Raw genomic sequence first — 274,731 nt, 5'->3', positions numbered from 1 at the left:
AGCTTCTGTCAAGATTAACAGTCAAATTGGTTGGTTTAGAGTGTCTTGTACTGAGGTAATACAAATCCCCACAAATCCGTTAAATACTGTGCTGGAATTTGAGACATCAGCCACAACAACACTTGGCCCATATTTCACGTGGCAATGCTGGTTAGAGTATTACTCAAAATCTATTTTGCCTAAGGTTTGCACGTCTGCGTCATTGGAGCGTCTTGCCATGGCACAGCCCCACAAACAACAAACACAACATACGACACCGCAAATCAAAACTGGAGGGTGGGGACAGCTCTGACGACCTATAGGGGCTCCGCAGGTCACTACTTCGAAACAGAGCTTCCGACTGCCTTTCACTGGTTTACAGGTTTGTGTCTCTAAGCTCACTTTCCCTTCACAGGCAGGTTTCTGGGCTGGAGAGCACGCTGCCATTATGTTCCGGCTCTTTCAGGAACTTCTCCACCTCTTCAGAGTCTACCGTTATGCTGTCTGGTCTGATCTCCGCCTTGTCCTTCTCGTTTTCGGTGTCCTCCTCTTTGATCTCATTCACCTCTGTTTTCTCTCTCTCCTCCTTTTCGCCCTTCTCCTCCACTACATCCAGGGGCGGCTTGTTCAGTTGCTCCATCTCGCTGGCCACCGGCCCGTTCTCCAGTTCTGCCCCTGGCTCTGACGACTTTGTCTTAATAAACAGGAAGTTACACGTAGCGAGCACCACAGCTGAGAGGAGCACCTCAGATCCTGCCAGCAAGAACACGTACATGTAGTTCTTGGTGGCGTCCAGGAGCCGACCTGAGAAGAGGTACGAGGGGAAAGAAGAACGGAGGGAGGGGGGGGGTGGGAGGGAGGGTGGTTAAAGGGGATGTGAGGCAGAGAGAGTTTGAAGTGTCGCCGTACCAGCGACGGCAACGTTTGTCGCGTTTCTCCGCACTCACCGGCTCCAGGAGGACCGACGAGCACAGCCATGGCTTCCATCAGAAGAACTAATCCGATGGCACTGGAGAACTTCTCCGTGCCGACGATCGCCATGAGAACCTCAAACTGGAGAGCCCCCACCATCCCGTAAGAGATGCCGAAGAACACACAGAAGACCACCAGGGAAGCATAGTCTTTAGCCTGAATGGAGAGAGGCACAAAACCACAGAAGTTAAAGGACAGTTCTTAGCCGTGCATCGCGGGGGAAGAATTCCGGGTGGGCGGAATTGGGCCGGGGCTCGCGTAACCCCGAATGTGGCAAGACCAGGACCGGCGCCCCACCTGGGATCCGATGAGGTCCGTGGTGCCGTTGAAGAGCATGGCAAAGCTTAAGAGGTAGACGCAGCGCGGGCGAACCCACTTGAGCCCCGCGATCACGCCGCACGTGGGCCGAGCGAAGATGTCGATGAAGCCCAGGATGCTTAGCAGCAGGGCCGACTTGGTATCCTCGTTCCCCATCTCCTTGGCGTAGCTCACCACGAACACGGGGGGCACAAACAGCCCCAGGACCATGATGGAGGCCGAGATGGTGTAGATGAGGAACCCGCAGTCCTTGAACACGGAGAAATCCAGCAGCTTGGCCTTGGCCTTCGACTTGCCCTTCCCCGCCTCCTCCCTGTCCTCCTCGCCGTCTGCTTTCTCCTTCTTCTCCTCGTCCGCGATCGCGGGGCCCTTGGGGGCCACCAGGGGCCTCATGAGGGCCCCGCAGACGCAGCAGTTGAGCAGCAGCCCCCCCAGGATGAGGAAGCCCCCCCTCCAGCCGTACTGGAACTGCAGCACCTGGCCCAGGGGGGAGAGGCAGCAGAGCGCCACGGGGCTGCCCGCCGCCGACAGCCCGTTAGCCAGCGGACGCTTCTCGCTGAAGTAGCGGTTCAGCATGATCAGGGAGGGCTGGAAGTTCAACGCCAGACCGAGGCCTGTATGGAATAGAATGGAACAGTGAATGACTGCTGAAATATCAGAGTTGGATTACAGCTTGTTCCCCCCCCCCAGTGAACAGAGACCAACAGTCACCTGTGATGACCCCAGTGCACAAGTAAATGTGGATGATGCTGGTTGCAAAGGACGCCAGGATCATGCCCAGGGAGGCAAACAGGCCCCCCACCATCATAACAGGCCGACACCCGTAACGATTCACCAGCACACTGCACAGAGGACCTGAGCAGGAAACACACGAGCGTAAGTCGTACGCATTTCTGTTGACCATGAGAAAGGTGTGTTTGTTTGTGTGTGTGTGCATGCATACCTGTGCCATAGAGCATGGCCAGCAGAATAGAGGAGATCCAAGCTGTGTCACTGTAGCCCACTCCAAACTCCCTGATGAGCTCTTTGAAGAACACGCTGACCGCCTTCGGGAAAGCGTAAGAGAAGCCTGTGATGACGAAACAGCCCACCAGGACCGCCCAGCCCCACCCCCCATCTGGGGCCTTCACCCGACTGGAGCCCTCATCCACCGCCACACCTCCCATGATCCTCTAGGGTTTAGTTCTGAAAGAAAGAAATTAGAGGGTTTTGGTCAACTTGTGTAGAATTGACTGTAGGAGCAACGTAGGACTGCACTAACTCACTGAGCTAAGGCCTGGGCCGAGAGCTGACACCAGTCTGAATCTTAGAAACGAATGTTCACCAGGCAAGCAGGGCTCACCCAACCACCAACCCTACACATCCACGACAAAGAGTGTGCTCTACATAATCTGCACAGAAACTCGCTTTAATGCTATAACACAACTGATAAAGTTTAAAGATGACTGTTTCAGATGTGTACTAGTCCTATAGTAGGTACTATTGAATCTTTCTGTAGTATTTCCCTTTAGAACATGGCATTGAGCTGCAGAACATCAGTTGGTTCCTTCATTCATACCAAATAAACCTTTCATGAAAGGTTCATGAAAGAACCCCAGTTAAAATGGGTCCTTGTGGGACTATAAAAGGTTCTCCTGTGGCATCGAGCTGAAGAACCCATTTTTGGATCTAATTGGAACCTTTATTTTGAAGAGAATGTTTTATCAGGCAGATTAAAACAGCAACTTCACATTTCTTGTCACATTTGTAACCTCAATCCCACCCTACGTTCACGTGCATATTTACTGTGAGTTTCTGCTTCCCAGTTATACAAACACCCGCACGCACACACACACACACAATGCAATAATAACCCATTACATTAAACAGAATGACAAACAATCCTGTTATATTCGATCGTATTATGACCATCTATCTGTGGCCCGAGGGAGGGAGCTGGAACCCTGAGATTTACAGTTTCACAGCTGCAAAGTGCCACAACCACACATACACAAACAACCCCCCCCCACCCCCACACACACACACACCACCAGATGATCCCAGTCTGGAAGCAGTGAAGCTGGCTGTGTTGAGAGCCTCCACAAACCAGCTTGCGGAGGTCTTTTCCTTGTCATTACACATTGCACATTTTCTTTGAGGGTAACTTGAAGTGTTGACAAAAATGCAAAGTTGATATGTTAATATATATATCTGAGTGTTGGTATGGCTACAGCGCATTGCTTGGGCTTGGTCCATGTCCTTTATGATTGGTCCGTGGGAACAGCATGATGGAGCTACAGTTAAAAGACAAATAAATGGCCTGTCTTTCTAGAACATTTTTCTTCTCCTTTACAGCATGGGCCTTGGTCTTTTTAGCATGGTTGAAGCCAGCATACACACACACCATGGAAACAGACCTGGTTGCCAATTGAATGTATATCCGTGGCATGTCTGGAAACAGTGGAATGTAAAAACGTTTCTTCAAGGACAGCATTAGCCTGGACCCTTCACACAAGTCTTAGACCCCAATGGACTTGTGTTAAGAAGTGAACCAGTAATCCCTTAGATAACCTTCAGGATAACCCACTGAAAATTGTGCGTCTGCTCCCGGAAGAACTACTGCCGTCAGAACTCTCATTTAAATTTGATGAGTTATGACGTGAGACGATATGGCCTGTGAGATGCAACATGACTCGCCTGAGAGGGTGAGCCAGGTTGTGGGCGACAGAGGCACCTCGATTGAAAACGACAAAACAGCCTGCTTTTAGGCACTGGCTTTTACATTCAAACTGCCAAGAATATGCCAAAATATCAAACTGTAACGTTAGACATTGGAGATCACAACCGCCACAGTATTATACATGACAATTTGTGGTTATATGACCAGGTTAATGAGAATTGGATGAAGTCATTTCACTGTAGCTACACATGAGTAATGTTTGCAATAGCAGCTGTTGAATATTTCTTCCTTCAAGTTTAACCAAATTATTGTATTTGTTTGCTGGCATGTCATGGAAGACACAACGTCAGATATCAACAGCTATTATGAAAAGACAGACGAAGACATTGGTAGCTTCTTCACCAAGATAAAGCCGGGACAGACAGTGGATGCCAGAGTCCACCAGAAAATCCTTAAGGCTGTCAGAAACCTTAAAACACAGCTGGGCTTCATAAGGTTGCCCTAATAAAGTTCACCTTATCTAAACACTCTTTAGTGCTTTCCAGGTGATAGTAACTGTCCACGAATTCTATATTTAGAGGCCTCATTTAATTTCATAATTTGCTGCGTGTGAGCAACCTGTTGTGGTGTGGTTGTTGGCCGGAATCGCTGACCGTAAACCGGAGAGCAATCCAGCGTCTCTTAGTAACATGCTCATCGCAAACGCGCGTCGACTTAAACAAATGCTCGAACATGACACGACTTTGTAACTCGTTGAAATAAGAATATAGGCCTATGCCCTCTCCCTAAACCTAGTCGTGTATGCATCGCACGTTTCACCCGCCAACCTGCACAGCTATGCTCAGATATGTGGCGACCGTTATAAGCTTAAGCTCATACGTTGTGGATGCTTAAGTTTGAAGATGACATAGGGTAATACATTCAACTAACCCAAAATGTTAAAGACAACATCAAAATGTTTCCAGACTCAGTAAGAATTAGAACGACCGCATGGTGGAGGGATGAACACCTCGTTTGTTTTCGAACTACGCAGCATTTGACAGGTAGGCTATAGGCCTCCTTACAGACAAATACATTTTAGTGTTTGCTTATATTTTTATTCCAGTGCGGCGTCCCTGTAGCCCTTGTGAACAGGTGGACATTCTTGTTCAATGTGGAAATATCAATTTTGTAATTATAGTAGGCACATTTCTCCATAATTCCGCGCAAGTTCGGAGCGCTTTTTTATGTGGAGCATCAGTCTAATTTGAACGACATGTCAACGAATGACAAGTCTATTTCGATCTACCAAACACAGAGCGGATCGATGCTACAACATGAGAGACAACGAGAGAAGTAACGTCACTTCTCTCGTGGTCTCTCATGTTGTAGCATCGTACGTCCTCCACCGACCCCCATGCTGCCTCTGCAGTCACGACAAGCTTATCTCCCACTGCCCGCTCTCAATACCACATTTACCAAATGATATAGGCTCAAAGTACTAACTATTATATCATAATAGACTTGTAATAAGACTAATTATTTTACATTATGTTCAGATAAAAATGAGCGCATTTGGACCAATTTTCGTGAAACGAATTGTGTTGAAATCGTATGGTCTCTGTATTATCCTCCACAAATGTGAAACTCATTAATTGCTCCATTTGGATACCCATACAACTGACCCCAGCAACCATACATTTAACCTTTCTACACTTAATAAAGGACAAGGCTTGTCATTGGTATACCTGCTATTATCATCACTATAACTTCGTTCCTGCTCCCTTCGTAAACGTATTCCATAATTAGGATCACAAGTGGTACCTACTTGAGTGATGCTCGGTCAGCGTCGCTGTATCGCTGTCCCTCCCTCAACCCCAGCCTTAGTACCATATAATCACGTTTATTCCTGCACGTATGAGACCACAGACGTAAATGTGAAAAGGAACCGACGCGCAAAGCTCCCGCTGGGTCATAAAGCCTGCACGTTCGATTGTTTCCGCTTTTCTGATGACTCAATCATGACTGTAAACGACTTCACGTGCTACGTTGCTATTTCCTGCAGTTTATTTCATCAGGCACTATTCAGATTAATCATGGACCTTCACTTAGACGCTGTGACGATGCGGAGACAGCGAGCTAGCACACAAACACACACACGCACACACAGACACACACACACTTAATTTGATTCTTAAGCCCCTTATAGATGTAACGCCACTATTTGCGTCACAACAGAGCATACTGGTCAGCGTCCTTCGTAGGTTTTGATATCAACATTGACTCAGAACCCAGATCTCTGTTAACAATAAAGAACACACCATGTTTTGAGGATTGGGTGAATAACGGTTCATCTTAAAGTACAGACAACAACGCCACACAAGTAGCCCCCCGGGGAACGATCATCCAGACATTTATTAATTGATCTACGCTGGACTAATGGGCATACAGTACAGATGTGTTTGTGTGAGGGGCATGATGGGAGACTTAATTTATATTCTTAACCGTTTAAAACTCTTGTTGTCTGCATCTTGTGGGTCTGATGTGAAGTGTCTCTGTAGAAACAGACTATTTTTAACATCCTTGGAGGATCCATAATGGAAAGGCCAGACTAAAGGTCAATAAAAGTCAATATCCCCAGAGGTAAATTTACGAGGTAAGTAGGATTAACACAGTGTTCAGCAGCATATCTCTCCGCTGCCCAGCCACATGTGGGTGGCTGTAATAATAGCTACATGAGGGAGCCACAGGGGCTACTGTGGTGGGGTTATAGACTCTGTTCAATCTATGAAATATCAGCTTGCGAGTGTGTTTACATGTCTTTTTGTGCACGTTTTGTAACAGTCCTCGGGTGAATCCACGTTCAGTCTTGTACAAGCCTTTACATGATGCAACACCGTGTCACGGACAAAGGGGAGATGAGAAACATTAGACAATGGACAGGTGAGTCAGCACTCCTATTTCACAAGCGATTGTGAACATACAGTACCGGACCTGAGCCAACCGCAACACACCGTTTACTCTTTGACTCTCTGAGGGTGTTTTTTCTCCTGTATATTCCCAAACATAGTTACCACAGTCATGTTACAGGTTTGTAGGGGAAGGAGCCTGTGTTATTTTGTTGGGTGGGGAGTGTGTGGGTTTGTGTGTGCGCCTGTGTGTGAGAGAGAGTGAGTGTATGTATGTGTGTAAATGTGTGTGTCCATTACCATTGCTAATAAAGAAGTATTGTGAAGAGAGAGAGCTCTGTCAATAAAGCACCTTATTCAAATATACTGAGTAAGTAAATGGTGGACTGATCGTGTGTCACTTCCTCTGACCCTTTATGACGCTCCATTCTATTACTGAGATGCCTTTAAAAAAATAGTTTTCACACATTATAGACTTGCCAATTTAAATGATTGTTAATTACAATGAAAATCACAAGATACAGCCAACCTATGAGCCATCAAAGGCAACTTGGACATTTTAATAGCTGTGTTTCAAAATGAGCTGCAGTTCTATTAGCAATAAACCACCATCTAGGACCGAGGGTGGGCTTTTATATTGACTTGTCTCACCATGACACAGCAAGTCCTCCAGAATCCAATTCTCATGTGTTTATTGTTATTTGTTTCTGAGGACGGGGAATGCTTTAGGCTGTAGAGACAGAATTAGACTTCTGGGATACAACTTGGAATGGCTGTCACTTCTTGTTATGTCACTGAGAATTCTACACCAATGAGACGCTTATAGATGCTTATAGTCTCTTTACCATCATGAAAGACACTGGCAGTTTATCTTATTTTATTGTATGCTGTAGTGTGTCTACAGAAATGTAAATATGCCAGTTAAATGGGTGTTAGATAGCTCTGGTATCTCTTTCTCTGTCTTTCTAACCCCACCCCCCTCTCCCATGTTTACATACTCTGACTTCCATTGTATTTGATATAATTCGAAGATATTTTTGCACATACTTTTGGAAACAAGATTATTTACCCTGAGGAAAACATTTTATTAAAAAAACAAACAGAGAGTCAGATGGCTGAGCGGTGAGGGAATGTCCCTGTACTTACTGTAAGTCGCTCTGGATAAGAGCGTCTGCTAAATGACTAAATGTAAACAAAGTGATGTATTTATTGATAAGCTTGTCAAATAGTGTACAGTATGATTGTTTCACATGATTCTGACTTTGGCTCCGGCTGAACAACATCAATAAGCTGAATCGTTCAACAGAACTGTGCCATGCTAAATAATAATGGTTTATGATCAACTGTACATGGTGCCAGCATTAGAGTGCTGCTGGTTACCCAGTGTTACATGGTGTGACAGTCATCCATTCTGCTTGCCTGGGCAAAGAGAGTTGCACTTAGTTTGATCCAATTGGGTTAAATGTTTCCTTTTCCCCCTCAGTGAAGGCCTCAGGATATATACTTTGTGGTGTGACAATGGAGATAAATTAACTAGACAAAGATACAAAGTGTGAATGTCTGGGTTATTTATGTGTGAACGTGCCCACGCCCCCTCCCCTCCTAGTCCCAGAACCCACACACAGTTCACATACAGCATCAAGTTTAGTCTATAGAGATGCTAAAGAGATTGATTGGCAATCCTGGTTAAACATCTTACATTACTTGGTCGCCAAGGGTAACAGTGTTTTCATTCCATTCTGCATGAGTGATCTAATTAAGCAATAAGCCCCTAGAGGCCGTGGTTTACGCTGATTTTAGAACAGGTAAGGGGAGTTGTTAGGCACGACGCGAAAATCAGCGTAAACCACGGACTCGCGGGGCTTATTGCTTTTCTAAAACTGTTACTACAAATATTTGATATAAACCATATCAAACATTTGTAGTAACAGTTTTAGAAAAGCAATAAGGCCTTCGAGTGCGTGTTTTGCGCTGATTTTAAAACAAAGGTTATCGGCACTCCGCGAAGAGTGCCTATATACAACTCCCCTTACCTGTTCTAAAATTAGCGCAAAACACGGCTTCTTGGGGCTTATTGCTTAAATTAGGCTACTTTCAATGGCCCCTGTTCCTCAGTTGGGCCTGCTCAGTAGGGGGAGCCTAGGCTAAAATCTTCTCTTCATTGGTGAACCTCAAATCGGGGCTCTTTCGGCATTCAGGTAAATGGTCTCAGGGCATTATATTTATTTATTATATGGCAACGACGGTACAAGCGTTCTGATTGGCTAATGGGTAGTCATGCCAGCCGCGTATTGCCCTCCTCGCCGGTCAATACGGCTCCCTATTGCCCTCTGACGTCATCTTCAAAATGAGCGATATCGACGAGTCGCTGCTGAGTTTTACTATCCAGATAATGCTGAAAAGATTTGTCATCTAAAGTGAGGATGAATACTAGACTCTTTGAATCACTTGTATCGTTATTTTGTGTTGAAATTAAAGCCATTTTAGCAGAACCATGTTGTCCGCTTTCTATCAAAAGTAATGAGTTTCTAGGCAACACATGATACACAGCGTGATAAGACTTGAGAACTAGCTACAATTAGCCTAGAGGTAGCCTACCATTTATTTATCGTTTACAAAATGAAAAGAAGCAAAAAATGCCATCTAATAAACTACTTATAACCTCGACCTTTCGGTCATGCTGGGAAATAGCCTATCAAACCTCGGCTTTGCCGTATCAACCTCGCTATCGATACGTTCGAGCCTCAGTTTGATATTTCCCGGCATGACCTCACTCTCGGTTAGTAAGTAGTTAGTAACCTATGCAAATTCCTTCATTTTTTGTCTCCATAGTCTTCCTGTTGACCTTCAATCCAATTTAGACCATTTTAAAGGTGACATGACATGAAAACTTCATTTTATGAGGTTATTTAACATTAATATGAGTTCCCCTAGCCTGCCTTCGGTCCCCCAGTGGCTAGAATGTTCGATAAGTGTAAACCAAGCCCTGCGTGTTCTTCTCCGCCTTTGACAAAACGAAGGCTCAATTGCGCTGTTTGAAAATCTCCCCCTAGTGACGTAGATAGGGGGAAGGTTACCTCCCCTCTCTCTGCTTTGCCCGACCAGATCATCTAGCCCGCCCATGACAAACTGAGCTACCACAGTGCAAGGGCGAGTGCGATATCGGTTTTTCCTGGAGAGATATCATGGCGAGCAAGCAAACAAAGCATAACAGTTGCTCGGTGCTTGGATATACAAATGCAAGCACACATCTTTTTTTTTCCCCTTCATCCGAGCCTTTGCACAACCCGTATCTTAATTGTATTTTCGCTGGAAATGCGCCGACACAACTTCCCAAAGTGTTGTATGTCTGCGCCAAACATTTCCTCAACTTGAGCCAACTCAAAGCTGGCCTTGCTGAAATTAAATTCTGGATCATTACTAAATCTCCTTGGTCAAGCTACAAACCTTGGACAAGGAAGTTAACTAACGCTATATCATTTTGTTGCTTTACTGTATATGGTTACCTATCTTGCTACCCTTAGAATGTGGCTGTAACATTAGCTCTGCAGCTAACAGCTGAGTTACTGTTGCTAACGTAAAGATAAATGGCATCAAGTGTGTGTGTGAATACAAACGCGGTAACGCCAGTGTTGTACACTTCTTTGTTATTTGGATAACCGTTCTGCTGTTGGTGTTATGGCTCGCGATATCCGCCTTTCTCCACATTGAAATGACTGAGTGTGCACCTCTGCAAACCAGGGTCAGATGAGATGAGAATGGCTAAATTCGGCGCATTTTACAGCAACTGGGGCAACGAGCCATTGCGATACATCCTGTAAACATTAGCGCATGTTGCCGCCCCTCTCCTCCTCATTAGCATTTAAAGCTACAGACACAGAAACAGCGCGTTCTGAGGAAAGCTGATTGTGGGACTACTTGTAGTGGCTATAATTCTGCACCATGGCTGAATTTCGGGAAAGAGACTTCAGATACAGTATTAGGGGACAACTAAGGCCTATGTAAAAGCATCCAAAAACAGCATGTCATGTCACCTTTAAGGGATTTGTGTAACCGCTTTTAGTAAAAAAAATAAAAAATAAAATCAATTATAAAGATATATTGGATTAATTATGGATAAATATAAATTATAGCTAATAGCTCATTTGACTCATTTAGATTTAGGCAGACATGTTTATAAGCAATAACTGTATTTACTAAACATCTTTCCCTACCATAGTAACCACGAGGGTGCCAGCGCCAGTGATCTCCAGCCAAATGTACTCCTGCCATTGATAAACCCCAGATTCTGAAGTACTAAATTCTTCAGTGTCAGTGCCGACAACAGGGCAGCACAATTACATGGAATTACAACGAGATGAAAACCTTAATGATTTGTATTGACAAGTTCCAGATGCATTGACAGAACTCTGGTTTCTAACAACATCATTAACATGAATAATATAATTGCCTTCCTCTCTTTCAACTCGAATGGTATGTGGAGAGCAGACCTCGCGAGACTGACATTCTCACGAATAGTGGATTTCACCGGATGGAATCTTGGAAAAACTGTCGTGTTTTTCTTCGGAAGTATTTAAACGAAACACTCGATTGAAAATCGTGCCGAAATCTAACGAAGCTTGGATTTTGTCTTACTGGAGCGCAGGTACATCCTCATATTAGTTACTAATAAATATTAGATTTAGATAAACATTTTAAATGTTTATATTTTCAAGAATTTTTTCGTATACTATCTAAATCAATACCATATTATTCCGAAATACTTACGTCAATTAGTCATAAAATGTCATGGAAGCTTGGTAGTTGGCGTTAGTTGTGTACATTATCTGTCCAGCTAATGATTATTGCCATGATTGTTAAAATGTAAACAAGCTTTTACCCATTTATATATCTGTTGAAAAACAACTCTGCATCTGTCTGGGTGTTTGTGTCTCCATGTGATATTACAATCATTAGTACAAAGTAACCCAACATAATTGGCCTATTGCTAGCTATCTAGCTAAAAAGCAAATACATCACGAGCTGCCTAAATGATAGCAATGCATGGCAAAAGCTTTACAGGTAGCTATCAATTTGCTTGGAAAGCACTAACATTAAAAACTACAATTTTTTTACGAGTTACATTTAGTCATTTAGCTGACGCTCTTATCCAGATAGACTTGCAGTAAGTACAGGGATATTCTGCCCGAGGCAAGAAGGGTGCCTTGCCCAAGGACACAACGTCATTGGCACGGCCGGTAATCGAACCAACAACCTTCCGATTAAAAGCCCGATTCCCTAACCGCTCAGCCATCTGACCCCATAGGTACTTAACTATCAGAGTAATTGTACGACAAGAATGTGTTATCTGCATTGAGATTCATACAACGGTTAGGATTGGTGGGTTGACCTTTCCTTTTTTCCCCCTTTAGAGTAGCAGGCTGTTGTCATGGCCAAGCTGCAGGGCTTTGACTTCTGGCGGACCACTCTGAAGGGGGCCCGTTACGTGGTTGCACCCATGGTGGACCAGAGCGAACTGGCTTGGCGCCTCCTCAGCCGTCGCCATGGCGCCCAGCTTTGCTACACGCCCATGCTGCACGCGCAGGTGTTTGTGCGCGACGCTAATTACCGGAAGGACAACCTCTACAATGAGGTGTGCCCGGAAGACAGACCCCTCATCACCCAGGTGAGAACATGCATGCGTGCACAAACTCACATTCCACATCCCAAGCTAGGAGGCCTCCACAAAGGAGATGGTGCGGGCCTCATTTCTTTGTGCCTTGAACATTCACACAGCTGGTAGGTTGGGGCTGGTCAGACTAGATTTGTCCTACAATGCAATGGTGTGGGGGGGGGGGGGAGGCCATCATGGCTGCACATTCTTCATCCAGATAAACATGGCGTGTTCTAAACTCCCAGCTCTTCTGTCTGTTGTGGGTCAGTTCTGTGCCAACGACCCGGAGGTGTTTGTGCAGGCAGCTCTGCTGGCCCAGGACTACTGTGACGCCATTGACCTCAACTTGGGCTGTCCTCAGATGATTGCCAAAAGAGGTACACTGGAGGAAGGGAGAGAGAACGGTTGTGTGTTTGTGAGTGAGGCCTTTCCATTTGAACCATATCCTGATATGTTGCCAGTAGCAATCAGCCCCTCTACTCATTGTCGTCATTAGCCAGCGTGCTGAATTGGGGCAGACTGACACAGGTGCATCTTACTGAAATAAAGCACAGTGATGGATTCAAAGGGGGTGTACCTGAGGCAGAATCCTCTGTGATGTAACTTGTGTTTCACATTTACATTTACATTCATGCATTTAGCAGACGCTTTTATCCAAAGCAACTTCCAAGATTGAGCTTTACAAAAGAGCATAGGTCACTGATCATAACAACAAGGTAGTCCCAAACATTGCAAGCAGCCGAAACATGAAGCATACATTGTGAAAAACTAAACAAGTGCCAAGGGAAGACCCATTAGAGCATGCAGTTATACAAGGACCAAATTAAAACAACATGAACCCCAAGACTGTACCTGTAGAAGAATAATCAACAGTAAAATTGCTAAATGAATAAATGTAATGTAAAATATTTCACAGTTGATGAGTTTCAGTTGATGAGAAAGCTTTCTGTTTCTCAGGCCACTACGGAGTTTTCCTTCAAGATGAATGGGATCTGCTGGAGAAGATGGGTGAGTCGACCGCAAACATGAAAAGGAGGAGAAAGAGAAGATTCCAAGTACTATGGTTTTAGATTTAGCAGATGCTCTTATCCAGAGCGACTGACAGTAAGTACAGGGACATTCTCCCGAGGGAAGTAGGGTGTCGTGCCTTGCCCAAGGACACAACATCATTTTGGCACAGCCAGGAATCGAACCGACAACCTTCAGATTAATGGCCCAATTTCTTAACCGCTCAGCCACCTACTCCCGCCCCCCCCCCGTTTTAAACCTTGTTGATTAACACTGACGTTCTTCTGCAGTGAAGCTGGCCAATGAAAAGGTGTCTGTGCCCATCACCTGTAAGATCCGCGTGTTCAACGAGGTGGACAGGACCGTGAAGTACGCCCAGATGCTGGAGAAGGCCGGCTGTCAGGTGAGGAAAACAGGAGGCAGAGCCCGAGGAGAATCTCTCACGCACACGGGATGTCAGAATCGGAATCAGATGTACTATTTTTCTGTAGTTGCTGACGGTTCACGGTCGGACCAAAGACCAGAAAGGAACCGTGACGGGCATTGCCAGCTGGGAGCACATCAAAGCTGTCAGGTCAGATAGAATCCCCCTGATTAGTTAATATGTCTGTCTTGGATTTCTTACTTTCCTTTGTCGCCCCATCAACATTTACATGTCTGATAGCTCGTTTGTATCAGGCATTTTAAAGTGTGAGCGGGTAGCACATTGGTACGGGCCTTGGCCTTGTAATCTGGAGACCAGGGTTCGATTCCTGCAAAGAGCACGTAGTGATTCATTCAATACTTGGGAGACAGATACCTAGGCAGTTCTGAGTACCAGTCTGTCTGTCACAAGTTCTCCCTACAGTAGAAGTGCTCTCTGATGACCGGGGCGAATTAAGAGAAATCGCAACGGACAGATACGGAGCTGACAACTTTTGCAGTCGAAACCGACGCCAAACGCAACACTCCTGAGTTGAGTTAATTGGTGTTCCCTGTTTGCCGTAGGAACGCAGTGAGCATCCCGGTGTTCGCCAACGGCAACATCCAGCACTTGAGTGACGTGGAGCGCTGCATCGCGGAGACGGGCGTGCAGGGGGTCATGAGCGCAGGTGAGAGAACACACACACACTATCATCACACACTTTCGTTTAACGACTGTCCTACTGTAAGTCGCTTGTTAGGCCTCACAGACTAATGTGTGTGTGTGTGTGTCTGGGCGCACCTCCAGAGGGGAACCTCCATAACCCGGCTCTGTTTGCGGGCCGTAGCCCCCCCGTATGGGAGATGGCTGAGCAGTATCTGGAGGTGGTCCAGCGCCACCCCCCCTGCACCCTGTCCTATGTCCGAGCTCACCTCTTCAAGATGTGGCACCACACGTACGTAGGGGTTCTCCCATCACGACCCGCGGGGGTCACAACCTCCTGTGGAGCTAGTCTTGTCAAGTCAGAACTTCTGTGTGTGTGTGTGTGTAGGCTGCAGATTCACCAGGACCTGAGGGAGGACCTAGCCAAGGTGAAGAACCTGGAGGCCCTGTCTGGGGTCAGCAGGCACCTTAAGCAACGCTGCCAGGTACCCAATCACCTCCCTTCTCCCTCCCTCTCTCTCCCTCATCCACCTTCTGTCTGCCTTCCAGAGTTCTCCCTCCCTCCCTCCCTCATCCCATAGTTCTGTTTTACTTACTTCGTGAGACCACAATCATGCGAGAATCCATCTTGCCAGACACAAGTTATGCACTTGTGTCTGGACCACAGTGCTCCAGACCAGTCAGCTCACCCGTCTATGTTGTACCACTTAGGCCAGACCATAGGAGTCCAGCTCAGACTATTTTCCTGCCTGTTCTCTCTCGCTTGTTCTCTCCCCTGCCTATCCGGTTAAAGCAGACATGCCCTAAAAATATCTTGATAAGAATTGTTATTTATTTATTGAGAAATCCTTTACTAGTTCACCCTCATGTGGGGGGGAAGAGAATGGAATGCTGTGTCCTTTTCTAATGATGCACTCTAATCAGGCCTCCTTGCTTCCTGCAGGAGGAGATCGCCAGAGGAGAGGAGGCGGGACAACGGGGAGGGCTGCCCTTCCCCCATTGGATCTGCCAGCCGTACGTCAGGCCACCGTGAGTGACCTCACACCGGGACACAGAGAGGTCATCGCATCCATCCAAGTACCGTGGCCTGAAGAGCCCAGATCTCACCGTCACTGTCGCTCCTTAGGCCCAAGGAGGCGGTAGCCGACGGCGCCAAGGAGGAGGTGAAGGTGGCGTGCCACAAGAGGGCGCTGGAGGACTCGGACGGGGGCGCCGACGCCGACGCGCTCTCCAAGAACAAGCTGAAGAAGAAGGCGCGCAACCCCCACAAGAACTTCTGCGCCGAACACAAACGTGAGCTTGGCGCCGCCCTCGTGCCTTCCCCCGACCGACGTGTCGTGGCGCTGACTTGACGCTTGTTGATGCCGGATCGAGACGTGTTGGTCAATCGTGTGTTTTTGTTTCTCCGCAGCAAAGTATATTAAGTGCGAGCAGTGTGGCAACCCAAAGGTAGGGATCTGAACATCTCGCGCCCGAAGTGGTTCACCGAGATCGGGTTGGGTGTGTCGTGTTGGGGGGGTGTTTTTTTTGTTTTTTTGGGCCACCTAGCCTCCCTTTCTGTTTCTTTCTAGGGTAACAAGTGTGTGTTCAACCTGTGTCGTGCATGCTGTAAGAAGAAGGCCTATAAGGAGGTGGCAGACTGCCCTAGTAAGTTCACACACACACGTACTTACACTCACACACGAAATGACACTCACACACACCCACACTTAGCTTTCCAAAAACTCTCTCTCGAGCTGAGACTCCTAATGTCTTCGGCCTCTCCTGACCAGAGAACCATCAACCTATTTCTTCACAGGTCACGGGCTGAGGTTTAAAACAAAGGCAGAGAAACAGAAGGCAGAGGAAGAAGAGGAGGGGAGAACAGGACTGAAGAACGGGAAACTCAGCTCCACCTCAGACCCTCCAGATCTAGAACAATCCAGAGGACTGAAGGAGATACTCACCGCAACAAACTAACAGTCAAACGGCTGTGTGTCCCTCACACACACACAGGAACACTTTGTTACTCAACAGGAGCCTTTTCTCAATCCTGGTCCTCGTGCCCCCTGCCCCGCATGTTCTAGATGTTTCCCTGTTCCAACACACCTGACTCAAATGAAAGGTCGCTATCAAGCTGTGCAGAAGCTTGGTAAAGACCGCTTCATTTGATTCTGGTGTGTTGGAGCAGGGATTCATTTGATTCTGGTGTGTTGGAGCAGGGATTCATTTGATTCTGGTGTGTTGGAGCAGGGGTTTATTTGGAATTATCTATGCTGGATTTGGTGACTGTCTGCTGTTTGTGTTGGTGTGACTCTCCCAACATGGAGAACAGTGGGGGTGAAAAGGAATCTTTTACATCATCAAGTTGAGCTCATGGTCTTGATGTGTGGATCTTGGCGTATTAATTGGTTTAAACACTTAAACTTAAAACTTGAATCACTAAAACGGATTTGAATAATATTTCAGATTTCAAGGCAATATTAGAGTATTTAGATTATAAAGATAATAATGAAAAAAATACCAAATTGAGTCACGTAAGATTTTAGCGTCAAGATCTTACTTTCTCAAACAACTTTGTGTTGACATCAAACTTCAAGATGTTATCTTCACTTCTTTGTATATCTTTCCTTCTTTGTATTTTCTGTGGGAAAATATTTAGACGAACCGGAATGGGACTGTGCTCGTTTGTCTTCTCAAGCTCACATGACAAATGAGGGAGTTTAGTGTTTTCTTTGTGCTCTTTTTTGGAGCCTTCTATGGTGGTAGGAACTTTCTTGCAGTGCATTGAGGTTGTGCCTTCTGACTAACATCCTGTTCAGATACGAGTTAGTTGCCTGTATAAACACAGTAGTAGTTACAGGATAGGTTACAAAGCAGCTTGTGTCAGTGCTGTTGTTTCCCCTACTCTCAGCAACCTGTTGACAGGATGGTGTGATGATACTGGATCGTCTCAGTAGAAGAACACAAGATGGAAGAGCAAGACACATTCTGGAAGATTCTCAATTGTATGAGAACATTGTGTGTCTGTACATTTCTATCTTCCTACCTGCAACCCCTTTAAATAAAATCAGAAGATTTTCTTGAGTCCTCCTTCTTGCACATGAGCATTTTCACTTGTCCTGGTGAGTCCTTTGATTGAAGATTTGAATATTTTCTAGTGCATGTGTTCAGTGCACACATGTTGGATGCCCTCGAGCCTACAAAAGGCCAAAGATGGAGAAGCGAGGCATGTTTTTGTTTTTCGATTGATTTTAAAAGCTTGTTCTGAGGTGAGGTGTTTGTCGATTTATAATCAAAGATCTGTCGGGCACAGAGAAATGGCATCTCTTACAGACAACAAACACCAGCTTTCCAAGTGCCACAACTCCATTCCTCCTCCTTTCAACGTTCATATTTCCAAAACAAGAACAATATTTTTTTTTTCTTTCAATCCATCTCCCGATACATAAACAATTAAACGTTAAATTAAAAAGTCTGTATGATTTTGATATTCCTTCTCAGCAGGGAATCGTACCATCCTCTGAAGAAGGGGGGGAGGTCTGTGAAGGTTGTTGTTTTTAGCCTCCCCCCCCCCCATCCCCGGCTGTAATGGTACCTCCCAGGGGGCACCAGAGAGGAGGGTAGGGGGACGGGGGGGTTCTCGTCCTCACATGTTGGTGCTCATCCACGTTTGGCTGTTGGCAGGCGTGAGCTCCGCCTGGCTGCCTTCTCTTGGGGGTGACTGGAGGACAGCACATACGAGAGAGAGAGACAAAAGGGAGAGAGAGACACATAGAGAGGGGAGAGAGAGAGACAGAGGGGAGAGAGAGAGACGCAGAGGGGAGAGAGACATAGAAAGAGAGACACAGAGAGAGAGAGAAACAGAGAGGGGAGAGAGAAAAGGGAGAGAGAGGGGAGAGAGAGGGGGGGGGCGGGGGGTCATAGAAACAGTCACTAATCTACTTCATCAAAATCCTATCAAACCCTTTGTGGATTTCGCATTTGAAAACAACTCTGTTCAGTTCTACTGGGGCCTAAAGGCTCCAATCAAGCACGTCAACATGAAGTAGGAACCAGGAAGCCCTTCCGGTTATGTGTTCCAGCACCACTTGGTATGGGCCGGAGGCAGGAAGCGGGCGTGGCGTAGGGGGGGAACCTGGGTTCTCTGGGTACCTTGACGTGGATGTGGCCGCGCAGCACGGCGGCCCGCAGGATCAGGGCTTTGGCTCGCCTCTGGAACCCCATGCCCATGTGGAGGGACCGGTCGAACGTAGCGCCCCTCTGGTCCACGTCGCGCGCATACAGGATCTGACACGGCACGGGAGACGGGAAGCTGGTGTGAGTCTGACACGCAAGGAAGTTTTTTTTTTTCTTCTCTTGAATCACCTCTTTAAAAGAACGGTGAACTGAAGACACGACTGCTGGAGACACGTTCTGTGTGTGTGTGTGACGACCCCTACTAGTCAGAGGGTCAAGCAACAATTAAAAAGGAGGTAGCGCTGTCGAGAGCTCAACAAAAACCCTGTGGTGGCGGTGGGGTGCCTGACCTTGCTGTGGGAGTCGATGCGAGCCTTGATGACTCCCTCCAGGATGAGCTGGGTGAGCTCATCCTCCAGAGCTGTCACGCTGGTGTCGAACGCCCGGGCCATCTCGGTCATGTCTGCCGACGCATACGGGCTGAAGTACTGACACACACACGCACACGTTATGCTCTAGCCCTGCAACCGACACACACACACGGACCACAGGGTGGAGAGTGTGTGAGCATGGTGGCTCACCTGTATGAGGGCTCGGTTCCGGATCTGTGTGTACAGAGTGGTCACGTGGGGGGCCAGGTACATGTCCAGCAGAAGGTTGTCCTGACCGCAGAGGGGAACAGGCGTCAGTGGGCACAGCGCTGACACGACCCGGCGCCGGAACGTTCCGGGAGAGGGCCGGCAAGCCGTACCTTCATGTCGTCGAGCAGTCTGAGACACGACGCGTACTTGGACTCGTAGAACTTGAAGACGACGTCGCGGACCTGAGGCTCCAACTCTAAAAAGAACTTAAATGAACTAAACGGGGGACGGAAATGTGGGGGGGGGGGGGGGAGAGAAGTCAGTGTCGTAGAGTAGAGCCGTGGTCACGGGAAGGAGGGACATACGTGGCATGTTCGACAGGCGCATAGCTCGTTTGTGTGCCACACCTACCTGCTGGAGATGACGTTTCTCTGGAGCTCCTGTCTGTCGAGGGTGGCCAGAGCACACATGCCCCCGTACACAGCTACGTTACTGGGGGACAGGAGCTGGAGGGACCCGCCCCCCCCCACACACACACACACATACAATCAGTGTTTCCACAGCATAGTCCACAAGGCTACATTAGCACTAGGCCTGAGTTTCGGGCCCTGTGTCTTTACGCGGTCGCGTCGAGCTCGCGTCGACGTTCAAACCGACTCGATTTCCAAACCGACATTCCCAAGGTGTCGGGGCCGGTCGTGTTTCCCTGTCAGGACAAACAGCGGCGGCCGCCTCACCTCTGGGAAGTCGCAGTGGTCGAATGACGCGAGGAGGAAGTACTTGGCGGCAGATTTGTACTTCCAAGAGGCCATCTCAGCCAGGCCTGGAGACAGACACAGACACAGAAACTCCTGGAACATACAGCTACTGATGCTAGCGTTCGGGCCACTCGTGAACTAGCCTACAGGCTCCTACCGGCCTCTTGGCATGAGCAAGGGTTCTGGGCGTCAGTGCTAGCTGTGTGTATGGGAGAGAACAAGGCCTGTATCCGGGAGTCAGGTGGCTGAACGGTTAGGGAATCGGGCTAGTAATCAAAAGGTTGCCGGATCGATTCCCCGCCATGCCAAATTACATTGTGTCCTTGGGCAAGACACTTCACCCTACTTGCCTCGGGGGGAATGTCCCTGTACTTACTGTAAGTCGCTCTGGATAAGAGCGTCTGCTAAATGACTAAATGTATCCCCACCCAATCTGCGAGGCTGTCAGATAACGGGTTCCTTTTCAAGTAGACAGAAATGCTCTTTAGAATCCGAATAGGTTTCAATCGCCATGAAAGTTTGCACAGACAAGGAATTTACTTTGGCAAGAAGGTGTATACATTCAACATATAGGAATCTTAACTTAAATATGTGGTCTACCTATATTAAACTCTTGTCTCACCTGCAGCACATTTGAGTTTGGTAAGGACTGCTTGGTTTTGACTATCTCGCTCTCCTCTTTGCTGAAATTGGAAAGAGAGACAGGAAAAAAAAGACGGTAATTCGTGATTTTAGAATTCACCACCTACTACATTAGTGTCAGTCCTTCTCCAGCTCGTCTGTGCTCACCTCTGCTATCTCTGGGGCGGATTCAGCCTTGCTGACGTAGCTAAGTACGTGCGACCAGTTCTGGAGGTACACGCTCACCTGCAAGGGAGGGGGGGGGGGGGGGGAATAAATAAAAGGAAGAGGCATCAGATTGTGGGTCGCACGAGGTGTCATGGGGGCAAAGCAGCTACCTTGACGACGTTTAGACACATGTTGACGACGTGCTTGGCGCTGGTGCAGTAGTCGCGGGCGCGGGAGTAGCACTTGAGGGCGTTGCTGAGGTCACCGCAGTCCAGGTAGTGGTCCCCCAGGTCATTGTGACCTCTCCTGAGGGGAACGGGAGGGAGGGGGGAATGGGAAGAAGGGTTCCTGAGCAGGACTCGGCTTGGGTTCACGACCCGGTGTCTCTTCCTGTTGCTCACCCTGAATAAGACTCTCCCCCACAGCTCACACTGAAAAAGGGGCACCACGTTCTCTAACGATACGCTTGGAAAACACTGCCTGCGTGCGCGTGTGTACCTAATGCTCTCTTTGATGGAGTTGTCCTTGTAGTTCTTCAGGTCCGTGTCCAGTTTCTCCAGTTTAAGCAGAGCCTTCTTCCTGGTGGACTCGGCCCAGGCCGAATCTAGGGAAGGCGGCTCCACCCCCCCCTCAGGCACCGCTTCTGGGACCCCCTGGACCTCCCTGGGAGGGGGGAGAGGGGCGGGGGGAGCGATGTTAGCACACAGGGCAGCACATACACACACCATTTTCAATTACCCGTGCCTAAATATAATGTTATACTGTCACACATGCAGATTCCTGCTACTTGCATGTAAGCTACTACTTGAATCTCTCTCTCTCCCCCCTTCCTCTCTCTCTCTCTCCCCCCTCCTCTCTCTCTCTCCCCCCTCTTCTCTCTCTCTCTCCCTCTCTCTCTCTCCTCTCTCTCTCTCTCCCCCCTCCTCTCTCTCTCTCTGTCCCTCTCTCTCCCCCCCTCCTCTCTCTCTCTCTCTCTTTCCCCCCCTCCTCTCTCTCTCTCTCCCCCGCCCTCCTCTCTCCCCCCTCCTCTCTCCCCCCCTCCTCTCTCTCTCCCTATCTCACCGTGAGGCGTCAGAGAGCTTGTGGTGGATCTCCTCGTACACGTCCACATTGAAGGTCCCCTGGATGGCGGCCAGCGCCATCTTCAGGGCCTCAGCCCTCAGCCGGGGACAGTGCTCTGCGACAAACTGCAGCCGCTCGATCCTCATCAGGCCGCTGTAGCTGGACGCACACTGCTCCAGGTCCTGGACAGAGACAGAGGGAGGGAGGAGAGACAGAGGAGAGAGACACAGAGAGAGACACTCACAGAGAGAGAGGGAGAGAGACAGACCCACAGAGAGAGAGAGAGAGAGAGAGAGAGAGAGAGAGAGAGAGAGAAATAGGTTGAGAAACACAGAGAGAAAGACGGAAATGGATGATTAAAAGGAGACAGAGGTCAATACTGACACAAGAAGTTGATGGTTTCGCTTGGGGGGGGGGGAAGGAAGGAATTATATTAGGTAGTACAAACTGCACTCTCACCCCCCGCATGTACGAAATGTGTGTATGTGCCGGCAGAGTAGAAGATGCCGTAAACAGGTAATAATCCAAGTCTTATTCAAAATGGACACATTTCCATTCCACTCATCAGGTGTAGTGGGCGTACAGTGAGTGCGGCATGTAACCAAGGGCTGACAGCCGACAGACAGCTACCACACACACGGCTTTGTTGGTTCTCTGTCCGGGTTCTGAGGTCTGAGGTGACGTACCAGCGTGGGGTTCTCCACCACATAGCTGCTGTCCGGGTCGTTCTGCTGGTCTTCCCGAGGCTCGGCATCAATCTGCATGGGCTCCACAGACCCCTGGGAGAGAGGAGTCCAGCTCAAAAACAGAGTTTGTCCAACCGGATCAACATCTGCATGGAAACCATTTCAGACCGGCGAACAGACCTCGTCTTTGAATCGTGAACATGACCCCGAGAATGTTACGAGTGCGCCGTCGATGGCCTTAGGCTATATCTATTTGGGCGTGTGCGAAAGATCGCATCAGCCAGCCAGCCCCTGTTCGTTCCAGATCATCGGTCGAGCTAATCTGCCCAGCGACAGCTGCTACATTTAGTCATTTAGCAGACACTCTTATCCAGAGCGACTTACAGTAAGTACAGGGACATTCCCCCCGAGGCAAGTAGGGTGAAGTGCCTTGCCCAAGGACACAACTTCATTTTGGCACAGCAGGGAATCGAACCAGCGACCTTCTGATTACTAGCCCAATTCCTTAACCGCTCAGCCATCTGCCGCGGTTACCTTTGGGAGAAGGGAGCATGCAGAGAGGCTACTTCTCAAGGCCGAGTCCCCCGCCATGACGGGTAGGCGCATCTCTGACCTGCTGCTGTGCGGGGAAGCGGGGAGGAGCAGGCCGGTCCAGGGAGAAGCCCGGGCCTGGTCGCGTGCCCTGCCCAGCTCGCTGTCCTCTGTCTCATCCTGCTCCACCCCTGCAGCCACCCCCAGACCTGACACTGCACTCTCCTGAAGAGGGTGAGGGAGACAGTCAAGTACTCACCCCCCCCCCCCCCTGGCTCAGAGAAACATTGAGATAGTGATGATGCCCTTTGAGACTATTTCAATATCTATATATATATATTCAATGTATATACATAGTTGGCTGTGTAATGGCTGGCTGTATAGGCAGGTGCCAAACCAAACAAAGACTCCCTGATTTATTTGAGATGGTCAATCTACCTAACATTAACGGGGGGCAAGCTTGCTTCATAGCCAATGTCATCTGCACGGTTCTAGAAAACGAACGTTGCTATAACTTTGAATAAACATGATTGATATTCTGTAAATGGATGTTGGCTCGACTTTCTTTGACATTATCAAGCTAGAGAACTTGTTTCAATGTTGTCAGACAACCTGATGGTTTGGTTTGCCTTGGCAGCTTAAATCTGCTCACGTACTGTAGCTAGTTTCACAGTAACACTAACTGGGCATTTTGACTTGCAAGGAGTTAACAGAGCTAGCTAGCTAACTGCTTTGAAAATTAACAAGATAACTGACAACAATAACACTTTAATTTGAAACTCACAGCGACGTGTTACAGTAGAAAACAACTCAGTTTCACACAGCATATTAAATTTCAGCTAACGCTATGTGTGTCTGGTGGCCAACTGCCCAGGGCACGCTCGGCACAGGATTTTGCCATGTTACAGTATTACTAGCTTCAACTAGCTAGCTCGACATAGCTTGACAGCTAACGATGAGTCAATAAATGTGATTTGAGGAGCAAACTGAATCCTTCTATGAAAAGATGACCAGCCGTCTGATATTCCCTGTCAGACGTACTTTATATCTGAGCAAATAGGAGAAACCCGATACGAAAATGCAAGTTTACCTGAAAGTTAAAGACCTGTACAGGCAGAGGCATCCCCTACTCTGCAGACAACAAACACATCAAGTACATCCTGCGGGCGCAAACGCAGCTTGTGCAGTATCAGAGTCCCCACGGGACGAACAAGTTTCGTAACTTTTTACACGCGAAACCGTCCAATTTTTGTGTGTTTGTCATTACAACAACTATGTATTGAAATATCCGACTCTCTTTATCTGAAACTCTCTCTCTCTCTCTCTCTCTCTCTCTCTCTCTGAATTATCTCTCTCTCTCTCTGAATTATCTCTCTCTCTCTCACACACACACTTTGTGAGGTTTGTCTTTCTAGGTTTAACACTACAGTGTACTATAACAGTCAATAGAATATTTTTTGGTCTATAAAGTATTTTTCTTTATTAAAATAGAACCTAGTTAGCCTGACGTTGTCGTACTCATAATTCTAGTCAGAATATGAGTCTGAAAACTCTCCGTTGGGCTTTGAGTACGGAGCGTGTTTCAACCGAACTCGTAAAACAAATGCCTCTACGCTCAATTGGATAGACTTACAACCAATAAGAGCAACGTATTATGTTGTTTGTTGAAAACGAATTCAACCCAAGCGCTCTTTTGTGACGTGGGTGATTACGTTACTGTTGATCATCTGTCCATCATCGTACAAAGCCCGCCCTGGCAATTTCATTGGTCCGTCCGATTCTGGGTTTTCAGTATTTGTCCCCCAATACGAGACCCTCCAGACCCAACTTCCCGAACACATTTTTTTGTGGGCGGGAGAAGTTGGGCTGGCAGCCAGGCTAGAACTTAGTAGGTCTACTGTACATTGGCAAATATGTTTTATTTTGACAGCATTAAACACCATTCTTTCAAGAGCTTCTCCTAACAATCATATACACAGTTCCAGATGATAATTCTAATACAGATATATCAAAATGCTGTATAACCTTTTTCATTTGATGTCTTTTGAATCTTATACAATGTTTATATGTAGGCTGTTTGTGGATGTGTCTGTGTGTGGTCATGATCATTATGAAACACACCCTTTAATATTACCCATTGTATTTGAACAGGGATGTGACTAAAAACGTAGGTGTTCCTTTAAGATACAGGAGACTATTCAATACAGGAACACTGTGGAGTCAGAGCTCACAAGCCTGAACCCTGGCTAGAGGGGCTCAGTGAATGTAGTGCGGAATGTGTACAGGTGGGTCAGTGTAGCAGAGGAGACTGTAGAAGGACAGAATGCCAGCTGGCCAGTCCAGAAACACTCCTACCCTGTGGGAGACGAAGGGGAGGACAGGAAAGTTGTTTTTCTTCGTATTGTGCCAGGCAGTGTAACTGTCATCATCACAGACCTGTCCCCAAGACTTGCGATTATATCCAAGTCCACAGTCATCATCCCATCCTATTCTATTCATTCCTTTAAATGTCGCTCCTATGCAAACACCTCCTCTCCTCCACTCTGCCTCCCAGTAACAGTGCCCAAGAGACCCTCTCTACACACCTGGTACCAGTTGTACCAGTGGGCAGCTGTGGCTCAGGGGATGGAGAGGGTTTTCTGTTAATCGCAAGGTCGGCGGTTCGATGCCCGACTCCTCCCAGGCCATGTGCTGAAGTATCCTTGAGCAAGACTCTGAACTCCAAATTGCTGCCAATGGTCAGGCCGGCGCCTTGCATGGTAGGTCCACTGCCGTTGGTATGTGTGAATGTGTAAATAAAAGGCAAAATTGTGAAGCACTTTGAGTGCCGCTAATCTAGAAAACATGCTATGTAAATGCAGTCCGTTTACCATTTACTAAGTCAAATCTCTCTTGGTGGTCCCGGCGCTGCTGTTCTCTTTGGGTCAGCTTTCTGTTCACTTCAGACAAAGAGAAGTGTGAATGTGCTGTGTTTGGGTCCAATGTGAGCTCACAGGTATCTGGTGGGGGAGACCAAAAGACCATAATATTACACATCATCGTTCACGTTTGAATGTGTTTTCATTCATCCATCTTGTTTTCTGCTCTCTCACAACCTTTCTCTTATCTGCTGGCTTGCCCTGGACTGGATGAGATCTGGACAAACACAGACTGCTCCTTCAGCTGTGACTGTGCTGAGGGGCTCACCCAAAGAAACAATGTCTGCGTTCAAAAGCGAAGACCCAGTAAGTTCAGACACACACACACGTGGCATTGTCATTCCAACAGGGCAGTAAATGGCTATACAAGTCTTCAACAAACAGAACACTGCTTACATGACCGTTGTCAGCTGAAAGCTCGCTTGTAGAACTCCTGTAAATGCAGTATCACATTCATGGTCGTGTGTTATTGCTGAACAGCACGGCTGTGATTATATCTTAGAAGGCTGCAGGAAGTGCCAAAATTAATCAAGCCTTGTGTGATATGGCTTTTAGACAGTCCTGAGCCATTTAATAAAGCAACAATAACCATTGTCAATAACCTGGTAGTACCATAAAATTTGCATACCCAAGATGAGGTCTAGAAACAAACACGTTTAATGGATGGATTACGTCCATTAAACGTGCATCTCAACATGGACAATAGATTTATACAGAACACTCTGAAACCCAATAATTCTCTAGAAAGTCACTTCAGAGCTCTGCTTCTTTTGAGAGAGGCAGAGAAAGCACTTTTGGTCTATAGTCAATATTAATCAAACAAGTTAATGATCAAACCATGCCATATAGAAATTCATGTTCACAGCAACACATTCCAACCCAGTTAGTTTAAAGTTAAGAATTCTTTATTATAAAAGTGCAGAAGTGACATTACACAACTACTCAAAAGAATTGTTAAAGAGTCACTTGCTAAGAGTCCTCAGCAGGTGGAGGAGGGAGGGCATCCCTACTGCCAGAACCAAACCCAGGAATCCTCCTCTGGTCCTCAACACCAGCAGTGGAAGACTCGGGGGTCCCTCCTGGAGCCTGTTTAACATTCGACTGAAGGGAAGCATCGTCCCGGAACATGATGTCGTACACTGAAGGGACCATCTGCTTAACCCTCTTTGCCTTGCGTTTGTCGTGGGCGGAGTTAAGACAGGGAGGCCTCTGGGGATGAGTGGGTCCAGCTGTTGTGGCAGGTGTCAGGGACCAGGGGTACTGAGGGGACCTTGGAAAAGAGTGGTAAGGAAGCCCTGGTGTGGCTCTTGTAGTTGCTGGGAGCGGTCTGGGTAATAGAGGGAAACCTGGTAACCAGGGGTATGGAGGAAGCTCTGCCGAGTCAGAATTGGAAGGGCTTGCAGTGGTTGGGAATGGTCTGGGGAACCCTGGCAACCCTGGATACAGGGGGGAACCTGGCAGCCCTGGAAACTGAGGGGACCCGGGGGAACCTGGCAGCCCTGGAAACTGAGGGGACCCGGGGGAACCTGGCAGCCCTGGAAACTGAGGGGACCCGGGGGAACCTGGCAGCCCTGGAAACTGAGGGGACCCGGGGGAACCTGGCAGCCCTGGAAACTGAGGGGACCCGGGGGAACCTGGCAGCCCTGGAAACTGAGGGGACCCGGGGGAACCTGGCTGCCCTGGAAACTGAGGGGACCCGGGGGAACCTGGCTGCCCTGGAAACTGAGGGGACCCGGGGGAACCTGGCTGCCCTGGAAACTGAGGGGACCCGGGGGAACCTGGCTGCCCTGGAAACTGAGGGCACCCGGGGGAACCTGGCTGCCCTGGAAACTGAGGGCACCCGGGGGAACCTGGCAGCCCTGGGAACTGAGGGGACCCGGCGGGACCTGGCAGCCCTGGATATTGGGGGGACCCTGGGAACTGGGGGGACCCAGGGAACCCTGGCAGCCCTGGATACTGAGGGGACTCAGGGGAACCTAGCAGCCCTGGATACTGAGGGGACCCTGGGAACTGAGGGGACCCGGGGGAACCTGGCAGCTCTGGGAACTGGGGGGACCCAGGGGAACCTGGCAGCCCTGGTAACTGAGGGGTCCCTGGCAGCCCTAGATACTGAGGAGACTCAGGGGAACCCGGTAGCCCTGGATATTGGGGGGATTCTGGGAACAGAGGGGAACCGGGGAAACCTGGCAGCCCTGGAAACTGAGTGAACCCTGGCAGCCCTGGAGACTGAGTGAACCCTGGCAGCCCTGGAGACTGAGTGAACCCTGGCAGCCCTGGAGACTGGGGTGACCCGGGGGAACCCTGGCAGCCCTGGGAACTGGGGTGACCCGGGGGAACCCTGGCAGCCCTGGGAACTGGGGTGACCCGGGGGAACCTGGCAGCCCTGGGAACTGGGGTGACCCGGGGGAACCTGGCAGCCCTGGGAACTGGGGTGACCCGGGGGAACCTGGCAGCCCTGGGAACTGGGGTGACCCGGGGGAACCTGGCAGCCCTGGGAACTGGGGTGACCCGGGGGAACCTGGCAGCCCTGGGAACTGGGGTGACCCGGGGGAACCTGGCAGCCCTGGGAACTGGGGTGACCCGGGGGAACCTGGCAGCCCTGGGAACTGGGGTGACCCGGGGGAACCTGGCAGCCCTGGGAACTGGGGTGACCCGGGGGAACCTGGCAGCCCTGGGAACTGGGGTGACCCGGGGGAACCTGGCAGCCCTGGGAACTGGGGTGACCCGGGGGAACCTGGCAGCCCTGGGAACTGGGGTGACCCGGGGGAACCTGGCAGCCCTGGGAACTGGGGTGACCCGGGGGAACCTGGCAGCCCTGGGAACTGGGGTGACCCGGGGGAACCTGGCAGCCCTGGGAACTGGGGTGACCCGGGGGAACCTGGCAGCCCTGGGAACTGGGGTGACCCGGGGGAACCTGGCAGCCCTGGGAACTGGGGGGACCCGGGGGAACCTGGCAGCCCTGGGAACTGAGGGGACCCGGGGGGACCTGGCAGCCCTGGGAACTGAGGGGACCCGGCGGGACCTGGCAGCCCTGGATATTGGGGGGACCCTGGGAACTGGGGGGACCCAGGGAACCCTGGCAGCCCTGGATACTGAGGGGACTCAGGGGAACCTAGCAGCCCTGGATACTGAGGGGACCCGGGGGAACCTGGCAGCTCTGGGAACTGGGGGGACCCAGGGGAACCTGGCAGCCCTGGTAACTGAGGGGTCCCTGGCAGCCCTAGATACTGAGGAGACTCAGGGGAACCCGGTAGCCCTGGATATTGGGGGGATTCTGGGAACAGAGGGGAACCGGGGAAACCTGGCAGCCCTGGAGACTGAGGGAACCCTGGCAGCCCTGGAGACTGAGGGAACCCTGGCAGCCCTGGAGACTGAGGGAACCCTGGCAGCCCTGGAGACTGAGGGAACCCTGGCAGCCCTGGAGACTGAGGGAACCCTGGCAGCCCTGGAGACTGAGGGAACCCTGGCAGCCCTGGAGACTGAGGGAACCCTGGCAGCCCTGGGAACTGGGGTGACCCGGGGGAACCTGGCAGCCCTGGGAACTGGGGTGACCCGGGGGAACCTGGCAGCCCTGGGAACTGGGGTGACCCAGGGGAACCTGGCAGCCCTGGGAACTGGGGTGACCCGGGGGAACCTGGCAGCCCTGGGAACTGGGGTGACCCGGGGGAACCTGGCAGCCCTGGGAACTGGGGTGACCCGGGGGAACCTGGCAGCCCTGGGAACTGGGGTGACCCGGGGGAACCTGGCAGCCCTGGGAACTGGGGTGACCCGGGGGAACCTGGCAGCCCTGGGAACTGGGGTGACCCGGGGGAACCTGGCAGCCCTGGGAACTGGGGGGACCCGGGGGAACCTGGCAGCTCTGGGAACTGAGGGGAGCCAGGGGAACCTGGCAGCCCTGGAAACTGAGGGGAGCCAGGGGAACCTGGCTGCTCTGGTAACTGAGGGAACCCTGGCAGCCCTGGATACTGAGGGGACTCAGGGGAACCTTGCAGCCCTGGATACTGAGGGGACCCTGGGAACTGAGGGGACCCGGGGGAACCTGGCAGCTCTGGGAACTGGGGGGACCCAGGGGAACCTGGCAGCCCTGGTAACTGAGGGGTCCCTGGCAGCCCTAGATACTGAGGAGACTCAGGGGAACCCGGTAGCCCTGGATATTGGGGGGATTCTGGGAACAGAGGGGAACCGGGGAAACCTGGCAGCCCTGGAAACTGAGGGGAGCCGGGGGAACCTGGCTGCTCTAGTAACTGAGGGAACCCTGGCAGCCCTGGATACTGAGGGAACCCTGGCAGCCCTGGATACTGAGGGAACCCTGGGAACTGAGGGGACCCGGGGGAACCTGGCAGCTCTGGGAACTGGGGGGAGCCAGGGGAACCTGGCTGCTCTGGGAACTGAGGGAACCCTGGCAGCCCTGGATATTGGGGGGACCCGGGGGAACCTAGCAGCCCTGGATATTGGGGGGACCCAGGGGAACCTGGCAGCTCTGGGAACTGGGGGGACCCAGGGGAACCCGGCAGCCCTGGATATTGGGGGGATTCTGGGAACAGAGGGGATCCAGGGAAACCTGGCAGCCCTGGAAACTGAGTGAACCCTGGCAACCCTGGAGACTGAGGGAACCCTGGCAGCCCTGGAGACTGAGGGAACCCTGGCAGCCCTGGAGACTGAGGGAACCCTGGCAGCCCTGGAGACTGAGGGAACCCTGGCAGCCCTGGGAACTGGGGTGACCCGGGGGAACCTGGCAGCCCTGGGAACTGGGGTGACCCGGGGGAACCTGGCAGCCCTGGGAACTGGGGTGACCCGGGGGAACCTGGCAGCCCTGGGAACTGGGGTGACCCGGGGGAACCTGGCAGCCCTGGGAACTGGGGTGACCCGGGGGAACCTGGCAGCCCTGGGAACTGGGGTGACCCGGGGGAACCTGGCAGCCCTGGGAACTGGGGTGACCCGGGGGAACCTGGCAGCCCTGGGAACTGGGGTGACCCGGGGGAACCTGGCAGCCCTGGGAACTGGGGGGACCCGGGGGAACCTGGCAGCCCTGGGAACTGGGGGGACCCGGGGGAACCTGGCAGCCCTGGGAACTGGGGGGACCCGGGGGAACCTGGCAGCCCTGGGAACTGAGGGGACCCGGCGGGACCTGGCAGCCCTGGATATTGGGGGGACCCTGGGAACTGGGGGGACCCAGGGAACCCTGGCAGCCCTGGATACTGAGGGGACTCAGGGGAACCTAGCAGCCCTGGATACTGAGGGGACCCTGGGAACTGAGGGGACCCGGGGGAACCTGGCAGCTCTGGGAACTGGGGGGACCCAGGGGAACCTGGCAGCCCTGGTAACTGAGGGGTCCCTGGCAGCCCTAGATACTGAGGAGACTCAGGGGAACCCGGTAGCCCTGGATATTGGGGGGATTCTGGGAACAGAGGGGAACCGGGGAAACCTGGCAGCCCTGGAAACTGAGTGAACCCTGGCAGCCCTGGAGACTGAGGGAACCCTGGCAGCCCTGGAGACTGAGGGAACCCTGGCAGCCCTGGAGACTGAGGGAACCCTGGCAGCCCTGGAGACTGAGGGAACCCTGGCAGCCCTGGAGACTGAGGGAACCCTGGCAGCCCTGGAGACTGAGGGAACCCTGGCAGCCCTGGAGACTGAGGGAACCCTGGCAGCCCTGGAGACTGAGGGAACCCTGGCAGCCCTGGAGACTGAGGGAACCCTGGCAGCCCTGGAGACTGAGGGAACCCTGGCAGCCCTGGAGACTGAGGGAACCCTGGCAGCCCTGGGAACTGGGGTGACCCGGGGGAACCTGGCAGCCCTGGGAACTGGGGTGACCCGGGGGAACCTGGCAGCCCTGGGAACTGGGGTGACCCGGGGGAACCTGGCAGCCCTGGGAACTGGGGTGACCCGGGGGAACCTGGCAGCCCTGGGAACTGGGGTGACCCGGGGGAACCTGGCAGCCCTGGGAACTGGGGTGACCCGGGGGAACCTGGCAGCCCTGGGAACTGGGGTGACCCGGGGGAACCTGGCAGCCCTGGGAACTGGGGGGACCCGGGGGAACCTGGCAGCCCTGGGAACTGGGGGGACCCGGGGGAACCTGGCAGCCCTGGGAACTGGGGGGACCCGGGGGAACCTGGCAGCTCTGGGAACTGAGGGGAGCCAGGGGAACCTGGCAGCCCTGGAAACTGAGGGGAGCCAGGGGAACCTGGCTGCTCTGGTAACTGAGGGAACCCTGGCAGCCCTGGATACTGAGGGGACTCAGGGGAACCTTGCAGCCCTGGATACTGAGGGGACCCTGGGAACTGAGGGGACCCGGGGGAACCTGGCAGCTCTGGGAACTGGGGGGACCCAGGGGAACCTGGCAGCCCTGGTAACTGAGGGGTCCCTGGCAGCCCTAGATACTGAGGAGACTCAGGGGAACCCGGTAGCCCTGGATATTGGGGGGATTCTGGGAACAGAGGGGAACCGGGGAAACCTGGCAGCCCTGGAAACTGAGGGGAGCCGGGGGAACCTGGCTGCTCTAGTAAATGAGGGAACCCTGGCAGCCCTGGATACTGAGGGAACCCTGGCAGCCCTGGATACTGAGGGAACCCTGGCAGCCCTGGATACTGAGGGAACCCTGGGAACTGAGGGGACCCGGGGGAACCTGGCAGCTCTGGGAACTGGGGGGAGCCAGGGGAACCTGGCTGCTCTGGGAACTGAGGGAACCCTGGCAGCCCTGGATACTGAGGGGACTCAGGGGAACCTAGCAGCCCTGGATATTGGGGGGACCCAGGGGAACCTGGCAGCTCTGGGAACTGGGGGGACCCAGGGGAACCCGGCAGCCCTGGATATTGGGGGGATTCTGGGAACAGAGGGGATCCAGGGAAACCTGGCAGCCCTGGAGACTGAGGGAACCCTGGCAGCCCTGGAGACTGAGGGAACCCTGGCAGCCCTGGAGACTGAGGGAACCCTGGCAGCCCTGGAGACTGAGGGAACCCTGGCAGCCCTGGAGACTGAGGGAACCCTGGCAGCCCTGGAGACTGAGGGAACCCTGGCAGCCCTGGAGACTGAGGGAACCCTGGCAGCCCTGGAGACTGAGGGAACCCTGGCAGCCCTGGAGACTGAGGGAACCCTGGCAGCCCTGGAGACTGAGGGAACCCTGGCAGCCCTGGAGACTGAGGGAACCCTGGCAGCCCTGGAGACTGAGGGAACCCTGGCAGCCCTGGAGACTGAGGGAACCCTGGCAGCCCTGGAGACTGAGGGAACCCTGGCAGCCCTGGAGACTGAGGGAACCCTGGCAGCCCTGGAGACTGAGGGAACCCTGGCAGCCCTGGAGACTGAGGGAACCCTGGCAGCCCTGGAGACTGAGGGAACCCTGGCAGCCCTGGAGACTGAGGGAACCCTGGCAGCCCTGGAGACTGAGGGAACCCTGGCAGCCCTGGAGACTGAGGGAACCCTGGCAGCCCTGGAGACTGAGGGAACCCTGGCAGCCCTGGAGACTGAGGGAACCCTGGCAGCCCTGGAGACTGAGGGAACCCTGGCAGCCCTGGAGACTGAGGGAACCCTGGCAGCCCTGGAGACTGAGGGAACCCTGGCAGCCCTGGAGACTGAGGGAACCCTGGCAGCCCTGGAGACTGAGGGAACCCTGGCAGCCCTGGAGACTGAGGGAACCCTGGCAGCCCTGGAGACTGAGGGAACCCTGGCAGCCCTGGAGACTGAGGGAACCCTGGCAGCCCTGGAGACTGAGGGAACCCTGGCAGCCCTGGAGACTGAGGGAACCCTGGCAGCCCTGGAGACTGAGGGAACCCTGGCAGCCCTGGAGACTGAGGGAACCCTGGCAGCCCTGGGAACTGGGGGGACCCGGGGGAACCTGGCAGCCCTGGGAACTGGGGGGACCCGGGGGAACCTGGCAGCTCTGGGAACTGGGGGGACCCGGGGGAACCTGGCAGCTCTGGGAACTGGGGGGACCCGGGGGAACCTGGCAGCTCTGGGAACTGGGAGGACCCGGGGGAACCTGGCAGCTCTGGGAACTGGGGGGACCCGGGGGAGCCTTGCAGCTCTGGGAACTGGGGGGACCCGGGGGAACCTGGCAGCTCTGGGAACTGGGGGGTCCCGGGGGAACCTGGCAGCTCTGGGAACTGGGGAGTCCCGGGGGGAACCTGGCAGCTCTGGGAACTGGGGGGACCCGGGGGAACCTGGCAGCTCTGGGAACTGGGGGGACCCGGGGGAACCTGGCTGCCCTGGGAACTGAGGGGACCCGGGGGAACCTGGCTGCCCTGGGAACTGAGGGGACCCTGGTAACTGAGGGGACCCGGGGGAACCTGGCAGCCCTGGATATTGGGGGGACCCTGGTAACTGAGGGAACCCGGGGGAACCTGGCTGCCCTGGTAACTGAGGGAACCCGGGGGAACCTGGCTGCCCTGGTAACTGAGGGAACCCGGGGGAACCTGGCTGCCCTGGTAACTGAGGGAACCCGGGGGAACCTGGCTGCCCTGGTAACTGAGGGAACCCGGGGGAACCTGGCTGCCCTGGTAACTGAGGGAACCCGGGGGAACCTGGCTGCCCTGGAAACTGGGGGGACCCAGGGGAACCTGGCAGCTCTGGGAACTGTGGGTACCCGGGGGAGCCTGGCTGCCCTGGCAATTGAGGGGACCCGGGGGAACCAGTGTAACCCGGGTGTCCGGGAAATTGAGGGTAAGGAATATTGTCTGGTGTCAGGGGATAGGTTGTTGGCGGATCAACAGGTGAAGATGGACAGGATACTGCAAACTGTTGGCCATTCATCAGCAGGACAAGAACATACACCCGATTCTGTAAACACAAAAGCATTAGTTGAAGACCCAAATATACACCATACACATATTTGTGATCAGAAGTTGGCACTAAACCTCCATCTTGACGCAGGGTTCTTTGTAAGGAGCCCTGATCATCAGTCTGCTAGAATGTGATGCCACAGTAAATCCACAAAGTTGTCTGGATGACAGCAGGGGCTCCCATACGTTAGAGACTAAACGAGAGTTGACTATTAGTCATTTGGCAAACGGTTGTTGAAATACAGTACATGAACTTAGATTGGCATGTTTCAAAACGAGAGCAACTGCTGAAATTTACCTTGTACAGAGAGTGCATCTGCTGCAATTTTACCCATATTCAACACCATGCCTTTTCTGAGGCAGGAGACTGAAGGGCGAGGAGGGGCAAGAGGACAAGACATTTTCATGGACTCCCCCCACAGCTTTAAATGCAGTACATGATCTCCACCCTGTTGGAAGAGTAGACCACTTGGCTCAAATGCAACCAAATAAAGAGGGGTGTTTTTAGCCTGCCATTGCGTCATTATGACTTACCTGTTGGGTAACATGGCAGCCTTGGTATGGAGCTACAAAAAACACATCTCTGCGTGACCTTCTCACAGAGAATCCACACTGAGAAGGCATCCGAGTCACGGGAATGAGAGTGCCGTCACCTGCAGAAAGCAAATCCTCAGATCAAGCTACTCGCCGTTGTCACTGGAAATCCACAGAAATGCATCATTGATCTCACCATTGTCAACCAGAAAATGAGGAGTCTTTCCTCCCCTCACCCGCAAGGTCATAGCATCATCAGCGCACTGCACTAAAGGTCCCATGCGTTTTAGTTTGGCATTCATCGACAGGTGCCGAGCTAAGACAAAAGGGAGGAAGTTACTATACTGGAGGAGCCGCTAAACACGCGTTGGCTAACTTGAGGGATGTTGTGTATACTCACAAGCCATGCCTGTGGTTTGGTTAGACTCCCGACCGTCTGAATCAAAGGCAAGAGAGCCGTTTCTAGTTACGACGCCAGTCGGAGATCCGGGCTCATTTGCGTAACTCGTTAAGTCTCTTCTAAATTTGGTTTCGAATTCCGTCGGATCGGTCTCTTCATTTGTTAACCTAAATGTGCTCCCATCTCTAATACTTCCATAGGAAACTGCTACAAAACAGGCCAAAGTCCTCAGTACCAAGGCGCAAAACAGAGAATTACACCACACCATGTTGAACAACCTCTAAACGCCGCCCTACCCAACATAACGCAAACACACATCCTACACAGCTTTAAGGTGCTCGCTCAAATTGGACGACCAATAAAATTTGAGGTGGGCAAGACTTCATTCAAACGCACCTGACGTGCAATTGGATCACTGTCATGAAGTGACTTTCTCAGTGGTTGTTCCGAGTAGAGGGGTTGGTTCACTTTGATGCTCGCAATTGCCAATGTGTTTCAGTCAATTAAAAAAATAATAGAAATATTACTTTTCCAATTATTTTGATTACATCCAATTATTTCGTTATGTCTGTTTTTGAACTTACAGTTTGCTTCAGAAATATTTGGGATATTATTTTACAAGATATTGTGTTACTGTGATTGTGATGAATGATATTGTAGAAGTGTAGACTGTAGAGATTGTTTTCATGCTGTCAAAAGTTCCAAGTTCAAATCGATTAGCACATTTTCACCTCATCCCCAATGTCAGGATCATCTCAAACTATTACTCAAAACACTATGTTGTTCGGTTAAGCAAGTACAATGGATAACGGGCTTTATACATTTCTATTTTAATTAAACAAGTGTCAGTTGTTAAAGGGGTCATCTGTCCCCGAAACAGAACTGCGTGAGGGTGTCATCTAAATACGCGAATACAAGAAACGGTGACAAATTTCAGCCCTCGACAAGCCAGGCAGGGGTGAGTTTGACAAAACATTGAGTGGAGCGCTCTGGAGTTATATTTTCATTTGTGCGTCTATCGAAACTTAAGTGGTTTCCTGTGTTTCGGTATTATTGAAGTGTATTGAGTGGTATTGTCTGAGTGTATGTTATTGTACATTTTCAATGGTGCAAATGTAGCCTAGCACTGTTCCATACTAGGTTTAGAGAAATATTACCTCGTGTGTATCCGACATACGGTATTATTTCCTATATTCTTCTTTTATGAGTCATACCCCAGAATTCATGCTCCACACATCCTACACAGTATAGTTTACAATTTTTCAGTCAGCAGTTATAGAGGAGTTACCGATTAAGGTTTCAAACATCATGCATATTGAGTGTTCAATGATCGTATAGATTACTACTTTGTCAATATTATCGTACAGGTCTGGTATGGGAAGTACTGATGACATCACATACCTTTTTAGCTGTGAAAGCTATAAACATATCTCTTTTCAGTTCATTCGTCTGCAATCACAGCTTACACAGCAAAAATATTTGGCCAAGACACAGAACTATTAATCCATAATAATTGATTTGAATAATGTCAAGTCATTTTAGAGTACCATCCAGACTATTGGAGAACATTGATAAGATGGATCTGTAGCTGGTTTGTCAGCTTTCCTATTTTTTATTGAGTCATTCTCCCGAGAGACACCTGGGACCCCGGACACCTCTTCTGGGGACTCCAAGTCAGGGGAGGGTGATGGCTTCTGGTCCCCACCTGCACCCTCAGTAGGTTCTGGTGTCTCCTCTCTAGCATTAAAATGGTCAGGAGTTGTCGTTTCAGAGGCAGTCTAGTGCCTGCCTGTAAAACCACATGTACAATAAAATATGCGGAATTTAAAAAAATATATTGTTGGCCTCTAGTTGAGAGACAGGAAATGTAGGGGGAGAGACATGCAGAAACGACCTGAGCTGGATTCGAACCAAGGCCGCTGCATCAAGGTCCCAGCTCATGAGCTATGGTGGAACCCATAATAAAATGTCCATTCTTAAAACGTTAATATTTACAACAAAGACTAAACGGTTTTAGTAGCTTGATCCGAAGAATCTATATGGTTTGAGGAAAAGGCAAGGCTACATTTTGAAGTCTGCACTGCAATCGTGACAAATGTGAAGTTCGATTATTCTCTAAACCAGATGAAGGCGCTGACAGAACTGCGATATCCAGTGGTTTCAGCATGGCTGCTTTACACTGTAGCCTGGCTGCTGAAGGCCCTGTCAGCCTGGGCTACACAGTAGCACTCTGAAACCCAACAATCCTCTAGAAAGTCACTTCAGAGCTCTGCTTCCCTTGTGAGGGACAGACAAACGCAAGCACTTTTGGTCTACAGTGAAAGTCTTACCAACTGACTTGTGAATGTACTGTACATAAAAGTACACAAACCCAGTTGGCAGAACTGCATGTCAAATAACCCAACTCAGTAAAGTTTCAAACATTTAAATCAAACAAGATAATGATCAAACCATGCCATACAGAAATTCATGTTCACAGCAACACATTCCAACCCAGTCAGTTTAAAGTTAAGAATTCTTTATTATAAAAGTGCAGAAGTGACATTACACAACTACTCAAAAGAATTGTTAAAGAGTCACTTGCTAAGAGTCCTCAGCAGGTGGAGGAGGGAGAGCATCCCTACTGCCAGAACCAAACCCAGGAATCCTCCTCTGGTCCTCAACACCAGCAGTGGAAGACTCGGGGGTCCCTCCTGGAGCCTGTGTAACATTCGACTGAAGGGAAGCATCGTCCCGGAACATGATGTCGTACACTGAAGGGACCATCTGCTTAACCCTCTTTGCCTTGCGTTTGTCGTGGGCGGAGTTAAGACAGGGAGGCCTCTGGGGATGAGTGGGTCCAGCTGTTGTGGCAGGTGTCAGGGACCAGGGGTACTGAGGGGACCTTGGAAAAGAGTGGTAAGGAAGCCCTGGTGTGGCTCTTGTAGTTGCTGGGAGCGGTCTGGGTAATAGAGGGAAACCTGGTAACCAGGGGTATGGAGGAAGCTCTGCCGAGTCAGAATTGGAAGGGCTTGCAGTGGTTGGGAATGGTCTGGGGAACCCTGGCAACCCTGGATACAGGGGGGAACTTGGCAGCCCTGGGAACTGAGGGGACCCGGGGGAACCTGGCAGCCCTGGATATTGGGGGGACCCTGGCAGCCCTGGATATAGGGGGGACCCTGGAAACTGAGGGGACCCGGGGGACCCTGGCTGCCCTGGAAACTGAGGGGACCCGGGGGACCCTGGCTGCCCTGGAAACTGAGGGGACCCGGGGGACCCTGGCTGCCCTGGAAACTGAGGGGACCCGGGGGACCCTGGCTGCCCTGGAAACTGAGGGGACCCGGGGGACCCTGGCTGCCCTGGAAACTGAGGGGACCCGGGGGACCCTGGCTGCCCTGGAAACTGAGGGGACCCGGGGGACCCTGGCTGCCCTGGAAACTGAGGGGACCCGGGGGACCCTGGCTGCCCTGGAAACTGAGGGGACCCGGGGGACCCTGGCTGCCCTGGAAACTGAGGGGAGCCGGGGGAACCTGGCAGCCCTGGAAACTGAGGGGACCCGGGGGACCCTGGCTGCCCTGGAAACTGAGGGGACCCGGGGGAACCTGGCAGCCCTGGAAACTGAGGGGAGCCGGGGGAACCTGGCAGCCCTGGAAACTGAGGGGAGCCGGGGGAACCTGGCAGCCCTGGAAACTGAGGGGACCCGGGGGAACCTGGCAGCCCTGGAAACTGAGGGGAGCCGGGGGAACCTGGCAGCCCTGGATATTGGGGGGACCCTGGCAGCCCTGGATATTGGGGGGACCCTGGGAACTGAGGGGACCCGGGGGACCCTGGGAACTGAGGGGACCCGGGGGACCCTGGGAACTGGGGGGACCCAGGGGAGCCTGGCAGCCCTGGGAACTGAGGGGACCCGGGGGAACCTGGCAGCCCTGGATATTGAGGAGACTCAGGGGAACCCGGCAGCCCTGGGAACTGAGGGGACCCGGGGGAACCTGGCAGCCCTGGGAACTGAGGGGACCCGGGGGAACCTGGCAGCCCTGGGAACTGAGGGGACCCGGGGGAACCTGGCAGCCCTGGGAACTGAGGGGACCCGGGGGAACCTGGCAGCCCTGGATATTGAGGGGACCCTGGGAACTGGGGGGACCCAGGGGAGCCTGGCTGCCCTGGATATTGAGGGGATTCTGGGAACAGAGGGGATCCAGGGAAACCTGGCAGCTCTGGGAACTGAGAAGAGCCAGGGGAACCTGGCTGCCCTGGGAATTGAGGGGAGCCAGGGGAACCTGGCAGCCCTGGGAACTGAGGGGAGCCAGGGGAACCTGGCTGCCCTGGGAACTGAGGGGAGCCGGGGGAACCTGGCAGCCCTGGAAACTGAGGGGAGCCAGGGGAACCTGGCTGCTCTGGTAACTGAGGGAACCCTGGCAGCCCTGGATACTGAGGGGACTCAGGGGAACCTAGCAGCCCTGGATACTGAGGGGACCCTGGGAACTGAGGGGACCCGGGGGAACCTGGCAGCTCTGGGAACTGGGGGGACCCAGGGGAACCTGGCAGCCCTGGTAACTGAGGGGTCCCTGGCAGCCCTAGATACTGAGGAGACTCAGGGGAACCCGGTAGCCCTGGATATTGGGGGGATTCTGGGAACAGAGGGGAACCGGGGAAACCTGGCAGCCCTGGAAACTGAGGGGAGCCGGGGGAACCTGGCTGCTCTAGTAACTGAGGGAACCCTGGCAGCCCTGGATACTGAGGGAACCCTGGCAGCCCTGGATACTGAGGGAACCCTGGCAGCCCTGGATACTGAGGGAACCCTGGCAGCCCTGGATACTGAGGGAACCCTGGCAGCCCTGGATACTGAGGGGACCCGGGGGAACCTGGCAGCTCTGGGAACTGGGGGGAGCCAGGGGAACCTGGCTGCTCTGGGAACTGAGGGAACCCTGGCAGCCCTGGATACTGAGGGGACTCAGGGGAACCTAGCAGCCCTGGATATTGGGGGGGCCCGGGGGAACCTGGCAGCCCTAGATACTGAGGAGACTCAGGGGAACCCGGCAGCCCTAGATACTGAGGAGACTCAGGGGAACCCGGCAGCCCTGGATATTGGGGGGATTCTGGGAACAGAGGGGATCCAGGGAAACCTGGCAGCCCTGGAAACTGAGTGAACCCTGGCAACCCTGGAGACTGAGGGAACCCTGGCAGCCCTGGAGACTGAGGGAACCCTGGCAGCCCTGGAGACTGAGGGAACCCTGGCAGCCCTGGAGACTGAGGGAACCCTGGCAGCCCTGGAGACTGAGGGAACCCTGGCAGCCCTGGAGACTGAGGGAACCCTGGCAGCCCTGGAGACTGAGGGAACCCTGGCAGCCCTGGAGACTGAGGGAACCCTGGCAGCCCTGGAGACTGAGGGAACCCTGGCAGCCCTGGAGACTGAGGGAACCCTGGCAGCCCTGGAGACTGAGGGAACCCTGGCAGCCCTGGAGACTGAGGGAACCCTGGCAGCCCTGGAGACTGAGGGAACCCTGGCAGCCCTGGGAACTGGGGGGACCCGGGGGAACCTGGCAGCCCTGGGAACTGGGGGGACCCGGGGGAACCTGGCAGCCCTGGGAACTGGGGGGACCCGGGGGAACCTGGCAGCTCTGGGAACTGGGGGGACCCGGGGGAACCTGGCAGCTCTGGGAACTGGGGGGACCCGGGGGAACCTGGCAGCTCTGGGAACTGGGGGGACCCGGGGGAACCTGGCAGCTCTGGGAACTGGGGGGACCCGGGGGAACCTGGCAGCTCTGGGAACTGGGGGGACCCGGGGGAACCTGGCAGCTCTGGGAACTGGGGGGACCCGGGGGAACCTGGCAGCTCTGGGAACTGGGGGGACCCGGGGGAACCTGGCAGCTCTGGGAACTGGGGGGTCCCGGGGGAACCTGGCAGCTCTGGGAACTGGGGGGTCCCGGGGGAACCTGGCAGCTCTGGGAACTGGGGGGTCCCGGGGGAACCTGGCAGCTCTGGGAACTGGGGGGACCCGGGGGAACCTGGCAGCTCTGGGAGCTGGGGGGACCCGGGGGAACCTGGCTGCCCTGGGAACTGAGGGGACCCGGGGGAACCTGGCTGCCCTGGGAACTGAGGGGACCCGGGGGAACCTGGCTGCCCTGGGAACTGAGGGGACCCGGGGGAACCTGGCTGCCCTGGGAACTGAGGGGACCCGGGGGAACCTGGCTGCCCTGGGAACTGAGGGGACCCTGGTAACTGAGGGGACCCGGGGGAACCTGGCAGCCCTGGATATTGGGGGGACCCTGGTAACTGAGGGAACCCGGGGGAACCTGGCTGCCCTGGTAACTGAGGGAACCCGGGGGAACCTGGCTGCCCTGGTAACTGAGGGAACCCGGGGGAACCTGGCTGCCCTGGTAACTGAGGGAACCCGGGGGAACCTGGCTGCCCTGGTAACTGAGGGAACCCGGGGGAACCTGGCTGCCCTGGTAACTGAGGGAACCCGGGGGAACCTGGCTGCCCTGGTAACTGAGGGAACCCGGGGGAACCTGGCTGCCCTGGAAACTGGGGGGACCCAGGGGAACCTGGCAGCTCTGGGAACTGTGGGTACCCGGGGGAGCCTGGCTGCCCTGGCAATTGAGGGGACCCGGGGGAACCAGTGTAACCCGGGTGTCCGGGAAATTGAGGGTAAGGAATATTGTCTGGTGTCAGGGGATAGGTTGTTGGCGGATCAACAGGTGAAGATGGACAGGATACTGCAAACTGTTGGCCATTCATCAGCAGGACAAGAACATACACCCGATTCTGTAAACACAAAAGCATTAGTTGAAGACCCAAATATACACCATACACATATTTGTGATCAGAAGTTGGCACTAAACCTCCATCTTGACGCAGGGTTCTTTGTAAGGAGCCCTGATCATCAGTCTGCTAGAATGTGATGCCACAGTAAATCCACAAAGTTGTCTGGATGACAGCAGGGGCTCCCATACGTTAGAGACTAAACGAGAGTTGACTATTAGTCATTTGGCAAACGGTTGTTGAAATACAGTACATGAACTTAGATTGGCATGTTTCAAAACGAGAGCAACTGCTGAAATTTACCTTGTACAGAGAGTGCATCTGCTGCAATTTTACCCATATTCAACACCATGCCTTTTCTGAGGCAGGAGACTGAAGGGCGAGGAGGGGCAAGAGGACAAGACATTTTCATGGACTCCCCCCACAGCTTTAAATGCAGTACATGATCTCCACCCTGTTGGAAGAGTAGACCACTTGGCTCAAATGCAACCAAATAAAGAGGGGTGTTTTTAGCCTGCCATTGCGTCATTATGACTTACCTGTTGGGTAACATGGCAGCCTTGGTATGGAGCTACAAAAAACACATCTCTGCGTGACCTTCTCACAGAGAATCCACACTGAGAAGGCATCCGAGTCACGGGAATGAGAGTGCCGTCACCTGCAGAAAGCAAATCCTCAGATCAAGCTACTCGCCGTTGTCACTGGAAATCCACAGAAATGCATCATTGATCTCACCATTGTCAACCAGAAAATGAGGAGTCTTTCCTCCCCTCACCCGCAAGGTCATAGCATCATCAGCGCACTGCACTAAAGGTCCCATGCGTTTTAGTTTGGCATTCATCGACAGGTGCCGAGCTAAGACAAAAGGGAGGAAGTTACTATACTGGAGGAGCCGCTAAACACGCGTTGGCTAACTTGAGGGATGTTGTGTATACTCACAAGCCATGCCTGTGGTTTGGTTAGACTCCCGACCGTCTGAATCAAAGGCAAGAGAGCCGTTTCTAGTTACGACGCCAGTCGGAGATCCGGGCTCATTTGCGTAACTCGTTAAGTCTCTTCTAAATTTGGTTTCGAATTCCGTCGGATCGGTCTCTTCATTTGTTAACCTAAATGTGCTCCCATCTCTAATACTTCCATAGGAAACTGCTACAAAACAGGCCAAAGTCCTCAGTACCAAGGCGCAAAACAGAGAATTACACCACACCATGTTGAACAACCTCTAAACGCCGCCCTACCCAACATAACGCAAACACACATCCTACACAGCTTTAAGGTGCTCGCTCAAATTGGACGACCAATAAAATTTGAGGTGGGCAAGACTTCATTCAAACGCACCTGACGTGCAATTGGATCACTGTCATGAAGTGACTTTCTCAGTGGTTGTTCCGAGTAGAGGGGTTGGTTCACTTTGATGCTCGCAATTGCCAATGTGTTTCAGTCAATTAAAAAAATAATAGAAATATTACTTTTCCAATTATTTTGATTACATCCAATTATTTCGTTATGTCTGTTTTTGAACTTACAGTTTGCTTCAGAAATATTTGGGATATTATTTTACAAGATATTGTGTTACTGTGATTGTGATGAATGATATTGTAGAAGTGTAGACTGTAGAGATTGTTTTCATGCTGTCAAAAGTTCCAAGTTCAAATCGATTAGCACATTTTCACCTCATCCCCAATGTCAGGATCATCTCAAACTATTACTCAAAACACTATGTTGTTCGGTTAAGCAAGTACAATGGATAACGGGCTTTATACATTTCTATTTTAATTAAACAAGTGTCAGTTGTTAAAGGGGTCATCTGTCCCCGAAACAGAACTGCGTGAGGGTGTCATCTAAATACGCGAATACAAGAAACGGTGACAAATTTCAGCCCTCGACAAGCCAGGCAGGGGTGAGTTTGACAAAACATTGAGTGGAGCGCTCTGGAGTTATATTTTCATTTGTGCGTCTATCGAAACTTAAGTGGTTTCCTGTGTTTCGGTATTATTGAAGTGTATTGAGTGGTATTGTCTGAGTGTATGTTATTGTACATTTTCAATGGTGCAAATGTAGCCTAGCACTGTTCCATACTAGGTTTAGAGAAATATTACCTCGTGTGTATCCGACATACGGTATTATTTCCTATATTCTTCTTTTATGAGTCATACCCCAGAATTCATGCTCCACACATCCTACACAGTATAGTTTACAATTTTTCAGTCAGCAGTTATAGAGGAGTTACCGATTAAGGTTTCAAACATCATGCATATTGAGTGTTCAATGATCGTATAGATTACTACTTTGTCAATATTATCGTACAGGTCTGGTATGGGAAGTACTGATGACATCACATACCTTTTTAGCTGTGAAAGCTATAAACATATCTCTTTTCAGTTCATTCGTCTGCAATCACAGCTTACACAGCAAAAATATTTGGCCAAGACACAGAACTATTAATCCATAATAATTGATTTGAATAATGTCAAGTCATTTTAGAGTACCATCCAGACTATTGGAGAACATTGATAAGATGGATCTGTAGCTGGTTTGTCAGCTTTCCTATTTTTTATTGAGTCATTCTCCCGAGAGACACCTGGGACCCCGGACACCTCTTCTGGGGACTCCAAGTCAGGGGAGGGTGATGGCTTCTGGTCCCCACCTGCACCCTCAGTAGGTTCTGGTGTCTCCTCTCTAGCATTAAAATGGTCAGGAGTTGTCGTTTCAGAGGCAGTCTAGTGCCTGCCTGTAAAACCACATGTACAATAAAATATGCGGAATTTAAAAAAATATATTGTTGGCCTCTAGTTGAGAGACAGGAAATGTAGGGGGAGAGACATGCAGAAACGACCTGAGCTGGATTCGAACCAAGGCCGCTGCATCAAGGTCCCAGCTCATGAGCTATGGTGGAACCCATAATAAAATGTCCATTCTTAAAACGTTAATATTTACAACAAAGACTAAACGGTTTTAGTAGCTTGATCCGAAGAATCTATATGGTTTGAGGAAAAGGCAAGGCTACATTTTGAAGTCTGCACTGCAATCGTGACAAATGTGAAGTTCGATTATTCTCTAAACCAGATGAAGGCGCTGACAGAACTGCGATATCCAGTGGTTTCAGCATGGCTGCTTTACACTGTAGCCTGGCTGCTGAAGGCCCTGTCAGCCTGGGCTACACAGTAGCACTCTGAAACCCAACAATCCTCTAGAAAGTCACTTCAGAGCTCTGCTTCCCTTGTGAGGGACAGACAAACGCAAGCACTTTTGGTCTACAGTGAAAGTCTTACCAACTGACTTGTGAATGTACTGTACATAAAAGTACACAAACCCAGTTGGCAGAACTGCATGTCAAATAACCCAACTCAGTAAAGTTTCAAACATTTAAATCAAACAAGATAATGATCAAACCATGCCATACAGAAATTCATGTTCACAGCAACACATTCCAACCCAGTCAGTTTAAAGTTAAGAATTCTTTATTATAAAAGTGCAGAAGTGACATTACACAACTACTCAAAAGAATTGTTAAAGAGTCACTTGCTAAGAGTCCTCAGCAGGTGGAGGAGGGAGAGCATCCCTACTGCCAGAACCAAACCCAGGAATCCTCCTCTGGTCCTCAACACCAGCAGTGGAAGACTCGGGGGTCCCTCCTGGAGCCTGTGTAACATTCGACTGAAGGGAAGCATCGTCCCGGAACATGATGTCGTACACTGAAGGGACCATCTGCTTAACCCTCTTTGCCTTGCGTTTGTCGTGGGCGGAGTTAAGACAGGGAGGCCTCTGGGGATGAGTGGGTCCAGCTGTTGTGGCAGGTGTCAGGGACCAGGGGTACTGAGGGGACCTTGGAAAAGAGTGGTAAGGAAGCCCTGGTGTGGCTCTTGTAGTTGCTGGGAGCGGTCTGGGTAATAGAGGGAAACCTGGTAACCAGGGGTATGGAGGAAGCTCTGCCGAGTCAGAATTGGAAGGGCTTGCAGTGGTTGGGAATGGTCTGGGGAACCCTGGCAACCCTGGATACAGGGGGGAACTTGGCAGCCCTGGGAACTGAGGGGACCCGGGGGACCCTGGCAGCCCTGGAAACTGAGGGGACCCGGGGGACCCTGGCTGCCCTGGAAACTGAGGGGACCCGGGGGACCCTGGCTGCCCTGGAAACTGAGGGGACCCGGGGGACCCTGGCAGCCCTGGAAACTGAGGGGACCCGGGGGACCCTGGCTGCCCTGGAAACTGAGGGGACCCGGGGGACCCTGGCTGCCCTGGAAACTGAGGGGACCCGGGGGACCCTGGCTGCCCTGGAAACTGAGGGGACCCGGGGGACCCTGGCTGCCCTGGAAACTGAGGGGACCCGGGGGACCCTGGCTGCCCTGGAAACTGAGGGGACCCGGGGGACCCTGGCTGCCCTGGAAACTGAGGGGACCCGGGGGACCCTGGCTGCCCTGGAAACTGAGGGGACCCGGGGGACCCTGGCTGCCCTGGAAACTGAGGGGACCCGGGGGACCCTGGCTGCCCTGGAAACTGAGGGGACCCGGGGGACCCTGGCTGCCCTGGAAACTGAGGGGACCCGGGGGACCCTGGGAACTGGGGGGACCCAGGGGAGCCTGGCAGCCCTGGATATTGAGGAGACTCAGGGGGACCCGGCAGCCCTGGGAACTGAGGGGACCCGGGGGAACCTGGCAGCCCTGGATATTGAGGAGACTCAGGGGAACCCGGCAGCCCTGGGAACTGAGGGGACCCGGGGGAACCTGGCAGCCCTGGGAACTGAGGGGACCCGGGGGAACCTGGCAGCCCTGGATATTGGGGGGACCCTGGGAACTGGGGGGACCCAGGGGAGCCTGGCTGCCCTGGATATTGAGGAGACTCAGGGGAACCCGGCAGCCCTGGATATTGAGGGGATTCTGGGAACAGAGGGGATCCAGGGAAACCTGGCAGCTCTGGGAACTGAGAAGAGCCAGGGGAACCTGGCTGCCCTGGGAACTGAGGGGAGCCAGGGGAACCTGGCTGCCCTGGGAACTGAGGGGAGCCAGGGGAACCTGGCAGCCCTGGAAACTGAGGGGAGCCAGGGGAACCTGGCTGCTCTGGTAACTGAGGGAACCCTGGCAGCCCTGGATACTGAGGGGACTCAGGGGAACCTAGCAGCCCTGGATACTGAGGGGACCCTGGGAACTGAGGGGACCCGGGGGAACCTGGCAGCTCTGGGAACTGGGGGGACCCAGGGGAACCTGGCAGCCCTGGTAACTGAGGGGTCCCTGGCAGCCCTAGATACTGAGGAGACTCAGGGGAACCCGGTAGCCCTGGATATTGGGGGGATTCTGGGAACAGAGGGGAACCGGGGAAACCTGGCAGCCCTGGAAACTGAGGGGAGCCGGGGGAACCTGGCTGCTCTAGTAACTGAGGGAACCCTGGCAGCCCTGGATACTGAGGGAACCCTGGCAGCCCTGGATACTGAGGGAACCCTGGGAACTGAGGGGACCCGGGGGAACCTGGCAGCTCTGGGAACTGGGGGGAGCCAGGGGAACCTGGCTGCTCTGGGAACTGAGGGAACCCTGGCAGCCCTGGATACTGAGGGGACTCAGGGGAACCTAGCAGCCCTGGATATTGGGGGGACCCGGGGGAACCTGGCAGCTCTGGGAACTGGGGGGACCCAGGGGAACCTGGCAGCCCTAGATACTGAGGAGACTCAGGGGAACCCGGCAGCCCTGGATATTGGGGGGATTCTGGGAACAGAGGGGATCCAGGGAAACCTGGCAGCCCTGGAAACTGAGTGAACCCTGGCAACCCTGGAGACTGAGGGAACCCTGGCAGCCCTGGAGACTGAGGGAACCCTGGCAGCCCTGGAGACTGAGGGAACCCTGGCAGCCCTGGAGACTGAGGGAACCCTGGCAGCCCTGGAGACTGAGGGAACCCTGGCAGCCCTGGAGACTGAGGGAACCCTGGCAGCCCTGGAGACTGAGGGAACCCTGGCAGCCCTGGAGACTGAGGGAACCCTGGCAGCCCTGGAGACTGAGGGAACCCTGGCAGCCCTGGAGACTGAGGGAACCCTGGCAGCCCTGGAGACTGAGGGAACCCTGGCAGCCCTGGAGACTGAGGGAACCCTGGCAGCCCTGGGAACTGGGGGGACCCGGGGGAACCTGGCAGCTCTGGGAACTGGGGGGACCCGGGGGAACCTGGCAGCTCTGGGAACTGGGGGGACCCGGGGGAACCTGGCAGCTCTGGGAACTGGGGGGACCCGGGGGAACCTGGCAGCTCTGGGAACTGGGGGGACCCGGGGGAACCTGGCAGCTCTGGGAACTGGGGGGACCCGGGGGAACCTGGCAGCTCTGGGAACTGGGGGGACCCAGGGGAACCTGGCAGCTCTGGGAACTGGGGGGTCCCGGGGGAACCTGGCAGCTCTGGGAACTGGGGGGTCCCGGGGGAACCTGGCAGCTCTGGGAACTGGGGGGTCCCGGGGGAACCTGGCAGCTCTGGGAACTGGGGGGACCCGGGGGAACCTGGCAGCTCTGGGAACCCGGGGGAACCTGGCTGCCCTGGGAACTGAGGGGACCCGGGGGAACCTGGCTGCCCTGGGAACTGAGGGGACCCGGGGGAACCTGGCTGCCCTGGGAACTGAGGGGACCCGGGGGAACCTGGCTGCCCTGGGAACTGAGGGGACCCGGGGGAACCTGGCTGCCCTGGGAACTGAGGGGACCCGGGGGAACCTGGCTGCCCTGGGAACTGAGGGGACCCTGGTAACTGAGGGGACCCGGGGGAACCTGGCAGCCCTGGATATTGGGGGGACCCTGGTAACTGAGGGAACCCGGGGGAACCTGGCTGCCCTGGTAACTGAGGGAACCCGGGGGAACCTGGCTGCCCTGGTAACTGAGGGAACCCGGGGGAACCTGGCTGCCCTGGTAACTGAGGGAACCCGGGGGAACCTGGCTGCCCTGGTAACTGAGGGAACCCGGGGGAACCTGGCTGCCCTGGTAACTGAGGGAACCCGGGGGAACCTGGCTGCCCTGGTAACTGAGGGAACCCAGGGGAACCTGGCTGCCCTGGAAACTGGGGGGACCCAGGGGAACCTGGCAGCTCTGGGAACTGTGGGTACCCGGGGGAGCCTGGCTGCCCTGGCAATTGAGGGGACCCGGGGGAACCAGTGTAACCCGGGTGTCCGGGAAATTGAGGGTAAGGAATATTGTCTGGTGTCAGGGGATAGGTTGTTGGCGGATCAACAGGTGAAGATGGACAGGATACTGCAAACTGTTGGCCATTCATCAGCAGGACAAGAACATACACCTGATTCTGTAAACACAAAAGCATTAGTTGAAGACCCAAATATACACCATACACATATTTGTGATCAGAAGTTGGCACTAAACCTCCATCTTGACGCAGGGTTCTTTGTAAGGAGCCCTGATCATCAGTCTGCTAGAATGTGATGCCACAGTAAATCCACAAAGTTGTCTGGATGACAGCAGGGGCTCCCATACGTTAGAGACTAAACGAGAGTTGACTATTAGTCATTTGGCAAACGGTTGTTGAAATACAGTACATGAACTTAGATTGGCATGTTTCAAAACGAGAGCAACTGCTGAAATTTACCTTGTACAGAGAGTGCATCTGCTGCAATTTTACCCATATTCAACACCATGCCTTTTCTGAGGCAGGAGACTGAAGGGCGAGGAGGGGCAAGAGGACAAGACATTTTCATGGACTCCCCCCACAGCTTTAAATGCAGTACATGATCTCCACCCTGTTGGAAGAGTAGACCACTTGGCTCAAATGCAACCAAATAAAGAGGGGTGTTTTTAGCCTGCCATTGCGTCATTATGACTTACCTGTTGGGTAACATGGCAGCCTTGGTATGGAGCTACAAAAAACACATCTCTGCGTGACCTTCTCACAGAGAATCCACACTGAGAAGGCATCCGAGTCACGGGAATGAGAGTGCCGTCACCTGCAGAAAGCAAATCCTCAGATCAAGCTACTCGCCGTTGTCACTGGAAATCCACAGAAATGCATCATTGATCTCACCATTGTCAACCAGAAAATGAGGAGTCTTTCCTCCCCTCACCCGCAAGGTCATAGCATCATCAGCGCACTGCACTAAAGGTCCCATGCGTTTTAGTTTGGCATTCATCGACAGGTGCCGAGCTAAGACAAAAGGGAGGAAGTTACTATACTGGAGGAGCCGCTAAACACGCGTTGGCTAACTTGAGGGATGTTGTGTATACTCACAAGCCATGCCTGTGGTTTGGTTAGACTCCCGACCGTCTGAATCAAAGGCAAGAGAGCCGTTTCTAGTTACGACGCCAGTCGGAGATCCGGGCTCATTTGCGTAACTCGTTAAGTCTCTTCTAAATTTGGTTTCGAATTCCGTCGGATCGGTCTCTTCATTTGTTAACCTAAATGTGCTCCCATCTCTAATACTTCCATAGGAAACTGCTACAAAACAGGCCAAAGTCCTCAGTACCAAGGCGCAAAACAGAGAATTACACCACACCATGTTGAACAACCTCTAAACGCCGCCCTACCCAACATAACGCAAACACACATCCTACACAGCTTTAAGGTGCTCGCTCAAATTGGACGACCAATAAAATTTGAGGTGGGCAAGACTTCATTCAAACGCACCTGACGTGCAATTGGATCACTGTCATGAAGTGACTTTCTCAGTGGTTGTTCCGAGTAGAGGGGTTGGTTCACTTTGATGCTCGCAATTGCCAATGTGTTTCAGTCAATTAAAAAAATAATAGAAATATTACTTTTCCAATTATTTTGATTACATCCAATTATTTCGTTATGTCTGTTTTTGAACTTACAGTTTGCTTCAGAAATATTTGGGATATTATTTTACAAGATATTGTGTTACTGTGATTGTGATGAATGATATTGTAGAAGTGTAGACTGTAGAGATTGTTTTCATGCTGTCAAAAGTTCCAAGTTCAAATCGATTAGCACATTTTCACCTCATCCCCAATGTCAGGATCATCTCAAACTATTACTCAAAACACTATGTTGTTCGGTTAAGCAAGTACAATGGATAACGGGCTTTATACATTTCTATTTTAATTAAACAAGTGTCAGTTGTTAAAGGGGTCATCTGTCCCCGAAACAGAACTGCGTGAGGGTGTCATCTAAATACGCGAATACAAGAAACGGTGACAAATTTCAGCCCTCGACAAGCCAGGCAGGGGTGAGTTTGACAAAACATTGAGTGGAGCGCTCTGGAGTTATATTTTCATTTGTGCGTCTATCGAAACTTAAGTGGTTTCCTGTGTTTCGGTATTATTGAAGTGTATTGAGTGGTATTGTCTGAGTGTATGTTATTGTACATTTTCAATGGTGCAAATGTAGCCTAGCACTGTTCCATACTAGGTTTAGAGAAATATTACCTCGTGTGTATCCGACATACGGTATTATTTCCTATATTCTTCTTTTATGAGTCATACCCCAGAATTCATGCTCCACACATCCTACACAGTATAGTTTACAATTTTTCAGTCAGCAGTTATAGAGGAGTTACCGATTAAGGTTTCAAACATCATGCATATTGAGTGTTCAATGATCGTATAGATTACTACTTTGTCAATATTATCGTACAGGTCTGGTATGGGAAGTACTGATGACATCACATACCTTTTTAGCTGTGAAAGCTATAAACATATCTCTTTTCAGTTCATTCGTCTGCAATCACAGCTTACACAGCAAAAATATTTGGCCAAGACACAGAACTATTAATCCATAATAATTGATTTGAATAATGTCAAGTCATTTTAGAGTACCATCCAGACTATTGGAGAACATTGATAAGATGGATCTGTAGCTGGTTTGTCAGCTTTCCTATTTTTTATTGAGTCATTCTCCCGAGAGACACCTGGGACCCCGGACACCTCTTCTGGGGACTCCAAGTCAGGGGAGGGTGATGGCTTCTGGTCCCCACCTGCACCCTCAGTAGGTTCTGGTGTCTCCTCTCTAGCATTAAAATGGTCAGGAGTTGTCGTTTCAGAGGCAGTCTAGTGCCTGCCTGTAAAACCACATGTACAATAAAATATGCGGAATTTAAAAAAATATATTGTTGGCCTCTAGTTGAGAGACAGGAAATGTAGGGGGAGAGACATGCAGAAACGACCTGAGCTGGATTCGAACCAAGGCCGCTGCATCAAGGTCCCAGCTCATGAGCTATGGTGGAACCCATAATAAAATGTCCATTCTTAAAACGTTAATATTTACAACAAAGACTAAACGGTTTTAGTAGCTTGATCCGAAGAATCTATATGGTTTGAGGAAAAGGCAAGGCTACATTTTGAAGTCTGCACTGCAATCGTGACAAATGTGAAGTTCGATTATTCTCTAAACCAGATGAAGGCGCTGACAGAACTGCGATATCCAGTGGTTTCAGCATGGCTGCTTTACACTGTAGCCTGGCTGCTGAAGGCCCTGTCAGCCTGGGCTACACAGTAGCACTCTGAAACCCAACAATCCTCTAGAAAGTCACTTCAGAGCTCTGCTTCCCTTGTGAGGGACAGACAAACGCAAGCACTTTTGGTCTACAGTGAAAGTCTTACCAACTGACTTGTGAATGTACTGTACATAAAAGTACACAAACCCAGTTGGCAGAACTGCATGTCAAATAACCCAACTCAGTAAAGTTTCAAACATTTAAATCAAACAAGATAATGATCAAACCATGCCATACAGAAATTCATGTTCACAGCAACACATTCCAACCCAGTCAGTTTAAAGTTAAGAATTCTTTATTATAAAAGTGCAGAAGTGACATTACACAACTACTCAAAAGAATTGTTAAAGAGTCACTTGCTAAGAGTCCTCAGCAGGTGGAGGAGGGAGAGCATCCCTACTGCCAGAACCAAACCCAGGAATCCTCCTCTGGTCCTCAACACCAGCAGTGGAAGACTCGGGGGTCCCTCCTGGAGCCTGTGTAACATTCGACTGAAGGGAAGCATCGTCCCGGAACATGATGTCGTACACTGAAGGGACCATCTGCTTAACCCTCTTTGCCTTGCGTTTGTCGTGGGCGGAGTTAAGACAGGGAGGCCTCTGGGGATGAGTGGGTCCAGCTGTTGTGGCAGGTGTCAGGGACCAGGGGTACTGAGGGGACCTTGGAAAAGAGTGGTAAGGAAGCCCTGGTGTGGCTCTTGTAGTTGCTGGGAGCGGTCTGGGTAATAGAGGGAAACCTGGTAACCAGGGGTATGGAGGAAGCTCTGCCGAGTCAGAATTGGAAGGGCTTGCAGTGGTTGGGAATGGTCTGGGGAACCCTGGCAACCCTGGATACAGGGGGGAACTTGGCAGCCCTGGGAACTGAGGGGACCCGGGGGAACCTGGCAGCCCTGGATATTGGGGGGACCCTGGCAGCCCTGGATATTGGGGGGACCCTGGAAACTGAGGGGACCCGGGGGACCCTGGCTGCCCTGGAAACTGAGGGGACCCGGGGGACCCTGGCTGCCCTGGAAACTGAGGGGACCCGGGGGACCCTGGCTGCCCTGGAAACTGAGGGGACCCGGGGGACCCTGGCTGCCCTGGAAACTGAGGGGACCCGGGGGACCCTGGCTGCCCTGGAAACTGAGGGGACCCGGGGGACCCTGGCTGCCCTGGAAACTGAGGGGACCCGGGGGACCCTGGCTGCCCTGGAAACTGAGGGGACCCGGGGGACCCTGGCTGCCCTGGAAACTGAGGGGACCCGGGGGACCCTGGCTGCCCTGGAAACTGAGGGGACCCGGGGGACCCTGGCTGCCCTGGAAACTGAGGGGACCCGGGGGAACCTGGCTGCCCTGGAAACTGAGGGGACCCGGGGGAACCTGGCTGCCCTGGAAACTGAGGGGACCCGGGGGAACCTGGCTGCCCTGGAAACTGAGGGGACCCGGGGGAACCTGGCTGCCCTGGAAACTGAGGGGACCCGGGGGAACCTGGCTGCCCTGGAAACTGAGGGGACCCGGGGGAACCTGGCAGCCCTGGAAACTGAGGGGAGCCGGGGGAACCTGGCAGCCCTGGAAACTGAGGGGAGCCGGGGGAACCTGGCAGCCCTGGAAACTGAGGGGACCCGGGGGAACCTGGCAGCCCTGGGAACTGAGGGGAGCCGGGGGAACCTGGCAGCCCTGGGAACTGGGGGGACCCGGGGGAACCTGGCAGCCCTGGGAACTGGGGGGACCCGGGGGAACCTGGCAGCCCTGGGAACTGGGGGGACCCGGGGGAACCTGGCAGCCCTGGGAACTGGGGGGACCCGGGGGAACCTGGCAGCCCTGGGAACTGGGGGACCCGGGGAACCTGGCAGCCCTGGGAACTGGGGGGACCCGGGGGAACCTGGCAGCCCTGGGAACTGGGGGGACCCGGGGGAACCTGGCAGCTCTGGGAACTGGGGGGACCCGGGGGAACCTGGCAGCTCTGGGAACTGGGGGGTCCCGGGGGAACCTGGCAGCTCTGGGAACTGGGGGGTCCCGGGGGAACCTGGCAGCTCTGGGAACTGGGGGGTCCCGGGGGAACCTGGCAGCTCTGGGAACTGGGGGGTCCCGGGGGAACCTGGCAGCTCTGGGAACTGGGGGGTCCCGGGGGAACCTGGCAGCTCTGGGAACTGGGGGGACCCGGGGGAACCTGGCAGCTCTGGGAACTGGGGGGACCCGGGGGAACCTGGCTGCCCTGGGAACTGAGGGGACCCGGGGGAACCTGGCTGCCCTGGGAACTGAGGGGACCCTGGTAACTGAGGGGACCCGGGGGAACCTGGCAGCCCTGGATATTGGGGGGACCCTGGTAACTGAGGGAACCCGGGGGAACCTGGCTGCCCTGGTAACTGAGGGAACCCGGGGGAACCTGGCTGCCCTGGTAACTGAGGGAACCCGGGGGAACCTGGCTGCCCTGGTAACTGAGGGAACCCGGGGGAACCTGGCTGCCCTGGTAACTGAGGGAACCCGGGGGAACCTGGCTGCCCTGGAAACTGGGGGGACCCAGGGGAACCTGGCAGCTCTGGGAACTGTGGGTACCCGGGGGAGCCTGGCTGCCCTGGCAATTGAGGGGACCCGGGGGAACCAGTGTAACCCGGGTGTCCGGGAAATTGAGGGTAAGGAATATTGTCTGGTGTCAGGGGATAGGTTGTTGGCGGATCAACAGGTGAAGATGGACAGGATACTGCAAACTGTTGGCCATTCATCAGCAGGACAAGAACATACACCCGATTCTGTAAACACAAAAGCATTAGTTGAAGACCCAAATATACACCATACACATATTTGTGATCAGAAGTTGGCACTAAACCTCCATCTTGACGCAGGGTTCTTTGTAAGGAGCCCTGATCATCAGTCTGCTAGAATGTGATGCCACAGTAAATCCACAAAGTTGTCTGGATGACAGCAGGGGCTCCCATACGTTAGAGACTAAACGAGAGTTGACTATTAGTCATTTGGCAAACGGTTGTTGAAATACAGTACATGAACTTAGATTGGCATGTTTCAAAACGAGAGCAACTGCTGAAATTTACCTTGTACAGAGAGTGCATCTGCTGCAATTTTACCCATATTCAACACCATGCCTTTTCTGAGGCAGGAGACTGAAGGGCGAGGAGGGGCAAGAGGACAAGACATTTTCATGGACTCCCCCCACAGCTTTAAATGCAGTACATGATCTCCACCCTGTTGGAAGAGTAGACCACTTGGCTCAAATGCAACCAAATAAAGAGGGGTGTTTTTAGCCTGCCATTGCGTCATTATGACTTACCTGTTGGGTAACATGGCAGCCTTGGTATGGAGCTACAAAAAACACATCTCTGCGTGACCTTCTCACAGAGAATCCACACTGAGAAGGCATCCGAGTCACGGGAATGAGAGTGCCGTCACCTGCAGAAAGCAAATCCTCAGATCAAGCTACTCGCCGTTGTCACTGGAAATCCACAGAAATGCATCATTGATCTCACCATTGTCAACCAGAAAATGAGGAGTCTTTCCTCCCCTCACCCGCAAGGTCATAGCATCATCAGCGCACTGCACTGAAGGTCCCATGCGTTTTAGTTTGGCATTCATCGACAGGTGCCGAGCTAAGACAAAAGGGAGGAAGTTACTATACTGGAGGAGCCGCTAAACACGCGTTGGCTAACTTGAGGGATGTTGTGTATACTCACAAGCCATGCCTGTGGTTTGGTTAGACTCCCGACCGTCTGAATCAAAGGCAAGAGAGCCGTTTCTAGTTACGACGCCAGTCGGAGATCCGGGCTCATTTGCGTAACTCGTTAAGTCTCTTCTAAATTTGGTTTCGAATTCCGTCGGATCGGTCTCTTCATTTGTTAACCTAAATGTGCTCCCATCTCTAATACTTCCATAGGAAACTGCTACAAAACAGGCCAAAGTCCTCAGTACCAAGGCGCAAAACAGAGAATTACACCACACCATGTTGAACAACCTCTAAACGCCGCCCTACCCAACATAACGCAAACACACATCCTACACAGCTTTAAGGTGCTCGCTCAAATTGGACGACCAATAAAATTTGAGGTGGGCAAGACTTCATTCAAACGCACCTGACGTGCAATTGGATCACTGTCATGAAGTGACTTTCTCAGTGGTTGTTCCGAGTAGAGGGGTTGGTTCACTTTGATGCTCGCAATTGCCAATGTGTTTCAGTCAATTAAAAAAATAATAGAAATATTACTTTTCCAATTATTTTGATTACATCCAATTATTTCGTTATGTCTGTTTTTGAACTTACAGTTTGCTTCAGAAATATTTGGGATATTATTTTACAAGATATTGTGTTACTGTGATTGTGATGAATGATATTGTAGAAGTGTAGACTGTAAAGATTGTTTTCATGCTGTCAAAAGTTCCAAGTTCAAATCGATTAGCACATTTTCACCTCATCCCCAATGTCAGGATCATCTCAAACTATTACTCAAAACACTATGTTGTTCGGTTAAGCAAGTACAATGGATAACGGGCTTTATACATTTCTATTTTAATTAAACAAGTGTCAGTTGTTAAAGGGGTCATCTGTCCCCGAAACAGAACTGCGTGAGGGTGTCATCTAAATACGCGAATACAAGAAACGGTGACAAATTTCAGCCCTCGACAAGCCAGGCAGGGGTGAGTTTGACAAAACATTGAGTGGAGCGCTCTGGAGTTATATTTTCATTTGTGCGTCTATCGAAACTTAAGTGGTTTCCTGTGTTTCGGTATTATTGAAGTGTATTGAGTGGTATTGTCTGAGTGTATGTTATTGTACATTTTCAATGGTGCAAATGTAGCCTAGCACTGTTCCATACTAGGTTTAGAGAAATATTACCTCGTGTGTATCCGACATACGGTATTATTTCCTATATTCTTCTTTTATGAGTCATACCCCAGAATTCATGCTCCACACATCCTACACAGTATAGTTTACAATTTTTCAGTCAGCAGTTATAGAGGAGTTACCGATTAAGGTTTCAAACATCATGCATATTGAGTGTTCAATGATCGTATAGATTACTACTTTGTCAATATTATCGTACAGGTCTGGTATGGGAAGTACTGATGACATCACATACCTTTTTAGCTGTGAAAGCTATAAACATATCTCTTTTCAGTTCATTCGTCTGCAATCACAGCTTACACAGCAAAAATATTTGGCCAAGACACAGAACTATTAATCCATAATAATTGATTTGAATAATGTCAAGTCATTTTAGAGTACCATCCAGACTATTGGAGAACATTGATAAGATGGATCTGTAGCTGGTTTGTCAGCTTTCCTATTTTTTATTGAGTCATTCTCCCGAGAGACACCTGGGACCCCGGACACCTCTTCTGGGGACTCCAAGTCAGGGGAGGGTGATGGCTTCTGGTCCCCACCTGCACCCTCAGTAGGTTCTGGTGTCTCCTCTCTAGCATTAAAATGGTCAGGAGTTGTCGTTTCAGAGGCAGTCTAGTGCCTGCCTGTAAAACCACATGTACAATAAAATATGCGGAATTTAAAAAAATATATTGTTGGCCTCTAGTTGAGAGACAGGAAATGTAGGGGGAGAGACATGCAGAAACGACCTGAGCTGGATTCGAACCAAGGCCGCTGCATCAAGGTCCCAGCTCATGAGCTATGGTGGAACCCATAATAAAATGTCCATTCTTAAAACGTTAATATTTACAACAAAGACTAAACGGTTTTAGTAGCTTGATCCGAAGAATCTATATGGTTTGAGGAAAAGGCAAGGCTACATTTTGAAGTCTGCACTGCAATCGTGACAAATGTGAAGTTCGATTATTCTCTAAACCAGATGAAGGCGCTGACAGAACTGCGATATCCAGTGGTTTCAGCATGGCTGCTTTACACTGTAGCCTGGCTGCTGAAGGCCCTGTCAGCCTGGGCTACACAGTAGCACTCTGAAACCCAACAATCCTCTAGAAAGTCACTTCAGAGCTCTGCTTCCCTTGTGAGGGACAGACAAACGCAAGCACTTTTGGTCTACAGTGAAAGTCTTACCAACTGACTTGTGAATGTACTGTACATAAAAGTACACAAACCCAGTTGGCAGAACTGCATGTCAAATAACCCAACTCAGTAAAGTTTCAAACATTTAAATCAAACAAGATAATGATCAAACCATGCCATACAGAAATTCATGTTCACAGCAACACATTCCAACCCAGTCAGTTTAAAGTTAAGAATTCTTTATTATAAAAGTGCAGAAGTGACATTACACAACTACTCAAAAGAATTGTTAAAGAGTCACTTGCTAAGAGTCCTCAGCAGGTGGAGGAGGGAGAGCATCCCTACTGCCAGAACCAAACCCAGGAATCCTCCTCTGGTCCTCAACACCAGCAGTGGAAGACTCGGGGGTCCCTCCTGGAGCCTGTGTAACATTCGACTGAAGGGAAGCATCGTCCCGGAACATGATGTCGTACACTGAAGGGACCATCTGCTTAACCCTCTTTGCCTTGCGTTTGTCGTGGGCGGAGTTAAGACAGGGAGGCCTCTGGGGATGAGTGGGTCCAGCTGTTGTGGCAGGTGTCAGGGACCAGGGGTACTGAGGGGACCTTGGAAAAGAGTGGTAAGGAAGCCCTGGTGTGGCTCTTGTAGTTGCTGGGAGCGGTCTGGGTAATAGAGGGAAACCTGGTAACCAGGGGTATGGAGGAAGCTCTGCCGAGTCAGAATTGGAAGGGCTTGCAGTGGTTGGGAATGGTCTGGGGAACCCTGGCAACCCTGGATACAGGGGGGAACTTGGCAGCCCTGGGAACTGAGGGGACCCGGGGGAACCTGGCAGCCCTGGATATTGGGGGGACCCTGGCAGCCCTGGATATTGGGGGGACCCTGGCAGCCCTGGATATTGGGGGGACCCTGGCTGCCCTGGGAACTGAGGGGACCCGGGGGACCCTGGCTGCCCTGGAAACTGAGGGGACCCGGGGGACCCTGGCTGCCCTGGAAACTGAGGGGACCCGGGGGACCCTGGCTGCCCTGGAAACTGAGGGGACCCGGGGGACCCTGGCTGCCCTGGAAACTGAGGGGACCCGGGGGACCCTGGCTGCCCTGGAAACTGAGGGGACCCGGGGGACCCTGGCTGCCCTGGAAACTGAGGGGACCCGGGGGACCCTGGCTGCCCTGGAAACTGAGGGGACCCGGGGGACCCTGGCTGCCCTGGAAACTGAGGGGACCCGGGGGACCCTGGCTGCCCTGGAAACTGAGGGGACCCGGGGGACCCTGGCTGCCCTGGAAACTGAGGGGACCCGGGGGACCCTGGCTGCCCTGGAAACTGAGGGGACCCGGGGGACCCTGGCTGCCCTGGAAACTGAGGGGACCCGGGGGACCCTGGCTGCCCTGGAAACTGAGGGGACCCGGGGGACCCTGGCTGCCCTGGAAACTGAGGGGACCCGGGGGACCCTGGCTGCCCTGGAAACTGAGGGGACCCGGGGGACCCTGGCTGCCCTGGAAACTGAGGGGACCCGGGGGACCCTGGCTGCCCTGGAAACTGAGGGGACCCGGGGGACCCTGGCTGCCCTGGAAACTGAGGGGACCCGGGGGACCCTGGCTGCCCTGGAAACTGAGGGGACCCGGGGGACCCTGGCTGCCCTGGAAACTGAGGGGACCCGGGGGACCCTGGCTGCCCTGGAAACTGAGGGGACCCGGGGGACCCTGGCTGCCCTGGAAACTGAGGGGACCCGGGGGACCCTGGCTGCCCTGGAAACTGAGGGGACCCGGGGGACCCTGGCTGCCCTGGAAACTGAGGGGACCCGGGGGACCCTGGCTGCCCTGGAAACTGAGGGGACCCGGGGGACCCTGGCTGCCCTGGAAACTGAGGGGACCCGGGGGACCCTGGCTGCCCTGGAAACTGAGGGGACCCGGGGGAACCTGGCTGCCCTGGAAACTGAGGGGACCCGGGGGAACCTGGCTGCCCTGGAAACTGAGGGGACCCGGGGGAACCTGGCTGCCCTGGAAACTGAGGGGACCCGGGGGAACCTGGCTGCCCTGGAAACTGAGGGGACCCGGGGGAACCTGGCTGCCCTGGAAACTGAGGGGACCCGGGGGAACCTGGCAGCCCTGGAAACTGAGGGGAGCCGGGGGAACCTGGCAGCCCTGGAAACTGAGGGGAGCCGGGGGAACCTGGCAGCCCTGGAAACTGAGGGGACCCGGGGGAACCTGGCAGCCCTGGAAACTGAGGGGAGCCGGGGGAACCTGGCAGCCCTGGATATTGGGGGGACCCTGGCAGCCCTGGATATTGGGGGGACCCTGGCAGCCCTGGATATTTGGGGGACCCTGGCAGCCCTGGATATTGGGGGGACCCTGGCAGCCCTGGATATTGGGGGGACCCTGGCAGCCCTGGATATTGGGGGGACCCTGGCAGCCCTGGATATTGGGGGGACCCTGGGAACTGAGGGGACCCGGGGGACCCTGGGAACTGAGGGGACCCGGGGGACCCTGGGAACTGGGGGGACCCAGGGGAGCCTGGCAGCCCTGGGAACTGAGGGGACCCGGGGGAACCTGGCAGCCCTGGATATTGAGGAGACTCAGGGGAACCCGGCAGCCCTGGGAACTGAGGGGACCCGGGGGAACCTGGCAGCCCTGGGAACTGAGGGGACCCGGGGGAACCTGGCAGCCCTGGGAACTGAGGGGACCCGGGGGAACCTGGCAGCCCTGGATATTGAGGGGACCCTGGGAACTGGGGGGACCCAGGGGAGCCTGGCTGCCCTGGATATTGAGGGGATTCTGGGAACAGAGGGGATCCAGGGAAACCTGGCAGCTCTGGGAACTGAGAAGAGCCAGGGGAACCTGGCTGCCCTGGGAATTGAGGGGAGCCAGGGGAACCTGGCAGCCCTGGGAACTGAGGGGAGCCAGGGGAACCTGGCTGCCCTGGGAACTGAGGGGAGCCGGGGGAACCTGGCAGCCCTGGAAACTGAGGGGAGCCAGGGGAACCTGGCTGCTCTGGTAACTGAGGGAACCCTGGCAGCCCTGGATACTGAGGGGACTCAGGGGAACCTAGCAGCCCTGGATACTGAGGGGACCCTGGGAACTGAGGGGACCCGGGGGAACCTGGCAGCTCTGGGAACTGGGGGGACCCAGGGGAACCTGGCAGCCCTGGTAACTGAGGGGTCCCTGGCAGCCCTAGATACTGAGGAGACTCAGGGGAACCCGGTAGCCCTGGATATTGGAGGGATTCTGGGAACAGAGGGGAACCGGGGAAACCTGGCAGCCCTGGAAACTGAGGGGAGCCGGGGGAACCTGGCTGCTCTAGTAACTGAGGGAACCCTGGCAGCCCTGGATACTGAGGGAACCCTGGCAGCCCTGGATACTGAGGGAACCCTGGGAACTGAGGGGACCCGGGGGAACCTGGCAGCTCTGGGAACTGGGGGGAGCCAGGGGAACCTGGCTGCTCTGGGAACTGAGGGAACCCTGGCAGCCCTGGATACTGAGGGGACTCAGGGGAACCTAGCAGCCCTGGATATTGGGGGGGCCCGGGGGAACCTGGCAGCTCTGGGAACTGGGGGGACCCAGGGGAACCTGGCAGCCCTAGATACTGAGGAGACTCAGGGGAACCCGGCAGCCCTGGATATTGGGGGGATTCTGGGAACAGAGGGGATCCAGGGAAACCTGGCAGCCCTGGAGACTGAGGGAACCCTGGCAGCCCTGGAGACTGAGGGAACCCTGGCAGCCCTGGAGACTGAGGGAACCCTGGCAGCCCTGGAGACTGAGGGAACCCTGGCAGCCCTGGAGACTGAGGGAACCCTGGCAGCCCTGGAGACTGAGGGAACCCTGGCAGCCCTGGAGACTGAGGGAACCCTGGCAGCCCTGGAGACTGAGGGAACCCTGGCAGCCCTGGAGACTGAGGGAACCCTGGCAGCCCTGGAGACTGAGGGAACCCTGGCAGCCCTGGGAACTGGGGGGACCCGGGGGAACCTGGCAGCCCTGGGAACTGGGGGGACCCGGGGGAACCTGGCAGCCCTGGGAACTGGGGGACCCGGGGGAACCTGGCAGCCCTGGGAACTGGGGGGACCCGGGGGAACCTGGCAGCCCTGGGAACTGGGGGGACCCGGGGGAACCTGGCAGCCCTGGGAACTGGGGGGACCCGGGGGAACCTGGCAGCCCTGGGAACTGGGGGGACCCGGGGGAACCTGGCAGCCCTGGGAACTGGGGGGACCCGGGGGAACCTGGCAGCCCTGGGAACTGGGGGGACCCGGGGGAACCTGGCAGCTCTGGGAACTGGGGGGACCCGGGGGAACCTGGCAGCTCTGGGAACTGGGGGGACCCGGGGGAACCTGGCAGCTCTGGGAACTGGGGGGACCCGGGGGAACCTGGCAGCTCTGGGAACTGGGGGGACCCGGGGGAACCTGGCAGCTCTGGGAACTGGGGGGTCCCGGGGGAACCTGGCAGCTCTGGGAACTGGGGGGTCCCGGGGGAACCTGGCAGCTCTGGGAACTGGGGGGTCCCGGGGGAACCTGGCAGCTCTGGGAACTGGGGGGACCCGGGGGAACCTGGCAGCTCTGGGAACTGGGGGGACCCGGGGGAACCTGGCAGCTCTGGGAACTGGGGGGACCCGGGGGAACCTGGCTGCCCTGGGAACTGAGGGGACCCGGGGGAACCTGGCTGCCCTGGGAACTGAGGGGACCCGGGGGAACCTGGCTGCCCTGGGAACTGAGGGGACCCTGGTAACTGAGGGGACCCGGGGGAACCTGGCAGCCCTGGATATTGGGGGGACCCTGGTAACTGAGGGGACCCGGGGGAACCTGGCAGCCCTGGATATTGGGGGGACCCTGGTAACTGAGGGAACCCGGGGGAACCTGGCTGCCCTGGTAACTGAGGGAACCCGGGGGAACCTGGCTGCCCTGGTAACTGAGGGAACCCGGGGGAACCTGGCTGCCCTGGTAACTGAGGGAACCCGGGGGAACCTGGCTGCCCTGGTAACTGAGGGAACCCGGGGGAACCTGGCTGCCCTGGTAACTGAGGGAACCCGGGGGAACCTGGCTGCCCTGGTAACTGAGGGAACCCGGGGGAACCTGGCTGCCCTGGAAACTGGGGGGACCCAGGGGAACCTGGCAGCTCTGGGAACTGTGGGTACCCGGGGGAGCCTGGCTGCCCTGGCAATTGAGGGGACCCGGGGGAACCAGTGTAACCCGGGTGTCCGGGAAATTGAGGGTAAGGAATATTGTCTGGTGTCAGGGGATAGGTTGTTGGCGGATCAACAGGTGAAGATGGACAGGATACTGCAAACTGTTGGCCATTCATCAGCAGGACAAGAACATACACCCGATTCTGTAAACACAAAAGCATTAGTTGAAGACCCAAATATACACCATACACATATTTGTGATCAGAAGTTGGCACTAAACCTCCATCTTGACGCAGGGTTCTTTGTAAGGAGCCCTGATCATCAGTCTGCTAGAATGTGATGCCACAGTAAATCCACAAAGTTGTCTGGATGACAGCAGGGGCTCCCATACGTTAGAGACTAAACGAGAGTTGACTATTAGTCATTTGGCAAACGGTTGTTGAAATACAGTACATGAACTTAGATTGGCATGTTTCAAAACGAGAGAAACTGCTGAAATTTACCTTGTACAGAGAGTGCATCTGCTGCAATTTTACCCATATTCAACACCATGCCTTTTCTGAGGCAGGAGACTGAAGGGCGAGGAGGGGCAAGAGGACAAGACATTTTCATGGACTCCCCCCACAGCTTTAAATGCAGTACATGATCTCCACCCTGTTGGAAGAGTAGACCACTTGGCTCAAATGCAACCAAATAAAGAGGGGTGTTTTTAGCCTGCCATTGCGTCATTATGACTTACCTGTTGGGTAACATTGCAGCCTTGGTATGGAGCTACAAAAAACACATCTCTGCGTGACCTTCTCACAGAGAATCCACACTGAGAAGGCATCCGAGTCACGGGAATGAGAGTGCCGTCACCTGCAGAAAGCAAATCCTCAGATCAAGCTACTCGCCGTTGTCACTGGAAATCCACAGAAATGCATCATTGATCTCACCATTGTCAACCAGAAAATGAGGAGTCTTTCCTCCCCTCACCCGCAAGGTCATAGCATCATCAGCGCACTGCACTGAAGGTCCCATGCGTTTTAGTTTGGCATTCATCGACAGGTGCCGAGCTAAGACAAAAGGGAGGAAGTTACTATACTGGAGGAGCCGCTAAACACGCGTTGGCTAACTTGAGGGATGTTGTGTATACTCACAAGCCATGCCTGTGGTTTGGTTAGACTCCCGACCGTCTGAATCAAAGGCAAGAGAGCCGTTTCTAGTTACGACGCCAGTCGGAGATCCGGGCTCATTTGCGTAACTCGTTAAGTCTCTTCTAAATTTGGTTTCGAATTCCGTCGGATCGGTCTCTTCATTTGTTAACCTAAATGTGCTCCCATCTCTAATACTTCCATAGGAAAATGCTACAAAACAGGCCAAAGTCCTCAGTACCAAGGCGCAAAACAGAGAATTACACCACACCATGTTGAACAACCTCTAAACGCCGCCCTACCCAACATAACGCAAACACACATCCTACACAGCTTTAAGGTGCTCGCTCAAATTGGACGACCAATAAAATTTGAGGTGGGCAAGACTTCATTCAAACGCACCTGACGTGCAATTGGATCACTGTCATGAAGTGACTTTCTCAGTGGTTGTTCCGAGTAGAGGGGTTGGTTCACTTTGATGCTCGCAATTGCCAATGTGTTTCAGTCAATTAAAAAAATAATAGAAATATTACTTTTCCAATTATTTTGATTACATCCAATTATTTCGTTATGTCTGTTTTTGAACTTACAGTTTGCTTCAGAAATATTTGGGATATTATTTTACAAGATATTGTGTTACTGTGATTGTGATGAATGATATTGTAGAAGTGTAGACTGTAGAGATTGTTTTCATGCTGTCAAAAGTTCCAAGTTCAAATCGATTAGCACATTTTCACCTCATCCCCAATGTCAGGATCATCTCAAACTATTACTCAAAACACTATGTTGTTCGGTTAAGCAAGTACAATGGATAACGGGCTTTATACATTTCTATTTTAATTAAACAAGTGTCAGTTGTTAAAGGGGTCATCTGTCCCCGAAACAGAACTGCGTGAGGGTGTCATCTAAATACGCGAATACAAGAAACGGTGACAAATTTCAGCCCTCGACAAGCCAGGCAGGGGTGAGTTTGACAAAACATTGAGTGGAGCGCTCTGGAGTTATATTTTCATTTGTGCGTCTATCGAAACTTAAGTGGTTTCCTGTGTTTCGGTATTATTGAAGTGTATTGAGTGGTATTGTCTGAGTGTATGTTATTGTACATTTTCAATGGTGCAAATGTAGCCTAGCACTGTTCCATACTAGGTTTAGAGAAATATTACCTCGTGTGTATCCGACATACGGTATTATTTCCTATATTCTTCTTTTATGAGTCATACCCCAGAATTCATGCTCCACACATCCTACACAGTATAGTTTACAATTTTTCAGTCAGCAGTTATAGAGGAGTTACCGATTAAGGTTTCAAACATCATGCATATTGAGTGTTCAATGATCGTATAGATTACTACTTTGTCAATATTATCGTACAGGTCTGGTATGGGAAGTACTGATGACATCACATACCTTTTTAGCTGTGAAAGCTATAAACATATCTCTTTTCAGTTCATTCGTCTGCAATCACAGCTTACACAGCAAAAATATTTGGCCAAGACACAGAACTATTAATCCATAATAATTGATTTGAATAATGTCAAGTCATTTTAGAGTACCATCCAGACTATTGGAGAACATTGATAAGATGGATCTGTAGCTGGTTTGTCAGCTTTCCTATTTTTTATTGAGTCATTCTCCCGAGAGACACCTGGGACCCCGGACACCTCTTCTGGGGACTCCAAGTCAGGGGAGGGTGATGGCTTCTGGTCCCCACCTGCACCCTCAGTAGGTTCTGGTGTCTCCTCTCTAGCATTAAAATGGTCAGGAGTTGTCGTTTCAGAGGCAGTCTAGTGCCTGCCTGTAAAACCACATGTACAATAAAATATGCGGAATTTAAAAAAATATATTGTTGGCCTCTAGTTGAGAGACAGGAAATGTAGGGGGAGAGACATGCAGAAACGACCTGAGCTGGATTCGAACCAAGGCCGCTGCATCAAGGTCCCAGCTCATGAGCTATGGTGGAACCCATAATAAAATGTCCATTCTTAAAACGTTAATATTTACAACAAAGACTAAACGGTTTTAGTAGCTTGATCCGAAGAATCTATATGGTTTGAGGAAAAGGCAAGGCTACATTTTGAAGTCTGCACTGCAATCGTGACAAATGTGAAGTTCGATTATTCTCTAAACCAGATGAAGGCGCTGACAGAACTGCGATATCCAGTGGTTTCAGCATGGCTGCTTTACACTGTAGCCTGGCTGCTGAAGGCCCTGTCAGCCTGGGCTACACAGTAGCACTCTGAAACCCAACAATCCTCTAGAAAGTCACTTCAGAGCTCTGCTTCCCTTGTGAGGGACAGACAAACGCAAGCACTATTGGTCTACAGTGAAAGTCTTACCAACTGACTTGTGAATGTACTGTATATAAAAGTACACAAACCCAGTTGGCAGAACTGCATGTCAAATAACCCAACTCAGTAAAGTTTCAAACATTTAAATCAAACAAGATAATGATCAAACCATGCCATACAGAAATTCATGTTCACAGCAACACATTCCAACCCAGTCAGTTTAAAGTTAAGAATTCTTTATTATAAAAGTGCAGAAGTGACATTACACAACTACTCAAAAGAATTGTTAAAGAGTCACTTGCTAAGAGTCCTCAGCAGGTGGAGGAGGGAGAGCATCCCTACTGCCAGAACCAAACCCAGGAATCCTCCTCTGGTCCTCAACACCAGCAGTGGAAGACTCGGGGGTCCCTCCTGGAGCCTGTGTAACATTCGACTGAAGGGAAGCATCGTCCCGGAACATGATGTCGTACACTGAAGGGACCATCTGCTTAACCCTCTTTGCCTTGCGTTTGTCGTGGGCGGAGTTAAGACAGGGAGGCCTCTGGGGATGAGTGGGTCCAGCTGTTGTGGCAGGTGTCAGGGACCAGGGGTACTGAGGGGACCTTGGAAAAGAGTGGTAAGGAAGCCCTGGTGTGGCTCTTGTAGTTGCTGGGAGCGGTCTGGGTAATAGAGGGAAACCTGGTAACCAGGGGTATGGAGGAAGCTCTGCCGAGTCAGAATTGGAAGGGCTTGCAGTGGTTGGGAATGGTCTGGGGAACCCTGGCAACCCTGGATACAGGGGGGAACTTGGCAGCCCTGGGAACTGAGGGGACCCGGGGGAACCTGGCAGCCCTGGATATTGGGGGGACCCTGGCAGCCCTGGATATAGGGGGGACCCTGGGAACTGAGGGGACCCGGGGGACCCTGGCTGCCCTGGAAACTGAGGGGACCCGGGGGAACCTGGCTGCCCTGGAAACTGAGGGGACCCGGGGGAACCTGGCAGCCCTGGAAACTGAGGGGACCCGGGGGAACCTGGCAGCCCTGGAAACTGAGGGGACCCGGGGGAACCTGGCAGCCCTGGAAACTGAGGGGACCCGGGGGAACCTGGCAGCCCTGGAAACTGAGGGGACCCGGGGGAACCTGGCAGCCCTGGAAACTGAGGGGAGCCGGGGGAACCTGGCAGCCCTGGAAACTGAGGGGACCCGGGGGAACCTGGCAGCCCTGGAAACTGAGGGGAGCCGGGGGAACCTGGCAGCCCTGGAAACTGAGGGGAGCCGGGGGAACCTGGCAGCCCTGGATATTGGGGGGACCCTGGCAGCCCTGGATATTGGGGGGACCCTGGGAACTGAGGGGACCCGGGGGACCCTGGGAACTGAGGGGACCCGGGGGACCCTGGGAACTGAGGGGACCCGGGGGACCCTGGGAACTGGGGGGACCCAGGGGAGCCTGGCAGCCCTGGGAACTGAGGGGACCCGGGGGAACCTGGCAGCCCTGGATATTGAGGAGACTCGGGGGAACCCGGCAGCCCTGGGAACTGAGGGGACCCGGGGGAACCTGGCAGCCCTGGGAACTGAGGGGACCCGGGGGAACCTGGCAGCCCTGGGAACTGAGGGGACCCGGGGGAACCTGGCAGCCCTGGATATTGAGGGGACCCTGGGAACTGGGGGGACCCAGGGGAGCCTGGCTGCCCTGGATATTGAGGGGATTCTGGGAACAGAGGGGATCCAGGGAAACCTGGCAGCTCTGGGAACTGAGAAGAGCCAGGGGAACCTGGCTGCCCTGGGAATTGAGGGGAGCCAGGGGAACCTGGCAGCCCTGGGAACTGAGGGGAGCCAGGGGAACCTGGCTGCCCTGGGAACTGAGGGGAGCCGGGGGAACCTGGCAGCTCTGGGAACTGAGAAGAGCCAGGGGAACCTGGCTGCCCTGGGAATTGAGGGGAGCCAGGGGAACCTGGCAGCCCTGGGAACTGAGGGGAGCCAGGGGAACCTGGCTGCCCTGGGAACTGAGGGGAGCCGGGGGAACCTGGCAGCCCTGGAAACTGAGGGGAGCCAGGGGAACCTGGCTGCTCTGGTAACTGAGGGAACCCTGGCAGCCCTGGATACTGAGGGGACTCAGGGGAACCTAGCAGCCCTGGATACTGAGGGGACCCTGGGAACTGAGGGGACCCGGGGGAACCTGGCAGCTCTGGGAACTGGGGGGACCCAGGGGAACCTGGCAGCCCTGGTAACTGAGGGGTCCCTGGCAGCCCTAGATACTGAGGAGACTCAGGGGAACCCGGTAGCCCTGGATATTGGGGGGATTCTGGGAACAGAGGGGAACCGGGGAAACCTGGCAGCCCTGGAAACTGAGGGGAGCCGGGGGAACCTGGCTGCTCTAGTAACTGAGGGAACCCTGGCAGCCCTGGATACTGAGGGAACCCTGGCAGCCCTGGATACTGAGGGAACCCTGGCAGCACTGGATACTGAGGGAACCCTGGGAACTGAGGGGACCCAGGGGAACCTGGCAGCTCTGGGAACTGGGGGGAGCCAGGGGAACCTGGCTGCTCTGGGAACTGAGGGAACCCTGGCAGCCCTGGATACTGAGGGGACTCAGGGGAACCTAGCAGCCCTGGATATTGGGGGGGCCCGGGGGAACCTGGCAGCTCTGGGAACTGGGGGGACCCAGGGGAACCTGGCAGCCCTAGATACTGAGGAGACTCAGGGGAACCCGGCAGCCCTAGATACTGAGGAGACTCAGGGGAACCCGGCAGCCCTGGATATTCGGGGGATTCTGGGAACAGAGGGGATCCAGGGAAACCTGGCAGCCCTGGAAACTGAGTGAACCCTGGCAACCCTGGAGACTGAGGGAACCCTGGCAGCCCTGGAGACTGAGGGAACCCTGGCAGCCCTGGAGACTGAGGGAACCCTGGCAGCCCTGGAGACTGAGGGAACCCTGGCAGCCCTGGAGACTGAGGGAACCCTGGCAGCCCTGGGAACTGGGGGGACCCGGGGGAACCTGGCAGCTCTGGGAACTGGGGGGACCCGGGGGAACCTGGCAGCTCTGGGAACTGGGGGGACCCGGGGGAACCTGGCAGCTCTGGGAACTGGGGGGACCCGGGGGAACCTGGCAGCTCTGGGAACTGGGGGGACCCGGGGGAACCTGGCAGCTCTGGGAACTGGGGGGTCCCGGGGGAACCTGGCAGCTCTGGGAACTGGGGGGTCCCGGGGGAACCTGGCAGCTCTGGGAACTGGGGGGTCCCGGGGAACCTGGCAGCTCTGGGAACTGGGGGGACCCGGGGGAACCTGGCAGCTCTGGGAACTGGGGGGACCCGGGGGAACCTGGCTGCCCTGGGAACCGAGGGGACCCGGGGGAACCTGGCTGCCCTGGGAACTGAGGGGACCCGGGGGAACCTGGCTGCCCTGGGAACTGGGGGGACCCGGGGGAACCTGGCTGCCCTGGGAACTGAGGGGACCCGGGGGAACCTGGCTGCCCTGGGAACTGAGGGGACCCGGGGGAACCTGGCTGCCCTGGGAACTGAGGGGACCCTGGTAACTGAGGGGACCCGGGGGAACCTGGCAGCCCTGGATATTGGGGGGACCCTGGTAACTGAGGGAACCCGGGGGAACCTGGCTGCCCTGGTAACTGAGGGAACCCGGGGGAACCTGGCTGCCCTGGTAACTGAGGGAACCCGGGGGAACCTGGCTGCCCTGGTAACTGAGGGAACCCGGGGGAACCTGGCTGCCCTGGAAACTGGGGGGACCCAGGGGAACCAGGCAGCTCTGGGAACTGTGGGTACCCGGGGGAGCCTGGCTGCCCTGGCAATTGAGGGGACCCGGGGGAACCAGTGTAACCCGGGTGTCCGGGAAATTGAGGGTAAGGAATATTGTCTGGTGTCAGGGGATAGGTTGTTGGCGGATCAACAGGTGAAGATGGACAGGATACTGCAAACTGTTGGCCATTCATCAGCAGGACAAGAACATACACCCGATTCTGTAAACACAAAAGCATTAGTTGAAGACCCAAATATACACCATACACATATTTGTGATCAGAAGTTGGCACTAAACCTCCATCTTGACGCAGGGTTCTTTGTAAGGAGCCCTGATCATCAGTCTGCTAGAATGTGATGCCACAGTAAATCAACAAAGTTGTCTGGATGACAGCAGGGGCTCCCATACGTTAGAGACTAAACGAGAGTTGACTATTAGTCATTTGGCAAACGGTTGTTGAAATACAGTACATGAACTTAGATTGGCATGTTTCAAAACGAGAGCAACTGCTGAAATTTACCTTGTACAGAGAGTGCATCTGCTGCAATTTTACCCATATTCAACACCATGCCTTTTCTGAGGCAGGAGACTGAAGGGCGAGGAGGGGCAAGAGGACAAGACATTTTCATGGACTCCCCCCACAGCTTTAAATGCAGTACATGATCTCCACCCTGTTGGAAGAGTAGACCACTTGGCTCAAATGCAACCAAATAAAGAGGGGTGTTTTTAGCCTGCCATTGCGTCATTATGACTTACCTGTTGGGTAACATGGCAGCCTTGGTATGGAGCTACAAAAAACACATCTCTGCGTGACCTTCTCACAGAGAATCCACACTGAGAAGGCATCCGAGTCACGGGAATGAGAGTGCCGTCACCTGCAGAAAGCAAATCCTCAGATCAAGCTACTCGCCGTTGTCACTGGAAATCCACAGAAATGCATCATTGATCTCACCATTGTCAACCAGAAAATGAGGAGTCTTTCCTCCCCTCACCCGCAAGGTCATAGCATCATCAGCGCACTGCACTGAAGGTCCCATGCGTTTTAGTTTGGCATTCATCGACAGGTGCCGAGCTAAGACAAAAGGGAGGAAGTTACTATACTGGAGGAGCCGCTAAACACGCGTTGGCTAACTTGAGGGATGTTGTGTATACTCACAAGCCATGCCTGTGGTTTGGTTAGACTCCCGACCGTCTGAATCAAAGGCAAGAGAGCCGTTTCTAGTTACGACGCCAGTCGGAGATCCGGGCTCATTTGCGTAACTCGTTAAGTCTCTTCTAAATTTGGTTTCGAATTCCGTCGGATCGGTCTCTTCATTTGTTAACCTAAATGTGCTCCCATCTCTAATACTTCCATAGGAAACTGCTACAAAACAGGCCAAAGTCCTCAGTACCAAGGCGCAAAACAGAGAATTACACCACACCATGTTGAACAACCTCTAAACGCCGCCCTACCCAACATAACGCAAACACACATCCTACACAGCTTTAAGGTGCTCGCTCAAATTGGACGACCAATAAAATTTGAGGTGGGCAAGACTTCATTCAAACGCACCTGACGTGCAATTGGATCACTGTCATGAAGTGACTTTCTCAGTGGTTGTTCCGAGTAGAGGGGTTGGTTCACTTTGATGCTCGCAATTGCCAATGTGTTTCAGTCAATTAAAAAAATAATAGAAATATTACTTTTCCAATTATTTTGATTACATCCAATTATTTCGTTATGTCTGTTTTTGAACTTACAGTTTGCTTCAGAAATATTTGGGATATTATTTTACAAGATATTGTGTTACTGTGATTGTGATGAATGATATTGTAGAAGTGAAGACTGTAGAGATTGTTTTCATGCTGTCAAAAGTTCCAAGTTCAAATCGATTAGCACATTTTCACCTCATCCCCAATGTCAGGATCATCTCAAACTATTACTCAAAACACTATGTTGTTCGGTTAAGCAAGTACAATGGATAACGGGCTTTATACATTTCTATTTTAATTAAACAAGTGTCAGTTGTTAAAGGGGTCATCTGTCCCCGAAACAGAACTGCGTGAGGGTGTCATCTAAATACGCGAATACAAGAAACGGTGACAAATTTCAGCCCTCGACAAGCCAGGCAGGGGTGAGTTTGACAAAACATTGAGTGGAGCGCTCTGGAGTTATATTTTCATTTGTGCGTCTATCGAAACTTAAGTGGTTTCCTGTGTTTCGGTATTATTGAAGTGTATTGAGTGGTATTGTCTGAGTGTATGTTATTGTACATTTTCAATGGTGCAAATGTAGCCTAGCACTGTTCCATACTAGGTTTAGAGAAATATTACCTCGTGTGTATCCGACATACGGTATTATTTCCTATATTCTTCTTTTATGAGTCATACCCCAGAATTCATGCTCCACACATCCTACACAGTATAGTTTACAATTTTTCAGTCAGCAGTTATAGAGGAGTTACCGATTAAGGTTTCAAACATCATGCATATTGAGTGTTCAATGATCGTATAGATTACTACTTTGTCAATATTATCGTACAGGTCTGGTATGGGAAGTACTGATGACATCACATACCTTTTTAGCTGTGAAAGCTATAAACATATCTCTTTTCAGTTCATTCGTCTGCAATCACAGCTTACACAGCAAAAATATTTGGCCAAGACACAGAACTATTAATCCATAATAATTGATTTGAATAATGTCAAGTCATTTTAGAGTACCATCCAGACTATTGGAGAACATTGATAAGATGGATCTGTAGCTGGTTTGTCAGCTTTCCTATTTTTTATTGAGTCATTCTCCCGAGAGACACCTGGGACCCCGGACACCTCTTCTGGGGACTCCAAGTCAGGGGAGGGTGATGGCTTCTGGTCCCCACCTGCACCCTCAGTAGGTTCTGGTGTCTCCTCTCTAGCATTAAAATGGTCAGGAGTTGTCGTTTCAGAGGCAGTCTAGTGCCTGCCTGTAAAACCACATGTACAATAAAATATGCGGAATTTAAAAAAATATATTGTTGGCCTCTAGTTGAGAGACAGGAAATGTAGGGGGAGAGACATGCAGAAACGACCTGAGCTGGATTCGAACCAAGGCCGCTGCATCAAGGTCCCAGCTCATGAGCTATGGTGGAACCCATAATAAAATGTCCATTCTTAAAACGTTAATATTTACAACAAAGACTAAACGGTTTTAGTAGCTTGATCCGAAGAATCTATATGGTTTGAGGAAAAGGCAAGGCTACATTTTGAAGTCTGCACTGCAATCGTGACAAATGTGAAGTTCGATTATTCTCTAAACCAGATGAAGGCGCTGACAGAACTGCGATATCCAGTGGTTTCAGCATGGCTGCTTTACACTGTAGCCTGGCTGCTGAAGGCCCTGTCAGCCTGGGCTACACAGTAGCACTCTGAAACCCAACAATCCTCTAGAAAGTCACTTCAGAGCTCTGCTTCCCTTGTGAGGGACAGACAAACGCAAGCACTTTTGGTCTACAGTGAAAGTCTTACCAACTGACTTGTGAATGTACTGTATATAAAAGTACACAAACCCAGTTGGCAGAACTGCATGTCAAATAACCCAACTCAGTAAAGTTTCAAACATTTAAATCAAACAAGATAATGATCAAACCATGCCATACAGAAATTCATGTTCACAGCAACACATTCCAACCCAGTCAGTTTAAAGTTAAGAATTCTTTATTATAAAAGTGCAGAAGTGACATTACACAACTACTCAAAAGAATTGTTAAAGAGTCACTTGCTAAGAGTCCTCAGCAGGTGGAGGAGGGAGAGCATCCCTACTGCCAGAACCAAACCCAGGAATCCTCCTCTGGTCCTCAACACCAGCAGTGGAAGACTCGGGGGTCCCTCCTGGAGCCTGTGTAACATTCGACTGAAGGGAAGCATCGTCCCGGAACATGATGTCGTACACTGAAGGGACCATCTGCTTAACCCTCTTTGCCTTGCGTTTGTCGTGGGCGGAGTTAAGACAGGGAGGCCTCTGGGGATGAGTGGGTCCAGCTGTTGTGGCAGGTGTCAGGGACCAGGGGTACTGAGGGGACCTTGGAAAAGAGTGGTAAGGAAGCCCTGGTGTGGCTCTTGTAGTTGCTGGGAGCGGTCTGGGTAATAGAGGGAAACCTGGTAACCAGGGGTATGGAGGAAGCTCTGCCGAGTCAGAATTGGAAGGGCTTGCAGTGGTTGGGAATGGTCTGGGGAACCCTGGCAACCCTGGATACAGGGGGGAACTTGGCAGCCCTGGGACCTGAGGGGACCCGGGGGAACCTGGCAGCCCTGGATATTGGGGGGACCCTGGCAGCCCTGGATATAGGGGGGACCCTGGGAACTGAGGGGACCCGGGGGACCCTGGCTGCCCTGGGAACTGAGGGGACCCGGGGGAACCTGGCTGCCCTGGAAACTGAGGGGACCCGGGGGAACCTGGCAGCCCTGGAAACTGAGGGGACCCGGGGGAACCTGGCAGCCCTGGAAACTGAGGGGACCCGGGGGAACCTGGCAGCCCTGGAAACTGAGGGGAGCCGGGGGAACCTGGCAGCCCTGGAAACTGAGGGGACCCGGGGGAACCTGGCAGCCCTGGAAACTGAGGGGAGCCGGGGGAACCTGGCAGCCCTGGATATTGGGGGGACCCTGGCAGCCCTGGATATTGGGGGGACCCTGGGAACTGAGGGGACCCGGGGGACCCTGGGAACTGAGGGGACCCGGGGGACCCTGGGAACTGGGGGGACCCAGGGGAGCCTGGCAGCCCTGGGAACTGAGGGGACCCGGGGGAACCTGGCAGCCCTGGATATTGAGGAGACTCAGGGGAACCCGGCAGCCCTGGGAACTGAGGGGACCCGGGGGAACCTGGCAGCCCTGGGAACTGAGGGGACCCGGGGGAACCTGGCAGCCCTGGGAACTGAGGGGACCCGGGGGAACCTGGCAGCCCTGGATATTGAGGGGACCCTGGGAACTGGGGGGACCCAGGGGAGCCTGGCTGCCCTGGATATTGAGGGGATTCTGGGAACAGAGGGGATCCAGGGAAACCTGGCAGCTCTGGGAACTGAGAAGAGCCAGGGGAACCTGGCTGCCCTGGGAATTGAGGGGAGCCAGGGGAACCTGGCAGCCCTGGGAACTGAGGGGAGCCAGGGGAACCTGGCTGCCCTGGGAACTGAGGGGAGCCGGGGGAACCTGGCAGCCCTGGAAACTGAGGGGAGCCAGGGGAACCTGGCTGCTCTGGTAACTGAGGGAACCCTGGCAGCCCTGGATACTGAGGGGACTCAGGGGAACCTAGCAGCCCTGGATACTGAGGGGACCCTGGGAACTGAGGGGACCCGGGGGAACCTGGCAGCTCTGGGAACTGGGGGGACCCAGGGGAACCTGGCAGCCCTGGTAACTGAGGGGTCCCTGGCAGCCCTAGATACTGAGGAGACTCAGGGGAACCCGGTAGCCCTGGATATTGGGGGGATTCTGGGAACAGAGGGGAGCCGGGGGAACCTGGCTGCTCTAGTAACTGAGGGAACCCTGGCAGCCCTGGATACTGAGGGAACCCTGGCAGCCCTGGATACTGAGGGAACCCTGGCAGCCCTGGATACTGAGGGAACCCTGGGAACTGAGGGGACCCGGGGGAACCTGGCAGCTCTGGGAACTGGGGGGAGCCAGGGGAACCTGGCTGCTCTGGGAACTGAGGGAACCCTGGCAGCCCTGGATACTGAGGGGACTCAGGGGAACCTAGCAGCCCTGGATATTGGGGGGGCCCGGGGGAACCTGGCAGCTCTGGGAACTGGGGGGACCCAGGGGAACCTGGCAGCCCTAGATACTGAGGAGACTCAGGGGAACCCGGCAGCCCTGGATATTGGGGGGATTCTGGGAACAGAGGGGATCCAGGGAAACCTGGCAACCCTGGAGACTGAGGGAACCCTGGCAGCCCTGGAGACTGAGGGAACCCTGGCAGCCCTGGAGACTGAGGGAACCCTGGCAGCCCTGGAGACTGAGGGAACCCTGGCAGCCCTGGAGACTGAGGGAACCCTGGCAGCCCTGGAGACTGAGGGAACCCTGGCAGCCCTGGAAACTGAGGGAACCCTGGCAGCCCTGGAGACTGAGGGAACCCTGGCAGCCCTGGAGACTGAGGGAACCCTGGCAGCCCTGGAGACTGAGGGAACCCTGGCAGCCCTGGAGACTGAGGGAACCCTGGCAGCCCTGGAGACTGAGGGAACCCTGGCAGCCCTGGGAACTGGGGGGACCCGGGGGAACCTGGCAGCCCTGGGAACTGGGGGGACCCGGGGGAACCTGGCAGCCCTGGGAACTGGGGGGACCCGGGGGAACCTGGCAGCTCTGGGAACTGGGGGGACCCGGGGGAACCTGGCAGCTCTGGGAACTGGGGGGACCCGGGGGAACCTGGCAGCTCTGGGAACTGGGGGGACCCGGGGGAACCTGGCAGCTCTGGGAACTGGGGGGTCCCGGGGGAACCTGGCAGCTCTGGGAACTGGGGGGTCCCGGGGGAACCTGGCAGCTCTGGGAACTGGGGGGTCCCGGGGGAACCTGGCAGCTCTGGGAACTGGGGGGTCCCGGGGGAACCTGGCAGCTCTGGGAACTGGGGGGTCCCGGGGGAACCTGGCAGCTCTGGGAACTGGGGGGACCCGGGGGAACCTGGCAGCTCTGGGAACTGGGGGGACCCGGGGGAACCTGGCTGCCCTGGGAACTGAGGGGACCCGGGGGAACCTGGCTGCCCTGGGAACTGAGGGGACCCGGGGGAACCTGGCTGCCCTGGGAACTGAGGGGACCCGGGGGAACCTGGCTGCCCTGGGAACTGAGGGGACCCGGGGGAACCTGGCTGCCCTGGGAACTGAGGGGACCCTGGTAACTGAGGGGACCCGGGGGAACCTGGCAGCCCTGGATATTGGGGGGACCCTGGTAACTGAGGGAACCCGGGGGAACCTGGCTGCCCTGGTAACTGAGGGAACCCGGGGGAACCTGGCTGCCCTGGTAACTGAGGGAACCCGGGGGAACCTGGCTGCCCTGGTAACTGAGGGAACCCGCGGGAACCTGGCTGCCCTGGTAACTGAGGGAACCCGGGGGAACCTGGCTGCCCTGGTAACTGAGGGAACCCGGGGGAACCTGGCTGCCCTGGTAACTGAGGGAACCCGGGGGAACCTGGCTGCCCTGGTAACTGAGGGAACCCGGGGGAACCTGGCTGCCCTGGGAACTGTGGGTACCCGGGGGAGCCTGGCTGCCCTGGCAATTGAGGGGACCCGGGGGAACCAGTGTAACCCGGGTGTCCGGGAAATTGAGGGTAAGGAATATTGTCTGGTGTCAGGGGATAGGTTGTTGGCGGATCAACAGGTGAAGATGGACAGGATACTGCAAACTGTTGGCCATTCATCAGCAGGACAAGAACATACACCCGATTCTGTAAACACAAAAGCATTAGTTGAAGACCCAAATATACACCATACACATATTTGTGATCAGAAGTTGGCACTAAACCTCCATCTTGACGCAGGGTTCTTTGTAAGGAGCCCTGATCATCAGTCTGCTAGAATGTGATGCCACAGTAAATCCACAAAGTTGTCTGGATGACAGCAGGGGCTCCCATACGTTAGAGACTAAACGAGAGTTGACTATTAGTCATTTGGCAAACGGTTGTTGAAATACAGTACATGAACTTAGATTGGCATGTTTCAAAACGAGAGCAACTGCTGAAATTTACCTTGTACAGAGAGTGCATCTGCTGCAATTTTACCCATATTCAACACCATGCCTTTTCTGAGGCAGGAGACTGAAGGGCGAGGAGGGGCAAGAGGACAAGACATTTTCATGGACTCCCCCCACAGCTTTAAATGCAGTACATGATCTCCACCCTGTTGGAAGAGTAGACCACTTGGCTCAAATGCAACCAAATAAAGAGGGGTGTTTTTAGCCTGCCATTGCGTCATTATGACTTACCTGTTGGGTAACATGGCAGCCTTGGTATGGAGCTACAAAAAACACATCTCTGCGTGACCTTCTCACAGAGAATCCACACTGAGAAGGCATCCGAGTCACGGGAATGAGAGTGCCGTCACCTGCAGAAAGCAAATCCTCAGATCAAGCTACTCGCCGTTGTCACTGGAAATCCACAGAAATGCATCATTGATCTCACCATTGTCAACCAGAAAATGAGGAGTCTTTCCTCCCCTCACCCGCAAGGTCATAGCATCATCAGCGCACTGCACTGAAGGTCCCATGCGTTTTAGTTTGGCATTCATCGACAGGTGCCGAGCTAAGACAAAAGGGAGGAAGTTACTATACTGGAGGAGCCGCTAAACACGCGTTGGCTAACTTGAGGGATGTTGTGTATACTCACAAGCCATGCCTGTGGTTTGGTTAGACTCCCGACCGTCTGAATCAAAGGCAAGAGAGCCGTTTCTAGTTACGACGCCAGTCGGAGATCCGGGCTCATTTGCGTAACTCGTTAAGTCTCTTCTAAATGTTTCGAATTCCGTCGGATCGGTCTCTTCATTTGTTAACCTAAATGTGCTCCCATCTCTAATACTTCCATAGGAAACTGCTACAAAACAGGCCAAAGTCCTCAGTACCAAGGCGCAAAACAGAGAATTACACCACACCATGTTGAACAACCTCTAAACGCCGCCCTACCCAACATAACGCAAACACACATCCTACACAGCTTTAAGGTGCTCGCTCAAATTGGACGACCAATAAAATTTGAGGTGGGCAAGACTTCATTCAAACGCACCTGACGTGCAATTGGATCACTGTCATGAAGTGACTTTCTCAGTGGTTGTTCCGAGTAGAGGGGTTGGTTCACTTTGATGCTCGCAATTGCCAATGTGTTTCAGTCAATTAAAAAAATAATAGAAATATTACTTTTCCAATTATTTTGATTACATCCAATTATTTCGTTATGTCTGTTTTTGAACTTACAGTTTGCTTCAGAAATATTTGGGATATTATTTTACAAGATATTGTGTTACTGTGATTGTGATGAATGATATTGTAGAAGTGTAGACTGTAAAGATTGTTTTCATGCTGTCAAAAGTTCCAAGTTCAAATCGATTAGCACATTTTCACCTCATCCCCAATGTCAGGATCATCTCAAACTATTACTCAAAACACTATGTTGTTCGGTTAAGCAAGTACAATGGATAACGGGCTTTATACATTTCTATTTTAATTAAACAAGTGTCAGTTGTTAAAGGGGTCATCTGTCCCCGAAACAGAACTGCGTGAGGGTGTCATCTAAATACGCGAATACAAGAAACGGTGACAAATTTCAGCCCTCGACAAGCCAGGCAGGGGTGAGTTTGACAAAACATTGAGTGGAGCGCTCTGGAGTTATATTTTCATTTGTGCGTCTATCGAAACTTAAGTGGTTTCCTGTGTTTCGGTATTATTGAAGTGTATTGAGTGGTATTGTCTGAGTGTATGTTATTGTACATTTTCAATGGTGCAAATGTAGCCTAGCACTGTTCCATACTAGGTTTAGAGAAATATTACCTCGTGTGTATCCGACATACGGTATTATTTCCTATATTCTTCTTTTATGAGTCATACCCCAGAATTCATGCTCCACACATCCTACACAGTATAGTTTACAATTTTTCAGTCAGCAGTTATAGAGGAGTTACCGATTAAGGTTTCAAACATCATGCATATTGAGTGTTCAATGATCGTATAGATTACTACTTTGTCAATATTATCGTACAGGTCTGGTATGGGAAGTACTGATGACATCACATACCTTTTTAGCTGTGAAAGCTATAAACATATCTCTTTTCAGTTCATTCGTCTGCAATCACAGCTTACACAGCAAAAATATTTGGCCAAGACACAGAACTATTAATCCATAATAATTGATTTGAATAATGTCAAGTCATTTTAGAGTACCATCCAGACTATTGGAGAACATTGATAAGATGGATCTGTAGCTGGTTTGTCAGCTTTCCTATTTTTTATTGAGTCATTCTCCCGAGAGACACCTGGGACCCCGGACACCTCTTCTGGGGACTCCAAGTCAGGGGAGGGTGATGGCTTCTGGTCCCCACCTGCACCCTCAGTAGGTTCTGGTGTCTCCTCTCTAGCATTAAAATGGTCAGGAGTTGTCGTTTCAGAGGCAGTCTAGTGCCTGCCTGTAAAACCACATGTACAATAAAATATGCGGAATTTAAAAAAATATATTGTTGGCCTCTAGTTGAGAGACAGGAAATGTAGGGGGAGAGACATGCAGAAACGACCTGAGCTGGATTCGAACCAAGGCCGCTGCATCAAGGTCCCAGCTCATGAGCTATGGTGGAACCCATAATAAAATGTCCATTCTTAAAACGTTAATATTTACAACAAAGACTAAACGGTTTTAGTAGCTTGATCCGAAGAATCTATATGGTTTGAGGAAAAGGCAAGGCTACATTTTGAAGTCTGCACTGCAATCGTGACAAATGTGAAGTTCGATTATTCTCTAAACCAGATGAAGGCGCTGACAGAACTGCGATATCCAGTGGTTTCAGCATGGCTGCTTTACACTGTAGCCTGGCTGCTGAAGGCCCTGTCAGCCTGGGCTACACAGTAGCACTCTGAAACCCAACAATCCTCTAGAAAGTCACTTCAGAGCTCTGCTTCCCTTGTGAGGGACAGACAAACGCAAGCACTTTTGGTCTACAGTGAAAGTCTTACCAACTGACTTGTGAATGTACTGTACATAAAAGTACACAAACCCAGTTGGCAGAACTGCATGTCAAATAACCCAACTCAGTAAAGTTTCAAACATTTAAATCAAACAAGATAATGATCAAACCATGCCATACAGAAATTCATGTTCACAGCAACACATTCCAACCCAGTCAGTTTAAAGTTAAGAATTCTTTATTATAAAAGTGCAGAAGTGACATTACACAACTACTCAAAAGAATTGTTAAAGAGTCACTTGCTAAGAGTCCTCAGCAGGTGGAGGAGGGAGAGCATCCCTACTGCCAGAACCAAACCCAGGAATCCTCCTCTGGTCCTCAACACCAGCAGTGGAAGACTCGGGGGTCCCTCCTGGAGCCTGTGTAACATTCGACTGAAGGGAAGCATCGTCCCGGAACATGATGTCGTACACTGAAGGGACCATCTGCTTAACCCTCTTTGCCTTGCGTTTGTCGTGGGCGGAGTTAAGACAGGGAGGCCTCTGGGGATGAGTGGGTCCAGCTGTTGTGGCAGGTGTCAGGGACCAGGGGTACTGAGGGGACCTTGGAAAAGAGTGGTAAGGAAGCCCTGGTGTGGCTCTTGTAGTTGCTGGGAGCGGTCTGGGTAATAGAGGGAAACCTGGTAACCAGGGGTATGGAGGAAGCTCTGCCGAGTCAGAATTGGAAGGGCTTGCAGTGGTTGGGAATGGTCTGGGGAACCCTGGCAACCCTGGATACAGGGGGGAACTTGGCAGCCCTGGGAACTGAGGGGACCCGGGGGAACCTGGCAGCCCTGGATATTGGGGGGACCCTGGCAGCCCTGGATATTGGGGGGACCCTGGGAACTGAGGGGACCCGGGGGACCCTGGCTGCCCTGGAAACTGAGGGGACCCGGGGGACCCTGGCTGCCCTGGAAACTGAGGGGACCCGGGGGACCCTGGCTGCCCTGGAAACTGAGGGGACCCGGGGGACCCTGGCTGCCCTGGAAACTGAGGGGACCCGGGGGACCCTGGCTGCCCTGGAAACTGAGGGGACCCGGGGGACCCTGGCTGCCCTGGAAACTGAGGGGACCCGGGGGACCCTGGCTGCCCTGGAAACTGAGGGGACCCGGGGGACCCTGGCTGCCCTGGAAACTGAGGGGACCCGGGGGACCCTGGCTGCCCTGGAAACTGAGGGGACCCGGGGGAACCTGGCTGCCCTGGAAACTGAGGGGACCCGGGGGAACCTGGCTGCCCTGGAAACTGAGGGGACCCGGGGGAACCTGGCTGCCCTGGAAACTGAGGGGACCCGGGGGAACCTGGCTGCCCTGGAAACTGAGGGGACCCGGGGGAACCTGGCTGCCCTGGAAACTGAGGGGACCCGGGGAACCTGGCTGCCCTGGAAACTGAGGGGACCCGGGGGAACCTGGCAGCCCTGGAAACTGAGGGGAGCCGGGGGAACCTGGCAGCCCTGGAAACTGAGGGGAGCCGGGGGAACCTGGCAGCCCTGGAAACTGAGGGGACCCGGGGGAACCTGGCAGCCCTGGAAACTGAGGGGAGCCGGGGGAACCTGGCAGCCCTGGATATTGGGGGGACCCTGGCAGCCCTGGATATTGGGGGGACCCTGGCAGCCCTGGATATTGGGGGGACCCTGGGAACTGAGGGGACCCGGGGGACCCTGGGAACTGAGGGGACCCGGGGGACCCTGGGAACTGGGGGGACCCAGGGGAGCCTGGCAGCCCTGGGAACTGAGGGGACCCGGGGGAACCTGGCAGCCCTGGATATTGAGGAGACTCAGGGGAACCCGGCAGCCCTGGGAACTGAGGGGACCCGGGGGAACCTGGCAGCCCTGGGAACTGAGGGGACCCGGGGGAACCTGGCAGCCCTGGGAACTGAGGGGACCCGGGGGAACCTGGCAGCCCTGGATATTGAGGGGACCCTGGGAACTGGGGGGACCCAGGGGAGCCTGGCTGCCCTGGATATTGAGGGGATTCTGGGAACAGAGGGGATCCAGGGAAACCTGGCAGCTCTGGGAACTGAGAAGAGCCAGGGGAACCTGGCTGCCCTGGGAATTGAGGGGAGCCAGGGGAACCTGGCAGCCCTGGGAACTGAGGGGAGCCAGGGGAACCTGGCAGCCCTGGGAACTGAGGGGAGCCAGGGGAACCTGGCTGCCCTGGGAACTGAGGGGAGCCGGGGGAACCTGGCAGCCCTGGAAACTGAGGGGAGCCAGGGGAACCTGGCTGCTCTGGTAACTGAGGGAACCCTGGCAGCCCTGGATACTGAGGGGACTCAGGGGAACCTAGCAGCCCTGGATACTGAGGGGACCCTGGGAACTGAGGGGACCCGGGGGAACCTGGCAGCTCTGGGAACTGGGGGGACCCAGGGGAACCTGGCAGCCCTGGTAACTGAGGGGTCCCTGGCAGCCCTAGATACTGAGGAGACTCAGGGGAACCCGGTAGCCCTGGATATTGGAGGGATTCTGGGAACAGAGGGGAACCGGGGAAACCTGGCAGCCCTGGAAACTGAGGGGAGCCGGGGGAACCTGGCTGCTCTAGTAACTGAGGGAACCCTGGCAGCCCTGGATACTGAGGGAACCCTGGCAGCCCTGGATACTGAGGGAACCCTGGGAACTGAGGGGACCCGGGGGAACCTGGCAGCTCTGGGAACTGGGGGGAGCCAGGGGAACCTGGCTGCTCTGGGAACTGAGGGAACCCTGGCAGCCCTGGATACTGAGGGGACTCAGGGGAACCTAGCAGCCCTGGATATTGGGGGGGCCCGGGGGAACCTGGCAGCTCTGGGAACTGGGGGGACCCAGGGGAACCCGGCAGCCCTGGATATTGGGGGGATTCTGGGAACAGAGGGGATCCAGGGAACCCTGGCAGCCCTGGAGACTGAGGGAACCCTGGCAGCCCTGGAGACTGAGGGAACCCTGGCAGCCCTGGAGACTGAGGGAACCCTGGCAGCCCTGGAGACTGAGGGAACCCTGGCAGCCCTGGAGACTGAGGGAACCCTGGCAGCCCTGGAGACTGAGGGAACCCTGGCAGCCCTGGAGACTGAGGGAACCCTGGCAGCCCTGGAGACTGAGGGAACCCTGGCAGCCCTGGGAACTGGGGGGACCCGGGGGAACCTGGCAGCCCTGGGAACTGGGGGGACCCGGGGGAACCTGGCAGCCCTGGGAACTGGGGGGACCCGGGGGAACCTGGCAGCCCTGGGAACTGGGGGGACCCGGGGGAACCTGGCAGCCCTGGGAACTGGGGGGACCCGGGGGAACCTGGCAGCCCTGGGAACTGGGGGGACCCGGGGGAACCTGGCAGCCCTGGGAACTGGGGGGACCCGGGGGAACCTGGCAGCCCTGGGAACTGGGGGGACCCGGGGGAACCTGGCAGCCCTGGGAACTGGGGGGACCCGGGGGAACCTGGCAGCCCTGGGAACTGGGGGGACCCGGGGGAACCTGGCAGCCCTGGGAACTGGGGGGACCCGGGGGAACCTGGCAGCCCTGGGAACTGGGGGGACCCGGGGGAACCTGGCAGCCCTGGGAACTGGGGGGACCCGGGGGAACCTGGCAGCTCTGGGAACTGGGGGGACCCGGGGGAACCTGGCAGCTCTGGGAACTGGGGGGACCCGGGGGAACCTGGCAGCTCTGGGAACTGGGGGGACCCGGGGGAACCTGGCAGCTCTGGGAACTGGGGGGACCCGGGGGAACCTGGCAGCTCTGGGAACTGGGGGGTCCCGGGGGAACCTGGCAGCTCTGGGAACTGGGGGGTCCCGGGGGAACCTGGCAGCTCTGGGAACTGGGGGGTCCCGGGGGAACCTGGCAGCTCTGGGAACTGGGGGGACCCGGGGGAACCTGGCAGCTCTGGGAACTGGGGGGACCCGGGGGAACCTGGCAGCTCTGGGAACTGGGGGGACCCGGGGGAACCTGGCTGCCCTGGGAACTGAGGGGACCCGGGGAACCTGGCTGCCCTGGGAACTGAGGGGACCCGGGGGAACCTGGCTGCCCTGGGAACTGAGGGGACCCGGGGGAACCTGGCTGCCCTGGGAACTGAGGGGACCCGGGGGAACCTGGCTGCCCTGGGAACTGAGGGGACCCTGGTAACTGAGGGGACCCGGGGGAACCTGGCAGCCCTGGATATTGGGGGGACCCTGGTAACTGAGGGAACCCGGGGGAACCTGGCTGCCCTGGTAACTGAGGGAACCCGGGGGAACCTGGCTGCCCTGGTAACTGAGGGAACCCGGGGGAACCTGGCTGCCCTGGTAACTGAGGGAACCCGGGGGAACCTGGCTGCCCTGGTAACTGAGGGAACCCGGGGGAACCTGGCTGCCCTGGTAACTGAGGGAACCCGGGGGAACCTGGCTGCCCTGGAAACTGGGGGGACCCAGGGGAACCTGGCAGCTCTGGGAACTGTGGGTACCCGGGGGAGCCTGGCTGCCCTGGCAATTGAGGGGACCCGGGGGAACCAGTGTAACCCGGGTGTCCGGGAAATTGAGGGTAAGGAATATTGTCTGGTGTCAGGGGATAGGTTGTTGGCGGATCAACAGGTGAAGATGGACAGGATACTGCAAACTGTTGGCCATTCATCAGCAGGACAAGAACATACACCCGATTCTGTAAACACAAAAGCATTAGTTGAAGACCCAAATATACACCATACACATATTTGTGATCAGAAGTTGGCACTAAACCTCCATCTTGACGCAGGGTTCTTTGTAAGGAGCCCTGATCATCAGTCTGCTAGAATGTGATGCCACAGTAAATCCACAAAGTTGTCTGGATGACAGCAGGGGCTCCCATACGTTAGAGACTAAACGAGAGTTGACTATTAGTCATTTGGCAAACGGTTGTTGAAATACAGTACATGAACTTAGATTGGCATGTTTCAAAACGAGAGAAACTGCTGAAATTTACCTTGTACAGAGAGTGCATCTGCTGCAATTTTACCCATATTCAACACCATGCCTTTTCTGAGGCAGGAGACTGAAGGGCGAGGAGGGGCAAGAGGACAAGACATTTTCATGGACTCCCCCCACAGCTTTAAATGCAGTACATGATCTCCACCCTGTTGGAAGAGTAGACCACTTGGCTCAAATGCAACCAAATAAAGAGGGGTGTTTTTAGCCTGCCATTGCGTCATTATGACTTACCTGTTGGGTAACATTGCAGCCTTGGTATGGAGCTACAAAAAACACATCTCTGCGTGACCTTCTCACAGAGAATCCACACTGAGAAGGCATCCGAGTCACGGGAATGAGAGTGCCGTCACCTGCAGAAAGCAAATCCTCAGATCAAGCTACTCGCCGTTGTCACTGGAAATCCACAGAAATGCATCATTGATCTCACCATTGTCAACCAGAAAATGAGGAGTCTTTCCTCCCCTCACCCGCAAGGTCATAGCATCATCAGCGCACTGCACTGAAGGTCCCATGCGTTTTAGTTTGGCATTCATCGACAGGTGCCGAGCTAAGACAAAAGGGAGGAAGTTACTATACTGGAGGAGCCGCTAAACACGCGTTGGCTAACTTGAGGGATGTTGTGTATACTCACAAGCCATGCCTGTGGTTTGGTTAGACTCCCGACCGTCTGAATCAAAGGCAAGAGAGCCGTTTCTAGTTACGACGCCAGTCGGAGATCCGGGCTCATTTGCGTAACTCGTTAAGTCTCTTCTAAATTTGGTTTCGAATTCCGTCGGATCGGTCTCTTCATTTGTTAACCTAAATGTGCTCCCATCTCTAATACTTCCATAGGAAAATGCTACAAAACAGGCCAAAGTCCTCAGTACCAAGGCGCAAAACAGAGAATTACACCACACCATGTTGAACAACCTCTAAACGCCGCCCTACCCAACATAACGCAAACACACATCCTACACAGCTTTAAGGTGCTCGCTCAAATTGGACGACCAATAAAATTTGAGGTGGGCAAGACTTCATTCAAACGCACCTGACGTGCAATTGGATCACTGTCATGAAGTGACTTTCTCAGTGGTTGTTCCGAGTAGAGGGGTTGGTTCACTTTGATGCTCGCAATTGCCAATGTGTTTCAGTCAATTAAAAAAATAATAGAAATATTACTTTTCCAATTATTTTGATTACATCCAATTATTTCGTTATGTCTGTTTTTGAACTTACAGTTTGCTTCAGAAATATTTGGGATATTATTTTACAAGATATTGTGTTACTGTGATTGTGATGAATGATATTGTAGAAGTGTAGACTGTAGAGATTGTTTTCATGCTGTCAAAAGTTCCAAGTTCAAATCGATTAGCACATTTTCACCTCATCCCCAATGTCAGGATCATCTCAAACTATTACTCAAAACACTATGTTGTTCGGTTAAGCAAGTACAATGGATAACGGGCTTTATACATTTCTATTTTAATTAAACAAGTGTCAGTTGTTAAAGGGGTCATCTGTCCCCGAAACAGAACTGCGTGAGGGTGTCATCTAAATACGCGAATACAAGAAACGGTGACAAATTTCAGCCCTCGACAAGCCAGGCAGGGGTGAGTTTGACAAAACATTGAGTGGAGCGCTCTGGAGTTATATTTTCATTTGTGCGTCTATCGAAACTTAAGTGGTTTCCTGTGTTTCGGTATTATTGAAGTGTATTGAGTGGTATTGTCTGAGTGTATGTTATTGTACATTTTCAATGGTGCAAATGTAGCCTAGCACTGTTCCATACTAGGTTTAGAGAAATATTACCTCGTGTGTATCCGACATACGGTATTATTTCCTATATTCTTCTTTTATGAGTCATACCCCAGAATTCATGCTCCACACATCCTACACAGTATAGTTTACAATTTTTCAGTCAGCAGTTATAGAGGAGTTACCGATTAAGGTTTCAAACATCATGCATATTGAGTGTTCAATGATCGTATAGATTACTACTTTGTCAATATTATCGTACAGGTCTGGTATGGGAAGTACTGATGACATCACATACCTTTTTAGCTGTGAAAGCTATAAACATATCTCTTTTCAGTTCATTCGTCTGCAATCACAGCTTACACAGCAAAAATATTTGGCCAAGACACAGAACTATTAATCCATAATAATTGATTTGAATAATGTCAAGTCATTTTAGAGTACCATCCAGACTATTGGAGAACATTGATAAGATGGATCTGTAGCTGGTTTGTCAGCTTTCCTATTTTTTATTGAGTCATTCTCCCGAGAGACACCTGGGACCCCGGACACCTCTTCTGGGGACTCCAAGTCAGGGGAGGGTGATGGCTTCTGGTCCCCACCTGCACCCTCAGTAGGTTCTGGTGTCTCCTCTCTAGCATTAAAATGGTCAGGAGTTGTCGTTTCAGAGGCAGTCTAGTGCCTGCCTGTAAAACCACATGTACAATAAAATATGCGGAATTTAAAAAAATATATTGTTGGCCTCTAGTTGAGAGACAGGAAATGTAGGGGGAGAGACATGCAGAAACGACCTGAGCTGGATTCGAACCAAGGCCGCTGCATCAAGGTCCCAGCTCATGAGCTATGGTGGAACCCATAATAAAATGTCCATTCTTAAAACGTTAATATTTACAACAAAGACTAAACGGTTTTAGTAGCTTGATCCGAAGAATCTATATGGTTTAAGGAAAAGGCAAGGCTACATTTTGAAGTCTGCACTGCAATCGTGACAAATGTGAAGTTCGATTATTCTCTAAACCAGATGAAGGCGCTGACAGAACTGCGATATCCAGTGGTTTCAGCATGGCTGCTTTACACTGTAGCCTGGCTGCTGAAGGCCCTGTCAGCCTGGGCTACACAGTAGCACTCTGAAACCCAACAATCCTCTAGAAAGTCACTTCAGAGCTCTGCTTCCCTTGTGAGGGACAGACAAACGCAAGCACTATTGGTCTACAGTGAAAGTCTTACCAACTGACTTGTGAATGTACTGTATATAAAAGTACACAAACCCAGTTGGCAGAACTGCATGTCAAATAACCCAACTCAGTAAAGTTTCAAACATTTAAATCAAACAAGATAATGATCAAACCATGCCATACAGAAATTCATGTTCACAGCAACACATTCCAACCCAGTCAGTTTAAAGTTAAGAATTCTTTATTATAAAAGTGCAGAAGTGACATTACACAACTACTCAAAAGAATTGTTAAAGAGTCACTTGCTAAGAGTCCTCAGCAGGTGGAGGAGGGAGAGCATCCCTACTGCCAGAACCAAACCCAGGAATCCTCCTCTGGTCCTCAACACCAGCAGTGGAAGACTCGGGGGTCCCTCCTGGAGCCTGTGTAACATTCGACTGAAGGGAAGCATCGTCCCGGAACATGATGTCGTACACTGAAGGGACCATCTGCTTAACCCTCTTTGCCTTGCGTTTGTCGTGGGCGGAGTTAAGACAGGGAGGCCTCTGGGGATGAGTGGGTCCAGCTGTTGTGGCAGGTGTCAGGGACCAGGGGTACTGAGGGGACCTTGGAAAAGAGTGGTAAGGAAGCCCTGGTGTGGCTCTTGTAGTTGCTGGGAGCGGTCTGGGTAATAGAGGGAAACCTGGTAACCAGGGGTATGGAGGAAGCTCTGCCGAGTCAGAATTGGAAGGGCTTGCAGTGGTTGGGAATGGTCTGGGGAACCCTGGCAACCCTGGATACAGGGGGGAACTTGGCAGCCCTGGGAACTGAGGGGACCCGGGGGAACCTGGCAGCCCTGGATATTGGGGGGACCCTGGCAGCCCTGGATATAGGGGGGACCCTGGGAACTGAGGGGACCCGGGGGACCCTGGCTGCCCTGGAAACTGAGGGGACCCGGGGGAACCTGGCTGCCCTGGAAACTGAGGGGACCCGGGGGAACCTGGCAGCTCTGGGAACTGGGGGGACCCGGGGGAACCTGGCTGCCCTGGTAACTGAGGGAACCCGGGGGAACCTGGCTGCCCTGGTAACTGAGGGAACCCGGGGGAACCTGGCTGCCCTGGTAACTGAGGGAACCCGGGGGAACCTGGCTGCCCTGGTAACTGAGGGAACCCGGGGGAACCTGGCTGCCCTGGTAACTGAGGGAACCCGGGGGAACCTGGCTGCCCTGGTAACTGAGGGAACCCGGGGGAACCTGGCTGCCCTGGTAACTGAGGGAACCCGGGGGAACCTGGCTGCCCTGGTAACTGAGGGAACCCGGGGGAACCTGGCTGCCCTGGTAACTGAGGGAACCCGGGGGAACCTGGCTGCCCTGGTAACTGAGGGAACCCGGGGGAACCTGGCTGCCCTGGTAACTGAGGGAACCCGGGGGAACCTGGCTGCCCTGGTAACTGAGGGAACCCGGGGGAACCTGGCTGCCCTGGAAACTGGGGGGACCCAGGGGAACCTGGCAGCTCTGGGAACTGTGGGTACCCGGGGGAGCCTGGCTGCCCTGGCAATTGAGGGGACCCGGGGGAACCAGTGTAACCCGGGTGTCCGGGAAATTGAGGGTAAGGAATATTGTCTGGTGTCAGGGGATAGGTTGTTGGCGGATCAACAGGTGAAGATGGACAGGATACTGCAAACTGTTGGCCATTCATCAGCAGGACAAGAACATACACCCGATTCTGTAAACACAAAAGCATTAGTTGAAGACCCAAATATACACCATACACATATTTGTGATCAGAAGTTGGCACTAAACCTCCATCTTGACGCAGGGTTCTTTGTAAGGAGCCCTGATCATCAGTCTGCTAGAATGTGATGCCACAGTAAATCCACAAAGTTGTCTGGATGACAGCAGGGGCTCCCATACGTTAGAGACTAAACGAGAGTTGACTATTAGTCATTTGGCAAACGGTTGTTGAAATACAGTACATGAACTTAGATTGGCATGTTTCAAAACGAGAGAAACTGCTGAAATTTACCTTGTACAGAGAGTGCATCTGCTGCAATTTTACCCATATTCAACACCATGCCTTTTCTGAGGCAGGAGACTGAAGGGCGAGGAGGGGCAAGAGGACAAGACATTTTCATGGACTCCCCCCACAGCTTTAAATGCAGTACATGATCTCCACCCTGTTGGAAGAGTAGACCACTTGGCTCAAATGCAACCAAATAAAGAGGGGTGTTTTTAGCCTGCCATTGCGTCATTATGACTTACCTGTTTGGTAACATTGCAGCCTTGGTATGGAGCTACAAAAAACACATCTCTGCGTGACCTTCTCACAGAGAATCCACACTGAGAAGGCATCCGAGTCACGGGAATGAGAGTGCCGTCACCTGCAGAAAGCAAATCCTCAGATCAAGCTACTCGCCGTTGTCACTGGAAATCCACAGAAATGCATCATTGATCTCACCATTGTCAACCAGAAAATGAGGAGTCTTTCCTCCCCTCACCCGCAAGGTCATAGCATCATCAGCGCACTGCACTGAAGGTCCCATGCGTTTTAGTTTGGCATTCATCGACAGGTGCCGAGCTAAGACAAAAGGGAGGAAGTTACTATACTGGAGGAGCCGCTAAACACGCGTTGGCTAACTTGAGGGATGTTGTGTATACTCACAAGCCATGCCTGTGGTTTGGTTAGACTCCCGACCGTCTGAATCAAAGGCAAGAGAGCCGTTTCTAGTTACGACGCCAGTCGGAGATCCGGGCTCATTTGCGTAACTCGTTAAGTCTCTTCTAAATTTGGTTTCGAATTCCGTCGGATCGGTCTCTTCATTTGTTAACCTAAATGTGCTCCCATCTCTAATACTTCCATAGGAAAATGCTACAAAACAGGCCAAAGTCCTCAGTACCAAGGCGCAAAACAGAGAATTACACCACACCATGTTGAACAACCTCTAAACGCCGCCCTACCCAACATAACGCAAACACACATCCTACACAGCTTTAAGGTGCTCGCTCAAATTGGACGACCAATAAAATTTGAGGTGGGCAAGACTTCATTCAAACGCACCTGACGTGCAATTGGATCACTGTCATGAAGTGACTTTCTCAGTGGTTGTTCCGAGTAGAGGGGTTGGTTCACTTTGATGCTCGCAATTGCCAATGTGTTTCAGTCAATTAAAAAAATAATAGAAATATTACTTTTCCAATTATTTTGATTACATCCAATTATTTCGTTATGTCTGTTTTTGAACTTACAGTTTGCTTCAGAAATATTTGGGATATTATTTTACAAGATATTGTGTTACTGTGATTGTGATGAATGATATTGTAGAAGTGTAGACTGTAGAGATTGTTTTCATGCTGTCAAAAGTTCCAAGTTCAAATCGATTAGCACATTTTCACCTCATCCCCAATGTCAGGATCATCTCAAACTATTACTCAAAACACTATGTTGTTCGGTTAAGCAAGTACAATGGATAACGGGCTTTATACATTTCTATTTTAATTAAACAAGTGTCAGTTGTTAAAGGGGTCATCTGTCCCCGAAACAGAACTGCGTGAGGGTGTCATCTAAATACGCGAATACAAGAAACGGTGACAAATTTCAGCCCTCGACAAGCCAGGCAGGGGTGAGTTTGACAAAACATTGAGTGGAGCGCTCTGGAGTTATATTTTCATTTGTGCGTCTATCGAAACTTAAGTGGTTTCCTGTGTTTCGGTATTATTGAAGTGTATTGAGTGGTATTGTCTGAGTGTATGTTATTGTACATTTTCAATGGTGCAAATGTAGCCTAGCACTGTTCCATACTAGGTTTAGAGAAATATTACCTCGTGTGTATCCGACATACGGTATTATTTCCTATATTCTTCTTTTATGAGTCATACCCCAGAATTCATGCTCCACACATCCTACACAGTATAGTTTACAATTTTTCAGTCAGCAGTTATAGAGGAGTTACCGATTAAGGTTTCAAACATCATGCATATTGAGTGTTCAATGATCGTATAGATTACTACTTTGTCAATATTATCGTACAGGTCTGGTATGGGAAGTACTGATGACATCACATACCTTTTTAGCTGTGAAAGCTATAAACATATCTCTTTTCAGTTCATTCGTCTGCAATCACAGCTTACACAGCAAAAATATTTGGCCAAGACACAGAACTATTAATCCATAATAATTGATTTGAATAATGTCAAGTCATTTTAGAGTACCATCCAGACTATTGGAGAACATTGATAAGATGGATCTGTAGCTGGTTTGTCAGCTTTCCTATTTTTTATTGAGTCATTCTCCCGAGAGACACCTGGGACCCCGGACACCTCTTCTGGGGACTCCAAGTCAGGGGAGGGTGATGGCTTCTGGTCCCCACCTGCACCCTCAGTAGGTTCTGGTGTCTCCTCTCTAGCATTAAAATGGTCAGGAGTTGTCGTTTCAGAGGCAGTCTAGTGCCTGCCTGTAAAACCACATGTACAATAAAATATGCGGAATTTAAAAAAATATATTGTTGGCCTCTAGTTGAGAGACAGGAAATGTAGGGGGAGAGACATGCAGAAACGACCTGAGCTGGATTCGAACCAAGGCCGCTGCATCAAGGTCCCAGCTCATGAGCTATGGTGGAACCCATAATAAAATGTCCATTCTTAAAACGTTAATATTTACAACAAAGACTAAACGGTTTTAGTAGCTTGATCCGAAGAATCTATATGGTTTGAGGAAAAGGCAAGGCTACATTTTGAAGTCTGCACTGCAATCGTGACAAATGTGAAGTTCGATTATTCTCTAAACCAGATGAAGGCGCTGACAGAACTGCGATATCCAGTGGTTTCAGCATGGCTGCTTTACACTGTAGCCTGGCTGCTGAAGGCCCTGTCAGCCTGGGCTACACAGTAGCACTCTGAAACCCAACAATCCTCTAGAAAGTCACTTCAGAGCTCTGCTTCCCTTGTGAGGGACAGACAAACGCAAGCACTATTGGTCTACAGTGAAAGTCTTACCAACTGACTTGTGAATGTACTGTATATAAAAGTACACAAACCCAGTTGGCAGAACTGCATGTCAAATAACCCAACTCAGTAAAGTTTCAAACATTTAAATCAAACAAGATAATGATCAAACCATGCCATACAGAAATTCATGTTCACAGCAACACATTCCAACCCAGTCAGTTTAAAGTTAAGAATTCTTTATTATAAAAGTGCAGAAGTGACATTACACAACTACTCAAAAGAATTGTTAAAGAGTCACTTGCTAAGAGTCCTCAGCAGGTGGAGGAGGGAGAGCATCCCTACTGCCAGAACCAAACCCAGGAATCCTCCTCTGGTCCTCAACACCAGCAGTGGAAGACTCGGGGGTCCCTCCTGGAGCCTGTGTAACATTCGACTGAAGGGAAGCATCGTCCCGGAACATGATGTCGTACACTGAAGGGACCATCTGCTTAACCCTCTTTGCCTTGCGTTTGTCGTGGGCGGAGTTAAGACAGGGAGGCCTCTGGGGATGAGTGGGTCCAGCTGTTGTGGCAGGTGTCAGGGACCAGGGGTACTGAGGGGACCTTGGAAAAGAGTGGTAAGGAAGCCCTGGTGTGGCTCTTGTAGTTGCTGGGAGCGGTCTGGGTAATAGAGGGAAACCTGGTAACCAGGGGTATGGAGGAAGCTCTGCCGAGTCAGAATTGGAAGGGCTTGCAGTGGTTGGGAATGGTCTGGGGAACCCTGGCAACCCTGGATACAGGGGGGAACTTGGCAGCCCTGGGAACTGAGGGGACCCGGGGGAACCTGGCAGCCCTGGATATTGGGGGGACCCTGGCAGCCCTGGATATAGGGGGGACCCTGGGAACTGAGGGGACCCGGGGGACCCTGGCTGCCCTGGAAACTGAGGGGACCCGGGGGAACCTGGCTGCCCTGGAAACTGAGGGGACCCGGGGGAACCTGGCAGCCCTGGAAACTGAGGGGACCCGGGGGAACCTGGCAGCCCTGGAAACTGAGGGGAGCCGGGGGAACCTGGCAGCCCTGGAAACTGAGGGGACCCGGGGGAACCTGGCAGCCCTGGAAACTGAGGGGAGCCGGGGGAACCTGGCAGCCCTGGAAACTGAGGGGAGCCGGGGGAACCTGGCAGCCCTGGATATTGGGGGGACCCTGGCAGCCCTGGATATTGGGGGGACCCTGGGAACTGAGGGGACCCGGGGGACCCTGGGAACTGAGGGGACCCGGGGGACCCTGGGAACTGAGGGGACCCGGGGGACCCTGGGAACTGGGGGGACCCAGGGGAGCCTGGCAGCCCTGGGAACTGAGGGGACCCGGGGGAACCTGGCAGCCCTGGATATTGAGGAGACTCAGGGGAACCCGGCAGCCCTGGGAACTGAGGGGACCCGGGGGAACCTGGCAGCCCTGGGAACTGAGGGGACCCGGGGGAACCTGGCAGCCCTGGGAACTGAGGGGACCCGGGGGAACCTGGCAGCCCTGGGAACTGAGGGGACCCTGGGAACTGGGGGGACCCAGGGGAGCCTGGCTGCCCTGGATATTGAGGGGATTCTGGGAACAGAGGGGATCCAGGGAAACCTGGCAGCTCTGGGAACTGAGAAGAGCCAGGGGAACCTGGCTGCCCTGGGAATTGAGGGGAGCCAGGGGAACCTGGCAGCCCTGGGAACTGAGGGGAGCCAGGGGAACCTGGCTGCCCTGGGAACTGAGGGGAGCCGGGGGAACCTGGCAGCTCTGGGAACTGAGAAGAGCCAGGGGAACCTGGCTGCCCTGGGAATTGAGGGGAGCCAGGGGAACCTGGCAGCCCTGGGAACTGAGGGGAGCCAGGGGAACCTGGCTGCCCTGGGAACTGAGGGGAGCCGGGGGAACCTGGCAGCCCTGGAAACTGAGGGGAGCCAGGGGAACCTGGCTGCTCTGGTAACTGAGGGAACCCTGGCAGCCCTGGATACTGAGGGGACTCAGGGGAACCTAGCAGCCCTGGATACTGAGGGGACCCTGGGAACTGAGGGGACCCGGGGGAACCTGGCAGCTCTGGGAACTGGGGGGACCCAGGGGAACCTGGCAGCCCTGGTAACTGAGGGGTCCCTGGCAGCCCTAGATACTGAGGAGACTCAGGGGAACCCGGTAGCCCTGGATATTGGGGGGATTCTGGGAACAGAGGGGAACCGGGGAAACCTGGCAGCCCTGGAAACTGAGGGGAGCCGGGGGAACCTGGCTGCTCTAGTAACTGAGGGAACCCTGGCAGCCCTGGATACTGAGGGAACCCTGGCAGCCCTGGATACTGAGGGAACCCTGGCAGCACTGGATACTGAGGGAACCCTGGGAACTGAGGGGACCCAGGGGAACCTGGCAGCTCTGGGAACTGGGGGGAGCCAGGGGAACCTGGCTGCTCTGGGAACTGAGGGAACCCTGGCAGCCCTGGATACTGAGGGGACTCAGGGGAACCTAGCAGCCCTGGATATTGGGGGGGCCCGGGGGAACCTGGCAGCTCTGGGAACTGGGGGGACCCAGGGGAACCTGGCAGCCCTAGATACTGAGGAGACTCAGGGGAACCCGGCAGCCCTGGATATTGGGGGGATTCTGGGAACAGAGGGGATCCAGGGAAACCTGGCAGCCCTGGAAACTGAGTGAACCCTGGCAACCCTGGAGACTGAGGGAACCCTGGCAGCCCTGGAGACTGAGGGAACCCTGGCAGCCCTGGAGACTGAGGGAACCCTGGCAGCCCTGGGAACTGGGGGGACCCGGGGGAACCTGGCAGCTCTGGGAACTGGGGGGACCCGGGGGAACCTGGCAGCTCTGGGAACTGGGGGGACCCGGGGGAACCTGGCAGCTCTGGGAACTGGGGGGACCCGGGGGAACCTGGCAGCTCTGGGAACTGGGGGGACCCGGGGGAACCTGGCAGCTCTGGGAACTGGGGGGTCCCGGGGGAACCTGGCAGCTCTGGGAACTGGGGGGTCCCGGGGGAACCTGGCAGCTCTGGGAACTGGGGGGTCCCGGGGGAACCTGGCAGCTCTGGGAACTGGGGGGACCCGGGGGAACCTGGCTGCCCTGGGAACTGAGGGGACCCGGGGAACCTGGCTGCCCTGGGAACTGAGGGGACCCGGGGGAACCTGGCTGCCCTGGGAACTGAGGGGACCCGGGGGAACCTGGCTGCCCTGGGAACTGAGGGGACCCGGGGGAACCTGGCTGCCCTGGGAACTGAGGGGACCCTGGTAACTGAGGGGACCCGGGGGAACCTGGCAGCCCTGGATATTGGGGGGACCCTGGTAACTGAGGGAACCCGGGGGAACCTGGCTGCCCTGGTAACTGAGGGAACCCGGGGGAACCTGGCAGCCCTGGATATTGGGGGGACCCTGGTAACTGAGGGAACCCGGGGGAACCTGGCTGCCCTGGTAACTGAGGGAACCCGGGGGAACCTGGCTGCCCTGGTAACTGAGGGAACCCGGGGGAACCTGGCTGCCCTGGTAACTGAGGGAACCCGGGGGAACCTGGCTGCCCTGGTAACTGAGGGAACCCGGGGGAACCTGGCTGCCCTGGTAACTGAGGGAACCCGGGGGAACCTGGCTGCCCTGGAAACTGGGGGGACCCAGGGGAACCAGGCAGCTCTGGGAACTGTGGGTACCCGGGGGAGCCTGGCTGCCCTGGCAATTGAGGGGACCCGGGGGAACCAGTGTAACCCGGGTGTCCGGGAAATTGAGGGTAAGGAATATTGTCTGGTGTCAGGGGATAGGTTGTTGGCGGATCAACAGGTGAAGATGGACAGGATACTGCAAACTGTTGGCCATTCATCAGCAGGACAAGAACATACACCCGATTCTGTAAACACAAAAGCATTAGTTGAAGACCCAAATATACACCATACACATATTTGTGATCAGAAGTTGGCACTAAACCTCCATCTTGACGCAGGGTTCTTTGTAAGGAGCCCTGATCATCAGTCTGCTAGAATGTGATGCCACAGTAAATCCACAAAGTTGTCTGGATGACAGCAGGGGCTCCCATACGTTAGAGACTAAACGAGAGTTGACTATTAGTCATTTGGCAAACGGTTGTTGAAATACAGTACATGAACTTAGATTGGCATGTTTCAAAACGAGAGCAACTGCTGAAATTTACCTTGTACAGAGAGTGCATCTGCTGCAATTTTACCCATATTCAACACCATGCCTTTTCTGAGGCAGGAGACTGAAGGGCGAGGAGGGGCAAGAGGACAAGACATTTTCATGGACTCCCCCCACAGCTTTAAATGCAGTACATGATCTCCACCCTGTTGGAAGAGTAGACCACTTGGCTCAAATGCAACCAAATAAAGAGGGGTGTTTTTAGCCTGCCATTGCGTCATTATGACTTACCTGTTGGGTAACATGGCAGCCTTGGTATGGAGCTACAAAAAACACATCTCTGCGTGACCTTCTCACAGAGAATCCACACTGAGAAGGCATCCGAGTCACGGGAATGAGAGTGCCGTCACCTGCAGAAAGCAAATCCTCAGATCAAGCTACTCGCCGTTGTCACTGGAAATCCACAGAAATGCATCATTGATCTCACCATTGTCAACCAGAAAATGAGGAGTCTTTCCTCCCCTCACCCGCAAGGTCATAGCATCATCAGCGCACTGCACTGAAGGTCCCATGCGTTTTAGTTTGGCATTCATCGACAGGTGCCGAGCTAAGACAAAAGGGAGGAAGTTACTATACTGGAGGAGCCGCTAAACACGCGTTGGCTAACTTGAGGGATGTTGTGTATACTCACAAGCCATGCCTGTGGTTTGGTTAGACTCCCGACCGTCTGAATCAAAGGCAAGAGAGCCGTTTCTAGTTACGACGCCAGTCGGAGATCCGGGCTCATTTGCGTAACTCGTTAAGTCTCTTCTAAATTTGGTTTCGAATTCCGTCGGATCGGTCTCTTCATTTGTTAACCTAAATGTGCTCCCATCTCTAATACTTCCATAGGAAACTGCTACAAAACAGGCCAAAGTCCTCAGTACCAAGGCGCAAAACAGAGAATTACACCACACCATGTTGAACAACCTCTAAACGCCGCCCTACCCAACATAACGCAAACACACATCCTACACAGCTTTAAGGTGCTCGCTCAAATTGGACGACCAATAAAATTTGAGGTGGGCAAGACTTCATTCAAACGCACCTGACGTGCAATTGGATCACTGTCATGAAGTGACTTTCTCAGTGGTTGTTCCGAGTAGAGGGGTTGGTTCACTTTGATGCTCGCAATTGCCAATGTGTTTCAGTCAATTAAAAAAATAATAGAAATATTACTTTTCCAATTATTTTGATTACATCCAATTATTTCGTTATGTCTGTTTTTGAACTTACAGTTTGCTTCAGAAATATTTGGGATATTATTTTACAAGATATTGTGTTACTGTGATTGTGATGAATGATATTGTAGAAGTGAAGACTGTAGAGATTGTTTTCATGCTGTCAAAAGTTCCAAGTTCAAATCGATTAGCACATTTTCACCTCATCCCCAATGTCAGGATCATCTCAAACTATTACTCAAAACACTATGTTGTTCGGTTAAGCAAGTACAATGGATAACGGGCTTTATACATTTCTATTTTAATTAAACAAGTGTCAGTTGTTAAAGGGGTCATCTGTCCCCGAAACAGAACTGCGTGAGGGTGTCATCTAAATACGCGAATACAAGAAACGGTGACAAATTTCAGCCCTCGACAAGCCAGGCAGGGGTGAGTTTGACAAAACATTGAGTGGAGCGCTCTGGAGTTATATTTTCATTTGTGCGTCTATCGAAACTTAAGTGGTTTCCTGTGTTTCGGTATTATTGAAGTGTATTGAGTGGTATTGTCTGAGTGTATGTTATTGTACATTTTCAATGGTGCAAATGTAGCCTAGCACTGTTCCATACTAGGTTTAGAGAAATATTACCTCGTGTGTATCCGACATACGGTATTATTTCCTATATTCTTCTTTTATGAGTCATACCCCAGAATTCATGCTCCACACATCCTACACAGTATAGTTTACAATTTTTCAGTCAGCAGTTATAGAGGAGTTACCGATTAAGGTTTCAAACATCATGCATATTGAGTGTTCAATGATCGTATAGATTACTACTTTGTCAATATTATCGTACAGGTCTGGTATGGGAAGTACTGATGACATCACATACCTTTTTAGCTGTGAAAGCTATAAACATATCTCTTTTCAGTTCATTCGTCTGCAATCACAGCTTACACAGCAAAAATATTTGGCCAAGACACAGAACTATTAATCCATAATAATTGATTTGAATAATGTCAAGTCATTTTAGAGTACCATCCAGACTATTGGAGAACATTGATAAGATGGATCTGTAGCTGGTTTGTCAGCTTTCCTATTTTTTATTGAGTCATTCTCCCGAGAGACACCTGGGACCCCGGACACCTCTTCTGGGGACTCCAAGTCAGGGGAGGGTGATGGCTTCTGGTCCCCACCTGCACCCTCAGTAGGTTCTGGTGTCTCCTCTCTAGCATTAAAATGGTCAGGAGTTGTCGTTTCAGAGGCAGTCTAGTGCCTGCCTGTAAAACCACATGTACAATAAAATATGCGGAATTTAAAAAAATATATTGTTGGCCTCTAGTTGAGAGACAGGAAATGTAGGGGGAGAGACATGCAGAAACGACCTGAGCTGGATTCGAACCAAGGCCGCTGCATCAAGGTCCCAGCTCATGAGCTATGGTGGAACCCATAATAAAATGTCCATTCTTAAAACGTTAATATTTACAACAAAGACTAAACGGTTTTAGTAGCTTGATCCGAAGAATCTATATGGTTTGAGGAAAAGGCAAGGCTACATTTTGAAGTCTGCACTGCAATCGTGACAAATGTGAAGTTCGATTATTCTCTAAACCAGATGAAGGCGCTGACAGAACTGCGATATCCAGTGGTTTCAGCATGGCTGCTTTACACTGTAGCCTGGCTGCTGAAGGCCCTGTCAGCCTGGGCTACACAGTAGCACTCTGAAACCCAACAATCCTCTAGAAAGTCACTTCAGAGCTCTGCTTCCCTTGTGAGGGACAGACAAACGCAAGCACTTTTGGTCTACAGTGAAAGTCTTACCAACTGACTTGTGAATGTACTGTATATAAAAGTACACAAACCCAGTTGGCAGAACTGCATGTCAAATAACCCAACTCAGTAAAGTTTCAAACATTTAAATCAAACAAGATAATGATCAAACCATGCCATACAGAAATTCATGTTCACAGCAACACATTCCAACCCAGTCAGTTTAAAGTTAAGAATTCTTTATTATAAAAGTGCAGAAGTGACATTACACAACTACTCAAAAGAATTGTTAAAGAGTCACTTGCTAAGAGTCCTCAGCAGGTGGAGGAGGGAGAGCATCCCTACTGCCAGAACCAAACCCAGGAATCCTCCTCTGGTCCTCAACACCAGCAGTGGAAGACTCGGGGGTCCCTCCTGGAGCCTGTGTAACATTCGACTGAAGGGAAGCATCGTCCCGGAACATGATGTCGTACACTGAAGGGACCATCTGCTTAACCCTCTTTGCCTTGCGTTTGTCGTGGGCGGAGTTAAGACAGGGAGGCCTCTGGGGATGAGTGGGTCCAGCTGTTGTGGCAGGTGTCAGGGACCAGGGGTACTGAGGGGACCTTGGAAAAGAGTGGTAAGGAAGCCCTGGTGTGGCTCTTGTAGTTGCTGGGAGCGGTCTGGGTAATAGAGGGAAACCTGGTAACCAGGGGTATGGAGGAAGCTCTGCCGAGTCAGAATTGGAAGGGCTTGCAGTGGTTGGGAATGGTCTGGGGAACCCTGGCAACCCTGGATACAGGGGGGAACTTGGCAGCCCTGGGACCTGAGGGGACCCGGGGGAACCTGGCAGCCCTGGATATTGGGGGGACCCTGGCAGCCCTGGATATAGGGGGGACCCTGGGAACTGAGGGGACCCGGGGACCCTGGCTGCCCTGGGAACTGAGGGGACCCGGGGGAACCTGGCAGCCCTGGAAACTGAGGGGACCCGGGGGAACCTGGCAGCCCTGGAAACTGAGGGGACCCGGGGGAACCTGGCAGCCCTGGAAACTGAGGGGACCCGGGGGAACCTGGCAGCCCTGGAAACTGAGGGGACCCGGGGGAACCTGGCAGCCCTGGAAACTGAGGGGAGCCGGGGGAACCTGGCAGCCCTGGAAACTGAGGGGACCCGGGGGAACCTGGCAGCCCTGGAAACTGAGGGGAGCCGGGGGAACCTGGCAGCCCTGGATATTGGGGGGACCCTGGCAGCCCTGGATATTGGCGGGACCCTGGGAAATGAGGGGACCCGGGGGACCCTGGGAACTGAGGGGACCCGGGGGACCCTGGGAACTGAGGGGACCCGGGGGACCCTGGGAACTGGGGGGACCCAGGGGAGCCTGGCAGCCCTGGGAACTGAGGGGACCCGGGGGAACCTGGCAGCCCTGGATATTGAGGAGACTCAGGGGAACCCGGCAGCCCTGGGAACTGAGGGGACCCGGGGGAACCTGGCAGCCCTGGGAACTGAGGGGACCCGGGGGAACCTGGCAGCCCTGGGAACTGAGGGGACCCGGGGGAACCTGGCAGCCCTGGATATTGAGGGGACCCTGGGAACTGGGGGGACCCAGGGGAGCCTGGCTGCCCTGGATATTGAGGGGATTCTGGGAACAGAGGGGATCCAGGGAAACCTGGCAGCTCTGGGAACTGAGAAGAGCCAGGGGAACCTGGCTGCCCTGGGAATTGAGGGGAGCCAGGGGAACCTGGCAGCCCTGGGAACTGAGGGGAGCCAGGGGAACCTGGCTGCCCTGGGAACTGAGGGGAGCCGGGGGAACCTGGCAGCCCTGGAAACTGAGGGGAGCCAGGGGAACCTGGCTGCTCTGGTAACTGAGGGAACCCTGGCAGCCCTGGATACTGAGGGGACTCAGGGGAACCTAGCAGCCCTGGATACTGAGGGGACCCTGGGAACTGAGGGGACCCGGGGGAACCTGGCAGCTCTGGGAACTGGGGGGACCCAGGGGAACCTGGCAGCCCTGGTAACTGAGGGGTCCCTGGCAGCCCTAGATACTGAGGAGACTCAGGGGAACCCGGTAGCCCTGGATATTGGGGGGATTCTGGGAACAGAGGGGAGCCGGGGGAACCTGGCTGCTCTAGTAACTGAGGGAACCCTGGCAGCCCTGGATACTGAGGGAACCCTGGCAGCCCTGGATACTGAGGGAACCCTGGCAGCCCTGGATACTGAGGGAACCCTGGGAACTGAGGGGACCCGGGGGAACCTGGCAGCTCTGGGAACTGGGGGGAGCCAGGGGAACCTGGCTGCTCTGGGAACTGAGGGAACCCTGGCAGCCCTGGATACTGAGGGGACTCAGGGGAACCTAGCAGCCCTGGATATTGGGGGGGCCCGGGGGAACCTGGCAGCTCTGGGAACTGGGGGGACCCAGGGGAACCTGGCAGCCCTAGATACTGAGGAGACTCAGGGGAACCCGGCAGCCCTGGATATTGGGGGGATTCTGGGAACAGAGGGGATCCAGGGAAACCTGGCAGCCCTGGAAACTGAGTGAACCCTGGCAACCCTGGAGACTGAGGGAACCCTGGCAGCCCTGGAGACTGAGGGAACCCTGGCAGCCCTGGAGACTGAGGGAACCCTGGCAGCCCTGGAGACTGAGGGAACCCTGGCAGCCCTGGAGACTGAGGGAACCCTGGCAGCCCTGGAGACTGAGGGAACCCTGGCAGCCCTGGAGACTGAGGGAACCCTGGCAGCCCTGGAGACTGAGGGAACCCTGGCAGCCCTGGAGACTGAGGGAACCCTGGCAGCCCTGGAGACTGAGGGAACCCTGGCAGCCCTGGAGACTGAGGGAACCCTGGCAGCCCTGGAGACTGAGGGAACCCTGGCAGCCCTGGAGACTGAGGGAACCCTGGCAGCCCTGGAGACTGAGGGAACCCTGGCAGCCCTGGGAACTGGGGGGACCCGGGGGAACCTGGCAGCCCTGGGAACTGGGGGGACCCGGGGGAACCTGGCAGCCCTGGGAACTGGGGGGACCCGGGGGAACCTGGCAGCTCTGGGAACTGGGGGGACCCGGGGGAACCTGGCAGCTCTGGGAACTGGGGGGACCCGGGGGAACCTGGCAGCTCTGGGAACTGGGGGGACCCGGGGGAACCTGGCAGCTCTGGGAACTGGGGGGACCCGGGGGAACCTGGCAGCTCTGGGAACTGGGGGGTCCCGGGGGAACCTGGCAGCTCTGGGAACTGGGGGGTCCCGGGGGAACCTGGCAGCTCTGGGAACTGGGGGGTCCCGGGGGAACCTGGCAGCTCTGGGAACTGGGGGGACCCGGGGGAACCTGGCAGCTCTGGGAACTGGGGGGACCCGGGGGAACCTGGCTGCCCTGGGAACTGAGGGGACCCGGGGGAACCTGGCTGCCCTGGGAACTGAGGGGACCCGGGGGAACCTGGCTACCCTGGGAACTGAGGGGACCCGGGGGAACCTGGCTGCCCTGGGAACTGAGGGGACCCGGGGGAACCTGGCTGCCCTGGGAACTGAGGGGACCCGGGGGAACCTGGCTGCCCTGGGAACTGAGGGGACCCTGGTAACTGAGGGGACCCGGGGGAACCTGGCAGCCCTGGATATTGGGGGGACCCTGGTAACTGAGGGAACCCGGGGGAACCTGGCTGCCCTGGTAACTGAGGGAACCCGGGGGAACCTGGCTGCCCTGGTAACTGAGGGAACCCGGGGGAACCTGGCTGCCCTGGTAACTGAGGGAACCCGCGGGAACCTGGCTGCCCTGGTAACTGAGGGAACCCGGGGGAACCTGGCTGCCCTGGTAACTGAGGGAACCCGGGGGAACCTGGCTGCCCTGGTAACTGAGGGAACCCGGGGGAACCTGGCTGCCCTGGTAACTGAGGGAACCCGGGGGAACCTGGCTGCCCTGGTAACTGAGGGAACCCGGGGGAACCTGGCTGCCCTGGTAACTGAGGGAACCCGCGGGAACCTGGCTGCCCTGGTAACTGAGGGAACCCGGGGGAACCTGGCTGCCCTGGTAACTGAGGGAACCCGGGGGAACCTGGCTGCCCTGGTAACTGAGGGAACCCGGGGGAACCTGGCTGCCCTGGAAACTGGGGGGACCCAGGGGAACCTGGCAGCTCTGGGAACTGTGGGTACCCGGGGGAGCCTGGCTGCCCTGGCAATTGAGGGGACCCGGGGGAACCAGTGTAACCCGGGTGTCCGGGAAATTGAGGGTAAGGAATATTGTCTGGTGTCAGGGGATAGGTTGTTGGCGGATCAACAGGTGAAGATGGACAGGATACTGCAAACTGTTGGCCATTCATCAGCAGGACAAGAACATACACCCGATTCTGTAAACACAAAAGCATTAGTTGAAGACCCAAATATACACCATACACATATTTGTGATCAGAAGTTGGCACTAAACCTCCATCTTGACGCAGGGTTCTTTGTAAGGAGCCCTGATCATCAGTCTGCTAGAATGTGATGCCACAGTAAATCCACAAAGTTGTCTGGATGACAGCAGGGGCTCCCATACGTTAGAGACTAAACGAGAGTTGACTATTAGTCATTTGGCAAACGGTTGTTGAAATACAGTACATGAACTTAGATTGGCATGTTTCAAAACGAGAGCAACTGCTGAAATTTACCTTGTACAGAGAGTGCATCTGCTGCAATTTTACCCATATTCAACACCATGCCTTTTCTGAGGCAGGAGACTGAAGGGCGAGGAGGGGCAAGAGGACAAGACATTTTCATGGACTCCCCCCACAGCTTTAAATGCAGTACATGATCTCCACCCTGTTGGAAGAGTAGACCACTTGGCTCAAATGCAACCAAATAAAGAGGGGTGTTTTTAGCCTGCCATTGCGTCATTATGACTTACCTGTTGGGTAACATGGCAGCCTTGGTATGGAGCTACAAAAAACACATCTCTGCGTGACCTTCTCACAGAGAATCCACACTGAGAAGGCATCCGAGTCACGGGAATGAGAGTGCCGTCACCTGCAGAAAGCAAATCCTCAGATCAAGCTACTCGCCGTTGTCACTGGAAATCCACAGAAATGCATCATTGATCTCACCATTGTCAACCAGAAAATGAGGAGTCTTTCCTCCCCTCACCCGCAAGGTCATAGCATCATCAGCGCACTGCACTGAAGGTCCCATGCGTTTTAGTTTGGCATTCATCGACAGGTGCCGAGCTAAGACAAAAGGGAGGAAGTTACTATACTGGAGGAGCCGCTAAACACGCGTTGGCTAACTTGAGGGATGTTGTGTATACTCACAAGCCATGCCTGTGGTTTGGTTAGACTCCCGACCGTCTGAATCAAAGGCAAGAGAGCCGTTTCTAGTTACGACGCCAGTCGGAGATCCGGGCTCATTTGCGTAACTCGTTAAGTCTCTTCTAAATTTGGTTTCGAATTCCGTCGGATCGGTCTCTTCATTTGTTAACCTAAATGTGCTCCCATCTCTAATACTTCCATAGGAAACTGCTACAAAACAGGCCAAAGTCCTCAGTACCAAGGCGCAAAACAGAGAATTACACCACACCATGTTGAACAACCTCTAAACGCCGCCCTACCCAACATAACGCAAACACACATCCTACACAGCTTTAAGGTGCTCGCTCAAATTGGACGACCAATAAAATTTGAGGTGGGCAAGACTTCATTCAAACGCACCTGACGTGCAATTGGATCACTGTCATGAAGTGACTTTCTCAGTGGTTGTTCCGAGTAGAGGGGTTGGTTCACTTTGATGCTCGCAATTGCCAATGTGTTTCAGTCAATTAAAAAAATAATAGAAATATTACTTTTCCAATTATTTTGATTACATCCAATCATTTCGTTATGTCTGTTTTTGAACTTACAGTTTGCTTCAGAAATATTTGGGATATTATTTTACAAGATATTGTGTTACTGTGATTGTGATGAATGATATTGTAGAAGTGAAGACTGTAGAGATTGTTTTCATGCTGTCAAAAGTTCCAAGTTCAAATCGATTAGCACATTTTCACCTCATCCCCAATGTCAGGATCATCTCAAACTATTACTCAAAACACTATGTTGTTCGGTTAAGCAAGTACAATGGATAACGGGCTTTATACATTTCTATTTTAATTAAACAAGTGTCAGTTGTTAAAGGGGTCATCTGTCCCCGAAACAGAACTGCGTGAGGGTGTCATCTCAATACGCGAATACAAGAAACGGTGACAAATTTCAGCCCTCGACAAGCCAGGCAGGGGTGAGTTTGACAAAACATTGAGTGGAGCGCTCTGGAGTTATATTTTCATTTGTGCGTCTATCGAAACTTAAGTGGTTTCCTGTGTTTCGGTATTATTGAAGTGTATTGAGTGGTATTGTCTGAGTGTATGTTATTGTACATTTTCAATGGTGCAAATGTAGCCTAGCACTGTTCCATACTAGGTTTAGAGAAATATTACCTCGTGTGTATCCGACATATGGTATTATTTCCTATATTCTTCTTTTATGAGTCATACCCCAGAATTCATGCTCCACACATCCTACACAGTATAGTTTACCATTTTTCAGTCAGCAGTTATAGAGGAGTTACCGATTAAGGTTTCAAACATCATGCATATTGAGTGTTCAATGATCGTATAGATTACTACTTTGTCAATATTATCGTACAGGTCTGGTATGGGAAGTACTGATGACATCACATACCTTTTTAGCTGTGAAAGCTATAAACATATCTCTTTTCAGTTCATTCGTCTGCAATCACAGCTTACACAGCAAAAATATTTGGCCAAGACACAGAACTATTAATCCATAATAATTGATTTGAATAATGTCAAGTCATTTTAGAGTACCATCCAGACTATTGGAGAACATTGATAAGATGGATCTGTAGCTGGTTTGTCAGCTTTCCTATTTTTTATTGAGTCATTCTCCCGAGAGACACCTGGGACCCCGGACACCTCTTCTGGGGACTCCAAGTCAGGGGAGGGTGATGGCTTCTGGTCCCCACCTGCACCCTCAGTAGGTTCTGGTGTCTCCTCTCTAGCATTAAAATGGTCAGGAGTTGTCGTTTCAGAGGCAGTCTAGTGCCTGCCTGTAAAACCACATGTACAATAAAATATGCGGAATTTAAAAAAATATATTGTTGGCCTCTAGTTGAGAGACAGGAAATGTAGGGGGAGAGACATGCAGAAACGACCTGAGCTGGATTCGAACCAAGGCCGCTGCATCAAGGTCCCAGCTCATGAGCTATGGTGGAACCCATAATAAAATGTCCATTCTTAAAACGTTAATATTTACAACAAAGACTAAATGGTTTTAGTAGCTTGATCCGAAGAATCTATATGGTTTGAGGAAAAGGCAAGGCTACATTTTGAAGTCTGCACTGCAATCGTGACAAATGTGAAGTTCGATTATTCTCTAAACCAGATGAAGGCGCTGACAGAACTGCGATATCCAGTGGTTTCAGCATGGCTGCTTTACACTGTAGCCTGGCTGCTGAAGGCCCTGTCAGCCTGGGCTACACAGTAGCACTCTGAAACCCAACAATCCTCTAGAAAGTCACTTCAGAGCTCTGCTTCCCTTGTGAGGGACAGACAAACGCAAGCACTATTGGTCTACAGTGAAAGTCTTACCAACTGACTTGTGAATGTACTGTATATAAAAGTACACAAACCCAGTTGGCAGAACTGCATGTCAAATAACCCAACTCAGTAAAGTTTCAAACATTTAAATCAAACAAGATAATGATCAAACCATGCCATACAGAAATTCATGTTCACAGCAACACATTCCAACCCAGTCAGTTTAAAGTTAAGAATTCTTTATTATAAAAGTGCAGAAGTGACATTACACAACTACTCAAAAGAATTGTTAAAGAGTCACTTGCTAAGAGTCCTCAGCAGGTGGAGGAGGGAGAGCATCCCTACTGCCAGAACCAAACCCAGGAATCCTCCTCTGGTCCTCAACACCAGCAGTGGAAGACTCGGGGGTCCCTCCTGGAGCCTGTGTAACATTCGACTGAAGGGAAGCATCGTCCCGGAACATGATGTCGTACACTGAAGGGACCATCTGCTTAACCCTCTTTGCCTTGCGTTTGTCGTGGGCGGAGTTAAGACAGGGAGGCCTCTGGGGATGAGTGGGTCCAGCTGTTGTGGCAGGTGTCAGGGACCAGGGGTACTGAGGGGACCTTGGAAAAGAGTGGTAAGGAAGCCCTGGTGTGGCTCTTGTAGTTGCTGGGAGCGGTCTGGGTAATAGAGGGAAACCTGGTAACCAGGGGTATGGAGGAAGCTCTGCCGAGTCAGAATTGGAAGGGCTTGCAGTGGTTGGGAATGGTCTGGGGAACCCTGGCAACCCTGGATACAGGGGGGAACTTGGCAGCCCTGGGAACTGAGGGGACCCGGGGGAACCTGGCAGCCCTGGATATTGGGGGGACCCTGGCAGCCCTGGAAACTGAGGGGACCCGGGGGACCCTGGCTGCCCTGGAAACTGAGGGGACCCGGGGGACCCTGGCTGCCCTGGAAACTGAGGGGACCCAGGGGACCCTGGCTGCCCTGGAAACTGAGGGGACCCGGGGGACCCTGGCTGCCCTGGAAACTGAGGGGACCCGGGGGACCCTGGCTGCCCTGGAAACTGAGGGGACCCGGGGGACCCTGGCTGCCCTGGAAACTGAGGGGACCCGGGGGACCCTGGCTGCCCTGGAAACTGAGGGGACCCGGGGGACCCTGGCTGCCCTGGAAACTGAGGGGACCCGGGGGAACCTGGCTGCCCTGGAAACTGAGGGGACCCGGGGGAACCTGGCTGCCCTGGAAACTGAGGGGACCCGGGGGAACCTGGCTGCCCTGGAAACTGAGGGGACCCGGGGGAACCTGGCTGCCCTGGAAACTGAGGGGACCCGGGGGAACCTGGCTGCCCTGGAAACTGAGGGGAGCCGGGGGAACCTGGCAACCCTGGAAACTGAGGGGAGCCGGGGGAACCTGGCAGCCCTGGATATTGGGGGGACCCTGGCAGCCCTGGATATTGGGGGGACCCTGGCAGCCCTGGATATTGGGGGGACCCTGGCAGCCCTGGATATTGGGGGGACCCTGGGAACTGAGGGGACCCGGGGGACCCTGGGAACTGGGGGGACCCAGGGGAGCCTGGCAGCCCTGGATATTGAGGAGACTCAGGGGAACCCGGCAGCCCTGGGAACTGAGGGGACCCGGGGGAACCTGGCAGCCCTGGGAACTGAGGGGACCCGGGGGAACCTGGCAGCCCTGGATATTGGGGGGACCCTGGGAACTGGGGGGACCCAGGGGAGCCTGGCTGCCCTGGATATTGAGGAGACTCAGGGGAACCCGGCAGCCCTGGATATTGAGGGGACCCGGGGGAACCTGGCTGCCCTGGAAACTGAGGGGACCCGGGGGAACCTGGCTGCTCTGGTAACTGAGGGAACCCTGGCAGCCCTGGATACTGAGGGGACTCAGGGGAACCTAGCAGCCCTGGATACTGAGGGGACCCTGGGAACTGAGGGGACCCGGGGGAACCTGGCAGCTCTGGGAACTGGGGGGACCCAGGGGAACCTGGCAGCCCTGGTAACTGAGGGGTCCCTGGCAGCCCTAGATACTGAGGAGACTCAGGGGAACCCGGTAGCCCTGGATATTGGGGGGATTCTGGGAACAGAGGGGAACCGGGGAAACCTGGCAGCCCTGGAAACTGAGGGGAGCCGGGGGAACCTGGCTGCTCTAGTAACTGAGGGAACCCTGGCAGCCCTGGATACTGAGGGAACCCTGGCAGCCCTGGATACTGAGGGAACCCTGGCAGCCCTGGATACTGAGGGAACCCTGGCAGCCCTGGATACTGAGGGAACCCTGGCAGCCCTGGATACTGAGGGAACCCTGGGAACTGAGGGGACCCGGGGGAACCTGGCAGCTCTGGGAACTGGGGGGAGCCAGGGGAACCTGGCTGCTCTGGGAACTGAGGGAACCCTGGCAGCCCTGGATATTGGGGGGACCCGGGGGAACCTGGCAGCCCTGGATATTGGGGGGACCCGGGGGAACCTGGCAGCTCTGGGAACTGGGGGGATCCAGGGAAACCTGGCAGCCCTGGAAACTGAGGGAACCCTGGCAGCCCTGGAGACTGAGGGAACCCTGGCAGCCTTGGAGACTGAGGGAACCCTGGCAGCCCTGGAGACTGAGGGAACCCTGGCAGCCCTGGAGACTGAGGGAACCCTGGCAGCCCTGGAGACTGAGGGAACCCTGGCAGCCCTGGAGACTGAGGGAACCCTGGCAGCCCTGGAGACTGAGGGAACCCTGGCAGCCCTGGAGACTGAGGGAACCCTGGCAGCCCTGGAGACTGAGGGAACCCTGGCAGCCCTGGAGACTGAGGGAACCCTGGCAGCCCTGGAGACTGAGGGAACCCTGGCAGCCCTGGAGACTGAGGGAACCCTGGCAGCCCTGGAGACTGAGGGAACCCTGGCAGCCCTGGAGACTGAGGGAACCCTGGCAGCCCTGGAGACTGAGGGAACCCTGGCAGCCCTGGAGACTGAGGGAACCCTGGCAGCCCTGGAGACTGAGGGAACCCTGGCAGCCCTGGAGACTGAGGGAACCCTGGCAGCCCTGGAGACTGAGGGAACCCTGGCAGCCCTGGAGACTGAGGGAACCCTGGCAGCCCTGGAGACTGAGGGAACCCTGGCAGCCCTGGAGACTGAGGGAACCCTGGCAGCCCTGGGAACTGGGGGGACCCGGGGGAACCTGGCAGCTCTGGGAACTGGGGGGACCCGGGGGAACCTGGCAGCTCTGGGAACTGGGGGGACCCGGGGGAACCTGGCAGCTCTGGGAACTGGGGGGACCCGGGGGAACCTGGCAGCTCTGGGAACTGGGGGGACCCGGGGGAACCTGGCAGCTCTGGGAACTGGGGGGACCCGGGGGAACCTGGCAGCTCTGGGAACTGGGGGGACCCGGGGGAACCTGGCAGCTCTGGGAACTGGGGGGACCCGGGGGAACCTGGCAGCTCTGGGAACTGGGGGGTCCCGGGGGAACCTGGCAGCTCTGGGAACTGAGGGGACCCGGGGGAACCTGGCTGCCCTGGGAACTGAGGGGACCCGGGGAACCTGGCTGCCCTGGGAACTGAGGGGACCCTGGTAACTGAGGGGACCCGGGGGAACCTGGCAGCCCTGGATATTGGGGGGACCCTGGGAACTGAGGGGACCCGGGGAAACTTGGCTGCCCTGGTAACTGAGGGAACCCGGGGGAACCTGGCTGCCCTGGTAACTGAGGGAACCCGGGGGAACCTGGCTGCCCTGGTAACTGAGGGAACCCGGGGGAACCTGGCTGCCCTGGAAACTGGGGGGACCCAGGGGAACCTGGCAGCTCTGGGAACTGTGGGTACCCGGGGGAGCCTGGCTGCCCTGGCAATTGAGGGGACCCGGGGGAACCAGTGTAACCCGGGTGTCCGGGAAATTGAGGGTAAGGAATATTGTCTGGTGTCAGGGGATAGGTTGTTGGCGGATCAACAGGTGAAGATGGACAGGATACTGCAAACTGTTGGCCATTCATCAGCAGGACAAGAACATACACCCGATTCTGTAAACACAAAAGCATTAGTTGAAGACCCAAATATACACCATACACATATTTGTGATCAGAAGTTGGCACTAAACCTCCATCTTGACGCAGGGTTCTTTGTAAGGAGCCCTGATCATCAGTCTGCTAGAATGTGATGCCACAGTAAATCCACAAAGTTGTCTGGATGACAGCAGGGGCTCCCATACGTTAGAGACTAAACGAGAGTTGACTATTAGTCATTTGGCAAACGGTTGTTGAAATACAGTACATGAACTTAGATTGGCATGTTTCAAAACGAGAGCAACTGCTGAAATTTACCTTGTACAGAGAGTGCATCTGCTGCAATTTTACCCATATTCAACACCATGCCTTTTCTGAGGCAGGAGACTGAAGGGCGAGGAGGGGCAAGAGGACAAGACATTTTCATGGACTCCCCCCACAGCTTTAAATGCAGTACATGATCTCCACCCTGTTGGAAGAGTAGACCACTTGGCTCAAATGCAACCAAATAAAGAGGGGTGTTTTTAGCCTGCCATTGCGTCATTATGACTTACCTGTTGGGTAACATGGCAGCCTTGGTATGGAGCTACAAAAAACACATCTCTGCGTGACCTTCTCACAGAGAATCCACACTGAGAAGGCATCCGAGTCACGGGAATGAGAGTGCCGTCACCTGCAGAAAGCAAATCCTCAGATCAAGCTACTCGCCGTTGTCACTGGAAATCCACAGAAATGCATCATTGATCTCACCATTGTCAACCAGAAAATGAGGAGTCTTTCCTCCCCTCACCCGCAAGGTCATAGCATCATCAGCGCACTGCACTGAAGGTCCCATGCGTTTTAGTTTGGCATTCATCGACAGGTGCCGAGCTAAGACAAAAGGGAGGAAGTTACTATTCTGGAGGAGCCGCTAAACACGCGTTGGCTAACTTGAGGGATGTTGTGTATACTCACAAGCCATGCCTGTGGTTTGGTTAGACTCCCGACCGTCTGAATCAAAGGCAAGAGAGCCGTTTCTAGTTACGACGCCAGTCGGAGATCCGGGCTCATTTGCGTAACTCGTTAAGTCTCTTCTAAATTTGGTTTCGAATTCCGTCGGATCGGTCTCTTCATTTGTTAACCTAAATGTGCTCCCATCTCTAATACTTCCATAGGAAACTGCTACAAAACAGGCCAAAGTCCTCAGTACCAAGGCGCAAAACAGAGAATTACACCACACCATGTTGAACAACCTCTAAACGCCGCCCTACCCAACATAACGCAAACACACATCCTACACAGCTTTAAGGTGCTCGCTCAAATTGGACGACCAATAAAATTTGAGGTGGGCAAGACTTCATTCAAACGCACCTGACGTGCAATTGGATCACTGTCATGAAGTGACTTTCTCAGTGGTTGTTCCGAGTAGAGGGGTTGGTTCACTTTGATGCTCGCAATTGCCAATGTGTTTCAGTCAATTAAAAAAATAATAGAAATATTACTTTTCCAATTATTTTGATTACATCCAATTATTTCGTTATGTCTGTTTTTGAACTTACAGTTTGCTTCAGAAATATTTGGGATATTATTTTACAAGATATTGTGTTACTGTGATTGTGATGAATGATATTGTAGAAGTGAAGACTGTAGAGATTGTTTTCATGCTGTCAAAAGTTCCAAGTTCAAATCGATTAGCACATTTTCACCTCATCCCCAATGTCAGGATCATCTCAAACTATTACTCAAAACACTATGTTGTTCGGTTAAGCAAGTACAATGGATAACGGGCTTTATACATTTCTATTTTAATTAAACAAGTGTCAGTTGTTAAAGGGGTCATCTGTCCCCGAAACAGAACTGCGTGAGGGTGTCATCTAAATACGCGAATACAAGAAACGGTGACAAATTTCAGCCCTCGACAAGCCAGGCAGGGGTGAGTTTGACAAAACATTGAGTGGAGCGCTCTGGAGTTATATTTTCATTTGTGCGTCTATCGAAACTTAAGTGGTTTCCTGTGTTTCGGTATTATTGAAGTGTATTGAGTGGTATTGTCTGAGTGTATGTTATTGTACATTTTCAATGGTGCAAATGTAGCCTAGCACTGTTCCATACTAGGTTTAGAGAAATATTACCTCGTGTGTATCCGACATACGGTATTATTTCCTATATTCTTCTTTTATGAGTCATACCCCAGAATTCATGCTCCACACATCCTACACAGTATAGTTTACAATTTTTCAGTCAGCAGTTATAGAGGAGTTACCGATTAAGGTTTCAAACATCATGCATATTGAGTGTTCAATGATCGTATAGATTACTACTTTGTCAATATTATCGTACAGGTCTGGTATGGGAAGTACTGATGACATCACATACCTTTTTAGCTGTGAAAGCTATAAACATATCTCTTTTCAGTTCATTCGTCTGCAATCACAGCTTACACAGCAAAAATATTTGGCCAAGACACAGAACTATTAATCCATAATAATTGATTTGAATAATGTCAAGTCATTTTAGAGTACCATCCAGACTATTGGAGAACATTGATAAGATGGATCTGTAGCTGGTTTGTCAGCTTTCCTATTTTTTATTGAGTCATTCTCCCGAGAGACACCTGGGACCCCGGACACCTCTTCTGGGGACTCCAAGTCAGGGGAGGGTGATGGCTTCTGGTCCCCACCTGCACCCTCAGTAGGTTCTGGTGTCTCCTCTCTAGCATTAAAATGGTCAGGAGTTGTCGTTTCAGAGGCAGTCTAGTGCCTGCCTGTAAAACCACATGTACAATAAAATATGCGGAATTTAAAAAAATATATTGTTGGCCTCTAGTTGAGAGACAGGAAATGTAGGGGGAGAGACATGCAGAAACGACCTGAGCTGGATTCGAACCAAGGCCGCTGCATCAAGGTCCCAGCTCATGAGCTATGGTGGAACCCATAATAAAATGTCCATTCTTAAAACGTTAATATTTACAACAAAGACTAAACGGTTTTAGTAGCTTGATCCGAAGAATCTATATGGTTTGAGGAAAAGGCAAGGCTACATTTTGAAGTCTGCACTGCAATCGTGACAAATGTGAAGTTCGATTATTCTCTAAACCAGATGAAGGCGCTGACAGAACTGCGATATCCAGTGGTTTCAGCATGGCTGCTTTACACTGTAGCCTGGCTGCTGAAGGCCCTGTCAGCCTGGGCTACACAGTAGCACTCTGAAACCCAACAATCCTCTAGAAAGTCACTTCAGAGCTCTGCTTCCCTTGTGAGGGACAGACAAACGCAAGCACTTTTGGTCTACAGTGAAAGTCTTACCAACTGACTTGTGAATGTACTGTATATAAAAGTACACAAACCCAGTTGGCAGAACTGCATGTCAAATAACCCAACTCAGTAAAGTTTCAAACATTTAAATCAAACAAGATAATGATCAAACCATGCCATACAGAAATTCATGTTCACAGCAACACATTCCAACCCAGTCAGTTTAAAGTTAAGAATTCTTTATTATAAAAGTGCAGAAGTGACATTACACAACTACTCAAAAGAATTGTTAAAGAGTCACTTGCTAAGAGTCCTCAGCAGGTGGAGGAGGGAGAGCATCCCTACTGCCAGAACCAAACCCAGGAATCCTCCTCTGGTCCTCAACACCAGCAGTGGAAGACTCGGGGGTCCCTCCTGGAGCCTGTGTAACATTCGACTGAAGGGAAGCATCGTCCCGGAACATGATGTCGTACACTGAAGGGACCATCTGCTTAACCCTCTTTGCCTTGCGTTTGTCGTGGGCGGAGTTAAGACAGGGAGGCCTCTGGGGATGAGTGGGTCCAGCTGTTGTGGCAGGTGTCAGGGACCAGGGGTACTGAGGGGACCTTGGAAAAGAGTGGTAAGGAAGCCCTGGTGTGGCTCTTGTAGTTGCTGGGAGCGGTCTGGGTAATAGAGGGAAACCTGGTAACCAGGGGTATGGAGGAAGCTCTGCCGAGTCAGAATTGGAAGGGCTTGCAGTGGTTGGGAATGGTCTGGGGAACCCTGGCAACCCTGGATACAGGGGGGAACTTGGCAGCCCTGGGAACTGAGGGGACCCGGGGGAACCTGGCAGCCCTGGATATTGGGGGGACCCTGGCAGCCCTGGAAACTGAGGGGACCCGGGGGACCCTGGCTGCCCTGGAAACTGAGGGGACCCGGGGGACCCTGGCTGCCCTGGAAACTGAGGGGACCCGGGGGACCCTGGCTGCCCTGGAAACTGAGGGGACCCGGGGGACCCTGGCTGCCCTGGAAACTGAGGGGACCCGGGGGACCCTGGCTGCCCTGGAAACTGAGGGGACCCGGGGGACCCTGGCTGCCCTGGAAACTGAGGGGACCCGGGGGACCCTGGCTGCCCTGGAAACTGAGGGGACCCGGGGGACCCTGGCTGCCCTGGAAACTGAGGGGACCCGGGGGACCCTGGCTGCCCTGGAAACTGAGGGGACCCGGGGGACCCTGGCTGCCCTGGAAACTGAGGGGACCCGGGGGAACCTGGCTGCCCTGGAAACTGAGGGGACCCGGGGGAACCTGGCTGCCCTGGAAACTGAGGGGACCCGGGGGAACCTGGCTGCCCTGGAAACTGAGGGGACCCGGGGGAACCTGGCTGCCCTGGAAACTGAGGGGAGCCGGGGGAACCTGGCAACCCTGGAAACTGAGGGGAGCCGGGGGAACCTGGCAGCCCTGGATATTGGGGGGACCCTGGCAGCCCTGGATATTGGGGGGACCCTGGCAGCCCTGGATATTGGGGGGACCCTGGGAACTGAGGGGACCCGGGGGACCCTGGGAACTGGGGGGACCCAGGGGAGCCTGGCAGCCCTGGATATTGAGGAGACTCAGGGGAACCCGGCAGCCCTGGGAACTGAGGGGACCCGGGGGAACCTGGCAGCCCTGGATATTGAGGAGACTCAGGGGAACCCGGCAGCCCTGGGAACTGAGGGGACCCGGGGGAACCTGGCAGCCCTGGGAACTGAGGGGACCCGGGGGAACCTGGCAGCCCTGGATATTGGGGGGACCCTGGGAACTGGGGGGACCCAGGGGAGCCTGGCTGCCCTGGATATTGAGGAGACTCAGGGGAACCCGGCAGCCCTGGATATTGAGGGGACCCGGGGGAACCTGGCTGCCCTGGAAACTGAGGGGACCCGGGGGAACCTGGCTGCTCTGGTAACTGAGGGAACCCTGGCAGCCCTGGATACTGAGGGGACTCAGGGGAACCTAGCAGCCCTGGATACTGAGGGGACCCTGGGAACTGAGGGGACCCGGGGGAACCTGGCAGCTCTGGGAACTGGGGGGACCCAGGGGAACCTGGCAGCCCTGGTAACTGAGGGGTCCCTGGCAGCCCTAGATACTGAGGAGACTCAGGGGAACCCGGTAGCCCTGGATATTGGGGGGATTCTGGGAACAGAGGGGAACCGGGGAAACCTGGCAGCCCTGGAAACTGAGGGGAGCCGGGGGAACCTGGCTGCTCTAGTAACTGAGGGAACCCTGGCAGCCCTGGATACTGAGGGAACCCTGGCAGCCCTGGATACTGAGGGAACCCTGGGAACTGAGGGGACCCGGGGGAACCTGGCAGCTCTGGGAACTGGGGGGAGCCAGGGGAACCTGGCTGCTCTGGGAACTGAGGGAACCCTGGCAGCCCTGGATATTGGGGGGACCCGGGGGAACCTAGCAGCCCTGGATATTGGGGGGACCCGGGGGAACCTGGCAGCTCTGGGAACTGGGGGGATCCAGGGAAACCTGGCAGCCCTGGAAACTGAGGGAACCCTGGCAACCCTGGAGACTGAGGGAACCCTGGCAGCCCTGGAGACTGAGGGAACCCTGGCAGCCCTGGAGACTGAGGGAACCCTGGCAGCCCTGGAGACTGAGGGAACCCTGGCAGCCCTGGAGACTGAGGGAACCCTGGCAGCCCTGGAGACTGAGGGAACCCTGGCAGCCCTGGAGACTGAGGGAACCCTGGCAGCCCTGGAGACTGAGGGAACCCTGGCAGCCCTGGAGACTGAGGGAACCCTGGCAGCCCTGGAGACTGAGGGAACCCTGGCAGCCCTGGAGACTGAGGGAACCCTGGCAGCCCTGGAGACTGAGGGAACCCTGGCAGCCCTGGAGACTGAGGGAACCCTGGCAGCCCTGGAGACTGAGGGAACCCTGGCAGCCCTGGAGACTGAGGGAACCCTGGCAGCCCTGGGAACTGGGGGGACCCGGGGGAACCTGGCAGCCCTGGGAACTGGGGGGACCCGGGGGAACCTGGCAGCTCTGGGAACTGGGGGGACCCGGGGGAACCTGGCAGCTCTGGGAACTGGGGGGACCCGGGGGAACCTGGCAGCTCTGGGAACTGGGGGGACCCGGGGGAACCTGGCAGCTCTGGGAACTGGGGGGACCCGGGGGAACCTGGCAGCTCTGGGAACTGGGGGGACCCGGGGGAACCTGGCAGCTCTGGGAACTGGGGGGACCCGGGGGAACCTGGCAGCTCTGGGAACTGGGGGGACCCGGGGGAACCTGGCAGCTCTGGGAACTGGGGGGTCCCGGGGGAACCTGGCTGCCCTGGGAACTGAGGGGACCCGGGGGAACCTGGCTGCCCTGGGAACTGAGGGGACCCGGGGAACCTGGCTGCCCTGGGAACTGAGGGGACCCTGGTAACTGAGGGGACCCGGGGGAACCTGGCAGCCCTGGATATTGGGGGGACCCTGGGAACTGAGGGGACCCGGGGAAACTTGGCTGCCCTGGTAACTGAGGGAACCCGGGGGAACCTGGCTGCCCTGGTAACTGAGGGAACCCGGGGGAACCTGGCTGACCTGGTAACTGAGGGAACCCGGGGGAACCTGGCTGCCCTGGAAACTGGGGGGACCCAGGGGAACCTGGCAGCTCTGGGAACTGTGGGTACCCGGGGGAGCCTGGCTGCCCTGGCAATTGAGGGGACCCGGGGGAACCAGTGTAACCCGGGTGTCCGGGAAATTGAGGGTAAGGAATATTGTCTGGTGTCAGGGAATAGGTTGTTGGCGGATCAACAGGTGAAGATGGACAGGATACTGCAAACTGTTGGCCATTCATCAGCAGGACAAGAACATACACCCGATTCTGTAAACACAAAAGCATTAGTTGAAGACCCAAATATACACCATACACATATTTGTGATCAGAAGTTGGCACTAAACCTCCATCTTGACGCAGGGTTCTTTGTAAGGAGCCCTGATCATCAGTCTGCTAGAATGTGATGCCACAGTAAATCCACAAAGTTGTCTGGATGACAGCAGGGGCTCCCATACGTTAGAGACTAAACGAGAGTTGACTATTAGTCATTTGGCAAACGGTTGTTGAAATACAGTACATGAACTTAGATTGGCATGTTTCAAAACGAGAGCAACTGCTGAAATTTACCTTGTACAGAGAGTGCATCTGCTGCAATTTTACCCATATTCAACACCATGCCTTTTCTGAGGCAGGAGACTGAAGGGCGAGGAGGGGCAAGAGGACAAGACATTTTCATGGACTCCCCCCACAGCTTTAAATGCAGTACATGATCTCCACCCTGTTGGAAGAGTAGACCACTTGGCTCAAATGCAACCAAATAAAGAGGGGTGTTTTTAGCCTGCCATTGCGTCATTATGACTTACCTGTTGGGTAACATGGCAGCCTTGGTATGGAGCTACAAAAAACACATCTCTGCGTGACCTTCTCACAGAGAATCCACACTGAGAAGGCATCCGAGTCACGGGAATGAGAGTGCCGTCACCTGCAGAAAGCAAATCCTCAGATCAAGCTACTCGCCGTTGTCACTGGAAATCCACAGAAATGCATCATTGATCTCACCATTGTCAACCAGAAAATGAGGAGTCTTTCCTCCCCTCACCCGCAAGGTCATAGCATCATCAGCGCACTGCACTGAAGGTCCCATGCGTTTTAGTTTGGCATTCATCGACAGGTGCCGAGCTAAGACAAAAGGGAGGAAGTTACTATACTGGAGGAGCCGCTAAACACGCGTTGGCTAACTTGAGGGATGTTGTGTATACTCACAAGCCATGCCTGTGGTTTGGTTAGACTCCCGACCGTCTGAATCAAAGGCAAGAGAGCCGTTTCTAGTTACGACGCCAGTCGGAGATCCGGGCTCATTTGCGTAACTCGTTAAGTCTCTTCTAAATTTGGTTTCGAATTCCGTCGGATCGGTCTCTTCATTTGTTAACCTAAATGTGCTCCCATCTCTAATACTTCCATAGGAAACTGCTACAAAACAGGCCAAAGTCCTCAGTACCAAGGCGCAAAACAGAGAATTACACCACACCATGTTGAACAACCTCTAAACGCCGCCCTACCCAACATAACGCAAACACACATCCTACACAGCTTTAAGGTGCTCGCTCAAATTGGACGACCAATAAAATTTGAGGTGGGCAAGACTTCATTCAAACGCACCTGACGTGCAATTGGATCACTGTCATGAAGTGACTTTCTCAGTGGTTGTTCCGAGTAGAGGGGTTGGTTCACTTTGATGCTCGCAATTGCCAATGTGTTTCAGTCAATTAAAAAAATAATAGAAATATTACTTTTCCAATTATTTTGATTACATCCAATTATTTCGTTATGTCTGTTTTTGAACTTACAGTTTGCTTCAGAAATATTTGGGATATTATTTTACAAGATATTGTGTTACTGTGATTGTGATGAATGATATTGTAGAAGTGTAGACTGTAGAGATTGTTTTCATGCTGTCAAAAGTTCCAAGTTCAAATCGATTAGCACATTTTCACCTCATCCCCAATGTCAGGATCATCTCAAACTATTACTCAAAACACTATGTTGTTCGGTTAAGCAAGTACAATGGATAACGGGCTTTATACATTTCTATTTTAATTAAACAAGTGTCAGTTGTCATCTGGGGTCATCTGAAAGGGGTCATCTGTCCCCGAAACAGAACTGCGTGAGGGTGTCATCTTAATACGCGAATACAAGAAACGGTGACAAATTTCAGCCCTCGACAAGCCAGGCAGGGGTGAGTTTGACAAAACATTGAGTGGAGCGCTCTGGAGTTATATTTTCATTTGTGCGTCTATCGAAACTTAAGTGGTTTCCTGTGTTTCGGTATTATTGAAGTGTATTGAGTGGTATTGTCTGAGTGTATGTTATTGTACATTTTCAATGGTGCAAATGTAGCCTAGCACTGTTCCATACTAGGTTTAGAGAAATATTACCTCGTGTGTATCCGACATACGGTATTATTTCCTATATTCTTCTTTTATGAGTCATACCCCAGAATTCATGCTCCACACATCCTACACAGTATAGTTTACTATTTTTCAGTCAGCAGTTATAGAGGAGTTACCGATTAAGGTTTCAAACATCATGCATATTGTGTGTTCAATGATCGTATAGATTACTACTTTGTCAATATTATCGTACAGGTCTGGTATGGGAAGTACTGATGACATCACATACCTTTTTAGCTGTGAAAGCTATAAACATATCTCTTTTCAGTTCATTCGTCTGCAATCACAGCTTACACAGCAAAAATATTTGGCCAAGACACAGAACTATTAATCCATAATAATTGATTTGAATAATGTCAAGTCATTTTAGAGTACCATCCAGACTATTGGAGAACATTGATAAGATGGATCTGTAGCTGGTTTGTCAGCTTTCCTATTTTTTCATCCTCCCAGCTAAATTTGTCTCTTTCGCCTGATTGTCGTTGAAAAATCTCCGATTTGATTGTAGTTTGTGCATGTTCAACATGGATTATAGGTCGAAAGTTGAATGAACGAGTACTCATGTCCTTTTGATTTCTTACATGGTGAGTCGTTGTTGCCCATAACACGCTAGCATTCTGCTAATGAATGCTGATTGGTTAGTGAAGGACTGATACGACCAGAGCTCCCGCTTGATGGCATCCGAAGCGGAATCAGAATGTCAGAGCATAAGCAACATTAGCAACAACATTAGCAAGCCAAAACTCTTTGTAGCATGTGTATTGACAGGGAGAACCTGTCAGCTGCGTTGTCAGTAAGTGACCAGAGCTTGCCGTCAAGCAGTAGCTCTGGTCGTACGATGTGTATGACGTCAATTACATTTTCAAAAGCTTTTTAGAACAGAAAGGCAACTTTCAAAAAATCTAAAACCCGGCAGTGTGTATTTTTTTGGCCTCCCCTTTCGAATTCAGAATTCAAATTACTGGACAAAAAATTATATCCTGAGAAAAGGTGATTTTGAGGGGTACCGCTCCATAGACCTCCGTTCATTCTGCACTCGCTCGTTAGCGCCCTCACATGGAATTTCAACCAGTTCAGAACCCGGAAGTTTCCAGAGAGTGGCAGTTCTCTCTATATTAGACATTCTCTGGTCTCGTATTGGGGAACAACTACAGAAAACCAGAATCTGGGCGTACCAATGAAATTGCCAGGGCGGGCTTTATACGATGATGGACAGATGATCAACGGTTACGTAATCACCCACGTCACAAAAGAGCGCTTAAGTTGAATTCGTTTTGAACAAACAACATGTTACGTTGCTCTGATTGATTGTAGGTCTATCCAATTGAGCGAAGAGGCATTTGTTTTCCAGGCTCATTTGAAACACGCCCCGTAGTCAAAGCCCAACGGAGACTTCTCAGACTCATATTCTGTCTAGAACTATGAGTATGACAACGTCAGGCTAAGTTAACGCAAGAGCATAGGTAGAATGTGTGATAATTAAGCCTAGTTTATTGGCAATGGGGCTAACGTTGATTCATGTTCCTGACTGTGTTTCATTCAAATAAATAACCTGTGAAATGAAAATCTACAATTTACGATGCAAGTTTGTCCAGATCTTTGTCATGTTATTTTACAGCAAGATATCTAGAGCTAGCCTAGCTAGCTAACTGAAGCCGTGTAGAATCACGATATGGTTTGGTTGCTAAGCTGTAGCCTAACTTTCTACCCACCTAAGTCAATCCAGTTTGCTTCAATGATATATAGTCAAACTGTTGTGTAGACACAATAGATTTATTTGCGCGTTATTATTTCAAGTCTCCAACTTCGGTGTTTCAGCGAGTGCTGCTGTTGGCCATGTTGCTTTTTTGTTCCCAGCTTCACTCGTTGATAGCCAACCAATCAGCGCGCAGCTTATCTAAATATTAATGAGCATACCATAAAAGGAGAAAAGCTAGTGTTTTTTCCCGGAACATTTCAGAGGATCTGTCAGAGGGCATAAAACAGCACCGTTACGGTGTTCATTTTAGGACATCCTCAGACTCAAACGCGTCAAGTCTCAGACCAAACAGCTTCATTCTCAGACAAAACGTCCTCAAACTTAACGCTGTCAGAAAAACCTGTCATTCTCAGACGCTCTTAAACCAAACGCCATCGTTCTCAGACAAAACGCCCTCAAACCAAACGCCATCTTCTCAGACAAAACGCTCTCAAACCAAACGCAATTTTTTTTCAGACAAAACGCCCTCAAACTATAGTTGTCAGATTTTTTGTTATCAAAGTTAGCTAGATGGGGGAGCTGCTGACTAGCTTTCTGAATTAGCTAAAGTAGCAGCTTTTAAAGTGAATACCATGGTGTTGTTTCTGTTAACTGGTACAGCAAGAAAAATTACTTTTGATATAGCTATTACAAAATAGTTGTTTTCTGCAAGCTAGTTCACTCGTGTAACGTAAACCCATGTGTAGTCCTTCGGTTGCCATGGATACTACAAACTCCAACATCCTCAGGCTCTGTTCGAAAACTCTTAAAATGCGTCCTTCCTTCCTTCCTTTTAAGACAGCGAGGTCTGTTCAAAATGTCTTAAATCTTCTCTTCCTGTCTAATAACATACCTTGAAATACGTCACATAACGGTCATTTTTAAGAGAGCATATGAGCTGCCTTGCTGTCTTAATGGCGGCACGTATTACCCATAACTCTGTGCGCGGGGTTACCGTGAGCAACAAGTTAAACAGAATCCTTTGACCGCCATTGCTCTACGTTTTTACAATTCATATTTCAGCTAAACGGTACTTGTAAATCAGCTTCTGAATAAAAATGTATCGAGAAGTGGGCAGTGTAGTTGCTGAAAATGTACTTATTTTATTGATGACACTCCTAATTTGTAAATTTGCTCCGACTTTTCGATAACGTACAGTAGCTAGCTTCGCCGTGCAGTGCAGACACTAGCTAGTTGCTGCGTTTTATCATAATCCTATCAAATGAGTGAAATACAAACACAAATGTTATGAGCTATTGAGCCTATATCTAACACAAGTTTAAATACGGCTTAACTTGACTTAGTGTGACAATAAACTCAACGCAATTGACTGCCGTCTGACAAAGCGCGCTAGTGCGAGCACTTAAGTACACGCAGCGCAATGACGTACATCCTGTCTTTATAGGCTGTTCGAAAACAACAGTTTTTAAGATACCTTACCCCGAAGAGAGCTGTCTCGTTACCCCCCTGTCTAGTAAGACATTAAGGAGTAAGACAGCTGTCTACGTTTTCGAACAGAGCCCAAGGCTCAGACAAAACGACTTCAAACCAAACGGCATCAGAAAACCCCTGTGTTGATGACGTTTATGATTCTTTACCAAAAGTTTGTTTGCAGTATCCATGGCAACCGGAGGACTACACATGGACGTTACACGAGTGAACTAGCTTGCAGAAAACAACTATTTAGTATTAGCTATATCAAAAGTAAGTTTTCTTGCTGTACCAGTTAACAGAAACAACACCATGGTATTCACTTTAAAAGCTGCTACTTTTGCTAATTCAGAAAGCTAGTCAGCAGCTCCCCCATCTATAGGGTGACCAGAAGCATGACCCTGAAAAGGAGGACACTTGGGTCCAAAAAGGAGGACAAGGGGTCAAAAACGAGGACAACCCCCCCAAAAAAGTAAGACATCAGTCGTTGGTTTTCATGTCTTGACAGGACAATATCTTAGCAATGGCAGACAGATCAAACCGTTTAAATGTTAATTTATTTATCTCCTATGATAAGTTCAAATGTCCTAGTACATACAGAGCTGTTCTGGAGGCTTTGACCACTGGCAGCTGCCTCTGGAGCCCCTTCCTCTGATCTGGAGTATTTCTTCATGTCAAACACATCCAGATCCTCGTCAGAGGTCAGCAACACACAGGCCAGAGCTGACCACTGTTCAGGCAGAAGGTAGTGTCGGGTGATAATTCCTGACACCAGGTAGTGTTGCAACTCCTCTATTAAAGAATGGTCATTCAGTTCATTCAGACAATGGAACAGGTTCATGCATCTCTCTGGAGAGGGATTCTTTTGGATCTTTTTCTTGATATATGACTGTTTCCTCGTTGTGAGATGTGTCTTGTCTGTGTAAGAAGGCCTTGAAAGCGAACCTGATTGGACACCAGCGAGAGACCCAGGAGGTAGCTGAGTAAAAGGTCCTAGTGTCCACTCTCACTTTGCAAGGCCCTGTCAACAGCTTTGTAGTTGGGATGGGTTTTATGTGCACTTGCTCGTGGGTCAGCCATCAGATCCACATTGTCATTGTTGAACAACAGGGACACATACAGAGCCGCCAAAAAACCCTGGATGGACAGGTGCACAAAGCTGTACACCTTCTTCTGCCACTTGGCTGTTGAATTTTTTGAATTTCTACTTTGACCAAGAGATAGTGTACTTGAAGAAAGGCTGGTCTTGTAAGGCTATCAACCTGCCCCTACCTCTCATATGGTAAAATATGGAGTTACTGGATGGAGTCTCAACTTGATGTCTAGTCATGTTGATAAGTAAGGGTCAAGATTGTGCTGTGATTTTAGTTGTTCATGGGTATAAAAGGAATTGTGAAGCATTGTTCTGTGGATTCTTGATCTCCCGAGACCTCCTCATCTCTGGCTTGTCCTACTCCTCCTTCCTCACCTCTTGCTTTCTATCTCTGTTCAATAATCATGGTAGAGTAGGTAAGAGTTAACCTTCATTGATTTAATTCATTTGCAATATGATTAAATTATTATATAATTTAACCCAATTGGACCATTCTTGCTCTGATATAACCCATAGTCAAATAACTGTAATTTCATTTGTAGCCTACTGGCATTATTTGGTTAATGTTAATACACTGTTCAGTTTCCCATCTTCATTCAAACCATAGGGGAATTAGTTTCGGTTGATTAGCCAATATTGACCCCCTGCAATCTTGAAATAGATTTGCTGAAACACCCGTTACAGGACAGTAGGCTACATGGTGAATCATGTAAATTGTAGGAACAATAGCCTATAAAAATACTAATTAGATTTCTATTTGTGGGCAATGAAGAAGACCATATACCAAATACAATTTCAATTATTTGTCTTTATTTCAGTGCAAAAAAGCATTTAGTCAGTTCTGACTGAGTGTAACATTAGCGATGAAGGCCCAAGGGCTTAGAATGTTGCTAAAATAAATTACAAATTGTGACAGGAAACGGAACATTAACTTAGGTATTCATCAGGGAATTAAAGCACATCAAATCGCAGTCTTAATATTGTCTCCCCGGCGTATAACTAAGCAAATGAAATTTTGTTCGAGATCGCTCGGCTGAACCAGGAAAGGATATCCCATGTCTGCCAACGCTAGCAGAATCCCACAGAAAGTGGGAGGGGATAGGTAGATACGCAGAGTTTGGCATGGAAAACCTTCTAGCGAGCAGGTTACCATGGTTAGTTTCACAGAGTAAGTTACCATGGAAACTTAGCAAAAGGTTTTGTTAACTCTCTTTCTGGAACGGAATCCTTGGAGTAAGCCTCTTTTCAGGGTTAAACAACTGGGTTTAGTGAAAACAAGTTTTCACTAAACCCGCTACCAGGAATTAGCCTGGTCCTAACCAGACTCTTGTAAATTTGATTTATACAGAGAGTCTGGCCTCGCTCCATTGACAAGCGTAGACTTCCTTGTAGGCGGGTACTCTGTTGAAGTTAAAAACAAAATGGATCTGCCCAGAGCCACTCTGATCTGCCAAAACCAATAGCTAGTGTTCGCCTTAGCCAATTCCTTCACCACTACTGTAACAGAGCTAGCTGCCGTAGCTGGAAAATCAAACTGTTCCCGAACCCCGTGGGGAGGAGGGCCACAACATCATGGCCACCAACAAAACTCAGCAAAACTTGTTCTTGCTCCGGCTTTAGCTTATAGATATTCGGCAGTGTTGTCACAACGGACCGAATGGCTTCCCTCGCATCTTTCTCGGCCGCCATTACGGAACTACAACACAAACTGGCGCACAACATCAATGTCATTGTTCTCAGCCACTCCCTCTGGTCGCTGATTCGCCAGTAGAAAATCAACCTGCAAAATCTGACTTACATACCAAATGGCCTGACCGAGTACAGAAACAAAATCCAAATTGAGCGGAAGTACGTAGGAGAGCAGAGCCAGGCTATTCTGGAATACCCCCCAGGTCTTTCTCGTAGAACACCAAGTATCCCCTTTACAGATGATCGTGAGCCAGTTTTCCCCAAAGATTAATTCATCTGCTTATTTTCCATGTCCCAGTGAGGCTCTGTCTCAGTCTTCTCATGAAACTTCACATTCTTCTGTTTGCCCTCTACAATGACAAACTGAGAGCACATTTGAGTCAGGGTCTTTGGAATTTCTCCACCTCCTCTATCCATCTTCTCTAGAACTGTTGCAGAAATCCAAAAGAAAACTGGTATGTAGCACATGATGTAGAGGCTCCTGGATGACTTGATGTGGGAGAAGATTCTTTTGGCCTGGTTCACCTGGCGCCAAGGATAAAAAGACAAAAAAGCGAGGCAGAAACACTTCCCGCATCACCTCTCCTCCTGTCCCACTCAGAAACAGATTTGAACCACTGGGAACTTTCTCTCCCTTGTGTGTGGAATCCAAGGCGAAGAGGCACAGGAGTGCTAGCCACGCAGCTAACCAATATGAAGAGCCCGGATTGCAGACACACCATGATGGTAGCTACTACACACATGCAAATCCAACACATCATCGTCTGCTGCGACCGGGAGTCCCCCATTTCACTCCAAACCCCTCTCGGGGCGCTGTTCGACCCCCTATCAAGTCTAATCAGACAACAATATCACAGGATTATAAAGATCCAAGGTATGCTAAGACTATCCACAGCCCATCAGCTCTTAGAGGAGCTAACGCTGCTAGCACTATAGAATCTATTGCTAGCACTGACACAGTGGCTAACCTTGGTCTGGCACAAGGACCTATCATTGCTAACCCAAATAAGATAAGAACTGGCTCCACAGCTACAAATAAGGCAAACGTTAGAAATGCAAACACAACACCACATATGGCCACTATCTTGATTGGAGATGCCATGACAGCACATGTTAAACTGGCAAAGACAGAAAATATTTGTCTCAGCAACACATCTGTCGAGGAACTGTCGTCAGAGGTACAAACAATCCTCAACAATAAACCAAACAACCCTAAGATTATCATCCACACTGGCTCATTTGATATCCTACACAAGAAAACTGGCACTGAGATACTTAAACATTTCACCCAGCTACTGAACACACTCAACAGATATCAAGATGTATTCATCAGTGGACCAATTGCATGCTTTCGAAGAGGAAAAGAAGCCTTCAGTCGACTACTATCTTTCAACACATGGTTGGCATCTGTCTGTCTGGCACACAAACTGAGATTTATCGATAATTTCAATGTGTTCTGGAACTGTGCAGACCGTTTTCAAGCTGACGGACTCCACCCAAACCGTAGAGGATCTCAACTACTAACAGCAAACATCAGTCACGTGCTCCTGACCACAAATCAAGTTGCTCCCCCTATCCCTGTTGTGTCTAAGCTGACTGACACATTCCAAACAACCTCCCATGGAACAGAACAGAACGTTCAAACAGCCTCCTGCAAGGACATGGGCCCTGCACTGATCTGCACCCCCCAGAGGAATTCCCTTATGATGGAACAGCTCAGTGACATAGACTTTCCCAATGAAAAGCTACGCTAGGACAGCCACCATGCTATTTCATTAGACATACCGGTCATCATCACAAATAGAAAATGGCATGGTAATATGCATGGTTACAAACCTGAAACTAGTGTTAGAAGTCACAGAACTATCCATATTCTTCAAACAGATTTATCAACCCCTGTTTTATCTGTTAATACCCCACAGATGAAGCAGGCCCTTCTAAATGTTAGATCACTAAATAACAAAACATTTCTAGTTAATGATCTGGTCAAAGAAAACAAATTAGACTGCATCTGTTTAACAGAAACCTGGCTAAACAACGACACGGCAACAGCAACTTTGATAGCAGCATGTCCGCCAGATTACAGCTTCCACCAAGTTTCTAGGAAATCCAAAAAAGGTGGAAGAGTCGCAGCTATCTTCTCTTCTGAACTATTGTTCAAAATCACTGAGCTAGGTGAATTCACCTCATATGAATATCTTGCTATAGAGCTCAAAACCGAATCAATACTTTTTGTCATTATATATCGGCCACCCAAGCACTCGCCAATATTCACACAAGAATTCTCTGAACTATTATCACTATGTGTCACTAGATATGACAAAGTAGTTTTAAACGGACACTTAAATATCCAAGTAAATAAAAAAGCCGACCCAAGAACTATTGAGCTCTTAAATCTCCTAGACAGTCTCAATCTAACTCAACACATAACAGACCCAACACACCGGCACGGAAACACACTAGATCTAGTGATAACAACTGGACTAAATATCAATAATATCTCAATAACTGATCTACCCCTCTCAGACCATCACTGTATACTTTTTAATGTGAAAATTATCCCAACAAAAACCACAAAATAATTCTTAGTCCAAAGAAGATATTTAGACGATACAGCTATGATGAAATTTTCGGAACAATTTGCTCTATATGAACCAACTAATCACGATTGCTCTCTGAATGAAATGGTAGAAAACCTCAATGATGCACTATTATCTGTGTTAGACTGTTGCACCACTGAAAACCAAAAAGAAGTCCACAAGCAGAACCTCCCCATGGCTGAGAAATAAAAATGTTAGTGAAACGAAAAGAAAATGCCGTGCAGCAGAGAGAAAATGGAGGTAAACAAAGATCACTATCCACTACAATATCTATAAAGATACACTAACCACCTACAACCAAACCATCCGTCTAGCGAGGAGAGAATATTTTTCCAACTTTATTACAGAAAATGCCAGAAACTCCAGAGTTCTTTTCTCCACCATTGACCAGCTGCTAAACACTGTCCCTACCCCCCCGCCATCCTCAGCAGTTAAATGTGAAGAGCTTGCTTTGTTCTTCAAGAACAAAATAACTTGATCAGAGCTAGTACTAGTAATAGTGGGGTCGAAACTGACATCAGTAGATTCTGCAACATAACCATGAGCACATTTACCTGTATCACACTTAGTGAACTTTCAAAAATTGTCAGTGAATCTAACTCCACAACCTCAGATATTGATCCTATACCCACAACATTCTTTAAGCGATGTGTTTGACAGTGTCTCAGGTCCGGTGCTAGAGATTATAAACACATCCCTTAGAACTGGCGTCTTCCCAGATGCCTTCAAAACAGCTGTTGTAAAGCCCCTATTAAAGAAACCCAAATTGGATAACAGTCTACTTGCAAATTACAGACCAATATCAAACCTTCCATTTATTAGTAAAGTACCGGAAAAGATATTTTCAGTCCAACTAAATTATTTTCTTTAAGAAAATAACATTCTGGAAGTCTCGCAGTCAGGTTTCAAGAAATATCACAGTACTGAAAATGCTCTCACCAAAATAATTAGCGACCTCAGACTAAACTCTGATGCAAATAAAGTCTCTATCCTTATCCTTTTCGATCTCAGTGCAGCATTTGATACCATTGATCACAACATCCTAATCAATAGACTGGAAAAGCTTATTGGGTTCACGGATAGTGTATTGAACCGGATGAAATCATATATCACAGGAAGGAAGTTTTATGTTAGTTTAGGAGACCATAGGTCTAAGAAACATGAGAACTGCTACGGGGTTGCTCAAGGAAGCTGCCTAGGTCCATTACTTTTCTCTCTTTATATGTTACCACTCGGTGACATAATCAGAGAACATAACTTGAATTTCCATAGCTATGCGGACGACACACAACTGTATATATCCACTTAACCCAACGATGCAACGGCCATCAATTCCATTACCTGTTGGCAATAAACAAATGGATGAATGCTAACTTTCTTAAATTAAATGAAGACAAAACTGAAGTCCTACTATGTGGCCCCAAATCCAAAAGAGAGATGCTTACTAAGAATCTAGGAAGTTTAACCCCCTGGCTTAAACCAGAGGTGACAAGTCTCGGTGTAATCCTGGACTCAGATTTGAATTTCAACTCCCACATTAATAAAGTGACCAAAACTGCTTTCTTTCACCTGAGGAATATAGCAAAGGTACGACCATTCATAGACCAAAATGATGCAGAGAAGTTAATTCATGCTTTTACATCCAGCCGGCTGGACTACTGTAACGCACTTTTCGCTGGTCTTCCCAAAAAAAAACACTGAAAGACTACAGCTCATTCAAAATTCTGCAGCTAGATTATTAACCAAAACTAAAAGGAGAAAACACATTAGTCCTGTCCTAGCTACTTTACACTGGCTCCCTGTTACCTTCAGAATTGACTTTAAGGTCCTATTCCTCACATACAAAGCTCTACACGGACAAGGACCTAGCTACATTGCTAACTCTTTTATAAACTACACACCAGCTAGAACACTGCGATCATCAAATGCAGGCCTATTAGAGGTCGCCGGAAGCAGCCATAAGAAGATTGGTGATGCTGCCTTTGCCAATTATGCCCCAAAACTATGGAATAAATTACCCATAAATATCAGAGAAGCAAATACGCTAGACATTTTTAAAAGACAGCTTAAAACCTACCTTTTTACCAAAGCATTTAACACATTTTTATCTCAGAAGGGCCTTACAACTGGTAGTAGTTATATTATTGTTTTAACAGATTTGCTTTGCATTCCCGCAAAGATTGAGGCTTGTGTTTGACTTGCACTATTGCTTATGTGTTACATTTTATAAATGTTTGTTGAATTATTGTATTGTAGAGTGCGGCTTGTCTGGGTTGTTATATGTTTTAGATCTATTACTTTTATCACTTGTATTATTGTTTTTGTTGATTTTATGTAAAGCACCTTGAGCTGCAATTCCTGTATGAAATGTGCTTTATAAATAATGTCTTACTTACTTACTTACTTCACATCACTGATTCTCTTCATGAAGGACTCCTCCTTCTGTGGGTCATGTAACCCCTTGTACCTCTTTCACCAGATCAAGATAATCAGATGGGATCTGATTGGCTGCTCTTTCCGGTCGGGAGGTTATCCAGAGGAGAGCAGTTTCCCCTTGATGAGGTTTGTGAGCAACACATCCACTGATGTTGATTCTGTGACATCACAGCAGCTCTGACATTTGAGGGACTCTAGTGGGGGTCGACCAAACTGTAGTTTTCCTATGTCAGCAAGTCGATCTGCCTAAATGAAGGAGTAAAGATGAATTGGATGTCTTGATTCGCTTTTCCCTCAACCCAGTCCAGAATGAATTTTGCCAGTTTTTTGGATGCCAGCAACTCCTTTTGTCAGAACAGATCTGATAGGTGTGTCTTGTCCAGTTGTACCACAGTGCCAACAGACTAAACACGGTACTACACCCTTCTCCTACCCCCTTAAAGAGAAAGGTTTCTCGTCCGAATGCTACTAATGTTACAGTTTACGGTGGGCGTTCAGCTAATTTCCAATAGCGTCATTGCCATCATTCATTTACACAGACACCGATAAGCATGGATGCACATGTATTTACAGCTATACATTTTAAACTTGGTCTGAACGCTATTTTACTATATTATCTTTCGTCTCTTAATTGATCCTTGAGGAATGTCTCGTGTCCTCTGAGAATCCACTAACTTCCATGTTGTACTGATCCCTGTACATTTCCAAACCCTTTTTTTTCCCATCCCTTTCTACTCTGTATCCTCCTCATGTCCTGATATACATGCAGTACTGCCTCTCTATCTACACTTGCCCACTGTGACTATGAGCATCTGCTGACCACTATGACATCCACACAGTTACTGTGGAGGGCCTAAGCTTGAGGGACTTGGTGTGCACAAGGACTTGAACGAAGGCGGGTGTTGACAGAACCTGTGGTACACTCTACCAAATGTGATTATAATTTTTTTTTAACGTCTACTTCACACATGAACAAGGTGTCTTAGTGTTCCCCAAGGTTGCCAGGGTGGGAAAACTCATCTAAACCTTTGTCCCTGATTGCTCCTCAGCTTCATGTTGATTACTGAACAGATGCAAAATGATTGTTCAGGATACCTGCCTACCTCAACAAATCCAACACCGAAAAGTACATTCAATCATCATATGAATGAAGGGATGCATCCAAATTCGAGCTAGACCCCATTCTCCTTTTCAGATCGATTATCCACAGTTAAGCCGCTTCAATCTTTTGGCTGCACTCGCTGCTTTATACAGAGAGTAGTCTGCACAAGAAGAGGTAATGAGTCATACACTTATACTTGGTCATGCCAAAGCAAATTGATTTTTATTTACATGTTCAAGTTTGTACAACATATCACTCACTGTAGGACCAGTACATGAGCAAAGAAAATAACATCAGTGATCTTAGTGCGAGGTGACTACGTCTCACTACATCTTGTGTCTAAAGACTGTTCAAGTCCTAGGGCTAAACTGAGTCTCTGCTCTTCTCAGAGTTATAGACAACTGTTAGAAGTTGAGGACTAACCCAAGTACATACAGTAGCTATGACAACATCATTTTAGTGTGCTATACATTTCCAGGTCACACATATAATCTCTAGATTTATATATATATATATTTTGCTCTTTTTCATCATAAAACTGTATAAAAGACAGCCTTTTTCTTCAGTAAGTTTGATGAGTGGCACATAAATACAAATAGTAACTAGATTCTGTACAACATTTACAATGTAGGAAAAAAAGATGCTACAATGTGTTAGAAAGCTCACTCACATCGATAGACAAAATCAAAGTGGCCAGAAAAAACAGATGTTTGTGTGTGTCAGACATCTATTGTACAAAGGCACAAACCAAGGACACCATTAACACATGCAAAGAAAGAAACAATACAAAATAGTTACTCATAACTAGTTTTGCTTCATTGCACAAATGGTTGTGTGAGGGACAAAACTGTGTGTGTGTGTGTGTGTGTGTGTGTACAGCAACTCACTATTCGCTGCTTCTTAGCTATAGCGACACAATCATAGATCATATGCTGTGATGCACCTGAAGTCGTGGCTAGCTATGTGAAATCTACAAGACAATGTATGAAGTGATGTACATTCATGACCTTTACAAAGGAGCTATATACCCTTGACAATGACCTTCAACCCTAACCACTATACACTACATCTTGTGGTTTTTGTCACAGCTATTATCCATTTCATGGTGTTTGTTAAAGACAGGTTTGTGTCTCTTATGGAGTCACAGACAGAGAAGGAGATGACAGGAATTTCAGTGGAAACTCCTAATGTAGCAGTCTTAATTATTTGACTTGTCTTTGTCTCTGAAGTGCCCTTTAAACATGACAACATCTCTCGACAAGTGTGTTGTGATGGAAGGAGATGAGGGAAGGAAGCGTCCTGACTGTAAACAGACTCAGCCATGATCTGCTCTGTCGAAGATATGAAATCCCAAATATTGACAATGAGTATGCATAAACACAGAGCTCCACAAAAAATCCATTATAGCAGATATTGTATGAAAAATAAACATTTCTCTCTATGCATGTTCTTAACAGGTTCTAATGCTGTCCTCAAAATAACTTTTTTTGTCTCAAATTTGTTATCCTCCATTAGCATTATATTCCAAGTTCACCTTGACCAGTTTTTATGCTGTAACTACACATGGCCCAAGAGTGCAAGGCGGTTCTGGTGTTCACTACACTCACAAGGAACCAAGCTTCAATCACCTTTTAGTCAAGTCATTATAAACAAGTCACACAACCAGCCTTAACCGTTCCCAATAGGTCACTGTGCATCACAAGCACAACAAAATATGAAGCCACTCCACAGTGTTCGCATACACCCATGGTCCCCGCCACACTGTCACTGAGCTCTGATCTTTCTTAACAATGGTCCCCTAAACACCTCTATGTCTCCGGCTTTGGGCTATCCACATACGTGTGTATTTTGCATTCAGAAACCTACTTCCTACATCAGCCCCCACATGGTGACCTGCTCTAGGTACTCACAAAGCCAAACCCCATCCCAGAAATATGGCCAATACCATCAAGCAACGTGACCAACTCGAAAAGGCTTTTCTGAACTTTGGCCAGGACAAAACTGTTTCCATAACATGACACCCCACCATCAGAACACCATGCAAACCCAAAGTGGAAATCACCAATAACCCTCATGTTTGTAATCTTACTCATCTCTCGTCACAAAGAGGAATTTGAAACCCCCGTATTAACCATGTCTGTAAATGGTAGGCTGCCCAATCACACACTTGTCTTCTAAAGTCACATTTTGTGGGAATAAATAATAATATAATACTTTATTGGACAATAATACTGACTTTAGCCAACCCAGAGGTAGTGTGTAGTCTACAGAACTTCAAATGAACATTTTGTCTTTTTTTTGTGTGTCATCTTCCAACACATTATCCTGCCATCATACATCTCAGTGGTAATGTATCATTTTTTCCATCATATGGTAACAAAAAGGGTAAACAGATAAAGGGGCTTTTACTGTGAACAGTGATTGACAGATTGATCAACAAATTACATTTGTGAACTGTAAACCCTGTCCTATGAGAGTCTGCTTTGTGTTGGAACTGCAACTGCAGTTCCACAACCCGGCCCGTGGGGCCGCTGTGGGTCCAGTGTGGGTCGTGGTGTGTTGTGGATGGTGTGTTTTAAACGCATTAAGGTGTGTTTGAGTGTGTGCGGTGTGTGTTTGTGTCTAACTCTTAATCTCCAGGATGGAGGGGTTGTGATCCAGGATGGCCAGTATGATCTTGTCCATGTACTGCCTCAGACGGAAGTTGATCTCCTCCTGCTCTTTAAGAGCATCCACCAGCTGAAGAGAGACAGAGAGATAGGCAGAGAGAGAGTCAAATCAAATTTATTTGTATAGCCCTTTTTACACGCAAGCATGTCACAGAGGGCTTCACATACGCCCATAGAACTGCCCCTCAACCAACCTAAACCCTCAAGGAGAGAGGGTGAGAGAGAGAAGGAGGAAGAGAGGAGGGCGAGAGAGTGAGGCAGAGAGATCTAGGGCGAGAGAGAGCAATAACGAGAGAGATTGTGGGAGGAAAGGAGAGAGAACGAGCAGAGAAGAGATAGTTTGCATCATTTATCGACCGAACTATTTGTAACACAAGTGTCCCACCGCTGGGGATGGGGCGGGGGGGGGGGGACGACAAGGTTCATCTGACCTAGGATACTACTTTAGCCCCCTGGGGGGGGGGGGGTCGTACTCACCTCATCCCGTGAGGCGTTGTCGATCTCGGCGGCCAGCGACTGGGCCTTGGTGTGGCAGGCAAACAGGTTCTTGGCCTCGTACAGACTCAGGCTGAGGATCTGGGCGTTCAGGTCGTCGTTTTGGTCCCTCAACTTGTGGTTCTCCTGGAGGGAGGGAGGGAGGGAGGGAGGGATAGTTGAAGAGAGAGAGAGCATATAGAAAAGGATGGAAAGGAAAAAGGGTGCGAGAGTCAGATCCTGTGACTGGGGAGGTGACTGGCATCATCGTCCACAAGTTCACTTGCAGGTGGCGCTACACCACGCAACACTATACTAAAAAGGAAAACACTCCTCCTGCTACGCTACGTCACGCTGCGCTAGGCTAGGCCAAGTTAGGAGAGCTCTGTGCACCTGTTTGAGCCTCTTAGCCTCGTGCTCCAGCTCGATCTCCCGGGTCTTGGCGTTGTACTCGGACAGGCCGCGCCCCTGGCCAGGGTGCTCCGTCTCCAGCTTGAAGAGCTGCAGGTGCTCCAGCTCTCGACGCAGGTCCTCTATCAACTACCGGAGGGGAGGGAGAGAGGAGAGGGAAAGAGGAAAAAAAGGGTGGGGGTTAGGGAGGGGGAGATGGACAGGGAGGGGACAGGGACGGAGAGGGGAAGAGAGGGAGGGATTTGGGGGAGGGAGGTTGAGTATTACATTTGCATAGTTTACCGTGCTGTGTATCTGTTTGAATCTGTGAACGGAGGTGCACGTCTGTACACGGTGTTTGGAGCGCCATCTAATGGGCAGTTTGTGTGTCTCCCGTCCGTACCTCCTGCATGGCCTCCCTCTCCTTCTGGAACTCGTGTCGGTTCTGCCACAGCTTGCCCATCATCTTCCTGTAGAGGTCCATCTCATCCTTCAGACGCAGGCTGGTGTCCTCCAGCTTGTCCGTCATCCGCTGCTTCTCCTGCGGGGCGGAGCCATCCACACGGGCTCAGTCCTCGCGGACGCACACAGCGACGCACACAAGCACGCACACACCTCTCACACACACGCACACAGCGATGCACATCTCGCACACACGGGCATGCACGCAAACACGGATGTACACACCCACACACCTCACAAACGCACGCACGCGGATGCACACACGCGTCGCACGCACGCCTGCATGCACCCACGCGCGCTGTCCAAAGCATGCAGGGTGTCGGGTACAGCTGAACGCACCTGGTCTAGCTTCTCTGTCTGGGACTTGAGCCGACACATGTTCATCTTCGTCTCCCCGTTCTCCTCTTCCAGCTGCTGAACTCTGTTGCACAACACCGGCAGGTGGTACGTCAGGGAGGTGGGGGTGTGTGTGTGTGTGGTTCTGTCTGTGCGTATCAGCAAATGTGGGGTCCCATCTTTCTGCATCAGTGTATTAGCGTGTGTGCGTGTGTGTGTAGCCAGGTTGTGTGTGTGTGTAGCCAGGTTGTGTGTTTGTCCGTCTGTGTGTGTGTAACCAGGTTGTGTGTGTGTGTGTGTAGTCAGGTTGTGCGTTTGTCCGTCTGTGTGTGTGTAACTAGGTTGTGTGCGTGTGTGTAGCCAGGTTGTGTGTGCGTGTGTGTAGCCAGGTGGTCCGTCTGTGTGTGTAGCCAGGTTGTGTGTGTGTGTAGCCAGGTTGTGTGTTTGTCCGTCTGTGTGTGTGTAACCAGGTTGTGTGTGTGTGTATGTGTGTGTGTAACCAGGTTGTGTGTGTGTGTATGTGTGTGTGTAGCCAGGTTGTGTGTGTGTGTAGCCAGGTTGTGTGTGTGTGTGTGTGTGTAGCCAGGTTGTGTGTGTGTGTAGCCAGGTTGTGTGTGTGTGTGTGTACCTGTTACAGAGCAGCTCTATCTCTGTGTTCCTGTCTCGCTCCATCTTGCTGAAGGCCTCTCTGTGTCTCCTCAGCTCCTCCTCCAGAGTCTGCTCTGCCCGCGTCTCCTGGTCCTTGATCTGCTCCTCCAGCTCATGGACCCTGACACACACACACACACACGCATGGTCAAAGAAAATGGTATTGTCTAAGATTGATTTGTATAATGTAATTTCCTGCAAGTTTGCTTGTGTGTGTGCGTGTTACCTGTGAACCAGCTGGGTGTTCTCATGTTTGAGTTTAGACTTGAGGTCCCCGTTGGCTAGGCTGTCGTTCTCCAGCTCAGTCACTTTCTTCTCCAAGTAGCTCACCTGAGGGTGAGAGCAGGGTGGGACTGTTAGACACCACACACACACACAATAACACAGGTACTCTCCACATGGGCCCAATTCCTTTCTGAGTGTCGGACAGTACGGGGAGAGTGTGTGTGTGTGTGTGTGCGCGCCCCAGTCCCCGTGTGCATGTGTGTGCCTGTGAGAGACGTCCGTGTGTGTGTGTACCTTCTCAGTGATGTCCACGTCGCAGGAGTCGATGCTGTCTCTAAACAGGTCCTCAGTGCTGCCCTGGCTGGAGCTGAAAGCACTGTGGTTGTGCTGGAACAGCTGACTAGAGAGCAGAAGGAGGAGGAGAAAGAGGAGGAGGAGGAGGAGAAAGAGGAGGAGGAAGAGGGAAAGAAGAAAAAGCAAGAGAGGGGGGAGGAGCATGCGTTGGTAAAGAGGGACAGAGTGGAGAAAGAAAGGGGGAGGGGGGGGAGGAGAAGGAAAGAATATAAGGCGACGAAGAAAAGGGTGTGGAAAAGAGGAGAGGGAACAGGATAGAATGAAAAACAGAGTCCCTTCGCGGACACACAGCAAAACCGCCAAGCTGGGAGCTTGATGCTCACAGACCAAACGGAAAGGACCTACCGTCCAAAGGCCGTGCTGGAGATCTTCCTGTTGGGGCTGAAAGGGAAGAGCAAATACCAGCATGAACATTAAGTAAAACGTCTGATATCCATTTGTCACCTTTTCACGTCTTAACTGGCTGCTTCTGAATGAGGACGTTTTCCTCATCACCTCCTTTGACCAGGAACAACTCTGGGTCCTAAAGTACACTGGGTTAAGTATTCAGGGTAGCGGGGCTTGATGTAAGGACAAGCTAGTCTTGGTCAGGGTAAGGTGTGTGTGTGTGTGTGTGTGTGTGCGCGCTACAGGAAAGGATATCAGGGTCAGACTCAGGTGTATGGAAGGATTATCCAGGTAATCAGAAAGAGAAGAGGAGGAGGAGGGAGAGGTGGGGAGGGAGAGGAGGGGGAGGTGGGGAGGGAGGGAGGGAGGAAGAGGAGGGGGAGATGGGGAGAGAGGAGGAGGGGGAGGGAGGAGGAGGTGGCAGGAAGATCTGTGTTATTAATAGAACACCTGTCCTGTCCTTGACTCCAATTATAGTGGCAGGCCTGTTAGCATGACCTGGTTTTACATAACACACACTTAAACCCCTTACCGTGTTACATCACGCTTGGTTCACACACAATGTGTGTGTGAGAGAGTGAGTTAGTGAGTGAGTGAGTGAGTGAGAGAGATACGTTACCCAACACACACCCATTAAAACATATGATATTTCTAATATTTTCTCTAAAGACTCTACTATTCTCATAGATTGACCCATTTTCAGAGTGTACTTTCGTGCTATCCTTAAAATTACGTTTTCCATGCACCAGAATCTGTTCTGTAACACACATTAAAACACACACAAACATCAACTTTCCCGCAACCAAACTGGGATACAGTTGCTATGGTAACCAGCAGGCTCTTCCCTTGATAAGGGTTCTGGGGCCGGTATGTGAGGGGAGGAGAGGGGATTTTCTGGAAAAATAAATCCTATATTAACAAGATGTGTGTGCGCGCATGTTTTCTAAAGGCCCGAAGATATCATAGCTAGCTTCCATCAGAGTTGTGTGTCCTAATCTGGTCTTTGATATGACAAGGTATCGTCGCACATAAGAACCAGCTTAACTAGGAGTCCATGTCTGCTGAATGATATGCTGAATCTCCTCTCCCTCTTCTCTGTGGCTGGCTTTGAAGTACTGCATGTGTCTGTGTGTCTGTGTGTGTGTCATGTGTGAGTAGGATTGGGAAAGCGAGCAAGAACGAAGAAAATACGATGCATGCACTTGAGTAAGCGTTAACGTGCGAGTTCAAGTGAATCTTGTGTGTGTGTCTGCGTGTGCGTGCGTGTGTATGCATGTGTGTGTGTGTGTGTTACCTGTTGGCTTTCAGGTTCTTGAGCCTGGCCTCCAGGTCGTTGAGCAGGTTGACCTTCTTGCAGCACTGGGAGCAGTAGATGTCCAACAGCTCACTGTTATACAGGTGACGCATCTTCTGAGGGGTCTGGCCCGCACTTAACACACACACACACACACACACACACACACACACACACACACACACACACACACACACACATTACAAAACATGGACAAATATGAAAAATAGGTCTGGAGCCCAGACCTATTTTTACCTCCACACATCATTTTTATATCATTTATAATTATTTAAGTGTGTGTGTGTGTGTGTGTGTGTGACAACCTGGAAGGCAGGGAGGAGCCCAGATCCGAGAAGCCATTGGTGCGCGTGTCATCGTCGGGGCAGGGGCTGCTGGGAGTGAAGTCCACGTCCTCCCCCTCGCCGTAGTCCTCAAACTGCTCCTCCCCCGAGATGACGGACGCAGAGGCTGAGCCAATCAGCTGGCCCGGACTACACCCAATTAGATAAGAGACAGGAGTTCAGCAAATTCCTAATACGTCACTATAAGAGTCAAACCCACCCAGCGCGTGTGGTTCTTAACCCTGGTCCTCAGGGACCCCCTGTCCTGCACGTTTTAGATGTTTCCCTGCTCCAACACACCTGATTAGAATAAAAGGTCTCGCTCTGTAGAAGCCTGGTAACGAACATTCATTTGAATCAGGTGTGTTGGAGCGGGGAAACATCTAAAACAAGCAGGACAGAGGGTCCCTGAGGACCAGGGTTGAGAACCACTGCTGTAGACGTTTCCCTCTTCCAACACCCCTGACTCACATGAATGGGTCATGACCAGGCTTCTGCAGAGTCTGATAACGACCCATTCATTTAAATCAGGTGTGCTGGAAGACATCTAGAACCTCAGGGCGGCGGGGGGGGGGGGGGGCGTCAGTTGACCCGGGCTGAGAACCACTGCCCTGAGCAGAGAGAGAGTCACTGGGCGTTCCCGTTACCTGTCGCCGCGGCCCCCGTCCGAAGAGTCCGACCCCGCCCCGTTCTCCGCGGCGCTGTCCATGTCACACTCCGCGTCTCTGCCGCTCGCCCGGAACACGGAGCAGTCTGGGTAGGGTCGCGTGCACATGATGACGGGAGGAGGGCCCAGTCTGGCTTCACCGTGCTGCGCGCGCACACACACACACACACACACACACGGGCACGCGTCACGTTAAGTCCACCCCTTTATGATCACTGCTGACCATCCTTCACCCGAACTCCAACCAGCATTCGACCAAAACGTGACCATGTTCTCGATAAAGGAGACATTGTCCTTTACACACAGTATTTTGGAACTTCCGCTTCCCACAATATTTGGTATAAATAGGCGTACAGATGGTTCACTGCAGTGAGACACAAACATCTATGCTGAGTAGAGTACATGAGCATCAGCTGTATCATGTATTGGGTGTAAAATAGGTATTTCGGGTGGCGTAGTGTGTTTGACAGAAGGGGAATGGGGAATACAGTTGCCAGGTAGATTTGGACAAATTCGAGACATTTCCCTTTTGTAATATAGACTATCTTCTTACCGATTTAGTCTCTCCCTTCCTTTCTCTCACATGGTTTCCCTCCCTTTCTCCTGCCTCATCCCTCTCCCGGTTTCCTCCCCCCCCTCCCTCCCCCCCTTCCCCCCTTCTTCCCTCTCCCCCCTCCCTCCCCTCTCTCTCCCTTCTTCCCTCTCCTCCCCCCTCCCTCCCCTCTCTCTCCCTTCTTCCCTCTCCCCCCCCCCTCTCTCTCCCTTTCCCTTCTTCCCTCTCCCCCCCTCCCTCCCCCCCTCCCTCCCTCCCCCCTCTCTCTCCCCCCTCTCTCTCCCCCCTCTTTCTCTCTCCCTCTCCCATTTTCCTCCCTCAGAAGGATATTTATAGCAGCTTCATTAAATCACCGATTTAACATCTGCAGTTACTCTTCTTCACGGCTGTCTGAAGGGCTAACAACACCCTCACCCTCTCACCGTCTTTACGGATACCAAACCCGTGCATGTTTGGGACTGCTGATGTGATGAGTGTGAGGTTACTGTAAACTGGCCTCTCCCCCTCCCTGGGGTACAATTAGAGCATCCTAACGCAAGCACACAAATACACATTCCACCGAAATCCTGGCTCTCCACTCGAAATCCACTCCTCTCACAACTTTAGAGGAAGTGTCTTAACGTGCCTGGTGATTGGACGCGGAGCGTGTGTGTGAGTGTGCAGTGTGCGGTGTGTGTTGGGACGAATGCGGCGGTGTGCAGAGAAAAGCAGCCCAAGCTGAAGATGATGCTGGTCACGTCCGCATGCCACACGACTGTCTGGGTAGTTCTCTCTCTCTCTCTCATCTTCTCTCACCCTCGCATGTTCTCCATCCCATAATTTATCTCCCTCATTTCTGCCCTGGTTACTTTTCCCTCCTGGCAGAGATGGAGGAAGGCTGTGAGGGATAACGTGGTCAGATTGTCTCTCGCTCATGTTTTCTGTCTTTATCACAATCCCCTATAATAGTTTTACTTCCTAGAGTCTACCTTAACCTGTCGTCATCCATCTCTCTCTCTCCTTCTCCTCAAATGTTCTCTCTCCCCGGGTCGAAGAGCTGACTATCAGATATTCATATCCAGACGTACACCACCTCTCAGCCTTATTCACACCTCGATGAGCTGAGGGGGGAGGGGAGAGAGAGGGGGGAGGAGAGGGTGTTTGGGAGGAAAGAGAGAGAGGGGGGAGAGAGGGTGTTTGGGAGGAAAGAGAGAGAGGGGGGAGGGAGGGTGTTTGGGAGAAAAGAGAGAAAGAGAGGGGGGGGAGGGAGAGGGTGTTTGGGAGGAGAGGAAGGAGAGGATGCTGCATTATCTTTATTAGTCAGTGACACAGAGAGCCATCCCTGCAGCCACTACCGAGGACACACACACACACACCCCAAGGGAGGAAGGGTGCAGCCCCATAAACACACAGTCCACTGCAATGCTGTCCCGTCCGTCAACCCCACCAAAGAGGTAGATGTAGCGTATTGCAACAACATGTACACTGTAGAGTGTTCTAGAAACACCGGTGTTTTTATGTCGGGGAGGTACTCACTGTGTGGAGATATCAGACCACGGGTGAAGGTACAGACTGAGGGGAGATTCAGGGATGTGGCCTGACCTAGATATGTCTGCTACCCCTGTACTGTGTGTGTGTGTGTGTGTGTGTGTGTGTGTGTGTGCATGAGTGTGTAACATAAATAAGATATACACATGCCTAGACTCACCAGACAGACAGACGCACACACAGTGGAAAGCTTGTTGGCAGTCTTTGTTCCTTTCATATCCAGGATAGATTAAGAAACACTTCCCCAAAACACCTGTTACATTTAAAGCCACAGCGTGTGTGTGTGTGTGTGTGTGTGTGGTCTCTTGTCTTTGTTTCGGGGTGGGCGTGTAACATTCTGATTCAAGAAACGTCCCTCACCGAAGAAACGACTCAAAGCTTTTACTCCCCGTCATAAATTATAGACGTGTTTTAGTCTGGGCGATGGTGAGAGGGATGGGAGAGCGAGGGCGAGCACGCCAGGAGCACAACAAAGGACTCTGGGTGGAGTCGGGTGTGTGTGTGTGTGTGTCAGTGATCACTGGATCAAAATGTCACCAGTGTGTATGAACATCTCTGCTCTCAGGCACAACACACACACACACACACACATCTCTCTCTTGATCGTGTCAGATGCTGATGTAGCATGACACCGAAAGTTGACCCTCCCCCCCCCTCCCCCCCCACCATCACAGGCCCACCGCAAAAAAGGAAAGCAAGAAAAGAGGGAAGGAGGGGATAGGCAGAGAGAGAGGGGGGGTTGGGGGGGGAGGAGGGGATAGGCAGAGAGAGAGGGGGGGTTGGGGGGGGAGGAGGGGATAGGCAGAGAGAGAGGGGGGGTTGGGGGGGGGAGGAGGGGATAGGCAGAGAGAGAGGTGGGGTTGGGGGGGGGAGGAAAGAAGGAGAGGGGGGGGTGGGGAGGGAGATAGGAGGGGTTGAGAGAGGGAGAGAGAAAGCGAGATGGGAGGGGTGAGAGGGAGAGACAGAGAAGGAATGCTAATGGACTCCTTGTCCTGCTTGACCTTTGATATAATGTTGTAACACACCACACACGCACGCACGCACGCACGGTGCTCACCACGGGGGGCCGTCTAACTCCGTCAACCCAATCCTCCTACAGAGCCTGAGCACACACACACGCACACACATACACACACACACACACACTTTTCAGCCCCCTGTTAGCTATATTCAAACAAGACCACTCAAGCTGCAACCCATGTACCCCCCCCTCCCTCCACACACACACACATTACTTAGCATGTGAATGAAGTAACCTCTTTAGCTTCAAATGGATTAGTGCCTGTCAGGCCGGTTGTAGCAAGAGGCTAATGGAGTTAGCGTGTTCCAGTCCAGGTGAGGAACACTGTGAATGGGACAGGCCAGACACACACACACACACACACACACACACACACACACACACACACACACACACACACACACACACACACACACACACACACACACACACACACACACACACACACACACACACACACACACACACACACACACACTGTGGAGACACATACACAACACTGTATACACACACACACACACACACAACACTGGAGACACATACACATTACACTGTACACACACACACACACACACACTACCTCATACACATGTAAGGTAGTCAGGTGGCTGAGTGGTGAGGGAATCGGGCTAGTAATCTGAAGGTTGCTAGTTCAACTCCCGGCTGTGCCAACTGACGTTGTGTCCTTGTCACTTACTGTGAGTCGCTCTAGATAAGAGCGTCTGCTAAATGTCTAAATGAATGAATGAAATGACATATCACACTGAATACTGTACACGCATGCCACACTGGATACTGTACACACACAACCGACAATCCAGACTAGGGTGAATGGATAAGTACCATTAGTGTACAGAAGAGTATTGCACAGTGTAGTACTGTATAGTACAGTTTAACACAGCAGATGCCGGAGGGATGTGTATCCGTGGTTACGTTCCCTGCCCTGTGCCACAGTACAGATGGTGATGCTGCTGAGAATGGAAAGTCAACCTCCCCAAGGGCCAGGGCACACACACACACACTGTACGGAAGAACATGTCTAGTAAATGCACAAACACACACACACACACATAGCAGAAAACAAATTTAATGAGGGGGAAAAAGGAGAGAACGTGAAACAAAGGATAGAGTGATGTGCTAAAGTGTGTGTGTGAACACACACCTTAACTCGTCCCGAAGACGAGTAACATCTTTGCAGTGGAGTTGGAACAATGGTTGTGGCTTGACTGCTGCAGAGTTCTGTCTGCTCGCATGCAGACCACGCGCTCGCACACACACACAGACACAAATGCTCACTCACACAGTCTACCTATGTCCATTTCCAACTTCACACACCTTACCGTGCAGGTTAGTGTAGGGGAACCGTCTCCTCCAGCCCCCCAGAAAGAGCCCTCCAAGCCTGAGTTCACCGTCACCGACATGTTATCAGCCGACACAGCCTTACATTCACACACACCCTCGCTGTAGTCCCAACAGGGGTAATCCACACACCCTCGCTGTAGTCCCAACAGGGGTAATCCACACACCCTCGCTGTAGTCCCAACAGGGGTAATCCACAAACCCTCGCTGTGGTCCCAACAGGGGTAATCCACAAACCCGAGTGCGGGCACACGCCTTAAAAACAGCCTCAACACACAGGTGTTCAGTCCAAGCACCGGAGACTCCCCCAGACCCAAACAGGGAAGGAGAACCAAAAGCACACGAGCAAGCACAGTTCGAGTCCACTGAGGTCCTTTCAGTTAAAATCCAAAGAGCTGGAGCTGAAATGTTCCCGATGGCATGACACGCGCACACACACAGGCGCTCACACACACAGACGTTACCAACACACACACACACACCCCCTCGCTGCAGCCCACCCGTTCAAATTTGAACACACACACTGACGCGTTGGGCTACGGCAACTGTTGCCGGGGTAAAGCCACACCCCCTGATGGATACACCAACCTCTTTCCACACTCGCTCCCTCATTCTTTCTCTCTCCTGGTTGTTGCTTAGCAACTGTTCGGCTAGGACAGCCCCCAACGGTGACATCAGCGAGAATGCAAGGCATTGCAACATCCGCTAATCTCTCTCTCTCTCTCTCTCTTTCTCTCCCTTTATCTGTCCCTCCGTCTCCCTCTGTCTCTCTCACATACACACACACACACTCCCTCCATCTCTCCCTTCAGTATTTCAAACTGTCCCAATTGAGTCACAGTTCTGTGTGTGTGCAAAGGTAGCCACAAGACAGAGAGAGAGAGAGAGAGAGAGAGAGAGAGAGAGAGAGAGAGAGAGATCAGGAAGAGAGAGAGCGGCAAAATATCCGTTAGTCCCATGCCGTTAACTGTCACAGAGTGGGAGTTAGTCCTGTGAAAGACAGTAATCTAATCAGCCCAACACAGACAGCCAGTCATTCCATCCGACCGCCTAACGGCTGTCTGTGCTGATGAGACGTGCCTGGTGGTCAGCCTGACCACTAACATGATTGGAGACCTCAGACTTGGGTCAAATACTATTTGCAAACCCTTGAATGCCCTTGATTCGACTTACCAGCACGAAACCAATGCGCCTCGATGTCTTATACTTTTCATGTCATACTGACCCGGGTGGATGTTAATTAACATGGCCAAAAAAAAAGACCCATGTTAAACAGAGAGTCTCTCTTTAACACCATGATTTAAATGTTTTAAGAAAATACTAGGAGAGGGTTTGTACCTTTGCCCATTACCAAGGGCATGGTCCTGTACGTATGACCTTGTCTACACAGACACAAAGACAGACTTAAAAGACAAGACAAGGCTTAGCTTCTGCCAGAGATAAATAACCATCAAACTTCCTGTCCAGCCAATGGCTGACTAATAAAACACTGTTTCCATTTTGACTTCAGGAGGACGGAGGAGTTGATGCTATTGACTACAAATGAGGGGAAGGTGTCTATGACAAAGGGAGGGAGAAGCAGAGAGAGAGAGAGGCAGAGAGAGAGAGAGAGAGAGAGAGGCAGAGAGAGAGAGAGGCAGAGAGAGAGAGAGAGGCAGAGAGAGAGAGAGAGGCAGAGAGAGAGAGAGGCAGAGAGAGAGAGGCAGAGAGAAGGAGAGAGAGAATGGAAGGAAGCAAAGCGAGCGAGCGAGGGAAAAAGAGAGAGAGAAAGAGAGCAAGAAAGAGTGAAGGAGAGAAAGATAAAGGGAAAGAAAGAAAGAGAGAGGGAGGCAGAATAATTTTGGGGGAGGGCTGGAGAGGAACTTGGCAGTGGATAAATCGATAGAGGTTCAGCCTTCAGCTCTGCAGCACTTACACTCTGGGTGGGGGGGGGGCATCCGCACACCAGATTTTTAGCAGCTGAACATGGAAACGTAGGCACTGTGTGTTCAAATGGTGAAATCGAAATTAAACAGACACACACGCTGTCGTTGTTGCTTTAGAGACAGGTCATGCTGCTCCAGTGCAAGCTTGTTGTACTCATCACCACAAGGTGTGTGTGTGTGTGTACACACATCACCACAAGGTGTGTGTGTGGGGGGAGGTGTACTACACACCTACTTTAAACCCCACAACAACAAACGCAAACTCATACACAAGTCGGCAGTCTCCAAGCAGGACGGAGACTTCAAAGGCTTCCGAACAAAAGAGAGATGGAGGGAGAGAGAGGGATAGAGGAGAGAGGGGTAAAGAGGGAGAGGGGAGGAGAAGAGAGAGAGGGACAGATGCAGAGAGGAGGGGAGAAAGGGGAGAGGGAGAGGCAATGCCGTGCATTTCAACCGCTCCAATACCGACTTTGTTCAGTCAAGCGCTTCTGAGTCTGATTGGAGGACAACCTGTTTCAGGTACCAACTACAGGTAAGCTGCGTTCAGAGGCAGAATGGTTGACAAATGGGGTATATCACATGTTCTAACACAGTTTTTGTTTAAATGTATTTAAACGGCCCACACAAAGGACACAAGAACATGGGTGGAGGAAATGATTTGCCCGTCACCCTCAGACACAATATCCACCCGTGGGCTCACCAACAAGGAGATATTTACCCACAAGCTACAAACTTCCCAGGCCATCAATAAAAGATCGGTCCGACAGTCGTGCAATGTTGCTACAGTTTGTTGTTTACATTATAAAACTGTCCATTTCACCAAGAGAGCTCCAAGACAAAGACTCAAACACCAAATATCTCGCCAAACACACTTGTTTTGTTACTGAGATTGAGATTCTGGAGATTCTTCTCACACAGCAAGAGGGGTGTTGGGGTCAAACTGGATCTTACTCACATCCACAGCAGGATTCTGAAGCACTGAAGAAGTGAACAAACGTTATAACAAATCTGCCCCACCGACCGCCTGTCTGTCTTCCTCTTGGGTTCGTGTGAGCGACGGGGGCGTTCAGTTGAAGGCGAGTCGGTGCGTCCTGTGGCGTTTCGGTGTAACTGCGACTGAATCAGTCCCTCTTGGGAATATAGATTTTACTTAAGTCACTGAGACTGTTGGAAGAGACTCCAACGTGAAAACAATCCATGATTTAATGAAGTGACGTGAGTGCAGACAGTGACAATAAGAAATCATTTGTAGTCCTATAGCATGCCTCAGAAACACACACCCATACCTGTCTCATATTTGAAACACACACACACAGTTCAGCTAGCCAGAGAGTGTGTGTCCTTAGTGCGGAACATCTTAAGGTGGAGTCTGCACAATCCTCAAATCCCATTACATCATTACGTGTTCTCTCTCTCTCTCTCTCTCTCTCACCACACACACACACACACACACACACACAACCTACGCAGATGAGTCAGACTGGATCCGTGAGCGGATGTTCAGACTCGGTTAATTCACCGAAGGCTTAGTACAGTACAGTTAATGGACCTGCTGCACACACTCATACCTGGAGTGTGTCCATGTGTGTGCAGTACTTGTAGACGTTGCTTCCAGTGGAGGGGTTCCCAACCCTGGTCCTCAGGGACCCCCTGCCCTGCATGTTTTAGATGTTTCCCTGCTCCAACACACCTGATTACAATGAATGGGTCGTTATCTAGCGATGCAGAAACCTGCTAACGATCATTCATTTGAATCAGGTGTGTTGGAACAAGGAAACATCTAAAACACGCAGGGCAGGGAGGCCCGAGGACCAGGATTGGGAACCCCTGTTCTAGTGCATGTTTGCCTGTGTGTGTGCGTGTTATAGTAGATGCAAGTCAGTATGTGTGATGTGTGTAGTGTATTTACTGTGTGTGTGTTTGTGTGTGTGCGCGTGTGCGTGTGTGTGCCTGCGTGTGTGTGTGTTTGTGTGCGTGTGTGTGCCTGCGTGTGTGTGTGTTTGTGTGCGTGTGTGTGCCTGCGTGTGTGTGTGTTTGTGTGTGTGTATGTGTGCGTGTGTGTGTTTGTGTGCGTGTGTGTGCCTGCGTGTGTGTGTGTGTGTTTGTGTGCGTGTGCGTGTGTGTTTGTGTGCGTGTGTGTGTGCGCGCGCATGTGTGTGCCTGCGTTTGTGTTTGTGTGTGAAGAACGTCAGCAGTGCGAGACAGAGGTCCCTACTCAGCACTCATCATCACGCTGATGAGTGCTATGAGTCACGGCAGTGAGAAAGGTCAACAGGAAGCACCACATCACAGCTGCTGAAGTGCGTGTCTGCTCGCACAGTGTTCGTCCCGAATTTTCGTCTTTGAACGACCCCTCCGCACAAGCGCAATAAGGGTTCCTAAAAGCTTACGCCAAGCCAGCATGAACACACAACCTTTCCTGAGTCAGCTCGCGGAGATTTCATGTTCACGCCGCCTGCGCCAGCTAAGCTTCCAGTCGAGTGTTGCGTTTTCAGGTCAAACGGCGCCCTCTGGTGAAACATCTACAACACTGCAGGACTCTCCATCATGTTCAGGGCTCGTGCACGGTGGCATCACATTAAGTTTCATGAGCCCAGTAAAGGTTATGAGTGTGCGGAGGCTCGACAGACTCCTCATCTCACAGGACGGGTAATGCTCTGCGTCAGTCCAGCTGAAATACTGACAGACCCACTACCCAAACCAATCACAGTCTGCTGACAAGGGGAACGATGTACCCACACGCGCACACACGCACACAAACGTAATAGATCTACACTTACCCAAAACACAAGCAAATGTGTATAGATATGCAAATGCACACGTATTGTCCATCACTCACAACACAGACACACACACACACACAGTCTCCAGTGTACACACTCTCTGCTACAGCTATAACTCAGTTCCTATAATTTAACTGTTTACACAGATAAACAGAAACGAGCGTCAATAACTATATCATATTCATTCACAGGCATTGATTGGTCAGTCAAACTACTACAATGTGAATCTTTTGCTCTCCAAGTCATGTATTACTAGAAAAACCCGCATTTGACTCGAATAGGAACTAAAGTATATGACTGTGTATGAGAGAAAGAGAGAGAGACAGTGCTAGTGTAGTGACTCAAGGTCACTTCTTCTTCTGAAGGACTTCTTCCCTCATCTTCCTCTCTCCTCCTGCACTCCTCCGCCCGGCCCCCTTTCCCCTCTCCTCATCTATGCCCTCTCTCTCCCTCTCTCCCTCTCCCTCTCCCTCCCTCAACTCCCTCCCTCAACTCCCTCCCTCCACCTCCACCAACAACATGACACTCAACCTCACTACGACGCAGCACAAACAACCTACTCTGGTTAAGAACCGTCGGGCCTGCTCTGACACAAGGTGGATTATTGTGCTGCTGACGGATGTTCTGCTGGACCCAGGCCACCATCCCATAGGGTCCTTTACTTGGGTCCTATTGGGTCCTTCAGTAGAGTATTTTCCTAGTATAACACTAGAGTAGCTGCTGCACTTGGAGAGTCCTTACCTGGTAGATGTAGCCATTGTCTGTCTCATAGGGCTGGGAAGGCACACTGCATGGGCCGAGAGCTGTCTTCAGAATCTCCTCGCATCCTAGGAAAAACACAGAGAGGGAGCGAAAACACAGAGAGAGGGGGGAGAGATCGACAGAGAGGGACAGAGAGAGGAAAAGAGAGAGGGAGAGAGAGGCAGAGAGAGACGGAGAAAGAGGAAAAGAGAAACGGAGGAAAAGAGAGAGGGAGAGAGACATAGGGGACAAGAGAGAAAGAGAGGGAGAGAGCGGGCGAGAAAGGGACGGGAGAGGGAGGAGAACAACAGAGGCAACAAGATTAAGCGGGTGAACGAGCGAAAGCGAGATGAGCAACAACCAGGACACCTCTTCCCTCGGTGGCCTCTCCTCTCCCCCTTTCATTTACATCTCCTCCCTTCTTCCCCCTTTCCACCTCCTGACACATTGATGCATGGCTCCGAGCTCAGGGCCACTTATCTGAGTGTCCGTAGCAACATGCAGCAACACAGAAGGGGCGCCATGCTTTGTGGGCTCCTGATGTTCCCATTAGTGAGCTGACAGTCCCTGACAATGCACCCAGCACTCCTGCGTAAGACACTTCCTCTGGAGCCGACAGGGGTCTTTTAACAGCCACGTCTGTTCCCGTGCTGCTCTGTACACGTTCTGTCGGCTTTCAATTCACAAAAGATGACCCGAAACAAAGAAAAACACACAAAGAAACTCAATTAAAAACGGGGTTTTGAATGCAGTGAGAGGAGACTGAAACGATGGTTCCACTTCATCTTCCTCGCTAGTAGTTGGGATCTGGATGAATGGATGGCGCTCCACAGATCAAATCCATGGGGATGTCAGAATGATGAGTCTTCCCTTTAACTGGAATAATTTCAGTCAAATTGAAGTTGGCTCAAAGTTTAAGTTCATCTTAGGTTCGAGGCTGTCTCTTGGAGACCAAAGCCTGTTGAGGTTAGTTAGAGAGTGGGGCAGTCTTGTAAAGCAGGTTAGTAGCTAGCGGCGGTTTGTTTGGGGTTCAACAGCTCGAGGCTAGCATGAGCAACAGCTAGAGGCTAGCATGAGTTAGCATTATTTCCACGTCTCTGTTCTTTACATCTCTGTCTTCACTCAGGCAGAAATCGAATACTTGCAATAAATCATTTTTAAAAAGCCATCACGCTTTTTAATCACACACTCTGTGCGCACGCACACACACGCAGGTTTAAAAGCGAAGAATACAAGAGACTTGTCCTACTTTGGTACTCCCTGATATGAGGACGTTAAACATTAATGACCTCATTGTGAATGTAAGAAGGACGAGGAGCGCATTTTGGAGGGGCGCACACTTTATATCTCTCTCTTTTAGGCACACACACACACGCACACACACACACACAGAAGAAAGACTCGCTGACTGAGTGAAAAATCATGAATTATTAAGAAATTGAACTGGTTGATGGTGGAGGGTGCAGCACGTGCACACACACACACGCACACAGCGTAAAACAGAACCATAGCAGGAGCTCCCTTGCATCTCTGAAGGTACCCTGATCACATGACCCTGGCCCAGTGTGACAGGCTGGGCGTGTAACGGTGGACTAGCTTAACCTGGATCTAGGTCAGGTACTCAAGGATTTGAGGGTTCTCTCCTAGGCCCAAAACACAAACGAAAAAACGGTTTCCATCCACGTCCAGGCAGCCTCAACATCCAAATTTAGGACTGCTTCCTTTCTTCAATCCTCGTCCCCTCGTCTCCTTGTCTCCTCGTCTCCTCGGCCACGTACCCTTCTCCCTCCCCAGGTGGATGGAGGGAGAAGCCATCATTTGTTAGTGGTGGATGGGTGAGCGCCTTTTGCTCCACTCTCAGGCTCATTAAACACACACACGCACACACACACACACACTCATCACACAAGTCATTAAAAACAGGGGAAAGAGCGATGGCACCAGGTTCCCCTGGGCTCAACGCCCGGTCTGGCACACACACACACACACACACACACACACACTCGCACGTTGGAGTGCCGCTGTGGCAGTGGCACATGTTCGTGGAGCGGGCAGCGCCCCTGCTTCAGGCAGCGCCCCTGCTTCAGGCTGGGGAGCTGGCGAGGAACTGGGGGTGCCAGCTGTAGCAGGGCATCAGGCTGGCACTGTGACTGCAGACTGGGCAAGGGCACTGGCACACTGACAGCTACGACCAGGAAACCAAAATTGAGGTCCGTTTCAGAGACTCCAGAAAAACCTTTCTTAAACCAACAGAACTCCGAACTTTATCATGTTTTCGCTACCAGAAGGTGTTCTTTAACTGTTGTATGTTTAAAATGCAGTGTGATATCTTACAGTATTGAACTTGTCTTGTCAGATCTGTGTACGTCGTCCTAGTTAAAGACTGTGAAGTTAAAGGCGTGAACTTCACAACAGAAATATTCTGTGTTTGAGCATGATGTTGATCATCATCATCATTCTTACCCTCATCATCATCCTCAACTTTATTTATACCCTCACCTACGTCCTTTTTTCCATCCTCACCCTCATTTACTAAGTGTCTGGATCTGGGCTTGTTTCCTTTTTCAGAGAGAGCAGAATGAGACATCTTGTCTCTCTGCTTCAATAAACAGACTATTTATACACCAGGAGAGAGCAACACTCCCAAACGTCCACTGGAAGCATGAAAGAGATTAGTGCACAAACACACGCGAACCCACACAAACCAAAACACACTCACAAACATGCATGAATACAAGTAAAACATAAACTCCTCCAACACACACACGCACACACATGTGCACATCCCACACAAAGGGCATACACACCCACACAGACATAGTGTAGTCACATGCTGCCAAGGCCAGGCCTGCCTGTTGGAGTCAGGTGGCTGAGCGGTTAGGGAACCGGCAGTTCGATTCCCGGCCGTGCCAAATGACGTTGTGTCTTTGGGCAAGGCACTTCACCCTACTTGCCTCGGGGGAATGTCCCTGTACTTACTGTAAGTCGCTCTGGATAAGAGCGTCTACTAAATGTAAATGTTGTGCCTCTGGTATTCCCATGTTAGGATGCTGCTATGGGTGCTGCTGACAGGGGAAGCTAAGCTATCTCAGAGGAGATACACACACTCTGGGAATAGCACTATTAAAAGAGTGTGTGTGTGTGTGGGGGGGGGGGAGCATATGGGGGGTGGGGTGGAGAAGGCAGCCAGGCAGAATGCTGATTGTGTGTGTGTGTGTGTGCTTGTTTGTTTTTTTGACTAATAGCATCTTTAGTGAAAATCTGACTGATAGCATCTTTAGTTAAAATCTGTGCTTTGACACCTCAAACACACACACACACGCGGTATAGCTGGTCACGTTGTAGGGTGTGGGTTATTAATGCAGGGTTGAATTGTGCGCTAGTCATACATATTCATATCAACCTCCAGTACATATCCAGCGGGCTCTTCACACTGCTGTGAGGAACCCCTTTGAACAGAGTGGAGTGGGGGACAGAGGAGAGGAGAGAGACTCACTTCACTTCTCTCTCTCTCTCTATTCGTACCTTTGATGGCGAAAACTCCATGGCAGAAGTCTTTGAAGTTGATACGTCCGTGTGCATTAGGATCCAGATACTTGGTCAACTTCTTCACCTGAAAGAGAGAGAGAGAGAGAGAGAGAGAGAGAGAGAGAGAGAGAGAGAGAGAGAGAGAGAGAGAGAGAGAGAGAGAGAGAGAGAGAGAGAGAGAGAGAGAGAGAGAGAGAGAGAGAGAGAGAGAGAGAGAGAGAGAGAGAGAGAAATAGAGTTTTCAGTTACATAAACATTTTAATGAGGTACTAACCTTTCTGTGGAAACACTAATCTTATGCAATCCTATGCTAGTTCACATTTACCTAATAACAATAAAACAACATTGACATTAATAAGTATTTTTCAAGAGGTTTTCGATTAGATTGAACCACAGCCAAATGTCTTTCATTCAAGAGGAGGGATTGGCCAATTAATATATCATACCATTGTTAGAACTCCCATGTCATTTGAATAATATTTTCCAGGGACTCGTATAAGACAATGGTGAGCAGGTGTGTCATCTATAGAGGGTCGTGCTGCAACAAAGTGATATGACCATCATCTGCTTCAGTTATTAATAATTAGAGGAATGTGTCTGAATCAACAAAGGTGTTTCAAAAATGATGTTTAAATGTGAGTTTTTCTTCAAAAGTTACTTTAGTAGGATCACTTCTCCAAAAGCCAAACAAAAACGTCTGCTGAAGCCGCAGCACATTAGACTGTTAATACCGTTCCAACGTTATCATGAACCAGCATGGCGGATGACAGAATGGTCCGGAAGACAATTGCGGATATTTCGCGTAATGTAACCGTGACGTAAATGTGAATGTGCAGCGCGGAGCGGTTTCCTGGTGTCCTCCTACAGACTGCAGACCACAGCATTCTGCCCCGTCCCTCATCAGTCACAGTCACACTGGACAGCGTTCGTGACCTTCCCCGGGCGGAGCAGGAAGCCATAGGACACTGCCACGCACGCGATGCGCCCACACGGTCATAACTCGACCACACCTCTCTCACACACACACACACACCTCTGTTCCACACACACATGAGTCTCAAATCACTTTTTCTCCACACACACACCAGACAGCCACAGCAGTCAGCTAAGCACCCTCTGTGCCCACCAAGTCCAACCTCCAAGGCTGTGAGACAAAGTGTGATTGATGACTACAAACTCCTTTTAGGGTCCTGCTCATCTCTGAAGAAGAATGCTCATACTTCATACACACATACACACACACACACAGACAGAGAACATTGTCGCTTACATTTGAGCTCACTGTTAAGTTCCACTGTCTGTTAAAACATTTGATGAAATGATAATATGTTGTCATACGGGTCAGCCTACATTAAGTTTATTAAACATGGTCAGAGTCTAAATGTCAGATGACAGATAATAGGCTAGTAACTTTTGTTGAGAACATTGTGCATGTATGTTGTGAGTAGGGTTGCCAACCGCCCCGATTTGTACGGGACATCCCGACTTATGGGTGATTTTGATTTGTCCCGTCCGGGACAGCTCCAGTCCCGTTTTCCAATCACAGCCTCGCCGGCCGGTATTCATATTCAGTGAACTGCGAACAGGTGCGCGCGTCAGAAGGGAGCGCGAGTGCATGGAAATATTAACGCAAAGGGCCTTGCATCACCAGAGCAGACGACCATCAGAAGCTGAAAGCACTCCTGGCCTCAGCGATTTACCTGACTGAATTTGGTGAATGATGGTTTCAATCATTTTTATATTTTCTGGTATATCTAAGTTAAGTTACCCAGGAGCTCTGTTGACATAGACTGAGCTAACGTTAGCTACAGCTTGATGAATTGAGTCATTGAACACAGGAGGAGAGAACGCAACGTTAGCCAGCTAGCTAAAGCTCTGGTGGAAAATTCCAAATGAACGTATGCAGCCCTGACACTGACAGATCGAAAGCTAATTTGAGACAATATGAAGATGGAAAACCAGGCCAAGAAACGTAAACGTAATTACCTTCACTAGACAACGTTTTACCAATAGGACAAACGTCTATGTTTGTTTCAAGACGTGCCCTCGCATTAACCATGGAAGTCCCTAACTAGCATCACATCAGGCACAACATTTGCATACATTAGCAGGGGAGGGGGGAGAGTGTGTCCCGCATTTGGGGTTGAGGAAGTTGGCAACCCTAGTTGTGAGTTGTCTTCACTGTTATCTGGAAGGGAAATTGCAGACTTGCAAACTTACGTGGAGCAAACTTGAGAACCGTGAAAGCACAATTTCCACACCTCACTCTTTTTATTTCCGATTATTATGGGCTCGCAAAGGTGTCAATCGAATGAGATCAACTACGCAAAGAGCGATATAATTCACCTGTCATTCTGCAAATGTACTTGAGTCATAAGAGGCCATTATGATTCTGTCCTAGGGGAGACAATGTCTTCGGAGGGTGCTACAGAACCTGATATATTATATTTCTCTTTCCTTTTGCGTAGGTGCGAGAATTGCTGTGTGGCTGGCTGTGGGGAAAGATGTCAGACATGCGCAATAACCGGAACCTGAGATGAGCTTGTTGGCGTTTGCAGCGATTGAAATGAACTAGCCGGTTAGCCAGGGCAGGGGGATGTAGTTCTGATAACATGTGGGGGATGTTGGTGGGAATAGCTTTGAGTTTGACAGACTAGAAGGATAGACACAACAAAAATATGACATTTATGTCGAATGTAGCTTGAGCACTGTGACATGCGTTTTGTTGAAATGTTCAAGAAATCAAAAGAAGATTTATTTTTAAGAAGTTAGATTTTCTAACATGGCAACAATTCGGTGACAATAAAGCTTTTTGAATCTTGAATCGAACTTGGATAATAATAATGATTAATGTAATTTGTTTTGGCTTATTAAACTCACATAGAGCAGCTATAACACCTAAATCTTTACGGAATTCCAGCTGTCATTTGTCAAGTTTGCCCGAGACAGAAAAGAATCTGTCATTCTCAGCCGTAGAAGCGGGCTGTCGTCAGCTGGGAGAAGATAAGAGCGGACGGGTCTTGGGGTTGTCATAGTGATGAGTAACTGACACGCGCTGCTGGGCTGATGTGTAATCCTGGTATCAATCAGAATATAAACACATGCACACACACACACACACACTAAAAAGGACAATCACGAAACACCAGGCCCGACTTTTGGATTTTGGTTTGTTCAGACAATGTCTCTGGGGGCTTGTCGAATCTAACCCAGCACCATTTTCCTCTTTCCTCAGCCTGTTTAGTATTACCACACGTACAGTATGAAGCCAGGTTGCGTAAGAAACATGAAATATTCAACACCAGTATCCTACAGCTGCAGCCAGGGCACTAAGGACAGTATAGTAGAGTACAGTAGAGTAGACCACTGTAGGCAGAGGAAAACCATATCTGAGATGTTTATTTCCAAAACAATTTGTTTGGGTTCAACCCAAAAGAAGGACAATGCCATCTGAATAGTAAACCGGTGTAAACTGGTCACAACCAAAGCCACATCAAATGTGTCACTTTATGCCCCAGGCATATTTAGCCCTTGTGCTGCCTTCGGGTCACATGACCAAAAGGTTCATAACGAACCATCGTTGAGTTTACCCAATTTTACCCAATACAAAAGCAAAGAAAAATAATTTAGTTAAACGTGCTTGTTGATTCATATCATGTCGCTTGCACACCGCACACGCACACATCCAACCTGAACGACATGCGTGCACATGAAACGAGGGCATCTATTCGACGCCATGGGGGGGTGCGACAATAGAGGCTCTGCCGTTTGGCCAGAGAGGGGGCTCTAGAGATGCAGGGGTGGTCGGAGTGGCGTCGGGATGATGTTGTCGTTCGTGGCGGCGGCCCCGTCATTGAACTGGAGGCAGGCTGCTTCAAAGAGCGATGGATTTTGTTCTAACCCAGAATGATTTGGATTAGCGATCTCCAAGGCTACCGTGAAGAGAGCTGGGGGGGGGGGGGGGGGGCTGGAGGGGGGTCCACAAGATGGATGGAAAGGGAGGGATAGGGTGAGAAGAGAGAGATGAAAGAGAGAGGGCAGAGGAGATAGGGAGGAGGGAGAAGGGGAGAGATATATGAAAACGATATGAGGAAACACAGGAGAGAGAGGCAGAGAGAGATGAAAAAGAGAGAGAGAGGAAAGAGAGCTGCAACAGGGCACGTGCAGAAACATGTGTTCTGGAAGGAGAGCTGTACTGACTGACACGCTTGTACCATCAGCAATGAGCACAGACCCACGCTGTTCAATGTAACACACTAAGAACACACCAGCAGGTACTGAAGCAAAAGAGAGAAGGATGGACGGAGGGGAAGAGAAATAGCACAATGCTAAAACAAGAGAATGCAAGCAGGAGGCGAAAAGATGGCGGAGTAATCAGGCTAAGCCAGAGAGAGAGGGGGGAGGGGGGGGGGAGAGTAGGAGGGAAAGAGGAGAAAAGAAGGTGAGAAGCGAGGAGGGAGGGGGTAGGATGACGAAGAGATCTCTCTCCGCCTGTGCAAGACAGTGACTCATTCACATCTTGATGTCATTTTGAGCACACGCAGTAACACACAGATCTCACACCTGCCTTCCCAGTTGGCCTTCTCTCACAATCCACTCACGTCTTAATCATGTCTGGGTGAATCAGGATTTCATATCAATCACTGCGTTTACATGATGGTATCAATTCGAATCAATCTTTATTCGGATGATGCGAATTTTTGGGGCAACTGCTATTATCCAAATATATATGGCAGTGAATAAACCGAATCATTGGCCGAAAGCATGTCATATCCCAGTACAATACGTGGCGCTGTTTTCATTACAACTAGTAATACAGCTCTTTCCGCTTCCAGCTCCCAGCAGTGACAACTTATCGTCTTTTTCGACTTCCAGGTCACGACCTGGGAGGGAGGGCGGCGGGATCTCAAGCATGCGCAAAGACGCAGAGTCCAGTTCATAGTCCAATTCACCGTTTACAAGCATGCGATGTCCGAATTATCAACCAACTCAGATCGAGTTATCTCGGGGTGTCGATCAGATCGCAGTCGGACCGCAATCATTTGAACAAAGGTGTTCACAAGAAACGGATGATTCTATTTCAGTCCAAATAAGCCAGTAGTTCGAATCCATGTAAACACAGTGATTGTCCCCCTCCCCAAAAAATGGTGGTGATTGATAGTATCGTAGTATGTTGGGAATATTCCAATCTATCAATAAACAAATTGAACACCGTGATTAGTGCTTCAGAAGCAGAAAGGAGAGGTCATTTAACATTTACATTTACTTACTGAGGTAACGTAACTGTCTTTGATTAACCGATAATTAGTTACGGTAAATAACACCCAAGATCTTTGTGATGGATCGTTTACCATCAAAGACCCATCTGAAGTTTTCCACTTCAGACAGTCCTTCTCCCTTTCATGTTGAACCCATTCCCCCAGGATGACGACCCAACATCAAGTCTGAACTAAGACAAAACGACCAAACAAAGACCAAAGAAACAGATTGATGGAGCACCAAGTCTTCATGAATCAAAACACGAGTCTGGAATGACCGATTACACCATAGCACTACAGATCTACCCCATTTATCACACGAACGGTCTGATCCATAAAATGATCAAATTTTATGGATCAAAGAACCACTTCATTACAGCTGTTGGAGGACTAGCCCTTTACAAAGCTAGGCTGAGGGGACGGCGACAAGCAAGAACCTGCCACCCTGCTCCGGGACAGCTTTAAATGCATTCTCATTCTTCACTTCCTTTGAGAAGAATCTCCTCTGACAAGATTTGGTCTGAGAAAGCTGTTTGGAGGGCATCAGGCTTTTATCAATCCAATCATCCTCGATCCAAGATTTTACGGAGTTTTACGGAGAAAAGTTTCATTTTGGACATGTGATAAAGAATACAGAATGACCATTTTATTGTGGAGAACTTGGTTTGTGTCTGAGTAGAGAGCCAGGGAAAACAAAAGGAGAGATCAAGTTGCGAATTAACTGGACTAAACAAGTGAGATGCTGTGTGGTGCACACCTCATGCCAACGCCACCCCCAACACACACGACGACGCGCAAGTGTGCGAACACCCACACACCCACGCAAGCACAGAAGGCCAAATGCCATCCCACTCAACGAAAACAAATAAGGAGCGATACTGACAGTGTTCTGTACAGAAAACTCCATAGCTTGCAAATGAACACCTCAACTCCCATCGCCTGCATGGTCAAACATGCTGATGGTGACATTCTGATGGCCGACTTCGTTCCCTGAGGGAAACATAGAAGCCAGGGTTTGTTCCTGACCTTTATCCAACAATGTACGACACAGTGTTGACCACACGTCGGCTTGGTTTTAAATTCTGTTGTGGCCTGAAAAATTGCAAATGTTAAAGCCTCTGAAAGTCACTCGCTCGAGAAAAGGTGCGGGGAAGTGCTTTCAAATTGACTCTTTGATCACTAAATCAGCTTAGGTTTGTGAGGTGAACGTCATGAGGATCGTAAAAAAGGCTCTTTGAAGTGACGCTTAGACAGCCTTAGTCCTCCTGCACAGCTGGTATGTCTTACTACACCTGCCTATTGTCCTTACACACACACACACACACACAAACCCGCACACGAGAAAGGACTCTGCGCACCAGGGCTCAGCGACACCTTATCACAGAGGCTTAAATGAAGATGTCAACATGCTGTGCCTGAGCTTAACACAGCTCTCCTTCATGCATTAAACATCAAAGGCGTACAAATACACCCCTGTCAGCAACGAAGGGAGGCCTTCGTTCCTTTTGACGCCAGCAAAACTGCAGTAAACCAACGTCCAGGGTAATTAAGACTGTTAATGACTAAGCTTCCAGACCAACTTAAATTTGGGACGCGAGACGGAGTAAAGGCAAACTTGCTCAAAGGTAATCATGCTTGGCGTGCTTCTTCCGGCATTAGAATCACAAGGAAATCGAATCCAGAAAATCATGTGGGGATGCAAAAGGGTACAAGTACTGAACTGCGTGCGTGAGCTTGTTTGTGTTTCACCATGTATTATAGTATCAGTCCAACCAGGCCACTCAGATCTAATGACAGGATAAAGTGCCTGGAATAGAGGTCGTTTTTCAATTGAATGACTACAGGCCATCGTGGGTGATAAAGTGAGTGTGTGTTTACGTTACATAGCAGATAGACTGGCATGATGAAAGATGATGTCATTGAAGATTGGCAGAGACTGGCAGATATGTTGTGTATAGCCATCTCCAAAATAAGTTATTTCAAGGAGCAATGTCAAACATTTATTTCGGGGGCAAAATGGTAGAAGGCTCAAGCGGCGAACTTACCACTATGCTGATACAATTCTCAAATCTTTTAGTGGTGTGTGGATTGTTAAGGCACTCCGATGTTTCATTCAGCTTACAGACAGCTTCATTTGGCTCAAGGATTTTCATCAACTTGATTCTGAATGCAGAAACAGTCCTCGGAAGAACATCGAGTCATCACAGTCTTGTTCTTTGTGTCCTTCCGTGTTCCCTATGCCAACATCAGTAACGTTATAGAGACGACTGATGTTATACAGAGGACGTAGCCCTCACATGTTACAGGAAGTGGCCTTCTCAAGTCGTGGAGGAAACCTCCCTATTGCATCCTAAACACGGCTCGCATTTGAGGTGTCATTGGTGTGTTGAACTATGCAGTGCTGAGCAAATGCAGGTCAAAAGAAATGCCAGACACGGAGGTCTAACAGCAACAACCAAAGAAAGTTGGGAAGAGGGCTGAGGAGGTATCCGTCTGTCCATTAGCACTTTTTCAAACAGTACCATTTCAAATAGGCTACCTACAGTATCACTGACTCTGTCACAAGTATCAAGTGGGTGTATTTAATCTGTCTTGGGTGAGTGTACTGTTAAAACCATTAGTTGGCATTAGTCATGGCCAGGCCTGACAGGAAAGTTTTTTTAATTTAGGAAACTCAATTAACCACGTCTTTCTGTAAAGGCTACGCTACCTCTCCAATGACAACCTTTCCGTTATTGAGAACTAAAAATCCAACAAAACGTTCAAAAACGGGGTCCTCTGCCTTCATTTTCTAATTCAGGAATCTAGTCAACATGAACAAATCTTTAACTAAAGGCTACATCTCTAATGGCACCCTTTTCCCAATTGAACACTATTGAACATAATGCTTAAAAGGGGGTGTTAATGAATGTTAATTAAGCGTTACTGTAGGGCTAGGGTGCTAATGAAGATAATCCAGTCTTTGTATTGGAACATGATGATCTGAACCTACTTTCTCTAACCTGGGAGAAAGGACCTCTACCTGCTAACTACCACTCTACCGAAGCTGCCATTGCCATGGTGACAGAGCCGGAAGAGAAGGTTGCAGTGGAAGCGGTGCGAAGGGGGGAGAGCTGGGAGAAGAGAGAAGCTTCACAAGGCTGTTATTTTTAGCGTTTGGCCGCCATAGCAGAGCTTTCATACGAAGCTTAACGACCTGCAAAATTCACGACCTTGGCAAGACGTGGCGGAAGAGGGGGCAAATTATAAACAAACAATGTCGGCCCCTGATGGGCGAGCGGTTTGAATAAGGTCACCTGACAAACCGAGGGTGTCCCAGTTTGAAAAGCCCTAATGGCTTAAATAGAGAGACTTGGGAGAGTAGCCTATAGCCTAACTGCAGAAGAAGACAACAGGAGGTTTGTCATGGTCTGATAAAAAATGTATGGTAACATCCACCAAACAACATGTGGGACAACTCTTAAAAATGACTAGGCCCATGCCTTCACATAGCCATACCTTCATTTTGTGGTGGTTTTTTACAATTTAGTCAAATGTCCATAGGCTACCATTGATTGAATATCACCCATTATGTCAGCCTTCAAATAAGACAGGTAGGCTTCGTGCTTTTGAAATTGTTTAAATACTTTAGGCCTAGGTAACAAAGGGGTTTTAAAGTGTCTAGTAGGAAGGCATATGATTTGTAGGTTAAATGCTAGAGATGCCAAGAACACAGGCAAAAACGTCTCCAGGCCAAAGCAGCAATAGTTCATCAGTGTTCTTTCCTCTGGCAAAAAAAGGTGATGTTTTGCACAGTCCTGCGTTTTAATGGCAATAACATTTTCATGAATTCAGTATGTGTCCCCGCCATTTATTACAGAGGACATAGGGAATTGTGGCCAAGGTTGCAGTTTATGAAGGACACTGACGGCTAAATTACATTAGCAGGCTAAGCAGCGGTGAGAAAATGTCAAACCTTCTCAGAGATTCTATTTATTTATTTATTATAGAAATATGAAAACAACTATTTAAAAATTAAATATTCTTCCCATCTGGAATTCTTCCCATCTGTCATCCACATCTGGAATGGCAAAAAGTTGATAGCAACTAAATACATTTAGCAATTTAGTAGGAATCTCTGGATTAATGTGGAAATCTAAGCACAGATAGAGATGCAGCCCACAAATGAAACATTATGCCTCTCAGGGGACAGATCAACAAACCATCCATCAGAGATGCAGGCAACCGTGACATTCGAGACTGACAGCTGGTAAAAAATAAACTCAGGTGTCAAACCTGAGGATGAATAGTAGACTATCGGCCAAGCTTCGATTGATAGGCGAAGCATTACAGACATATTTTATTCCGTTTTCCAGTGAGCCTAAAGCACGTCAATTTAATCAGATTCTCTTTAAAGAGTAGGAGGCCTACTTGACTGTATAATGAATTGGAAAGGAATGAAGCGAAATATAGGTAGCCTACTCTGGCCTAAAACGTAGGCTACAGTACTGCAAAACTGTATTCGCCAAACAATTATCACAGTATCAGTCTCTCGGCCAACACAAAATGTTGTCAGGAATTGTGTCCGATAATTGATTAATTGATTATTGACGTCATTGTGAATTCGTACAACTATAGGGGCTAATATGGAATAGCCAATTAACAAAATGACAGAAAACAATGTCCATTTAGGCCTACCGTTGAAAAATGTTTACAGCATCCTTAGACCTGTCGACTAATCAATATTATAATTACTAATAGGCTATTGATATATCAGTGCCAACACAAAATATCTAGTAGTTTCCAAACTCAAATCATTTCCCTTTCCCTTCTGACCAAGAAATCGGAATTATTTATTTTTCATGTTCAACAATCCTCGTCCATAAACCCCGTTTGATTGCTAAGACCCACCTCATCTCCTTGCCCGAACTGAAGACCGAGGTCCACGAAGTGTTCAACCCGAATGTAACCATCTGCGTCCTCGTCGCATACGTCGAACACCTCTTTCAGCTTTTTCAGAAATTGCAGAAGCTGTTCTTGATCGGGGAAAACATTTCCTTCCATTGTCGAGTTCGGTTTGTCAGTGACAGACGTTAAACGGACTCCGTGGGAATTCGTTTGGTAGTCGCCATCATTCCCGTTCTCCGCTACTGCCTGGCTCCTCTGGTGTTGTGACATCAGCAGCATCGCTGGTCGAATGGGAACTAGGGAAGGACCACGATTGACGAGAGGGGTATCGAAGACTGGTGTGCGATTTACGATGGAGGATTAAATGTATTACGTAAATCGCTTGTAGGCGTCTTTAGTAATTAATTGGCAAGGCAACCTGTATAAATTAAATATTTTTTTTATCTGAATGACTGCTCTTTGTCTTTTACATTTTCAGCACTGGTTGATTCAAAGAACACACGGTCAAGCTATTACAAAAACAGTATTTATTTAGGAATTCCAATTAGAAATGTTATCAGCATTCAAAAGCATTAAAAGGAAAGGACGTTTTGCAGAACCCACTGTTAAATGATCAAAGCCACCATTAATCATGACTTGCATTCAGTTGAACCCAGGTCAGATTCTAAATAGTGCCCATCAATCAAAAAACACAGAATTTGGGGTAAACTGGGAAAACTAACCCATACTGTTCAAATGTTTTTTTCAATACAGGAAAGGGGATAAACATGAATTTTGGAGTGGGAAGAAAACGTATCTTAAGCCTGATTTCGGTTATTTGTTACTTTGTGAAGGGCTCAAGTCTTAAGTCAGTTTATGAATTTAAAAGAGATATAAGATACACCACATATTGACAGTGTGCTGACATTGACATATCCTCCAGCGAGCTTCAGTCCAGCAGTACTAACCGGTCCAGGGTGGCCACATACAATATGCCAGCAGGGCTTCTAAATGATCAGCCTGGGCTCTATCAGCGACTCCCAACGTTCTGTCACCTGCAGGAGAGACCATCAAAATAACAGCACACAGATTCAATGGTAGTGATGTCACCGGTCCATCCCCATAGTAACAGAATCGCAACACCTGCATTTCGCGCATGCAGCTGTTTTTTGTTAACCAAGTATTCTGTCGTTCACCTCCAGTCAAAAGGAGGATCACAGGGTGAATGGCCTCGCTCAGAGAGAGGGATGGAAAGGGGTTTTTAAATGCAGCAAAGGACAAAAGAAGGGGGGTTTAGCTCTTCCAAACAGTGTTGCTGCAGGCTTGTCACTGCAAGTGGGGTGCTTAGTGACATTATCCAATTTTACGGCAAGCAAAACAACATTTATGAAGCCCATTTGGGCCTTTTGGCATCATAGAGAAGACATACATTTTAAAAAAAGGTCCAAAACATATTGGTGACATAAAGAAGCAAACCCCAATAACCTAACATACGGCTGCACCAATTTCCTTTCGGCTCAGTACTTCACCAAAGCATTCGACTGTTCTGTATATACACCTGTAAATGCATGCTTTGAGTGAAACATGATTGTGGGAGGAGTCACAGTCATGGTTGAGATGCCTTACCCGTGATCCCCGGGCCACGGCGTACTCCACGCTCTCAGAGCCATCTGCGTTCTCGTACACCAGATCAAACTTCCCTGGCTGCACGAACGCTGAGGGAGAGGCGGGTACAGTACTGCCTTTGTTAGGGTAGAATGCGTGCCTTCATGCCAAGGTCACTATTTGAGCCATGTTGAGAAAAAATACGTAAAATACAAACATATCGCCCCCCCCCCCCCATATACATGTTTAAATGTCGTAAACCACAATATTTCCAAACTGGAGAGCCTGTTCAAAAGCTCTATGGCTGCTGGGGCACACGTGTTGCTGGACATGTTAGAGGGCTTTGGTGCTGTACCATCCACTCCAAAGGGTCACGGTGGCTCGCTCACATTAAACACTAGTATTAATGCTTCAGGATTTGGTTTTACCTTGAGATGCTGAGAGTAGTTGCAGCTCAATCTGTTTGTTGGTTGGGTCAAAATTGACTAGCTTCCCTTCCTGAGGAGAAAAAAAAAAAAAAAAAGTGTGAAGTGTAAGTGCACTGCGCAAAACTAGCCGTCAAGAACATTCTCCCTCCAATGAATAGTGATCCAATATCAACGTGCACAACACAATCACATATGGAAGGTTATCAGGGACATTTTAAAGTCTCCTCCTCTCCTTAGAGTGAGAGACGTCATTGTTGCGTCAAGCTATTTTTACTTACTTTATACTCTGACACCTCTGGTGTGTAGTTCTCTGTGAGCTCCAGCAGCTGTGAAGACACAGGACAGGATGCTGACACGAAAGCAGACACACACAGCTCTCCTTCCCAAATGCTAAGATGGCGTTATTTAGCCAGATGAAAGTGTCCTTGGTTAGACTGAAGCCTTAGTTGTCATGGTTTGTTCTATGTGGCCTGTTTGTTGTGTTACAGCCGTGGCTACAGGGCACCCATTCAGGTAGGCTTGTCAGAGACTTGAGAAAAGCTCCCTTTACAAAGGCTAACTATCAAGCTTGGCTTCTCGGCATAGCTAGCTAATGCTACTGCTGTGTGCAGGAGACATTGGCTCAGGCACGACCACCCTATAGGTCCTTTAACTCAGTGGTTCCCAACCCTGGTTCTTAGGGACCTCCTGCCCTGCATGTTTTAGATCAGAGGTCTTCAACCCTGGTCCTCAAGGACCCCCTGTCCTGCATGTTTTAGATGTTTCCCTGCTCCAACACACCTGATTCAAATGAGTGGGTCGTTATCTAGCTCAGCAGAAGCCTGGTTACAACCATTCATTTGAATCAGGTGGTGTTGGAGCAGGGAAACATCTAAAACGTGCAGGACAGGGGGTCCCTGAGGACCAGGGTTGAAGACCTCTGTTTTAGATGTTTCCCTGCTTCAACACACCTGATTCAAATGAATGGTTGTTACCAGGCTTCTGCTGAGCTAGATAACGACCATTCATTTGAATCAAGTGTGGGAAACATCTAAAACATGCAGGACAGAGGTCCCTGAGGAACAGGGTTGAGAACCACGGCTCTAACTGGAGCATGCACCTAATGAGGTGTGCGAGTGTGTGATGACTGTTGGTCTAGCGCCCCCTGGCTGTCGTACCTTGAAGGCGATCTTCTGTCCCACCGGGGGAGGAGCTGCTAGGAGAGGGAAGGTACTGTAGTCCCGCTTGGGGTCGCTAGCTACAGGGTTCTACGAGCAAAAACAAAATGTAAACTTCAACATGGATAGATTTGTTCATTTAAACAAGTTAGAGCAAAGTAAGACAATGATTTAATATAATAATATGATACAAGATAATAATTTTCCCTAATGACCAGACCTCATTAACCTGTTTTAGATACATATATACACACACACACACACACATATATACACACATACATACATATACATATATATATATACATATATATATAATCCTGATGGACATTTCTTCACATTACACTATTCATATAATAGGAATAATCTCATTCAGGAAAAATGGCATACCTGGGAAACCACGGAGATGTTTGTCAGTAAATCACTGTGATGAGATGGCTTCTGTTGCGGCTGTGAATCCTCGTAGTTAAAAGAAAAGCCTCGCCCTCCATTTTGCTCTCCACCACCTCTACCCTGTCCCAGGGCACCCCTACCTGGTCTACCACCACCCCTAGGGTTCCACCGTCCCCTCTCTCCACCACTCGGGCTCCCCCTACCCCTACCCCTGGAGGCCGAGGAGGGGTCACCCACGGCAGGTGCGACGGCCAGACCCATCCCACCCTGGGTTGGACGTTTGATAACCAGTCTGATCTCCTCCTCACTGCTGCTGTCCGAGTCAGAACCACCAGGCTTTTCTGGAACCTTCTTGGAAGGCTGAGTGGACCCGTTGGCTAAATGGGAAGAGTTTGTAGTTTGAGGAGGTAGACCAAGCGACTGCGGCCCTGACGGAGTGACTTTGTTTTTGGCGCCCGCTATAGGGCTTGAGGGTATGGTGTTAGCGGGGGAGGAAGTGGGTTTGGGCAAAGGAGTTCTTTTAGGTGGGGGTTTGGCTGGTGCCTTGCTGGGGGCTGCTTCATCCGAGGAGGAATCTGTCTCGGATGAAGATGATGGGGGAGGCGGACGTGGTTTGGTAGCAGGCGTTTTCGCTTTTGGAATGTCTTTAGTGGCAGTAGGGGTTAGAGTGGAGGGTGTTTTGGAGGGTGGTTTTTGCGTGGGTGTCTTTTTGGGAACCACTTCCTCCTCCGTGCTACTGTCACTTGAATCTGTGGAGACATTTTGTCTGGTTGTGGACACTTTTCTGTTAACAGGAGCTGGTAGGACCTCCTTGGTACTTTTGCCAGGCTGGGAAATGGGGGTTGAAGGAGATTTGGTGGGAGTAGAGACCAGATTCTCCCCTCCCTCCTTTCCCTTCTTTTCTTTCTTCTTTTTCTTCTTTTCTTTACTCCTGTCATTGTCTGCAGTTTGGGTGGACTCTCTCTCTTGGCTCTTGTCGTGTTTCTTTTTATTCTTCTTCTTTGTCTTCCACGGCACACTCACTCCATTCTCGGCCGGTTCTTCCTGTTCTGCTTCTCTCCCTCTCTTCTTGGTGTTTCCACCAGCAGCGGAGGGACAGCTGGCTTCCAGACCACTCACTGGAGTCAGCCTGTCCACTCTCACCCTGTCACCAAACACAGGACAGAAAGGTTCATAACAATACTGTGGGAAACGATATGAGATGATCGCAGATCATGTCATGAAGAGATACGCATTGTTTAAGCCAGGTAGGCCTTGGTATTCGTTCCAATATATGGTTATTGTTGGACTAGTTAGCCACCATCTTTATTATGTTTCGCAGGACATGTATGGATCAAGCCAGATCTTAATAAGGAAACCTGAACGTACCTGATGCTGTCGTTATCGCGGACCACGTAAATGCTCTCTGTATGTGGCAGGTAACAGTCCTCAATGTACAAGTTCAAGACGTTTTTACGGCTGAAGTCAAACTTCTCTCGTATGATGCTGGCAAGATCCGCAACCACCCGGCATTTATTTAGGTCTACAAGCACCCAACACATGCGACAGTCGGGTACAGCAGGTGGCGGATAATCAAAATACAGTCGAACTCGTATTGAATTAACACTTGAGGATGCCATTGCTGCCTCACACTGCACGAAACGTGCGACCCGGTGTTGAGTTTGAGGAGCTCGCGCTAACAAAACTTTGCCAGTCTCATGTAGGGTGTTCAAGCTTACTGTCACCTGTCGGCTTGGAGTGGAATTAAATCACATATTTACTAGGACATACTAAGCCTAAACTTACATCACTTCAGAATTTACATAAATATGAGATCTACAGTAGACAATAAAAATGTACTAATTAAACACTCTTAAAATATCTATATCTCGCCCTTGTGCCCCCCTGTACCACATGGGGAACTTTTATTTTGAAATACATCCTGACAATCTCATGTGTATCTATACATTGCTGCATGGGAGGGCGGTATTTTAGCTTTTTTACACTCTGATGAAATGCAAAAGTTAAAACTCCGCCTATTCGGAGTACACTGAGATATAAAACGTGCACACCTACTGTTTCGGTCAGCTGTTCGTCTGATCATATGACTAGAGTTCCCATTCCTCAGTACCACCAGTTTCACGCCCGGTAGCAATCGACGTTGTTGTCATCTTGGCTGAGACAATGGGGTCGTCAAAAGCAAGCTTGTGGGGCATTGTTGTGGCGATCTTCTTGGTCATTGATGCTGGTAAGAATTAATTTGATTTAGCCATTAAATACAATGTTTAGGGACACTTGAGGCTAATTTACATAGCTAGAAATTAGAGGTTAACTTCTGAGGGTAACTTGTTGTTAGGGTTGTACTGTACCTATGATCTAATCAAAAGGGTCCCAGTTCTTCTCATTCGTTTTTGCATTATTTTTTTGGGGAAATTACCGATAGTGAAAGTAAGAACATCCATTATCCCTGACAGACGGTCTACCCGAAGATCAAACTGTACTTATTAATGATGATCACGTGATCTTCCACACAGGGCTGTCGAATCCCGTACGAGCCAAAGAGACTTGGGGCTACGTGGATGTCCGCGAGGGAGCCCACATGTTCTGGTGGCTGTACTATGCTGACAGCCCTTCCGCAAGTTACACTGAACTCCCTCTTGTGATGTGGTTGCAGGTGGGTCACAGAACGAAGCCCAGTTACCTTGCTGCTCTAAATAGATAGATGATTTTGGTATTCATTTATCGCAAAACGTTGGTTTGGGTTTTCCCTGTCTCGTCTCCAGGGCGGTCCAGGAGGATCTGGCAGTGGCTTTGGGAACTTTGAGGAGATTGGACCCCTTGACAGGGACCTGCAGCCCAGGAAAACCAGCTGGGTAATGCTCAACCATCTGGACATAACTGTCATCACAGTAAACATATACATTTTTGACATCACTTCCTGGTCGTTACAATACTGTGTTGTCCTAAAGGTCCAAACCTCCAGTGTGCTGTTTGTGGATAACCCGGTAGGGACCGGCTTCAGCTACACTGACCAGCCTGACTCGTATGCCACCAATGTGGCCACGGTCGCCTCAGACATGCTGGTCCTGCTTAAGCAATTCTTTGCCAATAACAAAGACTTCCAGGTAAGTTAAGAGCACTACATGTCCCCCAAACTGTATTTTTTGCCAGATTGATAATGGATACAGCAGCGCAAGCCACTATGGATATCCGGTCTTTGGTAGAGCAGTGCCTGACTATTCTTAGAGAACCACCATCCATAGGTGGGGTGGGAAGTCTCCAAGAACAGGGTTTGACGTAAATAGTAAATCTGGATGCTCTGCCCTGACTGGTGTTGTGTCAATCCTTCTTAGTCTGACGTGATTATCTTCTGCAGACAATTCCCTTCTACATCTTCTCTGAGTCCTACGGAGGGAAAATGGCTGCTGCCATCTCTTTGGAACTCACCAAGGTAAGGCCGAGCTGTTTGTCCCTAGCGTTTGTCGATGTTGCCAACTGGCAGTAAAATCCTGGAGATTTTACAGGTGTGAGTCACATGTTTGGACAAGTTCTGTCTGAGTGTCAAGACTAGATATTCACCGTCATGTGACACAGAGCTTTACACAGAGGGAAACTTTGATGTTATGGTGCCGAAATGAGTTCTGGCTTCCTGAAAAATATCAATTGTGTCTGTGTGTGATATGTGTGTCATATTTGTCTTTTCAGGCCATCCAAAAAGGGACCTTGAAATGTAATTTTGCTGGCGTTGCCCTTGGGGACTCCTGGATATCTCCGCTGGGTCAGTATAGGAACAACCCCCACCTAGAACATCTAGTAATGCCCTTGTGGAACATCTGACAGCATCCCTCTCGAACCACAGACGGAGAGACAGACTGACAGAAGAATGCACATTACTTAGAAGAATCGCCAAAACCTGGATCATCATACTCTAATTACCCCACTTACTTTTAGTGTGCATATGTAGTCTGTACCAGACTATCTTCATAACATCAGATGAAGTGCTTAGTTTTGACTACTGAGTATTATATGACCATATAAACTTAACAGTGCCGTTTATGTCCACCTTGCAAAACTTCAGCCTGGCACAGCCGTTTTTCTGCATGGACAGACAGTTGTAGCTCCCCAGCCAAAGTCAGCCTGGCTAATGTTTTCCTACCACGATAGTCCTCACTTGGATACTCAAGCTGTCATGTGATGGATAGTGACACAACTTCTGTTTTTTGCAGATTCTGTGATGACCTGGGGGCCTTATCTCTACACCACGGTGATTACAGCTCTCTCTCTCTCTCACACACACACACACACACACCCACTAGTAAGATTGCTAGTGCTACATGTTTATTTTAAAGACAATCATGTGATGTGAAATCCTCCTGTTGACTATAGTTCTTCTGTCAAGTGGCTGGTTAATCTGGTCAAGCTGACACCGTAGTGTTACCCACAGAATTGACCTTTTAAGCATAGCTTAGTAGAACTAGCATCACATCCAACTCCCAATCTCTGCTAAATGACTACAGCCCGGGGACGGTAAACAATGAAGTGATGTAGCTAGAATAGGCAGTGCATACTGGGTAATGTAGTTGTGTCCCTACTAATAAGACTTCATGTATATAGCAAATTTCAAGAATTGCCGCTCAAAGTGCTTTACGTTACTGACTCTGTAATGTGTCCCCTGCTCAGTCCTTGCTGGATGACTACGGCCTGAAAGAAGTGACGGGTGCGGCGGAGGCGGTGAAGCAGGCTGTGGAGCAGGGCTTCTACCAGAAGGCCACAGAGCTGTGGTCGGTCACAGAGACGGTGGTGGAGCAGGTCAGTCACACTAACACAACCGTACGCCATTCTGACGAGTCCAGATGGAGGCTAGGCTAGTTCGATACAAGTTAAGTCTACCCATCTTGTATAGTGACGCCCACAATGCATATAGGTGTATGTTGTGATTATGCATGCCGGGATCTGTCATTTCAGCCATCATAAAGATTTAAAGTGTAATTTCTGTCCTTGGATTGTCTCCACTGATTTCAGAACACAAATGGAGTCAACTTCTACAACATCCTCACCCAGGACCCTGATGAGAAAATGACCTCTGTTGCAGGAGAAGGATTCATCAGTGAGTTTCTCAAATGTTGTCATTGGATTATTCTAGTCTATTGGTGTGAATCTTGTATCCCACATCTGCTCCAAGCAGGCCATCTAAGGGAAATTCCCCATATCTTCTGTTTATTTAGTGGCAGTTTATCTGGTGGCTGAGCGGTTAGGGAATCGGGCTAGTAATCTGAAGGTTGCTAGTTCAATTCCCGACTGTGCCAAATGACATTGAGTCCTTGGGCAAGGCACTTCACCTTACTTGCCTCGGGGGAATGTCCCTGTACTTTCTGTAAGTCGCTCTGGCGTCTGCTAAATGACTAAAATGTAAATAAACTCTTTTATATTAATTTTACTTATGTTTGTTCCTTCAGCCAGGCTGATGCGCCGCCATATTCGCCCCCTCCACCGCCAATCACTCGCTCAGCTGATGAATGGACCAATCCGGAAGAAGCTGGGGATCGTCCCTCAGAACGTCACCTGGGGAGGTACTGTACTGTTCCACAAAGAAGTGGATCATGTATAGATTCTACCATCATAGTTGAAGGAAAAAATGAAACACACACACGGTATAAGAACATCTTTGGTTCACTTCGTGGTGTGCCAGAGTCGGTTTTTCTACTTTGTCCCGATGACTTCCTCCTCGGTCTCTGTCTTGGTCCTCCCAGGCCAGGCAGAGGAGGTGTTCAGCAGCATGGCCGGAGACTTCATGAGGCCCGTGGTGGACATTGTCGACCAGCTGCTGGACGCTGGGGTGAACGTCACCGTCTACAACGGTCAACTGGACCTTATCGTGGACACCATGGGTACGTGACTCACATTCACCCATCAGCTGCTGGTCCACTTAGACAATCTTTTGTTGTTCAAGTTATCAAAAATACATCCTTCAAATCGACTGTGACATAGACATGATGACATGTTCAGTTCAATCTATTGACTAATAAATCATTAAATAATTTGACATGAGGAAAGATTGTCAACAAAGTTGACATGACCGCGCTCACCGACTAATCCCTGATTGGTTGTGTGCGGTGATTGGCGCAGGTCAAGAGGAATGGGTGAAGAAGCTGAAGTGGGCGGGCCTACAAGGGTTCAACAAGCTGAAATGGACGCCATTGGATGACCCCGAGTCCCCGGGCATGACTGGAGCTTTCTGTAAGACCTACAAGAACTTCTCCTTCTACTGGATCCTGAAGGCAGGACACATGGTAAAGGGGGCTGGTCTGGATGCAACTTAAACTGCCAGTATTCTCAGGGTTAAGGACCGTTGGCAGTTTGAAATATGTTTTTATTACAAGATCACTATCTTTTTGAAATTCTACAGAGTACATGGTTGTTGTAGAGTGGCATTCTTTTGACAGATTTTTCTTTTTGTATTACTTATGACAGATCCCTTCAGACCAGGGACCCATGGCCTTACAGATGCTGAAGATGGTGACCCAGCAGGACTGATTCTCTCTCTCTCTGTCTCTCTCTCTCTCATACACACACACACTGATGCCAGCTGGAATGGCTCTCCATCAGTTCAGACAATCAAGACAAATCACCACCAACGGCATTCTGTTCTATACAGCAGACTGTATTTACTATACTGATCAATACCAAATCTCAGACAGTCGTTTCTTAAGATGGATGCTCATGGACTTTCCTCATAAGTGATTGTTTTTTGTAAACTTAACGAACAATAAACTTTTTTTTAAATAAATGGCTGTTTCATACTCAAACCATAGACAAATCTATAATAGTTAAGCAATAACACAGAATAATTCTTTTTTATTATTACATCCATACATGCATTTGTGTTTGAAGTGCCGCAACTGTCCCAGAGTTGATGGGAATACAATCTCAAGGCTTTTTCTAATCCTTAAAATGAAGGGTATAAACTCTGCTGTACGATAAGGCTAGTCATCATGCAGTTTCCATTAAGAAAATGTATAAAAAAAACGTTTTATATTCATGTCTTATATTCTGCTCCACTTTACTCTCACAGTATTTGTGGTGCATTTATGCATATTACTAAAACCAATATTCAAGATGTGTTGCATGGCTTGTATAAGGCAAGGAACTGGGAAATGTCTCTCAATCAATCCACTAATTGTATTTCCCTATCCAAAGCCCCAACTCCTTCTTCTTGCAGTGAGCTGCAAATCAGAGCACGTAAGTAGACACAGCGATCTGCCTGATTGAAGCACCCACCGGGACCACAACCTTTAAACTGACAAACACAGCAGACCAGGGAAGGAAGCGACTCTGGACTATTGAGACACGGCCTCCTGCTCTGCTGTGTAGCTAAGACTGATTCTTCCCCACTGGGACTCCGGAACCAGGAAGCCCTCCCTGGTCACCGGCTCCACCACCAGCTCCAGCAGACCCGGGGGCCTGGGGACGTCCAGCTCCGACAGGCGGAACAGGGGCGCGTGAGCCCGGCCCACCAGAGCCAGCCGGCCAGGGGGGATCCGGGGGTCGGGCCCCCTCAGTCGGCGCCAGTGAATCCGGAAGTGGCGCACCAGCTGGGCCGGGTAGCACCAGCGCAGGGTGGCGTTGAGGACGAGGCGGGGGGAGTCGTCAGGGTTGGTGACGGATAGCCAGACTAGGTCGTGCAGGCCCAGGTCTTTGACAGGGTCGGGAGGAACAGAGAAGCTCCTGGCATCTAGGACCTTGGAAGAGGAGGAAGAGGAGGGAGGACAAGGAGACACAGTTAAGTCATATTTCTTGTTTTAAAAATTCAATTTTATTCTCTTTTTTGGGGCCTTTTGTTGGCACAACTTATTAATAGGACAGATGGAGAGAGCCTTGAAAGCAGGAAGAGAGAGAGAGAGAGGAAGACATGTAGGAACTGGCCTAAACCGGATTCGAACCCAGGCACCCGCATTAGGCCAGGGCCCTTACCTAGTGAGCCAACTTCCCCTTGATAAAAACATTAACGTTAAGTGTCTGTGTGTGTGTGTGTGTGTGTGTGTCGGGGGACGTGGAGAGAGCCTCACCATGATCTCCCCAATCCTGCAGGAAAAAGGCGTGTCCTGAGCCTCCCCTTCCCGGCATACACTCACACACACGTCCCTCAGAGCGCAGCCCTTCAGCTGCAGCTGGGAACACCTGCAGACAGACAGCGCCCCCCAGGGGACAGGAGGAGTAAGGCGTACGCCAGAAATATACGAGGAGCTTCAGATCAAATCTAAATGGATCCAAGTGAGACAAGTCCAATAAATCAAGATCATTCACGTAAGAGAAGACATAGGTGTGGGACATTAGGCTGTGTACAGGTGAGAAGCGGATAGGGGACTGAGGTAGAAGTCTGACAAGAGTAGATGTTGCTGCAGACCACAGGAGGGTCTCTCGTGGACGTACGAGGCAGGTCATGATTAGCAGGCTAGCAGGTGAGGGAGGGACAGTACCTCACAGTCCAGCCTTCTGGGTTCCACTGGCCACAACTCTGGGAGAACTGCCTCACCAACTGGTGCTCCTCCTGCAGAGCCTCTGGATAGACACTGCTGGCTACACACACACACACACACACACACACACACAGTCTGTTTTGTACGTGCTGGAACTAAGAGGCCGTCTCCAGCCAGCGGGAGATGGAGTGCGCGACTCACTCAGTATGTCCTGGGCCCCCTCCTGTGTGCAGAGCGGCGCGTCGCTGGTCTTGAGCTCCAGTGACACGGTGACCCCTGCAGACGGTTTGTAGATGAGGGAAACAAACGTGGTGGAGGCCAGCGGCACGTGGAGGGAGAAGATCCTGATGGGGGAGAGAGAGAGAGACAGAGAAGAGACAACATGACAGCTGGTCACACTGGAGTCCACGAAGCCTCAACAGTGTCCATACAAACGCATCGCACGGGAAGTATTGAATGGCACACAGCAAAACCCAATTTGACACAACAACAGTAAAGAGAAGGGATCAAATGGTATGGAGGGTAAAAGAGACAATGGAGATGATTTGCATTCATCAATCCAGTAGCTGTACTGTTTAAACAAACACACACACACACACCGCCTCCTCCTCCCTACCTGGCAGAGACTTTGGAGAGGCTGGAGGGGAGGAGGCCCTCCACCAGCAGGGAGCAGCCCCCGTTCCAGGCATCCTCGGGGCAGCCTCGTGTCCTCATCCAGCCCCCCTCCTCCAGCTCCTCCCTGTAGTAGAGGGGCTGCAGCTCCTGGCCGTTCAGATTGAACCAGCTCTCTTCCACCTCTGGCTGCACAGGGAAAAGCAGGACAACAGGCAGTTGGTGGTGTACATCGGCGGCCATTTTGTCACATTCAATCGACTTCCATATTTGCGTGTTGCTTCTCCTTCCTCATGCACAGTACCTGTCCCCTCCGGTAGAGTTTCATCCCAAACCCCTGGCAGAAGGACGAGAAGAAGGGAAGCGGAGAGGCCGGTTGGTGGATGTACAGGAAGTCAGACAGGAGACCCCAGAACCTGAAAACAGGATGTGATGTCACAGCATGAATGCCCAGTAAACAAAAAACAACAACAACAACAACAAAAAGGAAATAATTTATTCATAATAATAATTTATTTCAATGAAACAGTCTGTTGCAGTCCTATGCGGTAGGTTAGAAACAATGCAAGTTGATTTGGTGACCAGCATGCTGCAACAATGGTGAGCTCACTTGTCTTGGTTATTGCGGAACTCTGTCTTGTCGGAGAGGGTCTCGTACACCCATCCAGGAGCAAAGATGGCCGTGGACAGATTGTGTTTACGAATCAACTCCAGGGCCTGAACAAGAGAGATTGGAGCTCTGGAGACATTGAAGGTTTAGCGCCACACACACACACACACACACACACACACACCATCTCATATAAATCACTTCTTAAGAACACTCAAGTGCACATCTGGTCACCCGACCCTTACCTTGTTGGTCTCAAACTTCCCTCCTACCACCTCCCCCCTGGCGAACACATCCACGCCCACGTAGATGTCCGCCAGCCTGCCTTGGGCCGCAGAGAAGGCCTCCATCCCAACCAGACTCTGCTCAGTCCAGTTGTAGTTGGTGAAGATGCCATCGCATGCATCGAAAAACACTCTGATGGAGGGATGGAGAGAGAGAGAGAGAGAGAGAGAGAGAGAGAGAGAGAGAGAGAGAGAGAGAGAGAAAAACAGTGACTGAGTGAGAGAAAGGGGAAGAGGCTTTTTCAGTCAGAAAGTGTAAAGATAACTGACTTATCAGGACTTCGTTCCTTCGACCTACTGGTTGGACTGGTTGAGTTCGTTCTGCCACTTGAGCTGGCCGTCCACCAGCACGCTGTCGTACCACAGCACCAGGCTGCCAGGGACCCGCTCGTGGACCTGGTCCGTCAGGTAGCGCAGGAACAGAGGGGTGTTCTTCACTGCCACCTCCTACCACCAGGGGGCGACAGAGATAGAAATCAACATACGCTGAACTTGCTAGGACGACTTTGTGTGCTTGGTAGTGTGACCCTCAACTGAAGAAAATTTGAACAATATAATGTCAGAATATGCAGACTTTAAGATCAATGCCAGAACGAACAATTTATTTTTGCATCTTTCAGATAGTTACCCTCCACCATATAATGTTTTACATCATGATGCAAAAAAATAATATCCCAGTGCTCACATTAAGAGTGTTTTCGATGTTTATGAGCCAACCATCGAAGCCGTAGTAATGCGTGATCTGGACCAGCCTATCAGCTACAGCGCGGTAAGACTCCTCGTCTTTCAGGAAGTCCTCGCAGATCGTTTTCCCATCCGTCCACTCGGTGATGAAGGTGCCTGGAAAGCCAGCCAATCAGATTCTACGATTAGCTGCTCGGTGACTGAAAAGGCCCAGCAGACCTTCCGAGAGACTGTTGACAGAACCATGAGCTAGCTAGTCATGGGTCTTGTGCTTGAGCCTCATAACTGTGTTACATCAACACGTCTTAACTGGCGTACGCTCAGCGCATCGTCAGTGAACAGGGACTGTTTCAGAGTCTCACCCAGCACCAGCACTCCGTGTCTGTGGGCTGCGTTGGTCCACACGGCAGGGGGGATGGTGACCATGTTGTGGCTGAAGTAGTTGAAGATGTCGATGTACTGCCAGTGGTAGAAGACGTAGGGAGCGTCCGACGAGGCCCCCTGAACGTACCTCAGACAGGAAGGAGAGAAGGTAAACATGGAGGCCATGGGCCTGGGGTCTGGCATCAGACACACAGGGAAACTACATTTACATTTAGTCATTTAGCAGACGCTCTTATCCAGAGCGACTTACAGTAAGTACAGAGACATTCCCCCCGAGGTAAGTAGGGTGAAGTGCCTTGCCCAAGGACACAACGTCAACGTCACACCTATGTAGGAACCCACATGTGACAACATACCTGTCGTCAAGGTAACCGCCCATCATATCATGTGACACCAGCGTCCTGCGCGGACAGCTCGCCAGCGGTGGCTCCCGTTTGGCCAGGGGGACTGTTGCCACGTTAAAAGGGTTGGCGTCGCTCTGTCTCCACGACAACAACTGATCCAGGGTCTGAAGACCAGAGCTGATTGGCTCAGTCGTGTCAGGGTCATAGTGTTTAGCTGTACCAAACAGACAACGACTGGTCAGTTCATGCCATGACTTCCTCACTCTGCATCTCATTTATCAACATCATGCACTCGATCACTCATTTGAGTTGTGTAAAACGTTGCCATGTGGTATTGGGCTGGGTTTAATGTTGTTAACGACTGTGTCTGTAGATATTTCTGTGTACTTAAAAAAAAAAAAAATGTCCTGCTTGAGAAACATACAACATCAGAAAGACAATGTTTCTCCCTCCCGTTTGTCATGATAAGCGTAGCAACCTTTAGTTAGCATACAAGTGTAGTTAGGTGTCATGCAGTGTTTAATTAACAGACAGCTCACCTGGCAGTGATGAGGCGCCATACTTGATGACTTCATGGACAGTTACAGATTCCATTGCTTTATCATAACAAGATTTCAAGCTGGTAGAAGATGTAAAATCGATGTCATGGATTTTTCAGGACACGGAATACAATACGAATGGTCTTGTAACACAATACATAGCCAATTGTTCGAAGACATTACGCAGACACTGACCTGATTTCAAACATTATTTCAAAAACGATATCTTCAGAGAAATATGACTTGTGTCTTAGAAATACCGGAAAAGGGGCTAGGCTTAAAACTTGGCTTGCAATGACTGTATAATGTATATATACAACAATTTTACAACATAATAATAGAAGCAGTAGATGTAATTGGCATTATGTCTGGAAATACACACAAATCCAACGTGAAACAGATCTCGCTGTAAACAAAATGTTGCTATTGTGTTACCCGCCGCTTGTGTCAGTTTTGGCCACCTTGGCCGCGCTAGATTCATCTTCTCTTTTTCTCCGTTTATTCCGGACCATGTCTCTGCAGTCCGTTTTCTGTGCATTGTCCATCTCCAAGAATGTAATGAATACTGGACAAAGTCTATGAATTACTTGTTTACTGATTATACAGGAATCTTTAAAATGAAAATAAAAGTTACTTGTGTCGTCTATTGGCTGAAGTATCAAGACGCTCTCGCGTGCGTTTTAGTTGACCAATGGTTGCTCAGATCGAAGTATCGCGTGGAAAGCATTTTGACCGCGGCTGTCAGATTCAAGCAGTCAAAGCTAAATCGTTGACACCCAGATGCATGCACGAGTATTAGAATCAGTTTGATTCAAAGGTATTAATAATTTGAACAAATAGCTTTAAAAAAAAAATACATTTGGGGTTTTACATTTATGCACATGCTTTTGGACATTAGGTTACTGATTTGAAAGTTTAGTACAAATATTTTTATATTGTATTTTTAAGTAGGCTAACTTATATCTTTAACTTGAGAGCCGAATTGCTATTGAGGACTAATAACAAAGAGTATCGAAGCACTCTTTGTTAATACAATGATGAGTCCCTTTTTGTCGTCTGTGTGTTCTGGAATAATTTTCCGGTTGATGTCTTATTTTCAAAATCAAGTCAGAAAATGAGAAATGTTTTTTTGTTTCTTTCTATCTTTCCCAAAAATACTAGAAAGAATACATAGCATTCATGTAATCAGGTATAAATATGAGTATAGCCTATATTATAGCCCGCCGAAAATGGCATATCTAACAAATCATTGACAACAAGATGCACCTGTTGTAGCTCACGGTTTTCATACTTAACTGCATGTCAATACGATCGTTCACACTACAGCTTTGTTTCCCGACTAGAAGCTCCGTCCATATACTTGTGCTTTAAAGTTCACCATGCCGACGAAGAATGTTGTGGATGAACGTATGACAAAGTTCAAAAACAAGGGGAAAGAACCTGCGGTGAGCCAACATGTAATTTATTCATGACACGATTTGTGGGATGCACTTCATTGTAGTCTTCTAATTTCTTAGATTCTTCTCTTTTTCACCTGTAGAAACTTCGTGAGCGTCGAATCGCCGAGTGCGTTGAGTTACGGAAAGCACATAAGAATGAGAACTTCTTGAAAAGGAGAAACATTTCTACTCTACCGGACGACAAGGCTTTGTCACCGGAGTACATCACCGATAATCACGAGGTAGATGGACTGAAGTAGTGTTCGTTTTGTCTAGCCTGCTTAAAGTAATCAAATATTGTTTTTAGGCCATTAGTACAGCAATCGAGGACATAATTGGCCACGTGAACAGTGACTGCAAGGACAGGCAGGCTCGAGGTTGCCAAGCTGCCCGGTGAGTCAACTTCACGAATTGGAAATCAGGCATGATCACACACTTCTTGACGTAATCAAACCAGCGAGCAATTTATTTACAAAGGTCACAACATTTCGCACCCTGTCATTTTTCCATTCGAAAACTTGGGAAGTGGCCTGTGAAGGCCTGTAATAGGCTTGTGCGCTTCCAAGTGTTGGTCGTCTATTTCGAAAGCAGGAAGTGTGTTCAAGACGACAATTCCCTGTTTTCAGAAAGCTGCTGTCTCGAGAGCGAAACCCTCCTCTGAAGGAGATCGTGGATGCGGGGCTGCTGTCCCGCTTTGTGGAGTTCCTCGGCAGAGATGACGATCAGACTCTGCAGTTCGAAGCGGCGTGGGCGCTCACTAACATCGCGTCTGGCACCTCGTGGCACACACAGCAGGTGTGTAACATTGCCGCGGGAACTAGGGGTGCTTGGGGTGCAGCACCCCCTGCTGACGGCACAATATTTTAAAATAATGTGACTTAAAAATCCACTGCACCCCCCCCCCCCCCCCCTCTTGATAAAAATGTTTCATGGCTATGTGTGTGACTGTTCCTATTGCTCTTCAGATGGATATCAATCTAATGTTTAACTGTATAGGCTACTTTCTGTATTCCAGGTGGTTGAACATGGCGCAATACCGGCCTTCATATCACTGCTGGCGTCTCCCATGCTGCACATCAGTGAGCAGGCTGTCTGGGCTCTGGGTAATATCGCAGGTATCCTCTCAACCAGACCCTTGCGCTCACGTCCAGATGTTTCTTGAGATGGGTACCAGTTTGTACTTTCTTCTCAGGTGACGGGGCGGCGTATCGAGATGCTCTGATCGAATGCAACGTCATTCCTGCGCTGCTGACTCGCATCACCCCCGACACTCCTGTGAGTCTTCCTAGTCCTTGGCACGATCCCTAAAACCTACATGTGCAATGTGTCCTCACTCCAGAGGTACTCGTACTTTATTAGTACTCCTGTAAGCCAATGTGCACCCTCATGTTTCCTCATTTAGGCTAAGACGAGGTCAAAAAAAAGGGTTGGGGTTGGGCTTTGTAACACTGAAAGGGGGAATGTACCTTAGAACCGTCTATGCCGTCTTGTTGTTCCCTATCCAGGTGGGCTACCTGCGGAACCTGACTTGGACCCTGTCCAACCTCTGCCGCAACAAGAACCCCTTCCCACCCATGTCGGCCGTGAAGCAGGTACCCAGAATACTCTGCTTTGCCAGTGTGCTTGGTTCACAGACAAGTCTTAAAATGTTGTAATCAGAGCTTTTTTCGTCGGCAGTTGCTGCCCTCGCTGATCCAGCTGCTTCACCTGAGTGATAAGGACATCCTGTCAGACGCGTGCTGGGCCGTCTCCTACCTAACTGACGGCGCCAACGAGCGCATCGACGTCGTGGTGACGACCGGCATCGTACCCCGCCTGGTGGCACTCATGGGCTTCGAGGAGCTGACCGTGGTGGTAGGGACGCGGCCAGAAACTCGTCAGCCCGTTTTTTTTTTGTTGCTCTAAAACAAGCTTGCAGAGGGTCAAGTTTTATAGGTTGGTTGTGTGCTTTCTCCCTCCAGACACCAGCCCTGCGGTCCATAGGAAACATCGTAAGCGGCTCAGACGTGCAGACCCAGGCGGCTATCGACGCCGGCGTGCTGGCGGCGCTGCCCCTGCTGATGAAGCACCCCAAGGCCAGCGTCCAGAAGGAGGCTGCCTGGGCCGTGTCCAACATCGCGGCGGGTCCCTGTCAGCAGATCCAGCAGCTGATCACCTGCGGCCTGATCCCGCCACTTGTAGACCTGCTTCGAAACGTAAACCGGGAGGATGTCGGGACTGCTTTGCTTGATCGGTTCACCGTTCAGTCATGTTTTGAGACGTTAATTATTTTTTTCAAGGGGGACTTTAAGACCCAGAGGGAGGTGGTGTGGGCCATCACCAACTTCACCAGCGGAGGCACTGTGGAGCAGGTGGTCCATCTGGTGCAGAGTGGTGCACTGGAAGGCGTTCTCGCCATGCTGCAGGTCAAAGATGCCAAGACCATCCTGGTCATCCTGGACTCCATCAACAACATGTTCATGGTGAGGCGTAGGGAACTAACCAGGACCTGTGACCTTGGGTGTCACGTGTTTTCAGTGACCAATTGGTTTGTTCTCAATGGAAAAATCAAGATATTAAGATGGTGTCCTTGGTCCCTCATGTTACTAGGCAGCTGAAAAGCTTGGGGAGGTTGAGAAGCTGTGTCTCTTGGTGGAGGAACTTGGAGGGCTGGACCGCATTGAGATGTTGCAGAACCACGAGAATGACACTGTATACCGAGCTGCCCAGAGCCTCATTGAAAAGTACTTCAATGTGAGTTTCAAACTGTGCCGACAACTTTAGGCTCAAGGTTATTGCAGATCATTGATTTCTCATGCGTGTGAATGGACCCTTCTTGGTTTAATCCCCCTCTCTAGGACGAGAAGGATTGTCTGAAGACTGAAGCCACGGAGTCTGGCTTTGTGTTCCACACCCCAGAAGTCCAAAAGGCCTTTGAGTTTTAATACATCACACTACCCTTTTCATGCCCTGATGTCATATTTAAAAATGAAACTAATAAAATTATATTTTTGGAAATGAGCTTTCAGCTTGAGTGTTGCTGTCTGAATGGGAATGCTTGTTGTAATGGTACATGATTGACAATACCATCTACAAGACAGGTCCTGGGTGAGTCAGAGCTGCCGGCACACGTGGCAAGTATGCATTTGCCCACCAATTTTGTATTTATCTATTAAAAACAAACTAACCATTGCAATGGATAAACTTTTCTTGCTATTGAACAAGTTGATAAAATACTTCAAATTGCAGCCTGTTAATGCTTGACAAATGCTGACTGCAAGTTAATGCTGTCAGTCAGTGATCTCCTCGCTACAGCCAACCCGGCCCCAGAGTCAGAGCATTGACCACCCCTCAACAAATCATTGCTGCGAACGCTAAAGCATAGACTGTATTAAAAAAATGAGTCAGTGCAGATGGTAAAAACATTTTGCCCCACCACTTTTGGACCTGTGGTGCCACCTCTGAGAAGAGCAATTTCACTGACACAGAAATTAAACACGAGTGCGTTGGGGTTAGAATTGAAGGCAAACATTTAGTGAAATATACAAGGCATCAAACGAGAGTTGACATGTTACCAAGCAGCCAAACGGTAGCATAGTCGGAATGTATTTGGGGGTTCCGTTCAAAAAATAAGGGCCTACAAAAACTCTTGAGCCTCAAATCTGGTACAGCCCTGAAGATTTTAGTACCCAATTGCTCTGAAAATGCCAAGTCAATGAAAGGGATAGTTAAGATGAGTTCAAGACTAAAATATGTATTTATAACATGAGGTGCAGGTGTTTGTTATATTCGTTTAACAGACTTTTGCAGGCACTGAAAAAGGACACTATGGTAGATAGCTTTTGCTTAGGTCTTCTGATAGGGCTCCCAGAAATGGACTTGTCGCTCCTTCTATTTTCCTCAAAGTTGCATCGCATTATACACTTTATTGACATTATTACACGCGAAATTGTGACCTCTGACTTACATCAGCGACACAGGCTTTTCCTAATCACACCCAAATTATGGCTATGCAGGCATATAAAAACAGTACAATGACAGTATCAATGATGCAATAAATATAATGTAAATAATTAATAGGCATATTTCTGTACTGGACATAACCAAGGGTTATGTGCTGATTAGGTTAATATTGCAAGGTATAGATCAAACACTGTTTATTATATTCAGAACATTTCAAACAGTATAGAAATAAAGTAATCACTATCTTTAATTGTTGTTAACTGATCAATGTTTTTTAGGACAGACCTCTTCAGCCCCAGTACCTTTTGTGGCTATGCTAATGCAACCAACTAGGACATGCTGAATCTAAAGACAATCTGACAACCAAGATTTCTTGATGTCTCTCATTTGCTCCTAACGTGGTAGTTCAAAGTACGTGTAGCACTCATTTCAATCTTTAAACTGGTGTAAGAAGGGAATTTAAGAGTTCTCGTTCATCTTTTGCTGGTGCTGCCTATCTTTTCCAATTTTAATGTTTCCCCTCGAATTCCACTGTTGAGCTCCCCCCCCCTCCTTGGTTCAATAACCTGTCTCCACGCCCCAGTATTACATAACCACCTAAAATATCATGATACACAAACACAATCTTGAGACAACACTAACATTTTATTACAAATGAGAATCAGACATTAAGGTAACAGAAGGTATTTAGGAATTAAATAGCTCGTCTATTAGGTGCGTCATGGAAAGTATTACGTCATGGGATTATGTACAGTTGAGATCAATCCTCCAATCAATGACCGCCCCTCCATGCTCCTCCCCCCTGACTTTTTCCTCCTCCTCCTCTTCCTCTGCCTCCTCCTCTTCCTCCGCCGCCTCCTCTTCCTCCACCTCCTCTTCCTCCTCCTCCGCCAGCACCTCCTCTCACTTTCTTCCTCACACCGCTGGACTGCTCGGTGTCATCCCCCTCTCCGTCTCTGGGTCTTTTCCGTTTCTCCCCCTGTTCCTTCATTTCCTGGGAGGTGAAGTGACAGGAAAGGGAAGTAGAGTGTGTGAGGTTACTCACAGGTAAAACAAGACAGACTCCGTTTAAGGTCTGTCAGCACTGATGTTACAAAATATTAGTATTGCTGAATCCTAATCGGAATGAGAAGTTACAAGGTTCACCATTTATCCGTAACAATTGTGCATGTAAAATGTTATTGTAAGACATGTTAACACATTAATACACCAAGGGCAACACGGATACACGGTTGTATTCAAATTATATTTATATAGACAGATGAGGGCAAAATGACATTGATTCTAACCATGATTTGGAGTCAGATTAGAGCTTGGGCTGTTTACAGCTCACTCAAAGCACATTCAGGGGAGGATGGGGCTTCATTTGGAAGAGGCCTGAAGCAGGTAGGCATTTCCTGATGCAGGATGACAACATTTGGCTACTCACTATTCTTGCGTATCGCTGGGCCTCGCTGACTCTCTCCACCAGCATCATCACTTCCTCTTCCTGTGTGGGGAAGGCGGGCAGCTTCTTCCCGATCAGCGTCTCGATTCGCTGGTACAACTCCACGTCGTACCTGGGGGAAGCCAATGATGTATCAGTCTACCAAAAATAGTCACAATACCTTTTATTTTTTGGGAAACAAGAATAATACTTCAAAAGATGAAGTGAATAGGAGCTGAAGAATGAAAGCAGTTTTGAGGAATTGTTCCGGTCTCTTACTGTGTCACAAACGTGATGGATTTTCCAGACCGTCCAGCTCTGGCTGTCCTGCCCACTCTGTGGATGTAGTCCTGAAAACCAAACAGTCAACATGGCAGCAGTCAACATGGCAACAGTCGACATGGCAACAGTCGACATGGCAACAGTCGACATGGCAGCAGTCGACATGGCAGCAGTCGACATGGCAGCAGTCAACATGGCAGCAGTCAACATGGCAACAGGCAACAGTCAACATGGCAACAGTCAACATGGCAACATGGCAACAGTCAACATGGCAACAGTCAACATGGCAACAGTCAACATGGCAACAGTCAACATGGCAACAGTCAACATGGCAACATTCAACATGGCAACATTCAACATGGCAACATTCAACTTGGCAACAGTCAACATGGCAACAGTCATAATGGCAACAGTGAGTGGGCTCCAGTGGGAGAGGATGGGGCTGGAAAGACCATCTTGTTATTGTATATTTTATTATGTTTTATGACTGTAAGTAAAATTGTACTGTAGCTCTTCGAGTTCAATAGAGGCACATTACTAATCAAATGTACTATTACTACTATATCATCATTATTATTATTAGTGGTAAGGAGGGGGTAGGGCTTTACCTTGGAATGAGTAGGGATGTCATAGTTGATGACACAGTCCACGTGTGGGATGTCCAGTCCTCTGGACGCCACGTCAGTTGCCAGCAGCACCGAGCGCGACTTGGACTTGAACTTGTTCAGCGCTCCGAGGCGTTTATTCTGATTGGCGAGGGACGCAAGTAAACAATTACACCAAATGTATGGGAACCAAACTGACCCCAGCCTTTAGGTGCGCATCGGCACGGCCTCGCTGGAGGTTTATCTTGTGTGAGGCGTGTTTCATTCGGATGCGGGGGCAACCCCACCTGGCTCATCTGCCCGTGCAGAGGGATGGCGGTGATCCCCAGGTTCCTGAGCAACAGCGCCACCCTCTGGGCGTTGTTGCACGTGCTGCAGAAGATCATGAAGGAGTTGCCAGCCAGCTCGTTCAGGATGGACACCAGATAGCAGTCCTGCCGGACAACAGAGGGTTCAACAAACAGGATCTCAAACTGATGTACACAGAGTGGAACCTCATCTCTGTTCAGAGATAAACTCAGATTCACTCAAACTAAACCTTTTCAGAACAGAACTGACTATGACAAGTGAAGGCCACCAGACTCATTGCCCTTTTCTTTCATTTTTATGGTACTCTATATAACACTTTTGTACATATTACACCGCTCACATTATTAAACGGCATTTAAATGTGTGCTGAATACTCACTCACTGAATATACACAGTAAACCACCGCATCGTTATGGTTACCTTGTACTTGGAGGGGATGAAGACGTAATACTGCTGCAGCTTCTCCACAGTGGAATACTTGGTGGACACGGCACACTTCACTGGATCCTTCAGAGCGGCGCGCTCCAGTTTCTGAACCTGAGAACACAGAACGTGTACCGGTCAGTTCCCAGAATACTAAACTTGTTATATTCTGCCAGACCATCAGATTATACGACACTGGGAAGGAGACAGGTTAAATGGTGTAGCTCTCACAAAAACTATTTCTATGTGTTGTCATATTTGTCAGAAAACAATTTATTGTGTGTTTGACATGTCTGATACGATAGCAGTACCTTTTTTGTCATGGTAGCGGAGAAAAGGAACGTGCGTCTGTCTCTGGGAATAACTTTCAGGATCTTATCAACCTGGGAGTGGGAGAGGAAGAGACCTTTCAGCTAACAGCGCCATTTCTCCACAGCTACGGCCAACTCAAAGCCGGTATTTACAAACCCAAAGTCAGGATGTGGCGTTGTTTAACGGAGTTATGCTGGTTTTTGACCCTTGCACCCCTACCTCAGTCTCAAAGTCCATGTTGAGGATGCGGTCAGCTTCGTCCATGACCAGAAACTTGAGTGCTCGGAGGGAGAAGCCCTTGGTGTTCTCCATGTGGTCAATCAGTCTTCCAGGTGTGGCTGCAAATGCAAAATCAATGCTACTTAGCACCAGAAAGCTACATGACTCACGGATACTAGAAATGCAAACAGTGAGTGTGTACCCTTGTCTGACATTCATTACTTCCTACAACCTCAACAGCTCACAAATGCACATTTTGGATTTCATGGTGATGCCATCAATCACTGTGTTGTAAAGTCAATTGGGATTGGGTGCTGTTCCTCACCAATAATGATGTGCGGTTTCTTGGCCAATACCAGGGACTGAGACATCATGTCGATTCCTCCTACGATGACAGCTGTAAAAGAAAAATGACAGGGGGTCAACAACATTTCCTTAAATCCACATTCACAATAAAAGGCACATTTACATGTTCAAGCCATTGTTGGTCGCAGGTTAAGGTATTTAATTGTTCTACCAATGTGATCCATGTCTGTTACATTGATGTGGTGGTCCTGGACCTCAAACATAAATGTGTGTGTACATTGGTGGGTCTTATCTAGGTCCACAGTGGTGTGTGTGTGTGTCTGTTTTACATACCACACTTGACTCCAATGCTGGAGCCCAGGGCTTCAAACTGCTCTGCAATCTGGAAAGCCAGCTCTCTGGTGGGGGTGAGGACCAGTGTGTGCAGCCGCTGGGCGGACGACAGGAGGGACTGGAGGATGGGCAGGGCGAAAGCTCCCGTCTTCCCTGAACCCGTCTCTGCCAGACCTATCACATCGCGCCCTGTGGCGAGGGGCGAACAAACCATGGTATGAATTCAATTAATTCAAACAAAGTATAAATTAGAGATGTAAGGAAGAGAGAGGATGGTGAGAGAATCCTGAATTTTGACAAATAAATACATTTTAAAAGCCCTGAGGTAGAACTTTATCGTCAACGATACTCCACAGACCCGCCTTTAAATGGCAATCTAGCTTTAAGTTATAGCCTACTTTTCTAGCTATCGTTCTCACCCTGCAGTGCTACCGGAATAGCCTCCACCTGGATCTTCGTAGGAGTCTTCCATCCCAGCTGATCACAGGCTTCACACAGCACCTCCGTCACACCCTGTTAATATAACAAGTTGTACCCAAATGCAGGCGCGGACACGCATGGTACAGAGGCCAACAAACAGTCTATGCAGATGTTGAACTTCAATGCCTCTGTAGCCATGCATGTAAACAATGTAGGTCCTTAGATCGGGGAAGACGTTTGCTAGTTAAAATGCTAGTAAATAGTTGCTAGAAAAATATTTGCTAGTAAATAGTATTTAATAACAAAAGGACGGTGGTTTCTAAAAATCCAGAATTAAAACCAAATTCCTGGTTCCAAACCATACCCAAGATACATACGGTAGCTAGATTTAAAGAACTACAGTAGCCAGCTAGCAACACTTTTTTGCCGGTAGTGGTTTTTTTTTCTTTCTAGTGTGTGACTTCTGAACCGGCCAACTTACTAAATCCTTGAAGGTCTTCACTGGGACATCATGTTCGCCCACATTAATATGATCGTCATTAGCATTACTACTCGAAGGTTCGAGTGCATCATCTATATTTGTCTCTGTATCTTTTTCTGTCTCGTCAGCCATGCTGGTTAGCCCAAACGTGTTGTCTAGTCCGTAAAGCGCATGCGCTCGGAGGTCAACAGACAGCTAGGTTTGACGTCACGTCTCCGCTACAACTTCTTTACTTGCTACTGCTACTTTGCTCTGTAATTTTTTTGTAATATATTTATTTGTCTTACTTATTTTTCACAAAATTTTATGTACTGTTTTTTCTGTTGAATAAAAATAAAATAATTTCTCAATTTACGCAATGAAGTGGTGCGACGTACATCCTGTTATCATCCACCCGTCTGTTTACTTCCAGGCAGCGCTACGGTTACTCTACAGTTGTCTTCATAGATATATATATATATAGATGTATATGTATACCATACATATATTGTCTTCGCCTTGGTACCTACCATTTTATCCTTAACATATCTATTTTTATATGTAGTATATTTGATTATTTTGATAATCACCTCTGTGTCTTTTAGCAGTGTCTAGAGAGCTAGGCTAGCTGGCTACAAGTTTCAAATGAAAAAAGGCACCGTTAAGTTATTGAGGAGGGCTGCCCCGGGTGCCATGTGTTGTGGTTCCAATTTGGGTGGGGAAGAATACAAGGTTAAATGCCAGAACAAGTTCTTTATAGTTTAATAAGAAATTATGCAAATCAAACAATGAATACAATACACCATGGTGTCTCAATCTAGATCGGTGATACCAGTCAATGTTACCAGTCTCGCTTCGTACAGCAGAGAAGACAAAGGCCTGGGTGAGAACAGTCTTGACAGAAGTCTTTAGGGAGTTCTGCCCAGTCCAATTATGCCTGAGCTATGCAGGGCACACAGGCCTTGTACCCCTCCGGGGAGGGATGTGTTTGTCAGGTGATTTGGGCAGTTAAGGTGGGCAGTACAAGGGTCTGGTGATGTCTCAGGGGGCAGACCCAGAGGTCAGGTGATGTCCCAGGGGCAAAAGGATACATCTTCCACCAGCTGTAACCGGTTCTGATCCCTCCCCTAGAGCAGTGGTTCTCAATCCTGGTCCTCGGGACCCCCTGCCCTGCATGTTTTAGATATTTCCCTGCTCCAACACACCTGATTCAAATAAATGCTCCTGATAACGACCCATTCATTTGAATCAGGTGTGTTTGAGGAGGGAAACGTCTAAAACATGCAGGGCAGGGGGTCCCGAGGACCAGGATTGAGAACCACTGCCCTAGAGGGGGGAGTTATGTGGCCTAATGTATCTCCTTATCACCTGGTGTTGATTCTCAAGAGTTGTGAGGCCCATAGTCCCCTGTTGTGATCATTCTTCTTCTCGTCCCAAAACGACACATTCTCCTGAACATGGCTCTCTTCTCACTTTCACAGACACAGTCTCTTTCTGGTGCATAATCATACATTTGGAATATATGTTCGGAACAGACATCCATGTTTGACGTCAAGTCTTCGCCACAACTTCTTTACTTTCTACTGCTACTTTGCTTTTTTTTATTTTAAATATTTATATTTTTTGTACTACTTATTTTGCACCCTGACAATGTTCTGTACTCGTTCTTGTATTGAATTAAAAAAGTTAAAAATAAATCACTACTTCCACAATGTAGTGTGACGTATATCCGTTTTGTGAAACGCCCTCTGTTTACCTCCAGGCACATGCAGCGCTCGAAAGTTGTCTTGCCTTGGTGCGCACCGTACAGTGCTTTGATCCTTAAAATAGCTCATTTGATTTTCACAGCCAGTACATGTAGTTAATATTATTTACCGTTCGTTTTTGTATTTAGTGTATTTGTTTACCACCTCGGTGTCTTTTAGCGAGGTTAGCCAACCAGAGCTAACCTAGCTGGCTTCAAGTTTATAATGAAAAAAGGCACCTTTAAATTATTGAAGAGGGCGGTCAGATCTGCCGAGATTTGCGCCGTTCCTTTTTGCTCAACATCGGCTAAGTACTTTACCGTGAGCTTTCACTGCTTTCCAGCTGATGCTGAGCTCAGGGCACAGTGGGAAGTTAACATTCGAAGAGATAACTTTACCGTCACCAATCGGTCCAGGGTGTGTAGCAAGCATTTTCTACCGGAAGACAAGTCTGAATCTCCGAAAGGACTTCGTCGTCGTCTCAAAAAGGGGGCCTTGCCTGTGTTGTTCGAGTGGAATGGCTATCAAGTCCGTCAACGTGCGGGTGATTCGGAGAGAAGAGAAAGACCAGTGCTACAGAACTGCACAAATCAGATGGACGCGAAGGACGAGGGTGGAATGGAAGTGCTGTCTGACCACGACTACTGTAAAGTCCCTAAGCCGGCTGCAGATGACTTGTCTTTGAGAACGCGGGGTGAAATTGAGGAAGAAATCCTAAAACTGAAAAAGCAGGTGGAGGACATGACCTGATGCTGATGGGTGGTTTGCTAACGATTTGTTATTTTTCAACGAATAAATTGTTGTTTAGAAAGTTTACTAGTTTTTGTAGTTCTTTTAGTTCCTTCGACATATTCATTAATTTCCTCTTTAGTTATTTGAGTCAGGATCATGTGTTGTGCAGACATTGTACATGCATGATCCTGTACGGCTGGGTGTCATTTGGTACGATTTAAAGCCTTCTGTTTGTAACATGTTTATTTTGAATTTGATTCAATTACTTTGCAATGATATTAAATATACATTTAATTTACTTTACTTTGACCATTGTTGCTCTGATTTAACCCAGTCACAAAACTGCAATTCCAGCATATTTGCTTAATATTAAATACACTGTTCAGTTTACCCCTCTTTAACCCGAGGGAAATAGTTTTGGTTTGTCAAATTTTAAAACCCTCTACATTCTGTTACTCAGCTGGTACGATGCAAAGACACACAAATTAATATATAATTAATACATAACTCAGAGACTGCAGGCATGTCTGTTCTGATATCTGCAATTGGTTCAGCAAGTTGTTGCTAAATTCAATTAATTTGAGAGGGCGGAGCTGTTCAGTGAGGGCGGAGCTCCTTCAGGAGACACGCCCCCCCCAGATAAGCAGAGAAGACTGATGATTTTCTCACGATTTCAAAGCCTAATTTAACATACTTGTTTTTTTTTTCCATTCAAATTTGGATGGGTAGTTAACATATTCTTCTGTGGTGTGAACTTAAAGTTCATTTTCAGTTCTGCATTACAGCATCTTTAAGGTAATAGAACGTGAACTATCCAACATGACTGTCTTTCATAACATTATTTTATTATTAAATAGTCTATATTGCAAATAGAAATGGCTAGTTTCAGCACAGGACTTGGGTCCTTGTTTATTCGATGCCTACTAAAGACAGATTCTTTTTTTTTGCTGACTGACCCATCCTCTATGATACTCATACCAAAACAAAGACAGGATGAGTTATCAAGTATTTATTTAGTTGTACTACAAACACCTGACCAAAGTTTCCACTCTTCAATTACCATGGTCCCTCAGGTCAAAATAAAATAAACCTATTGACAGTCATATAAAAAACATGCTTTTTCACAAAGATAGGGCCAAATCATGTACATTTGGTGGACAACTTCACATCTGCTGCAAATAATTAAACAAACGGTTCTGGACTCCTGCTTTTCTTTCAGCTTCCGAGTATCATTCAGTACCTGCCCGATTAAAATCACTTGCAATCAGATGTAATCACTGACGAGACACTGGAAGTTTCTTTTCTTGCCCTCCATCTCCCTCCTCTTCCTCTCACCCCCTCTTTTCCTCCTCAGTGTCAGAGCAGGCCCTCCATCTCCCTCATGAAGGCCTCGTACACCTGGTCCTTGGTCTTCATGTTGGACTGAACCACAGCCCCCATCTGGCCATGATGCACCAGGCCCAGAGGAGCAGCCATGGCCTGCTGTTTCTGGCCCTGCCCTCCTCCCCCAGCATGGCTATCCTCTCCCCTCCTCCCTCCCTTCTCCACCGGCCCCTGGGCCGCCCCGTGCCCCATGCCACCCTTATCCCTACGCACGCGCAGCGCCGTGGGCACGAAGCGGGTGACCTCCGTCTTGGGGTTGATGATCTGCGGCTTGGCGGAGATGGTGGCGCTGCCGGGCCCCGTACCCGGAGCCAGGCCCACACCTCCGGCCGAGACCGAGGTGATGTTGGCCCGCTTCTCGATGGTGGGCTGGTGGTGGTGCCCCGGTGGATTTGGCCCGCCAGGGTTGCCCCCCCCAGGAGGCCCTGTGGTTCCTGGGGGAGGGGGCATCTGCATGACCCCCCCGGGGCGCATGGACATGGGCGGCGGGGGCAGCATGGAAGTCTGGGAGCCCTCTGGGTTGGAGGCAGAGCCTTTCTGTCGCTGGACGATGCTGGGAGGGGCGCTGAGGACGTTAGCGTTAAGCGGCGGGGGGAACAGGGAGAGCGGCGGGGCCATGGGCCGGAGGGGGCCGGACCGTGGAGGAGGAGGGGGCATACCTACAGCAAGGAGAGGAAATCAGAGTTAGAAAAACTATGAGCCACAAGAAAAGAGTGAGAGAGCAAACAAAGAGAGAGACAGTAGGTCATGTCTAACTCAAATATCAAAACGTCTTGGGTGGGTGCATTGAAACGTTTAAAAAAACCTGGAATGGAAAATCACACATCTTGCTTTGCTTTGTCTGTATTTTGATGCCAAGAAGACCCATGTTTATCGCCAGCAGGGGTTTCAAATAAGCTGCATGTCATGATGTGTGATGCGTGGATGTCTGAAACTATTTTAATACTTTTTGCTCAGGTGGGGTGTCCGGCTGCTGCTAGGTCTGTGTTAGCATAGCATACACATCTGCAAGGCTGCTACTAGGTCTGTGTTAGCATAGCATACACATCGGCAAGGCTGCTTCTAGGTCTGTGTTAGCATAGCATAGACATCGGCAAGGCTGCTGCTAGGTCTGTGTTAGCATAGCATACACATCGGCAAGGCTGCTTCTAGGTCTGTGTTAGCATAGCATACACATCTGCAAGGCTGCTGCTTGGTCTGTGTTAGCATAGCATACACATCTGCAAGGCTTCCCCGCATAGGATGTCCAAGGATGAAAATACCAACAGTAAAACGTGTGTCCACACACACAAACCTGGAGGTGCTGGAGGTGGTAGTCTGGGTGGGGGGCCCCTGGGTGGGGGGCCCGGAGGGAGACCAGGAGGGGGGCCTGGTGGAGGGCCGGGGGGCCGGCCTGGTGGGGGTCCGGGAGGCAGAAGGCGTGGCATAGGCCCTCTCAGACCTCCAGGCATACCGGGGGGCCTCAGGAAAGGGGGGGCACCTGACGATAAGGGAGGAACTACATTTAGATTTGAACTACACAATCTACTAAATCCAGTCCAGTTCTGCCGAGCATGACAGAAAAATGGAAGCGAGTTGAATCACCTGGGGGAGGGCCTGGAGGGGGCCCAGAGGGTGGGCCCGGGGGCCTCATTGGAGGAGCCGGTGGAGGCCCCAGGGGCGGAGGGCCTGTGAGTGGAGGACCCTGCATGTGTGGGGGCCCTTGCTGCGCCCCCATTGGTCCAGAGGGTGGTGGCATGCGCTGATTGGGCATAAGATGAGATTGGTTGTCTCCCGGCGGCCCCCGGTCCTCGATGTCGGAGTTGTCCGATTCGTCGGTGTACTCTTCCTCCACCTCCTCTTCCTCGCCCTCTTCTTCAGGGATGGACTGCCCTGAAGACCCGCAAGGAAGGGGTGAGTGAGAAAATGGAAGACAAAGAAGTTAAACATAATCTGGTGCATGCAAAACACTCATGTAAAACCATAGAAGAAGAGCTCCAGTACCTGCCATCCGTAGCATCATGGCCTGCAGTGGGGTGATGGCCTTGGTCTTCTTCACCACCCTCTTCTTCTTCCTGTCTCTGCTGGGCGCCGCTGGCGGCATGTCCGCGAACCGCACGCTGCGACCTGTCAAAGACCAGGAGCTCTGGTGAACAACGCACAAACCACCTCGCCCATCTCCGGCAGTGTCTAGTCGACGTCGTACGACGCCACCTCCCAGAGCCCCCTGAGCTCTCACCTGCGTGCCGATCTCCCCTGTCGTCCTCTCTCCCCCTGTCCTCGTCCTTCCGGTCCACCATCATCCTCCTGTCGCCGTCGGTCCCCTCGTCCCGCTCGCCGTCGCTGTCGTCGTCCGACTCGCTGTCGTCGTCCTCCCCGTCGTCTCCGTCGCTCTCGCTCCCGCTGTCCCTCTCCCCGCCGCCCATCAGGGAGTCCATGGCCGTACCGCCGTCCGGGCCGGGCATGTCTGTTGAAAGAGAGCGGGAGACAAAGATGGGGGATTGGAGAGAGAGAGAGAGAGAGACAGAGACAGAGAGAGAGAGAGAGAGAGAACTGTCAGCAGGCTGGTATGGCACTAGTACAATCTACTGTGTGTCTGTATGTGTGCAAGTACTGTTTGTGTGTGTGCGTGTGTGTATGTGCATGTACTGTATGCACGTGGGCTTCATGTGGGTGTTCATGTTACCCGTGTCCGTGGCGTAGTGCTGGGGCCTGCGGGAGCCGTACAGGGCCAGGACCTGCGGGGGTGGGGGGCCGGGAGGAGGGCCCGGGGGCTTCCTCCCAGGAGGCAGACGGGGCACCCCAGCCACTGCCGCGGACATGGGAGCCGAGGACGACGAGAAGGGGCCCTTACTGACGGACAGAGAGAGAGAGATAGAGCGCGAAGTGGGGGTTGTCCAAAAGGAGAGGCCATTGAGAAAGGAAAGACCGGGAGAAGAAGGACAAGGAAAAGTAAGTATTAGCAGGGTGCAACAAAAAAATAATCTGTGTTGTCCCCTATTTACAACAGTCCTGCCTCTAAGGGGCAGGGGGGGGGGGCAGCGCTGGTTGGTGCCCACCTGAAAGGGGTACCCTTCTTCAGGATGGAGGGCGGCTGAGCGCCAGGCAGGGGGATGTCCTGGATCAGGATGCTGGAGGGAGCGTGGGGCATCTCCGGCAGCGGGATACTGTCTACCTCCACCAGCTCTGCATTCTGCCACGCACACGGTGGAAAGGAAGCAATGAAACGTCAAGGGAGGAGAGGGACGGAGAGAGGGGTGACCGAGCGGTCGAGGGGAACACCGCTCACAGTACACCCTCTACCTCTCAGGCCAATAGACCGACGGGAGAAAAAAACAGGACGTAAAACCGAGAATGAAAGGACATAGGAGGGAGAACGTCTCTGGAAAAGGTGTGCTCGCAGCACTGCGACACACACACACACACCTTGACGGAGTCGAAGTAGAGCGACAGCTGGCCGCGCTTGGTCTCATAGTCCAGCTCCAGCTTGCGGAGCTCCTTGTAGGTCTCGGGGTTCTCCCTTTCGTACAGGCGGACGATGCGCTCGAAGGTCTCCCGCAGCTTCTTTCTCTTGTCCCTCAGGACCTTCTCGTTCAGCAGGGGCTGCTGCTGCACTGGGTTGAACTCTGGGAGGATAAGCATGGGGTGGGGGGGAGAGAGAGTGAGTAAGAGTGTGTGTGAGAGAGAGAAATAAGGAGGGGGTAGATAGAGAGAGGGGGGAGAGAGAGAGGGGAAGAGAGAGAAATAAGGAGGGGAGAGAGAGGGGGAGGGAGAGAAAGCAGGAGGGGGAGAGAGGGAGGAAAGAGAGAGGGAGGGGGGAGAGAGAGAGAAATAAGGAGGGGGAGAAAGAGGGGGAGGGAGAGAAAGCGGGAGGGGGAGAGAGGGAGGAAAAGAGAGAGGGAGGGGGAGAGAGAGAGGGGGAGAGAGACATGCTCACTCCTCACCCATTTCATCCAGCTTCTCCATGTCCTTGATTATCTGTCTGGGGTCCTTCATCTTCAGAACGGCAGCCCTTACCATCATCCTCTGCTTCTTGTTCTAGGAACCAGACAGGAGCCACAGTTACAATGGAGTAGTGACATCTCTACTGTGGGGCTTCAAGACCATCATGCACGTTCAAAGTGGGTCAAACTGTTTTGAGTACTGGCACAGACATGAGTCAGTCGGCACCATACCTTTTTCAGCTCCCTCTTCCTGGCCTCCTTCCCTAGAGGGGAGTGAGGACAGACACCGTGATCAGAGTAGCACGACAATATATGAACTCAAAAAGAATCAGTCAAGTCAAAGCAAATCCCTAATAGCATGATGTCGCTTTAATCACAGGGACTTTGATTGCATCTTGCTGATGACATAACATGGAATGAATGAATTGGGATGAATTGGGATGGCCCCCAAGCCGTTTTAATATAGGGTCGATGGTGTGGTGTACATTTTTTAGCGTGTTATGGTGTGCATGAGTTACTTACTGGCTTGGTCCGTGGGGTTCATGAACTTTCCACTCTTGGTGGAGGAGGTCGAACGTCGCCCCATGGTGACGACACTTCTTCACCTGGCACAAAAGACACAATACACTGTACTCATCGAACTTATCACTACAAATGACTAAGACACATGCGAGCAGTCAATTGACTCAATCATTATCAAGATCTCAATCCCGGTGAATATTGTACTATACTTTAATTCAAGTGATTGGTATCAAAGTTCAGTCTACACTACACAGTTGAGCTAACTAGCTAGTGGTGCTAGCTAGTGCACTGTTACGGTAGCTATCCACCGGTGACTGTAGGCTACTTGCACTTGTTTTTCAGTGAGTCTGTCAATAAGACAGGTGGTAGCAAGCAACTGTCTACTGTACTGTAAAGTACTGTCTAATTGTGGAGTTCAGATCAATATCGCTAATACAACAGTAGACGTAGCAGCAGGTTAAGCTAGCTAACGACGACGTTAACGGCGTTAGCTGGATAGAGTTTAAACTAGCTAGTGCTAGCTATCTTATTGAACGCTTGGAAAATAAACATAACTGACCTTCAGCCCACGAGAAAACGGTGTAGTTCTACCTCTTCCTAAGAGGTGATATTTTAACTTGAATTCAAATCACAAATGTGACAAAAAGTGTGCATCGATGAGTGAAAACGAGCACAACACATTACAATACTAGTTGATGCAGCAGTCGGCCATGTTTACAGTCCCGCGGGCCAGGGCGGAAATGGTGGTGAACCAAGCGGAAATACGAAGAAAAAAACGCCAAGTCAAGCAGACTCGCACAGCCATGTGGCTGACTGAGGGCGCAACAAGCACTAGCTCCACCAGGCACCACCCAGGTGTTGTACCGAAATTGGTGACCTCTTGAAAACTGTGACTGGCGACCATTGGTCTATTCTATTCCGATGAACGTCTATGTAGCCCTTAGTGCCACAACAGTGACAGTGACAGATCGAAAGCTAGCTAGTAGAGACAATTTAAAGATGGAAAACCAGGCTAAGAAACGTAAAAGTAATTTTCTTCACTAGACAAAGATGTATCCATTGAAAAAACGGCTGTTTGTTTTACATAAAGCTCCAAAAACTAGGCTATTTTTGTGGGGGAGAGGGGGAGACACACAACCCCCACATCCTGGGACAACTATGATTTGTCCCCCCAAATAAATCACTGTAAACGTAAAAATGTAATTTCAATAATAATAATAAAACGCAATGAAAGTGCTTTGCTGATTATGCACAGTATGGCGCTTTTTAAATGTGCTATGTGTTACAGCAGTCATTTTGGTGTCCCCCTCAGGACAAATGTCATATAATTGTCCCCCCCAATGTTGAAAGCATATTTTCGCCACTGATTAAGGCATATTAGGGTTGCCACCAGGGGCGTGGCCACGTGGGGGCCGTGGCCCCCCCTGGCCAGAGAATGGCCACTCTGCCGCCCCCCCCCCCCCCCCCCCCAACCTCAAGGCAAAATACAAAAAATAACCCTCCTGAACAGAAACGGCATAAAACTTAAATAAATGCATTAGTATTTTTTTTATCAAGTCATCTTATATTGTCATTTGTCACTTTTGTCATGCTACAACATAGACTTATAAATTAGTAGACACAGCTACTTTTGTCTCCCAAGATGGCGTCCCCATTCATTTCTATGAAAAGTGCTCAGTGGCAGCGGAGTAAGCAAGCGAAAGTTGTAACAATATAACGACCATAACAATATTGTGATCAGACAGACATGATAACCACATCTTCCTCATCTACCTCATCTTCGTCTTTTTAATTTCGCCAGATGTAATAACAAATTATATTAGGCAATAATTACGTTTGTCATAATAACGATCATACAAAATGGTAAAATCTGCTTTAAAATAACGGAAATAAACGCTACAAACAACCATCGTGTGTGTGCAACCATTTGTAAAACTTACTACAATAAAGCAGGCAACTGTATATTATCAAGCACTTTCTCCTTGTTCTCATTATGTTCCCTTTTGTGCTCGTCCCCTGTTTGTATTGGCGAGGACGTTTCCAGGCAACTTTGCTTGACTAAGCACATAATTGGGATGCTAGTTTACCCATTTGGGATTGGTTTCAAATTTAGGAAAAATCGTTTTAGAAAAAGTATTCAATAAAAAAGCTAGTAGTATGAGCCAGATTTGAGAATGCAATACCACCTACATCCACCGGGGCCGTTGCCTCGCGACAGCCCCCATCAACAGCGCAAGACACAAACGTACCTGCATTCTTAGGGTTAGGGTTAGCAGGTCTTACCTAGATTAACTCTCTATCTCTGATACTGTCATCAATCTGAATTGGAAAAAGGAAGTAAAGATAATGTAATAATATAACAATAATAAAGATGTAAAGTAACACCGGATCCTGATCCAGCAAGCTGGGGCTACAGTAGCGGACTACGATGTTCTCTCTTACTTGTCACAGAGATGCTTGGTGCTGCATATGTATGAATCGAGCTGGATTGCCAACGCCTCTATGTTGAAGAGGCAGGGCAGAAAGAAGTCCTGTGCGTTCGTCTTGAATTGGACCAGCAGAGGACAGGTTTCCTGTGAGGCACTGATGACATCACGGACACCGTCAGGGCTCACTTCCTGGTCACCAAACGGACACTCCTCATTGGACACAGACACAGAAGTGACCGCCAGCCTCTCCACAGCATCCAGGAAGTGGTCCAGTTCCTCCAGCCCGGCCAGGGTGTCCTTCAACACCTCCCCCAGCTCCTTCTCCAGCTCCTCCCTTCGCTTGTCTGCTGTCACCTGCGTCAGGCCACTCTTCATGTACTCTCCCAGCGCATTCCACCTGTTCGGAGACTCTCTGACGTGCTTGAAAGTCAGGTTGATTCTGTCAGCCCTTTCCTTGATGTCTGTCAATCATCTCCAGCTCTGTTTAACTATGAAGGCTCCATTTTGAGTGCCTGTCGCAGAAATCCCTCAGAGTGGCTATGTGCCTCAAGGTGTCTGACCAGTACTAGTCCAGGACCTCAGAAAGCTCCTCTCAGAAATACAAGACTTTTGTTAGAATAGCTACAGTAAATATGAAATCTTGTTTATATTGGTGTTTGTTTTATGATAGATGAGAGTTAGATTTCCTGATATGTGATGAAAATGCTTTGGCAATATTGTTTAAGTCAAAAGATCCAGTTGAATAAACAAGCCAGGGTTTATTCATAGAACAGTCAGCAAACATCCTTCTCCTGGTTACAGACAAGGCTATTGTCAAACAAATAATGAACGTAATGAACATTGAGTATTCACCATTACGGTGGTTTCACCCAGTACGGGTCCTAGCACATCTGGCGCAGTGGCGCTCTATTGGCCAAATGTATCAACAGCACCCCCAGCGCAAATCGTGACGTTAAACAATGTTAGAAACAATGTTCCGGTGGTTCTTATGTTTGTATGAATATCATAATCACACCAATGAAAAAGTTATAGCCTCATGTTTGCATCAGTGGTCCTGTGCAGAGGATGCAAGACAAGCAGCGTTCAAGAAAACTAGTAGCCTCCTAAAGTGTAAAGGTGAAGCGAAGCGTCTGTGCACAAGGATGATATCCAGTCGAAATAAACTTGATTCGTCTAAATGGGCAAATCATAATTAAATAAGTCATTATGGAACATCAGCATCATCGGTTTATTTTCCAATGTGGGTGGGACAGATTTTTGAAATCTGTATAATAGTGGATACCACTGTTAAATATATTTTTCTTGATACAAAATGTGTGGTGGGGGGTACACATTTTCACTTTTCAAAACGTGATTAAAACAGACAGTTCATGTACAATTAAATGTACGATCCAGTTTAACACTGATATGAGACCACGGCCTGGACTCGAAACAGACTGGGTGTAAAGAGCGCCGTCTGCTGTTTGATGACGTTTGCTGTATTATGACGTAATTCATCAAATAAACTATAAAAGGCCGTTCTGATCACTGCTCTCATTTCTTATTGAACATTTTCTTGGACAAGTATTTGGATCTCTACGACGCTTTCACCTTGACGACTTCGTATTGGAACACAGAAATATTATAAAGTAAGTAAATATTCAGATAGTTTTGTGTGACAGATGGAATAATGTGCGTTGTTGATATCACAGTTTATGGTTCGGGTGTTGTTGTCGGTTGTTGTTTTTTATATGAAAAGTGTTTTGTTAAATATGGGATCATTGTAGTTACCATAGGGCTCCAGCAGGGGGAATGTAACGATTGAGCTAGGTTTCGGTGCACGTCGCTCCCTCCCTTCAGTTGTAAAATACATTATTTGAGGGAGTTTTGTCCGTGCATCGTTTATTCAATTACTCCCCTTTTCAGGTATAAGTCCTATAAAATGCTGTGTTTGTGTTATGTGAATGTCTATATGTTGTTATCACAGTGTTGTTACCACAGTACGTTTTCACATGTTATGTTTGTGAAATAAGTTAGTTAGCTACACGACGAAGAGCGAGCTAGGTACATTAGCCGTTAGCAATGATAACCGCAACGTCGTGGATGAAAGATCGGTACTTATCATGCTTGCCGTATTTTCTATAGCGTTAGATATTTCTGTAATGTACTGTTGTAATTGTGTGTGGTATGTGTTAGCAGCATGACTGCATTGGCCTGTGATTTGACATGGAGATACGGAGACTTTCAAGTTGTAAGGAAGTTACGGAGACTTTGAAGTTGTAAGGCAGTTACGGAGACTTTTTCCAAGTTGTAAGGGTTACATTTTCAAGACTATGTTCTCGGCTAGATGTGAAGGTCGATAATACATTGATCTGAAAAAGTTATTGTAGCCTTAATCTGTGTTCTTTGGAAAAGTCAATAGATCCATCTTAAAATTTCGACGTCTGCTGTTTGATGACGTTTGCTGTATTATGACGCAATTCATCAAATAAAGGCCGTTCTGATCACTGTGCTCAGTTTTGCGTAAACATTTGTTTGGACAAGGATTTAGATCACTGCAAAGCCTTAACCTTGACAAATTCGTATTGGAACAGAGAAATATTATAATGTAATATGGTCCCTTTGTTTTGCAGCTTAACTTTCAAGTTTTACATTTCCAAGACAAATTATTTCATGTAGATATGTAAGTAGATATTAGATTATTCTGAAAAAGTAATTATATTCTCTGTGTTCTTTGGAAAAGTCTGTCTTTTCAGGTGTCATTTGTGAAAGCCTCTCTCTCAAATCAGACTGTCACAGCAAGTGTGGACCTGAGGCAGTCTTTGAGGAAGAGACATGGAGAAAGACAATACAGACTCATCTCAGCCCGAGGTGAACGAGGGAAGAGAGGGAAGTCTGTCTGGAAACAAGGGCACCTTCATCAGGGGGTTGACCGTCAGGCCTCTAAGTTTGGAGGACATGGACCTGGTCGAGGCCTCAGATCTGCACCCTCTTTCAGTACCCGCCACTGGGTCAAAAGACCAGCTGGAAGCCCTGGAGGTTGCGTCCACTTCCCAGGGCGTCAGTGGAGTGGAGAGAATGCTCCCCAGCACAGCCAGCAGACCCAGTGGAACCCCCTCTCCGGATCTGCAGGTGGAGGCCAAGGCCAGTCTGGGCTCTGTGGCAGCTGAGTTGATCGAGGCGGTCATCGGCAACGTCCTGGCAGCCAGGGCCGCCCTCCAAGAAGAAGCTCAAGGGCCTGTTTTTTCCTCTGTGAGCTACTTCCTCTCTGCTGTCTGTGCCGACGTGCAGACTCTACCGCTGCTGAGGAGGTCAGGGAGCAGCAGTCGGTCTTCCGGAAGGTCCCTAGGAGAGCTCCTGACCACCATGTCGAGGACCAACGTCATCCAGGCTGTGGAGCTGAAGCTGGAGGAGCATTTTGGGCAGTGCATTAAGGAGGGCTCATCCACATTTCCATCCAGCCAAGGACAAACTGAGGATTTGGTCATGATCCCTTATCTGGGGAGCGGACGCTCTGGACATTCCCTGGCCATTGACCTGGTCGATGGGATAATTGAGTCTGTGAAAAGTGCTGTTGAGTTGCTGGAAAGCCAGTCTTCAACATCCAGAGCAGGGAACAGCTCCTCCCTCACAGGATGGGACACATTGGATGTTTCCTCTGCAGCCAAGAAGATGGTCTGCAAGGCAGCGGCCAAACTGACCCCCCTGGTGAGCTCTTCCAGGATGGGAGATGTGACGGCGGACGAGAGCGTCTCTTTGATGAGCGAGACGTCCCTGGAAAGTTTGCCCTCGTCTCTCATCAGGCTTCTGTTGATCCGGTCTGTCGACACGGTGACAGCAGCCTGCAGAGCCATAAGCAGTGAGTTCTGCTATCGGGAGAGCGTGAAGAACGAAGGCTTGACCAAACTCCAGGAGCTGGCCAACGAACAGATGTTGGCCTGTCTGAACAAGGGCGTAGAGGAAGTGGAGATCGAGGAGCTGATCGAAGGCATCTCAGCTATCTTGGATCATTCGCTGATCCTAAGGCGCCCGGAGTTGTCTTTTTCCCACATCTACCGCTCCTTGTTTGTCGACACCCTTCTGCCAGGGAGTGGACACAGAACCACAGAGGTCCAGGAGACCTTGATCTTTTTATGTCCTCAGGGCCCACCCGCAGCTGGGCAGAGCCAGGTTCAAAATGACAAGCGAGTGGGAGCGATGATAAAAGAGTATGCGACCAAAGGGAAAGATCTGTTCCAGCAGGCCATGAGGAGAGCAACTCAGAAGCTCTCTCGCCAGCCGGCGACCCCTCGTGGCTCATCTCATGCGGCCAATCCAGAGAGCTCAGAGCATCCATCTCTGCTTGTCTCCTCTGAGAACTGTGATAACCTGCTCAGTGTGATCCTGGATGATCTCCATGAGGTGGTTGAGCAGCACAAGGCCTCAGCTAAGACGAGATCTGGTGGCATGAAGTTCTGGGAGCAGGTCCACTCCTCCAGCCAGCTGCTTTATGACAGCACGCTGAGGACCCTGCAGAAAGCTGCAGACAAGCTGTCGGCGCTCGAAGATCGTACAGTCGAGATCATCCCCCCGATACCCTCCAGACAGGAGCTCATCCACAGCTTTGCTGAGAGCTCGGTTAAGGGTCAGCTGCAGGAGAGCCTGGAACTGGACCTTCCCTCGACCTCCAGCCTGGCCTGCCAGGAGACCCTGGACCGCACGGTCAGGATCCCGACGGAGAGAGTGATGGACACTCTGTGTGAGTCTGCTGCTGCAGCTCCGTGTCCTGGGAAAGATCTCGGTGAGCTCAGCCCTGCACCGGTCATCATCGATGCTGGGACAGCGTCGACCTCTGCGGGAAAGACCAGAAAGCCAAAGAAGGGATTGAAGTGGTGGAGCAAGAAAGCCAAGCTCTTCAAGAACAAGGTGGGTTATTGATGTAATATAGCTTATAGAGCAGAGCTAATAGTATATCGTATGAGTACAGAATGAATGACCATGGGTTGGTTATTCATGTAATGGAGCAAGTTTAGAATGAAGAGGCACTGTTGGGACTGAGTGGCTGTTGTTGTTCTAAATCTTGATGCTTTGGTGGACTGAGAGGTGTTGTCATATAGTTTCCATAGATTCCAGCATGTTCTGTGTTTTCCCCTGCAGTTTCTGAAGAGAAAGACGGAGCCCAAGAAGCCCTCAGCCCAGGAGGAGCTTCCCCCCAGCTCTCACGTCACACCTGGTGAGCGACTACCACTGCTTGTCATCCTTAATGAATCACAAAGTGATCCTCTAGATTGGGCTAATTCCTCTGACAAAGCCTAACTTTGAATTCACCAATTTAAAATGTTATCTTCTCACAGGGGCTAAGTGTGGTTTGCCTGCCAATCTGGAGCAGTCGAAGGACCACGAGAACAACCAGGAGCCCCCTAGACGTCCTGTACACGTACGAATGTTCCGTGCACTTCGAAAGTGTATCGTCAAGACGTGCAAGATGTCTTGGAGCCAGTAGGATGGCCTACTGATACGTTTAAGTATCCAGCAACGTAAAGGGCTGGCTGGCTCTGTCCCTCTCTCACATACACACACCTTCCTCTCTCTCTCTCTCGTTCTCTCTCTCTCTCATCCCGGCACCCACAACACTTCACATTATGCCTCTCATTCACCCATTCATACACACCCACAGCGAGGGAGCTGCCATGCAAGGTTAGCCTGTTCATGGGGAGCAGCTTGGGGTCCAGTGTCTTGCTCCAGGACACAGGGCCTGGATGATCTCCAGGAGGCTGATGTGGGATGTTTTTTCTGGTTTCCTGCCTCTCGGTTCTTCTACCCTGCAGGTGTCCTGGTTCACTTTCTCCCGGACAACAGAAGGACCGTTGCCAAGGAGCCAGAAATGTCCTTTCAGCAGTACGGACGAGGACTAGGTCTTCCTCACCTGGCTGGAACTCACTGGGCTGAGTGGATATCAGGAGAAGACCATCACAGAGACTCACTACCATCTGGAACACTCTACTGTAACTGATCATTGTCAATAAACTAGTCATATTACAGTTGGAGTGTAACAGTCCTGTTTGTTTTCCTAACAAAGCTATAGCACAGGGCGTTGTGCGTTGACTTAGAAAAGGAAAGGTTTTAAGATTCTGATGTGTGTCTGATGTGTTGTGGTTGGACACAATGCTATAGCCAACAGGTAAATCAAGACAGATATGCACATTCACGATAATGCAGACAGAGTAAGGGACAATGCAGACAGAGTAAGGGACTATGTAGACAGAGTAATGGACAACGCAGATTAAAACTTCAGTAACGAGCCTGGCTTTAAAATGTGAGAAGTAGAAAGTACAGATATGTGTAAAGAATTTAAGGAGTGAAAATCTGAGTGAGCATTTGATATGTGTATGCGAGTTCAGTAGTCTGAATGCCTGTGAGTGTTTCATGTGTTTGTTTAAAGACAGTCAATTATTTATTTAACTCCTCATGTCCTGTAGTGCCATAAATATGTTGATACTAGTTGCAAAAACGTAAACGTTAGAAGGGGAGTGGGATTTTGGCAACACTTCATACCTGACAATCTTTCCCCCTCATATCTTGGGGCTACACGATCTGACACACCCCAAAATATTTGTGGCTCCTCATGCCCTGTACAGTGTGCCAAAAAGATGTTGATACTCTCACGAAACCGTGAGAGTTTGCAGCTCTGAATGATTAATTATCTTAATCTCTGATCTGCCATAACCAATAGCTAGCGTTCGCCTTATCCAATAAAAAAAATCAAACTTTTCCTGAACCCCAGTGCCGGTCCCATCTGGTGCCCTAGGCAAAATGTAACAGCATGCGAAATGACGTGTCCTTAGCCAAGGCACTTCCCTACTTGCCTCGAGTGGCAAAAAGTTGTCAGGGTTTCACCCATCGAGTCCCTCTACAATTCCTTTCTAAAGTTAGAGTTCTTTGAATTATGCTACCACCCCCAGCAGCATCAAACTAAAGCAAAAAAGATTTTAGATCCGAATGATTTCAATTATATTTAAACAAGTTTCCAAACAATCAAAATAGGTGGGTGTAGCTAGAGAACAATAGAGCAGATTTAGTAAAAACTTTTATTGGTCAGATACAGGAAATGTAATGCAGATGTCCATCATTTTACACATCACCTGTGGAAATAAGAGTCAGAAGTTGCACATGGACACTTCAAAATGCTTGTTGCTACGGTGAGACATCCTACTGTCCCCATTTCAATAACCATCTCAAGTAAAAAGTAAGCAAAAGGCAAAGTTACATACACAGCAGGGGGCAGGAACTGCAGTGAAGCAGAGATCAGCTTACTCGGTTACACAGGTAGAGCTGTACTCACTAACCGCCTCGTCACCTGAGGAAAGATGCATAGAAATTGAGCAAACAGCACATTATACCCCTATCGTGTCCATGTGGTGCACACACTTTTCTGGTAGTAGTCGTAGACTTTGACCACAGCAGATTGGAGGTTCTTGACAGGAAAGTCTTGCACCATGACGAGTGTGTAGGACATGGTCTCCATCCGCTTCAGCTGGAAAACAAGACCTTGCATTAGACTGCAATTCAATCAAAACTGGCAAGTCACCCATTTAAAAGTAACTGTTAAGTGGTCATTTTGACAGCTGTTTTTGTAGATGACTGGAGAGATAGTTGGACCAGTTGTTCCAATTCAGCCTAGGGTTCTCCTACCTGTTCTACATAGATGATCACATGTCCATCCTTTTCATCCACACGCTTTGAAGTCTTCATCTGGAGGAACACAATACAAACAGTTACAGGAGTGGAGGTATTAAGCCACTTCTAGTGCACACAAACATCTGAACTCACAGGGTTCACTGAGGTCTTGTCTAGGATGAAGCCGGAAAGAAGTTTGACGTCAATAATAACCATGTTGGTCTCATCCCGGTGACCACTGTACCTACAAAAGACAATAGAAGTCACATGTCAGTCCTGCTTTAATTCTAGCTTAAAGGATGTTATTCCAGTTTGCGTGTTCCAAGAGGGCCAGTACCTGACTTTAACCACCAAGATGAGGGAGGGTTTGGGTTGACACCTATCGACCACCTCAATTGTCAAAGTAAAGGCAGAGACATCTGGACGAGGTGGGACGTTGTAATGCAGAGCGATCTGAAACAGGTTGAAGGTCAGACAACTGCAGTAAGGTCAGTGATGTTAGAGGGGGAGGGGGGGGTACAATCTGACCTGAACAAACACGCAGCTCTTCCCTTCAGCCCTGATCCGGTAATCTCCAGGAACCTGTTCTAGTAGCTGCTCCTGGTACAGCAGGCGGTTCTGCTGGTCCACCCTGAAGTCCTGCCTCCAGTCACCAGAGGTCACCACCACTGTAGTAACACCTCCTGGACTGTAGGTGGCAGCACCGTATTTTGCCAGGGCCTGCAGTGCCACCACTGTGTCCTGGTGAGAAAGGTCAAGACAATGTAACAGTATACAAGTTGTCTTTTCAATTAGTTTAAGTGGAATGTGGGTATCCCTACTTGTGTAGAAGAGAAGCCTCCATTGAGGTCCTGTTGCCTGACAAGCCAGCGGACGATGCTGGATGCGTAGTCCAACCCGAAACCTTCCATCACCGGTCCGGAGAGAAGCGCGAGGAGCACGTATGAGGTCATCTCCACGGCGATGGAGTTCAGGCCAGTCCCAGGAGTGGCTGTTCCCTCCCAGTGACGAGCACCATCTGTGGAGGAGGGCGTGTTCTCAGCATCAGGTAGTCTTCACACACGACCCAACCTTTGCTCATCATCGCCCCTTTGAATCGACACAAGTTGGTCCTAACCCATGTGCATCAACCACTCAGACTAGTCTAGTTAGGTACCTGTGACCTGGGCAGCCTGGTCCAGGTGGGTGATCAGCATATTCCGTGTGTCCTGGTCTTCTGCCAGGGTGAAGGTGTAGGACAGCAGGGTCAGAGTGTAGAGGTTATCCATTGGGTTGGCTATCGCAGTCCTTAAGCAGCCCAGACAGGTCACAACCATGGGGTCCTGGAGACAGAGAAGCAGTTAGGGTTAAGGGTGTGACTACAGGGAGGTTACAGCAATACTGTAGACCGTCTCCACCTACTGCTGTGTCATGTCCCAGCTCCAGCAGGGCTGCAGTGACGTAGGCAGTCAGGGACACGTCGTCACTCACGCCTCCCTGAAAGTCACAAGACAGAACAGAAACAGTTAGCCAACAGGGCTACGACACAGAACCGCTTAGTTTTAATGCAGCCTGGTTCTCAGGTCGGGCAAAATATGGTCAGGCATTGGCGATTCCAGGTTTTAAAACTGGGGGTGCAAAGGGTAGTGAATGTATTAATGCTTACAACAACAAAAAACACATGCTGAAAGTGGAGGATCTTAATTAAAAAAATCCTTAGAGAACAGTAAACCATGATAGAACATATAACCGACATTCAAATGTTTACCTTAATTTAAACATGCAAATGCACCCCCTGCAAAATCACCAATGTGGCCAGGTATGTGGGGTTAAATGTTTGATCGCATGCAGTGTCCATCTTTAGGGTCCAAAGGGGCCCTAGATGACACTGATCATCGGGTTGAAGGCTTAAAGCTTTTAGTGACAATGTTTGTCAGGTCATGACATTTAACTGTACAAATCAGGGCCGGGTAGTGAATAGTCTACCTGCTACTTCTGCTTTTACCTGCATGTCATTGTGGAAGAGCTTCCCCACAGAGGTGATGCAGCCATTAGGCTGCTGCAGACTGGCCAACCAGGACTTCGCCATGGTGATGTGGACGGGGTCTATAAAAACGAAAGGCTGCGCCCCTCCGAAAGACTTCATTACGAAGGTGGTCAACCTGTGGCCACAAACGAAACTCAGATGGCGGCAGCCAGCCAAACGTGGTACAGACAGTTGAGAAATTGGATTTATTTTGCTCAGACAGCATCTTGGGCATGCATTAACCGTGCAGACCCACCAGGTGTTGCCAGACTCATCACTCTGGCCAAAGGCGCTGTACGATCCATCAGTATGTCTGTAGTTGAGCTCATTCTGATAACCTGAATAAAAATCCAAACCCAACAGTTGAAAATGCGTCACCACTGAAAGCCAGTCATTCAAGCCTTCCCACCGGCTTCTGCCTCAGACTTACCACCATGCAGGAAGACAACGGCCTTGTCCTTGATCTCAGTGGTCAGTTGATGGGTGCTCTGCAGGTACTCCAGGATGTAGACGTTGGGGGCGAACTGAAGCATGTTCTGCTCTCCACAACCAGAGGGCATGGCCAGCAGGCTGCCCACATTCCTCAAGGCTCTGCCCATCAGGTCACCTGGGAGGAGGCACCAGGTGGTCTTTATTGGAGCCAATTAAATTGAGACTGATACTGCCAAGTGGCAGCAGCACTGGAGGTTCTTACCCAGGACAGAGAGCGAGGCCTTGGCTGATCCAATCACAAACTCAGCCGGCAGCCGCAGAGAGAGAGTCTCCTCTACTGGACCCGCTGGAGACAGCAAGTGGACAAGAGCATTACCCATTAGAAGCATCAACATGTGCAACCCACCAGTGCTGACATTAGACCAGTGCAAGCAGTGGGCTCACCTGCAGGGCAGAGGAGGGCGTTGTAGCTGACAGTCTCATGGATCCCCTCAGCCTACAGGTAAAGACATTCAATCTTAATATCCTTGAGTTCATATGGGCTTGAACCCACAACATCGATGCACCAACTCACCTCCACCAAGAATGTCTGGACCACCGTGTCACTGCGGCCCATCTTGGGAACAGTGGGCAGGCTCTTACCACAGCGAACAATGGTCTTTATGGCCTCTGCACTCACCTTTACACTCACCTTCCCTACAGTCAGAAACACAATCCATCAAGCGTAAAGCCTAGCATGATCGAGTGCCTACAAAGCTCATATTCCCTCCTCCTCACCTAGAGCGGTAGGGGTGACGAGCCACTGGAAAGTTCTGCTCTCATTGGCACATAGACACAGCTGGTACTGGCAGCCAACACAGGATGTGATGCTGAACTGGTCTGATTTTGACACGGTCACCTTGACCTGAGGAACAAAGACAGGACATTGAGGATACCTCATCCTCAACACATGGAACCAGTCGTTGGTTAGTGACACCAGTTTAAATCGAGCCCCGCCTCCTTCAAGCTGCCGCAAGACAAGGTGGTCCACATTTACCATGATGCACGTGGAGAGGTAGTTGAAGACTGTGGCCCGGAGGACAAAAACCTCGCCGCGAATGACTGAGAACGGTAGGGTGAGGCTGATGAAGAAAGGCTGGAAGGCTGTGAGGGTCATACTGGGAGCCAGACCCAGACCCCCAGGGGACGTGCAGAAAGCTCCAGAAGCCCATGTGGTAATGGTGTCAGGGACGGTCTTCTCAACTGTCATGGCGCCAGAGTCTCTGGAAGGGGAGAACATGCTGGGTGAGTTTGAAGAATCTAACAGCACCTTAAGAGTAATTGGCACGTTCCAACATGTCACAATTTAAGGCCACTCCAAGCAATGTAATCGACACTGTACTTTAAATGCCAAAACTACAACAAGTCTATTGAATGCTTATATCAGCAGGTGATTTACCCAACAGGCACTAGGTCCCAGATCCAGGTCTCTGGGAAGAAGGTTCGCAGTGTGTCTTGTCGGACAACGTCAGCTGAACCACCGATGGGGGCATTCAGCACTGGGAGAGAATGTTTTGGGGCTCATGGTCAGTCCCAACATTCCCCCCCCCCCCCCCCGGGAAAACTCCCACCATTCATAGAATTTTTACCGTTAACTCATGAATCCCAATTCCCTAAATATGATGTGCATGGTTGAAATGATTATGCTGCATGAACATACCAGGGTAAGGGTAGGATGTACAGTCAAAAGGCATCCGCACATCAGAGTTGGTCATGATCTTCATTCCTATATCCTGAAAAAAAAAAGAAGTTAAGAGCCACTTTAAATTATAGTACAGTCATTGCAACATTGGTATCAACGTTGCTTGAAAACCTAATACCATCACTTGATAGCACTTACCCTAAAGACTTTGTAAACATCGATCCCGTTGTTAAAAATCCAGTGGCGGCCTAATGGCATAAGAGTGTTCAAGGGTCCCACAGGTGTGCATGGGTTGGATTCAGGGTCTTCGATATTGTAATTGTAGCCTGACAACTGGGAGATCGGTAGTAGGCTATACATCTGCATACACAGAAACAAAGGGTCACTGCAACGATCAAATGCAAGCACTATATGAGAAGAGAGCAGGAACTTGACATGTCAGATAAGAGCGGCAGTACTGATTGGATGCTGAGCTCCTCGCCAGGCTGTAGCAGCAGGACCGACTGGTCGATGGACCTGACGGAACAGAGGGAGCCTGGCCTGGCCTTCAGCATCAGGGACACAGTCCCTCCAGGTAGAGCCTGGAGCGAGGTGAACTGTAGGGACACCTGCACACACACCATAAACTTAACAGCCAATACACAGGAACACATGGGATATGAACAGAGGGATCAAATCTACATGTATGGAAAGTTTGTTAGGATTGAGATTAGGAAGCCCTCTTTTAATGTACAATTCTGGCTGTTCAGGAGTTTTATTTGCTGTCTGATCAGTCATCCAAGTGGAATCCTGTACAATCTGACAACTAAAGTTTACTGGTCAAACTCTGAACCCTAATGGGGACCATGCATGCATGACTAGGTACTACACAGGCTGTGGAGACAAGCATACCTTGTTCTTGAGGCAGAGCTCGACAGGGAAGTCCAGGCTGTCGGCCACAATCACGCCATTGGGCATGATTGTGTACACGACCACTTGGGCCACTGGGGCAAGCTCATCAACATGCTCAAGTGGCACATGCAAAGTCCCTCTGTTTTCTAGAGACAGTTGACAGTATGATCAACCTACAGGAAAAGTTGTATTAAATGTGACAACAAGACTCCTTGACTGTACCTGACTTCTTCACAGACACATGGAGACGCCCACTTCTCACCACACTGCCTCTGGACATCACCTACAGGACACACAATACCAGACCAAGTGTAAGCTTCGTCAATGGAATCTGAGCAAACTACCACATCCAGGTCAGGCTGTAAACCTAGCGTAGCTACGCTTGCCTACCTAAAAGCATGCTACGCCATCTCAAGTTCAGTTTGAGACCATTCCCTTGTTGGTGCCACGTTAAGACAACGGTCTCATCTCACCATATAAAAGAAGTCCAGCGTCTTCTGGCCCTTATCGAGTTCCTCCCCCTTGACGATGTAGGAAGCGAGTATGACGGTGTCAGTGTCGCAGGATAAGCTATGGTTGGCATACTGGAGAGATACAGAGCTCCCGCTCTTGGAGTAGAAGGCTGTGATGTAGCGGTAGGCCGAGAGGTATCCTGGCATGCGTTGCGGTTCAGAAAAAGAAAACGCTTCCAACTTGGAGCGAGCCTAAAGACAGCACAGGAAAACTAGGGGTGGAATTCAAGTCAAGTGCTAAACAAGGTCACCCTTTTAATGGAGGATGGAAGGCAGACCTCCAGAGATACAGCCTTCTTCCAGGTGGTGGTGGTCAGAGAGAAGGAGACCATGCCACTGCCATCTGTGGTCAGGGTCCAGTTCTCAGACTGCCCATCTGCATTTAGGATCAGGTAGACCAACTCGTTGGCAGCGGGGGAGAAGTCTGGGCCCACCACCTTTATCTGGAAATCACAGGACACACATGACTGCAGCACTAGACCAAAGCTTTCGGCTTAGTCCTTCATTAGAAACCAATACAGCATATCTAACAATAGACATATCTTGGAGCAGTGACCATTTAAAAATGTGAAATTGATAATGTGCCGCATAGTTCTACTATAGCTGACGGTTGAGTGGTCACCTTGCCCTGGAAAAGGATGCCAGGTCTGAAGTATGAGGGGACACCCTCAAATGTGACATCTCTGATAATGCTGGTGAATACGGCACTGCCACTGCCCTTTATGACAACCCCTGGTGGAAGGACAGACAAGGGAAGGTGACATCCGTTTGCGCCCCATGAATAGGCTACAACATTGTCAGCATCTCCCTTTGCCACTTCACTGACCCATTCTCCTCCCCTTACCTGTCCCACTTTCCTCTAGTTCCGCCTGCACATCAAAGACATCCTGATACCCATATTGGTCCAGTCTGAACAGAGTCACGTCCACCACTTGTGTGGCACAGCCGCTAGGGTCAGTCACACCCAGGTTATACTTCTTGCAGACGCTGGAGCCTCCTTCTGGGTGACCCCAATTATAGTCTTTCCTGCAGACCTCAGCCCTCAACAAGCCCAGGACAGGCTTCCCATAAGTGTACCTGAGGATACCAGCTCACAGCTTAGTACCAATGGAAAACTGGTCTAAGGGAATCACATCACCGAGGTTTCTGTAGAACTTACTTTCCGCACACCCTCAGTGGGACCTTGGTGTCCAGGATGGTGACTCTGGGCAGAGACACCGTCACCTCGAACTTGGGCAGAACTGGAATTCAGATAGTGTTAGAGCAGAACCAACCATCACAAGGACTTGAACACACATGTAGGGCACAGTCTGACCATATTCTTTGAGGTTGAAGCCAGTGGAGGTCTGCTCGCCCTTCTCGTTCCAGATGGTGATGACGTATCGGCCCAGAGGGGCCTCTGCTGTGATGGGGTGGGAGAGGTCCAGCAAGCCACTGACCGTTGAAAGGTCCAGCCACTGAGCGATGCGGTTGGAGTTGGGATCCTGAGCACCCATCAGAAATGCAGTGTTTTTAGCGTCAGAGGGGAGGGGCATCTCCAGAATAGGGCTTGCATGTTTGGGGTTAGTCCTTCAAATACCAAGTAGTCTTACCTGAATCTCCACAGTTTGATACTGGGGGAAGGAGAAACAGTGTAAAGCAAAGTTGAATGAATACACTAGAATTAAATGAGCTACTGGAGGAAGGTAAGAATTAAACTTGAAACAGTCTCAGGAGGTAGCTCACCTTCTGGTTGTACATCCCAAAACTGGAAGTCAGAGAGACGACTCGGAACTGAACTGGAAAATAGTCAGAAAACGTCAATACAGGAACAATGCCATCCAGCCAGCAGGCTTGGATTGTTTTGTAGACTTGCCAGAGTGGCACAGACTAGCCATGCGCAAGTCAACTCAATTTTGTATTCTATGCCAAGCAAAGCAGGAGAGAAGCACACCAGAAGGTCCTCCAACAGGAATACCACCTACCCTTCTGGCCCGGTTTGTAGATGGGCTTGTCCGTCTGGATGATGGTGATGAAGTTAGAGGGTGTAATGAGGATCTTTGTCTCCTTGTTCATCGAGTCCTTGTATCCAGTCAGAGAGACACCAAGGGTGGCCACAGTCTCAAGCAACACAGAGGGTACCTAAAAAACATCTAGATATTTGGAATCTTGGCAGGCAAAACGCATGGAATACAGATCTCAGCACAGGGTTCAAAAACACATCCAAGGAGTTCACACCTCCAAAGCCAGAAAATGCCATCTACGCATTAAGATCTAGTTAAGCATGGAGGGCACTTGGCTCCTAACAAAGGTTTTACCTTGGCCCATCAACAGTAAATGTTGGAGCCAGTGGTTCTACACAATTTCGCTTTGACACAACAGATTAGATCATCAGGCTAAGTTTTTAAACTTGAACCATATAGCGGGAGGGAGGGGGACAGACAGAAGGGGGAAAAATAAAAATAAAATACCTCAAATGGGAGACAGTAATAAAAGCCCCAGTTGACTCTGGTCTCCAGCAGCCTGGCTGACTGTCCCTGCTCCAGTTGAAGTGTCACCACGAGGGAAAGTGGCTCGGTGGGCTTGTGAACATGGACACACAGGGTCTCCTTGCTCCCACCCACCACCTGGGAGCTCATCGTCACCAAGTAGATGCTACAGAGAACAAGACGTGGATCAGCTGGCTGACATGGATGAGTATGCAACTCATCTAGGCTTGTCTCGAATCCTGCAGTAGTCACCAAATTTATGGTTCTAATGACTGCATTGAGAGATAACACAAGCCACCAAGTGGATGAAGCAGGTGCGTCCATTCTTGCCTCATGCACGGAGCAGAGTTGTCAATTAGCTAGGCAATGTGTGCACAGCAAATTAAAGTGTAGTTTGCTCATCTCATAATCTAGGACACAGAATTACACATTTCAAATGTTTGGTATGGCAGTAGGCAAAGCATATTTACGATTCATTGAACATGCGCGACGTCGCCGTTTGCAAAAGCGCACAAGACATTACTAAAGCGAAGAACAGCATTTTTGACACCTAGACGGTACGGTCCGTGTTGGACAGCGACAAACAAGAAAAAGATCGGCCAGAAAATGTTCTCTGACCGGTAATTCCTAATAACTGACTGGATACCTGTATTTGTAACAGAGAACACCCCTTCCAATTGGTTAATTGATTTCCCACCGCCTTCCTCTCGTTTCTTTGATTAAATCCACCAATTTAACCTCCCTAACTCAGTCAGCGCATGCAAACCCTTTGACCCATTACACCTGAATGACCTGCTTGAACACCATAAATTGACTACTTTTGAGCATATGTGGTCCTGCATAATAGTACTATAGGATCAATCACCAGGTTCAATGTAGAACCTTGACATCAAATGGATATATTGTATTGAAGAAGTCTCTCAACATATATAACCAGTGTCGTTTGGCCTCGTCCTTGTAAGCTGTTGGTAAAATAACGGGACCGTACCGTACCGTATTGAACAATAAAATTCACCGTCCCTCACTGTGTCAAGACGGGACGCAACATGTCCCGTATTTTCGTGCTCACCTTCCTCGAATGCTTACGTTACGTTTTCATATGCTTGGAATTAGGCCTACATTGAGAAATAATAAAACCATGAGTTTCACGAAACATAGACGTATCAGAATGCCAGGCAAGCTGTCTGTCACCGTCACTCAACGTCATTGTTACCCTGGAAGACCAATGGTGCGTGGCTTTTAAAAATGCTGGCTTTGTCCGCCTGTAAAGCGAAAGAGGCTGTCAGAATGCAGAAATGAGTGGCATACAGACAACGAGTGGGTCAGTCCCGTCATGGGAAATGAATTCAAGACAAACCACAGGGTATTTTCTGTCGCGCTGGTGGTCTGTCCAAGTACACATGGAAGAAAAAGTAGAGGGTCAATGATGATTGTAAAGACTTGGCATCCTAATAATACAGTTACCTCCTCGATCTCTTAAAGCCCCTACGAGATTGTTTTAAAATCTTTTTTTGTTGTTGTTGCTGTGATTCTTATTTTGTTTAACAGTAGACTTACTATTTCAATATAGGATTTAAAAAACTTTGCACAGATGCCAGTTTTGTTATGTTTAGTCAAGGTCAAACATTTTATAGCACATAAATATAAGAAAAACAAATATTTCGCTTCAGGGCATCTTTAATATAATTGATGCAGCTATGCTTTACTCTAATGGTGAGATTGGCATTTAAATTGGGATTTAAATTGATGCATAGAAAGCACAAATTGGTTTTTAAAAAAAATCACCAGAATGCAGGAAATGAAGTATTTAACACTTAAAATCTCCCGAGGGACAACCAAGCTTAATTATCTTTCTCCAACATGGGGGCCATTGCCAAGCTGTCCTTTATTTGACCATATTGGAGGTGGCAACCCTAATTAGGCTGTTCAATGTGTCCATTGAAACCCAGAAGGCAGATATGGCCTATATGTTCAAGTGTTGAATTTAACAAAACATGGGTTCAGTTCCCTGTGATATATTGATGTTCTTTGGGTTTATTTATTTGGTCACACAGTTGTGACTGCACGCTTAGGCCCAGTATTTTCTTTTTGTCTTCTAGCTTAAAGGTAGGCTACACATATTTTCAGCAACATTTTCGCATCGCCATGTATCCTCTAATGTTTTAGATTGTGTGAAATTTGACCTTGGCTTAGTACCTGTTCAACATGCAGTCTGAACCTCACAATCAGATTTCTCCTATAGCATGACTCTTTGCCATTATCTTGAATGAATTAGAACTCGGTTTTGTAACGTATCTACAGTGTTGGTGAAATGAAACACAGACAATTGAAGATAACTAAGATGTATTTGATATCTTTATTTATTTGAATAGAAACAGAAAAGATAATCAAGGCTTAGTTGAAGAAAACAACTTTTCTATGTTTGCAGAGGCAGTAGCTACCCATCTGATTCCTCCCCCTCCCCCTCCCATTCCTTAACCTTTTCTCTCTCTCTGCTTCCCTAACGTCAAATATGACTTTGTTCATGTTGATTTACTCAGGCTCTAAATCTCCCATAAATGGTCGTGGGAAAGCGTTGGTAAATTGTACAACTAAGACATGATGGTGTGTGGTCTAGTAGGGGATTGGTCCATAGTAGGCAGTATAGGCAGCGACGATTCCAGAGGTGTCCATCATGTCGTCACAGGCCTCGTTGAGCTCACACACCTCTCTCAGGCTGGGGGGGTGGGGGGGTGGGGGGGGGCAGGGTGGAAGAGGAGGTGACGAGAGGGGGAAAGGAAGAGGAGGCAGGGAGCCACGAGGAGGGGACAAGGGAGAAAAGTAGAAAAGGAAGGAGTAAATTAGGCGTAGAGAAGGAGCAGATGAGCATGGTATAAAAGGGGAAGACAAGAGGAGGAGGAAGACCAGGTGTTAAACTTAAGGGCTATCTTAACAGGTACAGCGAGAAAAACATGTCAAAAAGATCTATAGACAAAACATAACTTTAATCTAAAATGTATCTGTAAAACTCCAATTAACATGTTGGAGTGCACCACAGCTACCTTTCCAGCTGAGTCAGAGTCAAGTCTCCAGGGGCGGTACCGGCTCTCTTCTGCCTCACCACAGTGGACGCCTGGTCCTTCTCAACAAACAGACCTACACACACACACACACACACACACGCACACACACACATACAAGTAACACCACCAACGCAACCCATGTAATCCTAAAACATGATAAGTCATGATTTGAGCATGAACATAATGCTAATCGCTGTCGTTTGTTTGAAAACCTCATAGCATTTAAACACGCGTTAGGTATTATGACTACATGAAGTCTTGTTCTTATAGTGACTTGCTGGTGTGACAGCTATCTGGGAGGTAAACACAGGTGACACAGTGACAATGTCTAAGAGTTCGAGACACAGAGAGTCTGCACTTACCCTCACCTGCAGGAGAATCAGAATTTGAGGCAGTGGAGGTTGAAGCTTCTGAAGAGACAGGAAAACAAACATTCACTGTGGTTAATTTCCGCTTCTAAATGCATTAAAACATATTTGGAATTCCAGTTCCGTTGGTGTTGGATATTTATTACCTATGTTGTATAATTGTATATTTAATGCATATTTTTTAGTTCACAGTCAGCCCCCTACATTTCATTTTACATTCTGGGTCCTCCTGATGGTACATTGTAGATGCAATATTTTCAATGTGTTGGTTAGAAACTTCTGAACACATTTTGTTAAACGTCTGTAGATGCATTCCAGCTGTAGAGAAAAACCTTCTTGAGTGTGCTCCTACCTGCATACAGACACACAGAGGCCAAGGCACACAGGACGAGGATGGACAAAGTCTTCATCTTTCTCCCTGCTTCTGCTTCAAGACGTGGACAATGATCAAGTATGGCCTGAGACTTCTGATTCTCTCTCACACATGTACATAAACACTCTGGGTTTATATTGCAGTTCTGGACCTCCTTTTGGTTTGAGTATTTGATTGGTCAGGGAATCATGTGTCATACACCCATCAGAGAAACACTAAATGCACACACATATAAACAGAACACACAAACAAGCAGAATGCATACACACACACAAACTCACTCACACAGAATCATAAAAAGTGGGAAGGAGAGATGGATGGAGAGAGAATGAGACACACACACGTGAATTCTCTCACATAACAAACAGGTGTTACACACAAGCTTTACTCTGCACATATGTTTGTCATTTCTGTACAGTGCATCTATCATTGACAACGTCCCCCCACCCAAAATGCTAAATAACCTATCACCTCTTGCCAGTCAGCTTTTGGTGCACACCTCACATAGTGTTGAGCAAAACATCTGTTGATTAATTAGAAACCAAATCAGATTTCTTTTTTTATATATAAATGCGAGACTAAGAAAAAGTCTACCATTTGTTAAAAATTAGATATAGAGGTTTTCTGTAAGTGCAGTACTGCCACACAACCTCTAGAGGTCAGACGTCCACAGAACTCCCACGCACCACCCCTGCTGAAGCCACCAATTAGGAGTTGCGAGAGAACCAGAGCGTACTAATTTACTTAGAAGAGAAACCGCTGTCCCTCGCAGTGCGACACACTTTTAATCACAGGTTTATTCTCTTTTATGATAGACCGCATCGATTTCCTATAGGAGCAGAAACAGAAAACCAGCTAAACCAAGTCTTAAAGCCACTGTGGTTCGTATTTTTAGTTTAACATACATGTTTTGTCTGGTATACCCAGATGGTTCAGACCCGTCTTAACTACGGGATTAATATGATAAGGGAATGTGTGGCCAATTGTCTCCAACTAACCCATATCAACTAATGAAGTAATAATTCCTACTATCTTGTTCGTCCATTAAGTATGGCAAGGTAAGAGTAAGAATTCAACTTGTCTTGTCAAGGGGTCATCGATACTGTTAGTTAAGGTATTTCAGGAGGTTTTCATTCTCTCTCTCTCTCTCTCTCTCTCTCTCTCTCTCTCTCTCTCTCTCTCTTTCTCCTCTCTCTCTCTATTCTCTCTTTCTCCTCTCCGTCTCTCCATCTCCCCCTCTATGAGTTTCTAAGACTGGACTGGGTTCGTCAGACACCACCGTGCCCTTGGCCCTCTGGGATGTAATTTCCCTGTCTGGGTCGGCCCCCGTGTCATGTCCTGTCCAGGCGCAAGCCTCAGCGTTACAGCCCAGTACAGACAGCCTTCATTACAGACATTCTTTGTCTTGTGGCAACGTTCGAAAAACATCCATCCATACGATCCCTTGGAAGGGTTGGTGCCATGTGTACACAAACCAGACTGTACTGCACTGTCCTCTCTGTCAGTCTGTCATTTTATGCATGGACCCACATAGACACATATTTAGATTGGGCAGATCCACTTTTTAAACACATTTGCCAAGCTCCTTGTCCTCAGCAAATCCTACCTCATGGATCTCTCCATCGCCAACATACTGTATTGTGGGTAATTGACTTCAATGTGCTTGTGACAGCGGGATGATGATGGGCCATTTCACGTAAGCCCCCTGTTCTCCTTGAGGAGACCACACTGGTTACCTGAGCAACCGAAGGAGCTGGACTCCTAGCACCTCAGATGATGTGTGGAACAGAGAGATCAAGCAAAACAACGGATCCAGAAACAAACCAGTTTAATCCTTCTAAAAGAACATGTTGATTCTACCAAAGTTACATTTGAATTCGACCAAAAGTACATTTGAATTAGTCAAACAAAAATAAACCAAAAACACAGAGGGAAAAAGAGACGATTGTCTTAGAAGTGGATAGTAGAGCTGCACGATTAATCGAATTTTAATCACGATCTCGATTTCGGCTTCCCACGAACAAATTCGCGTGATCGAGCGATATTTAAAATGCGTCATTCCGTTCATAGAACACTCCGTATCATTTTTTTTTTTTTTGCAAAGCCAATCTAGCGTTCCGTAAACCAATAGGTGCATTCGACATCTGCTGTGGCTGCATGAAACGACCAGCGAGAGTTGCCGCTTGCTGTTGGGGAGGAGTTATAAACGTCTCCTTAAGTCGGAAAATTTGTCATTTTATGTATTGGGCTATGGTAAACTCTTTCTCCAATCTGCAGGCTGCAGCCGGCTGCGGCGCTGCATGGAGTCGAATACGCCTAAAGTCTGATCACGTGCCTCCATGAGCCAGTCAGAGTTGTTCCCTGCACCATGCAGCTCAGTTTCTAGATGTAGACGGTTACAGACAAGAGTAACGTGAGGAAAATTCTGCAACAGATAGCAGTCGGTCATAAGGCTGTTATCTTGACAAAGAAAACAAAAAAAACTACCTGTGACCTGCCTTCGCTAATCCCTAAAGCCTTATTTTAGATACAGTATGAGTTTAGATAGCTTGCAAATACAGAGGATAGATCGAAGTTGAGTTAGCCAATGTTGTTAGCGATGCTAGCTAACGTTACTTTGCTAGCTGTATAACATTTAACTGGGTCTTGCAGCGCTGCTTGATTTACTGAAATTATTCTGAAATGTTATGTTCTACTAGCCATTAGCCTACTTGAGCTAGGCACAGTTTTGCAAGTCCTCTTTCAAGTAATAAGCCCCCGTTCAATTGTTGAGCATTAAATTAGCTGCAAGTTCTGTAGAGATCTTGGGACTAAGCCACTCGAGCGAACACAGATCTGTGTTTTGCTAATGCAGGATTCGGTCAAATAAAATCGGTCAAATAAACGTAATGAGTGGAACATAACATGAAGTAACGTTGCATTTTATTTTGTGTGAGTTTTAAATTGTCCAGTGGGGCAAGTGAATTTCTCTTCCACTTGCCCTACAAAAAAATCCACTTGTCCCGGACAAGCGAACAAGCCTTAATGTCGAGCCCTATGTATTTGTTTTTTATTGATGGTATATTTTGAGTTTTATTCACATCCATTATGCAGGTACAATGCATTGTGACAATAAAATTTGATTAGGTTAAAATCAACAAATAATCGTGATAATTAATCGTGATCTCAATATTGATAAAAAATAATCGTGATTATCATTTTGGCCATAATCGTGCAGCCTTAGTGGATAGAGACATAAATCATGTGCAATCCTAGGGTTTCATTCATACGAATCCCTCAAAGCTTCTTGATGGTGCGATAAGGGGGTGATAATGACAGTGGAAAACGGCTGCAGCTTAACGTTGTAGAAAGAAATGTTTCCCATGTGTGCGTCATAATATCTATTAACTATCAAAGCATCTATTGTTATCTATCTACAGTATCTAAAAGTGGAATTGTGACGTGAATTGTATCGCTGCCATTTTGATGCAACAGATTTGAATGTACATGAATCATTATATACAGTTTACATGATGTGTGTGTTACATGATCAATGCTGTCATGCTGTTTTATGACGTGCTGTGTTGTGTCATGCTTGTACATGAACATGTGAATAAGTAGCGCCTTTCTCTTTCAGTGTGTGTTAAATGAGCCTCAAGTCAAAGCGGTTCTAACACAGACGGTAAAAAGACTTGGAGGCTTAGAACCGACGACTGACTGGGTCCCGGCCTCCAAAGTATCTCTGGTAGGCCAGCTGGTAACCATAGCTATGGGCGAAGAATCTGCAAGGTACGTAGTCCTCACAGATCTCAGAGCGCCTTTCTGCCGGGGACTTGACCGTCCTGGAGAGAGAGAAAGGGAGGGAGAGAGAGAGGGAAGAGAAAGGAGAGAGAGACGGAGAGAGAGACAGAGAGAGAAGAGAAAGGACAGAGAGAGAGTCAAGTCTTTTTGCTGGAGGTAGGTCAAAGTCAATTGTCGTGTGCTCAGTACAACACATGGTCATTCTGGACAAAGACATTCTTATTTCATAAAACTGTAACCTGGCAACAACAACGTTGGCTCAGAAGCCTGGCGGTTTTGGGGGGAAAAACTGTAAAGAGTTTGCAGGTCCATGACAGGATTCCTCGGTAATGTCTGCCAGACGGCAACAGTGAGAAGTGGACAAAAAGAGAAAGGCACAATGGGTTCTAAACTTGCATTTCATTACTATTTTCTTCCTCTGTGGTGTTTACCAGAAACAGGTGTGCATCTAGCTAGAAGCAGTCTTTTTTATTGCCCTTAATGACAAAGGTGGTAGCTACATAATGGTCAAGCCGGTATGTGGCAATGTTGTGTGAGTGTTTGTGCCCATCCTTATCCTTGTTTGTGTGTGTTTGCACATGATCCGGTGTGTGTGCACTTTGTATGTGTATGCACAGACTTTGTGTGTGTGTGGCATGGTTGTGTGTGTGGTACACTAATGTGTGTGTGTGGCACACTCGTGTGTGTGTGTGCGTGCGTGTGTGTGGCAAACTTGTGTGTGCGTGTGTGTGTGGAACACTAATGTGTGTGTGTGTGTGTGTGGTACACTAATGTGTGTGTGTGTGTGTGTGGTACACTAATGTGTGTGTGTGTGTGGCACACTAATGTGTGTGTGTGTGTGGCACACTAATGTGTGTGTGTGTGTGTGGCACACTAATGTGTGTGTGTGTGTGTGGTACACTAAGGTGTGTGTGTGTGTGTGGCACACTAATGTGTGTGTGTGTGTGGTACACTAATGTGTGTGTGTGGCACACTAATGTGTGTGTGTGTGTGTGTGGTACACTAATGTGTGTGTGTGTGTGGTACACTAATGTGTGTGTGTGGCACACTAATGTGTGTGTGTGTGTGTGGTACACTAATGTGTGTGTGCGTTACCTCATGTAGTTGTAGTTGTTGTAGGAGGTGCCTCGGGCAGGGCTGTTGTACGTGTTCACCCTCTGGGGTCTCTGCTGATTGATGAAGGTATTGGCTCGCGATGGACTCACAAACACATCTGGAAACGGCGTGCAAGATACAAGCAGCCATTATTAGACCACTGTCCACTACATGAACACACTCCAGCACAACGGGTTCAATGCCTTCTCATGGCAGCATATTGATTATGTATTATTATGTGAGAGTATTTCATTGCTATAGTAAAGTAAGGCTCAACTGGGGTTAGGTTCGCTATAGGGAGTCATGCATGTTTTTCCGATTAAAATAAAAAAGTGGGTTTGAATCACCTTCAAAGGATTCTGTGCTTTCCTGTGAATCTATTGGAAAAACATGAGGGGAAAGTTAATCAGAATGTCTGCCTCTGTCACTTTAAGGTACATAAATGGAAGAAAAATGAGCTCCCATCCAACTCCATGTTAAAATTGATGAATGAATGAATGAAAGAGATTAGAGAGAGACAGAACAGAGTGAGTGAGTGAGACACAGAGCGAGTGTGAGACAGAGTGTGAGAGAGAGAGAGACAGAGTAGAGTGTAGAGACTAACCATGGCAGACACAGAGGGATACGAGGGCACAGAGAGCCACACACTCCAGAAGGGTCCTCATCCCGTCTGTCTGTCAGGATACAAAACAACAAGACAGGTCTCATACTCAGTGGCAGATCTAAGGGGTGGCAAGGGGTGGCAGCTGCCACCCCAATACAAAATACTGCCACCCCAAGTTTATTTTTTATTTTTTATGCATTTAGCAGACACTTTTATCCAAAGTGACTTCCAAGAGACAGCTTTACAAAAGTGCATAGGTCACTGATCATAACAACGAGATAGCCCCAAACATTGGGGATAGCCAAAACATGAAGTATACATTATAAAAAAATATTTTGATTAAATATTATTTGTACATTACAGAACATTTCAATAAATAATATTAATGTTACTCTTTAATTTAAACTACAATATTCGAGCCTAATCATTTACCATAGGTAGTACTGTACCCCCCTATTCTGGCTTTTATTCGCCTCCAGGAAGCCACCCAACAACTTCCTTCTGCCACCCCATTGCCACCCCAAATTAAAATCTCTAGATCCGCCCCTGCTCATACTGTGCCCCCTCCACACCTTCCCAAGACAGAAAGAGCGCAACAGATAACAAAGAAAATAGCAAGTGCAGAGAGGTGAAAATACATCGAGACAAGAAGAGAGGGGAGAGAGATGAAGAGGGGAGGGAGATAGAGAGGAAATCGGTAAGGAAGGAAGGAAGGTGAAGTGACTCGTGACTTCAGTTAGAATGAGGGAACTGTTAGCCCGGTTTCTAAATGAGTCTGTGGGCCGGCATAACCCAAACATGTGAACCCAGACACATACAGTATCTACTGTCCACACACGACTTCTCTGAGTCAACAGCCAGATACGTATCTACACCGCTGGGGCTGTGGAGACGAGGGCAAACAAACCAAATCACAAAGCCAGAGGTATTTTGGAAGAACTGGGCTGAAGGGGTCGGGTTTGATGTGATAAACATATCCTCAAGCTGACATATCCGGATTGTGTGCAACGGGCCGTGTGTGTGAGGTTCTTGGGCAGAGGTGCGAGGGAGGAGAGACGCCAAAATAGAGGGAGGGAGAGAGAGAGACGCAAAAAGAGAGGGAGGGAGAGAGAGACGCATTTGCAGACTGGCACATGGACGCATGTGCCAAAAAACGGGCACACACACACACACACACACACATCGTTGAGTCCTCTCAACAGGTGTTTCACACCTAGACAAACAGCCAGCCACCCAGATGTACTCTAGAACCCCAAATGTTTGCGAACACGCGTCATCCAAAGCACACACACACACACACGAGCCGTCATGGCAAAAGCCTTTGCCCTCATCTGGCGTTTGTAGGATTTGGAAGGCTCTGGTATCGTGCTTGGACTCACACAGCAGTCAACAACACACGTCAGCTATGGTTGGCTCTAGCTAGCACGCACAGTATGGAAAGGGGACAGCACCTCCTAAGACCAGACAGCTAGGGGGCTATTGGTGAGGGGGGTGGGGGTGGGTGGGTGGAGGCTGTGTATATTTGTATGTACATGGATTGGGGATGTGTGTGTGTGTGTGTGTGTGTGTCTGTCTGTCTCTGCATGTGTGTGTGTCTTTCTGTGTGTGTGTTACAGAGTTGCTGTCTGCTGCAGATTTTACCCCCCCCCCCTCACTGGAAAACCCCTTAGGCAAGATGTCTGCAACACACACAACCAATGAACACACACACACTAAGACACAACCCAATAGCACACAAACAACCAAGAATAATCACACTGAATGTGGGGAGTCAGATGGCTGAGCGGTTAGGGAATCGGACTAGCAATCTGAAAGTTGCCAAATCGATTCCCGGCCGTGCCAAATGACGTTGTGTCCTTGGGCAAGGCACTTCACCCTACTTGCTTCGGGGGGAATGTCCCTGTACTTACTGTAAGTCGCTCTGGATAAGAGCGTCTGCTAAATGACTAAATGTAATGTAAATGAATGTGAAGTTGGAAACTTGCAGGGTCGATTTTGATTTTTTTGCTCATGCATTTTTACCACCAACTTCATGTGTTGGTTATAGATTGTTTTATAAACTGAATATTCTCTCCTACAAGTAGATGTTATTACAATGTATACAGTATTAGTCTAGTGTGGGTATTGTTTAAAACCCAGTCAACAGTACCACATACATTATTATTATCCATAATCCACATATATGCATCAGTCACACAGACAGGTAGTACTTACCTGAGGAGAATAGGTGATATGTGTCCTGGTAAATATCTCAGTCTCTCTGAAACTCTTTTACTCTCAGTGTCTCATGTCTTAATTCTGTTTAGTCTTTTATACCTACGTCCCCCACTCCACCCACCCACTCATCCCTTCCCCCCCACTCCCTCTCTCTCTCTCTCTCTCTCTCTCTCTCTCTCTCTCTCTCTCTCTCTCTCTCTCTCTCTCTCTCTCTCTCTCTCTCTCTCTCTCTCTCTCTCTCTCTCTCTCTCTCTCTCTCTCTCTCTCTCTCTCTCTCTCTCTCTCTCTCTCCTCCCTTCCTCTATCAGCCCGTTCCACCCTTCCAATCAGACCAAACTATTAGCTCACTCTCTACCTCTCTTCTATAAACACCCTCACTGAGAAACAGATGAAGGCAATGTGTGGAGGAATGCAGAAAAACAGACTTAGTAAACAGAGAAGAAGAAGGAGAGTGAGAGAGAAAGAGAGAGGGATGAGGTGGATGGAAGGATGGAGGTGTAGAGGGAGAGACAGGAGGTCTACCTAATGGATGACAGGTACATGAAAATATTCACTGCTTTTTGCCAACATGGCAGCCTGTCATGGAGGGAGGGAGAGAGAGTAACATATAAACTCCACACGACCAGCACACTCCACAGGTGGTGCACGGGCAGAAACCTTCCAGTACCTGTTGACTGCTCGCCTTGCATTTTGAAGACAACTGAAGCATAGACTACGAGTTACGCATTACATTAGGCATACGTTGTCCCGAAAATGATAGTAATTTGTTTCGAGTTATTTGTTTCAACAAATAAAATATAGTACATATCCAGCACTCTTACTAGTGTAGGGGACTTAAGGGACTGGCGGGCCATTCGGCGCATTCAACTGTTATGAAGGCCTTTTTTGAACAGTAGTCTACATTTGGTCAGACCAATTACAAACAATAACCTGTTTGATTAAACCTAGTCTAGCTGCTCTAATTTATCGCTATGTTACGAGGTTTTAGGAACGTTCGCTGCGTCAGACTTCGTTCAAATTGTATTTTGTCGTGGAATAGGCTTAACTGTGTGAAACCAGAGCTGGCCAAAGGTAAACAGACCGGGAATAAGTCAAGCGCCGCAAAGCGCCAGACAGACAAACACCTTGAAGGGTCGGTACGTAGATAGCCCCTTGCTCGACTAAGCAACCCGTCTGAAAAGAAAAAGGGGTTCATTGACGGAGAGAAGGAATATATCTTTAAGAGGAAATAGCGAAGTGGGAAAAGAAATGGCACACATGTTGTCAAACTGTCTCCAGTCTGGCGGTTGGCACCGGGAGGCTGGGTTAGTGATGTGGTCGGTTAGTGTTCCAGCGCCCCAGAGCCCACTCAGGCCTCAGGCTCTCAGGCTCTTCAAATGAAGTGGGGTCTATAAAGTAGATATGAACTATTCTGTTTTCTAGACTAAACATCAACAGGAAGAAGTGGTTGAAAGAAAGACAGGGAAAATTATAATGCAACGAGGGGGATGTTAGCATATGCCTGTATTTAAGTAGCCTGGTTTATGGTGACTAAATCTTAGCCTTGTTTAATTAAGGATTTCCCCCTTTGCAAAACTGGGACATACAGAGATAGAGAAGCAGAGAAAGGAAAAGGGAGAACAACACCAGGCTGCCACTAAACATGGAGAAAGTGAGAGCATGGAAATGTTGACCAAAGTGTCCATCTTTTCAGCCTCTCTCTCTCTCCCTCTCTCTTTATTGTGTATTTTCTCTCTCTCCTCGATGTTCCGTTCATCTTTCAGGTCATGTACAACTCCTTCTTGCACTCACCCCCCCCCCTCTCCCTCTCTCTCTCTCTCTCTCTCTCTCTCTCTCTCTCTCTCTCCCTCCCCCCCCCCCTCTCTCTCTCTCTCTCTCTCTCTCTCTCTCTATCTCTCTCTCTCCCTCCCTCCCTCCCCCTCTCTCTCTCTCTCCCTCTCTCACTCTCTCTCTCTCTCTCTCCCTCTCTCTCTCTCGTAAAAATTGTTTGCTCCATTCTCATCCATCTGTACCCATTATAAATATTTTCTTGAGAGAAATGTTCTGAATATAGCTTGGGGTTTTGGGTTCATATTTTTGAGATACAAATGTTCAATGAAAAATTGAAAAACAGAATTTCAAAACAGGAAGAGAGGAAAGAAGCCATATGAAAGAATGGGTTGTGACTAATACACTGCACCTGCATGTCTAGACAGTAGGAGGGAGAGTAAATGTGGGATGCTGAAGAGAGGAGAGAGACATAGAGAGAGAGACCTAGATAGACAGAGAGACATAGAGAGAGAGAGAAGTGATGAATGGAGAGAAACATTTAGGGGGTAGAATGGTAAAACTGTCTAATAAAGTGCAATCAAGAAGCGCAAAAAGCTAGAGAGAGAAGCAGTCGGTGGAGAAAGGGATTGTAAAAATCGCCATCCAACTTTTATAGCTGACCACACATTTGTCGCTGGTGCAAATAACGTTCACAACAACATCCGAATGGTTGGGCCCTCACTCAGATCCAGTTTATAAAGGTATCAGGTTGACTTGAGGGCGCACTGTGGGCCTCCTAGGGGGTTGAGGAGAGAACCCACAGACATACCTTTGGTAACAGCAGCTCCGGGACCAGCAGTGCTTGGTCCAATGTTTGCCAGGACTGGTGTTTTTCCCAACTATTTTTACGGGATATTTTCATAATAGTAGTTGCCATGATTCACTTATGTTGAGGCTATTAGGACAATGGACACATTTAGCCATTGACTCTATTTTGAGGTGAAACTGAAGTGATGGGTATGATGTCATTCTGTCACTCCCATCAATATGTTTGCCACCGGGGTGACCTAACCTTGTGGACGCGACTGTACGGCAACAGACATTACTCAATACCTGGTTTGTCACTTTACTACTCTGTGTCCATGTCTGTCACTGTCTCTGTCTGTTTCTGTCCCTGTTACTGACTCTGACCCTGTCCTTGTCTCTTACTCTGTCCCTGTCCCTGCCTCTGTCCCTGCCTCTGTCCCTGCCTCTGTCCCTGCCTCTGTCCCTGCCTCTGTCCCTGCCCCTGTCCCTGCCCCTGTTCCTGCCTCTGTCCCTGCCTCTGCCTCTTGTGAAGCTCCTCTTCCTGAGGGATCTGTTGGAACAGCACCAAAACACACCAGTTGCCCAATTATGACCATGGCTGACCAGAACCCCAACAAGACTATATGTTGACTGGCCCTCTTCCGTTCTTGGGTGCCAGAAACCCCCAAATCAACCACATTCAATCCCACTAAAGGGCTGCATGCTCCGGGACTTAACTCATCGACTCTCTAGTTCAACATGACCATGGAGCATGAGAGACCAGGCCCTTCCTCCAGTCTCAGTCATTAAAAGCTTTCAAATCAGCAGCATGCAGAGCACCAGTGAAAACGTCAAAAGGAAAGAGGAGATATTTGCATCCCAGGCACTGTGACATAGACTATTTTGTGGAATGTTCTTTAACACTTCAAACACAATACAATACAGCTGTACATATCTAATAATAGCATACATATGGATACAGCAGCATGAATACAATCTAATATTTTCTCTTCTATTCATATGTACTTGTGCTAAACCACATTGTAGTGTTTCTCACCAAATTCACATTCTTTCACAGTATTACCCCTCTTCACCTCACCTCTGGCTCAGCCAGAACAGAGTGTCTGTTCTCACACCACAACTTAGCAACAACACCTCACCCACAACTGTCAACGAGAGGGGAGATCGCAAAAGACTGCCAAATACAAACATCTCTCTCCTCTGTTCCTTGCTCTCACTGTCTCTCTCTCTTTCCCTCTCTTCCTCTCTTTCTCTCTCTCTGTCTCTCTCTTTCTCTCTCTGTCTCTCTTTCTCTCTCTGCCTCTCTTCCTCTCTCTCCCATTCCCTCTATGTTTTTCCTACTCCCTGCTTGCCTTTTCTTTGAAGCTGACCCAAGTCCTCTCTCGAAGTCCAATTATCAGACCTTTGCTGAATCATGTCGGATTTGGAAACAGATCTTGAGTTGGCTATTCTCTCTGTGATTCATGACACACTGATTTAAACTGTATGCATTTTGCATATAATTTTCCCCATTTACTTCTGGGTTTGGTTTCCACTGTAGTCTGGTAGTCTGTTACATCCTGGTTCTGCCAAGCCTAAAAACCTAATTTACGTGAATAAAAATGTAAATCAACTCATCATAAATTTTCCAGGAAAACATTCAGATGTGAATCAATTCTTTATTTAACATGGTCGTTACACAGTAATTTGGTTCAAACTACCAAATTTCCTCCAGAAAAATTGGGTTTTTAAATCTTTGAAAGCTTGGTTGATTGCCTGCCTTTGTGTACATTTGTGTGTCAATGTTTATGTCTAATCTGGAATTTGGCGTTCCTGGCCAAACATCTGGTCTTTGATGAGATTGCCAGTTGTGTATACTTCATGTTTGTGTCCATGCTAGGCATTTATACGCCATTAGCAGAAGGGTTCATTCAAGGTTGGAGTTAATTGAACAGTCTATTTACTGCATTACAGTGTGGCCAATCAATCTGTGTGTTTGTGTGTGTGTGTGTCTTGGTCAGTTCTACGTTCCTACTTCAGACTCCGTCTGCGTTTCCCCGTCTCTCCCGTCTCCAACGTTTTTTTTCTCTTCAGTCGTCTTGGCTCCTCTTGCCCCTGTGCCCCCCTGCCCCTCCCTGGTGCCAAGGCCAACACAGTCTTCTCCACGCTGCCAACACTCACTGCAGTCTACCTTGTCAGCAGACTGAGAAATACACACACGCACGCACACACAGCACAAAGAGTCCCACTTATCAAAAACACATGGCTTCAAGAGCAGGTCTATGTGCTCCCTGCCTCACAGACAGACAGACAGACCGACAGACAGACAGACAGACCGACCGACCGACCGACCAACCGACCGACAGACACCTGGGAGAGGGCAAACACTTGAAATAAAGTATGGTCTTAATGTACACCCACGCCCACCCAGACGCTCACTCACACGTTTCCTTCCTGAAAGGGGCACTGAGTGCATTGATATAAGCAGAGCAGTGCATCCCCTGCCTTGTCTGTTGTGGAGGCATTTATCCAAACCAAAATCCCCACACGGATTGTTGTGGCCACTAACACACACACACACACACACACACACACACACAAACACACACTAACTGCAGCAGTCTACTCATCTAAAAATAATGCCCTCTCAATCTTTCTCTCCCTCTCCCTCTCCCTCTCCCTCTCCCTCTCCCTTTCCCTTTCCCTCTCCCTCCCCCTCTCCCTCTCTCTCTGCATCTCCCTCTCCCTCTCCCTCTCCCTCTCCCTCTCCCTCTCCCTCTCCCTCTCCCTCTCCCTCTCCCTCTCCCTCTCCCTCTCCCTCTCCCTCTCCCTCTCCCTCTCCTCTCCCTCTCCCTCTCTCCCTTCGTTCCGTGTCACGCCCCAGTAAGACATTTCTGTTCTCTTAGCTTTTGGCCTCTCGTTCTCACTCATTATCCTCGCTTCCTTCTTTTTTAGGATTCTAAACATGAAATTTACAGCTGAATTCCTCTCAATATAGGACAGAGGGAGTTATAATCTGGTAACACTTTCAATTAAAGATGAAAATCCTTTATTAGCCATTTATGAACTAATTAAAAATGGTAAGGGAACTGTTAAAAGGATCAGTAAATCATTAGTTTATATTATAGGGCACAATTCTACAAAATATTTCAAACCAATAAATATCTTTCCATCACATGCATGGTGCATTGATGGAAATGTTTTGCCCAATTTTTGTTGTTGTGAAATAGCCCTTCGTTTGACCAGTTAGCTAGATTCAACTTTCCATGCAGCAGCTTATATATGCACTTCTATATTTCATTTCTTCTTCATGTGCTGTCTTTTTGACCCTGTCATTGCTCTTTTTCCCTCTCTCTCTTTCTTTCTCTCTGTCAGCAAAGCACCCTCTTTCTCTTTCCTTCTCTTTGTCTGGATGGTCGTCCATCGTGGTCCATGTAATGACATATCAAGGGCTGCTAAGACAACACACAAACACAGCCGGCAACCAATAATTGACAGTAAGTCGGCTGGACAGGCGGTCAAACAGTTGGTCAGTGCCACAGACTGAATTAGAAACATAAGCACATTAAGGTCAGCCAGAATACCAACCACAAACGTGAAGAAAAAACTAAACAGATCAGTAACAGATACGTTTAAACGTGCATTTGAAGCATGATAGAAATATAATAAAACCAGAATCAGAATCAGAATTTGGTTTATTCGCCATGTAGGTTTACACAAACACGGAATTTACTGTGGCAGGATAGGACAATAAACATATAAGGATCTTAACTTCAGTTAAAAAAAGTACAATAGTCTAACTAAATCTAGGATCTAAACAATTCTATTATTTAGAATATAAAATGTATATAAAAACAAAAAAAATTGTATAACAATTTGAGTATGAATATGAATAAATACATTTTTCCACAGGGTGTCCGGGCTCTCCCTTAGAGATGAGAAGCTTGGTGAGAAGCTTGGTCATCCGGGAGGGGTTCAGAGCAGAACCGCTGCTCCTCCGCGTCGAGAGGAGCCAGCTGAGGTGGCTCGGGCACCTCCCTGGTGAGGTGTTCTGGGCACGTCCCACTGGGAAGAGGCCCCGGGGAAGACCCAGGACACGCTGGAGGGACTATGTCTCTCGGCTGGCCTGGGAACGCCTCGGGGTCCCCCAGGAAGAGCTGGTGCAAGTGGCCGGGGAGAGGGAAGTCTGGGCCTCCCTGCTTAGGTCGCTGCCCCCGCGGCCCGACCTCCGGACAAGCGGCATGATTGATGGATGGATGGATATGAATAAGAATATGAATGAGCTGCATAAATGGGTAACATACTGCATAACTACTGACATCTTCCAAATCCTTGATCCAAGATGTATATGTGATCCATGCGTGTGTATGTACTAAATGTTTGTAAGTGTATGTATGCATGCACTACAAGCAGTATTCTCCAGTATCTGTTCAGTAAATGTACAGTAGATGATTACTGTTGTGGATCTACACTTTCCCAACTAGACGGTGTGTGTGCTGTGCCCCCTGCAGGAAGTCAGCAGGTACTGCTTCTGAGTTAGGCCCACGTTTCTCCCTGGTTTCCAGATTGGGTCTTACGTAACGATCAATGTAACACTTCAGTGACACTGCATGTGTGCATGTTCACATGCATAACCTCCTCCTATCCATGGTCCCTTCTCTCTGTCTCTCTCTCTGTCTCTGTTTCTCTCTGTCTCTCTCTGTCTCTGTTTCTCTCTGTCTGTCTCTCTCTCTATTTCTTTCTCTCTCTCAGTCTCTCGGTCTCTCTCTCTCTCTCTCTCTCTCTCTCTCTCTCTTTCTGTTTCTCTCCCTCTCCCTCTCGGTCTCTCTCTTTCTCTCTTTTTCACTCTCTATTTCTCACTTTTCCTCTGGTTATTATTACAGTTTTTCTCAATTGCTAAAACACTAAAACCCATTGGCTGAACAAAGTTCTCAGTTGCCTGAAGTCATGTAGCTAATTGTGCCTGTCTGTTGTCGATACCTTACATAAACCATTTAACATGGTAAAACACAATTTGCAGATCTCACTTAGAATTTTCAGCAAAACTCTGAACACATTCTCATTCTCAAAACACATTCTGCACTCTAATGGACATGTCATCCATACCGGTAAACACAAATGGCAACAATCAAATACAAACAGAGAAAACATGTCATTGACTAAACACAACCACTCAAAATTGATTTCACTTGTTTCAAATGATGTGACTCAACCAATATAAGCCAGTTCAGAGATCAAACAGGTTGCTGAAGGTGGGAAAATATTGCTTGTGATGTCGACAAAGTGCTCTGGCCTAACCCAGCCCAAAGACAAGAAGAAGCACATTGATCACATGTTTACTCCTTAGATTTTTGTCAGTAGTGCATTGTAGGCTGTATACTGTACAATGAACAAATTGTACGGCCCTGAACGTGCTTTCCATTTGTTACAGTAACAGTAATAACCGCTCAATAGATTTTGAGTGGTTGTAGGTTCATATCAACAAAGAACAAGAGTGAGTTGTGAGTAGTGAGACGCAGGGTACAGCACTGTATGGGGTTAGAAGGAGGAGAAAGAGCCAAAAAATTGCGAAGAGCAAAGCAGAGATATCATTTCTGATCAATTTTGAGCTACTATGATAGAACATGTTTCTGTTCATCAAAAGACAATGACGGATAAATATGAAATTTGTTTTGAGATTACGTAAAAATCCCTGAGAACTATATGTTTTGAACAATGGGTTTTTCTATTTTTTGCTGGATGGTTTACTGACTGCTTGATAGTGTATATCATTTTGATCACTTTGGTTATGATTTGAGAGCAGTGTTTGATTTTGAGCACAGGTAAATCTGTTTTGAGGCGAAAGTTTCATTTTGCAAGAGGATTCAGAGGTTTTGTAAATAGTGCTTGGAGATGAGGTTTTGTGTTTACAGTTTTGAAAAAGTGGGTGACTGTTTCAAGAAATGTGTTTCAGCAATTGTGAAAAACTGTATTTGGGGTTCAGGCATTTGCCAATCCCATCATTCCTCACTTTTGGCATACTTTCCTGTTTTGTCCACATCCCCTCTGCCCCCCCGACCTCCCTGAGCCACGATAACAAGAATACAACAGGGTTGATCCAAGTCTTCAATTACATTGTTGTAACTTTGGCCTTCTTCACTCACTTACCTCCTGCTCACTTTACAAGACTGCAACTTTATGGTCTCCATGTCTCTATCTGTCCCCCTCTCTCCCATGTCCGGGAGCTGTCACAGCAAACACACTCCCCCCATTGAATTTAGGACGTGTATACTGCAGTATGTGTTCTGTTAAGGGAGTTTGTTTAATGTTAATACGCAGCATGTGACAGTTAAACATAGAGGCATGCGGTTGGCAGTTCTAATCAAATATTCAATAAACAGAATCATTTCCTTTATTGGTTTCTGGGTTTCTCTTTTTTATTAGTAAGCGCTGGTTAAAACACAATCTGGCTCTGCAATAAAGATTCTATGTCAAAAAGAAACCCCTTTCTTCTCTTTTTGTTTCATTCCAGTCCAGAAATGAACTACTTTTCATCCAGTTAAGAAGAAACTAAAACCAACAGTGTTTAAGTCTCTCTCTCTCTCTCTCTCTCTCTCTCTCTCTCTCTCTCTCTCTCTCTCTCTCTCTCTCTCTCTCTCTCTCTCTCTCTCTCTCTCTCTCTCTCTCTCTCTCTCTCTGTCCTTATATAGCTTTTAACAATTTATGTTTAATGTATTCAAAATGCTGGGCGACCTGGAGTTTGCTGGTTGAATACAAATGTGTTCTTGCTCTCATCACATGGTCCCAAAGACGTGGACGTGTGCAGTTCTGTCAGAGAGAAACTGCAGGGGAGCACCGCTGGGCCACTAGTAATGCCTGGAGACTGTGTCTGACGCAGAAAAATGGTGAATCAAATCAAAGGCTTTGGGCAGCCCACTCGTGTTACCCTTTCTTACATTCTCGTTGCTTTTTTTTATCTTTCTCTCCAGGACCAACTACTCCATCCACCTACCCACCTATCCACACACACACACACACCTGTCCACACACACACCTTCACCCAAGGACCCAGGCTCTTTGGTGTCAGTCTAAAGTGTGTGTGTGATATTTTGGATGTGTTGTCGTCATCAGCCTGTCGTGAGCGTCATCACCACCGCCTGCGTTCCAGCCAGGAGTGTCATCAGGCCCTGGTTTGGTCACATCCAATTAGCTTCCTGGCTGAAAGGGAAACAACGGCTCCAATCTAATAAGGGTCTTTCTTTAATACCCTGGCAGGCAAAGCCTTAAATCCACGATTACAATCCCTGCTTCCCATTGCTCTTATCCCCACTTCTCCGACCCATCCAGCTTTTTCCTATTGTCTCTCTGTCTCTCTCTGTCTCTCTATGTCTCTCTATGTCTCTCTCTCTCTCTCTCTCTCTCTCTCCCTCTCACACACACACACACACGTTTTCTCAGTTTCCTTCTCACTCTACCTTTCCAGTCTTTTCTCCGTCCTTCGCCCACCTCAGCTGAACACTGTGTTTCTCCTTTTGATCTTCAGCTCATAGAACTCTCTGGATGACTGTCACCTACATCAACATACCCTGATGTTTTACATCCTGTCAACCTCAGCAAAGGAGGCTACTTGTCACACCCCAGTTTCACCTGTCTCGTGTTTGTGTCCAACCCCCCCCCCCCTCCCCAGGTGTCTCCCATCTTCCTCATCACCCCCCAGTGGATTTTACTACCCAGTCTGTCAGTCAAGTCCTCTTCTACCCATCTCTCTGAGAGCTGCTGTCATCGAGCATGCTCACGAACTGCTTCGATATGTATTCACAATGTGGTTTTTCCCCAGTTTTTTCAGTCCCTAATACCAGTCTGTCGTGTCTTGTTCGGTCTAGTCAAGCCTACCAGTGTGTTTTACACCATGCGCTTTGTTTTCTAATTCCAGTTTTTTAGCTCTCTCGGGTGTTTTTGCCCTGACCCCGACTTTGCCTTGCCCCCTCTGTCTGCCTCCTATGTTTGGATTACAGTAAGACCTTCTGCTTTCCCGGTCAACTCTGTCTGACCCCTTGTTCCTTTAAAAAAAATACTTTTATTTCTCATTCTCTGTTCTTGTCTACATTTGAGTCTAGGCTGAGTTCTGATTCGACTGTATATTGTGTTTTAAACTGAAAAGCATGTTTAGGTTCATATTCATTCAGGAGAGTGGACAAGGGGACTGAGTGACACAAACACACACTCGAGCGCACACATACACTAATTTGAGGTGATTGAGACATTCCCTTTTGGGGTGTGAAAGAGCCTGATGTCAGTTAACATGCTCTATCAGACTGCATCCTACAGAGATCTGTCTCCTTCTATCTGTTTTTCGACGTTCCCCACCTCTCTCTTTCTCACTTCTTTCTCACTTCATCTCTCCTTCCACCCACCCAGAATTCACATCTTGCATCAAAGCCAAGGTCGGATTGAAGATTAATCTCACAGGGTGTTACAGCCAAACCTGAATCTTAATGTGAAGAGTCCTCAGTTTGAAATGCATGATGGGTTGTGTTAGCCTAACTATTAGACAAGTCAACACCAAGTTACAGCATTTCAAAGCTGCTTTAATAACTACAAAAATACATGCATTGCCTGTCTGTCTGTGGGGGTATTTAATAATAAACGAAGAATCTAAATGGGCACAGGTAATCCACATAGCAGGCACTTCCAGGTCTTAAACTGCAAACAAGTAGCTGGCTTTCTCTTTCACTCACTCACACTCACTCACTCACTCACTCACTCACTCACTCACTCACTCACTCACACACACGCAGGGACATAGCTAGCCTTTACACAAGCTCACGTTGTTTGGATGCTGGATGAGAGCTAACGAGATTGAGCAGACTCTCTTCAGTGCTGGTTCTGGGAACCCTGGCGTATTTATAAAACAAGCAGAAGCTCTTTGTCAGGCTTTCACATGGATGTGGGGAACACATGAGAATGGACAGACACAATTGGATATCAGATTACTGCTCTGCTATTACACAAGAGCAGAGCAACAGCCAGAGAGCGTTTTGGAGCACTGCTGTTAGCTGCTGAGGACTGAACCTTTAATGTTGCGGCCTGTTTTCCAGAAGTTGCTAATGTACCGTTGAGAGAAGGGGCTTTTAAGGCAACCCCACCCAGCCAATGAAAACTGAACAACACAGACACATCCCATTATCATTCAGTTAAGTTACACAAAGTGCTGAGCAAACCGGAAGACCATAAAAGTCATTGGTGCATACTGTGCTAGATTCTACTGTCTTATATCCAGTCTCATGAATCTAGAAGTCTGTTGTGTGCGATTCTCTGATGTCCTGAACTACAATTTATAGATTAAATTATGTCTAGGTTTTAAAAGTCATTCAAGGTAAAAAATGATCTGAAACTTCAAGGACTAGTGCAAACCAAACTGTGTGCAACTGTCTCCTCTTGATATCCCATTGGGTTTGCAATAGCATTCACTCATGAACATGAATGACAGTCTGAACGTTACCTCAGATTCAATGTTTACAGGTCTGACTAGCATCATCCTGGGTTGGTAAGCCTACACAATCAGATTCGGGTCATTCTCATTTTCCTAAGGAATGGGTCAACAGTTTGGATTATAATTATTATTAGGATTTTTTTCGCACCGTAAATATATTCTAAATTGAGTTTTGATTGCTTTCTACAACACATTTTATCTGTTTAACTGTGTCTTTGTTATTTTCTTAAGAGAATAATGTAATATAGAATAGGCAGAGAAAAGTATGTCCTGGTTGATCCTTTCTTGATAGCATTTGCTAACCCTTTGACTCTTTGTGAGTGCTCTCACCTGTCCAAGAATAGCCCTTGATCCCTGTCAGAATCCCCGAGGATGGACACCATTGTTTCATGTCTTTAACAACTCACAACAACATCATCAGAACAACACAGACTGCTATTACATCACAATCACAATTTACTGTCAACACCTCCCTTTGATTAATACAGCTCAATTCAGCAGCTTTTCAAACGGTGAATTTGAATTTCATGAAGACTGTAAAACGGAATCATTGACATGGTTTACACTGTAAACACCTTTCCTGGGGCTGAGAAGGATTTGAAACTATTATGTAATGTGCATAAGGCACACTATGAGAGTAAGGACCTACCTACCTAAAAGCACTATACTGGTTGTCTGCTAAATGTTCCACTACGCCTTTAAATATCTTATATTGGAGCTATACGGCTAAGCTGTGCTCACCAAAACAAAAAATGTAAACTTTTTTGAAATTTATCATATAGACATCTAGAAATCAATATTTGGGTTGTTGATAAGGGATTTAGTTTTCCTATACTTTTTTTGTGCCCTTCACAGTGAGAACAAACTTACACTTGACTGAAAGTTGTCCTTTGCAAATCAAAGTGCTCATAGATGTCTCCCTCCCGCCTTCTCTCTCTGTCCTATTCCTGCTCATGTGTCGGTGTTCATCTGCTATTTCAGGGGGTGTCAAACCAGCTGATTGTCTGTGTCAACAAGAACCAGGCTGATCCACATCTGTGTGTGTGTGTGTGTTTTGTGCTTGGGCTCTCTATGCAGTCCACACCCGTACCACAACAGCAATTAGCCGCCCAGCCCAGAATGTCCACATGTGTGTTTAGGGGTCGGGATGCCCAGAGATGACACCTGCCATGCCAGACAGTTTGGCCCAGCATAGCAACGAGCCCACAGGTCATGTGGGTGTGCATGAGTCATCAGAACAGCCTGTCAGGAACATGTCACACATTTCCATTAACACAGATTTGACACATTTTACCAGACTTATATGTTAGTTTTCTTTATAATATTATGCTGTCTGTTTTGTTCAATCCTTTGTCTTTATATTTTACTGTTGTCTTGTTTTGATTGTAAAGCGACTTTGAGTATTAGAAAAGCGCTATAAAAAAACGAATTATTATTATTAAATGGCAACTTCAACCAAAGTTTATATACTGTTGTTGTGGCTTTATGCACCGTAGACTATTATAGTGCTACTATTCGTGGGTTGCTAATCTAATCACTGTTTATCACATACTGTATATACACCGAGACGAGGATGCAGTACAAGTCAGTTTTTTACTGGTGGCAAATCACACGACTAGACCAAAACAGTCAATCCCCGAACCCAGTAGAATTGACAGTCCAACACAGTCGAGCACCAAGTGCTCGATCCAATATACCACAGCTGCCTTGTATGAAAATGTTTGTTTAAACCACTTAGCATCGATTGACCATGTACTGCTGGAGTATTGAAATATTAGAAACAGTTGAGAACAATCCATGTCACAAACTGAAGAGACCTCACCTCCACCCGAGTACCACTCTGAGGAACTTGAAGAGGACTGAGAGGATTTCTGGTGGAGGAAGACAACCGCCGTCTGAAATGAGTGAAGTCGAATGAAAACAGATTTTGTATTTCTTCTTTCAGAGCCTCACTCAATTCAGGGCACGTGTGTAACTGCATTCATAATCTAGCCTGTTGGGTTTTCAATCTCAAATAGAGGGTGTGTGTTCTGTCTGTGAGACTCACTCCCCTCTCATCTCTCAGATGTTTATCGAGGAAGACATACACTGGTTCTCTATGTGGGTCCTACAGGTCAAGTGTATGGATGCACTGTACTTAACATGTCAGAGAACGAGAGAGCCAGCCACAACGCTCACCCCCACCCGGGAACGAGAGAGCCAGCCACAACGCTCACCCCCACCCGGGAACGAGAGAGCCAGCCACAACGCTCACCCCCACCCGGGAACGAGAGAGCCAGCCACAACGCTCACCCCCACCCATATAACACACACCGGGTCCCAAAATGGAAGACGATTCATGTTGCTTTCATTGGTTGTCTGCGGTCACACATGGCAAATTCCTTACATGTGAATTTTTTTTTTTTACTTTTGTGTTTCAATTGCTTTAAAGTGCTTTTCAGCTCCTGAATAGCGTTTTCAATGCATTTACAATGTTTGGCATGTAACTTCTGGCTGAATGGTTTTTCTTGATGTTTTAACTGTTATAACATGTTTCTGAGGGTGTATATACCTTAAAAAATATGGCATTCTGGATTCCTCTCGTGTGTTTTTTTACAGGATGGGTTCAAAATGTTTTCCCCATGTAGACCATGACCCGTAGACCATGACATAAACACATTCTCCGGTATGCACTCACGTGAAACAGTGAGTTTTTAGTGCATACTAATGGATGATGTAGTGTAGGTATGTCATGTAGTTAAGCCTGGGGTAAGCTGATTAGGAAGCATTAACCCTAAGTATGCAGACAGAATAGGATGGGGCTGTGGGCTTTAAAACTTTGAAACATTGACCTATAACTTAACCCTGTGTACAAGCTTATAGCCTGCTCAGATCTATTTGATCAAGCAAGGCAAAAATCATTTGACTGCCGCTGTGCGTCTCCCACCTGTGCACTGATGCATCCAGTGAGATGGAAACTCCTGAATAAGAACTTTAATTTAATCAGCCGTACTTACTGGAACATCACTGTAATCTCTCACAAGGCTACAGCACATCAACACAGCCGGCTCGTCACAGGGCACCTGTTGATGGAAGTCAGGGGTCAGATGGCTGAGCGGTTAGGGAGTCGGGCTAATAATCAGAAGGTTGTTGGTTCGATTCCCGGCTGTGCCAAATGATGTTGTGTCCTTGGGCAAGGCACTTCACCGTACTTGCCTCGGGGGAATGTTGCAAAGTAATAACAGTGAATGTTCTAAGTTGCATGTTTGCGTGTCCATTTCCCAAACCTAAAAAGAATTCGTGCATAATCTGGTTTCAATCTAAATTGTGCGGTGAGAAGCTTGTTATCACTGTCCTCCATTTCAGGTCAGACTTCCAGAAACTTCCTTGACCCCAAAGATGACCGCATTCTATAATCCCTAACTTCTGTGTCAGCCACATCTTAACCTCTCAGAGGAACACATATCCATGGTGACCAGATTACTCCCAGACATCCAGGGTTACTGTGGGTATCTGAAGCTACTCCCCTCTGGCAGAAGGCTGCGGTCCATCAAGACCAAAACCTCACGCCACAAGAACAGTTTCTTCCCATCTGCTGTTGGCCACACTGGACACAGGCCAAGGACTCACACTGACTTTAAATCACAAGCTGCACAATGACACCCTGCACATTGCAATTTGCACTATTGTATCGTGATCTTGCACTATTTGTTTTTTTAGGTTAGATTGTAAATTATAGCTACTTGTAATTTATATATATATATATATATTTTTTTTTATTCCCCTTAGTATTACCTAGACCCCCCCTAAGTATCAGCTAGACTTTGCTCCTTTTGTATAGTTAGTCCACATATCAAAGTTTCAATATTCCTATATGTTTAATGTATGCACCTCCCTGCCAAAGTAAATTCCTTGTTTGTTCAAACATTCATGGGGAATAAAATCCCTTCTGATTCTGAAGGGTTCTGTTCTGCTGTCTCCGCTCATGTTGATGGGTCACTCACAACTGGTCACCTGTATGGCTTTTTCAACCGTAACCCCTGGAGACCTGGGTTTGACTTACAGACGGGATCATGATATGATGTTTATGAAGTTCCTGTGAATCTCTCAGTTTCTAGCACGTGTGAATGATGTTGAAGTAAGAGTACAAGGAGCAGGGTGGACAACCCATCCTCTGAGAAATCCTTGACTACATTGAGACGCTGCGCTGAAAGGGCTTCTAGAAGCTTGAATCAGCAAAGTCATGATACATGAGTGACACCTTCATTGAAAAGGTGCACGTAAAGTATGATGTTGATATTCTTTTTTGCCAAAATATATAGAATCACATATTTATATAATATTTATATATATTTATAAACACTTCAAAGAACAGAAGGGTAGAATTTGCAGTGGCCTTTTTACCCCTCTGTTCCTCACGCAAAATTGTCCTTCTCAACTTAAAAAAAGAAAAGTAAAGGTCCAGTGGTCTCTTATTTTTTTCACAAGTCTTGTAAAAGCTTACCTGTCTGAGTCCTGCTTAGACTACAACATATCACAAGCAGAGATCAGAAGATGGTAGAAATACATTGAACAGAGTGGACTACATTAAAACAGAACAGACTAGAATAGACTTGATTTATTAAGATCTTTTTATGATCTTTTCTCAGCCAGACCACTGATCCAGCAGGTGAAAATATTTCTTGATTTAGGTCTTCCCTTCATGCCAAGCTTTACACGTCAGCATTTCAATGGTTGCGAGGCCTGTCTGTGATTGTGATGTGCTTCACCACGTATCTCCTGACACGTCATTTCCACCTTAATGTTCTCCTCTCATCGTGTGTATTAACCAAGTGCAAAAGACAAGATGGAAATATTTGTAAATGGTGGTCATATTAATAGGGATCTTAAGTCTCTCTACCAGGGATAACAGCAGGCCTGTGGTGCATCAGAACTCCATGCTGGTCTGCTGCTGCCAAACCCCTCCTTGCTTTGCGTGATGACTACGCACAATCTGAAACCCTCATTGTTACATCTGTAAATACGGTGTCTGAATGTCAAATTCAAATCATTTTCTCTTACGGGGAAATAAAAACATTTTGGTGTCTGTTTTGAGTAGGCAAAATCCAAACTTTGTCATCGTCACCAAGGACAAACGCACTTCTAGAAAATTCTTTGGAGCCTACATATTTTACTTCCACAATATTATCGTGTTCGTGTTTGCTTGTTTATAGTAATAGTTGTCTGTTGTCGATGAGAATAGCCATAAAACAAACTTACTTAAAATGACTACTGTCCTCTACTGCAGCTTTGACAAGCTATACCGGCAGTGCACCTGTTGCGTGACAATGATACGTTGTGTGCGAGCATGTCACCTTAGAAGCCCCAAAGAAACTGTGTTGGCTCATGCTAACGGTAGCTTACATCAAATCAAAATGTATTTGTATAGCCCTTTTTACACGCAAGCATGTCACAGAGGGCTTCACATACGGCCATAGAACTGCCCCTCAACCATCCTAAACCCTCAAGGAAGACAAGGAAAAAGTCCCAGAAAAACTCACTGGAGGTTAGATTAGCTTACATGGGGGGGGAGGATTGCCATCGGATAGAACAAACGTCAGTCCGCCCGCCATGCCAACTGTGTACGGGGCTAAATGCAGGCGTGCCAAAGCTTAATAGGATGAGACCATTAAAAAACACTCCCTGCTACTCGGTCAAACTCACCCCTTTCCCCATGAGAGGGAGGGAGAAGGGAGGGATACAGTAAGGACAATGTGCAAAGGAGGGAAGGAGGGAGGAACAGGACAATCAGAAGGACAGGAGTAAGAGAATGAGGGTGGAGGGAGGGGGGGAGAGATGGATGGGTGAGAAGGATGAGGGGGAGGGGCCTAGGGGCCTGGCGGACCTTTCTGGAACGAGCGTGTGATTGGAAAAGAGAAAACGGGGGGATTAGGAGAGAGGTATATAAATCAAGTCTGGGCCGTTCATCCTTATTCTGCTCACTTACTAGACTCAGCGGACTGGCTTTTAGGAGAGACAGAAGCTCTTCAGATCCTCTGTGACCCTCTCAGGTGAGACCACATCTTCACTCACCTCACAAACACAGACGCCTGTACAACAAGCCACTGACACATAGACAGTGTACCTGCCTTGTCAATGCTTACCTCTAATACAGTTACTGGTGAATTATACTACTGCAGAAATGTATGTCGTATTTCTACGGCCACTGCACACAAAAGTGTGTGTTATGGTTGCCCTGTATGGCTGTGAAGGGAAGTGGTGGAGGAAGTAAAGATGTGAATGACAGATATCTAAATCTTATGTGAAAGATTGGAAATGCAAATGAAGAACAAACCTTATCTTAGTACTGGTGGCCTATTTCTGTTTCTTTTCTTTTCGTGGCCACCTCGCTGAGCTAGAGGTTGGTTGTAATGGAGCTTGGGGTTGACCTATTTTGATTAGAGTCAAGATAGCGATACAATGGATCGATTGTGTGGAGGACTCAAGCGTTTTTCTGAATATCTAGTCCACGTAGAGGCAGGTGTATCTTGGTGTCATAATTCAGTGCATCACAAACTCTCATCTTGTGATTTGAGGATGAATGGAGATTGTGGGGTTTTGGATTCCAGCATTTGTCATCTCTTCTATTGGCCTCTCGCCCTAGAAGCTTCTAGAGAACTTGTCTGCCATCATGAAAGAGAGGCTCAAGCTATCTACATGGTTATCCTCAAAGACGAGGGGTGAACTACCTACTAAATAACAAACACAATGGCAAATTTGAGTGAATGTAGAAATCCCATAGCGCTAACGTACATCTATCATGCCAACAACAGATGAGGTCAAGATGTTCAAAACATCAACAGACACAGGCTCTCAGCCAATAAGGATTGGCTCAGAATCAGTCCACCCAGATGGTTAAGACCTTGGCAGGCACGTCCTCTTCAGCGACGCTCCAAGCAGCTTCACTGATTCACTGACCTCCGAGCACTCGGACGTCTGTCAGATCCCATCAGGCAGCCACTTTCAACCCACCCTCTTGACTTGCAGATCTAGGGATTGAACACAAGTGTAGCCTACGTGACTTCAGAGGGTACAGGCCCACTAAAATGTCCGTCATCCAGCTTATTCCTCCAACAGGCTTAGCGGTGTCAGAGGGTTGGGTGAAGGGGGGTGGGGGTGGGGGAGGAGGATTAGCTAGGATACTGCCTAAGGTGATTAGGGGGAACAAGGACAGGGGCTAACTGTTACTTAGCCCCACAACCATTCTGAGGCGCTGATACCATCGGCCACTCATACCGTCCCCAATACCCTGACGGACATCTTCTCTGATCAATCTTCTTTAGCGAGCAAACCGCTCAGGGAGTGAACTCTTACTGGCCACGCCACAAACCAATCCAACCTTCTGGAAACAAATGCATGATCAGCGTGTTGCTGTTAATATAACTGGAATCTTAAGAAGTTATTGCATCGCTGGAATCCTGAATTGTGTGGCGATTTGTAAATCATTATCTTTTCAAATGAAAGGCCAAATGAATAATGAATCACGAATAAATAAATAAAAACTACAGCAATAACGCGAATGCACTTTCCACATTATGAACAGACAGCAGTTTGTAAATATTTTTTGTTGTTGAAAAATTTAGCTTCTTCCAATTTGGGTTCCTTTTTATAGTTCATCACAGAAAAGCAGTAGAACACAAGGACACCTCTACTCCTTAGGAAGGGCAATTAATCAAACTGGGTGTTAAAGCGGATTAGTGATAATCCTATGGTTTCGCCTAATCTGCCTAATCTCTTTTATTACAGATTACCTCCCTTGTGTCCAGAGGAAGCCAGGGTACAAAGCAGAGATTAACAGCCAGAGGGCAGCAGAGAGAGAGGGAGGGAATGGAGGGAGAGAGAGAGGCAGAGGAGGAAAACAAAACTAGCCTAAGACGACAAAGATAAAAGATCAAAAGACAAAGAGTAGAACAGACCAGGGTCTGAACAGACCACCAACCCCACTGGAACGCAACCACAGTCCAGTCGCTCCTCTAACGACTGCCTCTCTCTCTCTCGTTCTCGCCCTCTGTCTCTTTCTCCCCCCTCTCTCTCCCCGCAGCTTAATCCAGCAGAGATGAACGCCGCCCCCCCAGCAGGAAGTGCCCTGGCAGCAGGAAGTGCCACCACCGGCCCCACCACGCCCAAGAAGGGGCCCCCCAAGTTCAAGCAGAGGCAGACCCGTACCTTCAAGAGCAAGGCCCCCAAGCCTGGCCAGAAAGGGTGAGACTTTGTCTTCATCCCAGCACACACACACACACACACACAGACACACAGACACACACACACACACACACAGAGACACACACACACACACACACACACAGACACACACACACTCACAGACACACACACACACCTGTCTCTCTCCAAGCACACACACACCAAAAAACATTCAGTCGTCACATTGCACCACAGAAAAACACACATCCGTTCATCACGAGAGCATTGTTCTTATACAATATAACTATCACAACTCCAACAATCGACTTTTCGTTGCTGTTGTATAAATGGACAACAAGTGAATGAACGAGATCAAGCGGCCGTCAGACACTGATGCTCCTGCTGTCCCCCATGCAGGTTCGGTGACGACATCCCCGGCATGGAGGGTCTCGGCACGGACATCACCGTGGTCTGCCCATGGGAGGCCTTCGGAGACATGGAGCTCAGCGACCTGGCCAAATACGGCATCATCTAAGCCTCCTGCCTTCCCTCCATTCCTCCTTCCTGCCTCCCTTCATCCCTTTCCTCTTTCTCTCCCTGACCTGACGTCTCCGCTCATCCCCCTCCTCGTACTCCGGCTGTGACTGAACGCCCTCTGGGAGGATCACCCCCCCCCCCCCCTCCTGTCGTCTCATCTGCGCCGGGCCGCCCAAGGGGACTAGACCCCATGGTGGGCGGACGCCACACTTAAAGACTGCTATTTTTTTATTATTATTATATAATAATACTGTTTACAGTGTATATGACTATACTTGGAGTCGTGGAGACCAAGCCCCTCCTTCTGTTCGCTTCCCCTGACCCTCTACAATAACCTACCTCTCTTATCTTCCTTCCCTCCCTCCTTCACTTGCCCTCCCTTCCTCACCCCGCGACCGACTTGGGCAAAAACGCTAGCTTGTCCTTGCTTGCTGTCGTCCATGGTATTGTAAATATGACCGGTTTGTTTGCGTTGTTCTTACTTTGCTCCTCCATTTTCTGTCTTCCTCTCCTTCACATTCCTTTTTTACACCTTCCCCTCGTCGGTTCCCTTTTACAGTTTTTCTTTTCTTTTTTTTTCTTGGCGTTGTGTTATTTACCTCACCATTGACCAATGGTGGGCCACCTCTGGCCACCCAGGACTCTGAATGGACATCACCAGGAAAGAGGGTGTGTGATATGTTGAGATGACCGAAACTACAATGCTTTAGCTCATTCTGGTGGAGGTGTGCCCTCTCCTATCCCACAATCCCCCCCTCTCTCTCCTCGCCCTGGTCTCACCTAGCTCGCTCGCCCCACCCACACCTAGACCACACTGTTGACCGGAGAGGCATACACGATGTGTCGCGCACACGGGCACACTCACATCCCTGAGGGCGTACGTGTAGCGTGTATGTCTCTGATAGACGCATTAAAAGTTTCTATTTTCAGTAAACTGAGGTGTCCTTGCTTTTACTTTCTTAAAAAATGTCCTCAAAATGTTGTGTCATTTAAATCCAGGTATGATCACCAGGGTTGCTGACACTGGCACGTTGCTGACACTGGCACGTTGCTGACACTGGGACATTTGCATACTGCATTCAGACAAAGGGCAGATGAACATTTTCTTTCACAATTCGAAAATATTTTGAAATGGGTTTCTATGGTTTTGTCTCAAACAACTGTGACTCAACACCAGTTCAGACTAATCTTCACCTAACAACAGCCACTGTTACAAAACACAAACTCCCGTACAATGACAAACCAGACCTGCATATTTGGTAGAAGAAGACTATGACATCATGGGAATAGTTCAGCCACATAACAGCACACCCTACTCACACACACCTGCCCTTTGATCTAAGGTCAATCTTTGTGTGAACTTCAGAGCATGTTCTATGTTTGATCCTGGTCACCGACTTTCCTTTGGGTCCCACGGCCCAACACCTGTACTAGGGAGCACATCACCCTGGACGAGCACATTATCCAAACCTGTCTCAGTTGGATCGCAGATCGACTCTCTCCTTCCTGCCCGCCCCCCCCTTCCCAGCCCAAACACACCCTGTCAGGCTTGGCCTGTACAGACTTGAGTCTGGGACCTCAGCTGGGGCAAAGACGTTCTCTGTGACTGATGCAATTCTCCACATGCTTCAACAACTCTCTTCAAAGTCAAGTGAGTGCGTGTAGCGTGTAGCGTGTGAGTGCAGACGCTCTTATCCAAAGCGACTTACAGTAAGTACAGGGACATTCCCCCCGAAGCAAGGACCAAGGACACAACATCATTTGGCACAGCGGGGAATCGATCCGGCAACCTTCTGATTACTAGCCCGACTCCTTCACCGCTCAGCCATCTGACACTCCCTTCCTTCTCACCTCTCGATCTGTAGCCTAGCAACCTCTTGTTTTGATGACCTTATATACATTGATAAAGCCCTGGGCATGTGACAAGCACTCCAATGAGGTTTCCTAAACTTCAAAATACACACTTACAACTTAACCCCCCTGTTGTTGCTAATGCTTGTTTAACATTGTCAATTCAATATGAATAGATCGCCCAATAATAGAAAAACCTTTGGTGCATCACAGGAACAGTCATTGTCATGACCTTCCCATGTGGAGAGAGTGTGTGTTTTGAGAACTTTGTGTGTGTGTATGTGTCAGTACCTGTTCTTTTGCCTGTAGACGTTTGAACCGCACCTCTAAGTTGCTGTTTTGGAAGGTAGGGATAGAAAGAGACAAAGGGAAAAGGGAGAGAAAAAGAGAGAGGAGAGAGAGGAGGAGAGAGAGGAGGAGAGAGAGAGGAGGAGAGAGAGAGCAGGAAGGAAGGGGAGGACTTACCTGTTAATGTAAATCTGAAGTGAAAACAATATTTCCTTTTCAAACTCATTTGTTCTTTCTCTCGCACTCCCTCTCTCTTTTTCTCTCCTTCCTCATCTCCCTCCTTTCCACTGAACCAGGCTGACGAGATCGGGTCACATGCTTGAACTTGGAGCCATGCACAGATATGACAGGGTGTTGATGCATCGTCTAAAAGCATATGTCTAAAGTTTTCCAAAGTCAAACTTCCCAAGTTGGGAGAGAGACAGAAGACCTGGCATCATAGCGTTGGATCCACTTATAGCTTCAGACAGCAGGTGAGTCCAGGGTTGGTCCTGAACGAGAATTGTTTTAAGGAATTTGTTGGACATTATTTACACTAATGTTTAGTACATTTGTTTTATCGCCAGACAAAAATGAAGTTGAAATATTTAAAAAGGTATTTCAACTTTTACTAAGTTTTCATGATATCGGTGATATCAGCAAGCCTGAAATCTTTATATCCAAATGTTTGAGAACATGTGTTGTTCAACATCAATCGTGTTTCGTAATGTACTTTAAAATCTGGTCACCTTCACACAAGCATCATCAACAAGAAAAGCAAAAACAAAAGAGTGTTTTGGTGACTTTTTGCGTCTGTAATCTCCAGGCTAAAGTTCAAACATTAAGGGGTTAAAGAATGGGACGTGATGGGGTGTATTTACCCAGTGATAAGCATATTAAATGTCATCTCTGAATCTCTGCCTCTAAAACAAGGCCACTGTTATATTCTGGAGGAAGTCACAATCAGTTATCGTTAAAGTTGATCTCGCAGGGCTCTCTCTCTCCTCCTCCCTTCCTCTCCCTCTCCCTGCTTTCATTTGTCTCTTTCTGTCAGAGTCAACCCCTGTTTCTTTCCTACTCTGGCACACAGAGCCATGATCATGCACTCCTTTTTTCCTCTCTCTCTCTCTCTCTCTCTCTCTCTCTCTCTCTCTCTCTCTCTCTCTATTTCTCGCTGTCTAGCAGACAGAGACAGTGTTTCAAACTGTCTTGATTCACCTGAATGTCCCTCCCTGCCTCTTGTGTTTATTGCCTCACACACAAATCTTTCTCTTTGTCCTGGCATGTCTGCTCTCTCTAACTCTCTCTAACTCTCTCTCTCTCTCTCTCTAACTCTCTCTCTCTCTTTCTCTCTCTCTCTCTCTCTCTCTCAACTCTCTCTTTCGCTCTCTAACTCTTGCGCTCTCTCCTCTGAGTCGTTTTTTCTCTGTTTGCCTCACTCTGTCCTCTGCCTCTCAAACACATGTGCACACTTGTTTGCAGGCACGCGCACACACGCTCCTGCAGTTTGTTGTTCCATTGTATCGAGGCTGTCTCTTTGGCGTCCTCAGGTGAACGCCACATAGGCGAGACTGACAAGACCTCCGAGACAGAGAGGAATCAACGGCCCAATCAGGACGGGCGAGAGAAAGGACCGACCAGGAAGTAACAGAGGACATGTGGATTATCACCAGGATGGGCTCTCAGTCCCAGACACAGCCCCACCTCGGCCTGCTCTTCCTCCTCTTCCTCTGCCTCTCCCCTCCTAGTCAGACCATGGCATCTAACACCACCCTTAATAACACTGACACAACAAACTCTACCAGTGCGGCTACTCCTACTACTAGCACCTCCTCTCCCCAGACCAACACGTCCTCAAACTCCACTTCCCAGGAGCCACTGGGGTGTGGAGCAGGGCTGGAGCCGATGTACTGGTACCTGTGTGACAGACGGGCAGCATGGGGCATCGTGGTGGAGAGTCTGGCGACGCTAGGCTTCGTGGTGAGCTCCTGCCTCCTGATTGGCCTGCTGTTTTGGACCCTCTGGGTGTGCGTGTCGTCCCGGCAACGCCCCAGGGGCATCGGGGGCGCCGTGGCGTCCATGGCGCTCTTCCTCCTGTCCACAGCCGCCCTGTTCGCCCTCACCTTCGCCTTCGTCATCCGCCTCACCTCGCAGACCTGCCCCACGCGTCTCTTCCTGTTCGGGGTGGCGTTCGCCCTGGCGTTCTCCTGCCTGCTGGCCAGGGGCCTGGCGTTGCTGGGCTTCGGCCTGGCGAGGGGGCGGGGCGAGCCCTGCCTGGCCCTGTGCCTATTCCTGGTCCAGGTGATCGTGGCGACCGAGTGGCTGATCATCGTGCTGGTGCGGGACGGGCGGCCGTGCGAGTACAGCCAGGGGGAGTTTGTGATGCTGCTCGTCTATGTGTTCTGTCTCCTCGCCGCCGCGCTGGTGGCGTCACTGAGGAACCTGTGCCGCTCCTGCCTGACCTACAGCTACAGCTACACGGGCGGAGGCCAGAAGCGGGGCCAGATCCAGGCCACGATGCTCTGCCTCACCCTGCTGCTCTCCGTCGCCATCTGGGTGGTGTGGGTGGCGCTGCTCACCCGCGGCAACCCAGAGATGGGCCGCAGGTAGGGATGCTCACGTTGTTGCTGTTGATTGGTCCGCTTCATTAGCTAGTGTTTAAAAGTAACGAGTCACTTTTTGAAGTGGCATTTCAACATATAATATTCACAGTACACAAACAATATTCACAACGTCATTGTCGTTTAAATATCGGAGGGGGTTACCTCCCCCCACTCCACCCCCACAAACTAGGACACAAACTTTGGACAGAGGAATGAATCCACGGTGTACAGTAGCACATGTGCGCATTGTCTGATCCCTGGCTCTCATGGCCCCCAGGCCCAGGTGGGACGACCCGGTCTTGAGTATCGCCCTGGTGGCCAACGGCTGGGTCCTGCTGCTGGGCCACGGGCTGGCCCAGATAGCCTGCCTGTGCAGGGGGGCTGGCCACTCCAGGGAGGCCACCCCGGACTTCAGCGGGTGGGCCAGCCCCACGCTGGAGTTTCCCGGCCCGGCGATCCGGAAGGAGGGGAGGGACAACGGCAGCTTTGAGAATGATGGTGCCGACCGGAAAGGTGAGAGACGCGGGGCATGGGGGTTTGCGTGAGAGAAAGAACAGAGGGAGAGAGAGAGAGAGACAAAGAGTGAGAGTGAGACAGCGTGTGTGTGAGAAAGAAAGAGAGAGAGCAAGAGAGCGAGCGAGAGAGAGACATAGAAAGAGAGAGGTGAGAGAGAGAGATAAACTGTGTGGACACGAGAGGAAGAGAGAAGACAGGGAACGGCTACGAGATTCAAGGTCACACGAACAGAGACACGGAGATCGGACTGACGGGGTCTCATTCCTCTGATCTGGCATGAACCCACTAAGGAGAAAACCCCCCCGATATAGCTCGTCGAGGTCGGCACTCCTGTCAGAACCTCGGCTCCTACTGTCACAACAAAGATGTCACCACGTACCAGATGAGAATGATGACCCTGTCAGGTTTTCACAGGCCTGCTGTATGTTAAAGAGGAGCAAGATGGTAAAGCCTTGTGCTTCCTTCCAGCAGGGAAGAGACAGGAGCCGGTGCTGAAATCTCCGTACGAGTCTGGCTTCTCCATGACAGTGAGTATGACAGACATCCTTGGGATTAGATGCAGGGTTTATCATTTACATTTAGTCGTCTTACCCAGAGCGACTTACAGTAAGTACAGGGACATTCCCCCCTAGGGTGAAATGCCTTGCCCAGGGTCACAACGTCATTTGCACGGCTGGGAATCGAACCGACAACCTCCTGTTTGGTAGCATGTGTGCGTGTATTTCCGGTATGCCTCATGTGCTTAATGTGTGTAATGTGCTTAATATTGTGTGTGTGTGTTTCAGGAGATTGACCCAGACAAAGATTACACCATCCCTCGCCCGCAGACTACGATCACCAGCGAGCCCTACGACGAGTACTATGGACACTCCCTCTCTGATTAACATCACACCGATTCTCATATCAGCTCAGACACTTCAGACACACACACAAGCGCCCACTCACACACACACACACACAAGCACCCACTCACAGTTCAAGCCAACCCCATGCATCACGTAGCTACCAACAAAAAAAAGGACATTTTGAAGCCCAGCTGCAGATAAATGGTTTTGTAAAAATGTAAATATAAGAAGCTGTTTTGCAACCTGTCTTTTCCTGTATGGGATTTTAGCAGTGAGACTATAACACTGACAGGGCTAGATTGATTAAGAGGGGGCGTCGTTGCTCAGACAAGGTTTGGACAGGGAAGCACTTAGTGGATGTGAGTGATTGTGACAGGGGGGTTTGCGTGCAGCATACTGCTGTGAGAGAAAAGAAGGGGGGGGGGGTAGTGTGAGAGAGAGAGACAGAGAGAGAGACACAGACAGAGAGACAGAAAGAGAGACAGAGAGAGAGGCAGAGAGAGGTTGAGAGAGAGAGAGACAGAGAGAGCGAGCGAGAGAGAGAACACAAACCTCCGAGGGCTGTTAAGGGTGAGAAGCTGCCACTCTGAAGGTGCCAAACGGTTGGGATAGGAAGAGGCATGTGTGAAGGGTGGATGAAGGAGAGAAGAAGGTAGGGGGGAACAGAGGGGGGAGGGAGAGAAGGAGGAAGAGGTAGAGGAGACACGGAGGAGAGGGGGAAGAGAGGGGGGAGGGAGAGAAGGAGGAAGAGGTAGAGGAGACGCGGAGGAGAGGGGGAAGAGAGGGGGGAGGGAGAGAAGGATGAAGAGGGAGAGGAGACGCGGAGGAGAAGGGGAGGGAGAGGAGGAGGAAGAGGTAGAAGAGAGGGGGAGGAGAGGGGGAGGAGAGGGGGAGGGAGAGAAGGAGGAAGAGGTAGAGGAGAGGGGGAAGAGAGGGGGAGGGAGAGGAGGAAGAGGTAAAGGAGAGGCGGAGGAGAGGGGGGGAGGGAGAGGAGAGGAGGAAGAGAGGGGGGAGGGAGAGAGGGAGGGGGTAGAGGGAGATTTGGCAGCATCATTGCATTTTCCTGTCATTAGTCACTAACGTCCTGAGGAAAGGTACAAAAAGGAATTAATATATATTTTTGCATCCATTTTATAAATACAATTTTAAAGAGAGAATATAATGTGCATTTTTGAGGTTGGAAGTAAAATAAATGGTTCAAATGTATCTTTGTAAAGGTCTGTCACAGTTTTACTCGACGAGCTTGATGGGGAGTCAGACTGTGTTGTAATGTTGTATGTTCCTCACTAGGTGGCGACGCTGAGTAATATCCAAAGTAAACGTTGAGAGAAATGTCAATATGTTTCACCGTAGTCTACACTTGGAAGCCAACAGTAGACAGTTGAGTTGCACACTGTAGAGAGCCCTTGGGTCGGATTAAGTAAATACAAACTGTTTTTCGACATGCCATAAGGCATCAGTACCTTATGAATTTCCCTCAAGCTTTCACTAGTCACAGCTTTCCTGATGGGAACAGCCAAACGGAGCACACTATGTTGACTACATCTGTTGACTGTTTATGCCTGCTGCCCCTCTTCGGCACCTCAACGACGTTCTATAAATCTCCTTCTGTGGTCGTCACACATGACGCATCTCTTCCGTCCCACATTGAGGCGGTCAGGTCAAAACCAATCTTCTCTGTTCACTCACCAAACCGCCGTCAATCTATTTTCTCAATTAGTCCCACAACAATTACTTTGGGAGTGCACGTCATTAAAGTGCCGATTGGCCTCTTGTGCATTTGTGCAATTAGTAGGGATATGAGATTCTGCCACATTCAACCCATTAACTCTAGAGGCAATTACTGATAGTCACTGGAGAGAAAAATAGGAACAATGTAGACCGCCGAATATTTAGGGAGGCATGAAAACGGAGCTGTTTAACGGAGCATTCCTGGCGAACAAAATTAGAGTCTAAAAGACTTAACAGAAATCCCCCCATAAAAGGGCTTATGAATCCTGACTAATGTCGAGGTTGTCGCCGCTACTTCAGAACGCCTGTAGTCTAGGCAACGCAATCAAGTCCACCTCAGGCTTAAGAAGCCTTTATCTCACATGCAAGCCATTCCTTCTCTAAAGTGAGAAGTAGGTTGGCTCTGAACGGAAAATTATATCTCTACAAGTGGTCAATAATTATCCTAATGATAATGACTCATTATCTGACAGATACCTAGCTATCTGAGCTGTACAGTCATAAAAGCATGTTGCCCAAGGCTCCTTCTATTACGAGAACTATTTCAAAAAAGGATAAATATAGACATAAAAGCTTGCTGATAGTTGGGTTCAATGTTGTTTCAACTCTATGAGTTCAAAGACAGATCCTGAAGAGGTTATAATTCCCTACGCTTCCTCAAAATCAAACCTTTTTTGAAAGTGAAATTCCGGAATATTCTTAAATGCAATTGACCTCGGACCTCATGACTTTTCCGTAAAATTAAGGGGCATACCGGATCACCACACTAACGTTTTTTTCTTTTGAAGCCGTTAAAATACTTTTGGGCTTTATCTATTTGATAAACAGTGAGAGTGACAAAAAAGAAAGGGAGAGGAAATTGGGTTGACATGCAGGAAATCAACCGCACTGGAATTGAACCTGGGCCCCTGCAGTATAAGGCCTCAGCCTGGTGGTACCGTAAACAGTTCTAGAGGCATCCAAGTCCCATCCATGCAGCATGAATGAGCTGGGTACAGAGCAGAGACAAGAAAAGACCAAAGTATAAAAACCAAACAGTTTATTATGTACATTCAATAATAACAAAGACAGGCAAACGCAAGGCAGACAGAAGGATGGCCAAAACACAACAAAAAAGGAAAAAAAAAAAAAGGAAAAAAAAAAAGAAAACAATGTTGAGCAATACACAAATCACTTTATATCGAGGAAAAACAAAACAAAAAAAACATGGAAATAAAGATTATCACTTGAGTATACATGAGTTTGGTGTGATGAGATTTGTGAGGTCATCACATCCACATGCAGAACCACCCCCCCCCCCCCCCACACACATAAAAAGGTCCTTGTACAAAAACACAACTCTCCTTCTAGGTTGACTGGGGCTGGGGGGAGGGGGGGGGCTGAGGCCCCAGGGTCAGGTCCTCGATGCCACCTCTCAGACTGCCCCTGGGTAAAGGTCTCAGGGATGATTCAACCTCTCAGACTGCCCCTGGGTAAAGGTCTCAGGGATGATTCAACCTCTCAGACTGCCCCTGGGTAAAGGTCTCAGGGATGATTCAACCTCTCAGACTGCCCCTGAGGTCTCAGGGAGGATTCAAACCTTCCATTCTGTAGGAAGGGACACAAGGCCAAGAACGGTGTGGCCCTCTGCGTTGCCATGGGGATGTCGTTTTGTGCTACAGCGCAGCGGGGGACGACGGTGGATTTTCCCCACTCTGGACCAATCCGACGGTCCGACCGATCACATGGTGGAGCTTAGGCTGCTCTAATTGGCCAATCATTTTTTGATTCCCTGGCTCCAACTAGAAGGGTTACTGCTGGGGTTCAACATCCTGAACTAAAGTGTTACTTAGAGCTAGATATGATTGCCAGCGGTTGCCTTGACAATAGAGGACCGGACAGCCACAGCAGCTAAGAAGTCAAGACTTTGTTGCAACCTACTAAGTGGACCCTTATTATTATCGTTCTTATTTATTATCATGATTATTATCCCCTTTGTACCCCGCAGCAATGTTCAGTCACATAACCTCTTCCTTCTCCAGCAAAATGATTTTGTTTCATGCAGTTTTAACATAAAAAAAGCCTTCTCCAAGACCTGTCCTCTACACAAACAAACATGCATACTGATTACTTCGGCTCATAATACTCTTAGGGACAAATGTAGTGTATCAGCGTCCATAATCATCGTGATTTTCCTCCCCGTAGATACTGGATGCTAACGGCAGCCCTCGACCACCCAGCCTTCAGTCTTCTGAGGTAAAACACCCGACAGGGTCCTACCTACTAAACATGTCGGGTGAAGTCAGGTAAATCTCTGCTCTCCACCTGCTTGTCCTCCGTCTCCAGGTGGGCAATATCCCTCCATAAAACACTTTGCTCCTATTCGACTAAAAATAACGGGGCCAGAATGTGGCTCTTCCCTGCCCTCCGTCTCGTTCCCTTGTTCACTCATTTTCATTAGACACGTTGTTTTCATACATTTTTCCGTTTTTTTTTTTTAAGTGTCAGATTCAGCCTGTTGTTCTTTTCCCACCTACATGTTCCCTTTGACTGTGGTTCTCAGTTCTCTTTTGGGACCCCTCCCCCAAACCACCACCTGTTATAGGGCAAGTGTGTTTGCTTTCTGTTCATGTTCAATTGACATAATCAGCTTTTCAGATCCCGCAATAAAAGAAATTTGAGAGTTCAAATGACAGCAAGAACAACAAATCTGAAAAAGTATGATAAAAATGTGTAATACAAGTGTGCTCCCCCCCCCCCAAAACAAAAACAAAAACAAAAAAACTAAATGTGCTTTAAGAGAATCTTTGGAACCAAAAGACAAACAATAGAAATAATTAACATAATTCAGAGTATATGGAGATATAGAACATGGTAGGACTGCTTTTTTATACATTGTCTTTCACTTCCAGGCCCTCGACAAAGCGCAGAGGAAAGGACTCAAATACCGGCGACTGGCGGCGTTTGAGTGGAGAGATGGAAAGGAAACAGTCTCGTCAGCAAGAGTTCAAGCTGTGTGTATTCTGGAGTCTATGCAGAGCCATCGGGAGCCATGTTGGACAGATCTTCAAAGTAAATATCAATCGTGAGACAAAAAAAAAAAGATGCAGAGGCGTGTTTGTCTCTTCTATTCTAAAGATCCGGGTTGATGTTTCAAACCCTGAGAAGTGCTCCTATCTAGATACACGTTAGTTCTGGGAGGTTGTAAATATTTGTTTCTTTTTTTGGGGGGTGGGGGGGGGGATAGTTGTCATGACTAGCGGCTTATCAATTTTTGTAGAGTTGTGGTCGAGTGTGTAGGTGCATGTGTGTTTTCATCACTTCAATGGCTGTTATAAGAACAGGTATAAACGTTAAAGACCAGCAATAAGAGTCGCGCATCGTTCCCCGGGAAACCAGGTCGATAGTAATAATAATAGTATCAATATTAGTGGACGTAATGTCTCTGCATCCACCTTTTAAATCGCAATAACCATTCTAAGCATTTTTTTTCTCTTTTTTGCAATGACAGTCAAAAAAAAAAAAAAAAACTGAGGTAATGCAGAAAAACGAGTGTTATGTTTCTATTTCCTGCTGTCATCGTCCTACTGTTTTCTTGTGTACAGTCGGGCTTGGTTGCAAAGTATTAACCGTGTGGCCTGTTTCAGACCTGTTTAAAAGGCTGTTTTGACCTTAGTGTTTGAAGTCGTGATGACAGACCGTAAACACAACCAGAGTCTTCTCTCTGCTCCACTCGTACGGATGACGTCAATCGCCCCCATCTCCTCATTCTCCATCCTTCCGTCTCACTGGCCATCAATCCATCCAACCTTCCGGTAACTTCCGTCCGTTTTCCCCCTCCGTCCATCACATCACCGACAGCTCAAAATGGCATCCGTCTCGTTCATGAAGTAGTGTATCAAATATGAAGTACCAGAAGAGAGAGACAGCCCGACATGGCTACTGTGCACACATGACACGCGTAGCTGTATAGGAGAAAAGTCAGTGGGACTGGGCAGTCGTCGTCTTGTGTGTGTGTGTGTGAGTGTTAGCCTCTGAGGTAAGCTGGGCAGTGGGCCGTGTTCCGGGTTGCTTAGAAGACCGAGTGTAGCTGAGTATAATACACTGAGAGAGGGAGACACAGAGCAGCTGTTTCCCAGACCCATCGTAGCCCGGTAGTGTAACTGGTTAGTGTGCGTGTGTATCCATTGGGCTGGCCTTTGGATCGGTTGCCAGGTTCTCTGAGGCTTGGGCAGTGTAATCACCCTTTTGGGGAGGTGAGTTGTGCTGTCGTTTTCAGATTCCTAATTGGATGACCTTTTTTGTTTTCCTCCTTCAAAAAGCATGTTGGGTTTGTAGTTCCTACCTACCATGGGTGGCAGATGTAGGGGAGGGAGGGAAGGGTTTGAAAAGTTCTGGATGTAGGGGAGGGAGGGCAGGGTTTGAAAAGTTCTGGATGTAGGGGAGGGAGGAAGGGTCCAACAAGGGAGGGTGTCTGCTAGTATGGAGCAAACCTGCTATATCCAGCCCGGTATAAACTAGCCTGAAAAGATGAAGGGGCGAGAGAGAGAGAGAGAGAGAGAGAGAGAGGGAGACAGAGAGAGAGAGAGAGAGGGAGAGAGGGAGAGAGAGAGAGAGAGGGAGAGGGAGGGAGACAGAGAGAGAGAGACAGAGAGAGAGAGAGAGAGAGAGAGAGAGAGAGAGGGGGAGAGAGAGAGGGGGAGAGAGAGAGAGGGAGAGAGAGAGGGAGAGAGGGAGAGAGAGAGAGAGAGAGAGAGAGAGAGGGAGAGAGAGAGGGAGAGAGGGAGACAGAGTGAGAGGGAGAGAGAGGGAGAGAGAGGGAGATAGAGAAGAAGAAGGGGTTGAGAGAGAGGTGGGGACAGAGAGAGACAGAGAGAGAGAGAGACAGAGAAAAAAAAGAGAGGGGGGGAGAGGTGGAGATACAAAGTGAAAAGGAGTTGGGAGAGAGAGAGGGGGGAAACCGGGAAGGAGAGAAATTACTTAGGACAGCAGAGCCATCAAAGATCCCTCAAAATCATGTCCACGGCAGCTAGCCGCGAGAAAACCACACCAACAAATCAGTAACATTCAGACTTGAATGGAACCAAACCAACAAAAAAAAAACGACACAGAACTAGCTCATTAACACAACTAGTAAGGTTGCCATAGTGACCGGCCTAGTTCTGGACTCATCGGTGTGTGTCTACTCACCATGGCTCCCACTCCGTAGGCGGCGGCGGCGGGCGACAGGGCGTGGTAAGGGTCTGTGGTGTACACGCGTCCGTAACTGACGACAACACCGACACAAAACACACACACGGTTAGAACAGGCTAAAGTGACGCGCGCGCCTAGCCGGGTCGTTGGCTAGGTCGCGAGCTGAGCAACACTGAGCTTTCTGGTGAAGTAACTGTGGTGGTGGTTGTCGTGGAGAGCTAATGAGAGGGAGGGTCTCTGATCTCACCTGTCACTATAGGCGGCGGCGGCGGCTGCTGCTGCGGCGGCCGTCGCCCCGGTTACGGTGGTGGGCTGTGCGTAGCGATAAGCTGCAGCGGCGGCGGCGGCTGGGTAGGCTCCCTGGGGAGACAGAGACAAGGAGACATCAATTACCCTGGAGACAGACCTGGGGCATCACTCACAGAGAGAGAGAGAGACAGAGAGAGAGACAGAGAGAGAGAGAGGCAGGGAGCAGTGTGTGTGGGAGGGGGGTAAGAGAGAGCAAGACAGAGAGGGGGAAAGGGAGGGATGGGGTGAGAGAGAGTGAGAGAGAAAGAAAGAGTGACAGAAGAGAATGTTTTTTAGCACAGTTAAAGTTTAATTTGTAACATTTCTTGTGTAAAAATGGAAAAGATTGGGGGGGGGGGGGGGGGGAAGGAAAATTACACAGAAAGAAAAAATAAGACCCCCCCCCACACACATATCCCCCCCATTAGAACAGCATGCGTGCCCACATAGCACAACTGAATGAAATCTATCAGAAACGAACCCCTACTGCAACACAGCAGGACCCTTCCAAAGACGCGCATACACACTCACTCCCCTTCACGCCTCACGGACAGAGTTGAAAGGACGGATGGATGAGGGGAGGGCTGAGGGAGGGCTGAGGGGGGGGGGAAGGGAGGGCGTGAGGGAGGGGGAGGGAGGGCTGAGGAGGGGGAGGGAGGGCTGAGGGGGGGTGACAGGAGAGGAGGAAGGGTGGACAGGTAGAGGGAGCGAGAGATGACAGCATGCACAGGTGGAGCACAGCTGACATGCCTCATTATGAAGGTACTGAGGGGGGGGGGGGGGTCAGCCCCCCCCCCCCCCTCCCCCCAGCCCCCCCCCTCCCCCCAGCCCCCCCCCTCCCCTCGTCACGACAGTAACTGTTGTAGCTCAGTGAAGCTGTGAGGTATGACAGAGCCCTCTCATACCGCTCCAGGCTCGAGGTCGAGGAGAACACGCTTGAACAGCCAGCACGCACACACAAACACCTTTAGTGTTTAAGTCACAACTCCCCCCAGACGATCGATGGGTGAGTTAGAAGCAAACTGAAGAAGCTTAGGGTACAAATTCCAAAGGCTGAGACACCACTCTAATCATTCCGAACGTTATGGTTGCCGTGGCAGCAGTCACCAGTGAAAAGAGTGACGGGAGGGAGGGGGGCACACTGATGAGAGGAGGGGGGGGGGGGGGGGGTGGACCCTACCTACCTGTGGCAACCTGGAACTAAGGACTGAGTCCTGAAACATTAGTCTATAGAGGGAACAAAAACACACGGTTGTCAACCTGGCCTCACACACACACACACACACACACACACACACAGCACATAGAGTGACACGGGGGGGTGTTCTAGACCACCCTGACCATGCCTACATTACCCATAAGGCACCCCCCTCTCCTCAGAGATGAGGCCCCGCCCTGAGGGCGCTTGTTTTGCGAGCTACGTTGGTGCTGCACCGCATGCACTGTGGGTACAAAGTCACACCCGGGCAACTGTGTGCAGCGTGAACCCCCTTTGCACATGCAGAATCACGCACAGAGGAGGGAGGGAGGGAGGCGAGGTCTACTTACGTATAAGTCGGCAGCATTGTAGAAGCCGCCGTCCTGGTACACCACGCTGAGAGAGGGACGGAGGAGGAGGGACGGAGAGAAAGGAGAAAGATCGAAGAGCAGACAGCGGGTGAGAGAGAGAGAGAGACAGAGAGAGAGAGAGAGAGAGAGAGAGAGAGAGGAGAGGTAAAGAGGAAGAGAGGAGAGAGAGGGGATGGATGGACAAATGCAGACAAATGATGGAATGAGACAAAGATGAAGAGAACAGGGTGAGAGAAAGAGAGAGGAAAAGGAGGAGAAACAGAGAGAGAGGAAGAGAGAGAGAGGAGAGAAAAAGAGAGAGAAAGAGAGGAGAGAGAGAGGGGAAGAGAGATTATAGCACACCCATGCAACATGCTTTCGAGGCAACAAAGAGTCTCCCCAGGTTCTACTACTTCATTGTCACCCCTCAGGGATCAATAAAGTTGATTAAAATGCTTTACTAGCGAGTCACATTGTGAGCTTTAACAGCGTTACCTTTTAGGGAGAGATCTTGAATAAATTACTAGCAATAGGGTCTTTTCTAGTCGATTCATAATTCAATTCATTCATTCTTTTTGTTAATGGACAGAGACTTTCTCGTCGTATGGCAAAAGCAGGGAAGGTGGGGACATGGAAGAGACACTTCCTGCCTCTTATCCAATCATATTTGAACATCACAGCACTCGCCGCCCCCACATACCAATCAGCACAGCCCCCCAGCAACAACAGCATGCACACACACACACAGTGGAGATTACTGCATGTTCACAGAAACTGTGTGGTACACATCTTGGCTCTTGTGTGTTTCATTTGAGGACGCTGGTAAACATGCCAAAACATGGGGTTTCATTTCTTTTCAAATGACGCAAGAAGCTGAAATGTGTAACTGGATATTCAAACTGTGTGCCTGTGTGTGTGTGTGCCTGCATGTGTGCACACTTATGCATGTGTGTGTGTGTGTGTGTGCCTGCATGTGTGCACACTTATGCATGTGTGTGTGTGTGTGTGCACCTGTGTATGTGTGTGCCTGAGTGTGTGTGCCTCTGTAAGTGTGTGTTTGTGTGTGCTTATGTACATCAGTGTGTATGGGGCTGTGTGTCTCTCCCGTACCCGGGGTACGCGGGCAGAGCGGCCTGGGGGACGGCTGCCCTGACGGTGCTGTAGACGGGCCGGCCTCGCCCTCGGAGATGGGCCCCCCTGAACGCCGCTGCCGCCGCCGTGGAGGCCGCAGCCGCCGCCGAGGGGTAAGGGAACCCTGGGACTGGAGAGAGGGAGGGAGGGAGGGAGAGAGGGAGGGGAAGGAGGGAGGGAGGGAGGGGAGGGAGGGAGGGAGGGAGGGAGGGAGGGAGGGAGGGAGGGAGGGGAGGGAGGGAGGGAGGGAGGGAGGGAGGGAGGGAGGGAGGGAGGGAGGGAGGGAGGGAGGGAGGGAGGGACGGGAGGGAGAGAGGGAGGGAGGGAGGGAGGGACGGGAGGGAGAGAGGGAGGGAGAGAGGGAGGGACGGGAGGGAGAGAGGGAGGGAGGGGAGGGAGAGAGGGAGGGACGGGAGGGAGAGAGGGAGGGGAGGGAGGGAGGGAGGGAGGGGGTGAGAGGGAGGGAGGGGAGAGAGGGTCAAACAGGTAAACAGGAAGACGATAAGTCTCTTTGTGGCAAGCTAGATCAATCACAACCAGAGAGGAAAGGGAGAGAGAGATAGAGGTATAGAGAGAGAGATGTAGAAAGAGGGGTGTAGAGAGAGAGGTGTAGAGAGAGATAGGTGTAGAGAGAGAGGGAGAGAGAGAGAGAAGTCTGGGGTCTTTTACCTGCATAGATCTCTGGTCCATACATGGCCCCCATCATGGGACTCAACTTCCACCCGGCTAGGACACACACACACACGTTATTTTACAGCTGGCGTAGCACACACACATCAGAGACAGAAGTTCTGTTCAGCCTTTAAACCAGGCTTCATCTCTTAATTTGCTTCCAAATATATGGTAGATCCATTACTGAGGTGGTGCAGTGTGTGAGTATGTGTGTGTATGAGTTGTGTGTATGTGGTATGTGTATGTGGTGTGTGTGTGTGTATGTGGTGTGTGTATGTGGTGTGTGTGTGTATGAGTTGTGTGTATGTGGTGTGTGTGTGTGTGTATATGAGTTGTGTGTATGTGGTATGTGTATGTGGTGTGTGTGTGTATGTGGTGTGTGTATGTGGTGTGTGTGTGTGTTACCGTATGGCAGGGTGCTGAGGGCCTCTCCGTTGGGATAAGGACTGACCATCTTCTTATTGGTCATCACCCTGGCCGTAGCATTGTTCACCTGTGTGTGAGTAGGGGGGATGGGGGGCACTAGTGAGCTTAACACTGTAGGATTCTCTCTCCTTTTTTATGGAGGAAACACACACACTCAAAGGCATGCACGCGCACACACACAGACAATCTGACACTCACTTCCATAGGAGTCAACTAATACACCACAGGAATGACAACATTGCATTTCTAATATTCGGTCGCATGAATCACGACTCGACAAAGGTGTCCCTCAACACCAGTTCTGGCCCGCGAAGCCGTTATCCACACAGACGACGTAACCGCTGACAACATCGGTTATGCTGACGGAGCACTCGGTGTGTGTGTGTGTGTGTGTCTGTGTGTTCATGAGTGGGTGGAAAGTTGTTAGGGGTACAGGAGTGGGGAGGGGGGGGGGAAGGGGGCATGCAATTTAAAAACTAAAAATGTGTGCTGTCGAGCAGGACAGAGAGAGAGAGAGAGAGAGAGTGTGATGACTCACTCTGGGAAGACGGCTGTGCCCTGCTGTGTCTGAAGAGAGAGTGGGAGAGAGAGGAGGAAACGGAGCAGGAGAGAGGGAGAGAGGAAACAGGGAAGAGACTCAGAGGGTGGGTAAATGGCCGAGATAAGAGAGAGAGAGAAAGCCAGAGAAAGGAGAGAGGAAGGAGAAATATGGGAAGGGGGGGGGGGACAAGAGAGAGAGAGGGGATGTTGAAGAAATGAGCTGGGACACAGCAGGGTGGGTGTGTGTGTGTGTGTGTGTTTTCATGCCGTCACGTTCCATCCGATGCTCCAAGGCTAAAACGGCTTATCGTCTTTTTCCCCCTCCTACCTTCCAATCTCCTAATCTCTCTCTCATCATCCTAATCTCCTGTGATGGGGTTTGTGTAGGACTGTCTAATTGCCTAGTTGGTATGTGTGTGTGTGTGTGTATGCCGTCAGGCCGGGGATAGATTAGCCTGCACAGATTAATGATGTGAGAGCTAATTGTGGCCCGGGAGAGCTTTATGAGACCAGCTCAAATTAAGGCGGCCATTTTGGTCAGAGTTTGGGGTTTGACTCATCCTGCTCTCCCTCTCTCTTTCTCCCTCTCCTCTCACTGCTCTCTCCCTCTCCTCTCACTGCTCTCTCTCTCTCCTCTCACTGCTCTCTCCCTCTCCTCTCACTGCTCTCTCTCTCTCCTCTCACTCCCCTCCCTCTCCTTTCACTGCTCTCTCTCTCTCCTCTCACTGCTCGCTCTCTCTCCTTTCACTGCTCTCTCTCTCTCCTTTCATTGGGCGGGGGGTCTGTGTTGTTGATTGGGGGGGGGGGGAGGGAGGGGGAAAGGAACTGGTGGGTGATTTGTGAGCAGACAAAACAGGGATGCCGCATTGACAGCGAAAATGTTTCTAGAACGCCACAGCCTAATTGGGCGGCTCTGCCGACAACGATAGTGATCCAATTAAATATATATATATTTATACAGTAAATACGTGTATATATACACACACACGCACATATATAAATATACATGTCAGTCTTTGTATTTTGGTTTACGTCCTTCGCAGAGTTATGTCATTGTGCAAGATTTATTTTCTTTGTTTAAGGCTATTTTGGCTATAGGGTGTGTGTGTGTGTGTGTGTGTTTGTATCTGTGGCGGCATGTTCAAGTGAATTGCAATTTGACTCACTGACAGATTGACATGCAACTCATACAGAGGCTGATGTTGGAGACTGTCTAGGATGGGTTGCTATACATTCCAACCCTCATCCCGACTGTGCAGTTTCTCTGACATAACTGGACTAAATGATGACCAACGCTGTTCCCTCCACCCCACCCTCCTTAAACAAAAACGTGTTGGCACACCTACAAAATAATATCATAATAATTAATACATTCAAAAGGGGAGGGGAGAAAAAGAGGGGTGCACAAACCATTGTCGGACAAAATGAATAATTTTCTCGGGACACAGAAATTACACACAGCCAAATATGGGCGCATCACATGACCGAGAGTGAGGGTAGAGAACCAAAAAACAAAACTTCAGCCAATCAGCAAGCGTCGGATGCAGCATAGAGACCAATCGAAACAATCGCAGCACTCCCATATCAAACAGAGAGAGAGGGATGGGGTGGGTGAAGGAGAGAGGGATGCAAGTGGAGGAGAGAGGGACAGAGCCAGTCTACATACAAAAACAGGGAAACACAAAGATGATGGAGGGGAAAAGAGAGAGACATTGTCTTCATAAGCAACACCAAAACAAGAAACTAAATCATTTTTCTTAAAAATCAAAAACAAAAACAACGACAGATACCAAGGTGCGTCATTCATTTCAAAACAGCAATTAGATTCAGTGATCATTCTTCTACAAATTCTCCTTTTATGTGAGAAGAGAGAGAGAGAGACCCAAGGATGGAGAGAGAAAGAGAGAGAGAGGGAGAGAGAGATTAAGAAAGAGGGAGAGAGACCAAGAGAGAGGAAGGGAGAGGGAAATAGATGGTGGGTGAGAGAGGGAGGGTGAGAGCGAGTGGAGAGCAAACCTTACACCCAATAAAAGTCGAGAAATGAAACGGGCCACAAGAGACAACGTTGCCAGGCAGAGTCAATGCTGTGTCACAGACTAAGACTAGTACACAGTGTTACCACCACTACTACTACTACTGTACACACACACTGCTCCATACAGGGAAACCAAACCAAAAGGAGAAAGAAAAAACAAGGGGGGGGGAGGAAAGAGAGAGACCCTGTAGATCAGCCAGTTTATATTTATATACAGTATATATACAAATATACACATATATAAATATATATCGTTTTTTTTTTTTTTTTTTTTGTAAACACAAATTTCAAGCTACATTATACTGCTAATCTGAGACACCCTTGGTCAAGTAAACAGGAGCGTGCCAGAATGGAAACTGAACTCTCCACAATGTGAGGGAGGATTGAAAGTCTTGCTGCCATTAAGCAGAGTTTCCTAGAAATGAGTATGTGTGAGACAGTCTAAAGCGGGTGATGGTTACCATATCAGTCTGATTCCTCAAAATAAACGACAGCCTTTTGTTGAAATAAAACCACTCGGCCGAAGCTGGCTGAACATGAGGGAACGTGTCGGAAAAATAAGTGAAATCAAGAAATCCTTTTCCTACCATCGTCTTTAAAGGCTCCCCCCACCTCCTGTCACCCCCACCCAAGCCAGCACTGGAGACACAAGCCATGGTCTTTGTATCAAGGGGTTAATAATATCAATGCTGGTGATAACGGTCAATTAATCCGGACATGATTAGCGCTGTTCCAGTACCAACACAGTAGGCGAGAGGTCAAATCAGAGGAGGGGTGTGGAGGGGGGGGTAGGGTACGTTAGCTCATTCCCTGAAGGGGTTAGAGAAGGGAGGAGCGGGGGCGTATCAGACATTAAAGCTACTTTGCTTGTCAATGCTGCGCTCTGTGAGTGTGGGTGGGTGGGTGTGGTGGCAGGTTCTGCTCTGGTGGACATGGCCCGCCATGCTAAACATCATCTTCTTACCAAAAGACCTGAATGACTATTCTGTACCAAGACAAACCTCAGTACTATGGAAGGATAGCCTATCATATCACCGTACTTTGTAATGCAATGTGGTAGTAGTACAAGCTATGGTGATTACAAAATTACACTAATGAATGCTGTATTATATTCATATAATAAATTCTCTATATTTAAAACAGTTGAATTTCGATGAAAAGCCAAAATAATCTACTATCTGTAGTGTGTAGGGTGAGGGTAAGGGGGTCAGATCAGCGATTATGTCATTTGTACACAACTTACCGTTGCCGGGGAAACAGCGTGAGGACACGCGAGTGGTTACCGTGGAGACTGACAACAACACACATAGAAGTCATCAGGGAAACAGAAAAAATATAATAACCAATAAATGAACCGACAGATAACCTGGTAAAGCAAAATAAAAGACCCCCCCTATGCACATAACTAAAAACAAGAGGGGAAGAAGTTGTTACAGAGAAGGGGGAGGAGGGGGAGGGGGGGAGGAAAGGTGAGCCGGGAAGATGAGAGAAAGGGTGAGAAAAGAGAGAGACGGATAGAGAGAAAGAGAAGGAGAGGGGAGAGAATCATATCTCGTATCAGAGATCTTAATCTCTACTGAAGCCTAGTTTCATCTGGTCCGTTCTCCTGAAGGAGGAGGAAGAGGAGGAAGAGGGGAGGGAGGAGGAGGGGGAGAAAGGGAAACAGACAGGAAGAGACTAGATGAGGGGGGGTGGTAAACAGGCGAGAGCAAATCTATCCAGATTGGGTAGGTGGGGTCGCCTGAAACAGGTCGCCCACAGTCATGGGAGATCATTCCAATGTAATTGGCTTCAATCGAACATTACAATTATAGCTGTGGATTGAGATACAGCTTTGATGACATTGTGAGAGCAGGGCCTCATCTGTGTGTGTATGGGGGGTGTTTGGAGGGGGGGGTACAGGTGTGTATATACTTCCATACCCAGTAGTGTAATTACAAATGATACCCCCCTTTATTACAGGGTTCCCAAATAAATCAAGAATAGATAAATAGAGACAGAGAGAGAAAGAGGAGAGAGAGAAAGAGCAGAGAGAGTTATTGTTTGGGAGGGGACAGTAGAGGTACATTTTACAGGGGAAATAAAGTAGCCTTCAATGAGAGACAGACAGACAGACAGACAATACAGTGACAGACAGACAGACAGACAGACAGACAGACAGACAGACAGACAGGAGGATGAGGTGTCCTTCAAAGCAGGGCTGTTAAGTGACAAAGGGGATCAGACAGGGTGCAAAGAAAACAAGACAGGCGACAAACTCGACTGGCGTGAGAATGGAAGAGGGCATGGAGAGAGAGAGAGACACAGAGAGAGGGGAGTCAAGTTGGGGGGGAAAGAGAGAGGGCTGGAAGTGGGTTGAGTGACAAATCTCCCTCTCCCCCCGACAATTCTCGCCCTCTCTCAAAGACACATGCATACATACTGAACACACACACACACACACACACACACACACACAGACACAGACACACACACAGACACACACACACACAGCTTCACCCGTGGCACTCTCTCAGTCTGTCATGCAGGGGTGCCAGACATCAAACACAGGCAGGCAGACCCAAAGCCAGTCCAGAGGACAAACAAACACACACACACACACACACACACACACACACACACACACACAGTAGGGCAGGACCTCCAGGAAGCCATGCAGGACTACACAGACATCACCAGAGCCACATCGCTGGCACCAGCCATCACTTGGTTTAGCCAACAGACCTGCAGACGTCCTCCAATTTCGGATACAGATTTCTACAGTTTAAGCACCGTTTCACGGGAGCCTGCTCCTCATCATTTATGGAGACATGCTGAGAGATTAATATAACTTTGGTTGGTGGCGGGGGTGGGGAGCCGGATGATCTTCAGAATGGACCTGTTTAGAACAGAATGGACTGATTGTATGGACTCTCTTTAGCCGACTCAAACTCTGGAGTGGTCTGGTCAGGGACTGGGCTGATGGGCAGCCATTAAAAACAAAAAGGAGCTGTGCCGGATCACACTGTCTGCGGTACACACACACACACACAGACGCATGCACACACACAAGCATGAGCACACCCACACACACGTGCATGCATACACACATACCTCGAACAGACCTGCACTGAGGACGACCACATGGGTGACAAGACAAGGCAGGGCCAGAGCTCAGCAAACACTGACAACACTGGCAGGGGAGGGGAGGAGGGGTAGAAGGATGGGAAGAAGGGATGAGAGGAGATGGAGAGAAAAGGGAAGGAGAGACGGGATGGGAGGAGGGGGTCCTACATACAGCCTCGTGCATAGAAGACAGACAGACAGACAGGGTGACAGGTAGATAGGCTGAATTCACTTGCGTGGACAAGGACAGGGTCTACACCCACATACACGAACACACAAACTTTCCCCACCTGCATCCACACAACTGGCTGATTGACTGAGGGTAAAGTGAGCAGGAGGGAGGAAGGGAGGGAGGGGAGAAGAGAGAGAGGGAGGGGAGGTATGGAGGGGGATGAGGTGGGTCCGTGATGGACTTAGGCTGCAGGACAGGTGTCATCCCAATCATGGCTGAGAGGCAGTGACCGCGGACTGGGGACGGGGGCAAACCACCACACCATGCCGCCCCCCCCCCCGCCTCTCCAGCCCCCCCCCCGCCTCTCCAGCCCCCCCACCCTTGGTGAGAAGGTTAGGTTGCACCACACGCCGGCCGACACGCAACGCGAGGTGGAACGGCAAAAAGAAAAACAACCGCATGCCGCCGTCCCAAACGCCTCGGGGACAACACAGAAACGCGGGCGTACACAGACAAGACAGGAAGTGGGGCTTTGCATCCAGATGGACACAGACGGGGGGGGGGGGGGGGCGGCGTGTGGCGGAGGTGCAGAGGAGAAGCCACGCTCGAAAGAGAGCCCACGCTCATGCACGGCTGAGGTAAAGGGTGTCCAGCATGCTCGTCTGCGCCACTCGGAGCCCGAAAGCGCCACGTCACCGAAACTTGGCGCCCCGTGCGGGATGAGAAAGACAGCGCTCTGCGTAGGCGGACGGGCGACAGAGAGGGGTTTCCGACGGGCGGTTGCGCTCATGCAGCGTGGTTTCGTCGCCGCCACCTCTGTTTTCTCCCCTTGACCGAGCCAATCGCGGACAAGTGCGGTGTTGATTGGCTCGTGTTAAAGGGACAGTTCGTTCAAATTTCAGAATGACCTATTTCTTCCCTTCTCACCCTTGATCGCAATCAAAATGCAATTAAACTAGGCAACGGAAAGAAAATAGGTGATTTTGAATTTTTGGGTGACATATCCCTAAAACTGGAGAAGCTAGGCTGGGACATCAGTGCATAAAACACAAAACCTTGAATAAATAAAACATTATTTGCAGAGGAGACTACCCAGCATGCCTTGTGTTGTGTCCTTGCACCCCAAACTCTCACACCCCCAAAAATAAATTAGGGAAACAAATAAAAACTAAAACAAGACAAAAACTTTCAAAATAATTCTAATACAAAAAAACGAAAACAACAACCATTGATCATGGGAACCAGCATAGACCA

General features: G+C 49.4%; 25 protein-coding genes, 9 long non-coding RNA genes and 1 other non-coding gene across 49 annotated transcripts in view; 7 read left to right on the top strand and 28 right to left on the bottom strand.

Moving 5' to 3' along the window:
- The window catches only part of LOC146253926 (monocarboxylate transporter 4-like), a 4,162-nt gene extending 1,285 nt beyond the window's left edge, over positions 1-2,877 (bottom strand). Inside the window, exons 1-5 of the mRNA XM_084676625.1 lie at positions 2,213-2,877; positions 1,981-2,124; positions 1,249-1,883; positions 927-1,107; positions 1-783 (exon numbers count right to left, since the gene is read on the bottom strand). The exon at positions 1-783 is cut by the window's left edge and continues 1,285 nt beyond it. Coding sequence (XP_084532751.1) covers positions 389-783; positions 927-1,107; positions 1,249-1,883; positions 1,981-2,124; positions 2,213-2,435 — 1,578 coding nt within the window. The 5' untranslated portion in view covers positions 2,436-2,877 and the 3' untranslated portion in view covers positions 1-388. The remainder of the gene's footprint in view (positions 784-926; positions 1,108-1,248; positions 1,884-1,980; positions 2,125-2,212) is intronic.
- Positions 2,878-11,335: 8,458 nt separating this feature from the next.
- dus1l (dihydrouridine synthase 1-like (S. cerevisiae)) lies at positions 11,336-17,603 on the top strand. Of its 2 annotated transcripts, XM_084677764.1 has the most exons (15): positions 11,386-11,461; positions 11,970-12,121; positions 12,228-12,481; positions 12,738-12,846; positions 13,427-13,477; positions 13,768-13,880; positions 13,969-14,051; positions 14,465-14,568; positions 14,688-14,835; positions 14,932-15,028; positions 15,487-15,572; positions 15,670-15,836; positions 15,955-15,992; positions 16,115-16,190; positions 16,342-17,603. In XM_084677764.1, exons 3-15 carry the CDS (start codon positions 12,245-12,247, stop codon positions 16,500-16,502), a joined length of 1,470 nt encoding a protein of 489 aa, XP_084533890.1. In that variant the 5' UTR covers positions 11,386-11,461; positions 11,970-12,121; positions 12,228-12,244; the 3' UTR covers positions 16,503-17,603. The 2 variants fall into 2 exon arrangements, with proteins under 2 accessions (XP_084533889.1, XP_084533890.1); XM_084677763.1 differs by lacking the exon at positions 11,970-12,121 and having other exon boundaries at positions 11,336-11,461.
- On the top strand, positions 14,263-14,393 carry LOC146253925 (small Cajal body-specific RNA 8). The gene has a single exon (XR_014731963.1).
- Positions 17,604-17,756: 153 nt separating the features above from the next.
- On the bottom strand, positions 17,757-24,439 carry LOC146253923 (COP9 signalosome complex subunit 1-like). Of its 3 annotated transcripts, none has more exons than XM_084677759.1 (15): positions 24,199-24,439; positions 23,112-23,333; positions 22,578-22,670; positions 21,892-22,073; positions 21,328-21,492; positions 21,000-21,135; positions 20,830-20,907; positions 20,663-20,723; positions 20,020-20,105; positions 19,694-19,788; positions 19,453-19,558; positions 19,283-19,363; positions 19,052-19,189; positions 18,678-18,812; positions 17,757-18,246 (listed from the first exon to the last, which is right to left on the bottom strand). In XM_084677759.1, exons 1-15 carry the CDS (start codon positions 24,229-24,231, stop codon positions 18,172-18,174), a joined length of 1,686 nt encoding a protein of 561 aa, XP_084533885.1. In that variant the 5' UTR covers positions 24,232-24,439; the 3' UTR covers positions 17,757-18,171. The 3 variants fall into 3 exon arrangements, with proteins under 3 accessions (XP_084533885.1, XP_084533886.1, XP_084533888.1); XM_084677760.1 differs by having other exon boundaries at positions 21,000-21,132; XM_084677762.1 differs by lacking the exon at positions 23,112-23,333 and having other exon boundaries at positions 24,199-24,437.
- A 2,556-nt stretch (positions 24,440-26,995) lies between these two features.
- On the bottom strand, positions 26,996-36,018 carry LOC146253922 (uncharacterized). The gene is made up of 7 exons (XM_084677660.1): positions 35,732-36,018; positions 35,528-35,647; positions 35,332-35,450; positions 35,096-35,246; positions 34,873-34,991; positions 34,396-34,795; positions 26,996-27,255 (listed from the first exon to the last, which is right to left on the bottom strand). Exons 1-7 carry the CDS (start codon positions 35,997-35,999, stop codon positions 26,996-26,998), a joined length of 1,437 nt encoding a protein of 478 aa, XP_084533786.1. The 5' UTR covers positions 36,000-36,018.
- A 2,214-nt stretch (positions 36,019-38,232) lies between these two features.
- Positions 38,233-48,340, bottom strand: LOC146253921 (uncharacterized; the record flags this gene model as incomplete). The annotated part of the gene is made up of 4 exons (XM_084677658.1): positions 38,233-40,788; positions 43,012-43,043; positions 45,996-47,325; positions 47,398-48,340. Coding segments are annotated over 4 exons (4,779 nt in total), but the record flags the coding sequence as incomplete, so codon positions are not given.
- A 1,452-nt stretch (positions 48,341-49,792) lies between these two features.
- Positions 49,793-50,946, bottom strand: LOC146253920 (uncharacterized). The gene is made up of 5 exons (XR_014731929.1): positions 50,660-50,946; positions 50,456-50,575; positions 50,260-50,378; positions 50,024-50,174; positions 49,793-49,919 (listed from the first exon to the last, which is right to left on the bottom strand). It is a non-coding gene; the product is annotated as an uncharacterized LOC146253920 (long non-coding RNA).
- Positions 50,947-55,277: 4,331 nt separating this feature from the next.
- On the bottom strand, positions 55,278-56,833 carry LOC146253919 (uncharacterized). The gene is made up of 6 exons (XR_014731880.1): positions 56,547-56,833; positions 56,343-56,462; positions 56,147-56,265; positions 55,911-56,061; positions 55,688-55,806; positions 55,278-55,610 (listed from the first exon to the last, which is right to left on the bottom strand). It is a non-coding gene; the product is annotated as an uncharacterized LOC146253919 (long non-coding RNA).
- A 2,519-nt stretch (positions 56,834-59,352) lies between these two features.
- On the bottom strand, positions 59,353-70,087 carry LOC146253916 (uncharacterized; the record flags this gene model as incomplete). The annotated part of the gene is made up of 4 exons (XM_084677657.1): positions 59,353-59,506; positions 60,271-61,103; positions 62,018-62,087; positions 67,656-70,087. Coding segments are annotated over 4 exons (3,489 nt in total), but the record flags the coding sequence as incomplete, so codon positions are not given.
- On the bottom strand, positions 63,803-64,587 carry LOC146253918 (uncharacterized). The gene is made up of 3 exons (XR_014731881.1): positions 64,436-64,587; positions 64,213-64,331; positions 63,803-64,135 (listed from the first exon to the last, which is right to left on the bottom strand). It is a non-coding gene; the product is annotated as an uncharacterized LOC146253918 (long non-coding RNA).
- LOC146253917 (uncharacterized) lies at positions 64,693-65,355 on the bottom strand. The gene is made up of 3 exons (XR_014731882.1): positions 65,072-65,355; positions 64,868-64,987; positions 64,693-64,790 (listed from the first exon to the last, which is right to left on the bottom strand). It is a non-coding gene; the product is annotated as an uncharacterized LOC146253917 (long non-coding RNA).
- Positions 70,088-71,458: 1,371 nt separating the features above from the next.
- On the bottom strand, positions 71,459-72,524 carry LOC146253915 (uncharacterized). The gene is made up of 5 exons (XR_014731879.1): positions 72,238-72,524; positions 72,034-72,153; positions 71,838-71,956; positions 71,602-71,752; positions 71,459-71,497 (listed from the first exon to the last, which is right to left on the bottom strand). It is a non-coding gene; the product is annotated as an uncharacterized LOC146253915 (long non-coding RNA).
- Positions 72,525-74,738: 2,214 nt separating this feature from the next.
- On the bottom strand, positions 74,739-79,678 carry LOC146253914 (uncharacterized). The gene is made up of 7 exons (XM_084677656.1): positions 79,396-79,678; positions 79,192-79,311; positions 78,996-79,114; positions 78,760-78,910; positions 78,537-78,655; positions 78,204-78,459; positions 74,739-77,087 (listed from the first exon to the last, which is right to left on the bottom strand). The coding sequence occupies exons 1-7, from the start codon at positions 79,658-79,660 to the stop codon at positions 74,821-74,823; spliced, it is 3,297 nt and encodes a 1,098-aa protein (XP_084533782.1). The 5' UTR covers positions 79,661-79,678; the 3' UTR covers positions 74,739-74,820.
- Positions 79,679-85,963: 6,285 nt separating this feature from the next.
- LOC146253913 (uncharacterized) lies at positions 85,964-86,748 on the bottom strand. Its single transcript, XR_014731900.1, has 3 exons — positions 86,597-86,748; positions 86,374-86,492; positions 85,964-86,296 (listed from the first exon to the last, which is right to left on the bottom strand). It is a non-coding gene; the product is annotated as an uncharacterized LOC146253913 (long non-coding RNA).
- A 105-nt stretch (positions 86,749-86,853) lies between these two features.
- Positions 86,854-87,516, bottom strand: LOC146253912 (uncharacterized). Its single transcript, XR_014731901.1, has 3 exons — positions 87,233-87,516; positions 87,029-87,148; positions 86,854-86,951 (listed from the first exon to the last, which is right to left on the bottom strand). It is a non-coding gene; the product is annotated as an uncharacterized LOC146253912 (long non-coding RNA).
- Positions 87,517-90,880: 3,364 nt separating this feature from the next.
- On the bottom strand, positions 90,881-91,665 carry LOC146253911 (uncharacterized). Its single transcript, XR_014731902.1, has 3 exons — positions 91,514-91,665; positions 91,291-91,409; positions 90,881-91,213 (listed from the first exon to the last, which is right to left on the bottom strand). It is a non-coding gene; the product is annotated as an uncharacterized LOC146253911 (long non-coding RNA).
- Positions 91,666-91,770: 105 nt separating this feature from the next.
- LOC146253910 (uncharacterized) lies at positions 91,771-92,433 on the bottom strand. Its single transcript, XR_014731903.1, has 3 exons — positions 92,150-92,433; positions 91,946-92,065; positions 91,771-91,868 (listed from the first exon to the last, which is right to left on the bottom strand). It is a non-coding gene; the product is annotated as an uncharacterized LOC146253910 (long non-coding RNA).
- A 2,299-nt stretch (positions 92,434-94,732) lies between these two features.
- Positions 94,733-99,494, bottom strand: LOC146253909 (uncharacterized). Its single transcript, XM_084677655.1, has 7 exons — positions 99,208-99,494; positions 99,004-99,123; positions 98,808-98,926; positions 98,572-98,722; positions 98,349-98,467; positions 97,872-98,271; positions 94,733-94,992 (listed from the first exon to the last, which is right to left on the bottom strand). The coding sequence occupies exons 1-7, from the start codon at positions 99,473-99,475 to the stop codon at positions 94,733-94,735; spliced, it is 1,437 nt and encodes a 478-aa protein (XP_084533781.1). The 5' UTR covers positions 99,476-99,494.
- Positions 99,495-102,202: 2,708 nt separating this feature from the next.
- LOC146253908 (uncharacterized) lies at positions 102,203-107,011 on the bottom strand. The gene is made up of 7 exons (XM_084677654.1): positions 106,725-107,011; positions 106,521-106,640; positions 106,325-106,443; positions 106,089-106,239; positions 105,866-105,984; positions 105,317-105,788; positions 102,203-102,291 (listed from the first exon to the last, which is right to left on the bottom strand). Exons 1-7 carry the CDS (start codon positions 106,990-106,992, stop codon positions 102,203-102,205), a joined length of 1,338 nt encoding a protein of 445 aa, XP_084533780.1. The 5' UTR covers positions 106,993-107,011.
- Positions 107,012-109,225: 2,214 nt separating this feature from the next.
- On the bottom strand, positions 109,226-114,204 carry LOC146253907 (uncharacterized). The gene is made up of 8 exons (XM_084677653.1): positions 113,918-114,204; positions 113,714-113,833; positions 113,518-113,636; positions 113,282-113,432; positions 113,059-113,177; positions 112,475-112,981; positions 110,630-111,617; positions 109,226-109,828 (listed from the first exon to the last, which is right to left on the bottom strand). The coding sequence occupies exons 1-8, from the start codon at positions 114,183-114,185 to the stop codon at positions 109,308-109,310; spliced, it is 2,793 nt and encodes a 930-aa protein (XP_084533779.1). The 5' UTR covers positions 114,186-114,204; the 3' UTR covers positions 109,226-109,307.
- Positions 114,205-118,290: 4,086 nt separating this feature from the next.
- LOC146253906 (uncharacterized) lies at positions 118,291-121,244 on the bottom strand. The gene is made up of 7 exons (XM_084677651.1): positions 120,958-121,244; positions 120,754-120,873; positions 120,558-120,676; positions 120,322-120,472; positions 120,099-120,217; positions 119,515-120,021; positions 118,291-118,344 (listed from the first exon to the last, which is right to left on the bottom strand). Exons 1-7 carry the CDS (start codon positions 121,223-121,225, stop codon positions 118,291-118,293), a joined length of 1,338 nt encoding a protein of 445 aa, XP_084533777.1. The 5' UTR covers positions 121,226-121,244.
- A 13,179-nt stretch (positions 121,245-134,423) lies between these two features.
- Positions 134,424-166,380, bottom strand: rab11fip4a (RAB11 family interacting protein 4 (class II) a). 4 transcript variants are annotated; one of them, XM_084678543.1, is made up of 16 exons: positions 157,904-158,391; positions 155,915-156,002; positions 152,390-152,475; positions 144,002-144,133; positions 142,461-142,624; positions 141,796-141,963; positions 141,473-141,607; positions 140,137-140,172; positions 139,732-139,837; positions 139,439-139,542; positions 139,193-139,333; positions 138,568-138,649; positions 138,170-138,307; positions 137,770-137,916; positions 137,380-137,523; positions 134,424-136,972 (listed from the first exon to the last, which is right to left on the bottom strand). In XM_084678543.1, exons 5-16 carry the CDS (start codon positions 142,586-142,588, stop codon positions 136,856-136,858), a joined length of 1,446 nt encoding a protein of 481 aa, XP_084534669.1. In that variant the 5' UTR covers positions 142,589-142,624; positions 144,002-144,133; positions 152,390-152,475; positions 155,915-156,002; positions 157,904-158,391; the 3' UTR covers positions 134,424-136,855. The 4 variants fall into 4 exon arrangements, with proteins under 4 accessions (XP_084534669.1, XP_084534665.1, XP_084534668.1 ...); XM_084678539.1 differs by lacking the exons at positions 144,002-144,133; positions 157,904-158,391 and adding an exon at positions 166,066-166,380; XM_084678542.1 differs by lacking the exon at positions 144,002-144,133.
- Positions 166,381-166,572: 192 nt separating this feature from the next.
- coil (coilin p80) lies at positions 166,573-171,478 on the bottom strand. Of its 2 annotated transcripts, XM_084677039.1 has the most exons (7): positions 170,993-171,411; positions 169,622-170,768; positions 169,232-169,321; positions 168,353-168,400; positions 168,075-168,144; positions 167,668-167,756; positions 166,573-167,096 (listed from the first exon to the last, which is right to left on the bottom strand). In XM_084677039.1, the coding sequence occupies exons 1-7, from the start codon at positions 171,241-171,243 to the stop codon at positions 167,049-167,051; spliced, it is 1,743 nt and encodes a 580-aa protein (XP_084533165.1). In that variant the 5' UTR covers positions 171,244-171,411; the 3' UTR covers positions 166,573-167,048. The 2 variants fall into 2 exon arrangements, 1 of the variants encoding a protein (XP_084533165.1); XR_014731696.1 differs by lacking the exons at positions 166,573-167,096; positions 167,668-167,756; positions 168,075-168,144 and having other exon boundaries at positions 168,356-168,400; positions 169,232-169,325; positions 169,623-170,768; positions 170,993-171,478.
- A 155-nt stretch (positions 171,479-171,633) lies between these two features.
- On the top strand, positions 171,634-176,390 carry scpep1 (serine carboxypeptidase 1). Its single transcript, XM_084677042.1, has 13 exons — positions 171,634-171,851; positions 172,138-172,277; positions 172,387-172,476; positions 172,573-172,728; positions 172,980-173,054; positions 173,309-173,381; positions 173,830-173,867; positions 174,284-174,412; positions 174,626-174,710; positions 175,060-175,173; positions 175,354-175,491; positions 175,730-175,893; positions 176,075-176,390. The coding sequence occupies exons 1-13, from the start codon at positions 171,788-171,790 to the stop codon at positions 176,135-176,137; spliced, it is 1,329 nt and encodes a 442-aa protein (XP_084533168.1). The 5' UTR covers positions 171,634-171,787; the 3' UTR covers positions 176,138-176,390.
- engase (endo-beta-N-acetylglucosaminidase) lies at positions 176,369-182,208 on the bottom strand. The gene is made up of 14 exons (XM_084677038.1): positions 181,973-182,208; positions 181,538-181,617; positions 181,011-181,212; positions 180,633-180,781; positions 180,272-180,426; positions 179,885-180,033; positions 179,548-179,719; positions 179,303-179,409; positions 178,997-179,108; positions 178,697-178,881; positions 178,282-178,424; positions 178,081-178,180; positions 177,670-177,781; positions 176,369-177,342 (listed from the first exon to the last, which is right to left on the bottom strand). Exons 1-14 carry the CDS (start codon positions 182,080-182,082, stop codon positions 176,941-176,943), a joined length of 2,178 nt encoding a protein of 725 aa, XP_084533164.1. The 5' UTR covers positions 182,083-182,208; the 3' UTR covers positions 176,369-176,940.
- Positions 182,209-182,847: 639 nt separating this feature from the next.
- Positions 182,848-185,976, top strand: kpna7 (karyopherin alpha 7 (importin alpha 8)). The gene is made up of 12 exons (XM_084677041.1): positions 182,848-182,982; positions 183,078-183,218; positions 183,284-183,369; positions 183,603-183,771; positions 183,992-184,091; positions 184,169-184,251; positions 184,482-184,568; positions 184,654-184,830; positions 184,938-185,171; positions 185,256-185,438; positions 185,566-185,709; positions 185,814-185,976. Exons 1-12 carry the CDS (start codon positions 182,917-182,919, stop codon positions 185,898-185,900), a joined length of 1,557 nt encoding a protein of 518 aa, XP_084533167.1. The 5' UTR covers positions 182,848-182,916; the 3' UTR covers positions 185,901-185,976.
- Positions 185,977-187,544: 1,568 nt separating this feature from the next.
- On the bottom strand, positions 187,545-192,195 carry ddx47 (DEAD (Asp-Glu-Ala-Asp) box polypeptide 47). The gene is made up of 12 exons (XM_084678857.1): positions 192,035-192,195; positions 191,553-191,646; positions 191,134-191,322; positions 190,820-190,891; positions 190,495-190,613; positions 190,275-190,346; positions 189,961-190,077; positions 189,519-189,665; positions 189,235-189,372; positions 188,624-188,694; positions 188,348-188,477; positions 187,545-187,912 (listed from the first exon to the last, which is right to left on the bottom strand). The coding sequence occupies exons 1-12, from the start codon at positions 192,164-192,166 to the stop codon at positions 187,691-187,693; spliced, it is 1,503 nt and encodes a 500-aa protein (XP_084534983.1). The 5' UTR covers positions 192,167-192,195; the 3' UTR covers positions 187,545-187,690.
- A 3,289-nt stretch (positions 192,196-195,484) lies between these two features.
- On the bottom strand, positions 195,485-201,076 carry wbp11 (WW domain binding protein 11). Its single transcript, XM_084678513.1, has 12 exons — positions 200,878-201,076; positions 200,319-200,401; positions 200,028-200,059; positions 199,797-199,890; positions 199,279-199,478; positions 198,912-199,045; positions 198,539-198,705; positions 198,092-198,319; positions 197,857-197,979; positions 197,458-197,745; positions 197,168-197,353; positions 195,485-196,532 (listed from the first exon to the last, which is right to left on the bottom strand). Exons 2-12 carry the CDS (start codon positions 200,380-200,382, stop codon positions 195,847-195,849), a joined length of 2,202 nt encoding a protein of 733 aa, XP_084534639.1. The 5' UTR covers positions 200,383-200,401; positions 200,878-201,076; the 3' UTR covers positions 195,485-195,846.
- Positions 201,077-204,238: 3,162 nt separating this feature from the next.
- LOC146253898 (uncharacterized) lies at positions 204,239-208,740 on the top strand. 2 transcript variants are annotated; one of them, XM_084676569.1, is made up of 4 exons: positions 204,239-204,375; positions 205,470-207,631; positions 207,863-207,938; positions 208,060-208,740. In XM_084676569.1, exons 2-4 carry the CDS (start codon positions 205,562-205,564, stop codon positions 208,206-208,208), a joined length of 2,295 nt encoding a protein of 764 aa, XP_084532695.1. In that variant the 5' UTR covers positions 204,239-204,375; positions 205,470-205,561; the 3' UTR covers positions 208,209-208,740. The 2 variants fall into 2 exon arrangements, with proteins under 2 accessions (XP_084532695.1, XP_084532694.1); XM_084676568.1 differs by lacking the exon at positions 204,239-204,375 and adding an exon at positions 204,511-204,652.
- Positions 208,741-209,779: 1,039 nt separating this feature from the next.
- LOC146253897 (alpha-2-macroglobulin-like protein 1) lies at positions 209,780-218,968 on the bottom strand. Its single transcript, XM_084677875.1, has 35 exons — positions 218,842-218,968; positions 218,354-218,537; positions 217,868-218,024; positions 217,629-217,681; positions 217,496-217,516; positions 217,219-217,387; positions 217,063-217,144; positions 216,748-216,980; positions 216,526-216,635; positions 216,182-216,346; positions 215,865-216,095; positions 215,614-215,674; positions 215,392-215,537; positions 214,959-215,108; positions 214,699-214,860; positions 214,519-214,591; positions 214,258-214,357; positions 213,856-214,081; positions 213,597-213,723; positions 213,394-213,515; positions 213,264-213,315; positions 213,082-213,165; positions 212,818-212,994; positions 212,644-212,725; positions 212,367-212,523; positions 211,784-211,858; positions 211,539-211,704; positions 211,204-211,400; positions 210,911-211,123; positions 210,720-210,835; positions 210,536-210,626; positions 210,398-210,457; positions 210,134-210,239; positions 209,977-210,062; positions 209,780-209,847 (listed from the first exon to the last, which is right to left on the bottom strand). Exons 1-34 carry the CDS (start codon positions 218,910-218,912, stop codon positions 210,016-210,018), a joined length of 4,266 nt encoding a protein of 1,421 aa, XP_084534001.1. The 5' UTR covers positions 218,913-218,968; the 3' UTR covers positions 209,780-209,847; positions 209,977-210,015.
- Positions 218,969-220,719: 1,751 nt separating this feature from the next.
- On the bottom strand, positions 220,720-222,309 carry bglap (bone gamma-carboxyglutamate (gla) protein). Of its 2 annotated transcripts, none has more exons than XM_084677997.1 (4): positions 222,154-222,309; positions 221,796-221,843; positions 221,413-221,506; positions 220,720-221,087 (listed from the first exon to the last, which is right to left on the bottom strand). In XM_084677997.1, exons 1-4 carry the CDS (start codon positions 222,209-222,211, stop codon positions 220,985-220,987), a joined length of 303 nt encoding a protein of 100 aa, XP_084534123.1. In that variant the 5' UTR covers positions 222,212-222,309; the 3' UTR covers positions 220,720-220,984. The 2 variants fall into 2 exon arrangements, with proteins under 2 accessions (XP_084534123.1, XP_084534124.1); XM_084677998.1 differs by having other exon boundaries at positions 221,802-221,843.
- A 1,686-nt stretch (positions 222,310-223,995) lies between these two features.
- mgp (matrix Gla protein) lies at positions 223,996-229,978 on the bottom strand. Its single transcript, XM_084677854.1, has 5 exons — positions 229,868-229,978; positions 227,654-227,723; positions 227,397-227,426; positions 227,050-227,167; positions 223,996-225,995 (listed from the first exon to the last, which is right to left on the bottom strand). Exons 2-5 carry the CDS (start codon positions 227,712-227,714, stop codon positions 225,854-225,856), a joined length of 351 nt encoding a protein of 116 aa, XP_084533980.1. The 5' UTR covers positions 227,715-227,723; positions 229,868-229,978; the 3' UTR covers positions 223,996-225,853.
- A 17,825-nt stretch (positions 229,979-247,803) lies between these two features.
- On the top strand, positions 247,804-250,572 carry pde6hb (phosphodiesterase 6H, cGMP-specific, cone, gamma, paralog b). The gene is made up of 3 exons (XM_084677874.1): positions 247,804-247,906; positions 249,937-250,097; positions 250,455-250,572. The coding sequence occupies exons 2-3, from the start codon at positions 249,952-249,954 to the stop codon at positions 250,570-250,572; spliced, it is 264 nt and encodes an 87-aa protein (XP_084534000.1). The 5' UTR covers positions 247,804-247,906; positions 249,937-249,951.
- A 2,399-nt stretch (positions 250,573-252,971) lies between these two features.
- On the top strand, positions 252,972-257,314 carry LOC146253893 (G-protein coupled receptor family C group 5 member D). 2 transcript variants are annotated; one of them, XM_084678129.1, is made up of 5 exons: positions 252,972-253,186; positions 254,243-255,298; positions 255,573-255,808; positions 256,283-256,338; positions 256,597-257,314. In XM_084678129.1, the coding sequence occupies exons 2-5, from the start codon at positions 254,349-254,351 to the stop codon at positions 256,693-256,695; spliced, it is 1,341 nt and encodes a 446-aa protein (XP_084534255.1). In that variant the 5' UTR covers positions 252,972-253,186; positions 254,243-254,348; the 3' UTR covers positions 256,696-257,314. The 2 variants fall into 2 exon arrangements, with proteins under 2 accessions (XP_084534255.1, XP_084534254.1); XM_084678128.1 differs by having other exon boundaries at positions 256,280-256,338.
- A 2,097-nt stretch (positions 257,315-259,411) lies between these two features.
- The window catches only part of LOC146253892 (RNA binding protein fox-1 homolog 2-like), a 38,886-nt gene continuing 23,566 nt past the window's right edge, over positions 259,412-274,731 (bottom strand). For 4 of the 5 annotated variants that reach the window (XM_084677640.1, XM_084677639.1, XM_084677641.1 and 1 more), the window contains 7 exons: positions 267,605-267,692; positions 267,197-267,253; positions 266,507-266,657; positions 265,397-265,442; positions 263,808-263,920; positions 263,557-263,632; positions 259,412-262,888 (listed from right to left, as the gene is read on the bottom strand). In XM_084677640.1, the coding sequence (XP_084533766.1) occupies positions 262,844-262,888; positions 263,557-263,632; positions 263,808-263,920; positions 265,397-265,442; positions 266,507-266,657; positions 267,197-267,253; positions 267,605-267,692 (576 nt within the window). In that variant the 3' untranslated portion in view covers positions 259,412-262,843. Of the gene's footprint in view, positions 262,889-263,556; positions 263,633-263,807; positions 263,921-265,032; positions 265,076-265,396; positions 265,443-266,506; positions 266,658-267,196; positions 267,254-267,604; positions 267,693-274,731 lie in introns of those variants that run through there. The other variant, XM_084677642.1, reaches the window with a different exon arrangement.

Source organism: Hypomesus nipponensis, chromosome 17 (assembly GCF_054491055.1).
Source record: "Hypomesus nipponensis isolate SF chromosome 17, ASM5449105v1, whole genome shotgun sequence".
In the NCBI taxonomy this organism is placed as follows: domain Eukaryota; kingdom Metazoa; phylum Chordata; class Actinopteri; order Osmeriformes; family Osmeridae; genus Hypomesus; species Hypomesus nipponensis.
The sequence above is the reverse complement of the archived record's forward strand: the minus strand, read 5'-3'. Positions and strand labels throughout refer to the sequence as shown.

Coding starts and splice junctions, on each gene's coding strand:
- dus1l (XM_084677763.1), top strand. CDS start 12,245: ATGGCCAAGCTGCAGGGCTTTGACTTCTGGCGGACCACTCTGAAGGGG. Junction 15,029..15,486: donor ACCTTAAGCAACGCTGCCAG/GTACCCAATCAC, acceptor TGCTTCCTGCAG/GAGGAGATCGCCAGAGGAGA. Junction 15,837..15,954: donor CTTCTGCGCCGAACACAAAC/GTGAGCTTGGCG, acceptor GTTTCTCCGCAG/CAAAGTATATTAAGTGCGAG.
- LOC146253923 (XM_084677759.1), bottom strand. CDS start 24,231: ATGCCTCTGCCTGTACAGGTCTTTAACTTTCAG. Junction 23,334..24,198: donor TACAGGTCTTTAACTTTCAG/GTAAACTTGCAT, acceptor CACCCTCTTCAG/GAGAGTGCAGTGTCAGGTCT. Junction 19,364..19,452: donor GACTGCTCGACGACATGAAG/GTACGGCTTGCC, acceptor CTCTGCGGTCAG/GACAACCTTCTGCTGGACAT.
- LOC146253922 (XM_084677660.1), bottom strand. CDS start 35,999: ATGGTGTGGTGTAATTCTCTGTTTTGCGCCTTGGTACTGAGGACTTTG. Junction 35,247..35,331: donor GCTGCCATGTTACCCAACAG/GTAAGTCATAAT, acceptor CTCTTCCAACAG/GGTGGAGATCATGTACTGCA. Junction 34,796..34,872: donor AACCCTGCGTCAAGATGGAG/GTTTAGTGCCAA, acceptor TTGTGTTTACAG/AATCGGGTGTATGTTCTTGT.
- LOC146253914 (XM_084677656.1), bottom strand. CDS start 79,660: ATGGTGTGGTGTAATTCTCTGTTTTGCGCCTTGGTACTGAGGACTTTG. Junction 78,911..78,995: donor GCTGCCATGTTACCCAACAG/GTAAGTCATAAT, acceptor CTCTTCCAACAG/GGTGGAGATCATGTACTGCA. Junction 77,088..78,203: donor TCAGTTACCAGGGCAGCCAG/GTTCCCCCGGGT, acceptor CTCAGTCTCCAG/GGCTGCCAGGGTTCCCTCAG.
- LOC146253909 (XM_084677655.1), bottom strand. CDS start 99,475: ATGGTGTGGTGTAATTCTCTGTTTTGCGCCTTGGTACTGAGGACTTTG. Junction 98,927..99,003: donor TCATTTTCTGGTTGACAATG/GTGAGATCAATG, acceptor TGCTTTCTGCAG/GTGACGGCACTCTCATTCCC. Junction 98,723..98,807: donor GCTGCCATGTTACCCAACAG/GTAAGTCATAAT, acceptor CTCTTCCAACAG/GGTGGAGATCATGTACTGCA.
- LOC146253908 (XM_084677654.1), bottom strand. CDS start 106,992: ATGGTGTGGTGTAATTCTCTGTTTTGCGCCTTGGTACTGAGGACTTTG. Junction 106,444..106,520: donor TCATTTTCTGGTTGACAATG/GTGAGATCAATG, acceptor TGCTTTCTGCAG/GTGACGGCACTCTCATTCCC. Junction 105,789..105,865: donor AACCCTGCGTCAAGATGGAG/GTTTAGTGCCAA, acceptor TTGTGTTTACAG/AATCGGGTGTATGTTCTTGT.
- LOC146253907 (XM_084677653.1), bottom strand. CDS start 114,185: ATGGTGTGGTGTAATTCTCTGTTTTGCGCCTTGGTACTGAGGACTTTG. Junction 113,178..113,281: donor AGATGCACTCTCTGTACAAG/GTAAATTTCAGC, acceptor ACTCTCGTTTAG/TCTCTAACGTATGGGAGCCC. Junction 112,982..113,058: donor AACCCTGCGTCAAGATGGAG/GTTTAGTGCCAA, acceptor TTGTGTTTACAG/AATCGGGTGTATGTTCTTGT.
- LOC146253906 (XM_084677651.1), bottom strand. CDS start 121,225: ATGGTGTGGTGTAATTCTCTGTTTTGCGCCTTGGTACTGAGGACTTTG. Junction 120,874..120,957: donor CCAAACCACAGGCATGGCTT/GTGAGTATACAC, acceptor CTTTTGTCTTAG/CTCGGCACCTGTCGATGAAT. Junction 120,022..120,098: donor AACCCTGCGTCAAGATGGAG/GTTTAGTGCCAA, acceptor TTGTGTTTACAG/AATCGGGTGTATGTTCTTGT.
- rab11fip4a (XM_084678539.1), bottom strand. CDS start 166,341: ATGCTGCTGATGTCACAACACCAGAGGAGCCAGGCAGTAGCGGAGAAC. Junction 156,003..166,065: donor AGTTCGGGCAAGGAGATGAG/GTGGGTCTTAGC, acceptor TCTCTCTTTCAG/GTGAAGAAGTTGACCAAGTA. Junction 138,308..138,567: donor AGACAGAGAAGCTAGACCAG/GTGCGTTCAGCT, acceptor TCCGCCCCGCAG/GAGAAGCAGCGGATGACGGA.
- coil (XM_084677039.1), bottom strand. CDS start 171,243: ATGGCATCCTCAAGTGTTAATTCAATACGAGTTCGACTGTATTTTGAT. Junction 170,769..170,992: donor CGCGATAACGACAGCATCAG/GTACGTTCAGGT, acceptor GTTTGGTGACAG/GGTGAGAGTGGACAGGCTGA. Junction 167,757..168,074: donor ACTACTCTCAGCATCTCAAG/GTAAAACCAAAT, acceptor CCTCTCCCTCAG/CGTTCGTGCAGCCAGGGAAG.
- scpep1 (XM_084677042.1), top strand. CDS start 171,788: ATGGGGTCGTCAAAAGCAAGCTTGTGGGGCATTGTTGTGGCGATCTTC. Junction 172,278..172,386: donor CTCTTGTGATGTGGTTGCAG/GTGGGTCACAGA, acceptor TCTCGTCTCCAG/GGCGGTCCAGGAGGATCTGG. Junction 172,477..172,572: donor AGCCCAGGAAAACCAGCTGG/GTAATGCTCAAC, acceptor GTTGTCCTAAAG/GTCCAAACCTCCAGTGTGCT.
- engase (XM_084677038.1), bottom strand. CDS start 182,082: ATGGACAATGCACAGAAAACGGACTGCAGAGACATGGTCCGGAATAAA. Junction 180,034..180,271: donor ACATCGAAAACACTCTTAAT/GTGAGCACTGGG, acceptor CCCTGGTGGTAG/GAGGTGGCAGTGAAGAACAC. Junction 177,782..178,080: donor CCAGAAGGCTGGACTGTGAG/GTACTGTCCCTC, acceptor GTCTGTCTGCAG/GTGTTCCCAGCTGCAGCTGA.
- kpna7 (XM_084677041.1), top strand. CDS start 182,917: ATGCCGACGAAGAATGTTGTGGATGAACGTATGACAAAGTTCAAAAAC. Junction 183,370..183,602: donor CGAGGTTGCCAAGCTGCCCG/GTGAGTCAACTT, acceptor CCCTGTTTTCAG/AAAGCTGCTGTCTCGAGAGC. Junction 184,092..184,168: donor GGCTCTGGGTAATATCGCAG/GTATCCTCTCAA, acceptor CTTTCTTCTCAG/GTGACGGGGCGGCGTATCGA.
- ddx47 (XM_084678857.1), bottom strand. CDS start 192,166: ATGGCTGACGAGACAGAAAAAGATACAGAGACAAATATAGATGATGCA. Junction 191,647..192,034: donor TGAAGACCTTCAAGGATTTA/GTAAGTTGGCCG, acceptor TTATATTAACAG/GGTGTGACGGAGGTGCTGTG. Junction 189,666..189,960: donor TCATCCCCTCCAAGTACAAG/GTAACCATAACG, acceptor GTTGTCCGGCAG/GACTGCTATCTGGTGTCCAT.
- wbp11 (XM_084678513.1), bottom strand. CDS start 200,382: ATGGGGCGACGTTCGACCTCCTCCACCAAGAGTGGAAAGTTCATGAAC. Junction 197,980..198,091: donor CAGGGGAGATCGGCACGCAG/GTGAGAGCTCAG, acceptor GGTCTTTGACAG/GTCGCAGCGTGCGGTTCGCG. Junction 197,354..197,457: donor CCCTCCAGGCCCTCCCCCAG/GTGATTCAACTC, acceptor CCTTATCGTCAG/GTGCCCCCCCTTTCCTGAGG.
- LOC146253898 (XM_084676569.1), top strand. CDS start 205,562: ATGGAGAAAGACAATACAGACTCATCTCAGCCCGAGGTGAACGAGGGA. Junction 207,632..207,862: donor CCAAGCTCTTCAAGAACAAG/GTGGGTTATTGA, acceptor TTTCCCCTGCAG/TTTCTGAAGAGAAAGACGGA. Junction 207,939..208,059: donor CAGCTCTCACGTCACACCTG/GTGAGCGACTAC, acceptor ATCTTCTCACAG/GGGCTAAGTGTGGTTTGCCT.
- LOC146253897 (XM_084677875.1), bottom strand. CDS start 218,912: ATGCTGTTCTTCGCTTTAGTAATGTCTTGTGCGCTTTTGCAAACGGCG. Junction 216,347..216,525: donor GCATCCTTTTCCAGGGCAAG/GTGACCACTCAA, acceptor TGTGATTTCCAG/ATAAAGGTGGTGGGCCCAGA. Junction 215,538..215,613: donor TGTGTCTGTGAAGAAGTCAG/GTACAGTCAAGG, acceptor AACTGTCTCTAG/AAAACAGAGGGACTTTGCAT.
- bglap (XM_084677997.1), bottom strand. CDS start 222,211: ATGAAGACTTTGTCCATCCTCGTCCTGTGTGCCTTGGCCTCTGTGTGT. Junction 221,844..222,153: donor CTCTGTGTGTCTGTATGCAG/GTAGGAGCACAC, acceptor CTGTCTCTTCAG/AAGCTTCAACCTCCACTGCC. Junction 221,507..221,795: donor TGATTCTCCTGCAGGTGAGG/GTAAGTGCAGAC, acceptor GTGTGTGTGTAG/GTCTGTTTGTTGAGAAGGAC.
- mgp (XM_084677854.1), bottom strand. CDS start 227,714: ATGAGGACCCTTCTGGAGTGTGTGGCTCTCTGTGCCCTCGTATCCCTC. Junction 227,427..227,653: donor ATCCCTCTGTGTCTGCCATG/GTTAGTCTCTAC, acceptor TTTTTCCAATAG/ATTCACAGGAAAGCACAGAA. Junction 225,996..227,049: donor AACAACTACAACTACATGAG/GTAACGCACACA, acceptor CTCTCTCTCCAG/GACGGTCAAGTCCCCGGCAG.
- pde6hb (XM_084677874.1), top strand. CDS start 249,952: ATGAACGCCGCCCCCCCAGCAGGAAGTGCCCTGGCAGCAGGAAGTGCC. Junction 250,098..250,454: donor CCCAAGCCTGGCCAGAAAGG/GTGAGACTTTGT, acceptor TCCCCCATGCAG/GTTCGGTGACGACATCCCCG.
- LOC146253893 (XM_084678128.1), top strand. CDS start 254,349: ATGTGGATTATCACCAGGATGGGCTCTCAGTCCCAGACACAGCCCCAC. Junction 255,299..255,572: donor AACCCAGAGATGGGCCGCAG/GTAGGGATGCTC, acceptor CATGGCCCCCAG/GCCCAGGTGGGACGACCCGG. Junction 255,809..256,279: donor TGATGGTGCCGACCGGAAAG/GTGAGAGACGCG, acceptor GCTTCCTTCCAG/CAGGGAAGAGACAGGAGCCG.